At 37.5% G+C, this 202,201-nt stretch overlaps 12 protein-coding genes and 1 pseudogene across 20 annotated transcripts; 4 read left to right on the forward strand and 9 right to left on the reverse strand.

Annotated features, from left to right (window-relative positions):
- Window positions 1–2,499: 2,499 nt before the first annotated feature.
- Window positions 2,500–25,821, reverse strand: LOC132118079 (constitutive coactivator of PPAR-gamma-like protein 2). Of its 2 annotated transcripts, none has more exons than XM_059527605.1 (16): window positions 24,298–25,821; window positions 13,708–13,954; window positions 13,528–13,610; window positions 13,244–13,372; window positions 13,040–13,142; window positions 12,584–12,657; window positions 12,199–12,485; window positions 11,858–12,104; window positions 10,901–11,072; window positions 10,152–10,401; window positions 9,893–10,007; window positions 7,717–7,926; window positions 7,403–7,628; window positions 7,188–7,314; window positions 5,037–5,097; window positions 2,500–4,941 (listed from the first exon to the last, which is right to left on the reverse strand). In XM_059527605.1, exons 1-16 carry the CDS (start codon window positions 24,826–24,828, stop codon window positions 4,660–4,662), a joined length of 3,144 nt encoding a protein of 1,047 aa, XP_059383588.1. In that variant the 5' UTR covers window positions 24,829–25,821; the 3' UTR covers window positions 2,500–4,659. The 2 variants fall into 2 exon arrangements, with proteins under 2 accessions (XP_059383588.1, XP_059383587.1); XM_059527604.1 differs by having other exon boundaries at window positions 5,037–5,100; window positions 24,298–25,625.
- LOC132118078 (myosin-7-like) lies at window positions 6,481–158,282 on the forward strand. Of its 5 annotated transcripts, none has more exons than XM_059527599.1 (43): window positions 6,481–6,484; window positions 142,427–142,563; window positions 142,967–143,070; window positions 143,457–143,600; window positions 143,732–143,888; window positions 144,054–144,081; window positions 144,298–144,394; window positions 144,863–144,955; window positions 145,043–145,106; window positions 145,201–145,299; window positions 145,442–145,545; window positions 145,647–145,785; window positions 145,864–145,982; window positions 146,074–146,223; window positions 146,718–146,888; window positions 146,992–147,171; window positions 147,478–147,610; window positions 147,699–147,769; window positions 148,081–148,168; window positions 148,276–148,393; window positions 149,072–149,195; window positions 149,297–149,433; window positions 150,844–151,099; window positions 151,217–151,459; window positions 151,551–151,727; window positions 152,537–152,682; window positions 152,792–152,882; window positions 152,966–153,355; window positions 153,536–153,662; window positions 153,850–153,968; window positions 154,520–154,716; window positions 154,819–155,002; window positions 155,092–155,257; window positions 155,392–155,516; window positions 155,616–155,731; window positions 155,810–156,002; window positions 156,386–156,589; window positions 156,757–156,882; window positions 157,007–157,177; window positions 157,274–157,378; window positions 157,465–157,560; window positions 157,725–157,862; window positions 158,204–158,282. In XM_059527599.1, exons 2-43 carry the CDS (start codon window positions 142,464–142,466, stop codon window positions 158,213–158,215), a joined length of 5,802 nt encoding a protein of 1,933 aa, XP_059383582.1. In that variant the 5' UTR covers window positions 6,481–6,484; window positions 142,427–142,463; the 3' UTR covers window positions 158,216–158,282. The 5 variants fall into 5 exon arrangements, with proteins under 5 accessions (XP_059383582.1, XP_059383581.1, XP_059383584.1 ...); XM_059527598.1 differs by lacking the exon at window positions 6,481–6,484 and adding an exon at window positions 142,104–142,202; XM_059527601.1 differs by lacking the exons at window positions 6,481–6,484; window positions 142,427–142,563; window positions 142,967–143,070 and adding an exon at window positions 143,386–143,403.
- LOC132118669 (isocitrate dehydrogenase [NAD] subunit gamma, mitochondrial-like) lies at window positions 27,794–32,001 on the forward strand (annotated as a pseudogene).
- LOC132118072 (vasopressin V2 receptor-like) lies at window positions 49,708–63,556 on the forward strand. Its single transcript, XM_059527590.1, has 6 exons — window positions 49,708–50,031; window positions 58,131–58,517; window positions 59,423–59,668; window positions 59,759–59,905; window positions 61,004–61,640; window positions 63,114–63,556. Exons 2-6 carry the CDS (start codon window positions 58,134–58,136, stop codon window positions 63,314–63,316), a joined length of 1,617 nt encoding a protein of 538 aa, XP_059383573.1. The 5' UTR covers window positions 49,708–50,031; window positions 58,131–58,133; the 3' UTR covers window positions 63,317–63,556.
- On the reverse strand, window positions 71,655–76,753 carry LOC132118073 (selenide, water dikinase 3-like). Its single transcript, XM_059527591.1, has 8 exons — window positions 76,072–76,753; window positions 74,887–74,990; window positions 74,699–74,806; window positions 74,424–74,578; window positions 73,467–73,557; window positions 73,203–73,302; window positions 72,431–72,643; window positions 71,655–71,964 (listed from the first exon to the last, which is right to left on the reverse strand). Exons 1-8 carry the CDS (start codon window positions 76,370–76,372, stop codon window positions 71,690–71,692), a joined length of 1,347 nt encoding a protein of 448 aa, XP_059383574.1. The 5' UTR covers window positions 76,373–76,753; the 3' UTR covers window positions 71,655–71,689.
- LOC132117705 (translocon-associated protein subunit delta-like) lies at window positions 76,938–78,808 on the reverse strand. Its single transcript, XM_059527021.1, has 6 exons — window positions 78,648–78,808; window positions 78,336–78,454; window positions 78,168–78,242; window positions 77,881–77,970; window positions 77,549–77,614; window positions 76,938–77,360 (listed from the first exon to the last, which is right to left on the reverse strand). Exons 1-6 carry the CDS (start codon window positions 78,697–78,699, stop codon window positions 77,256–77,258), a joined length of 507 nt encoding a protein of 168 aa, XP_059383004.1. The 5' UTR covers window positions 78,700–78,808; the 3' UTR covers window positions 76,938–77,255.
- Window positions 82,596–90,096, reverse strand: LOC132118074 (NF-kappa-B essential modulator-like). Of its 2 annotated transcripts, XM_059527592.1 has the most exons (15): window positions 89,823–90,096; window positions 88,714–88,888; window positions 88,338–88,630; window positions 88,179–88,250; window positions 87,803–87,982; window positions 87,188–87,249; window positions 86,986–87,033; window positions 85,976–86,078; window positions 85,745–85,860; window positions 85,510–85,662; window positions 85,316–85,406; window positions 84,517–84,660; window positions 84,247–84,383; window positions 83,439–83,512; window positions 82,596–83,278 (listed from the first exon to the last, which is right to left on the reverse strand). In XM_059527592.1, the coding sequence occupies exons 2-15, from the start codon at window positions 88,883–88,885 to the stop codon at window positions 83,115–83,117; spliced, it is 1,809 nt and encodes a 602-aa protein (XP_059383575.1). In that variant the 5' UTR covers window positions 88,886–88,888; window positions 89,823–90,096; the 3' UTR covers window positions 82,596–83,114. The 2 variants fall into 2 exon arrangements, with proteins under 2 accessions (XP_059383575.1, XP_059383576.1); XM_059527593.1 differs by lacking the exon at window positions 86,986–87,033 and having other exon boundaries at window positions 89,823–90,095.
- LOC132118077 (caveolin-2-like) lies at window positions 90,964–93,088 on the reverse strand. The gene is made up of 4 exons (XM_059527597.1): window positions 92,833–93,088; window positions 91,508–91,686; window positions 91,236–91,423; window positions 90,964–91,149 (listed from the first exon to the last, which is right to left on the reverse strand). The coding sequence occupies exons 2-4, from the start codon at window positions 91,679–91,681 to the stop codon at window positions 90,999–91,001; spliced, it is 513 nt and encodes a 170-aa protein (XP_059383580.1). The 5' UTR covers window positions 91,682–91,686; window positions 92,833–93,088; the 3' UTR covers window positions 90,964–90,998.
- Window positions 93,290–119,610, reverse strand: LOC132118075 (SLIT-ROBO Rho GTPase-activating protein 3-like). Of its 3 annotated transcripts, none has more exons than XM_059527596.1 (23): window positions 119,527–119,610; window positions 119,082–119,253; window positions 115,416–115,578; window positions 115,201–115,263; window positions 112,701–112,874; window positions 112,437–112,565; window positions 111,601–111,822; window positions 110,653–110,754; window positions 110,347–110,532; window positions 109,698–109,782; window positions 109,441–109,468; window positions 105,058–105,085; window positions 104,811–104,871; window positions 104,470–104,547; window positions 104,069–104,197; window positions 103,279–103,384; window positions 102,946–103,176; window positions 102,040–102,095; window positions 101,648–101,819; window positions 100,445–100,540; window positions 100,169–100,348; window positions 97,634–97,715; window positions 93,290–94,720 (listed from the first exon to the last, which is right to left on the reverse strand). In XM_059527596.1, exons 1-23 carry the CDS (start codon window positions 119,591–119,593, stop codon window positions 94,514–94,516), a joined length of 2,817 nt encoding a protein of 938 aa, XP_059383579.1. In that variant the 5' UTR covers window positions 119,594–119,610; the 3' UTR covers window positions 93,290–94,513. The 3 variants fall into 3 exon arrangements, with proteins under 3 accessions (XP_059383579.1, XP_059383578.1, XP_059383577.1); XM_059527595.1 differs by lacking the exon at window positions 105,058–105,085 and adding an exon at window positions 109,030–109,126 and having other exon boundaries at window positions 101,648–101,774; XM_059527594.1 differs by lacking the exon at window positions 105,058–105,085 and adding an exon at window positions 109,030–109,126.
- Window positions 135,017–136,475, reverse strand: LOC132117706 (U8 snoRNA-decapping enzyme-like). Its single transcript, XM_059527023.1, has 4 exons — window positions 136,222–136,475; window positions 136,043–136,083; window positions 135,702–135,927; window positions 135,017–135,628 (listed from the first exon to the last, which is right to left on the reverse strand). The coding sequence occupies exons 1-4, from the start codon at window positions 136,348–136,350 to the stop codon at window positions 135,422–135,424; spliced, it is 603 nt and encodes a 200-aa protein (XP_059383006.1). The 5' UTR covers window positions 136,351–136,475; the 3' UTR covers window positions 135,017–135,421.
- Window positions 158,283–161,384: 3,102 nt separating the features above from the next.
- Window positions 161,385–168,088, reverse strand: trpc4apb (transient receptor potential cation channel, subfamily C, member 4 associated protein b). Its single transcript, XM_059527606.1, has 19 exons — window positions 167,899–168,088; window positions 167,482–167,610; window positions 167,262–167,378; window positions 166,169–166,226; window positions 165,995–166,050; window positions 165,762–165,890; window positions 165,278–165,479; window positions 164,983–165,168; window positions 164,755–164,897; window positions 164,177–164,305; window positions 164,021–164,079; window positions 163,831–163,932; window positions 163,662–163,745; window positions 163,461–163,551; window positions 162,691–162,831; window positions 162,477–162,588; window positions 162,276–162,388; window positions 161,852–162,058; window positions 161,385–161,761 (listed from the first exon to the last, which is right to left on the reverse strand). Exons 1-19 carry the CDS (start codon window positions 168,019–168,021, stop codon window positions 161,624–161,626), a joined length of 2,319 nt encoding a protein of 772 aa, XP_059383589.1. The 5' UTR covers window positions 168,022–168,088; the 3' UTR covers window positions 161,385–161,623.
- Window positions 168,089–169,036: 948 nt separating this feature from the next.
- LOC132117707 (epithelial membrane protein 3-like) lies at window positions 169,037–171,244 on the forward strand. The gene is made up of 5 exons (XM_059527024.1): window positions 169,037–169,426; window positions 170,382–170,474; window positions 170,582–170,684; window positions 170,790–170,930; window positions 171,055–171,244. The coding sequence occupies exons 2-5, from the start codon at window positions 170,397–170,399 to the stop codon at window positions 171,228–171,230; spliced, it is 498 nt and encodes a 165-aa protein (XP_059383007.1). The 5' UTR covers window positions 169,037–169,426; window positions 170,382–170,396; the 3' UTR covers window positions 171,231–171,244.
- Window positions 171,245–171,815: 571 nt separating this feature from the next.
- nsfl1c (NSFL1 (p97) cofactor (p47)) lies at window positions 171,816–178,918 on the reverse strand. Its single transcript, XM_059527607.1, has 9 exons — window positions 178,760–178,918; window positions 178,145–178,242; window positions 177,993–178,067; window positions 176,600–176,768; window positions 176,382–176,477; window positions 176,194–176,303; window positions 175,821–175,958; window positions 172,797–172,964; window positions 171,816–172,731 (listed from the first exon to the last, which is right to left on the reverse strand). The coding sequence occupies exons 1-9, from the start codon at window positions 178,859–178,861 to the stop codon at window positions 172,569–172,571; spliced, it is 1,119 nt and encodes a 372-aa protein (XP_059383590.1). The 5' UTR covers window positions 178,862–178,918; the 3' UTR covers window positions 171,816–172,568.
- Between the last annotated feature and the right edge of the window lie 23,283 nt (window positions 178,919–202,201).

Genomic DNA, 202,201 nt, shown 5'->3' on the forward strand with positions numbered 1-202,201 from the left:
ATAACGATCATAACCATAACAGCAATAATAATAATGAACCTGACCCTTCACTTCACAAGTTTTTTGGAGCTTTTGGAGATCTTGATGCATGCATCAATGCGTTTGTGTTGAATGGATTGGCAGAATGTGTTGCCTACAAATGGATGCATCGACTTGACAGTCTTGGAGGAACATGCGAAAAAGCAAAGAGGACGAGATACAGAGGCTACGTACTTCCAGAAAATGTAGGATGTCAGTGGGCCACTGTACACAACACACTGCTGTTATCAGACTAGGATCGAAACCTGACCACACCAGTGGTCCTGTGGAGTGAAGGGTGGCAGAGCCAGGATACAGGGGTAACAGTTATAAAGCAAGGGTCAGATCTGAGGTCCAGACACAAGTCTACAGGAATGCACAGGCAAAACTCTTTACCAGAAAAGCTGTTGGTTGTGTGTGCGCACGCTCATGGTTACAGTATGTGTTCACACTTAACCCATCCATGACTACACTGAAGCTAAATTTTTTCAGAGGGACGATATACATGTGCATGGGAGCTGAAGAAGTGTTCTAGGGTTAATCGCTATGAAGAGCTGTGTCCAAGACTCCACTTGAGAGGAAATAAAGAAATCTTCATTTTAGCATTGAAACTGGACGATACAAGATTTAGCCACTGTTCACCAAAAAGATGTAAACATCACATTTTCTTTATTAAGTATCTGATTACGGACCCCTTACGTATTCTAAAAGCTCAATTACTGAAAACATGTAGCTGTATAATCATATATACAGGATCCAGAAAGAGAATCAAGACTGTTAACTACATACTGGAAAAGCAGTTCCCAGAAATTAACTTTGGTTGAAAATTAATATGTTGCACAAATGTGTATTAGACTGCTTTGTGTGAAAGGAAGCAAAATTTGCTACGAGTGACAATTACATCATAATGGTGAAGTGGTCTGAAACGATGCCATACAAAATAGAGGTGAGGAAAATTGCAATCATTACAGTTGAAAATATCTAGTTATATTTGCTAAGCAAATTTTAATACTAAATGTAGCAACGGTCAAAGGAGTAGCTGTTGTAATAACATAAAAAAAGGAAGAAAAACAATTTCACAACTGAATGAAACCAAAGACGGTAAGGTTAAATTTCTCGATTCACTGTTGAAAATGTTATCAACTTTTGTCTAAGATTACTTACAGACAGATTATTAGACAAATTATAAAAGTTCAGATCTCTCACTGTTAGTATGACAATGTAAGGATAGTTGCTGCGGGGGAAACAACGGCAAGAATAAAAAATTGACCAGAGACAAGAGCTAAGAAGAGGGAGAACACTTGAACTTATTGTGACTGTGAATGTCCATGGGCCATAAAACTGAAAAAGGGGGTAAAAAAAAAAAAAAAAAAAAGGCCAAATGTTTAACCTGTTTTCTCAAGACCAGCATCTGGAGAAAAACAGAGCCATTATCAACACCTCACTGATCTTCAGAGCATCCTTCTTATTCAACCCAAATATTATCCACTAGATATTTCTCAAGTCTATATTTTACTCTCACATGAATCTCCATAATGTCTGAATGAGATTTAAAGCAGCAATCTAGAACAGAGCAAAGCAGAGAAGCTTTGGAAAGGATACATTTTGGGACAAAGCATCTGAAACTGTAAATTCAGGATCCAAATAATTGTAAGAGAAATTAATACACTGGAAAATACATTAATATCTGAATATGTCAAAGTTTTACTTTATTTTTTTTTTTCTCCCTCAAACTAACTGATGTCTCTCTACAGGTATAAAAAAAAAGGTACTGTGTGTATGTGCGAGAGAGAGATTATATCTTTATTTGGTGTGTCTGTATATTTCGGTTTATGCTGTTCCTTTTATAGATTACACTTATAACTAAATGTGAAGGAGTTACTGATACTCTATGACAAACATACTGAGAAAAAACCCAACTCTAACTGAAACGGCTGTTACTCACAGATGAGACAGGACTGAATGCTTTAAAATGATCTACTGTTATTCTGAGGAAACTGAAATTCCATTAATGGGTGCGTATGCATGTTCATAAGCACTAACATGCTGGAGATCCTCTCTTGAAAACTAGCACTACTGTACTTAATGCGTAATAAATGTGACAACCTAAGGTTGAGGTTTGAAACGCTCTAGCGTGCACGACGGTGCAGTGTGTTAGTTCACGAACACTACCTGTCATGCTACGGTCAAGATTCTTCTTGGTTTAAAGTCTGTCCGGTATGTCCAGTATTGTCATATTCTGACACCGATATATCACTGTCATTTTTTTACTTATTTTATAGCAAACTGCATTAATAATGCATGCTTCAGATCATCATGATATTTCTGACGGGCTGATCTGTCTGCGTTCCTCAATAGTGAGAATTTGCAGAATATACATAGACATGTAACTATAATGGGTGTCTTCCATAAAAAGAGCTTTCAATATAATTTTAGTGGCACTAAATATAATATTAACTTCTTAACAAAATAAGGTGCATCTTATAACTTCAATAGAAAGCTGTGATTTAATCCTGACATTGTCAATTGTACAGATCTTAAACTATGATTAAATGCAATAGCCTCTCACGTGTATTAGTTATTCTTAAAATTAAATTCTCATTCATTATGTCCAAAAAATCATTGGTACAAAACATGTATTTTGTTTTTAAAATGCATTTAAAACATTAACATGTAAGTAAAATTAATCTCCTAACCATCTGATTCAAAATGGTCAATATAACGGCAAGCGCAGCTTTAATCTTCCAATGTGTTTCATTCGTTATCATTTTAAAGCCTATTCGCCTCAATAGAAATAATGTTTTGAACATAGAAGTGCATGAGTTCATAGGACTGTCACAAAAACAAGACGAGACGAACTGATCACGAAACAGTCTGGTGAAGCACACTTTTTTTTTTTTTTTTTTAAATGACTGTCACAATAAAAGTTAATCCTAAGGTTCGTTCGATTCATTTCTTTCGACCGTAACAAAACTACAATGATTTTAGCGATGGTGGGAGAATGCACATGTACAAAAAAGCATCCACATGGTACACATGCACAAGGCACAGAGAAGACATGAACGAGGGGCCAAAAAAAAAAAAAAAAGAGCTGCTAAAATCCAAAAGCAAAATGTTGTGAAGCAGAGAGATATCAAATGGCAGGTTTGTCTGAGGGACTGTGTGCATTCTCAACCACTGATAAAATCACTCCCCTAAATTACGCCATTGCGTAACAGGATCATGTACATTTGGGTCTATATACAAACGGCTGGGATGTCAAACAGTATCACGGTTCTCTCCGAACACACTGCTTCCTCCCTAACTCTGCCAGAGGCCTCGATTTTTCTTTATCCTGGTTCGAGGACAACCCAGTGTATTTTAGGTTTTAAAACCAAGTGCAGCTTTCCACGCACTCCGTTCTCACATTCAAATGCGTTGGTGTCGATTTGTACGTCATACTGGTAAACAACACGCAAGGTAAAGTGTATCTGGACAGTTAAACTGTCAAAAGAAATGATGGCCTGCTGCTTAACATTAACCAATTAACTATTTAGCGCAGTACTATCATAAATAATATTTTAAGTGCTTTACATTACAATACAATCAATTTTGAAGGGTATTTCTTCCTCAGTCGAGGTGGAGGGGGGTTGCATATATTTAATATTAGGCTTAAGGTGCTTTAAATATTTTGATTTTAGAACTACTCGAGTACTGCTGTGAATCTTCAAGGGGATGTGGGCCTAAAAGAAGATTGTCTACATGTGAGAGAACACAACAGAGGAGAGCTAGCTAGGCGATGCAGATTGTAACCTGTACGAATCATTCCCTTCAATTTACACGTCGTTACTCGTACGCCTCTCTGAGCTTGGACTTCTCGGGCCGCCCGTGGCCCCTGTGCTGAAGACAATAGCAACTTCTCCACATGTAAATCACTCTTTGATAAGATAAAATGCAAAAAAAAAAAAAAAAAAAAAAAAAAAAGAAAAGGACTACCATGTGTGTGTGAATACACACTGTGACATACAAATACAACCAGTGTTCTCCGTCAGTTTCCACTCGTCTACTGTATTCAGGGCAGTGTTGATTTGAATCCTCCCCTATGTGGTACACTGCAGACACAGCCATGTGTAGTACAAAATAGTGTGATTCTTTGCTGTGTGGTGGAAACTTTAGAGCAGGTGCTTCTGTGCTACTTGACACGTGCAAGTATTTCGATTAGGTCAATTTTCAAATACACTTTGGGCAATTCGGGTTTCTCGTAGCTATTTTAGGCAATCATACATATAAGGTCAACGTCAATGTACTAAGGTCTGAAAAGAAAAGGTGTCGAAATAAAAAGACTTGAGAGCTTTTCACGATGCTACAACATTGATGGGCCAGTGGAAAGGATGAGGTCCAGAATCCGAAGATTCAGTTTGGGCGAAGGGTTGTGATTTAAACTCACTCAGTTTTAAACCAGACCCGGCTCTTAAGGTGACACATAGACCGCATTCCTGACACTGTCCAGCTGTCGTTTCCAGCATGCGCAGCATCATAAATTACACCATGACAACACAAAGTGGCTACTGTGCCCTAAATATTCAATTTTGCAAAGAAAAGGCAGTCGACCTTAGATCATTCCCTCTCACTCTCTCATTCTTATTACATTATGGGATGTAATTACTCCTCTTTCTGTAGTGCACCATCTGATGGGCAGTCATCAAGGCAACAAGAGGCCTCTACCTCCACCCCATCTCCTGACTGGTTGTCTCTGCTGGCTAAGGCACACTGGATTGGCTGGGCCAGTGGTGGCAGGTCAAGAGCTTGACCAGTGGCGCTTCCTGAAGAGCTGCCGTTCAGCTGCTGCGACACGGTCCCCATTCCCTCCGTGGGCCGCTCCACCACTTTAGCATCTTCAGTGAGTTTCGGGGGGCTGGAGGAGGGTGGTGAAGAGGACAGAGTCTACAAGAAACATTGGGATAAAGAGAAGGGGGGAAAAAAATGATTTTCCTCGCTCACATTTAGCATTTAGCGAGGAAGTTAAGCATCGGACTGACCTGTGTTCTGTTGGTGGTCACTTTCTTCCCTCCCCTTCCTTTCAGTGTCAATTCTTTACCCCTACTGGGAAACAATAAGAAAAAGATTTTATTATGCTTAAAAACAAAACAACAATAATGTTTTCTACATTAACAGATAAGCTCTGTAAAAAGGAACACAACAGTGGAGAAAATTATATATTTATGAAAAATGTCTTTGGCACGAAGCATGTTCAACTGCATATAAAATCATTGGATTTTTTTGAGGCTGCAACTAAACATTTGTATATTTTCAGCAGTGAATATTTCAAATTAAATGAATCTAAGAATAATCTCAATACACAAAAGCTTCTGTATCTAGCGTCAAATACTACTGCAACTTCTGGTGCAATGCAGTGTATGAAAACTGAGAAAATGAAGCACAAAATGAAATCTTGAGAAAGTATTAGATGACAGGAAAAAGCAATATGAATATAAAACACCTTAATACTAAGGTTATTTAAAGCTTCTTGAACTCATTACTAAAATATGTTATGATTTAACACCAAAAATGTTGTTTACTATAGTTACAATACTATAATATATCATATTTTTTTTAAATAAACAGTTATTAGAAATAAGAGTTTGCTACTGCCACGGATTGCTATCATCTGGAACAGCACTGAGATTTTAGCGGAAATACATATGCAGTCTAGTTCAATCCATTGAAGGGGTCATATGATGCGATTTAAAGCTTTCCTTTCTCTTTGGAGTGTTACAAGCTGTTCGTGCATAGATACGATCCCTAAAGTTGCAAAGAATAAAGTCTCAAACCCAAAGAGATATTCTTTATAAAAGTTAAGAGTCGTCCACGCTTTCTAAAATGTCTTGTTTAAACACGCTCCCACATCTCTACATCACTGTGTGGGAAGATTTGCACTGCACAAATGTTCACACAAAGAAAAGAGTAAATTTTATTCTCGCTGTATTATTACTGTCGTGGAGATGCTGTGCGTTTTGTTGTGAAAGCGAAGCTACTTTTTTTGGTCTTCCAAAAGAGGACAAAACTAGAATGTGTCTGTGGCACAAATGCTGTTTCTATGAAGTGGGGCAATTCCAAATTTGGAGAGACAGTCTGGCACTTCTGACTCACAGTTTGTAAGTAGATTTCATATTTAAATTAAGAATTTGCCACTGATGATTCAAACGAGAGTTTTGAGCAGTGTAGACTTGTTTGTTGTTTCTCGGATCGCAAATGCAGACATAGTTTTTATATTTACGCAGCGCGATATCCAACCCAATGAGTAAAAAGACAGTATAAGTAATTATTAATCAGTAATTATTATAATTATTATACAGCAGGTCGTGGCCTAATGGATAGAGAGTCAGACTTGTAACATGGTCACTGTTCGAGTCTCAGGTCCAGCAGGAATTGTCCGCGGGGGTGTGAATAACCAGTGCTCTCTTCCACCCTCAATACCATTACTGAGGTGAGACCCTTGAGCAAGGCACCAAACCTCCAACTGCTCCCCAGGCGCCGCAGCAATATGGCTGCCCACTGCTCCGGGTGTGTGTTCACAGTATGTGTGTTCTCACTACTGTGTGTGTGTGCACTTGGATAGGTTAAATGCAGAGCACAAAATCTGAGTATGGGTCAACATACTTGGCCATACGTTGACTTTCACTTAATTATGTCCAAGGCTGCAAAAAATGCCTCTTTTGTAATAGGTTTTATTGTTTTTGTTTCGTCCCACCACATCACAAAATGGTAAGGAGGAGTAACGTTTCCGACACACACTTGAAGCATTCGGCCAATCACAATGCACTGCTGGCCAATCAGAGCACACCTCACTTTTCAAAATGATGAGCTTTGTAAAAGTCTATGCATTTCAGAAAGGCGGGACATAGAGGAGCAACAGTAATGTACAGTATGTGGAAAATAATATTTTTTTTTAACCTTAAACCACATAAACACATAGCATTACACCAAATAAACAACACAATGTTCTTTTTATCAACGTCATATGACCCCATTAAAATCTCTTGTTGCTTCAAGCCACACCAGTAGATTCTGCAATTGAGAGTTTATAAAGAACAGCAGAGAAAGAGAAGCCATTTGTTGTGAGGCTTCTGTCATACATCCATAAATAATCCGCTATATGGCCACAATTTTATGACACAGAATGGACTCACCCTTTTCCTCCAACTGACACCACCTGCATATTGCCTCTGCCACGGACTGGTTTGTTCCCAGCCCATTGACCAACAACCATGCCAGCTATTTCCAGCTTGCCACCCTGGGGAGGTATAGACTGGAATCCTAAAAAAGTTTCAGAAAATTACTAAGTGGCAACCAAAGAGCAGTAAATAAAATGAACTAAATGTGCTAAATGGGAGGAAGGTCAGACCTGGGAAGGCCCTGGGCCGGTGCTGGTGGTGATGGTGAGGAGGAGGAGGCATAGAGCCCAGGGGGCGAGGAGGGTATAGAGGATGCATGGGGTAGAAAGGGGGCACCATGGTAGGGGGGAGGAATGCAGGGGGTGGCAGTGGTGGAGGTGGGGGAGGCGGCCGGGACAGGTTGATGCCTTCCAGAATGGACTGGCGCATCTTCTCCACTCTCGAAACCAGCTCCTCCTGCAGGACAAAGTGTAAAAAAACAATTAAAAAAACTTAAATATTCCCAAATACTAAACAGATGTGACTGCATCTACACATTTGTTACCTGGCCTTCACACATATCAAGTAAGGAGGCTCTGTCTCTGGTGGCTTTAGCTAGCTTGCTCTGGAACAACTTCCCATCGAAAAAGCCCCAAGGACAGCAGTGGTCCCATGGCAAGGGCTGTCCACATACATCATTCACAAACAAGGCAGTGTCCACTCCACTCATGAACAGAGAGGCCAGCTGCACCCCACGGTTATCCACCTTCTCCACCTGGTATCAGTGTCAAAGAAGAAAATTGATTCGGCGGCATGTTTTGCATCAACCTGGTAAATATCACAGTAGCATGTTATTTCAGATTTCACAGAGCTCTAACAAAAAAGATTATTGACAACCTGACAGTTGAAAGACAGCATTCTATTTTAAAGAAATGTTTTGCCTTGAACCTGTTGCTTTATGTTACATACAGCTATTGAAGTTGAGCTGAGCGGAGTCCTTACAAGTTAGTCTTGTCTGAAAACATGCTTTGCGTCAAGGCAATAAAAAACAGGGTTAAAATTGTTGTGAATGAACATTTAATAAAGAAAGTGTGGAAGATACAAGGAGTCAATGTTCAATTCAACCCCGCCTCTCACTGATTTTGCTGTAATCTGGGCCTGTACAGTTATATAAGAACATGCAAATGTAATTTAGTCTCAAACCACAGCTCTCCCTCCACCTGCTATCAACTCAATATAAAGTACATCTTTAAGAAATAAAAATCTTTAATTAGTTTTCAATCATTGTCTGAGATGCTGTCTATTTTATATATATATATATATATATATATATATATATATATATATATATATATATATATATATAAACACAATACAGACCAAAAGTTTGGAAATATTACTATTTAATGTTTTTGAAAAGTTTCTGCTCATCAAGCCTGCATTTATTTGATCAAAAATACATAACAAAATGTAATATTGTGATATATTAATACAATTTAAAATAATTGTTTTTAAATTTATTATACTTTAAATTATATATCTCTGTGATGCAAAGCTGAATTTTTAGGATCATTATCACATGATCCTTTAGAAATCATTCTAATATGATGATTCATCTATGTTTTTAAAATATAAATATTTTGTAATAACAATATACACTACTGGTCAGTAATTTGTGGTCAGTAATTTTTTTTCTTTCTTTTTTTTAATAAAATCAATACTTTTATTCAGCAAGGATGTGTTAAATTGATAAAAAGTGATAGTAAAGAAAATATATTATTAAAATATATATTATTAGACATTTGTATTTTTATTTTTAATAAATGCAGTTCTTTTTAACCTTTTATTCATCAAATATATGAGACAGTAGAACTGTTTCCAACACTCATAATAAATCAGAATATTAGAATGATTTCTAAATGATCATGTGATCGACTGGATGTTACATGTGACACTGAAGGCTGGAGTAATGATACTGAAAATTCAGCTTTGCATCACAGGAATAATTTTTTTTTTAAAGTATATTCAAATAGAAAACTATTATTTTAAGTTGTAATAATATTTCACAATATTACTGTTTTTTCTGTATTTTTGATCAAATAAATGCAGGCTTGATGAACAGAAGAAACTTCTTTCAAAAACATTAAAAATAGTAATTTTCCATACTTTTGGTCTGTACTGTATATATATATATATATATATATATATATATATATATATATATATAGAGAGAGAGAGAGAGAGAGAGAGAGAGAGAGAGAGAGAGAGAGAGAGAGAGACACTATATATAGAGACTCAGTTTACAGTAAATGCTGCTCCATACAAACTAAAAATCTCATTCATTTGGGAACACAAAACAAAATTGTAAAATTGTGGTTTCTGCCAAATAAAATCTTGATGGTTAAATGAAAATAAAAGAATTAAGACTGTATTGTATTAACTGTATTGTAAAATAAAATTATGATTATTGCATTACTTTTCTTAAATCTCTGAAATTTGACAATAGTGATATATTTTTATTTTGGTAAATATTTTACTTCAGAAATAAATAAGAATACTACTAATAATAATTTTTATATTTAGCGATAATAATAATAATAGATAATAAATCACACTGATATAAACCACAACATTTTTAAAATTGTGCAGCCCTAATACAAGTGAAAAATAAAATAATAAAGGCTAGCCCTAATTGCTGAAGGGGGTGGTCACTGTGTGACAGTTAATGAGAAATGAGTTACCTTGAGTTCCTGAAGTTGGTCAGGCTCATAGAGCTGGTTGGACACAGCTTGAGCCAAAAAGGCATCAAGCTCATGGCGCTGAAGAATGCGACCACCCGGCCACTGCATCATATACCTGTAAACACATAATACCACTCAAGACACCCAGAGCTCCTAAGGTTCAGCGCTGATCTACTTATCCAATAATTTAGTAAGAACCATTCTAATGTAAATGGCCAATGAGAAACAGTTTCCCAATGATGTCATCTCATAAAGGTACCTGAGCACACAGCACATGAGCAGCAGGTGAGATGGCACACAGGTCGGGTTGAGCAGGGCAGGGCAGTCAGAGCGCATGCAGGCTAGGAAGGCTCGTGTACGGCGGCTACGGTCCTCAGACGCTCTGCCCAGCCACAACCGCCTCAGGTTGGGACACGTCCACTCGCGGAAACAAAGGGCTGGAACGAGCTCTGGGGTCAGGGCAGATTTAGCTTTACTGGCACACCACTCCTTTACAATCACTGGAGGCACTGCGGAGTTATACAGAAATGAGACACATTTAGATTCATTTTCATCTTACTTTGATGCCTTCTTCCTCAACGCCAAAGGAGACACAGCTGGGCAATATCTCTATTATTAAAAGCAACAAAACAAGAGCTAATTATTTGGTTAGACATGTGACAATATTTCCATTATTTAGAAAGATGAAATACATTTTCTTACAACTTTCTATCTGCCAATTTGTGTTTATTAATATTTTATCAACCCTTATTATTAATATAACAATGAAAAACAAACAGCGTTTAATTTAACGAATAATAGCCCAATGTTTTAATGCAACTTGTATATATTTAACCTAAATATTAACATTGAACAGCACATTCATTTTTGCTGTGGTACTTAAAACAGTATTGAGAATCTCAAAAGTTGTCTGGTATTGGAATTAGCCATTTAATTTTTGCTACTGTGACAACACTCAAAATGTGTATGTGTGTTTTACGGACTCATTTAACCATTGTCTAAGCTTACCGTCAATTGGACTACGCTTGCGCATGGCCAGTCTCTCCAGCCTCCGCTGGGTCTCAGCCAAGCTGAAAAGCACCCCGTAGGCATACTGGCGGGCAGAACGGAAAAGTAGGGAAGCAGGAGGAAGGTCGGGGTTGCACTCGTCTTCTATACACACTGGCATCTTCATCTCCCCCTGGGAGAGAGAAAAGGAAGAGAAACAAGAAGGGACAGGGAGGAGTGTAAGAGCTCTGAGAGGTATTATTAGATGCTTTTTAATACATTAAATGGGGTTCAGGTCATTTGTCACCATAAATGTAAACAAATTGTGGTATAATATTATTAAACTCCCATTTAAAGGGATAGTTCACTCAGAAATTTACATTCTGCCATTAATTACTCAACCTCATGTCTCGTCCTGGACCTTGGAAAGTAATTAATGACAGAATTTTTCATTTCTGAGTGAACTATACCATTAAAACATTAAATGTTATATTATATACACTACATATTTTATATACCGTATTTTCCGGACTATAAGTCACACTTTTTTTCATAGTTTGGCTGGTCCTGCGACTTATAGTCAGGTGCGACTTATCAAAATTAATTTGACATGAACCAAGAGAAATGAACCAAGAGAAAACATTACCGTCTACAGCCGCCAGAGGGCGCTCTATGCTGCTCAGTGCTTCTGCAGTCTAGACTGAAAACATAGAGCGCCCTCTCGCGGCTGTAGACGGTAATGTTTTCTCTTGGTTCTTGGTTCTAAATAAATGTGACATAGTCCAGTGCGACTTATATATGTTTTTTTTATGTTTTTGTGCGACTTATAGTCCCAAAAATACGGTAATATTATAATTAACTTAACCCAAGTTAATAACCCAAGTAAAAATACTGATCTTAAATGCATTTTTTAAAAAAAACTTTACCATTGCAGATTCAGCAGCAAGAAGTATTAGGGATGCTTTGTGGCTGTTGTACCTTGGTCAGGATGTGGTAGATCTGTGGATACATGAGTCCTCTTCTGTGTCTGTGTTCTGCCACCCTCAGCACCTCGGCACTGACCTGTGGAAGGGGTGGCGTTGTGATGTCCATGTGACTCCGAGTTGGCATGGACAGCAATGATGGAATGGACGGCCCACTTCCATTACCATGGTGCCCGTCTCCAGAGCCACTGCTGCCCCTTCCACTGGGATCTTCCCATCTTGTAGACTTGTCAGCCAAATGACTACAACAGAAAATGAATATTCATTTTGCTCTGAATAGCAGATTGCTTGCAAGTACACAACACAATGAACAGATTCGGTACAATATAAACTCACTTAGTGCTGGTGTCATTTTGCTCCTCCCCATCTGAAGACGATGATGATGAGGGGGAGGGGCCTGTAGGAGCAGCAGTGTGATGATTGGGCTGTCGGCTGCCACCTTGAGAGGAATCATATGGAGCAGACCAATCAGCAAAGCCCATTTTCCCAACTAGTGTGTCATTACAGTCCTGCAGAGGCTGAGTTGGGTTCTGGCATAAAAGGGCTGGACCACTGGCAAGGCTGGGTCCGTAGAGCCCACCTGGATAAGGCACCTTAACACCTGACACCTGGGGTGGACCAAACTGTGGAGAACAGCAAAAAAGAGATTGGCTGAAATCAGTTTCGGGGAAATGAACATGATTTTTTAAGGGAACTACACTTCTTTAGTAAAAAAAATTACCTGAGCTTTTACAGGCTGCATTGCCCCCATGTGGCCTGGAGGTCCGCTAAACTGACTAGGCCCAAAGCCAGGAACTGAAAGAAGAGTCAGGGAACACAAATTAATATTGTGTGAGTACAATCTGATTGATGTCAAAGTTTATCGTATGGCTTCTGAAAGCTAAACAGTGGAAAATAATCATACACACTGTTCAAAGGTTTGAGTGTCTGTAAGGGGTCTGCATTTGATCAAAAATGGTTATATTATGAAATATTGTTCTCTATTTAACTATATTTCAAAACATAACTTATTCCTTTGATGCAAAGCAGAATATTCAGCATAATTACTCCAGTCTTCAGTGATACTTCAGACATCATTCTAATATACTGATTTGGTGATCAAGAAACTGAAAACATAAAAAGCCTGCTGATCCCAAACTTTGAAGGTTAGTGCATGTAAACACCACATTATACCTACAGAGGTAAGGAGAAGGTCCCATGGAGAGAGGTCTTGGTTTACTGGCCGCTGAAAAGTATTCCACTGCCTTCTTAAACCTCTCAATTTTATCTTCAGTTTGTGACTGGAAGTTAGAAAAATTAGAAGGTCCCCATGTTATGATGAACTTATGATGAAGGTAAAGTAGTACATGAAAATGCATATGGTAACACAGCCATGCTTCACCTGTGACTGCTTGAAAACATCCTTGGCCACCGACTCTAAATTCCCAAGATCTTTGATGGATGCCACATACTCAGATACAGCCTTAATAACAACCTCACATGGAGGGAGCACTAACTGATGAGCCCTTACCTGAACAGAGAGAAGAAAAACAAAGAATGAAGTTAAAAGAATGGGTTACATTGATTAAACTGATGCTCAAGGATGCTTAAGTCTGTATCATCAATTACAATTATGGAAGAATGAAAATATCTGAAAAAGTGTGAAATGACAAATTGTATAAGCACCTTTAGGGAGGCAAGAGGGTGTTCAGGGCCTAACAGACTCCAATGAAAGGCAGCCAAGTCTTCATCTGGCAGAATGTGGTTACCTGTTTTTTGTTTTTGAAGACCCACATTTAGAACCAAACAATGTATGGAAAAAATGCAAAGTCACATCCTGGACCAAAAACCTGTGGTGTCACTTACCAAGAAGAGCAGCAAAGATGGGCAGGTGCTGGGTCTTGAGGCCGAGCTGGCGAGCTGCCTCTGATAGCAGGTACTGGTGAGTGGTCAGATTCTTGCCATTCCAGGAGAGCTTGAGAGCGTGGGAGCTAAAATAAGTCGGAACGTTGCATAGCGCAAACTCTGAGTCCTGTGCAATCAGACCCTGAAAACCATAGTCTCTGTACAGGGATAGCACCTCCTGATGGTGGTCCTCCAGGGTCTGCACCACCTACAACACAAGCAGGGCGAAAGGAGACAATGCATTCTTGTGATCTGCTGATAAACAAGCTCCTATTGCTCTGAATTTCTGATCAAACAGCACTTAAACGATCCAGCTTAAAGGTGCACTCAGTTAAAGCCTACTTTTTTGGCTGATGTGGCAGTCATCTTGGGTTTATACTAACACATTAGTATTGTAAAATTATACTTTTTTTGATACATAATGATTCTGAATATTTGAAACAATTGCAATACTGATTTTCTGCAGCACAGATACACTGATACCAACTCTGACATCAAGGTGACAAACAGCAGTGTGTATTTTACTTAAATATATGATTTGTTGCATGTTTCAAAGTGGAGTGCATCACTGTGTTCTTACATGCAAGCACACTCGGTTCAAAGTAAACACAGCAAACTCCCATCTTTGTGCTATGAGTTTAACATTTACTTTGTAACACAACGGACACTCAGGTATGCAGTTTTTTTTTCACATCTGCATAACTTCCAACAATTTTGTTGTCAGATACTCACAGCACCTCACACAAATTTTTAATGAGAAGCATATGTAAACCTGTGACCACACAGATATTTTAATTCATATACTGTTTAAGAAATGTAAAAGAAAAATTCTTACTTTACAGTGCAGTTGTATTACTACTCGTAATGTAATTTTCTTAGAAATAATAAAACGAATAAATGTTATTGATATATAACCTTACTCCAGCTATCAGGCCTGATGCATCTCAGATGCACACTTTGTTGCGGGAAAGAGTTGTAGCAATTTTTCAAACTGCGGTCAAGCAAGCCGCACTTCAGAAAAACACCGTCAAGCCAGCCGCGAGTGAAATTTAAATGCGCGTGTATTCGTATAATTACGCTTTTCATCTATACATTCAGATTTGATATATGATGACCTTTTTTTGCCCATCTGCTCTAATATTCGCTTAACTTGTTTTCTTTGACTGTTCTGTATTACTATAATTTTCAACCTTTCAAAGCATTACAATATTAGTAGAAAACGAGATATGGGACAGAAAACGAGATATGGGACATTTTTACATTGTCAATTTGTATATTGTCAATCCTTACCCACCTATTTGTATTTTTTTGTATTTTTTATTCCTTATTGTGTTTTTTGTTCTGTCGCTGTTATGTTGCACTGCGGAGCTCTGTCACGAAAACAAATTCCTCGTATGTCTGAACATACCTGGCAATAAAGCTCATTCTGATTCTGATTCTGATTCATTGATTTAGAAGACACTTTTTATGATAAGAAAAAAAAAAGTTCAGTTCTTAAAGACATCCCATACTATATCTATACCTCACAAAAAACCATTTTACTGGAGCCTTTTCGAGACATAGGATAATATTACACTTTACAAGTCTATTAAGATCCCATTTCTAACAAGTAGAAAAAAACAATGGTCAGTTCTTATAAGGGACATCGCATACTATATGCAAACTTCATATCAAACCATTCTACTGCAGCATTTTGGAGATATTGGACATTATTACACTTTAAAGGGCTATAAAAGATCCAATGTCTAATAAGTAGAAAAAACAATAGTTGGTTCTTATAAGTGACGTCCCATACCATATGCACACCTCATATCAAACCATTGTATGACAGCATTTTTGAGATATGGGACATTATTACACTTTAAAGGGTTATAAAGACCACATTTCTGATAAGTATAATAAACAATGGTCAGTTTATTAATGGGACCTTCCATAATGTATGCTCACCTCATAACAAACCATTTCACTGCAGCATTTTCAAGATATGTCACATTATTACACTTTAAAGGGCTATAAAGATCCCATTTCTAATAAGTTGAAAAAACAATAGTCAGTTCTTATAAAGGACATACCATACTATATGCACACCTCATATCAAACCATTTTACTGCAGCATTTTTGAGATATGGGTCCATATGGCAATTTAGAGGGCTATAAAGACCCATTTCTAATAGGTAGAAAGAAATAATAGTCAGTTCCTATAAGGGACATCCCATACTATATGCACACCTCATATCAAACCATTTTATTTCAGCATTTTTTTAGATATGGGACTAGTGTTGTCAAAAGACCCGGTACTTCGGTACCAAGTCAATACTAAAAAAATGAAAATGTCACGGTACCAGGTTTCTGTAAGTACCGGTGGTACAGAGGACCCGTTCTAACCCGGTTCTGGATGCATACAGCGCTATGATTTCCGCGAAGCAGAAGACGTGGACGGAATCTCAAAATCCAGTCATGAAAATGGAACTTACATTTTAATATGGACAGTCACGGAATTTGTCAAGTTAGCATAAATTAATCAAATCAAATCTCCATATGGAGCAGTATCTGTAAATGTTAAGCCACAAAAGTTGGTTGAAATCTGCATCCTGCATGTTCTGCGTGCATGTCTCTGTGTGAATGAATGAATGGTTTGTTTAGACATAAATACACAAACAACATCACCAGAACTGTTCTGAGTCACTTCACAAGCATTTTACCGTTTCATTTGAGTAAAACCAGTGTCAATTTAAAGGTATTCACGGAAAACCGTCAAAACAGCCTCTACATTGCGAGTAAATCACTCGCATATGTGAATAAATTTTACTCAGGGCGACTAAATTATGTCTATTGTTAGCCATTGGCTAATAAATTCTTAGATTTTACTCGCCAGTGTGTGTGTGTTCGAGGCTATTATAAGATTGGCGCAGATATATTTTCACTCACTGAACACTGACTGAGCGCTTCAGAGTTCTCTCTCCATCAAGCGATCTGTACTTTTCAATTCATCTCAATGGACGCACAGTACACCTGTATTTGCCTCTTTTACTGTCTATGGTATTTGCCGAACTGTAAACTCTGTGTGAAGGAGCACGACTCGCCGTCGCTTTGCTGAGAGCTCTGATAGCTGATAGCTCACATTTCTTTTTTCACCGAGTGTTTTTCTGTTTTTTAAGGAAAACATTTCAGGATGTTTTCTTCATATAATGGACTTCAATGCCTACCAACTCAGTTGGTTGCTATTGTTTCCTCAAAAAAATGTAAAAATTATTCCAATACGGGACTCGAGACTCGACTCGGACTCGAACTCTGGTAATGGGGACTCGACTTGGACTCGACTCTGACTCTTCTTTGGTGACTCGGACTTGGACTCGGACACTGAGACTTGACAGTTGGTGACTCGACTACAACACTGCCTATAGAGATGTTTTTTAAAATAAGTAGAAAAAATAATGGCCTTTTCTTACAAAGTGCCTCATATTCTATCAGCACAGCTAATCTGAAGTCTGTGTACTATGGAAGTTTGTTGCATACATCCAAATTTGGATCTTTTATAGCCCTTTAAAGTAATATATATATATATATATATATATATATATATATATATATATATATATATATATATATATATATATATATATATATATATATATACATACATATTAAAGACTTTATATTGTTTCTCCAGTTTTGAGGCTTATATAAACATCAGGTTAAATACATATATAAAAATAATGGCCATTTCTACATGTCTCAAAGTTATGCAAAGTCTCAGAACTGACTCTGAATTAGGGATGTGCACGGATAGTCGAACATTCGAATGTTCGTTCTGCTCTTATTATTCGATAAATAAAAATGATATTCGAATTTCGCAAAAAAAAAAAAAAAAAAAAGTTCACAATAAAACCTAATTTGGTCACTTTCTGTGATTCTCCACGGCATATTTGAAGGTGTATGCAAGCAAAAAATAATTTATGAATGATTAAGGGGCCATTCACATATCGCGCCTTAAGGCGTGGAAAAGGCTATACGCGTGGCTTTCTCCTTTCCAAAGCGCTCGGGCAGAAGCGCTCCTGAGGCGACGGGTTCTCGCCATGAAGACGGAAATTTCAGCAAAGGATAAATGGATTTGCAGCACAAAAAAAATCGCTTTCAGTATCTCTGCTACTAAATTTATTTCAAAATGGCAATCCATATACAGCTATGATCAGCTGTTCCTTCATCTTGGCTGAGCTTTCAACGTTGTTACAGGAAAGGATGAAGCTGAATGTTTAGTTCTTGTCACATGACCTGCGGTGCGCTTGCGGCATTCTGAAAGTTGAGATGTTTTTAACTCGATGCTGTGCGGACGCGCCTGGGAAAAACGGGACCGCGTCACACCGCGTGCGCATCGCGACCGCGTCGTTTCCATTATGAGCGCGCATACCGCGCGCCTACATTGGAAATAACGAAATTGAGCATGCAAAAGACGCGATATGTGAACGCCCCCTAAAAGAACTGCGGTCTTCTACAGTACTTCAAATATGCCGTGGAGAATCACAGAAAGTGATCCAAGAACATTGTTGCAGCATCTCTCAAGCAACGAATAAACACCGCTAACTTGGAGAATGCAGTGAAAACTCCTCTTCTCGCGTCTGCCCTAGACCCTCGGCACAAACATCTCAGGTTTCTCGATGAAAACATGAGAGAAGTAAGAAAAAAAAACTTTTTTGAACATTATCAGAACATTTTCCTTGATGCGAGTGGTGCGGATGCAGTCGCCACGATGAAGAATATGCAATGCCCACTCGTCGGAAAAGGCTGAGCCAGTTCTCCAGCGATGATTACAGAGAGTCCAGCCGAGACGAGTGGGAACAGTTCTTGCTGGAGCCATGTGTTCCACCAGATGAGGATCCCATTCAGTGGTAAACGAAAACATGAAGCGCTTCACAAAACGTATTCGCTTAGCACACCGTTATTTGTGAGTCCCGCCAACGTCTCTGTCGTCAGAGCGCGTTTTCTCCGCGGTCAGCCTTATTGTTAACAGACTAAGGAGCCGACTTTCCCCCAATCATGTTTTACATCCCGTATTTCTTAACAAGAACATTTGAAACAATAGAAAAAAAGAAAAAAAGATTTGCTGACAGTTTAAAAGTTAAGTGTAAGCTACATTCTGTACAATAGCCTAATTGCTGCAGGCTGCTTTACGTTTTTTCTTTGTTCACTTTTTTTTTTTGCTTTTAATCTGTACTTTTGTTTGTTTGCACGCATTGTTAAAGGTTTTCAGCTACAAAACACGATGTGTAATGTTCAAGCTTATTGTAAGCTTGTTCAAAATGACGAAAACAAATGTTGCTGAAAAATAACGTCTGACTCATTAAACTTAATTTAAATAAACGAATATTCGTTTTTTGTGAGCTCAAATATTCGAATGTGATATTTGTGGAAAACGCCCATCCCTACTCTGAATGCATGCAATTCCAGATTGGTAAACTAAAATGTTTTTTTTTTTTTATAATGGCTGCACATATTAGGTGATGTCCCTTATGTCGATTATTGATGTCTATTATTATTATTATTATTATTATTATTGGAATAGATAAATGTAATGTTTTATAACTCTATATGTGAAATAATTGCTAGCTCTTAAAAAAATATACCCTTTATCTTTATAGCCCCCTAAAGCACAATATAGGTCCATATCTCATTAACGCTGCAGTAAACTGGGTTTTATATCATGTGTGAATATAGTATGGGATGTCCCTTATAAGAACTGACCATTGTTGTTTTCTACTTATTAGAAATGGGTTCTTTATAGCCCTCTAAATTACCATATGGACCCATATCTCAAAAACCCTGCAGTAAAATGGTTTGATATGAGGTGTGCACAATATATGGAATGTCCCTTACAGGAAATGACCATTCTTTTTTTCTACTTGTTAGAAATGTGGACTTCATAGGCATCTAAATCACCATATGGACTAGTGTTGTCACGGTACCAAAATTTCAGTATTCGGTACCGATACCAGTGAAAATCCACGGTTCTCGGTACCAATTTCGGTACCAAAGCAAAACACAATATGCTAAAAAAAAAAAAAAAAAGAAAAACACTTTTTATCACTAAAAATAAAACCAATGCCATTCTTTATACTTATTTAAAATTGTGATTAAAGTTTTTTTTTTTACAAGTAATACAATTATACAAAAAATAGTAAACAAGTTTCACCCAAATTTTATTTGTCTTTTAATTAATGAAATTTGAACACATTCTATGTTTTGGTAAATAAAGGATTTGCTATTAAAATTAAAACATGGAAGAAATATTGTGTGATTTATTTCTTTAAAAAGTTTTATACATTTTTTTAAAAGTAGTAGCAGTATCACATACATTCTACTAAATAATAGTAATATTTCTAGCACAATGCCTTCTTGTAAAAATGAACTTATTTTGGCGGGTTGCCGTGAATACCTTTAAACTGACACTGGTTTTACTCAAATGAAACGGTAAAATGCTTGTGAAGTGACTCAGAACAGTTCTGGTGATGTTGTTTGTGTATTTATGTCCTCATTGAGATGGCAGATGCTGAAATTACTGCAAATGTCACGCGCTTCAGTCTATGCAACCCTCTACGGACACCTCTGCAATTGAATCGACATTGGCAATTAAATATTTTAGTTTACTCGCCAGACTGATATATAATTAGAACTTTAGTAATTAGAAGTAAACTTGATAACCATGTTTAAATGCATATTAGTCAATTTAACTGAACATTTTAACTGGAATGGTGGTGGTGCTTTTTTTGTCATTCAGTGATTCTGTAAAAAAAAAAAAAGTAGGTGAGAAAAACTAACAAGAATACTGATAAGATAATATTGATACGAATTCTAATAAGAACTATAAAAACACACTAAAGATTACTAAGGATTAATTAGCTGCTGGATTCATGAATATTAATCAGGTTTTGTGCATTCGCTCGAACTGATTTGCTGAAATCAAAACGAACGATAATAGGTGAGCGCCAGCCAATGAGATTGCCATTTGCGCATTAACTCCACACACTAATATTAGAAATCATTTAGTCGCCAGAAGGAAGATTTAGTAGCATATACGAGTGGTGTACTTGCAATTTAGAGGGTCGCTATGTAGTAAACAAACCCGCACGTCTCTACCATTCATTCATTCACCACGCAGACCATGCAGGATTCAGATTTCAACCAACTTTTGCGGCTTAACATTTACAGATACTGGTCCATAAATTCTTTGACTGTCCATATTAAAATGTAAGTTTTATTTTTATGACTGGATTTTGAGATTCCGTCCACGTCTTCTGCTTCGCGGTAATCATAGCACTGTATGCGTCAAGAACCGGGTTTGAACGGGACCTCGGTACCACCGGTACTTAAAGAAACCTGGTACAGTCACATTTTCATTTTTTTAGTACCGACTTGGTACCGAAGTACTGGGTCTTTTGACAACACTAATATGGACCGATATCTAAAAAATGCTACAGTAAAACATTTTTATATAAGGTGTGCATATAGTATGGGACGTCCCTTATAGGAAAAGACCATTGTTTTTTTCTACTTATTAGAAATGGGATTGTTATATCCCTCTAAAGCACCATATGGACCCATATCTCAAAAATGCTACAGTAAAATGGTTTGATATGAGGTGTGCATATAATATGCAATATCCCTTACAGGAACTGACCATTGTTTTTTTCTACTTATTAGAAATGGGTTCTTTATAGCCCTCTAAATAATCGTATGGTCCCATATCTCCAAAATGCTACAGTAAAATGGTTTGATGTGAGGTGTGCATATAGTATGGGACATCCCTTTTAGGAACTGATAACTGTTTTTTTCTACTTATTAAAAATGGGGTCTTTATAGCCCTCCAAATCAACATATGGACCCATATCTCAAAAATGCTGCAGTAAAATTGTTTGATATGAGGCATGCATATAATAAGGAATGTCCCTTATAAGAACTGACCATTGCTTTTTTCTACCTATCAGAAATGGGGTCTTTATGCCCCTCTAAAGCAACATATAGTCCCATATCTCCAAAATGCTACAGTGAAATATTTTTATATGAGGTGTGCATATAGTATGGGACATCCCTTATAGGAACAGACCATTGTTTTTTTTCTACTTATTAGAAATGGGGTCTTTATAGCCCTCTAAATCAACATTTGGACCCATATCTAAAAAATTATGCAGTAAAATTATTTGATATGAGGTGTGCATATAGTATGGGACATCTCTTTTGTTAAGTCTGACGTCACGTAGCAGCACTTCCGTGTCCAAACGCTCTATCAGTTACCACGAGAAAACAACAAAAGATGCTAATATAAACTCACAATGTTATAGAATACTAGCGAAAAAGTTATAATCTTAACCTTTAACTCCATACCGAAGTCCCAGATAGCCAGACAATGAAAATATAAATATAAAAAATGTATATAAAAATTATTTGTGTTTGGGACACTGTGAGCACGGAGACTGTAGTGTATACCGTAAGTTTGAAAGAGTTTAGCTTAAACTATTAATATGAATAAACAGTGCTCATAAACGGCTGCTGAGGTCGTATTCTCAAGTGAAGTGAGTTGAGGCTTGGACCCGGAAACAGCGCTTCTTACGTCATCACTTAACAACCGAATAGGAACAGACCATAGTTTTTTTTTTCTACTTATTAGAAATGGGGTCTTTATAGCCCTCTAAAACGCCATATGGACCCATATCTCAAAAATGCTGCAGTAAAATGGTTTGAAATGAGGTTTGCATATTGTATGGGATGTCCCTTATAGGAACGGACCATTGTTTTAATCTACTTATTAGAAATGGTGTCTTTCTAGCCTTCTAAATCATTGTATGGTCCCATATCTCAAAAATGCTGCAGTAAAATGATTTCATATGAAACGTGCATATAGTATGGGACGTCCCTGCTAAGAACTGACCATTGTTTTTTCTACTTATTAGAAATGGGGTCTTTATAGCCCTCTAAATTGCTAAATGGACCCATATCTCAAAAATGCTGCAGTAAAATGGTTCGATATGAGGTGTGCATATAGTATGGTATGTCCTTTATAAGGACTGACCATTGTTTTTTTCTACTTATTAGAAATGGGATCTTTATAGCCCTTTAAAGTGTAATAATGTGCCATATCTTGAAAATGCTGCAGTAAAATGGTTTGATATGAGGTGAGCATACATTATGGAAGGTCCCATTAATAAACTGACCATTGTTTATTATACTTATCATAAATGTGGTCTTTATAACCCTTTAAAGTGTAATAATGTCCCATATCTCAAAAATGCTGTCATACAATGGTTTGATATGAGGTGTGCATATGGTATGGGACATCCCTTATAAGAACCAACTATTGTTTTTTCTACTTATTAGACATTGGATCTTTTATAGCCCTTTAAAGTGTAATAATGTCCAATATCTCCAAAATGCTGCAGTAGAATGGTTTGATATGAAGTTTGCATATAGTATGTGATGTCCCTTATAAGAACTGACCATTGTTTTTTTCTACTTGTTAGAAATGGGATCTTAATAGACTTGTAAAGTGTAATATTATCCTATGTCTCGAAAAGGCTCCAGTAAAATGGTTTTATGTGAGGTATAGATATAGTATGGGATGTCTTTAAGAACTGACCTTTAATTTTTGTTTTTCTTATCATAAAAAAAGTGTCTTCTAAATCAATGAATGTCCCATATATCGTTTTCTACTAATATTGTAATGCTTTGAAAATTGTATAAAAATTATAATTATAATAAATTAATTATTGTATGAAAATTATAGTAATACAGAACAGTCAAAGAAAACAATAAGTTACACGAATATTAGAGCAGATGGGCAAAAAAGGTCATCATATATCAAATCTGAACGTATAGATGAAAAGCGCTCTGAAAGCGCGTTCCCTCTCTGTTGTTCCTGCGATTACCGTAATTATAGTAATACACGCGCTTTGACGGTGTTTTTCTGAAGTGCGGCTGGCTTGACCGCTGTTTTTTAAAGGTAGTGTCCAAAATTGTTGAATATCAATATTTTTCTAGTTGCTGTATCAAAGTTATAAATTCCAGTATTGTGAAAAACGTATAACACAGCACACATTAGCTAGAAATCCAAAACTGACTGTCAACTGTGATAAACTTATTCCTCAAGCAAAAGTGTGGAGTTACCAAGATAAATCAATGAGCATTGCCCTAGTCACGTGATCATAACATGAATGCCTTCACGAGGAGACCCACTTCATGTAAAATAAAACAGCTTTTATTAGTATCCACTTTAGACTTGAGTCTCACATGTACATCATTGTAAACCTTTTCAAAATATTAATTATGCATTACGTGTAAAACTAATGTGGGAAGAGTGCACCTTTAAGATTACAGTTTAGTGAAAATGGATGATTTTAAAGATTATTTTACTTGCTTTGCCAACACTTTTATATTGAAACTGGCAATGCATTTGCAGTACAAACTGGCTTAAACTCTCTACACTGAAATGTAAAAAACTAAGAAAGCTGCTAAAAGGACATGGCAATCCATAATTCCTCTCGTGGACGGCATTAGGCCACTCACCCGCACGCGGAACCGGAACATGGCGAGGCGGACACAGTGGCTCAGGCAGGCCGGGGGCAGGAACCAGGCCCGCGGGGGGGGCGTCGCCTTGCTTCCGACATGGTTGACGATGAGTTGTGCGGTCTGTCGCTGCCCCTGCGCCCGCCGCGCCCACTCCGGCCAGCGGTCCTTCCCAAGCGTACCGTTAAACACCACCACCAGCTCCAGTCCGCCTTGGTACAGACAGGCCTGGGACAGCGCCGCCAGATAGCCGAGCATTGCATTCCACTCGCCTCCACAAACCCAGTCGGTCTGGTAGCCCCCGTAGAGCCGCTGAAGGCCGGAGTCCGCGTCCACCAGAATGCGCGCTGGCGGGGGAGGCGGAGGCAGCGAGCTGGGATGATGGGGATGGTGGTGGTGAGGGTGAGGGTGAGGGTGGTGGAGGTGTGGGGGCTGACGGCCTGCGGTTCGGGCGAGCTTGAGTAGATCTACTGGAACAGCCGCCCCAGGGCAGCGTTTCTCCAAATACTCCTGAAACCCTTGCACTCCCATATTGTGTCTGATCGCGTGAGATGGATGAATCTTGTTAAGAAGCTGATTTCTAGGTTGTGTGCTCAGAACTAGATCTGTCCGGTTATACTTGGATAACTAAAGAGTTGAAATGTCTGGTAACGTCAAATTATCCTACAAAAGCAAGTGCCGACCGACCCCCTGTAAGATTTCAGATACGCGTGGCTATTTTGTACGTTTGGTCGTTTAAGTGCAATCAGTGTCCATTCCTTACTGTGTCAATAGTGTAATCCCGCAACAGTCTCTCTGTTTTGATCAATTATAGTGTTGCACGGTCTACAACGTAACGATGAGGATAACGGCGCGGACGCTAAAGTTAGGATGTCGACAATGTTGGTAACATCAAAGTATAATCCTATTTGTAACCTTTCTAGCTTCAAACTAAACAACAACTACACCGTTGCTATCCAACATAACCGTTAGGTGATTCAAAACTAACTCTAGCTGCTAGTAAAACAGTATGACCTGTGATGGATGACAGTTATAAGAGCTACAGTTTGTGGCTAACAGACTAGCTCGCGCAGTTAGCCAGATAGCCGAGATCCCGGCGTGATTGACGCGTCAAACTAGTCGAGACAAATCGGGGGCTGCCGCGATTCGGAATGAGATGAATAATTAAGGGGAAAATAAAGTAAAACAACTAAAATAAAACAAAAACAAAAGCCCGACGTAAGCTCCCTCGCTCTCTGTCTCACTCACGACTTCATGTTGAGGAGAGGAACATACTTTCACGCGACGTCGGCCATCTTGCGACTTCCCCGCGGACCAACAGAAAGTGGGAGGGCAGGCGAGCTGAGATAAGTGGGAGGAGCGATGGGCCTGGTGTCTGGGGGATGGAGTTCTTTGCGTCTGAAAATGTATTTGGATTGTAGAGTAAAAGACTACAACTACCAGTACAGTAAAGTGACAGACCCGTGGCATACCATATCCTGAAGGAACAATTCATTCAAAAATTGATAGGGGAAATTGGTTCAGCTAGAAAAGCTAAAATCACTGCCTCTGAAATTCTCAATTAGTGTGGGAATAATCATTTTAGGTCTGCAATTAAGAGAAAGAAAAATAATACATAATCTTATTAATCTTATCAATTATTAGTTATCAGTACCACAACATTTTCAATACATTTACCAATTTTTTTTTTCTGTTTTATTTTTTGGTTCTGCTAGAGACTGTTCAGTAATTATTTCATGTTTTGCACAGCTGTCAGTAAGAAATCAAAGCCAAGTCTAAATACAGATTTGTGGGGGAAATCTTTATTAATTTACATATTGTGTTCACCTCTTCTCCCATTGTCTGTAAAACTGCTTTGAAATAAATAAGAATTTAAATGAGTGTTTCTCTTTAACTTAACAATATATATATATATATATATATATATATATATATATATATATATATATATATTCATAATAGAACACTTTTCCTAATAGTATGTAGAAAGAACATATAACACAATAAATCATAAATATTTTCCAGTTAATATTTAATGTTTTTTTGGCTTCAGTACAGTATCACAGTTCAATAAGAGTTATTTTTTTTAATAACATGTTTTAATTTTTTCACATGGTACAAATGGGTATTCATATATGAAAATGTTTAGCCATATAGCATCACATTTGAGAGAACTTGGCATCAAAACGTAAAAAAATTCAATAAAAAAATCCCTGATTTACAGATGTATGGCACAGGGTTTCAAATAGGCCTATATCTCCCTTCTGAACCAAATGCAACAAATGCATTGTTTTTTGTTTTGTTTTTCTGTGTAAAAATAAGGGACATTTTGTGCTTGAAAATAGTGTTCTGTCTTTTTAAACATCACAAAATTACATTAAGATGTTCAATGTCTTATTTTAAATTAAATTTACTTGGCCTACTTTACAAGTAATGTAGAAAATAATTTCTTACAACAAGGATTACTACCACGGTTGTCTGAATCGTCACGTAAATGAACATCCTTTTGGTAGTTGTAGTCCTTTTGTAGCAACATGTTACCAAATTCACTTAAAATGTTAGTGCTACGACTGTATGTAATTTATGTTGTAGTACAAAACGTAGAAGTATCTACAAATACTATTAATTACCAAAATTTACTCATGGATCGAAAAACGTTATTCTAAAAACAAACCCCCAAGGTGAAAGGGTTGGCCTACAAACTGACGTCATGTTTGCGCGCCTCAAAAAAAAGAAAAGAAAAATATACACATAAACAACACTAGAGCGCGCCAAAGTAAACGTGTTTGGTTATAAAAGTTAATTCAGTAAATTGTGTGTCAGCTGACTGTGAAACAGCGCCGCTGGTTGAAACAGAGCGCACTTATTTCGTTTTGTTTGCTGATGCTGGAGCCGCGATCTTAACTCAATTCAAAATGCGCACAGCAGCGGGATCAGCGCGCCTGCTCTTCTCAACGCGTCTGCTGCAGCCATGGAGTGGACTAAAGAGCTCCGCAAACAGCGTAAGCCTCCGCTTCAAATATCAGTCAACAAATGTCAAGTGCTACAGGTGTCATCAATGCGTTTATTTACATATTTTAGACTTTTTCCATGCTATGTTTAAAATTATAAAGCAGTGTGGAATTAGTTATTTTATGAAGGACCATCTTAAACACTGAACACTGCTTATTAAATTCTTATTTTCTCTGTTATCTAATAATGACAGCTGAATAGCCCTGCAATGTGTTGCCAGAGGGAGAAGTATTCATATACTGTAACTTTGGGTTGAAGTCTTGATTTATGATCATGTTTGACACTGTTGCCCTACACTTGATGATTTACTTAATGAAAACTATTTACAGCATCACTTATCTTTTCCTGCAGCCCTTTACTGTCACCTTACTCCCTCTTCCTATGTATCTGAAATGACTTTAATTTAGGGCCTGTGATCTCCTGTACACTGGGTAACATCTTAATTGTAGTTAATATATCATATCTTAATTAAATTAATCACTTAATGCATCTCCACTGTTCCTCCGATGTTCTGCTTCTCTCCTGTGCTTGTAAGCTGATTTGTGTAAACATAACCAAAGCAGAATGGATTTGACTCTCTCCTCTGACTAAGCACTTCTGTTTACTTCCTCTAATTCATCAACCCACCACGAACAGACTATTGTGAGTACTGCTTCTGCAAACTAAAGATTTGTCATTTCTGGGCTTGATGTTTCAAGTCATCAACATACAATCAATATAGAAACAATAAACATACTTACAAAGTTGCTTCAAGGTATTTGGTTCAGAGCTTCGCTAGAATATAAAACACTAGTGTTTTATTTTGATGCATTAATCTCAACATGGCAATTTAATAGCAGTGACCGCTGAATAAAAATATTATCTTATATTTTTTCTGAATAAAAATATATATGGTACCTGTGATTTGACTTCATATTGTGAGCTTGATCTTTGCCCTTCTTTTGTTTATGGTCTGTTCTGCATCTTTACCCATCAGCCTCCTCCTGCTAAATATGGAGGCAGACACACGGTGACTTTGATCCCTGGTGACGGTATTGGACCAGAACTGCTGAACCACGTCAGAGAGCTTTTCAGGTTTGAAGATGAAGCTCGCTATAATAAACAGACTTCACCAGAAAACACTACAGATGAGCTCTAATTCACTAATGTTCACAGGTTCTGCTGTGTGCCTGCGGATTTTGAGGTTGTCAGGGTGGATTCGTATGCTTCCTCTGAGGATGACTTCAATAATGCCGTTACTGCAATCAAACGTAATGGAGTAGCACTTAAGGGTAAGAGCATGAACAAATGGTTCATCAACCACAGAGATGTTTGCTGCATATTAGGTATTATAAATAAATTGGTGCCATATCAATTATCGATTGACATTGGATATTTAATTGTTCATTTCCTTGAATTTTATATTTAGATTACCTTTGTCATCATATAACAAAGTCACCTAAAGTTAACCTTTAAAAGCGCTTGTAATTTAATAATACTGTCAAATCTTTAGCAAATCTCAAAATCGATATTAATTTAAATCATCTTTTGAAGTGAAAAGCTCTGTGTCTGTAATAAATAAATCTATCATCAAGGTATTTTAACCAACCGTTACTTCTGGCCAAAATGTCACCTCGTCTGAATCGTGAGAGAAATATGCACAGATCAAGCACATGCGAAAACAATACAAAACAGTTCTAAACAAATATATATCGATTGATTTTGATCAACATTGCATAGACTTACTCACTTGAGGAAGCATTATTATGAACTTTTGGTGACGCCTTAATGATGGATTTGTTTCTAATACATCATCTACATCTTGAATAGCTTGAGGGTGAGTATAGTTTCAGCATTATTGAGTGAACTATTCCATTAAATTAAGATTCTTTCACAGGTAACATAGAGACTAATCACAACCTTCCTCCATCTCATAAATCCAGGAACAATTTGCTCCTGTAAGACATCTTGGATTTGTTTTTTCTTTACTTGATTGTCCGTGGTAAATCCAATGACTGGTTTTAACTCTCTGACAGCACATCTTTAGACCTGTATGCTAATGTCATGCACTGTCAATCTCTTCCTGGAGTCCCGACCCGACACAGAAACATTGATGTGATCATCATTAGGGAGAATACAGAAGGAGAGTACAGCAGCTTGGAGCACGAGGTCCGTGTGTTTGGGTCACTTATAGTTTAAAGACACCAATTACACTCATTCCTCAAGTTTAAATCTCCTCTCTTCCAGAATGTTCCCGGGGTGGTGGAGAGTCTGAAGATCATAACCCGTGTGAATTCATTGCGGATCGCTGAGTATGCCTTTAACTTGGCCAGAGAGAAAGGCCGCCGCAAGGTCACGGCAGTACATAAAGCTAATATCATGTATGAGTCCCTTCTTACTGAACTCTGCTTTACTTTCAGCCAAATCACCAGACAAAAACACAGCTGCTTATATCTTGCTGAAATATTGGTTTCCTGTGGTACAGGTTCAAATTAGTTTAGGATTGTTTTTCCTTTGCTTCATAGGAAACTTGGCGATGGTCTTTTCTTGCAGAGCTGTAAAGACGTGGCGGCTGGATATCCTGATATCATATTTGATAACATGATCGTGGACAATACCACCATGCAGGTAGATGAATGGTGAACCACATAAATACATGATGCACTACAGTCCAAAATTTGGGGTCAGTTAGATTTCTTTTTAAATAAACTAATACTTTTATACAGCAAAGATGCATTAAATTGTTCGAAACTAAAAGTTAAGACATGTATACTGTTACAAAAGGTTTCTATTTCAAAGAAACGCTGCTCTCTTGACCTATTTATTTGTTAAGAATCCTGAGAAAAGCTTTCAGTTTGCACAAAAACATTACGTAGCACTACTGTTTTAACATTAAATATAATAAGAAATGTTTCATGAGCAGCAAATCAGCATATTAGAATGATTTCTGTAGGATCATGTGACACTGGAGACAGGAGTAATGATGCTGAAAATTCAGCTTTGCATCAGAGGAATAAATTACATTTGAACATACTTTAAAATACAAAATGCATTAAAAAAGAGAGAATTTGAACAACTTTTCGACCTAAAAGATTTGAATGGTAGTGTACCTGATTACATTTTTTGGTATTACATTATATAATAAACAGTTTGTCTCTATTAATTTATTTTGGGTTTGTTTGTGTAGGGACAGTATAATTCTAATTAAAAAAGATCCACTTTATATAGAGTTTATGTCATAATTTGCATCTTATGTCCCTAAAATGTTTTAAAAAATAAAAAAGCTACACATAATTACACTATTAGACAATATATATAATGCATTCTAAATTACTTTTAATGCATTAATTATGCCTTGTTTAAAGCACCTTATAATGTATTACAAGATCTTAACGCATTTGTAACAAGTCATGTAACAAGTAATCAGCAAATTTTAAAATGTTTTTTTAACTTTGGTTAATATTATTTAAGAAAAATATCTAATTCATTTCTGTGTACATTATACCTTTACAATGCATAGTAACAAGGCTTCAAGTGAAATTTTACCAGTATTTTGGATATGATTTTGTTGGTGTAGCTGGTCTCTAAGCCCCAGCAGTTTGACGTGATGGTGATGCCTAATCTCTATGGAAATGTGGTGAGCAATGTGTGCGCTGGACTTGTTGGAGGTCCAGGTCTAGTACCAGGAGTCAACTACGGCAAGGACTACGCTGTTTTTGAGACCGTAAGAAAGAACAGAGCATGTTCTGGTCAGCCATGAGATTGACTACAGAACACATGAGATATTGTTTGTTTTTATACAGGCCACTAGGAACACTGGAAAAAGCATTGCTAACATGAATATTGCAAATCCTACGGCCACACTTCTGGCAAGCTGCCTGATGCTGGATCACTTAAAGTATGTTTATGAATATTAATTTGATCATTTTCATTGGAGGTTTTATCAATTTTAAATCCATGAAAAATTGGATTTAATTACTTACATGAAACATAATTATACATAAAAAGTAAAAAAAAAAAGAAAAAAAGTTAGCTGTAGAATTGAAATTGTGCAATCCGTTCATGTCTGGTCTGTCTTTTCTTCTTTCCTAGGCTTTGTGCATATGCCAAGATGATTCGAAAGGCTGTTCTTAAAACTTTGTCTGAAACGCAGGTATCATACAATACATGCTCATTATGTCAAACAGTTATAGCAATTCATCTCACCTAAGACAAGCCAAGTCCATACCCTTTCATCCACTCTAACACATCTGCAGTATTACATCTCTACTAAACACATACTGCTTGTATAGTCATTTGTTTTCACGTGTCCCTGCAGTTGCAGACTGCTGATTTGGGAGGTCAGTGTACTACATCTGAGGTGGTCCACTCTATTATGCAGTAGATCCGGAGAGAAGGACCACGCACATCAGAACAGATCTGAACTTCATTTCTGCAGCTTCAAGACCCTCACACACACCTCTAGCTCACAGAGAACACCGAAACAATTGAAACACAGGACGCATGGGGAATTCTTTAATGTAAAGATGTTAGTTAGTGTGTTGAAATGGTGTATATTTTTCTTTTGTTATCTAGCGGTATAAATGTTTCTTATGTTATATAACCATTATGACCAAGTTGAGTTGAGGCCTTTATCTGAACTGGACTAGACTGCTGTGGATTTTATTTCATACCCAACAGGTTCTGTATTGAATAAATCTTATTAATTTATTATTTATTGCCTGTTGTTAATTGATGATGCACCAAGAACTCTCATGAATGAATGTTCTAAAACTTCATGCCTCAAAATGAAATAGACAGTGCGATGCATGGACAAACATTTTCCAATAGGTGGCACTAAAACGCTGCACTTCAGCTTGATCAAGTTTGGATAACTTTTGACATTTATTTATGAGTATTATAAAAAGTTAGGACTGCTTTAGTGCTAAAAGTGAAATATTTTACATGTAATGTTTACTTTCAGTGCAAGTGACTGTTTTCAGTAATGAGTGAGCTAGAATGTTTTTCTTAGTGAAGAAAATCTTCATCAAAAAAGAATGAATTAATAATAGTGCTGTCAAACGATTAATCGCATCCAAAATAAAAGTTTTTATTGACATAATATATGTGTGTATTTATTATGTATATATAAATACAAACACAAAAATCTAAAACTTTTATCTTGGATGTGATTAATCGTTTGACAGCACTAGTTTTAATTCATTCTTTTTTCATGAATATTTTCTTCACTAAGAAAAAATTATTATTAATTCTTAATCATTAATTATTATTAGTCGTTTGACAGCACTAATTTTACACTTTAAAATATAAAGCTTTTATTTATACATTTCTTTTGAGATTACATCTGAGTGTTTCCATCTTTGGTAGTCATCAATTAGATATTATTGTACATCATGAATCCTGTAGGAATGTTGAGTTTAAGTACATCTGTCATCAGTGAATTAGGAAACCAAAAGTTAAGAGGTTTAGATACTTGTCCAAAACACATGCCTGTGGAAGTGCTGTGCAAAGATTTTTGGCAGTCGTGTTATGATTGGTATTAATAACAGCCATTCTTTTGAGGTTGATTTATTTATTCGATTCATCCACCGTACAAGTATTTTTTCATTTTGTTTTTATGAATGATGCCCAGAAAGGGAAATTACTCAAAAGTTTGGCTGAACTAGCGAGTTTTGACAGGCAGCAACACTTGTTTTTGACCTGCAGGAGTTCAAATAATTTTAAGCAGGAGAAACAAAAAGGTCAGTTGAGAAAAAAATCCATGAAAGGAGAGAAAGTCTTTAAAGGAACTAATGTCACCCTGTGGTTATTATATCAATGTAAGAGTGCTCTCTTGATGAGAGAGCAATTGAGTGGAAAAAAGACAGCTTGCCATTGCCAGCGAGAGGGCGGTGAAAAGGAAAGTGATGGAATGTCAAAAAAAGTGAAAAGGAAGGAAAAATGATGCCAAAATGAAGAACAAAGACCTTAGCTGGGTTATATCGATTACTTTTTTCTGTTGATCACACATAAATTCCCTCACATGATTTGAATCATTGGCAAATATATATATATTTTGCTCACAGCAAGAGGGAGAGAGGGGCACGGGGGGAATCTAGAATGTTTTGCGAAAATGACCAACTAGTCAGGTTACTCACCGTATTTAATTAATTTTTATTATTTATTTCTTTTTCTACATTTAGCTGAAGAACCATGGAAAATACACTTTTAAAACAATATTTCCGGTCGACAAAAAACTCTATTGTGAAAATTAGATGTGAAGTAAAACTGTAGTACAGTATGATCTATTAAACTGTTGATTATCCCTTAAAACACCACTTTCATCCATATTTAACCAAGCTAATTTAAAATACATAAGTAGCCTACTTATAGGATAAGTAAACATAAATAGTATTTGGGTAGGCTACCTTAAATTTGAGCAATAACCACGTTCCCCTGAGCCCAACAAAAACCATCTAAATAATAAATGTTAATAAAAGTTATAATAATAATAAAAGCATATTGTTCTCATTTACAATGTTCAATTCAAATGCAGATTTTAACATTTTTCGTCTTTCAGCAATTTCAATTTTAATAAAAACACTTCTATTTACTTCAAAATCTTTTTAACTATAAGTTGTTGTAGACATAAGAATATATGATTATAATGAAGGCTGGTCTTGTTCCCACTTACGGTCCAAAAGCGGCCAGCGTTTGTGATTTCATACCTTTCCTTACCCTCACATTTACATCGACGTAGCTACTTAATGTTATCAAAAACTGAAGACGTCTTGACCTAAATGTTGCCAAAATGCAGGGCAGTTGAAAGCCCAGTGGACCCAGCGATCACGCTGTCTAGCTGCTCACGTAACCGCTCTGATTATTGCTTTTTCTTAACTCTTCCAAGTATACATACTCTCCATCTCTTCCTCCTTTTTCCCTCCCTCCACATATACATCTCTGCCCCTCTCTGTCTGTCCATCACGCTGCTCAGTGCAGGTTCTCGTAGGCTGTAGTAATTAGTGTAGACACCCGCTGCCCTCCTTGAGACCTGCAGTCATCCTGGATCAGCATCAGCAGCCGTGCGCAAGAGATCCAGCCCTGATGGAAACAACAGCAGGAGGTGCTCAATTCCCCAGCAGGAACTTACAAGGGCCACTGCTTATTTCCATGGTAACATTAGGGGCGTGTGTGAGCGTTCCAGTCTCAGCGCCAGGCCTGTTTCACACCACACACGTAAGCAGCAGCATGCTTTCACATTACCTGCGGCTCTATAGAATAAAGTCATTTCTGGATTCTACTGCTTAACTTGAATCAGCCCCAGTGTGTGTATTTTTGTATTTGTTTTTTGTTTTTTAAACAATGGATGAGTAGTGCAGTCCATTTATTTTTATGTTGCTTCATAAAACCCTAGCATTTATTGTGTTTTTTTTTTCAATGTGCTATATGTGGCAAAAAAAAATAGGTTTGACATTGAAACACTATTTGTTACGCAGTCCCTTCAAACCAAGTCATTAAAGCAGCTATTTAATTTCAACTGTTTCCATTAATGGAAATACAGCTCCAGTATACCTGAAAGTGAAAATACTAAAACATTTAAATCAGGAATAAAATATGGTAAAATTGCCTCATAGTACTGACTACTTTAGCTACTTCACACATGCAAAAATATTTTTTAAGGCTGATAATGAGCGTTAGCATTCTCTCCATTAATTGAACAAGTGTTCCACTCCTACAGCAGCCATGATGAGTGTTGCAGTCTCATAAAAAAAATCATAAAAGCAATGGGATTAAATGGATAGTTCACACAAAAATGAAAGTGTTGTCATTAATTACTCACCCTCATGTTGTTCTAAACCTGAAAGACCTTCGTTCATCTTCAGAGCACAAATTAAGATATTTTTGATGAAATTTGAGAGCTTTCTGACCCTCCATAGACAGCAAGGGTCCTACCATGATCAAGGCACAGAAACACAGTAAGGACAATGTTAAAATAGTCCATGTGACATCAGTGGTTCAACCATTAATTTGATGAAGCTACGAGAATACTGAAGTGTGCAAAGAAAGCAAAAACAACCATTTTGGAGAGTCCCATCTTGAAAATTCTGCAAACTTGACATGAATTGTATATTTGTTTGAACTATCATTTTAACTGTAAACAGCATTAGTGTATTGAGCAGCTTTCATTCACCAGGATTCCTCTGTTACGTGGGCTGTGTGAATAAGTGTTAATATTAGCATGAACTTGTTCATTTTGCATGCGGTGTGAAACAGGCCTTACGGTCAGATCTGCTATGTAAGAACACTGTATCGGCTGTGTGCTTTCATTTTAGCATCTTATGTTGTCCTGTTCTTCAGTGCCAAACAGCTGCTGTTTTTCCAACCAACCCCCCACCCCCAACCCCTCCTTCCATGGCTTCCTCTCTTTCCCACTCTCTCTAAGAATGTCTGCCACCATCTGTCCGTTTTTCCACACCGTTCCTCTGTCAACTTCATCAACCTCACCAGGTGCACTGCTCTTATAATCCAACGGCTGGAAACAGATTTGGACTTCACTGAACCTGTGGAGGAGTGACCTGTGACTCAATCACTCATGCTCTCATTCACAGATGACCGCAACCTCCTTCTGTTTAGCATTCATTCATGGAAACGGTTCATGTTTTAATGCAGAGTTTAACCGTTTTCCAAGATCCAGCCTATTATTTTAAAGCAAGGAACTGTGAATGTGCGTGTGAGTGTTTTGTGTAATGAAAGATGTTTCATATCATTAGTTGGGTCAGATATCAGGGGCTGTAGTTTCACACTGGCAGCTGTGCGCTGACACCTGTCGAACCACATCTCTACAGGGAGAGTGAGAAACAATGAAAGGCATACAGAATATATCAGAAGTGGCCATTAAAACAGAGGGAGAAAGTAGAGAGCTGAGCGAAAAATAGGTGCATGACACCCCTGGAATGTGTGATCATCTCTAAACATATATTTGGCAGACATATCACGGTTACGTCACTATGAATGCTGTGCTCACCGTGTGCATGTACTGTATGTGGGCAATGCATGTGTTTAGAGTTACCAGGGTGTCTTAGGTAAACAGAGTTTTTGACCTCAGCAGGTCAATCAAAAAATTTTTTTAATAAGTGCATCATTATACAATAGTTTGTTCTGGTCCTCAGATTTAACAGGCTGAGCTGCATTCCGAGAGCACTGATATAACTGTCTAACAACAGCACTGGGATTGTTTACTGTTTGCGTAACTATGCTTGTCTGTGTTGGTGTGTTCCAGACAGACTGTCTGTTCATGGTGGGAATTTTTTTTGCAGGTTACATTGTCGCACCAATAGGTTGCAGCACATGACTGTCTTAATAAGTTATTCAATAATTTACTCAGTAGATTTGTTCAAAAACACTGATTCATTCAGGATCCAAATAAGTGACTGCCTAACAGAGCCATTCATTCAATCATTTAATAAGCTGATTCATTCCAAAACATTGATTTGTTCAAGAAAGAAATAAATGACTGCCTCTCTAATGCTCTGCCTTACAGAGCATTGATGCATTCAGGAATGAAACAAATTTATATAATAATTTACTCACCTGATTCGTTCAAAACACTGATCCAATCAGGAGCTAAACAAGTGACTGCCTTTCTGAGCCATTCACTCAATCATTTCCTCAAACGATTTGCTCAGAAACACTGATTAGTGTGTATTGTTCAGAGACGCAACAGTTAATTCTGCTGTGATTTCATTAGGAACTATTTTTGTTGAGGGAAATAGACAAAGTAACTGGCAATGTCTCTAAAATGTAAGTTACTAAATATTAGCTTCTTGTCTATTGTTGTATTAAAGAACACACACACACTTGTTCTCAAGTCTTACATTGTTTGCTTCCTTGTTCATTTCCCCACTGATAAACAGGAAAGTACTAATTTGCACCCTCTGAGTATTACAATATTCGCTCCGTTCATCTCCCCCCTCACCGTATGACATTTCCTCACATTGATTCCTGCTCTATCCATATTTGTCTACTCTCATCTGTAGTCTGTTCTCTCTTTTATTCTCCCATTCTGCGCATTCCCTGAGTGTCTTGCAAAGGCATCTTCTTCCTCTTTCAGACCAGCTCTTGACCTCAAAGGAACTGCTTTACCTCGTGCAGCCTCTCCATTCATGTGCATGCAGACAGGATATCGACTGCTCCAGTCGCCTGTCTGATTCTGTATTTGGCACCACAGCTTAAACAAAACCAGACGGAGAGTAATAAACAAGGTTTTCATTATTTGCTGAAAACTAATAGCTGATTTAATGTCTCCATGGTAAAAGAAGCAGCAATGATCAATATAGTTCACTCGGTTTTTTGAAGCTTCAGGGAATGGTTTGCTTCAAAGGAATTAAATGTTATTGAATTACACATAGAACAAACAAATCCATCCGTTCACACCTCTCCTCTCCACCTCCTGCTCTTTGTTGTCTTTTATCCCTTTTTGTTTTACCACATCAAGCTATGTGGAATGGAGATTGCATATAATTGGATGTGCCTTCTTTGGCTTGTATTGTGCTTAAGCATTCTTTGTTGGAAAATATTGAAATAACTGTGAGACATTAAAGTTCTGGCAAAAATAATATCAATTTCTAAATTAGATTTATACAGCAAGGATGTCCCATGCTTGAATTTGATTGGTTGACGAACATTCTAAGCTGTGCAATTACTCCTCTGGAAACACGCTGCTAAAATAGTTCCTGGCAGGTCTTGACTGCATTACAGTTCAATATCACTTCGCCAAACGATTTCAGTTATTTTTAGTCAAAGGTCCTTACAGCAAAAGAACTAACACTACCAAAAACTTGGGATGGTAAGATTCACCAATTTGCATTGGTGCATCGGCATAAATGATGGAATGCATCGATTGAAAAAGTGTGCATTGGGATAAACGTTGGCATTTGTATCATGGTGCATCGTTTCATACACTGAACCAAATTATAAATACAGCAAGATCTAAGACTTCTTCTATATACACAAAAGGCCTATTTGAACCCCCCGAACCCCCCAATACAGTAAAACTGCACATTTTAGAGTGGCCTTTTATTATTCCTCTCTTACACACTGCCAAGTTCCTCTGTCACCTTAAACAGCGTCACCAGGAGCACTGCTTTTATAATCCTAGGGCCGGTAACAGATTTGGACCTAAGTAAAACAGATAGTCATGATATGGCTATCTGTCTCTTAATAAAAATATTTTTTAATTTCCACTGAGTCTCTTTTGCATAGACACTTCACCCCAGGTGCCCTCTACTGACCTTCCTCCACATATATCCTTCGATGTCCCACTTCACAACAGAAGTTGCCCTGACAACATAATTACAGATTATCAAAATGAATGCAGAGTGCAGTCCTTCATAAAGCTTTTACTATCTGCTAGAGAAATACATCATGGCCTTGCTCCTCTACTCACAAAATGATGTCAGACCCAGAGAGAGGCTATCAAGAGCAAATACAAAAATCTGCAGTTCAGACGGACAGCAAATATGATGCAACAGACCGAGACAAAGCAAAGGAAATTGGAGACAGAAACACCGAACTGCCTTAATGAGGCACTTTTAATGCTCGTGATGACCCAGTAGCAAATAACTCGATAAAAACAAAACTCCTCATGGAGAGAGTCATTTGGTTAAGTCCAGCGAGATATGCAAGGAACTGAATGATTAGCATGGGCCCTCACCCACACGTATGCTAATGATGCTAACTGAATGCCAATTAATTAGCCCTATCAGCTGAAATTAACTCCACACTGCCAATCCAGAAAGCGAAAGGGTCTTTATCACACCCTCTCCAAAAACGTCTTATCTAAACCTGAAGGTGTGCACTATGCTTATAAATGTTGGTTCCGCTCCTCCTCAGCGTTTTTTAATTCAGTGGCGTTCGTGGAAAAGCAGTGTGGAAACCTGAGATGCATCAGAATGGATTCTCCATCTCCTCCTTTACTGCCTTCTCCATTCATCATGATCACCTCTGTCTCTCTCCTCTCCTTCTCTTTTTGCCATGCTACCCTTTATGTCTTCCACAGTTCATGCACCTGCGTTGTGAGCCATCTGCTACTTTTACCTTTCCACTCATTTTCGTTAAGTCCTTGTGGACTACTGTATTCCCCTCATCATTACATCTTCACTACATGAGACTGAATTGAACAGCTTAAACCAGTTAAGAGTATTTTCTAGGCTTTTAACCACACATTTAGCTGTAATGTGCTAATTGAAAATTGTGTCATTAATCACTCACCCTCATGTTGTTCTAAACCAGTAAGACCTTTGTTCATCTTCAGAACACAAATTAAGATATTTTTATAACATCTGAGAGCTTTCCTACCCTGCAACTGAACTGACACTTTCAAGGCCCAGAAAGGTAATGAGGACATTGTTACAATTTTCAGTAATTTTATGATCCAGCTAGAATACGTTTTTGTGCACAAAGAAACAAGCAGGTAGAAACTGTTGTAAAGTAGTTATTTTTGTTGTCTTTGGAGACAAAATGTATTCTTGTAGCTTCACAAAATTACAGTTGAACCACTGATCTCACAATGACTATTTTAATGTCCTTACTACCTTTCTGGGCCTTGAACAATGTAGTCGTGTTGCTGTCTATGGGAGAGTCAGAAAGCTCTCGGATTTCATCCAAAAAAATCTTAATTTGTGTTCTGAAGATGAATCGAAGGCCTTTGGTTTGGAACGACACGAGAATGAGTAATAAATGGCAGAATTAAACATTTTTTGGTGAACTGTCCTTTTAATAGCTAACGGCTTCTGCTAATGCAACATGACAACATATGCCCGAACCCATACTGTATTCTTCTGCTGTAATGAAACACCTGCCATATACATCCACTGTGATGCACATACTCTGTTTGATTAATTTCCTTGTTGGTTTAGGTTGGTTAGTGCTGGTCTAGCTGTTGTCAAGTTCAGAACTTAAAACCTGCATGCATTTTTTCTGCATGAAACACTAAGATGACATATTTTTCTTTTCCATATAATGAATGATGTAAAGTGTTGTTCAGAGCCCAGTGTTCTTCAAAATATGTCTTTTTGTGTTCCACAGAAGAAGAAAGTCATACAGGTTTGGAACAACATAAGGGTGAAAATGATGACAGAAAACTCTCTCCATAAAAAGCCTGATGAGAACAGCATCACAGCAGTATCCAAAAGACAACATATGCTAATGACCATCAGCGGGTCAAGATTTGGCTATTTATCAGAGGTCAAGGTTTGGCTATTTATCATAGCCCTGTTAAAAATAAACTAAACTAAAAATAAATAAAAATAAATATTTAGAAATAGCCATGTACTCTGACAAAATAGTATTTTTATATTTCTATTTTTATAGATTACTGTTCAAAGGTTCGAGATGGGTTTGATTTTTTGTATTTGAAAGAAGTCTCTTATGCTCACCAAGGCTGTATATTTAAAATAAAATACAGTAAAAACAGTAATATTGTGAAATATTATTACAATTTGAAATAATTGTTTTGCATTTTAATATATTAAAAAAATTTAAATTTATTCCAGTAATCCAAATCTGAATTCAGTGTTTTCAGTGTTCCAAGATCCTACAGAAATATTTCTAATATGCTGATTTTATAATCAGGAAGAAACTTATCATTATTAATGCTGATAATTCTTTTACGAACAAAGTTCAAAACAACGGCATTTATGTGAAATAAATTTTGTAACATTCTGAATTTAAAAATATATTTTGTAACATTCTGAAAGAAAAACGTTTGAATGATAGTGTAAATACATGTAGTTTGATGTAGTTTAGTTTTTCTCCATTTTATATTTATATTACTTCTTGTTTGCACAAAATACAATGCTATAAAGCAGGCCAGTTGCCAAGAATTAGGAGCCCCTCTCTCATTGCTATGTGGCTGGGTGAATGTCCTGGTCCTTCTTCATCTTTGACCCTACAGCGTGCTGTCAGATACTCACAGACTGGCCTGAGTAAAATCTGCTTCTGCAATTCCCACAGCACTGACTGAAGAAAACTGAATAAGTTATCTGGGGAGAGAAGGAAAATGGCCAAATGTGGAACCATTGTAATGAGCCTATTGTAAGGTGGTGAGAGAATAGTACAGATGACAGTCTGAGGAGGAACGGTCTGATGTAATTGCTCACTTACACTCTGCTCCTTTTAATTAAGCCGTATAATAGTGATTAATCAAAGCATGACTAATGCACCTCACTGAGAACTGCTCTGGGATACTTACATCCATCTTTCATCAAAGAACAGTAGAGCGGTGGGTGTGAAATATATGTGTAGAGTGGTATAGAGCAGCTTTGAGAGGATAGGAGGAAAGCTGCAGAGCACATAAAGGACATCAGTTCATGTGCTCAAGACTGGGCCGTTTCCTGGGGATTTTGTTACCACAGGACAAATCACCGATCTAACTGAGCAAAAGACAGAAGGGTTAATGACAAATAAGAGAGTACACCATGAAGGAAAGAAATATCTTTTAAAAATCTAGCTTAAAGCTCATTTTACATTCTAAATTCTCAGAAATGTACCATTTATATACATTTTGTTTTAAAAAGCTAGGGTAACACTGTGTGTAAGGTGTCCTTGACACAAGTCACATGTACTTACTATTAAAACAACAATAAATGATGCATAATTACATGTAATTACTGTATGGTTAGGGTTATGATTAGGGTAACTTGCATGTAGTTAATTAATATTCTCATTACTTAAATGTATAACAAGGACACCTTAAAATAAAATGAAACCAAAGCTATTTTTTATTACAGTATTTTCAAGAAATATATTAATTTATAAAGATTAGTTTATAAAGATTTTTGGGGAAAACATATTAAGAGATATTAAAAACATGCTTATGTACAATCAGCACACATATGAATAAATTAACAATTAATTAATAATGTGAAATCTCATGAAATGTATTCACCTCTATTTTAAATCAATTGGCTGATTCAAACAAAAGCATTAGTCACGTTATCAACACATCAAAAACTTAACTTGGAGTTTAAAAAAAAACTCAACTCAACTGAAGTTTTTGTTGTGATATTAGCATATGAAGAGTTTGGTTCCAAAACGCAATAAATGCCATTTAAAAAAATTAAAATTAGTTTCCGCCAAAATCAGTATTGTTTTTGGTGGGTATTGAATTTCCATTTTTAATTATACACAAAATGTGATATTCGCAGAGTTATTAAGTTTTCTCCCTTTTTTTCCAAACTGCGACAAGCGCCAGTCTCCATTTTCTGGAAAATGCGATATATCCACTCAACCAATCACAGCATACCATTCCACGTACTGTTAACAGTAACAACCAATCACAGCGTACCATTCCACGCACTGTAAACAGTAACAACCAATCACAGCATACCATTCCACGTACTGTTAACAGTAACAACCAATAACAGCATACCATTCCACGTACTGTTAACAGTAACAACCAATCACAGCATACCATTCCACGTATTGTTAACAGTAACAACCAATCACAGCATACCATTCCACGCACTGTAAACAGTAACAACCAATCACAGCGTACCATTCCACGTACTGTTAACAGTAACAACCAATCACAGCATACCATTCCACGTACTGTTAACAGTAACAACCAATCACAGCATACCATTCCACGTACTGTTAACAGTAAAAACCAATCACAGCATACCATTCCACGCACTGTAAGCAGTAACAACCAATCACAGCGTACCATTCCACGCACTGTAAGCAGTAACAACCAATCACAGCGTACCATTCCATGCACTCTAGACAGTAATGGCAGCGCTTTGAATAGACTACACTCTGCATCTTAGTTTTACTCCTCTACTTTGTACTTTGCGTACAAAATCACATGTGATTGTCATCCACATCTCGTCAGTAAAGCAGATACTGTGATTAATAGTACCGGTAGATCTCCATCTTGTGCTTTTAGATGGAGCAATATTTAAAACACAGTCATAGATCACTGACAAGCTGCGCTATATCGCGTTTATTAGATGAATCGCATTTGATTATGAACGTGATATTGCGTAGCTTGTCAGGGGTAGTGTTTTTATAAATGCCATTTATATTTTTGTTAATACAGCACATAGCACTAGTCAACTAAATAAATGTAACACGGCAAAGATGAATCTTGTTAATGTTCTTGTTCATGATGAAATTTTCTTTTATTGCTGTAACTAATTTATAGCATTTACAAGATGACCTATTGAATTCATTTTGGAAGCGATGACTAATTAATGTATTTTTAGTCCAGTGCCTGTAAATAAGTAGGGGTGCACGATATATATCCGCCGATGATTAATGCGCACCTCGTCAGTAAAGCCGGTTCTCTAATCAGCGGTAAATTCCATCAGGTGCGTGATTTCATATAGAGCAGCTATTACTACACGGAGCCATTGTTAAATGACAAGCTGTGCAAATCCACGCTCATTATCAGCTTGGATTTGCGCAGCTTGTCAGTTAACAACGGCTGATATAATATAATTAGTACTGACCAACTTCAGAGGCTGTCATATGTGGATCAACTTTACTATGTTGTGTATTTTCATCAGTTTCAATGTGAAAAATAACTTTCATATTGATTTAATGGATTTATTGCATTTTGAGAAAAAAAAAAGGATCATGGAGTTGCATTTTGGGAAAAAAATAATAAAATTTTATAATAAATCTTTGAAAATCAAACATGGATTGAAATATTTTATGTTATTATAACCTAAAGATGCTATATAAAAAGTTTAAAACAGAAAAATAGTGTTTTTTATCTAGCCACTTTCTTTGTAAAGAAAACCAATTTTTACTCAACTTGGAACCAAACTTATTCTAAAATGCTGATTTGCTTCTCAAGAAACATTTATTATTATAATCAATGTTGAAAACAGTTGAACAGCTTAATATTTTTGTGGAAGTCATGATACATGTTTTTCAGAACTCAAATAGAAGGTGAACAGCATTTATTTGAAAAATAAATCTTATGTAACTTTATAAATGTCTTTACTGTCACTTTTGATTATTTAAATGCATCCTAGCTGAATAAAAGTATTTATATTTTTATGTTTATGCTGTTCTCTACACAAAACTGAATTAATACAATGCCCTGATCTTAATCAATAATTGATATTGTATAATTTTATACCTTCTAACCTGAACTTCGAGTTCTATTTTAGAACAGCAGTTCAGAGCTTTTGCGGATGTGCATGAATGTGTGTAATACACAAAGTTTGTTTTAAATTGAAGGTCCAGTAAAAGGCTGGATAACTGTAGCCCGCAGCTGGATTTTTGAGTTGTCTAACTTGGCACCCAACTCCAGGATCCCGATCCAAGTGTTTTTCTCCCCCTCATGCCTTCCTCAAAGGATTCAGACCTTAATCAGATGCACTTGCTGTAATCCAGATCCAGATGCAGTCATCCCTTCTCTCTGTCAATCAGACCTTGTTTATGTAGTTACATGTGTGACCTTGACTTATAAAATAACCTTAAACCCTGAATTTGCATTAAACGATGTATGCAACCCCATGAACTGAACCTTTCACCCTAACCTATGTACTCTGTATATATTACAGGACCACTGCTGACAACCACCATTGTTCTCATGATTAGACAGATGCTCATGTGTGTTTAAGGGCCCCTCATGATTAAGATAGCAGTGGGATCCATGGTCGTAAACTATTAGACATAATGATAGCATATTGTGCTATCACACACAATATGATTTCTTTGGTCAGTTTCAGTAATTGATAATTATGAAATGGCACTCTGTCATGTTATGTATTATATGATGAAACACACACACACACACACTTAAACACACACAATCACTACAGCGCAGTAATGGGTTATACATATAAGTGAGGCTTTAGGATCTGTATTTACCCCAGAGGAATCTGTTATTGCTCAACAGTTTCTCTTCCATAGCTCAGAGGACTTGATGGACTTCTATTCCTGGCTTTGTATGAGCATGTCAAATATGTTTCTAATAAGAGAAAAAATAGACACAAAGGATGCGACTTTTGAGTTTTTATGTAGATAGTGCAGATAAATGAGCTTTGCTGCACCAATATTAAATCATGTCAGACAAACACTTTGTTTTCATGTCTTGGCTAATAGACAATAAGTGACAGATACCATCTAAAATACTGCAAAATTTTGTCTAAATTAAAAATTAAATACTATAAATAACATTTGGACATGCTTTAAGTGAATTCAGCCATCACAACAATGTACAGTATGAAAATGGAAATGGTTTAGGGTTTAGTTAATGATAATAACCCTGATTGCTGAAATTTAATGTAACAATTAAATACCTATAATATACTGATACATTTTAATACACACATAATGATATTGTTAGGATTTGCTTCTATTTTTGTCAGGAGTATCTGCGGAGACCCTATTTGCTTTCAATTTGATTTTGTTGTTGTCTGGAAGGAATAAGTGAGATAACTATAAATGTGATTTTCTTGGGACAATTTCAATTAGTAGAAAAGGCTAAAACAACTGTTAATCCTGCTTTTATTGGCGAGCCTAACATTCCTTATATTTTGGTGTTTCTCTATTTTTTTATTTTTTTATTGCCATTGGTGAAAAATGTAAGACCGGGGTGATGAAAAATGGATGTCAAAATATAACCGCTGAAAGGCATTGTTTTATGGAAAATATAAGGGGGCAAGGAGAGAATGTCAGGGAAATAGAAAGCAGAAGTATAAGATAACAAATCCAAAAAGAGATTTCTGGTTTTCCACATCTTTCTCTCACCTCAGCTCATTTGTGTTCGGTTGGCTGCCTGAGTCTTTCTTCTAGCTCCATGGGTTCTCAAGATCATAAAAACACAAATCTATTCGTCGATGAACCCCTTAGGTTTTCACACAACATCTAAGTCCCTTAACCACAATGCTCAGAAGATTAATTTATTGTAAAACACATTTTAGAGCAGTCCCCCAAGACAACTGTCTCTTCAATAAATTATTAGCACATCTTGGACACCAGAATGGGAATCTGAAACTTCAGGAGAGAGCCAAAATTGGTCTCCAGTATAACGTTTACAAGGACATAGGGGAGTTTGGGCTAAATCCTAGAACGAGAGGAAGTTTTGATACAAGTCCATTATAAAGACAGACAAGGTTCCCTCCTAAAGGATATGTCGCCTTCAGAAAATCAACTCTAATATTTTGTCCATATGTGCACCAAATGCTCCCTAATAGTGAACACACCACTCAAAGTGTCATAATATGTGCTGTCTTATTCTTTGCAGAGAACAGCATTTTATGAGCCAAGTTGTGAAGGGAGCCGTTATACCTCAGTCTCACCTCTGACCACTCGTTTATGATTCTGCTCACATGGTGAGACTGCAGCGAGAAGCTGGACATCAGTCCGCAAGACAATATGAAACCAAATTGACAGAGAGTGTAAATAAATATTTTCTCAGCAGCAAATATTGGACTAGGGGATAATCTGTATAAAGGTCTGTTCAGTGATAAATATAAAAATAACAATATATCTGACAGTTTTGTGCATATGAACCCTCGACTTACATGTGCGCATTCTGAACAAAAGTTAATGATAATGGTTTGATGACAGCAAACTTAGTCCAAATGTAAGACATGAACAGTTAAATATCTAATATACTGTTTAATTTAAATAAAAACATTGTTAAATAAAAAACACAGTTAGGATTTCTTCCGAAACCCTTGAAGAGACACATGAGGTATTTTTGTCAGGAGAATCTGCGGAGACTCCATTTGTTTTCCCTTTATCTCATTGGTGTCTAGAAGGAACAAGTGAGATATCTTGTGTGTGGTTTCAGATTCTGAAAGTTTTGTGCATATGAATCCTTGACTTTCTCTGATCCACATATTCGTTTACATGTGCATAGGTGTATTCTGAGCAAAATCGCCACGTTTGTAAATGCAGAAAGCCACTGAAAAAATGTTGTCACCAGAGCTACTGCAAAAGCTGTTTTTTCAGTATACTGTATATGTAGCAAATATTCAATCTCCTAAAAACATATGCAACAAATCACTGCATGAGCGCAGGTTATTGTTGTACCAAAATAAAGTATTCAAATTTAAGCATTTACATGGCTAAACATTTTTCTGTCAAACACAACTCCTCTGATTCATTAAGGCTTTTTCTAGTATAATTTAGCCATCAGTTTAAATAACAAACTGATTATTTCGTTGCATGTCAATGTAGTTAATATGAAGTTTCCAAAGACAAAGTTACTTAACATAGTAAACAGAATTTATTTCTTTTTCCAGCAACTTATAAATAATAAGTGTTCATTACATAAGAGATATTGGTACAACATAGATATTTTTGGACACTTAAAAGCATGAAATGAATTATTTTTATGTTTTGCTGTCTTCTACGTCACAGCAATCCAAATTTAAGCCAACCAGCATTTATATGAAGCCATTTTTACACAGCTCCAAAATCATATGTGCTCAAGTGATTGGTCAGAGCTGAACCCACATGAGCAAACAGGGTGGAAATCAAATCACATGCTGTTGGGTGTTCCTGTGCCAGCCAAGCCACTACCATTGCTATGAATGGGAACACTAACACAACATAGCTTTCTCCAGGTATTATAGACCTGCTTGGTTGGGACAAGCTGTACTAGGTTTGATAACTGATTTGGTCTATGGACAGAAAGTGTCACAGAAATCGAATTCTCTCGCTCAGATACACTCTTTAAGTAATGGGCATGTGGCATTCTCCCTCTTTCAGTGCCACTAGTGTGTGCGCAGACACTCGCGCTTGCCTCTGTAGTAAGAATGAACAGACTCTTTCACAACGCCTCTGTTTCTCTGTGGGAGCAAATCAATCGCACAGAGGGTCATTGCTAACCGAACCATGAATCAGTCCTGTAGATCTATTTCATTAACCCAATTAATTACTTTTAAACATTCAAATCAGTCCCACTCTTTCTTCTTCTCTATCCATCCATCTATTTAATCTATCTATCCATTGTTCTGTCATCAGGAAAAAATTATTAGGCAGGACTGAGGGAGAGCTTGAAAAAAAAGTGGGGAAGGGATTTATGTCATTTTTTATGTTTTGGCTGACTCAAGCACTGGGGCTGACTGCTGAGGATGGAGTTCTGCGCTCATTTGAATTGCAGAGAAAAGAGAGACCGTCATTTTCTCAAATTTCCATTTAATCCCTTTCAGAGGAGCAGGTGTTTGAAACGCTCGGAGGCTGAACACTGTCATGTTTATGTATTCAGTGTAAGTGTGTAATCACTTCCATGTTTTAATCTGTCCTTTAATGTGATTAATTTCAGAGTATAATGAGCCTGTCAGGTCTAATTTCGTCCTCCTTCAGGGAAAATAAAAACATGGGATTTCTTATTATGTGTTGATGGCACACACACACATATTATGAAGATGGATGAAGAGTGTTGAGTTTCAAAGCCATCATTCACTCCTGTGAATCTGGAATAGACTTCACAATTCCAAGAAACCGAATACACAAGACTACAATAAGGTCAATGTGCATACGTATGCATAAGTGTGATTACTTCAGTGACATAACTCCAAACTGGTTATAGACAGAATCTACCAGAATCTACACAAACAAGCCTTTCAGTTATGTGCCACAGATCTGTCCTGAGGAATAAATGTTTGCTCTTAGACTTAAGTCAGCTGCGATTTTACAAGTTTTGCATTTCATAAATATATATTTGTATATAATACTGTATAAACACTTAAGAAACACCTTCTTTAATTCTTCTTTGATACAGATCAGCATGTGACAATTCATAGCATTCTGGATTCCATAAGAAGCTGAAACACTGTAAAATAATTGTGCTTCTGTAGACTTCATGAAAGTGAACACTATATTTAACATAATTATGTTTAAATGCATTTACAGTTTAGGTTATTGTTAATGTTAATGGTTAATGTCTGGGGGAAAAAATCTATTAATTTTTTTTTAAATTGTATTTATTATTTTTTATTTTTTTTGTTAAGGACATAATTATTCCGTGTGACCAATATGGTCGCATGTTTGACCAATTAGGTTTTTGTACACTTTTGTTGTTGAATTTTGTCACACTTAGTAAATTATTGTATTGAGATGTCAGGGTGAGTTAAAATGATCAGTTTATTCATAATGCTGATAAACAAATATTAATGTACTTAACCTAATTAATGTAGGAATGTTCTACAGTTACATGCTGGTTAAATATGTTAATACCATTTGAAAGGGTATATTTTTGTTTCTCTCTCTATACATATATATGTATCAGTTATTCATTTTTGAAAGAGTCTGTTTAGAGAAACTGGATGCAGGAAGGTTTTGGAGTGTGGATGTAAGATCATGAGGGCTAGGGAGGAGTTCTTTGAGAGGGAGGGAGACAGTAGGAGGAACAGGAGTAGCCCAACCAAATTATGTTTAGTGCGCACCAGATCAGAGAATATACTGAGACATAGCAGACAGAGAGAGAAAGACATACAGACGCACTTTGCTGTTCTATCTGAAAGCTGAAAGGATTGGAGCGCATTTAACTCTGTAGGTAAAATGAGCTTTGAATGACAGAACAGAATATTTTGGCAAAAGTGCTTTATATTTTACGTAATTCCCAAACAAAGTTACAATGGTAGACGGCGGATATCTAAAACTGATTGATTGTCAACATAGAAGGCTTGGACGTGGCATGGACAGAGCATTATATGGCTTAGTTCGTGAAGAAAACTGTGGATTATATCGCAAAGTGCAATACTTACATTGAAGAAGCGGAGCTGCCTGACGGTAAGTGCTGCTAATCAATCAGCGCGCTCTGCTCGCGCGCGCCACTCACGTGCTCCCTTCCGGGCTACAATGTCAAACGACTTTAATGTTGTTGAATACATTCATATATTTAGTTACTATTATGTACTGAGAAATGTATCTATTGCGGTATTTTCTTACTTTAGAGATATAAGGTAAGACAGTAATAAAAGAACATTAACTAACGTGTCTGTCCAGCATTTGGAGATCGAGCACTTCTGATTTTAGGACTTTTAAAATGTTCGTAATTTGAAGAGAAAGATAATGTAAAATACTACATTTAAATAATAATAATAATAATAATAATAATAATAATAATAATAATAATTGCTCAGCTGTTACCTTAAATTGCTGAAAAAATTGGATAAAATATTAGTTATCCTACCTCATACTCTACGATGACAAATTTTTTTTGTTAAAGCAACATATTAAAATACTGTTAAAATGTGTTTTTGTAGCTACATAAAATCAGTGACCTGATAAACATTAAAATAACGTTCCCAGAATTCCCTGTGTGATGCATCACATTTAATCATAAGCTATTTTATTTAAAGAAGTGTAGGTAACATTTGATATTGCTAGTCATTTAATGTATCAAATGTCAAGTGTTACCTTAAAAGTGTTTTGTGTTCATGTGGATAATATTGTGCACATTGTGAATGCTCATGGAAAACTTGATAAGCTTTGTTTCATTGTGTAATTTTTTAATAGTTCAAGTAGGTTGCTATATTAACTGTATTATACAGCCACCAAAATGTCTGAAATGAAATGCCTGAAACACTGTCATCACTTTTTCTGAACTTCTGGCGACTAAATAGCTGCCAGGTTCTCATAATGCATCTAAACAGGATTTCTTAGAGTAAAGAATATGGGCAGAATATGCATGGAGCTCATTGGATTTAAGGTTAAATCACAGTTCATTTGTCAGTTCAGAGTCATCTTCAATGATGAAATAATTAACTTTAGAGCACAATGTAATATAAAATATTTAGTAAAATGATTGCGCTTCATCAAATTTTGAGGTAAATGCCCATTCGGTCCAGTGGATTTTGATGGCTGAGGTCAGCTGTAAAGGTCACAGTACATCCATCATTTACAGGAGCCTATGTGTTTCAGAGCAATGCTAATTGCCCTTGATGCTTTTCATTTTCCTCTTAATTATAAGACTCGAAAATGCTTTACAGTCTTTCATGAAAAGCTTTACCCATGGCTGCTGAGTCATTGGACACTTGGTCAATGTGATTATGTGGGGTGGTCACATTTATGATTGAATGGCTTTTGACAACAGGAATTTAGGCTTAAATTAATGTATGTAGGCTTACAAATAGATTATACAGTATGCATTAATCCAGAGAAGGAAAACTTAATGCAGTGACTCATTTAAATCTTCAGAGCATCGCATGCTAAATTGTTCAGGATTTAAACAACAAAAGTAGCTATGCAATTAAACCTGTTAACGCTGCAAAACTGGAATCACAGTCATCTTGAATAAACATGGGTGACCTGCTTTTGTTGAAAACTTACAAAGCTTCATTAATCTGTGGACTAAAAAGAATGACTAGGTAAAGTTAGTTGCCTACAGCTGTTCCAAATTTCAGTGTGTTTACCAGGGTTAGGTTCATGCTAGTCTCAGCCTCAGATGCCCACGGACCGTTGGCTAAATGTGATGAACATAGGACACAAAAGTGGAATCACTTCAGCAGTGTCGAAGTCATCATCAGATTGATTGAATTCTACAGGATTTCCGGGAGACGTGTGTGTCACGTTCTTTAACGTTCTGTCCAGAAACGAAGATACCGTGGCACCAAACCCCCTCATGAAAGAAGAAAGCTGTCGTGTTTACAACTGTGACAACAAGCTAAACGCTGGATTCTCAAAAGTATGTGAAATATTTAAAGGGGGGGGTACAATGGTGTTTCATGTATTCAGGGTTGTTCACAGTGTTAAAGAGATGGATTCTCATGCTTAACATGGCCAAAGTTTGAAAAAAATTATTTGGACGAATGACAGAGAATTTCTATGCTGAAAATCTTACTTCCAGGTTAGTACAAGTTTCGGCTGTTTTTTTTTTCGATCATGGATCTAATGACGTAGACGAGATAGGAACTCCTTATATGAGCATTTCTCTCGGAAAAGACATTTTGGAGTTATTTAGGATGCAGTACTCCTCTATAGGTACTCAAGATAAACATGAGATTAGGTGAAACTATGTACCCTATAAAGTTTACGGCATAGAATCTTTCAAATACGTCCGAGAGTTTTCAGACATGGGTTTGTTATTGTGGTGACATTTCCACACCCCGAAACGTGACACTGAATGAAACAAACTGTGATTGTTTTTTTACATGTCTGTCAAACGGCCTCATGGGTGGGTCTTAGCCAATGAAAGCTGCCATGAAGTCCAGACCTTCAGTCATCAGTCTGAAGGTCTGGCTACGCGAGACTGGTTTTATGCCTCAGAAGTTAATGTGCCTCCCAAAGAACTTTGAAATCATGGACAGAATCCTGTTATAGTAAACAAACACAGCATCTCTCTGTAAACCTGGGAGGTTTTAAAGCCAACTGATGCCTGATGATGAATTTGCTTATGCTTCCTTTGTTGCGTATGGCCAAGACTATGCAGACGAAAGCAATATATTTGTTCAAGGTTTCAGTGTGCATTTAAAGACTGTGATCTGTTTAAACAGGCATATATGTGATGATTTAATGAGTAAATGTAGAGTCATTTACTTAAGTCATCAGTGCATGAACCAATTTCCAAGATCTCCATGTCTTCATTCTCACACACACCTATTCATGCATCTTGTATACAATTTGTACCTACCTGAAAAGACTCTAAATATTTTACTTTATACCTCATTAAGCTATACTGTACTAAAATGTCTGTCAGGGTTTGAGGAATGCAGGTGTGTTTTTGGGAGGGACTCTGGGGTTCAGAATAGAGCTGGAACATGAAAGGACAAACAGACAGTAAGAATGGGTTAGATAAACAACAGTGTTAACAGATGAAAATAGGTGGATCACTCCGTCATCCTTCCTGTGGTGTGGCTGTTTTCCTGTGATTGACAAAGATGTAAAATAAAGGAGCAAGATGTGCTTGCAAGGGATTTATTTATTTTTTTTTAGATAAAGCAGGAATATTTAATAAAAGCCAAGTGAATAAATTTTTTTTTTAGATATGTGTACAGTTCAAACCAAACAACTAGTGGAAATGCTTCTATTTTGTATAATTTCCCATTTAATTATTGGCCCAAAAAAATAATTTCTGTAGCTACATCATAACTTTTTTTTTTTTTTTTTTTTTACCTCAAACTTTCAAATTACCTTCAGGTTTCAATGGGAAAATACAGATTTTAAAATGGACCCCACAGTATGTGACTGGCAGACAGCTACTTATATTAGAAAGGATACACAAAAGTCATCTGCTGCCGTCAACTGACACTTTCTTTTCAATCCCTCCATTCTTCTCTATCATCCCTTTAAAGATAGGGATGCTGCACTTCGCAGTAGCTTCTCCTGCTGTGAGGCATTCCAGGGAGACGTTCATAAATTAGGGATTTCTTTCCATACATGTCTTTTTCACCTAGTCCACCAGACACGCACGCACACAGATTCCAGTGTAGCCACATAATGCTCTCGTCTGATGTGCTGACGTACATTGATAAATTCCTCATCAGCACTTCATCACCGCTCAGTGTGAGATCTGACCACTCAGTCTCAGCGGCAGAAGGATTAAAGAAACCATCCTGGTCAAACATCTAAGCCTATTTCCTATTTTCAATATGATTATTATGAAATGTAATCTTTGCTGCACAATTAACTTGTATATTTATATAACAAATTTAAATTGTAAATTGAATTAATTAGGTCATAGTGATGTCTCCGGTGCTGGAGGTAAGACTTTGGTTTCCAGTATCCACTAGGTAATAAATAAATCATTGCTTTTTCACCGTTTAACTATTATTGTGAAACTAGTGTTCTGTCTAAAAGCTCACAGACCAACTGACCCTTCGCTAAGCCCAACATTAAATACATTAGTGTAAGTGTATTTCTACCTTAGCAACTGTTGTCATCTGCTACGTTCTCAGTCAAGCTTTTGCTCTGTTCTTATGTAAGTCTTGGAGTATTTGTGTTTTATCAGTTTTAAATGCAATTTACAGAAATTCTACTAAAATACGGAAAGCATACAAATGTTTTCATTGAAATAATGCACTTTATGTTAACATTAGAAACAGAGACACTACCCACTATAATGCTGACCACAAAACCTGAGCAAAAAACAAGCTTTGACAAACTTCAGTTCGCCATTACAATATCATAGTTTCCTGATTTGAAATATAATACATTTCTGAAACATATACAACACACACACACACACACACACACACACACACACACACACACACACACAGTCAAACACACACAGGTTATTGCCAAAGTGTATTTCACATGTATGCTGTAAATTGTCATTAATCCGCTAATTTAACCAGTGATATATTATAGAGTAAACGCCTGAGGTTTTATATCATCTTCCTCTCCGATTTTTAAATTCACTCGATTTCCATTGTGCACTTCTGTATGCCATCTCTTTTTCTTTTTCACCTCTCCTAGTATTTCCTTTGTCATTTTTCACCATATTTATTTATTTGATGGCAAAAGGCACATTTAGAAAGTGCTACTTAAGGGTCAAAGGCTCAAGTCCCAGTGCACCCCATTGCTGTGCCTTGACCGTCTTTCCTCCCATCATATGACCCCGGGCTGGCACCGAGCAAGGCACAGGTCTGGGAAGCATCATTTTTAGGACCCATGAGAGTCATTCAGCAGATGAGATCTGAAAGATCTGACTCTCAACATTAAGAGCTCAGCTGTGAAGTGAAGAACAGGTTGAGTTTTGCTGAAACTGTTATTGTTCTGTTGCTGGAATAGATGAGGAGATATCAAGGACAGGCTGATCTGGTAAAAGGATGATATTTGAGATTTGATGAACAGAGAGAGGATACAAACTGAGAAAGGAGCAAAGGAGCGAATGAGACGGATGAGTGCACTGCTGCTCTCCACAGTTGGCTTTCACATCCACCAATCTCATCTCCTCTTTTCCACTGCCCCCTTGACCTCGAAGCAGAGCACCACGGGAAACGTGAAATATTTTTAGTGTCCATCTGATAACCAGCAGACGGAGGTTTGAGAGAAAGAGAACACATCTCTGTTAGCTTTGGTGTGGTTTTGATCGGATACTTTGATTGTGCAGTGGTTGCTCTTTCATAGGAGACACACTTAAAAAATAAATAAAGGTTCCAAAACATAAGTTTACACACCAATGACTTTTTGGTCATTATTTTCTTAGTGTGAAGAACATAAAAAAAAATCTGAAGAACCTTTTTATAGTATTGAGAATCTTTTGTACAATGTAAAGGTTCCATGGATGTCTATAGAACCATATATAACAAAAAACAACCTTCATTTTCAATAGTTTTAAGATGTTTCTTCTAAAATATATAGGATAAATAAAAACAATGCGATTTTTGACATACAGTAAGAGTTTAGAGCTATAAAATTCAAAGGCCACATGAATTTAGTCTTCCAAGATTTTTCTAATGTTCAGTGCTAAGATGGAAAAATGACAATGCACAGTTGTGAAAACAAAGTAAAAAATGAGAATGTAGTATAAATACATTCAATATTAATATTAAAGGTAAAATGTACAAAAATATTTCAGGTAAAAAATATGGTATCGAAAAATGTGTAATTCACATATTACCTTTTTATTTTATTTCTAAATAAAATTTATGTCCAAAATGTCATGTTTGATTTAAAGTTACTTGCTGTTTTTTTGTAAGTGTTTGTAAAATACTAGAAATGACTTTCTTTCTTTATTTTTTTTAAGAAAAGTCTACACTATTTTTTAGTGTCAGTGTTTTATGAGTTAAAAAATAAAAAATCTCTGATCATTTGATTGCAGACTCTTCCTTGACAAATCTGACCACATTGTGTGAAATTATTGCAATTTCTTTTAAAACCACAGAGAAGACACGTGATATTTCTGGAGAGGAGATTCCATTTGCTTTCCATGTAATTTCAACATTAGAAATGAAAGAGATATGAAAGAGATCTTGTTTTCACGCTTTATCTTGCGATATAGAACCGGCTGAATGCTTCATGCACACATGCCCAGCAGGGGCACATCACAGAGCCACTTTGGGCCTGATGGATAGCCAGTGCCAGCACATGTGCATCAGACAAGACCCAGAGCGTGTGAGGAGGCTCTTTCTGTATTTTCCCAGGAGGTATCAAAGTAGGTAATGGAAAGTAGTTGGGACATGCAAAGAGTGCGAATAGATGACAAACTGGACAGCAAGAGCAACTGACGGGCTTTCCACGAGCAACGTCAAAGGAAGACTTTGCCAGGCTTTGTGTTACAATTGGAAGGATTTCATTAGGACTCTGTAACCAGCACAGCTCTGAAGTGGCTATCTCTGTTGTGAATTGATTATGCAAATGCAAGATGAAAACCGCCACTCCAGATGGATGAAGAGAGTGAGAGCAAGAGTGAGTGAGGATGAATGAAGTGAATGAAATATTGCAGGTCTCAGACACTTGGACTTAAATCAAGAGCTAATTTTAAAACAAACTGCATTCGAAAGCTTTCTGCTTCCATTCTTGCTAATCCTCTCATAAATCATAAACACGTTGACAGGAATACACTCAAGGAAGGCTAAGCAGCATGTATGAGCTAACAAACACCAGAAGAATCAAAGAAAATATCAGAGAAAACCACACAAGATCAGTGCCTTGTTTTCCAGTGACATATTTTTAGATATTCAAATGATTTACCCTAGCATTCAGAAGTTTCAGTTTGCTAAGATTTTTATTATTTTAATGCTCACCAAGGCATGCTGATTTGAAACGTTTCTTATTATCATCAATGTTGAAAACAGCTGTGCTGCTTATTTTTGGAAGAAACCTTTATTTATTTATTTTTCAGGATTTGATAGAACGTTAATAAGAACAGCATTTATTTGAAACATTATAAATGTCTGTACTCTGTTTTGTTTAATTGAATGTATTAAAATAATTAATACATTGAATTAAAAACATTTAAATATTTTAATGCTGAATAAATTATCCGATGTTGTTTTCTTAAATGCTTTCGCGCTTTCACTCATATTTGATTTCATATTTCCTTAATACAATGTATGCATGTGTGGTAAATTGCATGCACTTTAAAAGTGTGGAATTTATAAGCATATTCAATAAATTAGGCAAAAAAATTAAGTTTAATGCAAGTAAATTAAAAAAGTAAATAGCCTCCTGTTTTAGTTATATACCATATGTCAGCACATAATAATTACAGACACCTTTAAAATCTGCTTCCTTCTCCATTTAGCCCTTAAAAGCCCATCCTCCTGCCCACCTCCACATCCATGCCTCAGTCACAAACTGTGTATCCAAAACAGGGATTTAAAGCATAACTGTTCCCATACCTCTCTCATATTTTTTATTTCTTTTCTTAGTCTCACCGCAAATATGTTTCCTGTGTCTGGAGTCAAAGGATGAGCAAATCCCAAGAGAATCTCAGATTTGCTTTTCAGATATTCGCTAAATAAATTTGCTTCGGCAGCTGGTCATAATAAACCACACAGCATCTTAATGAGCTGGACGTAAAGAAATTGGAGGTGTTTCTAAACATCTTTAATAAATTCATAAACAATTTTATTATTTATGTTTTTCACTTGCTTTCCTTTTGTTCCAAACCTCAAAACACGAGTGCACGTGTAGTAAATTTCTTACTGTTTTGGCTAAAAACACAATGATTTAACGTGATGTTTCAAGCGCTTTCTCTAAAAACAGAAGCTGAGATGGACGATTTAATTTGAGATGATATGGGAGACACTGTAATGACTTCATTTGATTTAGACGCCACCATTCCTTTACTCCATACAGAAATAGACAACAAAATGAAAATCATTTGGCCTAATTTTATTAAAATGATTTACAACTGTTTGTTTAACAATTTAGGCCAGCGAGGGATCAGTATTAGGATGTTTTGGATTTGCCTCACATGTCTGTCCTTCTCATTGTAGGTCATGAGGATGGCCTCTTGGGAAGAGAATTTGGGTCAGCCCAATCGCTCTGTTCTGGAGATGGGGGGGCCACCGGACCTGTCCAGCTCCCTCTTCAATCTCAGCAGCAGTTATGGGGGCACAGGGGCTTTCCTCTGGCTGTTTCCATCAGAGAACATGACATGGACCACCACGAAACCCACTATCCAGCCAGTTGCCCCTCCGCGGGTACGGGACCAAGCCTTGGCCCAGGCAGAGATCGGGGTGCTGGGGTTGGTGCTTGCCCTCACTGCTCTGGGTAATGGATTTGTGCTGTGGGTGTTGCTGCGTAGGAAGAAACATCACGCTCCCATGCACCTCTTCATGGTCAATCTGTGTGTGGCTGACCTAGTAGTGGCCTTCTTTCAGGTAACAGCCTCTTGAGACTATTAAAAATGATGAGTGCAGTGAAATGAGCTTAACGGTTAAGTAATCATTGACCTGAATGGAAACATATAGTGACATTTATTAAAATGCAGTTGAAGTATCAGGCGTGGGAATAATGTTGTGTCAGCAGAGAAGTTCTAGATATTCTAAGGGCGGCATGAATAATTTACTTTTCTTTTTTTTGCCTCATTTAAAACAAAAGCAGCCATAAATATTAGTATTGTAATTGTATGGTGAAATAAAAGTATAAGTAGTAGTAGTAGTTGTAGAAGTAATATCTTTTATATAGTTTAATATTTTTATTTAATGATAATAATAACATCTATTTATATATATATATGATCACAAACATTTTGGCCAAATTGTGCAGCACTACAAATAAGCACAGCAAACCTGGAACTTAAAAAAAAATTTATCTCAATTGCAATTTTCCTAGACAAGTGGTACTGAGGGAGGTGGAGGCTTGCGATCTCATTGGCTGAATAATCAGTAAAGGCCATGACGTCACTGCATGTAAAACGACCTGTCAGGCTGCACCATCTAGAGTTTCATGACTGAAACAGATATATGTAGATCTGTCACCGATGGATTTTTGGTTCCTTACCAGTCACCTTTGGCTTGCTTAGTTAGGGACACTTAATTTCGCTAATATTGTCAACTTGATTGCACAGATACTATTTGAACTGAACTGAGCTGGACGATGACATCACTGAATCAATGATGAAGTGACTTTAACTAGAAAATTGTGTTTACTCTTATAATCTTGCATTATCGACAAACTATTATCCTGTTTGATAATGTTAAGCTTCTTTGACACAATCAGTATTGTGTAAAGTGATGTTTAAATAAAGGTGACTTGACTTGATATGTCTTTATTTTGTCCCCAGGTGCTGCCACAGCTGGTGTGGGACATCACAGAGCACTTCCAGGGCCCTGACGCTCTGTGTCGCTTTGTCAAGTACTTGCAGATCGTCGGGATGTTTGCATCCTCTTATATGATTGTTGCCATGACTGTGGATCGACACTATGCCATCTGCTGCCCCCTGCAAGCGTATCGCGGAGGTGCACCCTCCCGCTGGAACACCCCCATTATGGTTGCATGGGGCCTGGCCCTTGTGCTCAGTTTGCCACAGGTAAGGAGTAAACTTACCTTTCCTGACTGTTTTTTGATTGGCTCACAACTATTTTGTTGTACTCATGACTCTCTCCTCATTTGCACGCAGGTGTTCATCTTCTCACGGTCAGAGGTGTCCCCCGGGGTGTTCGAATGCTGGGGCCACTTTGCTGAGCCGTGGGGTCTTAAAGCATATGTCACCTGGATGACTGTGGCTGTATTTGTATTGCCAGCCTTTATCATCACTGTCTGTCAGGTATCTCCAGGTTTTATTCTTCTCAATCTCTCACTGTCTACACATTTTTTTTAATTGAATGTATTGCTTTGACAATAGACTTTTGTCAAAGACTTGGAAATTAGATACACTGCAGAGTACAACTTGATGGTTGTGCTAGTGCTGGGTGAAATGTAGAATTTAATAATTGGCTCCTTTTCAATTCATGAGTTGGATGTTGAATTTGAATGACAGGAAGAGGAATTTACTTTTATTGCAATTCAAAAACATTCACTTTAACACCACAGAGGAATTTCCATAGTCCAAAACAAGTTTGCAAATAATTTCGATGTGGCTTGGCTTCCATTTATTTTCCAATGCCAAGGTCATCGGTTTGAATCCCTCAGAATGAACTCATGGACTGATAAAGTGTATACCTTGAATGCAATGCAAGACAATTTGCATACATTGCCCACCAAATGCATAAATGTAAATGACGTACACAAAAAGCTTCGCCTTAAAAATATTATGACCAGCAACTGTTGCCATATATCTTTTTTCTCAGACTAGCTTTTGATCTTTTCTAGTGTAGGGGTATTGAGGATATATGCATTTGGAAAGTTCTAAAAATGGTTTTATCCAAAAGTATAGTAAATGCATTGTAATGTAAAAAAAAAAAAAGAAAAAATTGTAAAACGCTACAGAAAAAAAAGTTTATTGGTTAACTTAAATAGTTTAACACCACACTCTTATGTGTATTTACTTCACAATATTGTCAAATATATGTTTTCTGGAGGTTAAAAAAACTATGAATTAAAATATTAATTCCCAGAAGTCCTGTAACACATATGATTGTAATTCATGTACATTTTCTTCTTAATTAATTTAAATACTGCCAAAACAGACAAAAAATGTATTTCCCCATATAGCGCCATAAAATGTCCACCACAAATTACTACACTTTGAAAAACATATAACTGCTAAGTGTAATATTATTCCATTTAATTCTATTTCCTAACATTCAAATTTACAGTTTTGTGAGTTATTTAAAATGTATTCTTAGTTCAGTTCTAAATAACACACAACTCTGGACCCATTGGAGGAGTATGTTAACATTGATGTATCTCTTTTTCACCTCAGGTTCGCATCTTCAGAGAAATCCATGACAATATCTACCTGAAGTCTGAGCGGGTGGTAACGGCAGAATTTAAGAGGAACTCTGTCTTCTTCCACTTTGGTCAGCGGGAGGGGGGCAGGGGCTGGAGCAGAGAGAGGAACAGACAGAGCAGACACAGCAGTCTCAGTCAAGCTCACTGCAGCCCCTCACATCATGCAGGAGAGGAAGTGTGCTCCTCAAGCCTTTATCATAGCTACTCTCATTCTCTACCCTGTAGGAGCTCTATCTGCGAGCCTTGCTTTGGGCACCACCCCTCTTCAGACAGCTCCTCCCGTTCCGTCCAAACTCACCTGCAAAACACCCCCAACCATCTCTCAGACCCCTCCCATTCCCAGTCTTTATCAGCCAATAGTGTGTGTGCATTGGCTGGACACCCAAATAGCTCTGGAGCTTCTGAACTGTGGCCATGTGTGCTTCCAGATGCTTTTCCTCTTCCGACCAACTATTCGCACCCTCCGCCGCCTCTCCCAGGTGTGACCAAGGCCATGTCTAAGACAGTGAGGATGACTCTTGTCATTGTGCTGGTCTACACCATCTGCTGGTCTCCTTTCTTTATTGTTCAGTTATGGGCAGCCTGGGACCCCAACCCACCAAACCAAGGTCAGACCCAAGCAAACACATGAATATGCATGTCCTGTACAATCACAAAATAAGGCTGTACTCCACAATAAGGAATGGTAAAACAGTACAATGTAGTTTTAAAGAGGTTCACATCATAATAGAAAATAGACTATACATTTTTTGATACAGACAACAGACTTTTTTGTGCATGTGCATTAGCTTAACCAGATATTTATAAAAAAAATTCAGGGTGATTTTAGCTAAAGAATTCAAATTTAGTGATGATTTTAAAAATAAACTATCGTTTATAGGATGCATGTATTTAATCAAAAGTGACAGTAAAGACATTCATAAAGATTTGTATTTCAAATAAATGTTATAATCACCACAAATCCTTAAAAAATTAAGAAAAATATTAAGCAGCAACTGTTTTCAACACTGATAATAATAATAATAATAATAATAAATGTATCTTGAGCAGAAAGTCAGCATGTTAGAATGATTTCTAAAGAATCACGTGTCACTGAGGACTGAGTTTTGCCATCAGCAGGGAGGAGTTCGTAACCAAACAAGCAGCACATTCTCCAGGAATATCTCAAAAACAGAGATGCCCGTTTTTGGAAATCTTCCTTCCAGCTGAGTTTTGTTCCAAGTACAATCAAAAACATCATTCGTCAGAGATTTCAAGGTTGCTTGGAAATTGCAGGCAGGTGTGTTCGAGCTTGGCTGGAACTGAAGTCTGTGGGAAAGGAGTTCTCCAGGAGCAGAAATAATCAATCATGTTTTCAGCGTGTCCCCTTTTTTATTGTCCTCTTCTTTATTTAACTGTCCCCTGCTTTCTTTCCCTTTACACGTAGACAAACATACACCTGCTCACTCTCCTGAGTGTTTGGTAATCTCATTGGTATTTACACCTTTGTATTAGACTGGACTTTCTGCACAGTTTGACCACTGACAGGTTGCCACCTGGCAACCAAATCACTATGAAAACAACACAAGCTTACTCCTATAGATCTGTCTTTTAGTTAAAAACTAGGCTTTTTTTTATGTTTGCCTTAAATTGGGTTCCATATGGCTTATATTTTTAGATTTTGCATTTAACTGCCTTGTTTATTATTATACATTATAATAAATAAATAAAAAGTTATCAAATCCAAACATTTACACAGTAGTATATTATGTATAGGTATTATATAGAAATTAAGTGTTAATTTGCACTTTCCTTGCAAAGATTTACCTTAGTTAACTATGTTAACTGTAGTTACAGAAGTTCTTGTAATTTAAATCATAATATATGAATATAGAAACTTCTTTAGACTGTGCAAGAATTTTCTTTTTGCTCTGAATTTTTCTGTCACTCTTATTATTTGCACTGTGCTTTAATAGTAATACTTTTCTAAGCAATCTTAAGGCTTTCAACTGATAGATGATAAAATAGGGACAAATCTCATGAAGCTGTCAATGCAGTAATAAATGCAAAGTGTTATTTCCTTGCCTTTCTCTCTCATGCAGGGGCTGCTTTTACTATCCTGATGCTTCTAGCCAGTCTAAACTCCTGCACTAACCCATGGATCTACACAGCCTTCTCCAACAGTGTGTCCCGTGAGCTGTTTGCACTGCTGCGCTGCCACACCGGATCCCCACGCAGAGGTTCGCTGCCAGACGACTCAACCACAACTCGCACATCAACCAACACCAAGGACTCCACATACTGACCTCTGGCCTGACTCTACTGCACATACACACACACACCAGCACATGGCAAACATACCACAGACGTGACAGGCAAGACCCTGTCCCAAATGCCACTATTTGCCCATGTGTTGATGACATAACCTGACAGGTAGTGCTCCAAAGGGCACAGTAAACACCTTTTTAGTATTTAAAATGACTAATGAGATGCCCTACGGTCTTCACTGACAAGTGCCAATAGCACAAGTGTGCAAAAAGATTGCCGTTTGGTACAGGACTGGGGTAATGTCCTGGCTACTTTAGATTCAGGTACATGGCGGTTACACAATCTGAAAAGCAGATACTGATCTGTCATCGACAGTGTTACATCAATTACAAAGACAAAACTGCATTGCAATGCCTAGTGCATTTTACAGACAGCTGTCCATTCAGTTACATGAGAGTGTGATGAATCAGGAGGAAGGTTAGGAAGCAAAGGATCCGAGGTCCTCCATTCTTCTCTGTCTTTCTTTCATGGATGGTTTACATAGATTAGGGTTGCAGGATTATATCTGACTTTACAGTACAAGGTAAGTGTGGAAAAGAGAAGAAAGGCTGTTAACAATGCATACAGAATGGACAAAAGGTTATCTGGCTGTACTCCGGACAGCTTCAGAAGACCAGCGGCAAGACGCTGCAAATGAGAGCCTCAGAAGTTTAGGGGAACATATCCACCACCAGCAAGAACGTTACGAAAATATCAGGCTGATTGTGGGAAACAAACACAGTGGCAGTTTAGTGACACAGGAACTTTGCGAATCATATTTAATCTATATATCAAATGTTAAGCGTTCAGAAGACACTGTGAATTGAATTGGTCTACAGTATTATCCCTTAAATGATTAGAAGTGCTGGCAGTGGATGTTGTTACAGTGGACAGAAATCTACATTTGACTACCGCAGAAGGAAATCTCATTTTCTGTGTTGGTCATTTTTGTGGGTTAATGTACCAAAGCAAAGACATATCACATTGTTTGGAAGCTGGTGATTGTGTAATGCATTTCACTACAACCAATACTATGTACATATCCTCACAGTCCTGGGAAATCCTTGTAAAATCAGTGAAAAAAATATGTTTTTTTCTTTTTATATGCTTTGGGTGATAAATGTTTTTTTTACGGAAGAAACAGGGTAATGGTAAATGAACAGCAATACACAGGTCAATTTTCAATCTAAACACTGTAGCAGGTAGCAAAATTTCGCAGTTGAAATCTCTATTATGTATATATGTACACACTAATCACTCATTAATTTGTCACCCTTTTAGCTCTACCTCTGGAATCAGGGGGCCATTCACATGCTTCGGAGTAACTTATTTGTACAGAAAATATTATAAATATAATAAAGACGTGTTAAAGGTTTAAGAAAAAAATGTATATATTGCAACTTAAGCGCCTTATTATAAAAAAACTATTTTTTATATATATATATATACAGTACAGACCAAAAGTTTGGACACACCTTCTCATTCAAAGAGTTTTCTTTATTTTCATGACTATGAAAATTGTAGAGTCACACTGAAGGCATCACGGGCTATTTGACCAAGAAGGAGAGTGATGGGGTGCTGCGCCAGATGACCTGTCCTCCACAGTCACCGGACCTGAACCCAATCGAGATGGTTTAGGGGTGAGCTGGACCGCAGACTGAAGGCAAAAGGGCCAACAAGTGCTAAGCATCTCTCGGGGAACTCCTTCAAGACTGTTGGAAGACCATTTCAGGTGACTACCTCTTGAAGCTCATCAAGAGAATGCCAAGAGTGTGCAAAGCAGTAATCAAAGCAAAAGGTGGCTACTTTGAAGAACCTACAATATGACATATTTTCAGTTGTTTCACACTTTTTTGTTATGTATATAATTCCATATATTATTCCACATGTGTTAATTCATAGTTTTGATGCCTTCAGTGTGAATCTACAATTTTCATAGTCATGAAAATAAAGAAAACTCTTTGAATGAGAAGGTGTGTCCAAACTTTTGGTCTGTACTGTATATATATATATATATATATATATATATATATATATATATATATATATATATATATATATATATATATATATATATATATATACACACACACACACACACACACACACACACAGTATGTACATGTATGTTTCTAAAACAGAGATTCTTGAGGAACTAGTCAGTGCAATTAAGATTTCAGTAGTGTCTGTGGTAGTTTTAGGAGGCTACACTTCTGCTTGCTTTAATCCCACCACTGCAAGCAATTATTAGAAACATGTATTTCAATCATAAATTTAATCTGGAAGTCCAAAACTCACTTACTCTTAGTTGGATAAGAAATGAACTCCCATTTTAGGAACCTTTTTTGTAGTCTTAAAAAATACATTGACTTATCACATTTCCTGCTTTATGACAAAATGATTGAAATTCTTGCTGATTGGAAATGCATTATAATTTCCCCCATTTAACAGAAAAGCAACAAATCCCATAATTTCCATTCAGTCCTTATTGGGACAAATATACTGTTTTTCAATATATTATTGTCCAAAAGTATATCAATGACTGTGATTAACTGTAAACTACTAACCATTAGATTAAGAAACATTAACAAACATTAAGAAAACTAACTGCTAGTGAACTTTTTGTTATACTCAATGCATAATGATGGATAATCATACAATTATTTAGCACATTTAATTGACAAGATGTGCAGTACCTAAAATACGATCAATGTTGTAATAAATTATTTTTTTTATATCAATTTACTCTTTGTAGTTCTTTATTTTGGTCCTTCTTATTTTCTTGATAAAGTAAACATAGGAAATACATAAACTGCAGAAAATGGTTTTCACCTCAAGATCACCATTTTTTAATGAACAGCTACATTTGTAAGGTAGAATGTGCACAACTCACTTGAATAAGTCGAGTCTCAGCAAATGGGTTCACATCGCTCACATAAACTGAGTTCATATTATTTATCTCCCCAGATAATGAAGAGGAAATAAAGTTTTGAGTCCTGACCAATCCTTAAGGTACTTTTATGCTTAAAACCTTATATCTAGCCAGAAAATGTGGATGATTACATACAGTATATGCATTGCAAGCATTATGATATAGTTGCACAGTTCATTTAGGATGAATCATAATTTTATGAGAATCGACTATAGAGAATAAGACTCCCCCTGTCTCTTATGTCAGCTTCTACTGTTCCTCATCCTGGATATTTTGTGGCATGCCGATGGCTCTATGTTGTTGGAAGAGCTGGTGAAACAATAGAGCTCAAAAACTGAATGCATTAGATATGGATTTCCAGTGCAGGGAGGACAGAAGAAACTGACTGCTTGTGGATTTGCTTTCGGTTTACTCTGCTTCTGCTGGCTGGTGTGCTTTACCTCACGGGAGATGACAGGAAGATGGGTGCCATGTCTGGGGTCAAAAGAGGTGGTCACATGTACCTGTCTCTTTCCTTTATGCAAAGAAACCTCCCATCATCTTTAAATCAATCCAAAAACATGTCAGGCATCTCTGCCTCTCAAAAGAGAACCACACTGCAGCTTGACTGTATAAGGAGATGCTTCTGTGTTTTAAGGAAAAAATTACCAATTTAAATCCATCTGACATCTGATCATCACCATCAGAGGACATTTAGAAAGAAAAGACTACATTTTTACATGTGTGTTAAACCCTGTTAACCAGTTATTCAAACCTGTGGTGTCTGGAATGGAATACTAGCTTACTGTTTTCTGAATACAGTGTAGTGCTACATACAGTGTGATAGATATACATAACCACCACCAAAAAAAAAGAAAAAAATTATATATATAAAAAAAAAATCTTCAAAAAAAAAAATTTGTAAGAAGTCTCTTATGCGCATCATAGAAGCTGCATTTATTTCATCAAGATACAGTAAAACATGAATATTGTGGAATATCATTACAATTTAAAATAACAGTTTCTATAATACATTTCAAAATTACTAATGTAATACATTCCTGTGACGCAATCAGCCTGCCATCTCGCTTTTCCTTCAGGACAAGACAAAAAAAGGTTCATCTTTTAGACTACACCACCCTTCATGTCTAGAATCGGAGATCTGAGAACAGCTGCAAAAGGTATTTTTGGAGATTGGATGCAAAAGCACACTTACACCAGAGGCCGTCTTTGGGGCTCGTGCTCTCCATACCGAACTAACAAACCACTATCTGTTATCCCACTTTACTCAAGCTCATATGACATACTGTTATTACTTGTGCAACAGATTGCCAGCTCACACACTTAAATCAAATTTTCACTGCAAACGAAAATACTGATCTCTATATCCATGACTGGGTACACATTTTGATTCGAGTTTGATTAATTCGCATAGTAGATGTAAAGTACACTTTGCTGACATAAGACCCAATCTTTCTGCTAATGATTTAAATATACATATATTCAAAATATTAATACATTTAAATTTATACAGCTCAGCATTGAACTGGTAACCTGAAAATATGAACTATTCATAAGACCAGCTCATTAGAATGCTTTAGTATATAATAAATAGGAGATAAAGTCAGAAATAAGAGATTAAAAAGTCAAAATTAAGAGATATAAATTTAGTCATGATAAAAAAACACTCGTTGCTCCTGTCCTGAAGAAGGCTTTGAAGCCAGAACGCGTAGATCTACCTTTGTAACTAGTTTAATGATTTAGCCAAGTCAGCTAAAGGCTTTTTATTGTTACTACGAGTGTCTTGGAGTAATTCATCATTCTAGTTGATACTGACCTCGAACTATTCAAAGAGCACCGTTGATCATGTGAGAAAACCAGTGCAGCATTCTTAGCCCCTGCTGTTTTGTCAACAATTGTTGCGTTGTTTGTTTTCACGTCCAACTGTAAGATGTTTCTTGCCATTATTTTGTAGTAGGCTACACACTATGTTTTTATAAAACTGCTAATTCAACTCTGGTAAAATTATATTGGTTTTTATGTGTGGCTTTTAAGATTTAGCAGCAATGGCATGGATTCAACTAAATCAATATACCAGCCCTAATCAACACATAAAAACATAATCAGTGACGACCCTTATGTGGTATTAAACACAAACACGCAATGATCTGTACTGTGAGCATTAATGCACAGCACACTTGTCCACCAAGGGTTCTGCTGAACAGGTTTAGACTGGGCATGGTGTCAGGCAATGTCAGGCAAAGTTGTTAAACTATTTCCTCGCTGAGATCAGACTCCGCACCAGAAAGAACATTATGAAAGAGAAAGAGGGGGTTGCGGAGAGTGAGAAGGAAAAATTTATATGCACACAATGCACAATTATCAACCTCTTCCTCTACTAATCAAAAACATACCAGATGATGGAGGGAGAAGAGCTGGTAAACCAAAAGTTTTAGGTCAATAAAAAGTCAGATGATGATCTATATTGGTCTAAATGCAGCAGATTCAGGCAAGGAGAGTGGAAAAGGAGAACAAGAAGAAAGGACAAAACCTAAAGGTAAAAAACAAGGACAGTGTAGAGATGGAAGAATTCCACCTGCACAAATTCCTATATATTCTCATATTGCACTGATACACATACTTGAGCAATGGAATGGTCTTACATTTACATTTAGCTGACGCTTTTATCCAAAGCGACTTACAATTGCTATATAGGTCAGAGGTCGCACGCCTCTGGAGCAACTAGGGGTTAAGTGTCTTGCTCAGGGACACATTGGTGTCTCACAGTGGATTCGAACCCGGGTCTCTCACACCAAAGACGCATGTCTTATCCACTGCGCCAACACCACCCCACATTTATTATTATGAGGGAGAGATGCAAAAATGAAAATAATGTCCCCAAATCAAGCTACTACTAAATATATTGTAGAAACTTGGAATTTTATATAATTTAATAGAAACTTGGATTGCTTGATATTTGGAGACATCTAGATTTTCTGAGTGCATGAAGTGACTAAAACAAATGTATTCTCCAGTACTAAACATTTAACATGTAAGTTCAATTAACTTTGAACTAATGAAAAGTGATATGACAAATCTTCCTTCTTTTTATCTTGAATTTGATAAAAATTCATTAATTCTTCAGCCTACATCTGTCCTTTGGCAAAATATGAAGAAAAAAAAAATCAGTTTCTTATCATGCACATTTATGACCACTATGTTCAGTTTTCCCTTTGCTCAAACACCAATTGCCATATTCTCGAAAAATGCATTATCATACACTTAAATGAAATGTCAATTACTGTTCAAAAGAGGTAAGCTAAAGCAGCATGATGTTAATGCAGCCAGAACAACCATCTTCCATCTTACAATGTTGCACTCTTCTGACACACTGTGGTCGACCATCTGCAACACATGTAGACTCTCAACAACAGAGACGTTCAAACAATCTTCAACAAAGCTTCAATGAATTACAGAGCCAGTTTAGAGAAGTGACAGGTTTATTACAGATGAAAACTGCAATGACAAAACCATGGCAAGTGAATGAACATGGCAGATCAGCTTATCCCTTCCTATCTAAAATCAACCTCACCCGTCCCATGAGCTGGGGTTAGAGAGAGAGGTGTCATAAAGAGGACTGTGGACACTGCTGTTCTGTCCCAGCCATTCAATTGGCACAACAGGCATTCTGGGCTCACCCGCTGGACCAGAGAAAGCTGCTCAAACCTTTCTCAAATACAAGAGAGAACCAGACTACCTTATCTTCTGCTCAACAGATTGAATGAGAGAGAAGAAAGAGAGTTTACGATGCACATCATCCATACGTCTCAACACAATCATTCAGAATTAACTGCTGCCCCTAAAACCATGACACACATTACCCATATTCTACTGAATGAAGAACCAGTCTAACCAGCGTAAGGTCACTATATTTAGGAAAACGAACCACAAGAGAGAACATTAACCTAATTTTACCAGGCATGTGTCAATGTTACAAGGATGTCCTATTAAAACAGGTGGAAAATTCAGACCTATGTGGACTGTACAAGATCAGCATCACCTAAAAAAAAAAAAAAAACACTTGAAATTTGGATAACTGGATTTAAATCTTTGACACAAATTCAATATTGATTGTACCAATAAATATCACAATTAAATGATTTATGATTATGATTATTCAGGCCCCATGATACATTGGTGTGATAGTGTGTCCAGCTTTGACACCTCTGTCAGATGACTTAAATGAAAAACACTTTTGATTGTCACTTTAGGATAATTGCTATTCAAAGCGTTTGATTGATCAGGAACTCACTGGAATGTTTTCTTGGTAAGCCTGGCTTCATTTTAGTGAGGTCCCAAAGCCACCACCTCATAAAAGCAGAAAGAATTACACTCCGGATAAAGTAAAAAAAAAAAAAACAGTCAGATTGTTTTCAGTCAAACATTTTCTAGAGAAAGGAATAGTTCACCCAAAAATGTACATTTTATTATTTACTCAACTTCATGTTATTCTAAACCCATGTGTTGTTATTTTTTCAGAGGGACATGAAACAATCATTTTGAGCACTTTTCCTTATAACCAATTCACTCATTCAGTGATCTGCTACTAAAGTCGATAGATCACAAATTTGAACAAATTCTGTCTGCTGATAGTAAAACTTTTTTTTCCATTCCAGTACAAATATCATTTAACATTTAATTGAAGCATAAAAGATAAGATTTTCTGTTTCCTAAAAAATGTGTCTAAATTTAAAACAAGAAAAAAAAACTATTTGTGGTAAGAACATTCATAATAAGGAAAAGCCTTAAAAACAAGTTTATTCATACCCTACTTTTTCTTGTTTTAAGCAGAAACTGTATTATTTTGATCCATTTTTCAAGAAGCGGGATGTCGGCTTGCCCCTCAGGTTGATGTAAAAATGTTTAGCTATTTGTGCTAGAAAATAAAACAAATACGGAATAGAAAATCACTTTTTGCAGTGTCTGGCTTAAAGAAACTTAGCACAGAAAAACTACTTTGATGATGTTTTTTGATAGACATGGTCACTATGATCAGTTGTATAGAAAACTGTAGCCGGTGTCCCACAAATTTTTTTTAATTAACATATAGCAGCATACAGGTTTTCAGCAACATGAGGCTAAATAACTCCGCTTGGGTGCTGTTTGGGTGAAGTATTCCTTTAAAGAACAGCTGAAAAACAGCTCAATTTGCAAAAAATGGAAACAAAGTGGAGGTGTGTGTGTTTAAAAGAATGAGAGATGAATGAGTTTTCTTGTTGTCCATTCCATCTCCCACCAGGTAAATCTAAATATTTTTGGTCTGTCGCTCTCAACGCTTTGGTTGAACAGGGGGATGAAATGGACAGCAGGAGTAACCACACATACTCTGTGTCTGTTATGGCCACACACACTCAAATGTATCCAGCTCACTGAGAGCGCCTCCGTGGCACTGTGGAGTTGTTAGGTCAGCTGCACCTCAGGAGGACTGGCATTATTGTTGCTCGCCTCCTGTGTGCAGACCACAGAGCCACGGTACGGGACCTCAATGATCCGAGGTTTGTCAATGATGCGGGCGCAGCGATTGCCCTTCTCCACGATGCCAATGATCCAAGCCTGTTGCCCATCGCCCGCCCCTCCGTCCTGCCCCACAGCTCCCGACAAACCCACACGACTGGATTTCATCTCGGCACAAAAGCGGGCTGCCTGCTCCCGCGGCAAGCAGATCAACAGACCACCTGAGAGAGGCAGGAAAAAGATTTTCATCTACCTAAGAGTTTGGAGAAATCTCTACAGACCAGGACAGTCTGAAATATTTAGGAATTAAGGAGGACCTCGAGTATAATATGCATTTATCTGCTTTCAAATTTAACCTATCAAATACGAGAATTGATATTGTTTGTCCAATGACTGGAGTTGTATATATGTATGCTGTTCAGTGTACATATAACCTTTCATTTATTACTATTAATAATAAAAAATCAAAAAAAAGATACAAATCTTTTTCTATTAACATTTTCTGAATGTCAGTGATGTTGTCTGATTGGCAATGCTTTTCGTTAAAATATTTGAAATGACAAACTTTACTTATACAGAAAGGATCCAAAACGGATTATGTTAAGGTACTTCAGGTTTCAGTTTAAATTCAAAGTTATGACAGTCATTGGTTCACAATTGTGTTGTGCATTGAGCTGGGACTCTCACCTGATGTTTCAGAGGAAGTGCCCTGCAAAAGCCCAAACAGGTTGCCACCAGCCTTACTGATTGCGGCCATTTTGGAGATAATGGGAAGGTTGTGAATGACAAAGGCAACGTCATTTTTCTGCTGCTGGGCGAGATTCCGTGCGTGACCTATGATCCCGAAGCCTGTGATGTCTGTGGCAGCGTGTGCATTAAATTTGTGCATTAAGGCAGCAGCTGAAGACAGAAAGAAAACAAAAGTAACATTTGAAAACAATATAAAACTGGTTCTTAAAGTACCTTGTACTTAACCTTTGAAAACTTTGAACTCTGCATTTCTTTATGTTTTTGAAAACACTAATGCTCACCAAAGCTGCATTTATAGATCAAAAATACAGTAAAAACAGCAATATTATTAAATGAAATTACTACAACGACCCCAAACCTGGTAACAATTTAGAATAGGGAACACATATTCACTATTAAGAGTTTTTCCTGAACAAACTACTAATTTGCTGCTTATTAATAGTTAAAAAGGTAAGCTAGTTGCTAAATTTATGGGGTGGATTAAGGGAATCTAAAATATGGTCATGCAGGAAAAGGCATTAATATGTGCTTTATAAGTATTGATAAACAGCCAATAATATATACATTTTATTTTTTCCTTTTTTTCCCTCAAATAATCGTATAGGTCATTTGACCTACTACAAAGTTGCCAAACTAGGTTGTGTGTACTGAATATTGACCCTACTGGTAAAATGAATCCACATTTAAGAATGCTTATGCAGTGACATACCAGTGCGATTGAGGGTGGCCATATTAAGCATAGCCTCCTGATAAGCTTGCTCCACCTCCTCCCTGGATATCACCAACTTTATCTTGTTCCACTTCTCAGGCTTCATGAATTAAGCATAAAGGTAAACAGATACAGAAAGAAATGAGATGAGATTACAGTGATACATCTGGAGTTGTTATGTCTTCATAACGTCTACAAAAAAGGGGAGAAAAAAACAGACAAGAAAATACGTCATATTTGACGCTAATACACAGCAGTACTCACTATATCCAGCCACTGATGGGCATTCACTGCTACTTGAGTTCCCAGAGGTTTAGTCAGAACTAACACATCTCCAGGTACAGCACTGTCAGGCCTGCAGACATACATATACATGTGAGCATTTACACATCTAAGACCAAGAAGTGTCACACAATGGATATTCACTTTGATAATTGTGGAAATATTCATTAAGAAAAAGTCTGAATCCTTTAGAACCAAGTGTACAAACCAGTGTTGGGCAAGTTAATCTGAAAATGTAATCAAATTACTGATTACTCCTTTTAAAAGTAATCACGTTACTGTTCTGATTACTTTATTTCAAAGTAATTAGTTACCGTACATTACTTTTTTCCTCTATGAAATATGTGAAATCCCAGCATACGCGCTCCCGATAAATATTTGTTATTAAAGCATCAACATTCACAGAACACTGTTATTTTTCACTAAAGCAAGCGGCTGCTGCATGCATGGTTTGGGAGAATGCAAGCAAAGAGCGCTGCATTTATAATCTCTAAAAGAAATCTCTGTTATAACACAGTAAATATATGCATATTTAATATTTCATAATGTCTACAATTCGTGTGTTATAATGAGAGGAAACATGAGCATGCACATTTCAGCACATCATTCCTCAACACTGCAAACACACGTTATAGCCTAAATAGAAACTGCATACAACGCCTGCTAATCGTTCATATTTTATATTAGTTCATGTTGCTTTTGTGCAATAGATTAATAACAATTTATGTGTTTCAGATATTTTATTTTTAGATATTTCTATTATACTGGAGTCCCGTGAATAATTTTATTCTCCTGAATCCTGCACACACACACACACACGAGTCTCTGCACTCGCCTATCAAGTCTTGTCCCATGCGCTGCACTAAGTAATGCGTTAATGCCCAACACTGGTACAGACACAGTCCTTTGATTCACAAGAGAGCAGACAGAGACACTCACATGATGAAATCATTGGGCTGGCACACCACAGAAGCCACGCCCCCGATGATGATCCAGGGATTGATGACTGTTTGTCCCCCGGTTACTGAAGTCCCAGCCTCCTCTGCTGCATCACGGAAGCCCTTCATCATTAGAGGCAACACCTGATCTCTCTCCTGAGAGGACAACAGCATAGTACAAAGAGAATTAACCATTTCACACTCAGCTAAAACCTATACATACAAAACCTATTAACAAAACGTAAAAAAATGAAAAAAAAAAAAATTAGAGCTCACCTTCTCATTCATCTTCTGACTGACGCTGAGAAGCATGAGCATGTTGTCACACTCAGTGATGCCCATGGCGTACAGATCACTCAGAACATTTGCACAAGCAATTCGTCCCTATAAAAGAATGGATGCGAGTCCCACTTATTTGGAAGCTCCATGCTAACATTTTCAAAATATTAATAGAGATCACTCACCATCATGTAAGGATCCTCCACTAGAGGATAGAAGAAATCTGTGGTTTGGACCAGGGAAAGACCTCCATGCCTCAGAGGGATCACACACGAGTCCATTCCAATCCCTGCAGATAAGAACCAACAGAGATATTATTTTTCACCCTCTGTAATTTAATGCACAGTGTGCATGCATATTTAAAGAAGCTTTGACTAATATTATAATATAGATACTTAAATCCTTATAAAAACCATTCAGTTGGCAACAGTATGAAGCATTGTTGTAGGATTACTTATGATCCATTTTGCAGTGGAAAGCATTAATTTATAGCCTGGGTCCATAGTTCACATCTCTTTCAAATGATTGCGTTATACTTCCTAGTAGTTTTTAATTAACAGGATAAGCCAAAGGTTAAACAAAGAGTTTTGCAAACACAGATGGTCTGTTTTTTTCGAGATATATAGGAATAACATGAAAACAATTGTACTTTGTAGTTCTGTTTTATACATTAATAAATTATAACATATTGCATGCTGAATAACGTCTGTAATAAAAATTGAATAATATATTATTATAGTCAGGTTAGTCAGAGTATATTAAAAGGACTGATGCAGGAAACAAAACGGTTAGTTTCTATTTTCCAACCTGTAAATATGCACAGATAACATGAGCGCTTTAGTTAATTCACTTTGACATTTGGCAATGATGGGGATTCTGACTCATTTCCGCGAATCGGTTCTTTTGAACAGTTCGCTTCCATCAATCGGTTCACAAAACCGAGTCAGTGATTTTTTAAGATCACATAAAAACCACTAGTAATTAACATATTACTGCTTACTACTGTTTTTTCTTTTCTTTTTTTCCTATTAACCAAAGTGTTTGATGTCACTATTTTATTAAATTCACCACTTATTGGGAAATTTAACCAATTCAATTTTATCATTTAATCAAGTCCAAAATCTACTTCCAGTAGGTTTTATTCATACAAATGTTGCTTTTGGCTATTTAATTAATCTAACTTTCGTCCTATCAGTCAAATTCCTCCAAATTCACTTTCTATCAGAAAAAGCAAACTCACAGTTTACTGCTTTTTTAACTGTTCAACAGATTCATGAAAAAGATCCGACTCAGAAGAACGAGAGGTTGACGGATCAGCGCGCGGTGTTTGACAGCGCTGGTGTGACTGTGACAGGTCAGTCATACTTTACCTAGTCGAGGACCCTGAGCAACTGAAACAAGTCCGAATTCAGCGGTCTCGTCTCCAACACCCGCCCCCGAGCCGCTGTCCTCTCCGGGCAGGCGGTCCGGCTCTAGTCCCTGCAGGAGTTTGAGCAGAGTCTCCTGTGGGACTTTACACCCTCATCCCTTCAGATCGGAGAAGGCCGTGAGTCGGAAGCCACGGTCTAGGCCGTGCTCCTCCGGGTTCAGCGCCTGGTATCCAGCCGGGTAAAAGGCTCCATACCCTCCCGCTCCGCCAGAGTCCACTGACGCTGGCTCAGAAACTGACATGGCTAGAGTTAATTCATTTATCCTTATTTAGATAGTGAAACACGGGCGAGTCTTTTAACGGGATAAATGGCTGACAGAATCAAGAGAGCCCGTTTTATCTGCACGCTTGGTCATAAAAACGAGTGTGGACGCGGCGCGCTTGCGGACTGAACCATCTCACCCTGCGGAGGGGAGCGGAGACTCACCTTAAGACACTAGTAAGAGAATTAATCGCCGACAGAAAGACAAGATTACTGCCAGAATACACTCAGACCGCATCATCTGTCAGAACACCGGCAGAGAAAGTGTAGGAAAATTAATCTCGCACCAAATTTAACTACGTCTAGGATGATTTACATTTGACTGGTCACAATAAACCCCCTCTAAAACAAGCATCGCATAGTCTGCAATCGTGAGCACCGCCTATTGTGGGACTGCCATAAAGGTGCATCAGACGGTTGTATAGTCATGCAAATTTTATATACAGTATGTGTACGTGTGTGTGTAATTACATGATGTCACAATGTTAATGGGGTAGAGCGGTTAATTATACAACCACTTATATATATATAAAATGAGTCATGAAAACTGAGAAAATTCTTTATTCCCATAGTCAATGAATTTCATCGATATTTGGGACACTTCACACAAGATAACTGGACTATGATGATGGTTTAATTTTAATAGCACAAATGAAAAGTTGTATTTCTTTAATTTGAGTTTGCAAAAAAAAAAAAAGTACATAACACCAACTTTGGGTGTTATAATTAATGTCCATAATGATATTTTTCCCAACAAACCAGTCTTGTGTTTGTCCATGGCACTAAAATCTGCATATTAAATGTCAGAATAGGGAATGCCTCGAGACCAGTTTGAACAGTGTGGTGAAGAATTTCTTCTCATCTCAAGCCTGGATTGCACTTTTGGTGCTGTAAGCCAGGTAGTAGACCAAAATGCCAATCAGAGCAGCCAAGACCTCCGTGGACACCCAGGGACCACTCCATGCACCCTGCAATTCATAAATACACAGATTAATAAACATACAGAAACAAATCATACAAAAAGTACACAACTAGTAGCAACACAATCCAATGTGGAGGTATATTTTTGTAAATATATGTTAACAGGTTTTTCTTAGCCCTAATCATTACCCAGATAAGGCGCTTGTTGACAATGAAGATTAATATGCATATTTACCCTGTGATCCACATTGACGGAGAACAAAGGCTTGATGGCTTCAACATCTTCATTGTTTCTCTGAGCCTGTAAGCATTAACATTTTTATCAGCACTGTTGAATATACAGTACCATCAATTAGAAAAAATGTCTTTATTTACTCACCCAAACATGTACTCATTTAACCAAACTGTATTGGTTCTTATTAAGTTAAAGCATTTTTCATAACATCTTTTTATGCTTCACAGAAGTCAGTCAGTCATGTAAGTTTGGAATGACGTGTGGGTGAGCAAATGATGATAAAACTTTATATTTATGGGAAATTACCCAAAAAAATCCTCAAATTTACCAACCTTCCTAAGAGTACTGTAAGACTCCTCGTCAAAGAATTTGACATGATATGTGCCTGAGCTGGCCTGCTTATGAGGAACGCTCCATGAGACCTGGACAAAAACAAATCAGTACAACAGTTTGTCTTATATGCAGAAGAATCTTGGATGTATGGCTTTGTTAGAAAATCACATAAAAATGAAATAAATACTGTCATCATTTAACTCACAGCTGTACCAAACCTGTATGAATTTCAGAAGTTATTTTGCAGAATGTTGGTACCCATACATTAAATCCTCTGTAACCTTACCTGGTATTTGCCAACATCTTGGCCTCTGGTCACAGGAAACTGCTTGCCATTAACGTCTGCATAAAGAGCAACACTCTAAAAACAAAACACAAGTGTGGTCAGTGCACACTTCTGTACAAATAAAGCGTATATATATATATATATATATGTAACCGTTAGTCCACTGACCTGAGCTCCGTTAGCACACGCCAGACTCAGCTCGACGATGAACACGGTCTCGGAGGAGATGAGCGCGTCTGTCGTCGTGTATGAAGACGGAGAGATGACTGGGTCTGTGCAAGTCTCAGCTGAGGAGAGAAAACACCTCTCACATTACAGTATATAACAGTTAACTATAAAGCTTTGCAATAGATGACCATGAAAAAAGCAGAACCAATTCAATGCAGCTTGAGACATCTCGATGTTAGCCTGCATGACGATAAGCGAAAAGATTGAAAGCCGTGAATGAATGTTGTATATCGGACGGTAATTTAAAATTACCTGCACAAAGGCCCAGACAAAGAGCCAAAATCGCTGTTATAAATCGCATCATGTTGACCCCTGGGCAGCTAAATCCACCTCTACTCACTTAAACCTGAGGAAAAAGAGCAGCGCTAGTCTTCACCCAATGAAACGCAGACAGACACGTCACCTCAACGGAAGAGTGGCGCGTGTGATAGCGAGTGCGCCTCTGGTGAAAGCCGCCGGTTCTGCAGAGATCTTAAGTGATTAGCTAGTGTAATTGATGTTCATATTTTTATTATGAATACATCTAAATAATCGCAGATAAATAAAATGCAAAAAAATTACATACAAATAGTTTTTACTATTAAGTTTTTTCCATATTAAACCAAATAAAAAGTGATTGGGGGCCTTGATATATAAAAAAAAAAAAAAAACATGAGAACCACTGATGTAGATCTGGTGCACATCTGCATGATTTTCCACATCCCATTATTAATACTTTTAACCAAGTGGTAAAGGGGATTATTAAATGTATTATGTGTTGTTGAATTATTGACATCTATCTATCTATCTATATACTTTCAATATATATATATATATATATATATATATACACAGTACAGACCAAAAGTTTGGACACAAGCATAGTTTTCTTTATTTTCATGACTATGAAAATTGTAGAGTCACACTGAAGGCATCTATTTGACCAAGAAGGAGAGTGATGGGGTGCTGCGCCAGATGACCTGGCCTCCACAGTCACTGGACCTGAACCCAATCGAGATGGTTTAGGGGTGAGCTGGACCGCAGACAGAAGGCAAAAGGGCCAACAAGTGCTAAGCATCTCTCGGGGAACTCCTTCAAGACTGTTGGAAGACCATTTCAGGTGACTACCTCTTGAAGCTCATCAAGAGAATGCCAAGAGTGTGCAAAGCAGTAATCAAAGCAAAAGGTGGCTACTTTGAAGAACCTAGAATATGACATATTTTCAGTGGTTTCACACTTTTTTGTTATGTATATAATTCCATTTATAATTCCACATGTGTTAATTCATAGTTTTGATGCCTTCAGTGTGGATCTACAATTTTCATATTCATGAAAATAAAGAAAACTGTGAATGAGAAGGTGTGTCCAAACTTTTGGTCTGTACTGTATATATATATATATATATATATATATACAGGGCTTGACATTAACTTTTTTGCTCACTAGCCAATGTGGCTAGTGGTTTTCCAAAGTTACTAGCAACACAGCATTTTTATATATGATTAAATAGGATTTAATTCATAATTCTACTGAAAATTTTAATTGACAGTGCTAACATTAATATTATAATATAAAAATTATTACTCTTTGGTCAAAATAAAAAAATTATGGATAAAATGACTATTTTGAGATTTGCTAAAGATTACAGTTCATAGTTTTAAGTTATTTTTAAAGATTACCTTGTGGACAAATGACTTGCTTCTTGCGTCAGATCAAGGCTGCATCTCACTACTAGTTTTACTTGGTTTTAGTGCTGCGTTCGACACCATAGATCATGACATACTCATAGATCGATTACAAAACTAAAGAGGTATTCAAGGGCAGGCTAAGATGTTTTCCAAGGAGACAGAACTATTTGCACTGTTTTTTATCAGTGGGACAATATTTATACAATACTATAAACTAGAAATAATTTAAAGGGGTCTTGCAGGTCACAGCAGCACGTATTATGTGCCCAGTTACATCTGATTCAAATATTATGCTAATTAACAGTGAGCGGTTGTTTCAGACATCACAGTGCTTCACTCGCACTGACTCTTATTCTGCCTGAAAGAATGAAAAGACCGAGCTGAAGGTGGAGCGATTCGACCAATCAGATGAAAGCAGTGTTTCAGCTCCGCCCACAAGTGAGAATGAAATATTGAAACCTAATATAAACCGAATATAAACCGAAATGATCAAAATGTACACGGACCAACGGTCTTGTCCATGTTCTCTCACTTGAATCTTCTTGAGTCTTGTCCTTCTGCAAGCCCCGCCTTGTTCAAGCAGTGATTGACGTGGCGCGAGGGGGCGGAGACGTGATCGGCTCGGAATGCATTTTCAATGTGCACATTGAATTTTGAATGAAATTGAATGAAAATGCAATGTAAGTGTCTTGACTGTGAGTGTTAATGCAATTAAGAAAAAAAGCATTTGAATGATAATTTTGCCACAGTTTTTGCTTGAACATGTTATACATATCTAATCATTTCTGTAATACATTTTCATTTTAATTTTGCAACTTATAAAGCGTTAAAATTAGTATTAATTTTACATATTAAAACTAGTGTATGAAATGGCAAATGAAAATTATGTAATTTAATTTTAATTTTGCACCAAACGTTGCACAAATGTATTGGAAAATGTAAATGTAAATACAGAAATGCATTGACTTTTTACATATTGCATTGTCATTTTGCATATTACATTCCAAATTGAATATTGCTACCCATATGATCCTACCTGTCCGATCGCTACCATTTTGTTTATTTAAATGAGGAGTCATATCTTTTATCACCAGTAAAATATTGGTGCCACAAGGATCTGTCCTAGGTCCTCTTCTATTTTCATTGTACATGTTGCCCCTTGGTAATATTATTAGAAAATACGGGATTAGTTTCCCATTACGCTGATGATTCTCAACTATATATCTCAATGAGTCCAGATTAAACTTCTAAATTATCTAAGATAACAGAGTGTGTTAAAAATTTAAAAGACTGGATGACAAATAATCTCCTATTAAATTTGCATAAGACAGAGATATTAATTAATGGACCAAAAAACATTACACAGAATCTAGTAGATTACAATTTGCAACTAGACGGATGTACTGTTACTTCCTCTACAGTCAAAAATCTGGGTGTTATATTAGACAGCAACTTGTCTATTGAAAACTTCTGTCTTTAAAAAACAAGCTGCAGATAGTCCGAAATGCAGCGTTTTTACAAGGTCAAGAAAATATGTTACCACAATTTTACAGTCTCTGCACTGGCTACCTATTAAGTTCTGTATCAGTTACAAAATATTATTACTTACCTAAGGTCCTAAATGGTTTAGCTCCTGCGTACCTAACTAGCCTTATACCATGCTACAATCCATCACTCTCCCTAAAGTCACAAAACGCTGGGACTTTGGTAGTTCCTAGGATAGCAAAGTCCACTAAAAGAGATAGAGCTTTTTTGCAATTGGCTGCCCAACTCTGGAATAGCCTTCCTGATAAAGTTTGGGGTTCAGACATACTCTCTCTGTTTAAATCTAGATTAAAAACGCATCTCTTTGGCCAAGCATTCAAATAATGCATCTCATAATCTTGTACTGCAGGTATATCTGATCAAATGCACATTATTATTCTTTAGCTTGGGTTAAACAAATGAATTTTACTTGGTTGTAACAGCAAGCTATGCTAATTATGCCTCTATTTGTTTCTCTGTTTTGTAATCTAGGATTTACACAAGCTCCAGTCTGGATCCAGAACACCTGAGAAGAGATGCCAACCCCTCAGAGGACCTCAGATGATGCTAACCCTGAAACAACATACGGAACTAACAAATTTTGCTATAAGTTTGATTGCATCATGATAATTGCTGTTAATAGTGTTCGTTGTCTGTCTATGTCTTTGATTGATTTTTCCACACATTTATGCCATATGTACATAAACTGAGTCACCACTGATAAGCTACTTCTTAATATTATAGAAACATAAATTTTCTGTAAAGTTGCTTTGAAATAATTTGTACCGTAAAAAGCGTTATACAAATAAAATTGACCGTTAAATATCCAAAATTTAAGAAAAAAAAACCTATATTGGCTATAATAAAATAATTACTTTTGTAAAATCTTGACTAATGTCTTATTCAGCCACTCCTGCTTTAAAGTTTTTCATAAATGTAAGTGATTTGTAAGTACACAAAGTCTTCTGTTGCTCACACACAGTATGTGTTTGACAAAGGAAAAAGTATATAGATTCATACATTTATTTCTTTAAATCTCTCCATAACAATAGTCTGTACAAAGTTCTTGTGTTTTTTTCATATTCACTTTGGCTGATAATACACAATATTAACATAGGCGGGCATAAATCCTCAAGAGTGGCGTACATCCAGAGAAACAAATACCACAGGTATACAGGAATCGTTGTCATTGTCAGATGTGTGCAGACATAAAGCAGACGCAAACATTCACACGTGCAGTACATTACACTACGCTGTCACAGAAAGGCAGTACAGATAAGCTTTTTTTGTAAATAGATACACACACACTAAGTGTACAGAAACATGGCTGATATAGCCACATGATAAAAACATTTGCTATCTGTCTACTTCAAGTCAATCTGCAGCAGGATTAAATGTTCAAAGTCCTTAGATGTGTCTTGTGTTCTTGTTTCTAGCATGGTTTTGATTTTCACTTCTTGATTTTATTTATTTTGTTGTTATTATAGTTCACTCAGGTGTCAATAGATCACCTGAACATCTCTTCCTCTCACTGGATACAGTCCATGACGTGAATCTGCAGGGTGTCCATGTCTGGAGCCTTGTACATACATTTGGGACAGCAATAATCAGGCAGCCCATCGTGATCTTCATCTCTTCTGCGTGCAGATGGAGGTTGGGCAGGGTTAAACATGGCCGCTCCTGGGAAAGGTGCTTCAAAAGCAGAAATTTCGGTAAAGATTAATATAACATGCTATAAGACATAACAGTTGCATTTGCCATGTAGTCAATGAAACTAACAACAATTATCTTAAAAACGAAGGAATGTAAGTGCATGCTGTTGCTGATGCAGACTCTGAATGAAGGGTTTTACCAGCTGGAGGAACTGGGTGTGGACGAGGCCTGTAGTCCTCCAAATGTCTATGTTGCATCTCTTCAATGCGAGCTCTGCGAAGAAACAACATTCACTTGTAACTCTTAGACATTTGGAGGCTTTTATAAGCAAATATTCATATCTCTTCATTCAGTGCAATTCATTTCAATTTAATTTCAATTAAATCAATTCCCTGGCATCTGATTCATTTAAAATGTTAAAATGACATTACTAATATAAATATTTTAATAATAAAAAGCTACTTTTTGGTTTAAAAAAATAAATGAATTAAAAACCATTATTTTAAAATTTAATTTAGGCATCACATGTAGTGTAAAGCATAAAAACTGTATTTTCATTTTGAGATCTGCTGAAGATTAGTGTTCCTTAATGGAGTGACCATATCACGGTTTTTAATTGATGTATCGAATAAGTTTTTTCAAGATGTGAAAGAGAATTTGGTTTTTTAATACTCTCTTTTGCATCTTGTTGCACTTGAATGGTTTGACTTTGGAAAGACTTAAAAATACTTGCAAATTCTAAACTTTAATTATATGGTGGTTCAAGTCTGCGGTTAATCTGCAATCACATGCCAAACAACAGGACCTGGTCCATACAGATTACGGATCAACTCTAATTGAATAAATAACATTATATGATAGAATAGGACATCTAAATGTAAAAATAAAGGAAATTAGCAATTGAACATCCAATTTGACCGATATCACTAAAATGAAAAAAAAAAAACTCTCTGGTAACATTCAGTAACACATCATATAGTGGTCACTGTGTCCATCTCTTTTCCTACCTTGAGGTTCCTTCTTGCTTAAGTCTGTCTATCTCAGCTATTGCCTTGCTCAGCTCCTCCTGCAACTCTTCCTTCTTTTGATTGAGTTTCTCTCTGGCTTCCCTCTCAGCCAGGAAGTCCATCTTATAGATCTCTGCCTGCAAAAATAAAAAGTGTAATTGTGTTTATGTTATTACATGCAGCATGTATGCTGAACATTTATTTATAGCAGGCTAAGACAAAGTAAATGAGCAGAGCACTGTAACATAAGTGTGCAGGTGTTATATTCACCTGAGCGTTCAGCACTGGTATAGTCTCTAATGCAGCTCTCAGCTGCTCCGTTTCCTCCTTGAGTTTATCGATGAGATCCTGTTTCAGGGCCAGAGCTTTCTCAGCCTCAGCTAACCTGTTAGCTAGAGTATCTGCCTCTCCACTCTGAAATGGAAATTACCACATGTATGCTTTCCGTTAACACATTTATAGTGAGCCATGCACTGACCTATTTTCAAAAGTGCCAACCACAGACATCAAACAGTCAGTTTTCTAGTTTTGTAGCCTTTAAATTAAGACTTGGGTCAATCACTAATAAGCATGGCCACTATAAAGAAGAGAAAAAATATTTTAAAATGTAGTTTATAAATCCAGTTCAAAATATTTAAAAAAAAATTATTTATTAAGTATTTATTACAAATATCATGAAATATTTATAAATGTTTATTTAGGCTTAATGACTTTAACACACAATCAGGAGGAGGGTTCGCATGGGTTTTATTGATATAAATTTACTATTATGTTTTTCTGTATGTTGGTGGCACAATATCAGTGCTAGTGTTACATAAAACTAGGACTATTACAAATCACTTTCGATATCTGAACAATCTTTAATAAATAAATCTTACATGAAAAATTCTAAATGTTGCCTTGTCATCTAACTGAAATTAAATAAGCTAAAGTACTGTAATCAATAAAACTAAAACAGAAACAAAGCAAAATCTAAAATTAAATCAAAACTATGATGAAAATGTTTAAAATTTTAATAAACAAAACAAATAATAACAAATAATAATAATCACAAACAGCAGCTATCTACCCTGTGATTGGCTTGCTTTTCACTCTTCAGTTTTTTGTCATAATCCTGAAACAAACATGTGTAGGCATGTTGGAGCTGGGCCAGCTTCCTCCTAGATGAGGAAGAGCAACAGGAATTGTGGGTTACTGTTACAACCATAACAATGAGAAAGGAAGCTGTGTTTGTCACAGGGTTCTCCATCCAGCTAAACCCACCTCTCCTCCACTATGACAAGCCTCTCGTTCTTCAGAGCAGTTTCTAGGTTCTGTGTCTGCAGTAAAAGATTGTCCACTGTCACACTGTGCTGCTTCTTCTGCTGCTCCATGTCTTTCTCTAAAGTCTGCAGGCGTTCGGTCTTCTTGCCCAACCTGGCAGATCAAACAGGTTTGTACACACAGCTGCCGAATCTCATACACAAACACATGGACAAGGACCAAGAGATGCACTCACTTATCCTCTAAAATTCGTTTCTCTGCTTCACTTTTCTCCAGCCAATTTTGTCGTTCATTCAATTCACCGAGAAGGGATGTGACCTGAGCCCTCAGAGCTTCACTATCCTTTGTCAGCTACAAACACAAAGATGATCACTCATCCCTGACAACTGCAAATGCTGCCACAGCTCGGCATAGAAAGAAATGACTTTTTCATACGGAATCAGATGTTGTGTCTGGGTTTATGTACCTGAACAAAGTCCTTCTCCTTCTGTTTGAGTAGAGCCTCATTTCTGTCTCTCTGAACAGAGCTCTTCTGAAGACAGTCCAGCTTCTCCTGGAGCTCCCTGTACCTACATCACAGAAAAAGACACAGACAGAATTAACCGTCCATCTTACTGCAGTTCACCACCAAACACACCAATTAATTCCTTATTATCAGTGCATCTTCTACATCTGATCAAATCATCAAATAAAAAGAAATAAAGAGCCACAAAATATTAAATCTTGTATTTTAGCTTCTTTAATATACTTCCCTATAATTTGCCTAGATGCAAATTCTGGCCAACAATGAGATTTGTGTGTATGCTAGGAACTTGTTTGCTGCATTCATTATTATTCAGTCTAACTCCAATAAAACAAAATTGCCAATAAATACTTGTACATTACATTTTTATTTCTAAAATCTATTAATAAAACAATAAAAATACAAACTATTGTTCAAAAGTTTTGGTTCAGTAAAAAGTATTAATGTGTTTAAAGGTGTCTCTTATGCTCAACATAGCTGCATTTATTTGATCAAAAACATAAACCACAATATTGTGACATGTTTCCAAATTTTCTATTTTAAAATAGATTTCTGAGATGGAAAACCTGAATTTTCAGAAGCCATCATTTCCAATCTTAAGTGTTACATGATTCTTAATCTGATGCACAAGAAACAGCTTTGTGCATTTTTGTGGGGAAAGAAGTTGAAACCTTTTCTCTTACATTTTTATTCATTCATTTACAGTTAGTTCATTTATAGAAAGTCCATACAATTTTCTGTAATATTATAAATGTCTTTACAGCCACTTTTAAACAATTGAATGGGTCCTTGCTGAATAAAAGCATTCACTTCTTTGTTTAAACTTCTGAACAGTAGTCTAAATGAGAAATGCTAGTGCATCGGTCTCATTAAAACACAGTATTAAAACACAATGTTCTTTCAACAACAATGAGGGGAGGGACACACACACAGTGAGATATAGTTCCCCTCACCTGCCTTGTGTAGCCTGGAACTGCTCAGTTAGTTTAGCAAAGTGAGAGCTAAGCAAACACATGGATCAAAGCAGAAGACAGAAAAGAGAGATTCCAAACCATTCACATTAAAAGAAAGGAAGTGAAGCACTTTGAGATTTATTACAATACAATCCAAGCATGCAGGGAGAGAGAGCAGTGTAAACTGAACATCTGAGAGTACCTTTCTGCAGGAACGGTGAGAGCACATGCCTGCTGGACTGACTCTTCAGTAACACCACCATTCTGATAAACAGAGGATTGATCAGTTATCAGAAGTTAGATAGATATATTAATACCGTTTTGACATTTCTATTTAAAGAATCCCAAAACAAATCTCAAAATATTAAACAGCACAACTATGGATAATATCAAGTAATATTTCTTGAACACCAAATTTTCTGAATAGTCACGTGACACCGAATACTCAAGCAATGATTATTTTAAATTACAATCATATTATTGTTTTTACTGTATATTTGATTAAATAAATACAGCCTTGGTGAACATAAAACATTTAATAAATCTTACTGACCCCAAACAGTAGTGTACATAATTTAGAATTGATAATAATAATTTGTATAATTTTAGAAATGCAGTTATTATGATCTTGTATTAATTAAGCAACTACGTGTAAGTCTATTACACTGTAGAGTCATTTAAATAAAACCTAAAAAAAAACTTTTACAAATATTTTGAAAAAATGATCAAGTGAAAAGGTGTTGGACATTTTATTTGTGAACTACCCATATGATATGTCTAATTATATAAATAAACGAATGGATCATAACCGCTCTACCTGATTGAGTTTGGAGCGTAACTGCTCTACAGTGGCGAGGAGATTTTCTCTCTCTTTCTCATTCTCCGTCTTCTCCTTCTCCAGCTCCTCATTCCTCCTCCTCAGAGCCCTCATCCCTTCCTCCAGCTTCTCTTTGTGGCTTTTCAGCAGTTTCAGAAAATCATTAGAGCCCTCAGCAGGCTGAAGTGAAAAAGATTTGTAAAGATGACGACACAAATACTTGAACTTGATCTTTAGCCATGCTTGGATTGTACTTTAACACAGTGTACCAGGAGGATAAAACAAGACCCGAAAGAAGTCAAAGCAGATTAACACTCAATGCTGATAAAACTCTATTGTACAGATATTTCACATATTAATATTTAAGGTTAATTACCAAACTCTGAGGCATTGTGTGTCTGCCAGCTTTTCCTTCAGCTCGGTCTGTCAGTACAGCTTCATTTAATACCTGCGTAATGAAACAATAAAGGGAAGTTTTTATTCAATGAACTGACAACTTTAGGCAAGTTCCAGAAGCTTTAAAAAAAGAACCTACTTCTGGTGAATCCACAAGGGCATTCTTCTCTACATTAGTGCACTTCAGCTCTTGGTCCTGGCCTTGATTTCCAGTCTCTTTAGAGATGCCATCACTTGGACTCCCTGGTTGACTGATGCTGTGGTTGAGCTGTCCTAACAGGCTCTGGTTTTCCTGTGCCAGTCGCTGCACTAAAGCTCTGGCCTCACGAAATCTACAGCTCAAGAACTCGCGCTCCTCTCTCGACCTCCTCTGCCACCCCTCCATCTCTTCACATCTTTCTTTGAGGGCATCATTGCTTCGCTTCAGCGCCTCTGTGAAATGTTTAGAATTGTTTATGCAGTTCAATGTTATCAATGGGCAATGAATCTGGCATAGGCAATCTCTCAAGTCTCACCTCGTAGCTGATGATTATCTGTTATGAGTCTATGGACCACTTCATTTCCAGCTAATTCAGGAGGGACCCCCATAGACCCCATCAGTGACCCTTGACCCCTGGCACCCACAGTCTCCTCTCCTGTCAGCTCCCACTGGAGAGTACAACCACCTGACGGCTGCGGCTGGACCATGATCCTGAGAGAGAAGACCAGACAACAATTAGCATCTGGAGCTCGAAAACTCAATGAATTTTACAGTTGTTTGTGATTGCTGGATAAACATATTGAATATGTTTATAACGCTTGCTGCAGCATACTATGAGTCTTTATTAAGTGCGTTTAATTATGTAATCAATAAAGTCTATTTTAAATAATATTAACATACACAGCTTTTGAGCTTTTTTACTAAATGCTGAATTTAACATTAAGTAAGATTAAACAATTCTAAAGTAATAAATATTCTTTAGTTAGTTAACTGATGTAGCCTAATTAACTAATGTTAACAAACAGTACAGCCTTACCAATAACGATTATGAACTGATTTCTTGTTTTAACAACATTATTATTATTATTATTATTTTCGGTGCTGGATTATATTTTAATATAAATTTTGTCATTTTAAATCTCACATGACTAATGGCTGAGTTGAGGGTTTTAACTACAGTTTCACTTTACAACAAGAGCTACATGGGGCGATTCGCCGACATTTCTGCCCTTAACATCGCTAACGTTACAGCTGAAATGAAATAATCTCTCCGATCACAAAACATAGTTTTTCATTCCGTTTTACGATCCTTTTCCCTTCAGAAAATAGTTTACTGTTTCTCGGTGCGGTGTTGAATCCAAAGACAAACACACACTTCAATAACGCTGTAAAATATAATATTGTGCTGATATGTATTTCTTATAGACACGTTTATGTTAAACAGCTTCTCACATCTGAAAAACAAGATTCAGTGTTGTGTTTACAGGTTCCGATAGAGCTAACGACACGACTAGCATGATAGCATCAGAGCATTTAAAACCCTAAAACGTTCAAAACCACACTCTAACACGAGTCAAAGTCCTTAGACATATATCAATTACGTGATAAATAGATAGGAGGATGTAATAGGAAGGTAATTACTACCTTTTTAAGCCGTTCACGGTGTTTAAGTATCTGCGCTAACACAGATCCACTGTCTGTCGGTCTTCAGCCCAGGAAACACGGCCCGGTTTACAGTCAACCACAGACGCTAAGGTCGGCAAACATCTTCAGCTTCACCCAGCTGGAAATTCAGAATCGAGTTTGATAAAGTGAATTAAATAAAAATGTCCAGAAGAGCTCGAACAGGTACAGACTATGGAGGAATTCCCCCTCGACACTTCCGCGCTTCATCACACTCTGCGCTGTTTCCGGGTGGGGGAATTATGGGAAGACACATATTGGTTAAATGTCACGAGGAACCTCGGTGTTTTATTACTTTAATGTCTTCAAGTCATTTGTGACATTTTTTTAAGAATACATGACAGATCCAACCAATATTGTTTTTTTTCCCTTTTTACAACCAATTCTACTGCAGATTATTTCTGTTTTGACACAATGTAAACTAACGTTATCCCAGTATAGACAGGTAGACCATAACACTGAGGTGGTCTAAAAGCATTACGAATATTATCAATATTATAATTTTTAATACTATTATTATTATTATTATTAGACTTCTAGATATTAGGTTTACTTTGCTTAGACTATAAACACTGCTTTAGAGATCCATTAAATGGGGCCATTTATTTGTAGTCCTGATATTTTAACAAGGACATCTGATTACGTAGAAAGGTGTGTGTATATATATTAACAACAACACACACACACACACACACACACACACACACATGTATCTATATATATATATATATATAGCTATATATATATTGAACAAAGAGATAACCTCTTAACACTGAGTTTTCATCATAATGTGCCTCCTTTTGAAAGGAATGGACTTATTGTGATAGATACAAAAATCAACTGTTCCATAAAGGTTTATTTGTTCTTTATTTAATTATATATATATATATATATATATATATATATATATATATATATAGAGAGAGAGAGAGAGAGAGAGAAATAAGTATTAACAGGTTGTACACATGAATAAGCATGCAGAATTTGTTACAAATGAATAAATATCTATTTAATAACAGGTAAAAATCTATTTAATAACATGTAGGCTAATCCTCTTCTTTGAATGTCTCATGGTTATTTCAACACAGCTTTAAATAGCAAAAAAACGAGCTTCTTCAGATTCCTCCTTGTGTCTCGTCACTCTTTGGAGAACACCACATATACGCCACTGCAACAGCGAGCCACAGATGTGCAGAATGGAGTGATGAAGATATTAACCACACTCATCCACAGTGACCTCACACAGGGCAGGCAGCTATGAAACACCTGGATACAGGGCATCACACACCTATGGCAAGAGACAGTACTTTTGATTAAAACGTTTTATTCCATTTATGTAACAGATTTCATAAATTATCGCCAAAATGAGCATACCAGATGTGCATACAGGCCAGTAGGGCAAAGAGACAGCCGCAGAGACAGGAGAGGGGAACCGCACAGAGCGCTGTGACACAGCGGTAACCCCAGAGCCGCGCGGACTCGAACCCGATGCCGCTGTACACCCACACGCGGTCAGAGCTGTGCGTGGACGCGGGCTCCGCCAAAACATCGCTGAACTCTATCTGGTGTCACAATGAAGAGAAAGTTAGTGGCACTTTATGGATGGTGTTTTTTTTTCACTTATAAGAAGAGAGAGTTGTGCTCACCTTCAAGTGTTTGTTGAGGCCCCAGGGATCCCTGCTCTCACACTGAGTGAGGGACGAGGTGGAGGAGAACTGTGGAGGAGGTGGCGGAGACGGCTGGATCTTCTTCACATCATCTTCATCATCATCATCATCATCATCAATATTACACTCCACCAAATACTCGTCTGACATCATACTGACTGCAAAGCAGATCGCAATCGTTGTGTCTTTGTGCAGTCTTTGTCTTATATGCATCAGTGTAGAACCAAACAGTACAGTACTGAGTATTTTTTATTATTATTATTATTGAATAGGTTAGGTTTTTACAAGCATAACTGTGGGTGCTGACTATTTGCAAGATACCCACAAGATATTTCTGATACTTCTGTTACAATGACAGATGCTCATTTTCAAACGTTTTATTTACAGAAAGTAAGAGTGGCAATATAAATTAAATTAAATTAAACAATTTTAAATAATTCAATCTTATTTTCCCAATAACTAAATATTGTTCATGGTTTTCATTTTATTACCAATTTACATGACTTTTCTAGTTTGTAAAGACATTGTTATTAAATTAAATTAAATTCAATTAAATTAAATTAAATGTATGCATTTAGCAGACGCTTTTATCCAAAGCGACTTACAGTGCATTCAGGCTATCAATTTTTACCTATCATGTTATTAAATAGCAATATCTAACCATGCAATAAAATTTGATATGATTGGGTTTGATATAGATTCATTATAAAAAATGAATTACTTAAGAATGTATTAATTTCCAAGTCTATATATCATAACTCTCAACTCTCTGAGAACTTGGTTTTTAAGTAAAAACGGCAGTTAAGGGAACAAATTTAAATAAGATAAACGATTTCACTACATGTCTTGCTATTTTGGCTGTTCTTGCTGATTTTTAATCGTTTGTCTTATTTTTTATTATTTTGAGCCATATTGCATCCCCTTTGGAAGTGTGAGGCCCCCCATTTGCTCCCAGCCCCACTGAACTACAAGAACGAGACAAATATTAACTCAAATCAGACAAGACACACACTGGCAACTCCTGCTTACTAGTATTCACTCATTATAGTACATCATATTGTAATATGACATGTCTACTGAGAAGTGAACTCATCAGTACAGTATGGTTGTAAATGTAAACATCATTTCATATCAGTTTGTTAAAAAAAATAACCTAAAAGCATTTTGTGATAAAAAAGACCACATTTAATTTTTAATAGTAATTAAATATGATTATTATTATATAAGTTTATATAATTTAATCAAGAATTACCCATGAATGCTATGCAAAATCACTTAAGCAATTATGAATATTTATCACTTACCCTATTTAATATTCCTGGCCAAAAATAAACTGTAATCCTGTCCAGGTCAATAAAGCAAATTCAGCAAAAGCAACAGTTTTGATCAGTCGGACAGACACTGATAATCTCCATAAATGTTCTTGTTGTCCACATCTAACAGATGAATATGTGGCCTGTATCAAACAATTACAGGAGGGGACCGTCTTTCAGTGTGGAGGAGTGACCTCACTCTTTCTGCCTTGTGTTCTTTGCCATAGTCTAGTGTGTAGAAGTGACTGTACCCAGTAAAGAATTAGCAGATTGAGTGTAGAGTTATTTTGGGGAGAGGAATGGAGAAGGCACCACTGATCAGGTTACGGGACAGGCTAACCCTCCTCACATGCGGCCAGTTTCCTCACATATCATCTCATATTTAAAACAATTAATAACAACCCAACTGTATTTATTATGCATGAAGAAACACACGGCAAGCCGACAGTATTTTAGAATCTATATAACTTATTTTGATATTATTGTAATCCACACATCAATGATGACATCATCTACCAGAGACGCACACTGCTAAAGGGAATGCATGGGTGACAGGCTGGACATCGACGGAGACCAGTGACCAGGAGCACTAACGTGCAGCAAAAAGTAAGTGAGTGTCATTGTTTTTCCTGCGACTATATGTGCTGTTTCACAGTTTGAGCTTTTCTCCAGTCAGTTCTCTGTTGGACAGTTCCTGAGCTGCTCTGAGTGGCACTTGTCTTCACAGTTGTCTTTCCAGTCTTTGTATGTGACTGAGAGAAAATGGAGCCGTAGGGGTAAAAGCGGCTACAGAGCTGTACTTATTTTGGCCACTACACCTGTTGCCACACGAGACTATCCGCGTCAGTGTGTTTGCATGCATGTGTGCTGGTTCCTTTATGATAGAATGCTTTTTAAAGAATAATACAATGCAAATGCAAATACAGTAATGCAAAGAATTGTAAAAATAGCAATGCAATTAAATGTAAATAATAATAATAATAATAATAATTAAATAGCAAATGCAAATGAGTCTTCTAAAAAAGAAAAACTGGAGCATCATGTCGTACCTTGAACTATTTGAGCTATGCATATCAAAAAGCAACAAAAAAACGTTGAAAAAGAAAAACTAAACACAATGAAAAATCTTGGTTGGTAAACATCTGAGGGTAACGTCGGCCTTCAAAAATCTCTTGCTACATTCAGGGTGACAAATCTACATCTAAAATAACAATGTGGACTCTGTCTGTCATGGACTTCATTCCCACAATTCACTTGTCCTTCTGGATCTATGTGCTTTGAGGGACTCAACACTTGGTTTCTGGTACTCCATAAATACATCATCAATGAACACAGTCTACACTACAGTCAAAAACGTCAGACACATTGGACATCACTGCGATGAATGACTAGTTAGGAAGAGGGAGATTCTTGAATGAGGACCAGATTAACTGTTGTCAAAGCTAAAACACAAATACAACTAATAATAGGATCAATGACGTGGTCTCACGTAAAACAAAACCATATTCAGTCACTTTCAACTTAAACCTTTTGAATACACTTTAGTTAATAAGGCGTAAAGAGTACCATATAATGAATGTCTGGAAAAATATATTCATATCTGTGATGAGTTTGCTGTTCCCGCTACAACACTCATACTCAGATTCACGCATCTATCATCCCTTCCTCTCCCTCAGTCCTGTTGGTCTTGGGTTTTGAAGAGACCTCTGCTGCGCAGGCCGAAGCCTCCCTTCTTCACCGGAGGTCGAGCAGCAGCGGAGGGTACCGAAGGAACAGAAGCGGGAGGAGAGGAGGGAGGAGGGTTCAAACCCGAGGCTTCCAGAGGCGGCTGACGGGACAACAGCTCCTTAAACACTGAGTTCATCTGCCGACTGACCTCCTATGAGAAAGAGAGAAACATTCATTAATACATAAGGATATCCGTTTGGGTTTACAAGTGCTAGCACTTCAAATTCATGGATTGAAACTTACATTTATTGCCTAAGATATTATTCCTCCCATGTGAGGTAAGGTATTTTTGGTAATTCTACTGTAATGACAAAGCTGTTTGTTTTTGGTTTAGAAAGTGGAAATGTACTAAATATATTACTAATAATTATTAAATTTAGTAATTTCAGATGTTTTAAAAACAGAGTTTTACAGTAGTTCATGGGGTATTTTTACAGTTAAACACAAAGCTATTTCTCAGCAATTTCTACCTGATAAAATATTTTAGAGTCATAAAATACAAAATCAAATATTCTAGAGACAAAACTAGAACTATGTATATTCATCATAGAAATTCCCATGACTTCTTAATATTTTATTCATTCCACTACTTTCCAAGATCTAGAAACCACATTTATACCCATTTATTTTTTAAAATAAAATACAACCCGAATTCCGGAAAAGTTGGGACGTTTTTTAAATTTTAATAAAATGAAAACTAAAGGAATTTCAAATCACATGAGCCAATATTTTATTCACAATAGAACATAGATAACATAGCAAATGTTTAAACTGAGAAAGTTTACACTTTTATCCACTTAATTAGCTCATTTAAAATTTAATGCCTGCTACAGGTCTCAAAAAAGTTGGCACGGGGGCAACAAATGGCTAAAAAAGCAAGCAGTTTTGAAAAGATTCAGCTGGGAGAACATCTAGTGATTAATTAAGTTAATTGATATCAGGTCTGTAACATGATTAGCTATAAAAGCTTTGTCTTAGAGAAGCAGAGTCTCTCAGAAGTAAAGATGGGCAGAGGCTCTCCAATCTGTGAAAGACTGCGTAAAAAAATTGTGGAAAACTTTAAAAACAATGTTCCTCAACGTCAAATTGGAAAGGCTTTGCAAATCTCATCATCTACAGTGCATAACATCATCAAAGGATTCAGAGAAACTGGAGAAATCTCTGTGCGTAAGGGACAAGGCCGGAGACCTTTATTGGATGCCCGTGGTCTTCGGGCTCTCAGACGACACTGCATCTCTCATCGGCATGATTGTGTCAATGACATTACTAAATGGGCCCAGGAATACTTTCAGAAACCACTGTCGGTAAACACAATGCGCCGTGCCATCAGCAGATGCCAACTAAAGCTCTATCATGCAAAAAGGAAGCCATATGTGAACATGGTCCAGAAGCGCCGTCGTGTCCTGTGGGCCAAGGCTCATTTAAAATGGACTATTCCAAAGTGGAATAGTGTTTTATGGTCAGACGAGTCCAAATTTGACATTCTTGTTGGAAATCACGGACGCCGTGTCCTCCGGGCTAAAGAGGAGGGAGACCTTCCAGCATGTTATCAGCGTTCAGTTCAAAAGCCAGCATCTCTGATGGTATGGGGGTGCATAAGTGCATACGGTATGGGCAGCTTGCATGTTTTGGAAGGCTCTGTGAATGCTGAAAGGTATATAAAGGTTTTAGAGCAACATATGCTTCCCTCCAAACAACGTCTATTTCAGGGAAGGCCTTGTTTATTTCAGCAGGACAATGCAAAACCACATACTGCAGCTATAACAACAGCATGGCTTCGTCGTAGAAGAGTCCGGGTGCTAACCTGGCCTGCCTGCAGTCCAGATCTTTCACCTATAGAGAACATTTGACGCATCATTAAACGAAAAATACGTCAAAGACGACCACGAACTCTTCAGCAGCTGGAAATCTATATAAGGCAAGAATGGGACCAAATTCCAGCAGCAAAACTCCAGCAACTCATAGCCTCAATGCCCAGACGTCTTCAAACTGTTTTGAAAAGAAAAGGAGATGCTACACCATGGTAAACATGCCCCGTCCCAACTATTTTGAGACCTGTAGCAGAAATCAAAATTGAAATGAGCTCATTTTGTGCATAAAATTGTAAACTTTCTCAGTTTAAACATTTGCTATGTTATCTATGTTCTATTGTGAATAAAATATTGGCTCATGTGATTTGAAAGTCTTTTAGTTTTCATTTTATTCAAATTTAAAAAACGTCCCAACTTTTCCGGAATTCGGGTTGTAAAAGAATATGACATTAGTTTGCATTTTCAGCTTTTAATGCATATTTAGTCCAAATGTAAATCTTTTAAACCCATTTTGCGGCCCCCGAGGAATTACGTTGAGGCCCCCAGTGGGTCTTAGTCTCTCATTTAACGAGTCGTTGAGGAGTTGACTCATTTAAATTATTGTACTTATGAGTTTTGAAATATGGCTAAAGAGACAAAAAAAGAGATAGAATATGGTTCAGTAGATAATTCCGATTTTTAAGCCTACATGCAGAACAATTCAGATTCATTAGATAAATTGCCATAACTGTTAAGATTTTAATTACATTTCCATGACTCTCCAAAGCCTGGAAAAAATCATTTAACAATTCCCTAATATATCCAGATAGTCTGAAAACCTGGTATGTATTCAGATATGGCATGGCCAGTTCAGGTTTGGTGACTGATGTGCTAAATTTTACATATACAAATGAAATTTGAAAGCTACAATTAATTGAATTTGAATTGAATTTGAATTTATGCATTTAGCAGAATTAAGAGGGCAAGATTGTCTATGAATAATGATTTAAATTCTGTTCATCTCCCAAAGCTATCATATGGCATCTTGACACATCAATATAGACCATGAGTCATAGGGCCTATTTTTCTGGGGCTTTTAGGTTATTGTATGGATCCTTTTGTTATTTTTTCTAGCTTGACAGACCTTGCTTATGTGTATGTTTTCACTGCACATGAAGGAGACTCCTCATTCTTAGTAAATGAATACAGATGAATAGAAATGAATTTTTGAGCATAGTATTCCTTCAGTGGAAATATCGGTAGAAGAATCAGACCTTGTCAATATGCACTGTCTGTCTGTCTGCTGGTCCTCCAACTGGCCTCAGACTGTCTAAAGTGTGTCTGCGCTCCTGATGACTGAAGAGAAAGAAAGAGATAAAAATGTTCAATTGCTTATAACAATATACACTACAGTTCAAAGGTTAGTGGTCGGTAAGATGTTCTTTAAAGTTTATGCCCACTAAGTTTATAATTACCAAGGTTGCACTTATTTGTTTCATCTATCTGCCTTCTTCAGTTTAACAAGTTTCTCAGAAACAGAAATGAAGAGACTGTGAACTACTCTGAAGAAAGCAGATAGCTGAAAAATGTGTTATACAGTATTTATCCCATGCTTTAAAGGGATAGTTCCCCCAAAAATGTAAATTCTCTCATTAATTACTCACCTTCATGTTGTTCTAAACCCGTAAGACCGTCGTTCATCTTCGGAACACAAATGAAGATATTTTTGATAAAATCCAAGAGCTCTCTGAACCTACATAGACAGCCAAGGTACTACCATGATCAAGGTCCAGAAGCATAGCATGGACATCGTTAAAATAATCCACGTGACATCCGTGGTTCAACTGTAATTTTTACGAAGCTACAAGAATACTTTTTGTGTGCAAAAACAGTAATAACTTTATTCAACAATTTGTCTCCGCTGCCCCACCCTGGTGACATTTTGGAGAGTATTGCTTTAATCTGAACGAAAACAACGTATCGGCACAGTGCTGCAGAAGTTGTTTACGTTCAGTGGATACTCACCAAAATGGTGCTATAGGGGGTAACGCGGAGGAGACCAATTGTTGAATAAAGTCGTTATTATTGTTTTCTTTACTCACAAAAAGTATTCTCATAGCTTCATAAAATTACAGTTGAACCAATGATGTCACATTGACTATTTAACAATGTCCTTGCTATGTTTCTGGACCTTGATCATGTTGTATCCTTGCTGTATATGAAAGGGTCAGAGCGCTCTTAGAAATATCAAAAATATCTTAAACTGTGTTCTGAAGATGAACGAATGTCTTACAGGTTTGAAACGACATGAGGGTGAGTCATTAATGACAGAATTAAAAATTCTGGGGTAACTATCCCTTTAAGGGAACCTTTTTTGACCTCTTGATTAAAAAAAAAACAGTAAAAACAGAAAATAGTGTCAAATTTTGTCATTTAAAATAACCGTTTCTTTTTTAAGATCCTTAAAAATGTATTTATTTGATGGCAAATCTGAATTTTCAGAATAATTACTCCAGTCTTGAGTGTCACATGATCCTTTAGAAATTCTAGTATCTAGATTCGATGCTCAGTAACCATTTCTGATTATTATCAATGTTGAACAGGTACTTTTATTTTTACAGGTACTTTTTATCAGGATTAAAAAACAAGGATTATTCAGAATTTGAATGAAAACTTATTTTAAAACGGACATCTTTTATTTTCACTGACACTTTGATTAATATAATCAGGTGCGTGGGATTCCTAACCCTTTCTGGTCTATGTATCCCTGCCTCTGCTAAATTATTTTTAATCCCCGGTGGGGATAAATTTATCCCCCCCTCGAAGTGATCAGTGCTATTACACTAGTGGCGAGACGGATCACAAAACTTATCATGGATCTGTGGTTTGATTAAAGTCAATTTTATTTTAAAATACATTACTTTGGCTGGCTCTGATATAGCTGTCGCGCAGCCTCTCTGTATTCACCTCTGCAGACTTGCTCAATGTCCCACCTACGGCGCTATCTGATTGGTTACACCTAACGAGTAATAGACGGTTGAAACCGGTCCGCTGGGCAGTGGAGTTGCTAACTTAGCGACTTTTTTTTCCAAAAAAGCGACTAGCGACAAAATCTAGCGACTTTTTGGGCAATCATTATTTAGTCTCTGAGACTCTCTGGTGCTGCCGTACGAGCACGAGGTCTCTTTCCCAGCGCGAGCCTCTCTCTCGGTATCTGCTGTGTTCAGAGAGCACAGAGAGGAGCAGCACTTTCAGTACAGTTGCTTCTAACTCTATTTTACAAGCAAGTATAGCCGACATCAGCCACAGCACAACCACTGACTTTATCGTATGTGTATTTGATTTCATTAGTGCAGATTAATGTTTGAGAGCTGCTTATGTAGTCTTAATGGACCGCGTTTCAGTCATTATAATATTCATTCCGTTGTCTGACAACAGAAACATTAAAATATAGAAATAAAAACAGTTTTATTGAGAATTAAATTAAATGGCTTAATTAACGTCATCTCGTTCATGTTATGATTTATTTTTATGAATTACAATGTTTCAAAACATCACCCCCCTTTGTTTTTTTCACAAATCGCACCCTGAATATAATTAATCCTCCTTGCTAAATAAAAGTATTTATTTACTTTAAAAAAAAATTATCTTGTTGAAATTTTGATTTAGCATAAACACTTTTTTTGTAATCTCCAGAATAATTCTGTAAACTTACTGAAGTTTAATGGTGGTCATGCACTCAGGTAACTTCTCATACACAAGACTTTCAGCAGCTGGTACCATCAAAACAACACCTTCTGTTCTCCTACCCTGAGAATTGGCGTGCAACGGCAGTTGTCTGAGGAGGAAAGATGAGTCGTCCCTCAGGCACCTGCATGATCTTCCGGATGGGGCTTCCGCTCCCACTGTTGCCTCCACCCATACTGCTGCCTCCGCTGCCTGTCCTCTGCCGGCCGGGCAAAGACGCGCTGTCACTGTTCACTCTCATACTGGGGAATGACAGCGAACACAGTACAGTTAAGATCTCACTGGGCCTGTGACGAACATTAAAGGTCCATTATTATCAGCGGTCTGAGTGATTATACCGAGTGCTGAGCTCAGGCAGCTGCTGTTCATCTGATAGGTTTCCTGTGCTGCCCCCTCTGCTGTCCTCCTTCTTCCCTCGCTCTTTACGCTCAGCCCTGAGGATGAGAAGACAACAAGATGAGGTCACCAAAGCTAGTGGACAGGTTACTGCTACCAAGATATTGTTTAAAAAGTAAAGCAATATGTTTATCTATTATAATTTTCCTTAGTCACATGTCTCTACAATGGTTTGCTAGACTTAAGTTAGTGTAGACACCATATATAAATTGACGCAAACCAAAAAGAATTACAGTCCATTCAATGGGTCTCATAAATAAAGCACAAGCAGGATTTCTGTGTAAATCAGTCATAAATCCAATCTTACATAAATGGTTGCGTAAATGACAATTTACGCAAGAATGGATTTAAAAGCTGTGGTTCTTCTTGTGTTTTATGAATGAGGCCCATGGACTGTACGTCTGTCCCTAACAGTCTTGGTTGTGTCTGTGTCGGATTAAATATGACATCTATTCTGAATAAAACTATATTCATGACAGAACTAAATGATTCATTGTGCTTCTTATCAGTTTTGTTTTCACATGGTAATATAAAAGCAGAATCAGTGCACAAATAATTAATCATCACAGCTGCTTTGGTTAGCAAATTATACTCATTAGCTCTGTTGCGAAACCTAATGAGCTGCCAATAGAGGCAAAATTCATTACTGAGATGAAAATAATTCAGAGTAATAGATTATTTCACCCAGTGTTTGTTTGTGCTATGCATTTCTATACATACACTACTGTTGATAATTAAAAAAGATATATATTTTGGCACTCTTGTGAACCAGCAGAGAAGACTGACACAGAAGACAAAGAATTGTTGAATAAAGTTGTTGTTTTGGTTTTCTTTGCACACAAAAAGTATTCTTGTAGCTTCATAACATTAATGATAAACCACTGATGCCACATGGACTATTTTAACAATGTCCTAACTACCTTTCTGGCTCTTGGATGTGTTGGTTGCTTTGGTGTTTATGGAGGTTCAGAAAGCTCTCGGATTTGATAAAAAATATATTTATTTGTGTTCTGAAGATAAACAAAGGTCGCAAGACGAGATGTTTTTTGAAACCTTGACTAGGTTTTGAAACAGAGCCACTGTAGTAACATTAATGAAACATTTGAAGGAACCTCATCAAGTTTATAATGAAGTGTATGTCTCACCCCTCTACCACACTGATGTACTTATGGGGGATCAGGCCTTTTACCCCTCCTAGTTCCCCTCTCCACCAATCAGCAGAGGCCTTGCTGTGCAGTAGGAGGTGGTCACCCTGCCTGAATGACAGCTCGGCTGCAGAGCGAGCAACATAATCAAACATGGCCACAGCCTCCCACTCTGCCCATACAATGCACACACACAAACAAACACACAACACAAAGCATGACAACAAAAACGCCACACATGCCAAAATCCAACATGGAATGGCCACAATGCAACAACAGGACACGAAAACCCAGCATGGAACAAACACACACACATTTAGATAAGCAATTAATTACAACTTGAAAGGTTTAAAAAAATATATTGGCATGATGTATGTGTGGTGTTTTTTTACCATCTTCACTGGGAAGATGTTCAGCGTCTCCCTCGCCCTCCTCTGTGATGGGTTCACTGGAAAAAAAGGTTGGAGTTACATGAAAGGAAAAAATTCAGCTAAGAACTGCTCAAAGGAATATTTTGCTGAAAATAAAAAATTCTGAATCAACGATGGTCATCTAAGATGTAGAGGAGTTTGTTTCTTAATTGGAACAGATTTGGATAAATTTTGCATTACATCACTTGTTCACTAATGGATCCTCTGCAGTGAATGGGTGCCGTCAGAATGAGAGTAAAAACTTCACAATAATCCACAAGTAATCCACATTACTGCAGTTCATCAAATAACATCTTGTGAAGTGAAAAGATGTTTTTGTAACAATATCTTCGAACTGTTGCTTCCAGCTAAAATACCAGTCCTCTATCCATAACATTGCATAACAGTTCCAATCTAAACAAATATATAATGTGAGAGAACAAAAGGAGATGGACTTCTTCACTGGAGGAAGCGTTATTATGGATTATGAACTTGTGGTTTGGCCGGAAACTATGGTTTAAAGTTAAATGCACTATTGATGGATTTCTTACACAGCTTTTCACTTCAAAAGACATTAATTCATTCAGTTGTGTGGATTATTTTTAATGCTTTTATCAGCTATCTGGACTCCCATTCACTCCAGAGGATTGACCAGTGAGCAAGTGATGTAAATGCTACATTTCTGATGAAGTTGTTCTTTGAAGGCCTGAAAGGCGAGTTAAGTTTTTCATTTTTGGGTGAACTACTTCTTTAACCATTCTTTTCGAAAATTACAATTTCTTTTTAGGACATCCAAAAATAACAGCAAAGGAGTTTGAAACAACATAAGGGCAGAGAAAATGATGACAGATTTTTTATTTTTGGCTTAACTCTCCCTTTAAGACTCACCAGTACTCCTGCTCTAGAGTCATGCATTTCTCATAGACTGGCCCTGAGAGTTCAGAAGGCCCTGGGAAAATGCTCTCATGATGGATGATCATGGTCTTAACAAGGTCATTGATCTGAGGAGCCAGTGTCACTTCATCACCACCCATCTCCACCCCTCTGAGCAGACTGGGCCCGAAGCACACGGCCAGGTTATACGGCTGCATCATGTTCTCATCACTGTACTGAGAGACACTGAACAGACACAAACAAACAGGTTACGAACTGTATCACTGACCACCTTAATCAGGTTTAGAACGATTACAAAAGGCCTTTAAAAAAGAGAGCAGGACTCACTGATGAAGGAAGGCGAAGAGATACCGCATCACTATGAGGACAGGTCTGGGGAAGGACGAGACTATGGTCTTTACCTGCACTACTTTTTCTGTCATGTTTTCCATCTCTGAGAAGGATAAAAAGTTGACAGAATTTAGTCAACATACTGGAATCAAAACATAAAAAAAAAAAAAACATTAACTCTATTAAAGTGTTATATCCTGTCATTAAAGATTTTTTCAAGGTTTTGAAAGAGGTATCACATGCTCACTATAGCTGTATTTATTTAATCAAAAATACATGAAAAACAGAAATACTGTGAAATCTTATCATGATTTGAAATATCATGAATATACTTTTAAATGTAATGTATTTCTTGTGATGGTAAAGCTGCAATTTCCAGTCTTCAATGAACATTTCTTATTAGTATCCATGTTGAAAACAGCAGTGCTGCTTAATATATATTTTTTAGAAACCATACAATTATTTTCAGGATATAAAAAAAATACAATTTTTTTTAAATAAAATTCTTATATGCAATATGCAATAAAAAATTTGATAATTAAATTTATTATAAAAATTCTTGACATACTTTTAAACAGTATAACCTTGTCACTATTTGGTTAAACTTCACTGGAAATGCCACAGAAGAGAAACATTCTGAGAAATGGTCTAGACCTAGTTGTTCCAAGATGCCTCTATGGTTTGATATGTTGTTACCTAATGCAAACTAAATGTCCAAAGACAGTTGGGTGACTGAAAGCGCACATAATCACACAGAAGCAGAAAGAACACATGAATGGCATCTTACGGACACACTCCATGAGCTGGCTAAAGCTCTGCTCAGGGAACAGAGGTTTTTCTAGACCTCTGAAATAGAGCTTCAGAACCCCTGCCACTGAATCAATGTCACTCTCGCTGTCAGTGAGAGGGTCCTCTCCTGCAAAAAAAACGAACAAAGAGCAGTCAGAGAGACAGAAAAATTTGATTAATATTTCTATATTTTTAAATACTGTATGATAATATATTCTAATATTCAAAATGTTGAGGTTGGTGAGATATTTTAAGTCTCTTACGCTCACCGAGGCTGCATTTATTTGCATTTATAAAACCAGTAATATTTATTTGCAGAAAACTAGTTATCTTCTGTATATTTCTTGCTACAAATTTATGTTAATACACCTGTATTTATTCATTTAAACATAAGTGTACCTCTTTCAAAGGCATCCCTGATATGATTGACTTCAGTCTGTGATCCAGGAACTCTAAAAACTCCTTCATGATGCAAACCTGTTTAAAAAAGCATCACACATAAATACTCAGTCCTTTATACTAATTCTACTTTTGTTTAAAGGTGTCACTCAGTAAATGTTTTTTTTTTTTTGCACTGCATGTTCTATCTGATTCCTTTGTACTTTTATTAGAACTGTAGTCTTCATCATATATGAATGTATTTCATGTACATTTTGTTTTAAGTATCGTTTCATTGTGTGTAAAACATTTTTAATGAGGTAAAATGACAGAGCCCAAACTGTAAGAATGAACAGTTTTACCGTGCAGGTTGATGAAGCGAATGCAGCTCTCCACCACCAGGGGGATCTGTTGCCCAGAGCTCTGATAAAAAGAATTAAGGGAAAATGGAAAACAATTATGCACATCTGAATAGGATTAGAGTTGTATAGAGATCATGAAATAAATAAAACAAAATGTACATATGAAATACAGTGAACAAAGATAGAGACAAAGAGTGCAGAAGGCCCACACAAACAGATGCATGCATGACAGGGGAAACAGCTGTACCTGAGTCCTTGACATCCGTCTCCTCCTTCTACAGTCACAGGCAGCCAAGCAAGGAAAGAGAGAGACAGGAGGGACGTATAAAGGAGGAGCAGATTGTGTGGCATGACCAGAAGGAGAGCAACATGAAAAATGGGGAGAGAATAGCAAACAAGAGCAAAAGCAGTTAGAAAAAGTTGAGAAAATCAGGGTGAGGGAGAAAGACAAAAGCAGAGAACAAGGAGTTTAGATGAAAAGCAACATGTCAGGGATGCTCTGTTTTAATTTAGATCTGTCTAGATGGAAAGAATGTGCTTAAAGAGTGCATTACATTAGATTAGTCCATGTATTCTGATGTAAATGCTAGTGTACTCTTGGACACTGACAAAATACACTTTTAGCAGATAAATAAACTACTGTTCAAAAGTTTGGGATCAGAAGGTTTTATTAAAGCAAATACAAAATTTTTTTCTTAAGCATAGATGCATTAAATTGATCAAAAGTGAATGCTTTGTGAATTATTTTATTATTTCAAATGCTGTTCATCTCATTTACAAAACAAACAGCTGTTTTCAACAATGATAATGATGAATATTGTGTGAACAGGGTCATGTAACACTGAAGACTCAAGTAATAGTATCGTAATAATATTTTACACTATTACTGTTTTTACTGTATTATGGTCAAATAAAGGCATCTTTGGTGAGCATAAAAGACTTCCTTCAAAAAAAAAAAAAAAAAAACGTTAAAAAAAATCTTACCAAGCCCAAACTTTTTTATCTTTTTTTCTTACAGGAATCAGACTGCACTACACAGATTTTTGTCCAATCAAATTCTCTTTAGAATAAGAAAGTCCACTTTTTATTTGTTTGTTTTTTAAAGGAACAGTTTCTTGAACATATCTCACCCAAAACTATGCTCGTTACAAAATGTAGGATCTTTTAGTGTCAGAAACAACACGTTAGTGTTATCTCTTTGTTATCTCAATGCCACCCATGTTTCTAAATCAGATTTCAATTCACTTAGCCAGAAAATTGTCCATTTTACTGGGCTGCACCCATTGATCAACCAATCGAGACAAAAAAAAAAGAAAAAAAGTGTTGTTGGCAAAGCAGTTCTGTGGCCCTGACTGCATTATCCAATTATTAGGGGTGTAACGAGAGAGCACATCTCATAGATTTACTGTCCACTTAAGATGAAGAGATACACCAGCCACTGCTAATGCAGGATGTAGAAGACACTGTTAGACACTCCACCACAACAGAATAAAAGTGTGTGAGAATGGAAGTGAGCGGATGAGAGAGGGAAGTCGTTTCTCAAGGCTCAGAGAGCCAGATGGCAGAGCAGTGCTCAACAGGCCTGAGCTCCCAGGAACAGAGAGAGACACGGTGGGAATCTCAGAGAATAGAGAGGACCCTGCTGAAACCACTAGCATGCATATGCTGTCTGGTGGATGCTGGCATCCCCAGTAGGCTTCTTAAATAACCTGATCAGTGAGATTACCAACGCTGACCAGCTTCACCAGAAAGACCATGCTGCTTGACCTATTTGACCCCTGACTAGCATTTAAATGGAAAGTTGACATGAAAGTTCAAATATGAGTGTGACATGCTATATTGATTGGGAATGTTTTTAAATGCTTTTTTAATTCACTTGTCACACTGCAGGACTACTTAAGTGAACTACAAAAATAAAATAAAAAATAAAAAAAAACACGGAATGTTGATTTATAATGGTTAAAAACATACATAAAAATGTTTAAAATGTTAATTGGTAAAAAAGTTTGTTTGAAAAAAGGTATCTTATGCTCACCAAGGCTGCATTTATTTGATCAAAAACAGCAGTATTGAGAAATAATACAAATTACAATAACCATTTTCTCTTCGAATATATTTTAGAATGCAATTTATTCCTGTGATTAAGTTATTATTATTAAATTAAATTGATCAACAGTGACAGTAACAGACATTTATGTTACAGTCTATTTCAAATGAATGATGTTCTTTTGAACTTTTTATTAATCAAAGAATCCTAAAAAAAAAAATAATAATAATTTATTAAGCAGCAAAAACGGTTTTTAACATTCAAAAAATTATAATAATTAATAATAACTGAGCAGCAAATTACATTTTACAACAAATGAAAACAGCAAAACAGTTATTTGAACAGTTTTTTTTTAAACAATATAACTGTTTTTACAGTATTTTTGACCAAATAAATGCAGCCTTGGTGAGCATAAGACACACACATACACACACACAATTCCTTATTATTACAAACTTAACTGGTAATGTAATTCGTTCCTTACATATTTTTATTTAGCTAATTTTTATTTAAAAGTTTCTTGTTAAAAATGGTTTGTGCATATTTCTGGTCAACTACCCAAGTGCAAACTGGTCTAAGCTGGTCTTTTCAGCAGGGTGGATTGTTGGTGGTCTTTAAAAGACACTGCTAATGAGCCAAGGACATCAAGTGCAGATAAGCAAGACAGCAAGAGTGATGCCTCTTAGATGGTGCAGAATTTAGTGGGTATTATGCACAAGCTGTTATGACCTCTATGCTTTAACAGCTAGGATATACACTCCAAAAAAACAAAAGTGTGAAGTCTGGAGTTCCCCAGTGCTATCAGAGAGCCACATCTGATTTTTAGTTTGTAAAACACTTAGTCAGCAGAAGGCATCACATGTGGCTAATAAAATCCCATATACTTCTCTAGAAGCCACAAGTGTCATTTTAAAACCAAACACAGGGAGCTCCACCAATCACACACAAATAGAGAAAGTGACAAATGAGCACAAGAGCAACAACCCACTCTCATCATGATTATGTAAGATGTAATTAAGAAGTAAACTGATTAAGATGCAGTTACACTCTCAAACTACTCATGGTATAATATTCATATTAAAATATTTAATAGTCTAACTTAATTATATAAAATTATTATTATTATAATTCTATACAACTGACATATACATATACATGTATATGCATATAAACATATACAGATATATAATATATATAATTATATTTAGTCGCTAAATTATATTAACATTTACACATGCATATGTGAGTGTATGTATGTATGTATGTATGTATATATATATATATATATATATATATATATATATATAGTTTCATAATTTATTTTAATACCTTTGATTATTCTTATTTGATTAGGTCATTCACTATAACTAATGGGATTGTAGTTCCTTTTTTTTTTTTTTTATCCCAGTGGAGAAAACAAGGTTCAATGAAAATTCCAGATCTACTGAAAAACTGGACGGTCACTGTTGGGCTCTTTTGACTGTAGTTTTAATGAGAAGCAAGACAAATGCGAGCATCATAAAGCATTTCAATTAGGAAGAGTCTTGGATAAGCATTCAAACAATGACTGCAATGGATCTTATGAGCACAACCATGCACAAAAATATGCATGCCTCCACTCACACACACAGGTGGACACACATTTTTGTTGGCTAGCACACGGATTATTAGGCTGCACAGATGCCTGGAGAGGAAACTGTGAGGGCGTCTGTCTCACCCGATTTAATAAGCAGCCACGTCACTTTATGGAAATAACGTAGCATGTCATTTCAAATAAGATTCGCTAACACAATCATGCAAACCATGCCAAATGCTTTTAATCTTACTAGGGGGGCATGAAGTGATCACATTATCTCCAAATAGGTTATTAATATCCGACATTCACCTTGTAGATTTGCAACCGACCGTTCAAACCAAAAGGTCTTGATTCACAAATAATCATTAAGAGACCACATTAATAAACCAGATACGTTATTGTGTCACAAGCCATAATCAAGACGAAGGGGCAGCCATGCTTAAAGCCATACCAGAGGTGTATAAATGCAACACGAATGACCAGAAGCACAATGTGTTAAGAAAGCCATGGAGGGAATGACGTTAGAGGAACACAGCAAGAAAATTACAGAAATCTGTCTGTAACAGATCAGAGGGCTGTCAGCCGCAGGGCTATACCTGAATGAAGGAGAGCATATCTCCAGAGAAGAGTTTGTGGTTGTACTGGGAGCAGGGCCTGGCTTTCCGCACACGCACTGCCCTACCAGGTTGCATTCTGGGAAATATATACACCAGCACTCCACTGTGACACTATGGCATCAGTGTACTCATGCAAACATGCTAACATAACAGTAATTCACACAGAACAGACATGCAGAAACGTACTCTAGAGCATGCAGACAGTTTTGGGTCAATACACTATATTCATTATGAAATTGATTCATACATTTCTCAATGGAGCCTTCTTAATTTCTGCTGAACACACAAAGACCGTCGGCCAGCAAACAAGAGCAGATGTTTGCCGGATTCGGCCAATGGCTGTGTGAACAGCACATAGTCAAAGAGAGACAGATGGGATGGGAGACGTACCTGGAGGGATCACTATCAATGGCCTCAGCTGCAAATGAGACAGAGGGAAAACAAGGATAACAGTTAAGTTGACAGTTACTCCTTTACATAGTTTCCACCAAAGTAGTATAGTTACTAAATTCACTGTTGCACCACTAAAACTGATAAGGCATCTTACGCCATTATACCCTGTATTTTATTAGGGCACAGTGACAAACTTCTTTCACACAAGCTTTTTTCATTCTTAGTTGAAGCTTTGGTTAGTTGCGGTTAGTTACCTTTCTGTATGGCCTCTTTAACTAGGTCATGCTTGGCTTGGAGCTTCGAGATCAGAGAGCTGCCACTTACATGCTCCTTCACTTTCTGAAAAAAAAAAAAAAAGCGTAGCATGAATGACTATGTTATTGTTAGCCATCAAGGTAATTACTTTTCTGCTGTAAGATTTGCATGTACATTATATGGCCAAAAGTAGAAGTATTGTTCAAAAGTTTGTGGTTGGTAAGATCTTTTAAATGTTTTTGAAAGAAGTCTTCTGTGCTTGCCAAGGCTGTATGTATTTGCTTAAATACAGTAAAAATAGTGAAATACTATTACAATTTAAAATACCTGCTGCTTATTTGAATATAATTTAAATTATCATTAATTAAAGGCAAATTTTCAGCATCATTACTCCAGTCTTCAGTGTTACATAATCCTTCAGAAATCTTTATTATATACTGATTTGATGCTCTTGATTATTAATGTTGAAAAAAGTTACGCTGCTTAACCATGATAAATTTGATGAATAGAAAGCTCAAAAGAACATCATGTATTTGTAATAGAAATCTTTACTGTTCTTACGGTCACATCTTTAATGGATAGTAGGGGGTGTCCACATATTTTTGGTCATAAAGCACATCAATCCAGAAGAAGAGGAGGAGATCTTACTGTGAAGTAGAAAGTCTCGGTGTCCTGTTGATTGGCTCTGCGTTTGGCGAGGCTGGGTTTGGTTCCTGTGCCTTCAGCTGTGTTCTCCACTGATGGGGTGACGGAGGCATCAGGGGTGGGGTTGCAGTCATCATCACAGACGCTCTCCAGAAGGTTTGAGAGTGTTGTCTTAAGTGTCTTACTGATCTGAAGGAATTTCACAGGTTGGATATATACGAGCGTCAAAAAGGGCTTGTTCACAAATCCACTTGAGAAACCGAGTGTCAAAGAGATGCACAGTACTGCTATGAGCATCTCTGATTTTACCTCCTCAGTTTCCAAGGTAACTGATGCCAGTCTGGACTGAAGCTGCTGGAATCTGGTCTCGAGCTCATACCTCACCTGACCTTCAGCGCTCACCTCACACACCTGTCACATGCACCAGATGTTTTTATTATACATCATGATGGCCACTGTGTTAAGGTCACATGATCAGCTGAATACTACTCTTGTTAACTTGGCAACACCTTAATATCCAATCTTTTAAGTTGGCAAACCATTATCATAGGTGACAACATTGGTGGTCAGGATGAAGTCCTAGACCAGTGAAAAAAATAATTAAAATAAAAATAATTAAAAATGCCCAGTTGTGCCATAAAGTTGTGCTTATATACATTTTAAATGTTTTTGAAACAGACATCTTATTCTCACCAAGGCTGCCTTTGTTTGACCACAAATATAGTAAAAACTGGAACATTGTGAAATATTATTACAATTAAATAAAACAATTGTTCACTGTTTTAATATATTTTAAAGTGTAGTTTATTCCTGTGATGGCAAATCTGATCTACTGCAGTCTTCAGTGTAACCTGATCCTCCAGAAATCATTCTATGATTTGCTACTCAAGAAATAGTTCTTATTATTATCAACAGTGAAAACAGTTGTGCTGCTTAATACTTTTGAGGAAACTGTGCTCTATTTATTCTGAATACAATTTGTTTGTACTGTATAAAAAGTATTTTCAACTGTCATTAATTATTTCCCTGCCATATTAAAAAGTATTCATTTATAAAAAAGATAATAATAATACTGACCTAAAACTTCTCAATGGTAGTGCATATAAAACATAAATTGCATTGTATTAAAACATTAAAAAAGCTTTAGATGTTAATATATTATATTATGTTTATTACACCAAAATATTTCAAGGATTTCATTCATTCAAGAGCCACTGAAAGCCCACCTAAATGCAGATGGTCATTCTCATGTGTTACCTGGTCTCCTTCATGGGGCTGGTACTGAAAGCGGAAGGGCAGACAGAATGCTGTGTTGTGGGCCTGGAGCAGAGCATCTCTGTCCTGGCCCTGGTTGAGTCCAGTCACTGCTGTGTCTAGCTGCTGAAGGCCATTTTTCATATTCTGGACGGTTCGGTTTCTGTAGGAGAGGTAACCGCGTATAACCCGAGACACAGACAGGTGGTACCCCAGATCTGTGCACTGCATTCAACATCAGCAGGATGGCAAGACAAAGACGAGAAGAGAAAAATACAGTCATTGTTTGAGCAAACATGACTGTTCTGATTCACGCTCACTGACTAAACCTGCTGTGATGTTCTTGACTTGACATGTTCTACAATGTGCCTCAGGCAGAGAAAGTAACAAACCATCAGACACTTCTGAGAGCTGAAGATATCAATGCCACAAAAGATGTACAGTACCAGTCAAAAACTAGAACAATAGTGAAGTCATTGAAACTATGAATTGACACAAGTATGGAAATGATCTAGTGACTTCATGTGGTGCATCCTGGGATTCTTTTAAACAACACTACGGGTGTTTATATGTATGCTAGACATGTGTCAGCTCTTTTCCGGCATCAAAAGCTGTTTAACACCAGGAGAAACATAAATCAGTCAAGTGTGTTCACTGGTACTGTAGACAGTGGTACTCTAGACCTCTCTCAATGGACACATTCTATATACAGTAAATACATTAGATAAAATGCTCTGTGCTGTTTCAGTCAATTCAAAATGAAAAGGGAACTAAAACCTAACGACATCCTAAAGAGTGTCTAGACAGATGGTAATGGGACAGCAGTGTTTTAGACTCACATCAATCAGAGTGCAAATGTCCTGCAGATAGTACTTATTCATGGAGGCATTAGCTGCTGCCATGTTGAGCAAGTAGTCGTTGCGAGCTTTAGTGCACTTCATCTGAGTTTCCTGTACTTTGCCTTGTCTCTGTAAAGAAAGCAAACACACAGTGGAAACTGGGGGGGTTAGAGATAAAGTGAGATATTGCTCTTCCTGTGCTTTCTTCACAGAGCAAAGCTCCGGATGTCACCGTCTTTCATTCTTACAAACCACTGATTTTACCTTCTCCATCAGTCTCTCCATTTTCTTCACAGAACTGCGCCTCTGCCCTCCTGATTGGCTGATCCCTAGATCAGCTGACTTGCCCGTCTGTTTCTCCTCCAGTCGTGTGGCCTCTTTGAGCTTGCCCTCAGCAGCCAGACAGTCAATGTGGTACTGATGGTAAGTTTTCAAAGCCTGTAAGAAAGTTAAAAAAAAAAGTAAAAATTATATATAAAAATGCATATTCATTAATAATTTTACAATAGAATCTAAACTTTACTCCATTGGCAATTGTTTTTTTTTAGTGTATTGTAACATAATGAGAGATCATGTTTGGCTTATTGTTAGATTTGTCAATAAAACAGGATGTAAAAAAATACATAATAAAAATAATTATTATTATTACTGCATTATTATTTATATTTTAGTAATATAATTATCTGATATAATTATTATAATTATTTTTTAAATATAGTTATTTGATTTAGGTATTATATATTTATTTACTCCATGGTCATATTTTTATCATTTTAACATAATACACCAGATATTTTAAGCGTATTGTTAGATTTACAAATAAAACAAAATAAAAAAAACTGTACTACTACTACTACAAACTACAATAATGATTGTATATATTTTTAAAATAATAATTTTATATATATATATATATATATATATATATGTGTATGTGTATGTGTATGTGTGTGTGTGTGTGTGTGTGTGTGTATGTATATATATACACAGTACAGACCAAAAGTTTGGAAACATTACTATTTTTAATGTTTTTGAAAGAAGTTTCTTCTGCTCATCAAGCCTGCATTGATTTGATCAAAAATACAGAAAAACATGTAATATTGTGAAATATTATTACAATTTAAAATAATTGTTTTTAAATTTATTATACTTTAAATTATCATTTATTTCTGTGATGCAAAGCTGATTTTTTAGGATCATTATCACATGATCCTTTAGAAATCATTCTAATATGATGATTCACTATCAAAGTTGGAAACAGTTCTGCTGCTTAATATTATTTCAGAACATGTGATACTTTTTTAGGATACTTTGATGAATAAAAAGTAAAAAAAAAAAAAGAAGCTATGTTTTTAAAATATAAATATTTTGTAATAACAATATACACTACTGGTCAGTAATTTGGGGTCAGTAATTTTTTTTTTCTTTCTTTAAAATAAAATCAATACCTTTATTCAGCAAGGATGTGTTAAATTGATAGAAAGTGATAGTAAAGAAAATATATTATTAGAATATATATTATTAGAATTTTTTTTTTGAATAAATGCAGTTCTTTTTAACCTTTTATTCATCAAATATATTAGACAGCAGAACTGTTTCAACACTCATAATAAATCAGAATATTAGAATGATTTCTAAATGATCATGTGATCGACTGGATGTTACATGTGACACTGAAGGCTGGAGTAATGATGCTGAAAATTCAGCTTTGCATCACAGGAATACATTTTTTTTAAGTATATTCAAATAGAAAACTATTATTTTAAGTTGTACTAATATTTCACAATATTACTGTTTTTTCTGTATTTTTGATCAAATCAATGCAGGCTTGATGAGCAGAAGAAACTTCTTTCAAAAACATTAAAAATAGTAATGTTTCCAAACTTTTGGTCTGTACTGTATATATATATATTAACCCAGTTATTATTATTAATATTTGCACGTATTATTAGAAATACGTTTATTTTTATACATGGGCATAACTTTTTTTTTTTTTACAGATATTTTAAGCATATTTACAAATAAAACAATATTTAAAATATAACAACAACAACAATAATTATTATTATTATTTCTTTTGAATTATTATTGTTGTAGTTGTTGTAATAAACATAACTATTTTTATTTCATGGGCAATTCATTTTTTTTTTTTACAATTACTGTTTAAATAATAAGCCATATATTGTCGTCTTATTGTTTGAGTTATGAATAAAACAAGATTTATGTTATGTAACATACTCAAATAAAGTTCTATTTTCATTTTATGATCAAGCTTAGTGTATTTGTTTTTAGTAACATCAAATATCATGTAAGACTGCAAAATGGACATACACAAAAACATAAAATCACTGAGCCTTGAGCCAAGACACTTGTGGTAGGCAAGCTGTTTGTCTACTGGAGGGTATAGAGCACACAGCTGCTGTCAGCCGGGGTCAGTGGGCTTGATCTTGCAGCTCTGACCCGAGCACAGCTAGAAATGAGCTCAGGAAAGCAGGGGGGCATGTGGGCTTTTTGTGCTAGAGGACGGACCAAAATGCACTGTAACTTAAAGGTTTATAGAAAGACAAGCAGACACATTTAATCATGAATGCATGAGCACATATGTGCATCATGTGTTATTCAGTCAAGTTAAATCAGGCAGTCTCTGGCCACAGAGAGATAATGTAATTCAAAGCTGATGCCATTTGGACTCTATTTCAGTTCACTAGAGCATGTTCCTTCGTGTAAATGTAGCATGTTCACGGCAAAACAGCTTCCAACCTACCGTCTGCAGCTCTGTGGTGACTTTCAAGAGCTCATCCTGCATCTGGAGTCCCACCTCCTTGCTCTGAATCAGAGAATAAGAATCAGTGTGAAATAAGGAAGATGGTTTGGCTGTGTTTTGTGTGGGAGTGTTATTGCGGTAAATAAGAGGAGAAGGGAAGGAGAGGATTTAGATGTCAGATCTGGTAATTGAGTGGAATAGAGGGATTTCTGTACCCGTTTTGCCAGGCGGTGTGTGTCCTCAATGCAGTGTGAAAGCCGCTGCGTGAGTGTGTTGCAGCAAAGCTCACTCAGTGAACTGTGATCTCGGCTCTCCTGCCTGGTCTGGGTCAGCAGAACAGACCAGCACTGAGCCACCGACAGGTCCAACTGCTCCTTCCTAAAGAGAGACAACAGCGGAGAGAATGAAAGAGAAGGTTTAAGTTTCAATGTAACAGATATGGTGACAGTTTTCTCTTCAGTATTATTGAATTATCAAAGATGATATGTAGGCTTGGTTGAGTTGTTGACTGGATGGAGGTATATCTGAAAGTGAGCTTGCAATAAACTGAAAAAAAGAGTGTGGTTTAAGTGAACTAAGTGGTTAAAATCTAGGATACATCACCAGAGAGAAGTCTCTTGTTTCGCCAGAAGATCCAGTTATGATACTTCGATTAAAAATTGAGGTCAAAATTTCTAAAAATGAAAACTGAAATTGTTCACAATAAGATTACTAACATGCTTTTTGAAAATAAACTGCATTTTCATTTCATGACAACTTTAATGTCAATGTAAGTACACTCAATAATACTATATGATACATGATTGTAACGAGTGGGGCGGGGCCGAGGGATGTGGGAACACGAGCGAGGCCGGTGGAGTGATTGGGAAATCCGCTACACCTGCGACCCACCACCGGTCTTGAGTCCCACAGAGGAGATGGAAGGATATAAAACTGGAGCGACGACAGTGAAGGACGAGAGAGGACCAGGCCTGGGCTTTTAGTTGTGTTTTGGTTTCATTTTATGCGCACCAGTCGTCCGTGAGGGGCTGGTGCGCTGTTTTGTGTTTATTTTGCATTATTAAAATGTTATTGGATTGTCCGCCGGTTCCCGCCTCCTTCTTCCCGGTGATTACGAAGTGTTAATTCATTACAGTGGTGCCGAAACCCGGGAGAAGGAGGGACGCGCTGCTGAAGATCCCTCGCCGCTGTGGTGAATCCGCGGTGCCACGGAGCTGGCGAGGAAGATGCCGCCATGGAACCTCGAGGCGGTGGACTGGAGCGAGTTGCCGGGGACGGGCGAGCTCGCTGCCGACCGCCCACGATATGGAGGGACGGCTGCCGTCCGTGAGGGAGCGGAGGAGTCGGCGCCGTTCGCCAGGGGGCCGGAGCCTGCTGCCTCCGTGAAGGAATCCGGAAGAGCAGGGAACGGGGGACTCCTGCCGGCTGCCCAAAACCGGAGGAGCCGTCGCCGTCCACCGGGCGGCGGAGGAGTGTCGTGCCGTCCGCCGAGGGCCGTCCAGTGCCACTGCCAGGCACCGCGGAGGAGATCACCCAGCCGGTGGAGGGCCGAGCAGCAGTGCGTCTGGGAACCGGATTTTTTTATTTTTTTTTCTCCCCTCTCTCGTCTCTGTCGCTCCTCCTTCCATCTCCGTTTCTCTCGCCTCGTCTGTCCTACCCCCAGGTTCCCGCAGGTCCCCGTGAGCGGTCCCCCCCGGAGGGAGGGGGGGGGGAGTAGAGCGCAGGGCGCAGGGCGATGGGGGTATGTAACGAGTGGGGCGGGGCCGAGGGATGTGGGAACACGAGCGAAGCCGGTGGAGTGATTGGGAAATCCGCTACACCTGCGACCCACCACCGGTCTTGAGTCCCACAGAGGAGATGGAAGGATATAAAACTGGAGCGACGACAGTGAAGGACGAGAGAGGACCAGACCTGGGCTTTTAGTTGTGTTTTGGTTTCATTTTATGCGCACCAGTCGTCCGTGAGGGGCTGGTGCGCTGTTTTGTGTTTATTTTGCATTATTAAAATGTTATTGGATTGTCCGCCGGTTCCCGCCTCCTTCTTCCCGATGATTACGAAGTGTTAATTCATTACAATGATACTATATGATCAGTAAATATATTTATAAAGGTGTTGTTGACTTAAGATTTTCACCAGATGTCGGTAACAGTCCAAGTAATCCATACATACAAAGAAAACAAAACAAACAAGTTCAGAAATTAAGTTATGCGTAATAAAGTGGAACTACACAGGGAAAAGTATTGAACACATGAAGAAAGGGAGGAGCAAAAAGACACCAGCTGAAATCTATCAGTAATTAGAAAGCAGTCCTGCCCTTTGTCAGTGGAAATTAATATTAGCTGGTTCAGTCCCAACACCTACAGTACCAGGATGATGAAAATGAAACGAGGGTGGACATTTCAGCAAGACAAAGATCCCAAACACAGCAAAGAAAACTCTCAAATGGTTTCAGAAAAAGAAAACAAAGCTGCTATGGCACAACCAATCACCTGACTTGAATCCAATAGAAAATAAGAACTAAAGATCAGAGTTCATAGAAAAGACCGTCAGGACCTTTAAGACTGAAGACTCTGTGGAAGAATGAGCCAAAATCACACCTGAGCAGTGCATGCGACTAGTTTCTCCATAAAGGAGGCGTCTTGAAGCAGTCATTACCATCAAAGGCTTTCGTACACAGTAATAAATACATTTCATTAGTTCAATAATTTCTCTATGTCATTCCATTTTATTCCACATGAATTAATTTCTGAAATGTTTGTTTTGTTTTGTTCTCTTTGTGTGTATTGATTTCTTGTTGTTACGGACATCAGCACCTTTAGAAATATATTTACTGAGAAAAATGGTGACGTGTTCAATACTTTTTTTACTCACGCTATTATTTATATATATAAAAGAACATGTCCCTGAGGAATAGTAAAAATGCACAGCACATGGGTCTCGAGAAACAGCAAAACCCAGAACTAACATTAATAGTTTACAAATGATACACAGTTCCTTAAGACATTGCAATCAGATAGAAGCAATCAAAACCAACAAAAGAGCAACAATATGCAAGTGCTATATTAGTATATTATTATAGTTATATTTCAGTTTCACAAACAAATGTTCAGCATTTTGTCCAAGCAATAATAAAAGGACACATTTAATTTATAATTTGTCTTAAAAATTGTTTAAGATTTTCAGCATTTTGTAAAAAAAAAGAATAATAATAATAAAATTGTGTATCAAATCGAATTGTGAGTTGAGTGAATTGTTACATCCCTATTCAATGACTCTCACTAGAGCTGCATGAGTCTGGATAAATAGAGAATCACAAAATTATTGTTATTATTATTTTTAAAATAGATATCACAATTCTTCCACTATTCTGAACTTAACAAATTAATCCGTCATTTACTAGAGGCTGTGACAAAATATTAAGTGCTACAGTCTATTTAAAAGTGTTTAATTAATTTTCATGAAATATTACAAATGTAAATATATAATACATATTCAAAATATATTTAATAAACCAATTTTTCTTTAATTATAAAAAAATAGGTTTGAATGAATGATTCAATGACACACTCATAAATACTTCACTTGTTTCATTACTGGATGAATCAGCGCTTTGAAAATATTGCTTGAATGAATGATTCAATGATAAATACATTTTTCTCAAGTCACTTGCCTCCATCTAGTCGTAAAACAATATAATTCTCAACAAAATATTACATAATGATCATTTTATTTATATTTATTTGTCCAATTACATTTGAGCCCATGAAAATGGGGTGGCTGTGTATAAAAATGGTTGTAATTCCTTATCCATCTATCTATCGACATGTAGCTATACGATAATACTAGGCCACATCTCAGTTTGACTTCATCAGAATGAGTACCTCTTGGTCTTCACAGTGAACCTCTCGCTGAGTTTCTCCAGAGAGCGGGCATACTCTGCCTCGATCTCCCCCCGTCTGCGAAGGTACTCGCTCAGATCCTGCAGCTGCTGTGTCTTGACCTCCAGCTGCGTGTCTAGGATTTTGAGCTGCTCTGAGAGCTGACCCCGCACCTCTGAGCAAAGAGACAGAAGGGAAACAGTTCACATATGGATGGTTTTCAGCACAAAAAGTTGCGTGAACTAATGACTTTTTGTATCCCCCTGCACTAGTGTCCCTGGCCTGGGGCAGAGAGCTGACTGGATGAGGGAAGACAGCATCCCTAATACTGCCTATAAATACATCACAGTGCAGGCCTACATCTCACACATAGAACAAACATTACATGTAGATTCTGTACTACCTAGTCAAGTGAAAGAGATAGAGGATTAGCATTAGAAGTTTTTACCTTTGATTTGTGTCTCATACTCTGCCAGACTCCCCTTTTCCTTTCGAAGTTTTCCATGAGAAGTCATGTTCTCCTTCGCTGGTGTAGCACAGTCTGAGATGATCACGCAAAGGTTTTTCTCCTCTTCAAAAAGCAGCTATTCCAAATCCAGTATCAATGTATTGGTGTATTTATATATATATATATTTTTTTTGCAAAATGAGTTAGATTTGCATTATAGTGCAGAGAGGCATGCCACATTCAGTCTGGAGATCATACCGGGCTACAAAAAAAAACAAAAACTTTTCAGTCTTTCAATCTGTGCCCTCAGCAGAAACGGAACAGGGAAGTCTCTGTGTGCACGTGTATGTTTGTGTATGTGTGTGTGTGTGTGTGTGTGTGTATGTGAGTGAGTGTTTGTGAACACCAGGGGAGTTCCAATCCCAGCACTTAGTCTGTGCATTTAAAGGTTCGTTTTCAGAGCAGAAGACGTTGCAGGGGCCTGATAAATTTCGAATGGTCTATCCTGAGACTGGTTAAATGTGACTGTCATTGCCTGGAAAAGACAGAGAGAAACACAGGAAGAGAATTATGGTAAGAGGTGTGACGAAGACAAAGTACATAACCATAAATGGAATATGGAAGTAAACACAAGTTAAGAGAGACAGGAGAGGAAGAGAGATGTTACTTCAGTATGACGCGTTTCTGGCACTTCCAGATGACAAAAACGGTTAAGCGAACAGAGCACACCTACCCACATCCTGTTTGTCTTCTATGGTGTGTGTTATTCAGAAAGATTCTCACATCAAGAAATCCTGTCAATCCTAAATTAAGTATCCACACATTTAACTGCTTCTAAAAACAAACCTCTTTCAGTTCTCAACAGGGTTTACTTTAAATGATTGTCAAGGGGCAACCCAACAAAGTACCAAAATTCTATTTAATTTTGCACAGTGAAACCTGTCCATGTTGGCATAAGCCTAGTTTGGCTGCTTCCGCCAAGTGACAGATGAATTTGCATCAAAATTAGAGTCTAATTGAACACACAGTCTTCGATATCAGCAACAAACGATATAGGAACTGTTTGCTTCTTCCTTCTTATGAAGTTTATTTTGCTAACCTAACATTTTACTATTTGCATTTAGCATCTTCAATGCTGCCTACAATCCAATCAGAAAATCCTGTGACCCAATTTTTGGTCGCAACCCACTGCTGAGTGAGAACAACTGCTCTAAAGCATGATCTAATAACTCAAATTAAAGGGCTTAAGCACGTCAGAGAGGGAAAGGAGGAATTTTTAGAAGCTCTGACTCGGACTACATGACTGATTTGTTGTAGGACGGCAGGCTGAACTGTGCTAGAGTTCCTGTGAGTTGCGCCAGTGATGGTCGTTGGTCTTATGAGAGGGTGGAAGGACCTGAGTCATCATGGCTCTCGGCACAAACACACACACACTAATAGTCAGACCAGAGTGCTGCTCAAGCACTGTGCATTAAGAATTTAAGGTACCACAAATATATGGTCAATAACCTGAGGAACTCAAACAGAAATGTACTGCACATTGTGAATTAATGGACATACATATACATAAATAGGTGAAAAAGATTATAGTAATTTGTCTCATGTGTGCACTTAAACATGCTGGTGTGAATATATGTTTTAGGTCAGGGATTCCCAAACTTTTGTAAGCCAAACCGCTAAAGAGATTTGAGATGTGATATTTTAAGTTAATATTTCAACCATTTAAAAGCACATGCACGTTCACGTTTCTCTGGTGTTGGTTAATGCACACAACATAAACATTGCAAACAAATAAAAAACTAATGTAGGTAGGTAGGTAGGTAGGTCGGTCGGTCGGTCGGTCGATAGATAGATAGATAGATAGATAGATAGATAGATAGATAGATAGATAGATAGATAGATAGATAGATAGATAGATAGATAGATAGATAGATAGATAGATAGATAGATAGATAGATAGATAGATAGATTAGTTATTGTGTTTGTTTGTGCAAAGTCTAATCTGGCCTTGTTTGCACCTTGTGCTGAACTCTCTGTAGATTTTGACAGAGACATGTCTACCTCCTGGAGTTCATGTTCTTCTCCTGGCTGTATGTTGTGAAAGGGGTTTTCTTTACCATGGAGAGGATCCTCTGATCATCCATCACTGTTGTCCACTGTGGACATCCAGGCCTTTTATGTTGCTGAGCTCACCAGTTTTTATCAGAATGTGCCAAACTTTTGATTTGGCCCCTGCTAATGTTCCTGCTATCTCTCTGGTGGATTTGTTTTGTTTCACTTGCATGGAGAGCTTCTTTGACTGCATGATGTTTGCTCACAGCAACAGCTCCCAAATGCTAATGGCACAATTAGAATCGACTCCAGAACTTTTATCAGCTTAACTGATGTAAAAATAACAAAGGAATAGCCCACATCTGTCCATGAAATGGCTTTTGAGTCAATTGTCCAATTACTTGTGGTCCCCTTGAAAAAGAGGGGAGGTACATGTAAAAAAGCTGTAATTCCTTAACCTTTCCTTCAATTGTGATGAGAATACCCTCAGATTAAAGTTCAGAGTCTGCACTTCTAACCCCGTATTCATTATATAACTGTAACTTGAATATTTTTAATCAACAGCTGATACACATACACACACACACATATATATATATATATATATATATATATATACATACAAACACACACACACACAGTAACCCTAAACTATATAATTATTATTGGGATACATTAGACAATTAAACACAAATTCAGTCTTTCTACTTCAAAATGTTATTTTTAATTCAATTTGTTACTTGCCGTTTCTTTGTAATAATATTTTAAATATACTAGCAAATCTTTAACCACATTTATTTTTCAACCGTCACATAAGCACTAAGCTTTTCATTCAACAATGGCATCAAATAGATACATAATTATTGCACATTATCCATAACACTAATAGTATGGACTATTTTTAAGCAACACATTTCCTTGTCAACAGACTCCATGAAAAAGGCAGATCAGAGACTCTCAGTCATTGAGTGGTCATGACAGTTTGCTCTTCACTTCCTCCATCTCACTGTTTAGAGGTCAAAAGCCTCAGCCAGCCAATCAGAACTTAGCAGAGACTTCATTATGATAATGCTATTATTGATTCACAAGAGTTGAATCGGATTTGTGCACAATGGGGTTGAATTCTATTGCATTAGTGTATGCCGGCACTGCTGCATGTCAGTGTGTTTTTGATATACTGTATACTCTTGTCAGTAGTTTCTCTATTTTATAGAAAGGATTGAAGCATTTGAACTGTAATCTACTTCAGATTTAAAAAACATGCAAGCCTGCATTTCTATGAATAAAACCCCCACATGGTGTCCACTAATTTAATTGCATAATCTATTTAGCAATTCACAAATCAGCATAATAGTGGTGGATAATTCTATTTTTAAATACATATACTGTCGGCTACACATAAGAAAACAAAGGACATATATTGATCCAGCAGTGGAATGCCTGCATGAAACCACTCCGGTGTCCTGGCTGAGTGATTGTGCCCGTTTAAACTTGATCTGTCTGCTGTATTGAGTTAAAGAAACTGAGGGGAATTGGAGATCCATGGGATCAATCCTGTTTTACGCTCCCAGTGGAGGCTGGGAAGAAGCTGAGCTCTGGTCTTATCTCTCAGAGCAGAAGACCACAGGGACCCTCACACACACACACACACACACACACTTATAGCCACCACCGCTGAGACCTCTGCTGTGTTCTCTCATTGCCACGGACTGATGCTCCCGCCACACAGACAAAGGCACAAATATTAAAGACTAAGACTGCATCACAAAATGTTTATTTATGAGTATAGCTAACACCAATATTAAAGATCAAGTTAATTTACTCACCCTCATGCCATTTCAAACTAGTATGACCTTTCTTCAGTGGAACACAACAGATGATAATAAGCTGAATGTCGAAGCTGTGCTGTTTCATAAATGTAACAATGGTTGTCAAATATGATTTTCAAGGCAAGATTTTCCATTAATAATCACTTTAATTTCAGTCTGATCCTCACACATTGCTGCTGTATGGTATGGCATCAAACGACTTTCCTCATAAAATATGAGTTGGTCCTTTTTTGTCTTTTTTGGAGCTTGACATCTACTTTTGAATGCATCGAAAACTGCAGCTTGAACATTGTCTAATACCTCTTTTTTATATTCCAAGGAAAAAAGAAAGTCATGATTTTGAAACAACATGTTGGTGATGGTGAGACAGAATGACAACAAAATTACAGCTGCACAAAAAATCGTATAAATGTCTAAAGTAGCAAGAAAAATAGAGCAAATCACCTTTTGAAAGTAACTAGTGTTTCAAATAATGTTTATGTTGATTATATTGTTTTATCACTAGGTGGTGACAAGCGACAGGTAGTCTCGCACAGCCAGACCTTCAGACTGACGACTGAAAGTCTGGAATTCATGGAAGCTTTCATTGGCCAAGGCCCGCCCATGAGGCCGTTTGACCGACATGTCAAACAACCAATCACAGTTCGTTTCGTTCAGCAGCACGTTTAGAGGCGTGAAAATGTCTCCACAACAGACCGGTGAGTATAACTCTTGAATGTATTTTAAAGATTCTATGTTGCAAACTTTAAATATTTCACATACTTTTGAAACTCCAGCGTTTAGTTGATCCTGATAAGCGCTCGTCATCACAGTTGCAAACATGACGGCTTTGTTCTTTCATGAGGGGGTTTGGCACCATGGCATCTTTGTTTCCAGGCAAAACGTTAAAGAACGTGACACACGTCTCCTGGAAATCCTGTAGAATCCGGTAATGACTTTGACAATCCTGAAGTGTTTCCACTTTTATGTCCCATATGCATCAGACGTTTAGCCAACGGTCCGTGGGCATAACGACTGAGGCTGAGACTAAGTGACAGGTAAAAAAATGATGTCACTGAATCATTCATTCAAGAGATTAGTTCAAAAATATGGATTCATCCAATAATGAAACACATTAAGTATTTATAAGTGAGTCATTAATTCAAACCACTCTTTCAAAATTTTCATATAAAAAATTGGCTTATTAAATCATTTAGGGCTGCACGATTAATCATTTTAATCTCGATAACGATATCCATCTTTCTCGATTAATTAAAAATAATCGTCAAGATATTGGCCAGCTCATTATTTATCCTGAAACGTGTTTTCAATTTGGCATTTGCGTTATCTTGCATTGTTAACTAGTCTTCACTAGCGTTCATGCTTGTGATTGCCAGATGTGAAGAGCTTTAAGCCCCAAAACAGAGCTTATCTCCTTTAAAGGGTTAGTTCACCCAGATAGCAAAATTATGTAATTAATAACTTACCCTCATGTTGTTTCAAACCCTTAAGACCTCCGTTTATCTTTGGAACACAGTTTAAGATATTTTAGATTTAGTCCGAGAGCTCTGAACTGAGAACTGAAGATGAACACCGAGGCGAGCCAGATAAGAAGAACCGAGGAGCTGATTATACTGCGCATGTGTGATTCAGCGTGAAGCAGACTGACACACAGAGCGTCTGAACCGAACTGATTCTTTTGGTGATTGATTCTGAACTGGTTCTGTGCTAGTGTTATGAGGGCAAGTAAACCGAAGGCTTGAATCAAGGGCAATCATCGCAAATGACGCCATTACATCGAGCGCAAAAGAACCGGTGAAACGTTTTCTTCAATCGGTTTATTGAATCGAACTGTCCGAAAGAACTACTGGTGATCCGAAAACCGATGCAACCGGTTCTTGACTCGTGAACGAGTCAGTCTGTTGTTCGTTATCTGGCTCGGCTCGGTGTTCATCTTCAGTTCTCTCTTCACAGCAGTTCAGTCAGTGTACTGTTTGAGTGCATGCATTACTCCGGGATATTGGTTTGTTTGAACTCAAAAAATTCTAACCGACCCTCTGATGTCACATGGACTACTTTGATGATGTTTTTCTTACCTTTCTGGACATGGACAGTATACCGTACACACAGCTTCAATGGAGGGACTGAGAGCTCTCGGACTAAATCTAAAATATCTTAAACTGTGTTCCGAAGATAAACGGAGGTTTTACGGGTTTGAAACAACATGAGGGTAAGTTATTAATTACATAATTTTGCTATCTGGGTGAACTAACCCTTTAAGGTTACACTTTCTGCCCGGTGTTTTAATTAGTGCAATCTGGTAACCCTGTGCGCGCTCACTGATGGCGGAACAAGCGCAGATAATGATATGAAAACATACGAGTTTAGCGATCTCTCCACAGCGATATTCTGCTTACATGAAAGTGTAATGTGTGTTTTTTTCTCAAGCCATTTGCACTGTTTGTGTAACCAAATGTGCCATGATTCACTGAGTTTCAATAATGGCTCTATTGAATAAATGCGCTTTTCCTACCTGTGACAATACAACGGGGAAAAATGTACATAAATTGCAATTGTTGGAATCTATATTAATAGTTTCTAAAGTTTTTACCAATTTTCATGTTGAAAATGACATGGCGTTAGTTTTCAGTGTTTATTAACGATCTTTGAGCAAATTTACTGTGCGATCTGAGTGGCTTTTTCCCCAATTGCGAACAAATTGTCACAAAATGTAATCTGAATACAGATGACAAAACACTAACCAAAACCATGACCATAACCATACCATAACCAAAACCAACACAACTAAAACCAGCCTTAGCTGATTGACTGATTTTAGTTGGTCATCCAGCGCGGCCTTTGCTGGTCAAAGCTGGTCAGAAGACTGGTTTAAGAAGGGTTTTGACCACTTCCTTAGCTGGTCAGGCTGGGAGACCATCTGGAACAACCAGCTAAAACCAGCTCGACCAAGCTGGGAGACCAGCTTAAACCAGCTAATTTTAGGCTGGTTTTGCAGTTGTTGTTTTTTTCAGCAGGATAGAATAATCGTTATTAATAATAGTGATTATAATTTAATTCAAAATAATCATGATTATCAGTTTAACCATTATCGTGCAGCCCTAAAATCAAATCTATTTTAAATCTATATATGCTATTTTATATTAAAATGTCATAATTCATTAAAAATAACTAAACACTTTTAAATAGACTGCAGCAACTAATATTTTATAACATACATTATTTTGTTTAGTTCAGAATCATGGTAGAATTGTGAACTCTATTTGAAAATCATGATTCTCAATTTATCCAGAATTGTGCAGCTTTTTGGGGTGAACACTCTCTTTAAATAACAACTGTAAAAGTCTTTACTGTCATTTTTGATCAATTTAATGCATCCTTGCTGAATAAATGTATTAACATCTTTCAAAAATAAATGGTACTGGAGATGCAAATCACAGCTACAACGCACAATGTATGTTTCCAACCAACTCCCACACACTCTATCCTGCCAATATGCCAGTACAACACTAAAGTCACACTATGAAGTGCAACATAAAGTAAAATGCCATTCAAAATGGAAATACACCAACTCATCTAATTACACAACAGTAAACCACAACATCACTATCTACACAACAGTACAGAAACTCATGTGATGTGACCATTGATAGCATTGCACACCACATCCGTGACACAGTTACACCCTGGTCTCATTTATTTAAAGAAAGCTTCAGATTTGTGTCTGTCCACAAATCTTGTTGCTAAAGTTCATTATCAACAATAAATAATGAAATGGCATCAGAATTGCACCCAGAGCCATTAAAGTGAGCATAATTCTGAACATGCATGTTATGGACTATGGAGAGAAAAAAAATTCTGTAAAAGCAATTAGCAAATATTGCCTGAGACTAATAACTTAATTAAGATATGCTTTATTCTGATGGCTGCCAGTAGGAATGAAACATCACAAATGAGATCTTTGAAGCATCTCAATGGTTTTTCCAAGTCAGCAATGTGATGAAGTTTCCTGCATCTCAGATTTTTCTCCTGAGGAGTGGGTAAATCACACTCAGAAGAGATCTCAATAATGCCTCTGCTCATATCCTACCATTCAAAAATGGTTGGTTGGGGTCTGTAAGTCTCTTATGTTCACGAAGGCTGCATTTATTTGATTACAGATGGAATAAAAACAGTAATGTTGTGAAATATTATTACAATTTAAAATATCAAACTTGTATTTGTGATGACCCGAGCTGACCAGAATTGTAAAATGTTTGAGCTTTGTAGAGTATAGTACAGACAGCATTTTCATAATAATTAATTTGTAAAAAAAAATAAAAAATAAAATTAAATAAAAAAGACTTTGATTCTCGAACTCATTCTCGTTAAGTACAACCGCTGTTGTCACTGGAAAAACTTTTACCCTGCAAGCGCCAATCCGGAAGCAATCGCTTCTCTTGAAGACTCATACATCTGCCTTTCAATACCTCTTTCAAGGGAGCATCTATCACAGCTGCCACATATCTGCCTTTTCAAGAGTTAGTTCTTCCATCATTGTTTACTCATACACACATTGTTCTGAATCTCTATGATTTTTTTTTTATTCAATGGAACAAAAATGGAGGACATTAGCAGAATGATGATACTTCTTTTCCATAAAATGCAGTCAAGCTGCAAAAATGACCCCACAAGTGGTACATATTACTATAATTTCAAAAAGCACACATTCCCTTTTTTGTGAGAAGTAGACTGAAATCTAAGTAGCTATTTAGCTCTTAAAAAGATAAAAAAATTATAAACTTCTGTCATAATCTACTTACCCTCACGTCGTTCCAAACCTGTGTAACTGTCTTCAGTGCTTATTTTAGTCAATAGGGTCCAGTCTTGGTTTGAACCCATTGACCTTTATTGTTTTCACAATTGTCAATGATCAAAATATCTTATTTTGTGAAGAAAGCCATACAGGTCTGGAATGACATGATGGTGAGTAAATTATGACAGAATTTTCTTTTGTGTGTGTGTGTGTATTTCTCCTATTAAATCTCATTCATGGTCATGTGGGTTTAATGTCAGTGATGCAAAATGTATTTGGATCTAGCGTGTCCACGTAACCACTTGTCACAATAAATTTTAATATGTGAAACTCAATATGTATATGTATTACTTGAGCATTATAATATATATATAATATATATTTCATATTTGTGACCCTGGACCACAAAACCAGTCATAAGTAGCACAGCTATATTTATAGCAATAGCCAACAACACATTGTATGGGTAAAAAAATGTTTAATGCCAAAAAACATTATGATATTAAGGAAAGATTATGTTCCATGAAGATATTTTGTCAATTTCCTACCGTAAATATCAAAACTATTTTTTTATTAGTAATATGCATTGCTAAGAACATAATTTGGACAACTTTAAAGTGATTTCCTAATTTTTTTTTTTTGCACCCTCAGATTCCAGATTTTCAAATAGATGTATCAGCCAAATATTGTCATATCCTAAGAAACCATACATCAATTAATAAAAAATAAAAAAAAAACATATTACTAGTTTTGTGGTCCAGGTCCATTTGAATATTTAAATCCAAATACAGAAATTTTAGAGTCAGAAGGGAAGATTTTTTTTTTCAAAGATCAAAAAACAAACATAAAATAAAAAATTATAAAATAAACAAAATTAAAGTTACAGTATGACTCCAGAGGACTAGGAATATTGTGCAAATTGACTAATTTATGATAATTTTCCTTTTCATACTTAAAGCCAGACAACCACTCATGTTCTTTGCATGAAAAAAAGCAGCATGAACATTCTACCAAACATCTCCTTTTATGTTAGACAGAACCCATAACGGTTTGATACTACACTAGGAAGCGTAAATAATGACAAAAATACAATTTCAACGTGTACTATTCCTTAAACGGTGATTAGAAGTTAGAAAATGAAAGACAGGAGATTGTGCATGAGGAAGAGAGAAAGAGCGACACAGAGGGAAACCCTCCGCCAAATGACAACACCACTGAGGTAGAGGAGGCGAGAGGGGAGGTGATGAGGTGGAAGAATGAAGCAAAGAGGTAGCATGGACAGCCTGATAACAATCAATGCTGAGACACACTGACAGAGGAAGCAGCCCGTCAGTTAGAAGCTTTCTCTCGCTCTGTGGTATCCATGCGCACAATCAGTCATGTATGCAAAAACACGCAGCCTGTGCGTGGACGTGATGGACGCATCTGCCCAAAACACGCACACACTCATCCTGCTGAAAGAATAACAACGCATGCATCTAAGAAATGCCCGCTGTCATACACACACAAACATGTCAGTGAGTCTCCGGTGCGTGTGTGAGGAGGTGGAATGACTGAGAGCACTGCACATTGAATTTACAGTCATAATAAAGAAAACCTAACCTTACCTCATTCTCCTAGGATCTGTCTCTCTTTCCCTCTCGCTGGACACAGAGAACACTGTGTTTGATTTCACGCAGCCAGTTTGATTTCACCCCCTCTGACACATTCTACACACATGACTCTCTCTCTCTCTCAGGGAGTGCATTCAAAATAAGGTGGAAGCACACACATGCATGCATGCTAGAAAACAGCTCCCCTCCTCTGGTTCACACATGCACACACGCCACACGCGCATGCTGAAACACAGCCCCTCTCTCTGTCTCCTCCGCTCTCAGGCAATCAGAGAGAATGTCATGACCGAAGCCACGCCCCCTATCCCCCTCCCCGCAGGCTTACTATAAATACAGGGATGGATATGAATATGCTGTCTTGTTCTCTTAGTCTACCCCTTCCTCCCAGTTAGCTCCATCGCTCATTCCTAATATTCCCTCTCTCTCCCTCTCTGTGGCCGTAAAATTATTCTCTTATGACCTTGCATTGTGCTCGCGCCTCGCGGACGCCCCGCTTTCTCTGCACACACACACACACGTTCAGAATTAATGTAGCCTACACTCGTGAATTAAACGTTCTTGCAGATGAGCTATAAAACTGATTCTAATGCCAATACCAAATGAATTAAATTGGTAATAGCAATAGCTGGGTGATAAACAAACAATGGCCGACGCTTCTGTGTACACACACACACACACACACACACCTGCTGCCACTGTAATAGCCGGATCACACAGAACGCCTTGTTTTCTTTCCACTGCGTTGATTTTCTGTGGACCGTGGGACGTTATGCCACGTCGAAGTTCAACTTTTTATGAACGCTCTTTCAATTGCACTTCGTTGCGCCTTGCGTTCAAACGCAACACGTTCTGTGTTGAACGAACTGTTGTTACAACACGCGAGCGCGCGCTGTCATGTGCTAATGACTTATCTGTCACATCTCGTATGCAATGCATGTGCAAATTTTTGTGCAGCTCATTAGATCCATTTTTGTTATGCATACAATAAAAGCAGGGCAATACCAAGCAATACAAGCTTTCAGACGAGTTCGCACCTCACAGGAAATGGTGCCCACAAAACCGCCGATTTACTCGGTGACATCGTGACAGCAGCAGATTCAGATGCTCAAAGGATACCGAGAAGTGTTTTGAGTGTGGGTCGTGACTTGTGAATGTGCCAGAATTGTTAAATTAATTTGTTGTTGAAACATAAATATATGCTTGGCACCCTGGTGTTGTTGTAAACCAGTATGGCTTGCTTTCTTCTGAAAATACAAAATAAGGTGATGAAGAACTAAACAGTTCAGACTAACTTCCATTTTACAGAAAAAAAAACACAAGCATTTCTCAAAATATCTTTTGTGTGTGTGTGTGTTCAACAGATTAGAAAGAAAGAAAGAAAAAAAGGTGTTCAAGGTTTTGGAACAACATGAGGGTGAAAAATTTCAAATTTTCGGATGAACTATCCTTTTAAAATCTAGAACGATTATTTGTTATTCTTAAAATCAATTAAGAATATTTCCAAATCCACATTTGTAATAATGTACAATTAAGCTTTTTTGGGTTTTTTTCGAATAACACCAAGAACAGTCACATGCTTAATACACAGTCTATAACAGAGAAAAACTCAATGTCTAAATCTAATTCAGTGAAACATAAAGGTGCATCTCAATAAATTAGAATGTCATGGAAAAGTTCATTTCAGTAATTCAACTCAAATTGTGAAACTCGTGTATTAAATTCAATGCACACAGACTGAAGTAGTTTAAGTCTTGGTTCTTTTAGTTGTGATGATTTTGGCTTACATTTAACAAAAACCCACCAATTCATCTCAACAAATTAGAATACTTCATAAAACCAAAAAAAAAAAAAAAAAACCTTTTAGTTAATTATTGGCGTTCTGGAAAGTATGTTCATATACTGTAAATGTACTCAATACTTTTGCTTTAATTACTGCCTCAATTCAGTAAGGTATGGAAGTAATCAGTTTGTGGCAGTGCTGAGGTCGTCTGGAAGCCCAGGTTTCTTTGACAGTGGCCTTCAGCTCATCTGATAGATTCTCTATGGGGTTCAGGTCTGGTGAGTTTGCTGGCAGTTTAGCACACCAACACCATGGTCATTTAACCAACTTTTGGTGCTTTTGGCAGTGTGGGCAGGTGCCGAATCTTGCTGGAAAATCAAATCAGCATCTTCAAAAAGCTGGTCAACAGAAGGAAGCATAAAGTGCTCCAAAATACCTTGGTAAACGGGTGCAGTGACTTAAAAAACACAATGGACCAACACCAGCAGATGACATTGCACCCCAAATCATCACAGACTGTGGAAACTTAACATTGGACTTCAAGCAACTTGGGCTATCAGCTTCTCCACCATTCCTCCAAACTCTAGGACCTTGATTTCCAAATGAAATACAAAATTTGCTCTCATCTGAAAAGAGGACTTTGGACCACTGGGCAGCAGTCCAGTTCTTCTTCTCCTTAGCTCAGGTAAGATGCCTCTGACGTTGTCTGTGGTTCAGCAAATTCATTGACACATCTGTGTGTGGTGGCTCTTGATGTCTTGATCCCAGCCTCAGTCCATTTTTGTGAAGTTCACTCAAACTCTTGAATCAATTTTGCTTGACAATCCTCATGAGGCTACAGTTCTCTCGGTTGGTTGTGCATCTTTTTCTTCTATACTTTTTCCTTCCACTCAACTTTCTGTTAACATGCTTGGATACAGCACTCTGTGAACAGCCAGCTTCTTTGGCAATGAATGTTTGTGGGTTACCCTCCTTGTGAAGGGTGTCAATGATCGTCTTCTGGACAACTGTCAGATCAGTCTTCCTCATGATTGTGTAGCCTAGTGAACCAAACTGAGAGACCACTTTGAAGGCTCAGGAAACCTTTGCAGGTGTTTGAGTTGATTTGCTGATTGGCATGTCACCATATTCTAATTTGTTGAGATAGTGAATTGGTGGGTTTTGGTTATATGTGAGCCAAAATCATCACAATTAAAAGAACCAAAGACTTAAACTACTTCAGTCTGTGTGCATTGAATTTAATTACACAAGTTTCACAATTTGAGTTGAATTACTGAAATAAATGAACTGTACAGTAAAATACCTATCTTGAGTTTTGTGAGGTGCAAAGAGAATTTGAAACCCTTCACCTCCCCCATCTTTCCTGTGCTTGTTTCCTTCCTCTCTCATGTTAAGCCTGTGTTCACTCTCTTTCTCTTACTATAAAATCCTCAGAATGTGACAAATAAAGAGAAATTAAGCCTCTTAAATCCTGTAATATAAAACACACACACTATATATATTCACACATAAAACCAGACAGAAGCCCACACAGCTGAACAAAACATCTACAGCTGCAGTGCCGCCCAATCTCACCACATATAAAGAGTGATGATTATTGATCCCTAAAGAGAAATCCAGTGCAGCGGCAGCACTATTAAACAGAGTGCACATATAATAAAACCGTATATGCATCCAGTCAACATAAATTATATGTGTGTAGTAGTTGGTCAGTAAAGACTTACAAAATCATGGATATAAAAGCTGTAATAAGGATTGTTGCACATGCTCCAGTTCCCTTGTGGCAAACGAATGGTCTACGGGAAGCATCACCCCACCCATGAGTGCTTGGAAAGGCAACTCCACTGTGAGGGTGGCTGGGGGGAAGCCATGATGTGACTTGGAAACATTATAGCAGGTTGTCAGATTTGTGCAATACGAGAAGCGATTTATATGGCCCAGCATGTAGCAAACATGTAAGCAGTTTGTTAGTGCTGCCTCTGATACCATTGGTTCTACACTTGCTCATCTTCCCGCATCAAGCCTTACTACCCCGGCCCGTCCTCCCTAAGGACAGTTCAGTTTCCACTTGGTCAGTCAGTCCTCACAGCTTTGACCTACTTCAGGTCTCTGGCTTCATATGCGTACTCATAGGCTCACACACTCAAAACTGCACATGCAGTGATGCAAACGAATGCTGAGTGGTGATTACAAAGCTGATTTCACCTGCTGTGGTCTGATGAACACATCATCAAAGCTGCTGTTCAGAGATGCTGATGGACTGCAGAATGTAGCAATGACATAAACAGACCACATAGACACGTGTGCATTGATCACAAAGTGGGGTTCAAATCTCTGAAACCACAGTCGATGCTGAGATTCAGAATCAATCATAAAAAGGACGTTTATTTTAAAAATATTAAACCAGAAAAGTTAATAAATTGGAAATGTTTTAATTAATATTTAAGGAAATTGTTGACATTACAGCAAGTGACTTTTTGAACCGATTTTTTGCTTCCACTGAAGCTCAAAATGCTCTTTAGATTATTTTCAAATCATGCTAAAGAACACGATGTTCAGGTTTCACACATACCTGTAGAGTTCATGAAATTTGAGTGCTGCTGCCATTAAAGCAAAAGAGGAACAAAGCAAATACTAGGATTATTTTTAGTTCACTACAATACTTAATATAGTTTGTAATAAAAAGTACAGATTGAATGGGAACAAAGCAAACTAGAAACATTTTCAATAAGAGACTGATCTCACATATTTAGACCCCTTACTTTTACATAGAATATATATAACATAGTAAATACTTAGAATAAAAAAAAAAGTTTGACAATTTATTTTAATTAGCCTTGTAATGTTACAGTGTCTGTAGTATATGAAAAAAAAATTCTGTGTAACTTGCACCAAGAAAATCCCATTTTTTGCCAGCAAACGGATTATGTCGTTTGACGCCTTCAGGGCTTTTGTGAAAAAATTACTTTAATTGCATTTCTACTGTACAGACTGACAATTTTTATTAAAACCCATCTTGCCAGCGGTGAATTCCCACGTCTGCAACACTGGTGCAACCAATGCCGTGAGTTTATGACGGGACTGTCTGTTTGCTAACCAATGGCAGATTAGAAAAACAGTCATTAATTTTACAATTCCGTTTAATATTATTACAATTGAAACAAGTGGCTCTGAAATTACACACTGCAGCTTTAAATTATAAAGCTGATAATAAGGGTAAGTCTGGTAGCGCAACTCTGTGGCCATTTTTAAGTACTGCAAGTGTGATTAAAACCTTAGCTTTGATACAAGTTTGCGAAAACCTCCGAAAACCAAGTCTTATATGCTGTCTGCTGTTTATTAGTCAAACCAGCATGCCCAATTTCTCTTGCAAATATGTAACTCTCATAAACAGATCTAAAAATTCGACAAAAAGTATGGCATATGAGTTTCTTACTCTTCATAAATAATATAATATATTATGCATTTGCATATGCAAATTATATGGGTTCATATTAACAACAAATTAAATTGTTATGAGGTATAATTATTGCAACATCCCATGGTATGTCCAAATATGGACATAAAGATACTACCAAATAATAACAATTCCCTTTAAGTGAATCTAGTGTCACTTTGTTAGTACATTTTTGATTAACAGTTAAGGCATTTTAAACAGGTCTGATCCTCTGTGACACAGGATATCTACAGATAGTACATGCTGTATACGGTTGAATCAGGAACGGAGGGTAGGGTGAGGACAAGAGGGAGTTTCTACTGGCAATGGGGGGTTGGGCTACTGATGTAGCTGTGGCCCAGGGGTGAAAAGACACCGCTGTGTAAACTGATGTCAGTGTGGATCACCACTGTGTGTGCGTCTCATCTGCTCAGCCTGTCTCACAGCCTTCTCCAGCTCCCCCTGGGACAGCAGCCCGCAGCGCTGCAGGGCAGAGAGCAGCTGGGCCCGAGAGTTACTGATGAACGAGTGGGACAGGAAATAGGGGAGACCACCTCCATTCTTGAGAAAGTAGAGCGGCACTCTGACCATACCTAACACCTGGAGACAGATTGCATAATAAGATTTAGAAAGTACATTTGCACACACATGAAATAAAAGACAGATTTTTAACCTCTAAACCATGATCTGTGGCTGTAGCTACAGCTGCTCTCTCTAGCTCTTTCAGCTCTGACTCTGTCATCTTCTTGATGTAGAAATGCGTGATGAGCCGAGGGCAGGATGGAGAGAGGCAAGAGGACACGTGATTGTCCACACCCACAGGCACAGCCACGCCCACTTCCTCGTGGAGCTCTCTGCTAAGCCCCGCCTCCAGCGTCTCCTCAGACGGGTTCACCAATCTGATAAAATAAAACACAGTCTTCATGAATAATGAGGGTTCATTTGTAAACAACTTAAAAATTCATTCAAAATGTACGATTTTTGTTTTCTTCTGTTGCATAAAGTGGAACTCACCCCCCTGGGAAACCTAGCAAGCCATCAAAACGCATCTGCATCTAAATTACAGTAATCTGAATTCAGGTTCAGGGCGTTCATTTACATATTATTTTTAACTTCCTGCACCTGTCATAGTCACACTCTTCACATAAAGGTAAAATTCATGTTCATGTCGCAGTGAATGCACTCTTCCTTACCAGTACTATATGTCTGATTGGGATTTTCCCGAAGAGTTTGGCACTAGAGTCTCCGTACAACATAATGTGACACGCGTGTCTGAGGCCCTCCCGTGTCAACGCATCTTCTCTCGTGATCTGTTCCGCCATTCCTGCACGAGCGATAAACAAACGAATGAACCACAGTTGTATATTTAATAACGCGTAAGGAATAACACAAGACACTATTGTGCGTGTTTCTGTGTTGCTACTACAAGCAATAACATGCCACTATAATCACCTGACGTTCACTATTTCAAAATAATAGTCCATTGCGAATGCACCTTCAAACTTTTTTCCATAACTTTTTTTTTAAATATAACTACCACAATACACCATATAAACTCGATAGTTAACAAAAAAACTGCTAAATCTGTATTTACCACATCTGCCAAATAAAACTATTAAAATAAAAATAAATACAAATCCTGAAACCTATTCAAAATGTTCGTGGTCCCAAACTAATTCTAAGTATATAAGTATTTTGAAGAATTGGTAACAATAATTGTTTTAACCATAGTGTTTTAGCCATGGCATGGCAATTATATTGTGAGGTTGGAAGCAATAATGTTACTTTATGTAGCCATATATAACTAATGAGAATGACAGGCTTAAACACATGTTTATTGTTAATACTTATAGTCCTATAGTTTATAACAATACTGCATATATTTAAACGTTATGCACATTAATAATTCATTACGCAGTTTCTATAACTTTCAGACAGCGTACGTCTGTTTTCCTATAGATGGCAGTAGCAACTAAATTGTGCACCTTAACATGTTAACATTCACTCAAAAGAAAGAAAGAAAGAAACCGAAAAAGTGTTCCTGTTGAAAGAAGCCAGAGGAGAGAGACAAAGTGGATATAAATACAGTGCTTCCCCTTCTCTTTTATGTCACTCCAAATCTATGCCACCTGTGCATAGCACTAGAAATAACCTCTTCTATCTAAATGCAGTGTGGCTTCAAAAGCAAAGCCGATTCTTCGGTCATCACTGTTAATTCCTCACGCATGCACCGACTCTAGTTTCATGTTGCCCAATTAGTTTGCAAAGAACCAGTGAACTGCTATGGCCCTCACATAACATTGCAAGTATCAGACAGACATGTCATTTTAAAATTACCGTCACAACCACAACAAAAAAATTTACCTTAACTTTATTTTTATTTAATTTACATTGATATGCTTGTACATATCCTATATTGTAAATCCTTGTAGTTAATCATAAAATGATTATTGTAGGATAATGGTGTTTGGTTACTGTTCATAGACTGGTATTCGTGCATCCATCCAAGTTTAAAAGTTTTAACATCAAGAAAGCTTCAGTAATTTATTTCTTAAACAAACTACTAAATATCTGAGTGTTGTAGTAGCAGCCCTAAGGGAATGTGCGTCAGACATCTCAAGAGTGTAAGACTACACTGCTTCCATGCCATACAACACTTGACAGGATTCTTCAGCAGCCTTATAGGAGCTTTACAAGTTAAACCCTGATGTTCCTACCATTTCTCTGACCTTGTGCATTGCAAGGTGATGACTGGAGGAAATATTCTGTTTCACAACCACTCCCTTCTTCTTTTCCAACAAATATCATTTGTCTTTTCAACTCTTGTGTCAGTTGGGCACAGAACATGCTAGCATGATGCCCTAGCAAATAATATAGGAAAATATAATAAAGTTTAAACATGTAAACATTTTTAAACAACAAAAATATCAGAAAATAGCTGCATTTATTCAGTATTAGTGAGCACTCGTGTAGTACAATGGTAAATAGACTGCAGCAAACACAGCTACAGATTCAATACAAGGTAAAGCATGAACTGTGAAATGCAGTAAATATAGTGCTATTGTGTGTGTGTGTGTGTGTGTGTGCACTCTTCAACAGTTGTTGCAGTGTTTGATACGTCTAATGTGGTTTTTTTGAGTCAGCCATGTGGATGTTTCCATCAATCCCTGGGCCTTTGAATTGTTAAGAGATGTTTCACATAGCAATATCTATGGGAGACTGACTGAATTAACTCATATTCACTTCCCATTCCAATCTGTCAAGGTTCCCATTGTCCCATAGTATGAGACAGTAAATGAATATAGAGATGTGCAGGTGTACATAAGTGGGGCTGAGAATTTTAATTGCAGGTTATATGTACTATTAAAATAGTAATGATGTTAGTGTAAGACTATACTGGGAAGGTTAAGAGACAATGAGACAGATGGAGAGATAAAGTGAGCACATGGTCACATTCATCACAGCTCTTGTTTTGCTCATTTCAATCAGTTTAAATATATAGCAGTAATCATTACAGGGATTTACCATGATTTTTTGGGGGCATTAAATTAAATTAAATTAAATTAAATTGTGGAATTTTCATTATTATTAATAAATTATTATATTATGAATTGAAGAACTGTAGACTAATGAAATTTTTTTTATTAATCAATTAAATTATTTTAAATTAAATATTATAATTAATATTAATATTAATTATTGTTAGAAGATTGAATTGTTCCACCAGTTAATAGTTCATTAGCCTCCCAGTAGGCTGTTGGTCAAGCAACAAAGCAACTTTGTGCTGATTTGCAGCCACAGGTGTGTGTATATGCATGCTTCACAATGGCTTTAAACACGGTTCATCCAATCACATTTCAGAGCCGAATCTATCTATTTTATAAAATGTAACTGAAACTTTGAGCATCCGCAGTCTTGAATCAGGAATCTAGGATTGTTGAAGTCAATGTTGACTCAAGGCCTTGTTAACTCTGTCCGTCCTCTCTGGGCTTACCGTGCGGCAGGGGATTGCGCCAGAATGGCTGCGCTATTCTAGAGCCTCAGCGCTTTCTAAGTTTAAAAGGTTTATGTGAGCTGCTGGCCATTGTTCTGGTGAAGGCGTCAGGGATTGTTATGGGGGATCTTAGTGGGAGAGATATAGTGCTGTCAAAATCCAGACTAAAATAAGCAGACAGCTGTGGGTGCTCATATCTAGGTAATGTGTTTGAGTGTGTGTGAGACTGATGGTGTAGCAATGGAGAACTAACACAATGCAGACGGGCCGTGTGTCAGAGCCAGATGGGGGAGAATAGCACTGGTTGTCTTCATCCAATGAGCCACTTGCTAAAAGACTGATTAGCTTACATTATTGCTGATTTGTGGGGAAGTGCTGGCTGGTTATCCTAAGATTAGGAAATCTAGGCCTTCCCAAACTCTCCTTTTCTTCATACTCGCTCTCAATCACACACACAGGTGCAGGGGGGTTGCTGAGTGCCAGGGTCTTACGCCACTGTCAGAGGCAGATCAGTGGGAAAAATGAATGCAAAATCCTGAATTGTGGGGAGTAGAACGCTGCTCAGCTGGGATCTGGTTCACATGTCTGCGCCTGGTGGATAGATCCAGCATAGGATTTAGAAGACCAGGAGATACTGTATGTTCTGACTGGCATGAGGAAAACATTTATTAAGAGGCAGTTTATGTGTATTTTTCTTACCCCCATTGGGTGTGGGTATACAGAATGCGACCACCCTCCTCCACCTCTGACCTTTCAGCCTCTGTGTTAGAGTTTTGTGCCACTGGATGAGAGTTGATAATCTGTAACAACTGCTCACCGTGTGTTGAACTTCAAACCCTGGTTCCTGGAAGCTTTGTTTAGGTGTGCCAAGTCAGACACTCTTTTATGGCATATGACATTGTAATGAATTATATAATGTTGGGAGAGAAACTATCTATAAGGTAAATCACAGTTTTTAAACACTGAACTGAGGAAATAATCAAACATGTTCACCTAAACGTTCCTGTCTCTCTGATGTTTAGAAAGACGGATTCATTCTAATAAATCAGTTCATCTTAATCAGATCCCTGTCCTTTGTAGTGTTGGAAAGTCTGGTCTGAAAGTCTGAAAAACTGGTTCACCTTAAATTGATTTTCTCTGTACTACGTAACATTGGGAAGTCTAATTCGTTCAAATGAATCATTTAATCTTAAACTGTTCTCTCTGTCCTATGTACCATTGGAAATTTTGAGTGGTTCTAATGAATCGGTTTATCTTTAACAGTTCTGTCTGTCCTTTGTAGCACTGAAAAGTCAGATTCCTTCTATTAAATAGTTTTTTTCCAAACAAGTATAGATTACAAAATGATTTACAGATTCAAATCCTTGTACTATTTTCTATTTATGTAAGTACCAATGATTGTGGGATACATATAAATCGGTCTGAAGCCCACATTGTTTTGGTGCAAGCTTTGATTAAATTATAAATTACATCACTGAATAGTTTTATTTTTCTACAAAAACATATTGCACCCTTAAGTAACTTCTGTATAGTTATAGCTAATAATAGTTGAAATTGCTGTGTGAAGTAGCCAAATTAATTACATCATCCCTGCCATCAATACAAACAAACAAAAAAAGATAAATAAAATAATTAAAAATAGTAAAAAAAAAAAATATTACTGTGCACTTATGAAAAATCATAAAGTATGAAGTATACCAAACCTAAATGGTGACATCTGTGTACCCCTGACAGTATTTATATGGTTGAGATAGTGTGGACGCTCTTTCAGTGCTTGACCACTGGCAGATCACTCTCAGTAATTTCTAAGGGAAACAAAACAGAGCACCGCCTCTTTAACCACAAACCCATGCCAGACAGCACGGCTATCTCAGCACGGAATGCCGGCTATTGCGAACAGGAGTTGTATTCTCTTCTATTTTCGGGCTACATAGTGTGCTCTGGACTCTGCTAGAGGACACTTATCTCAGCTTTACCCCTCAAGGTCGACAGCTTCTGAGGCGCCTATTTGCTGAGGAGGATCTGATTGTATCAGTAACCGAGTATGAACATCATGCATATCTTGTGTGTTATATTGAACATACCACTAGTCTTTCAACAAGTCAAAGGCAAAGACAGATACCCTTCTAACACACACACAGAAATGGACTGCACCAAGTTTCCTAGATAAGAAGTTAAATCTTTATCTCAGAAATTAGTAATAGGAACCCTTCCATTATAAGCACAGATTTCATCCCTTCCAAATAACATATTCCATCCTGTCATAACAGTTTAAGCCAACTCTTAAAAATAAACAGTTTAAGCCAACTCCTTGATAGTTATTTGAATTGCCTGAGATAATTGGCCCATGTTATATGGTGTGCAGTTTATGTGTACCTTTAGCAAATAATAATTTTAATTATTAGTATAAATATTCAATACACACACACACACACACACACACATATATATATATATATATATATATATATATATATATATATATATATATATATATATATATATATATATATATATATATATAGATATATAGATAGATAGATCTAAAAAAATGATATGCATACAACTTATATGTATTATGCTACATTGCTATTAAGCTACAACATTGTTTTATAATGCTAATAAAACTACAAATATAAATACATTGCCTTCGTGTCAGGTTCATACTGTTACTTTCTTTACCAGAAGTAAAAGCGTCTTTTCTTGAGCGGCAATTTAGCGATAATTTAACAACAGAAATATCGTCTGAAAACGCCGTTGTATGCACAAAATAACCTTCTTCCCCTCGCCAATCTTTTACTGTCCTACAGGGGTCCAAGTCGTAATTAGGGCCTGACCCCTCGAAAGAGATTTGCATTAATTGTAATCACTTTTTTTTTGCCAATTATAACATCACTTATAGAGATAGAGGGGTCACGTATTTAACCTCTTGACAACAGTAAATCACAACCAACAACAATGTCGTTTTAAAAATAACCCCTTACAGTACGGTTCCTCAAACCTGTTTGCCTTTTGTGAACGCGCAGGGCTGGACCGCACGGCCGCGCAGCCAATGAGCAGCTGACCCCACACGGACACATGGGGATATTTGACATATCTCTCCAACTCTGACCTTGAGGCAAACAATAAAAGAGGACCGGGCCACTTCTTTCGAGGCCAACCCGTTTAGACATTACTGAGGTTAGTATCCAAATGCATGTGCTCCCACAGCGCTGTTTGGACAGGGCGTCGTGCTTTGCATGCGACGAAACGTGTAATCTGAAGAAGTCTATTTTTTTTTTTTTACACAACTAGGCCTACTTACCAAGATTTTGGATTAGAGTTTTTTTTTTCTGCACATGCCTATGAAAAACACAACAAAGTGGAGAAACCTTTCTTCTAACAAAGTTTCTACGACGTTACAGGTGTTTAAGCGCAGGTCCGGGACCAGAAGGGTTAATCATGTCCCGCTTTATGGAATTGAGGGATTTTGGAGACGCGGCCACATTTCTGCGTAAAACCAACCTGGAACAACTCGCTGCTCAGTCGCATGCATTTGATGGTACTGTCACACATTATTGGTGCAATATAGAGCCTATCAAAATATTTAAATAATTGATTTTGAAATAATATCCAATTCTGAATGAATGGGTTAGCTACACATGGAAATGAGCATGTATTATGCATGTAAACACCAGAATATTGACAATTCCTAGATATTTTGCAACATCAAAAATTATATAAATGTATAAAATTTATATAATTTTTTTTACATGCAAAGCAATGCAAAATACATCTATATAATATTCTACACAGCCTAATAACAACAACAACAACAATAATAGTAATAGTATTATTTTTAATTGATTTAGCAAGCATAAGAGGAAATTTACCATGGTATGTAATGTTTTTAGTTATCTGACAGTTAATTTCAGAAGTAACACTTACTGTACTTCTGTGTGCAGGGAAGAAACGTGTTTGGATTCCAGATGAGAAAGAAGCCTACATTGAGGTGGAGATCAAAGATACAGATGGAGATAAAGTCATGGTGGAGACCAAAGATGGAATGGTCAGTGAAGCTTCAGTTGCTCTTTTTCTTTTCTGTGATAATGCTTATATATATATATAGATAATATTCTTAATCACTGTTTGTCTAGATTTAAGAGAAGAATCGTGAATCTTTTTTTAACTCATGGCAACTATTTATTCTTATATCTTATTTAAGCAAAAATCGAATCATATATTTTTTCATGCAACAAACAAAGACAAATCTAGGTATTTTTAAAGGTATTTTTACAATAGAAAAAATATACAGAATTATTTTTTTATTGCAGTGTACATCAAAACAATGCTGTGTATTATATCGTATTTAGCAACTCAAAGAGAAGTTCAGCAGACTTAAGTGAGGAAAAAAATGTTTCATTGAAGTAACTATGCTTGATCTAATACTGACAGATGTTAACGGTGAAAGAGGAAGACATTCAGCAGATGAATCCCCCGAAGTTTGACATGATTGAAGACATGGCCATGCTTACGCACCTCAACGAGGCCTCTGTTCTTTTCAACCTCAGCCGTCGCTACAGTTTCTGGATGATCTACGTGAGACACCACATTATCATTTACTGCCAAACAGCTGTCTGTAACTAAAAGATGTTTAAGAATAACTTGAGACTTTTGGATCATTTCTGGCCTGTCTCAGTCTTAATGCGTGTGCTTTTGTCTGTCCGCAGACATATTCAGGGCTGTTTTGTGTGACAGTTAACCCGTATAAATGGCTTCCCGTCTATTCTCCTGAAGTGGTTGCAGCATATAAGGGAAAGCGTCGGACAGATGTTCCCCCTCACATCTATGCCATAGCAGACAATGCCTACAATGACATGTTAAAAAGTATGTTATGAAACACATTTCACTTTTGATCTCAATTTTCATGTCTTATATGTTGCATGTATTTTGATTCAGAATACTGTAGATCAAAAACTAATTGATCAATTTAATGGCCTTCGTTTTTAATGCACTTTTAAAGTGATCTGAGCTGTTTTTTTCCCCCTGCAGATCGTGAAAACCAGTCAATGCTTATCACGTAAGTGACCCTCCATTGCCCTAATACATCTCTATTCTACAACTGTTAGGTCAAAAAGTTCTGAAATCCTTTTTGTTCATTATTTAATCATGAAGCGGTATAAAAAAAATGGGTTTTTATCATTTTGAAAAGTTTTCTTTTTTTCTTCTTTAATCTTCACATCTTGAATTTAATATTGTTTCTTGTATATTTCACATAAATTTTGTCCATGCCTAGTGGAGAATCCGGTGCTGGCAAAACAGTCAACACGAAACGTGTAATTCAGTATTTTGCCATTATAGCTGCTCTTGGCGATGCAGGGGGCAAAAAAGGAGTAAGGGCAGAAACTTCACTTCTGTCTTTTTGTCATCACCCATCCTTTTCCTTTGTTTTTGTTTCCCTACGAGTTTTATTTTTGCTCCTCTCCATCTTGTTTTTGGCGATTTTTAATAATGTCTGAATGTTTATTTATTCCTTTTGGACTGACAGACATCCTTTTAACCGATAAAGAGTGACCCTCAAAGTTTTGATACCCTAGTTTTGTATTCCCGTTCCAGTATGTTTTTATAAACCCTTTTTATACCACTCTTTACATTGCCCTTTTCCCTTTTCGCAATGTCTCTCATTTTTGTCTCTTGCTTTTAACATTTTAAACTCCTTTTTCATTCTTTGCCTTTTTGAAAAAAACCCAGACTTCATCTATTTTCCCCTCAATCATGACGGATAATATTTCATTTTCATTTCCATTTGATTGTTCTGTCCTACTCAAAACTCACAATTTTTCGGTTTCCAACATAAATAGGGTACATTAGAGGATCAGATCATTGAGGCAAACCCAGCTATGGAAGCGTTCGGCAATGCAAAAACCCTGAGGAATGACAACTCATCCCGCTTTGTGAGTGAACATCATAAGAGGAGCACAGCATCTCATTTTCTTTCAGTATTGTTCTCCGTCTCACTTCCATTGCTCTCTTTAACACAGGGCAAATTCATACGAATCCATTTTGGTCCAACAGGGAAACTAGCATCTTCTGACATTGACATCTGTAAGCTGAGATAAAAAAATATTCCTGTTTTAATAGATGAAATATACCATGTTTCCTTCAAACCCTGTTCTGTTTCACATTCTCTTTCATTTAGACCTTCTGGAAAAATCCAGAGTGATTTTTCAGCAAGCCGGAGAGCGAAGCTACCACATCTACTACCAGATCCTCTCGCACAGGAAACCAGAACTCCAAGGTATTCAGAGGAATCCCCTAAAGCATGACTACTATTTAAGCTGAAGTTTATACCAAGTATAGAAATCTGCATGCCTGCAATATTACATTCCACAGTGCACTGTGTGACTTAAAAACCAAACTTCTTCCATCTTCCATCACAGACATGCTGCTGGTGTCATCAAATCCCTATGATTACCACTTCTGCTCGCAGGGAGTTACAACTGTGGACCACCTGGATGATGGAGACGAGCTGCTCGCGACTGATGTAAGTACTGCTTGTAAAGAGATTCTTAGATACTAATTATTCCACATTAAACACTGAATAACCACTCACCTACAAGGAAACCTGCTTACGTTCCTCTCTAGCATGCAATGGACACCCTTGGGTTCACCCCTGAGGAGAAGTATGGCTGTTACAAGATAGTTGGTGCTATCATGCACTTTGGTAACATGAAGTTCAAAGTGCGGCAGAGAGAGGAGCAAGCAGAGGCAGATGGCACTGAAAGTAAGAGCAATCGTAAGCAATGTCAGTGTTTTTGGTTTAGTGTCTTAATTTGGCTAAGCACTGTATTTTTTTAACCAGGTGCAGACAAAGCCTCCTATCTCATGGGGATCAGTTCAGCTGACCTCATAAAGGGACTGCTTCATCCCAGAGTGAAAGTGGGCAATGAGTACATTGTCAGAGGACAGACAGTTGAACAGGTCAGTTTGGTCCGAGTAATGAAGAATTGGCTTCGCTTGCTGTATAATTTCGTCTTGCAGTGAGAGTATTTGGGCTTTTGTGTCATAACAGGTGACCTATGCTGTTGGTGCTTTAGCCAAAGCCACATATGACCGCATGTTTAAATGGCTGGTGAGCAGAATCAATAAAACCCTGTACACGGCTCTTCCTCGTCAGTTCTTCATAGGAGTGCTGGACATAGCAGGCTTTGAAATCTTTGAAGTAAGTCAGCTGATTACTGTCAATCAAACTGCTGTCAATCACTCCTTACCACTCTCTGCACATCACATGTGGATCTTAAAGATAGAAAACTAGATTTTTACCAAATGACAATGTCTTCTGCAGCACCTTTCAGTGATTCACAAAAAAAAATGACTTTCATAAACTGGTTCTTGCTAGTGACGCAAAAATATGCATTGCAAACAACGTAGTCCAATTAACAGACAAATGACTTGAGTCAGACCTTCATATGAGTAATTTAAAACACTCATGAACTCACTATGAAAATCATTTACTAAATGAATCAACAAGAAGTTATTATTGCAACTGAAGTACATAGTTTGGGCCCTGTTATTAATTTATGCAATGTACCAAGTCATAATGTTTCCTGTATAAATTAGAGGAATAGCTAAAAGAAAGTGACTCTTATATAACCCTATATATTATTCAGCCCGCATTGTACCTTAAAGTCTTTCTCTTCTTTTTTTCCTGAACAGTTCAACAACTTTGAGCAAATGTGCATCAACTTCACCAATGAGAAACTGCAACAGTTTTTCAACCATCACATGTTCATCCTAGAGCAGGAGGAGTACAAGACAGAAGGCATAGAGTGGACTTTCATAGACTTCGGATTAGACCTGCAGGCCTGCATTGATCTCATTGAGAAGGTTGACAGATTAATATATAATTCCGTGAAAGAATGTGTATGTCTTTGTAAGATAATTACACCAAGCTACTCTATCTGTTACACCCCTCTTGCATTGTTTGCAGCCAATGGGTATACTGTCTATTCTGGAGGAGGAGTGCATGTTTCCTAAAGCCACAGAGAGCAGCTTCAAAGCTAAACTCTATGATAATCACCTTGGCAAGTCTCCCAACTTCCTGAAACCAAGGCCAGACAAAAAACGCAAATATGAGACTCACTTTGAACTGGTGCACTACGCCGGAGTGGTGAGTGGAAATAACTTCATATTTACACACATATTTCAAGGCTATTTTTACCACTGCATACAACAGCCTTTAGTCTCATAAGCTAAGAGTCTTTATAAGCTACATAACTGGAGCCAGTGGAATTTGTTAAGCAATTTACAGTATGCATTGCCGCCATAGAATGGCACCATTTAGGTAACAGGGATACTGTGGACCATGCTGAGGTTAAGTGCCTTGGTCACTGACAAAATGGTGGTAACTCAAACCTTGATCACTATAATTCACTTAAAATTTTATATTAATTCACATGCACATGTATGTTGTCAGGTGCCATATAACATCAGTGGATGGCTCGACAAGAACAGAGATCCTCTGAATGAAACAGTGGTGGGAATCTTCCAAAGGACCTCAAACAAGTTAATGGCAACCCTCTTCGAGAACTTCATCAGCTTAGATTCAGGTGCATATTATTACAACCGATATTCAAGACTTAATTCCAATGGACGTGATTGTACTGAGGTGTTTAACATGTATACTTACAAGTACAGAAGTAAAGCCAGGGAGCAAAGAGAAGAGGAGGAAAGGGGCATCATTTCAAACAGTGTCCCAGCTGCATAAGGTGGGTCAAATGATGTATAAATGCACCAGAAAAGCCACTTTTCACTTCTTTAAATTTCTGCAAATGTTAAAACTATATAGATACTGGAAATGTCTTGGGAGAGTGAGCCAGTTAAGACTTGCAGTGATGTTTAGGTAATCTGACCCATGAACATCACTTTAAGTCTGTGCTGGCTCAGCTTTCACCAGCTACAGATTGAAAGATGCAGGTAAGATCTGAGTAGTTAACATCACCGATGTAGAAACAGTAAACTGTTTCAGGTTGCATTATGGACTGCATGTTGAATGATCTTTCCTTCTCTATCACTCTAGGAGAATTTGAACAAGTTGATGACTAATTTGAGAAGCACTCAGCCTCATTTTGTACGATGCATTATCCCCAATGAGACAAAGAACCCAGGTACAAAAAAAGTCACAGTGCAGAGGATGAACGCATTTGTTGTACAACAAGATCTCCATAAACCGTTCGTATACACATCATCAGTCTTTTGTGTGTGTATCTGATAGGGATGATGGAGCCATTTCTGGTTCTGCACCAGCTTCGCTGCAATGGAGTCCTGGAAGGGATCCGCATTTGCAGGAAGGGATTTCCCAACCGCATTCTCTATGCAGATTTCAAACAGCGGTTCGTTTTTTCTTTATGGGTCAAAACTGTAATTACATCAGCACACATGGAACTGGATAATGCTGGTATGACATGAATAGAATTTTACCCATCTATCTTTGATGCTACCCAAGTCCCTTTCAAAGAAAATCTGTTCACTAGGCGGCCATATTTGCAACACCTCCAGGCAGCTATTTTTGGGCATCCAAGACCAAGTCCTATCTAAATGAATGGGGGAATCCTGAAATCTCAAAAGCTGCTTGCTGAACTCACAATTTGATTACTTATTTCAAATCAATTTAAATTTCAATGAACTACCCCATTAATGTTGTTCCTTACGCTCAAATAGCATTAAAAAGCATAATTTTCCCATCTAGACCATAAATGTGAGTCTCTGGTTTTTATGAGAATCAGAGCAATGACTTAACACTCAGCCATTGGCTGTTTTATTCAGAAGGTGGAACTATTCCACCATATTGCGCATTGCAGTTTCTCCCATTCAGAAGTAACAGGAGTGAACCTTCTTTATATACTGTATCTATAGTCTTTGATTCTACTACTATTCAAACTCAACTTGCAGCTCTGTATCTTGTTTACTAGCTTAATGAAAAAGTAGGAATTTAAATGTCAATTCTGATTGGCACATAACCCTATAATTAAGATGAATAAAGATGAGATTAAACCTTCATGATTTACCAGTTACCGTATCCTGAACCCTTTGGCCATCCCAGAGGACACATATGTGGACAGCAGGAAAGCTGTAGAAAAGTTGCTTGGGTCTCTGGATATCGACCACACGCAGTACAAGTTTGGCCACAGCAAGGTTGATTATTTTGTTCTCTCTCACTTTTTTCCAACTCAGTATTTTCAGTTCTCTGAAACTCATCCTAGGCTACACTGACCTGTGAATCTGTGCTCCTTCAGGTTTTCTTTAAGGCGGGACTTCTAGGCCAGCTGGAGGACATGAGGGACGAACGTCTGTCTGAGATCCTCACCTTGCTGCAGGCCTTCTGCAGGGGCAAACTCATGCGGATGGAGCGCAGGAGGATGATGAAAGAGAAGTATGTGCCGTTTGGATGTCCAAATCATGACAATAGTTATAAAGTGTCTAAATGCAAATAGTTTCTTTTACTCACTTACTAAAGAAAGTGTCAGTTTGCAGATCTCACCTACTTGAGCCCGTTATAAGCACTGTAATAAACTGCTGAGAGTGTGCACAGGCCTGTGAGCCTGCAAATCTTTGGCAGGAATGTCCAAAGTGCATGCAGCCTATGTTGTGCCGTGTGTCTGGCGTGTGTCTGTATGTTTTGTACGTGTGTAAGCAGTCGCTGCAGAAAAAGCCGCTTAAACCCCCTCCACCCCAAATGGCATTTACAAAAGCAGGTGTGGAGGTAGGTCATGTATCCCGCAAACAGTGCACATACCAGTTGTTCATGGTTCCTTACCAGAGTCACCCCTCCTGTCTTTATTATAAATAACTTTTAAATAACTTTAACTCTTTTGTCCAGAAAGGATATGTCTGGAAGCAGGCTGAAAATTGCTGAAATGCCATCCCAGGTGACAGGGTATTAATGGGTTCAGCTTTACTGTTTTGCCAGCTTTACCTGACCTTTGACTGTCCCTGATTGTGTCGCTGCTTCAGCAATGTGGAATTGATTTACTCTTTAGGCATGTTCAGTATCACGGTGGGATTACTGATATAGAACATGAAACAATGGCGTGTGGCAGCCTGGCCCTATTTGGTGCTAGACATACTGAGCTAATTTAGAACAACAAGGGCGGGGAGTGTGAGGTGCATGGGGCTTCTTTTATTCTTGGACAAAAGAACAAAGTTTGAAAGAGTTTTGAGAAAGTATAAAAGGCTTTATCTTGATACTCCTCAATTAGGCTTAGAATAATATCTTTTGTTGAAACTTTACAATGTATTTATCTGATGTTCTTTGTGATACTTCCTAGATCTCTGTTAATACCAGCACCAGGGTCAATGACATGATTCGCATTTTGTTCTAGATCTATTAATTTAAAACTGTTTTGTGACTTCAATACACTGCTTCTATGATGCAAATGTGAAGAAATGAAATTAATTTTGATATTTGATGATAAGTCGAAATATAAGAGCATTACAACTGTCCTGATATCAGATTGGAAAACAAAATGAATAATAAAAATTCATTTTAAAATGAGGAGATTCTTTCTGAAAAAAGGTTTGTGGAGCAATCAATATATACAGAGAAAACAAGGTTTAAAGTTAATTAATTAAGAATTATGATATTTTATTAAAAATATATTTTTTAAACTTTTTTGGAAAACAATGATTAATATATACTCCATGCACTTAGATGCAAGGAAAATGCAATTATATTATAAGGTGGTTCCACCACTAGATATTTTTAAGAGTTTCTTGGTTGGTTTTGAAACCAACAGTCATATACATTATGTAATTAATCCACCATTTCATTATCTTCACTCAGGGAAGCTCTAATGGTCATTCAGTGGAACATCCGTGCTTTTCATGCCGTCAAGAATTGGCCGTGGATGTGTCTGTTCTTCAAGATCAAACCCCTGCTGAGGAGCGCAGCTACAGAGAAGGAGCTGGCTACACTGAAGGAGGAGTTCCAGAAGCTAAAAGAGACTCTCGAGAGGTCTGAGGTGAAGAGGAAGGAGTTTGAGGAGAGACAGGTCTCTTTGGTGCAAGAGAAAAATGACCTCTCCCTACAGCTTCAAGCGGTAAGTGTCAGAGTTGATTCACACCACTGCAACAAGTTACAAATCAGAATCACATAGTTTCTAACATGATGATGGCTTCGTGATCATATCTTGATGCATCATGCATTCTGACCCCAGGAGCAGGATAACCTGGCCGATGCTGAGGACCGCTGTAACCTGCTAATCAAGTCTAAGATCCAGATGGAGGGGAAAATTAAGGAGCTGATGGAGAGGCTTGAAGACGAAGAGGAGGTTAATGCCACCATTTTGGCCAAGAAACGCAAACTTGAGGATGAGTGTATTGAACTGAAGAAAGACCTGGATGACCTAGAGATTACTTTGGCCAAGGTAGAGAAGGAAAAACATGCCACTGAGAACAAGGTAACTGACACGTTCATGGATAGTGAAATGTTGTCTGCATTTGATGCTTTGATGAACTGTTTAACAAGAACCTTCTTTTTACTTATCTAAGGTGAAAAACTTGTTGGAGGAAATGGCTGTACTGGATGAAACCATCCTCAGGCTGACAAAAGAGAAGAAAGCACTGCAGGATGCTCATCAGCAGGCTCTGGAAGACCTGCAGAATGAGGAGAACAAAGTGAACATGCTGTCCAAGGCCAAGATCAAACTTGAGCAGCAGGTGGATGATGTGAGTATGAAGTGGTCTCAGTTAAACCCTACGAGACAAACTTAAAATTAGCCTGTGTTTTACTCACCCTCGAGCCATCCTAGGTGTATATGACTTTCTGCTTTCAGACAAATCCAATCCTAGAGTTATATAAAAAATTGTCCTGGCTTTTCCAAGCGTTATTATTGCAGTGGGTGGGCTTTTCTCTTTAACAGTCCAATAATAAATATACGCATCCATAATGAAAGGCGCCTCACATGGCTCTGAGGGGTGAATAAAGACCTCCTGTAGTGAATCCATGCATTTTTGTAAGAAAAATATCCATGTTTCAAACGTAATAAACACTTTTCTCACACTTCTGTTGACTGTCGTACGCTGAACCTGTTCAGGTGGATATGGATAAAAATATGTATATTGTAAGTATAGATATTTTTCTTACAAAAATGCATGGATTCACTACAGGAGGTCTTTATTCACCCCCCAGAGCCATGTGAGGCGCCTTTCATTATGGATGTGCACGCTTTATTTAATGTGTTTTGGACTGTTGAACTGAAACACCCACCCACTGCAATGATAGAGCTTAGAAGTGCCAGGACAATTGTTAATATAACTTTGATCGTATTCGTCTGAAAGAAGAAAGTCATATACACCTAGGATGGCTTGAGGGTGAGTAAAATACAGGCTTATTTTCATTTTTGGGTGAACTAACCCTTTAAGAGTCCATAACAATCTGTAACTCCCTTATCACAGGGCAGATTTACAATTGGAAATGAAATGCTTATTAGAGAAGACACAACTCAATGTTTATTATTATTTCCTAACTGCAACAGTTAGAGGGATCTTTGGAGCAAGAGAAGAAAGTGCGGATGGATCTGGAGCGAGTGAAGCGGAAGCTAGAGGGAGATCTAAAGATTTCCATTGAGTCCTCCATGGATTTAGAGAACAACAAACAGCAGCTAGAGGAAAGACTGAAGAAGTGAGATTTTACAGACATTATGCAGTCTTAATGTTGCGAATGGAAGCACTGTGCTGTGCTGTATGATCAAATGAGCTCTAATGAAGTCTGTATATGGTCTTTTCTGAAGGAAAGACCTTGAAATGGTTCACATAGGTGCAAAGATTGAAGAGGAGCAAGCCTTGGTTATGCAACTGCAGAAAAAAATTAAAGAATTACAGGTAATTATCTGGCTAATGACCAAAAATCACACATTTGCGTAATGAGTTATTACAATAAAAGTATTATGGTAAACTCTTTACAGACACGAATAGAAGAGCTTGAGGAGGAACTTGAGGCTGAAAGAGCAGCTCGATTAAAGTCGGACAAGCAGCGTGCTGATGTATCAAGAGAACTGGAGGAGTTAAGTGAACGTCTGGAGGAAGCAGGAGGTGCTACCGCTGCCCAGATCGAGATGAACAAGAAACGGGAGGCTGACTTCTTAAAAATGCGGAGAGATCTGGAAGAAGCCTCACTGCATCATGAAACTACTATGGCCATGTTGAGGAGAAAGCATGCGGACACTGTGGCTGAGTTAGGGGAGCAACTGGACAACCTACAGAGGGTCAAGCAGAAGCTGGAGAAGGAAAAGGCAGAAATCAGAATGGAGTCTGAAGATCTGGCATCTAACCTTGAACATCTCTCCAGAGCCAAAGTGAGACATCTCAATGTGCTTTACATGGTTTCTGAGACAGACTCATAATGCCACTGTCTTATCATCCATGAACCTCATGTTTAAAACATATAGAGTAAACATGAACTGGGTTGAAAAATACTTTATTAACGGTTGTTATATGCCAAATGAGAGAGTTAACAGAAAGACTGTTGTTTGCAGGCCACCACAGAGAAAATGTGCAGGATGTATGAAGACCAGCTGAATGAGTCTAAAACCAAGGTGGAGGAACTCCAGAGACAGCTGATGGATGTCACCTCTCAAAAGGCACGGGCCCAGACAGAGAGTGGTCAGTGTCCTGCACTATCAAAGAGAATAAAGATCAGGAGCTAGAAATATATAAAGTCTCCAATAGAAATTAAGATGTACATTTGTCTTAGATACAAGTGGCAAAACAGAGTTCAAATAATGTAAGAAAAAAATCCAATGGCACTTGCTAAAGGCTTTGCGTTCTCTTTTTGGTCTTATGTTAACAGCTGAGGTCAGTCGCAGACTGGAAGAGAGAGAGGTTTTGGTTATGCAACTGCAGCGGACAAAGAGTGCTCTCAGCCAGAGCATGGAAGAGCTGAAGAAACAGCTAGAAGAGGAATGCAAAGTGAGCCAGAATTTTACTACATTGGATGCACTTGTGCACTTTTCTAACCAAAATTATTTAATGTTTGCTGAAGAAAGACAGGAAGCATAACAATATTATGGCACACAAAAAAGTATTGGGGAAAAAGCCTTTAGAAGTTGATGTATTTTTGTACACTACTGTTGAAATGTTTGGGATCTGCAAGATGGAGGGTAAGAAATGAATACTTTGATTCTGAAAGGACAGATTAAACTGATTAAAAGTGACACTAAAGACTGATTTCTCAAGCATCATTACTCAAATTATGGATGCAGACAATTCTGTTTTACCAATTAAGGAATAATTATAATAAATTCTTAAAATATATTTTAAATTGTAATATTATTTTAAAATATTACTGTATTACAATATCTTTGATCAAATAAATGCAGCTTTAGTGAGCATAAGAGATTTAAGGATTATTACAAATCTTGCTGACCCCAAACTTTTAAACAATAGTGTTTATATATTCAGTATATTCATCTCAAGTGCATCATATTTCAAATCATACTGGGTTTGTGTTTATGTACCAGGCAAAGAACAGTTTAGCTCATGCGGTACAGTCATCCAGGCATGATTGTGAGCTTTTGAGAGAGCAGTTTGAGGAGGAGCAGGAGGCCAAATCTGAGCTGCAGCGTGCTCTGTCTAAAGCCAACGCCGAGATCGCACAGTGGAGGACAAAGTATGAGACTGATGCCATTCAGAGGACTGATGAACTAGAGGATGCCAAGTAAGAGATCTCTGTGCTCTCAGTCGGTGTAGCATTGTGTCTTGTTCACTGAACAAACAGAATTGCTGCTTTATTTCATAAAACTGATTTATCTTGCTTAAGGAAGAAGCTGGTTGCAAGGCTCCAAAGTTCTGAGGAGGCAGTGGAAGCCTCCAATGCCAAATGTGCCTCGCTGGAGAAGACCAAGCACCGTCTGCAGACTGAGATCGAGGACTTGATGGTTGATTTGGAACGCTCTAATGCTGTGGCTGTTGCATTGGACAAAAAGCAGCGCAATTTTGATAAGGTCAGGATGAAAGTATTTAAATATCTGATTTAACCAGGCATTGTTCATATTTATTTTCTACTAACACATATTCTTATTACTATGTCCAGGTCCTGTGTGAATGGAGGCAGAAGTTTGAGGAGACACAGGCTGAGCTGGAAAGCACTCAGAAAGAGTCCCGTAGTCTGAGCACCGAGCTCTTCAAGCTCAAAAACTCCTATGAAGAAGCCCTAGACCAGCTGGAGACAATCAAAAGGGAGAACAAGAACTTGCAGGGTACAAAGACTGTTCATATACTCCAGTGAAGGGCGTATCTGTGAAATACAATACATTTATAATAAGGAAGGAAGATTCGATTTTAGACAAGAATGATTTTCAAAATGAGCCCAACCAGTATGTTTGTTTTGCAGAGGAAATTATTGACTTGACTGATCAGATTAGTCATGGCAACAAGACCATCCATGAGCTTGAACAGATGAAGAAGGTTCTGGACCATGAGAAGAGCGGCATCCAAGCAGCACTCGAGGAGGCGGAGGTGATGAATATGAGCTGTAATACCAGTCAATGCTCACCTGTGGACATTAATAATTATATACTTTGCTAAAAAGCTAATGTGCCTCTAATTCTGATTTAGGGCACACTGGAGCATGAAGAAAGCAAGACCATACGCATCCAGCTGGAGCTCAGCCAGACTAGAACTGAAGTTGAAAAGAAACTTGCAGAGAAAGATGAAGAGATTGACAATCTCCGGTAAGGGAAAAAGACATGAAACATACTATTAAAATTCCAGCATATAATTAAGTCACATGAAACTATTTATCAATGCAGTCGAAACCATCAGCGGACTCAGGACACCATGCAGACCACACTGGATGCAGAGATCAGGGCACGTAATGAAGCAGTCAGGGTCAAGAAAAAGATGGAGGGAGACATGAATGAGATGGAGATCCATCTGAACCATGCAAACAGACAAGCTGTGGAGTCTCAGAAAATGGTGCGCAACCTACAGCTTCAAATCAAGGTGAGACAGAAGGACTGGTTGCATCAATATGCAGGTTAAAAAGATAATCGGCTAAATGGAAGAACTCAATCTTAAACTGACACTGGAGATAATCTTTAGGGATGCATAATATAGTGATTTTTTTAAATGATCATTATCCATTGATATTGAATATTTAATTGTCCATGCTCATTTCATTGAATTTTACATTTTAAACATACACTTAATATGAAAACAATTACCAGCTTATGTGTATCTACCAGTATTTTAATATCAATTCATGCCAATTGATTTGTACCACTCACAATGAAATCGTTATAGAAATAATCATTTCAAAAATAATCAAAAATTAAATTTAGCATGTTAGTGCTCTTTTATCGAGTGCAATTGGTTTGTCTTCTCAGGACCTGCAGTTAGAGTTAGATGAGTCTATACATCAGTGTGAGGACCTGAAGGAGCAGATGACGCTCACAGAAAGAAGAAACACCCTGCTAACAGCAGAGTTGGAGGAGCTGCGTGGAGTGGTGGAGCAAACAGACCGCATGCGTAGAGTCGCTGAGCACGAGCTTCTGGAGTCCACTGAGAGAGTGAACCTGCTGCACGCTCAGGCAAGCCTCAATCAGTTTCATTCACGTTTATTTGTATAGCGCTTTCCACAATACAAAAACGTATTTAGTAGTAGCTAATCAGTGGTGACTATCATTAATCATTAATGAAACAACTTAGCAATAATTAAACATCACAATCTCACCTGTCAATCCACTGACCTCTACAGAACACGGTAGTGTTGAACCACAAGAAGAAGTTAGAGAGTGATCTGTCCTCACTGTCTGGCGAGGTGGATGATGCTCTGCAGGAGTGTCGTAATGCTGAAGAGAAGGCGAAGAAGGCCATAACTGATGTGAGATCCTACTGGAACAACAATAGTGTGCATTAGTGCCTGCACACTTTTTCATCTGCGTTGGTTCCAGAAGAATTTTTGCCGTTTGATAGTATAGCATTTAACTGAATTTATCCCTCATTAGGCAGCCATGATGGCAGAGGAACTGAAGAAGGAACAGGACACCAGCAGCCACCTGGAGAGGATGAAGAGGAACATGGAGCAGACCATCAAAGACCTGCAGATACGTCTGGATGAGGCCGAGCAGACTGCGCTGAAGGGGGGAAAGAAACAGATTCAGAAACTGGAAATTCGGGTAAGAAGAAAAACGTCTATTTCAGCTTTGGTCAAGACATGTATATAACACTCTTTACGGATTAACCTGCATCTGTGGGAACATTTCCATCCTCAGGTGCGAGAGCTAGAGGGAGAGCTGGAGTGCGAGCAGAAGAAGAGCGGAGAATTTCAAAAAGGACTACGAAAATATGAGAGGAGGATTAAAGAGCTCACTTACCAGGTATTTACCCGCAGGACACACGTGAAACAGCATGAAAAACTGTATGTGTCAGCTTCAGTGCGTTTAAAAGACTGTTCTGTCTGTAGACAGAGGAGGACAGGAAAACTCTCCTGAGGATGCAAGACCTGATTGACAAACTACAGGCAAAAGTAAAGAGCTTTAAGAGACAAGCCGAGGATGCAGTACGTACCTCTTGTTCATTTACGCTGTCAACTTTGTGAATTCATTCATTGGGCCAAAATGGTGTTTGAAAAAAATACATCATGTGACCTGTTAAACAATATGGCACTGTCCACTTTAAAGGCACAAAGATTTCAGAGATCTGTATTTAACTTTTGTATGGCAGGAGGAGCAGGCCAACTGCAATATGTGTCGGTTCAAGAAGATCCAGCATGAGCTGGATGAAGCCGAGGAGAGGGCAGATATAGCCGAAACTCAGGTCAACAAGCTGCGTGTGCGCACCCGAGAGACTCACGTCGTCAAGGTAACACACACTCATACTTAAACAGATCGATCACCCAAAAATGAGATTTCTGTCGTCATTTACTTTTTTTTCATCCATACAATGAATTTTTATAGGGGTCCAAAACAACACTGGACCCTATTGACCCATTTTCATTATTTTGAGGAAAAAGAGAGAGAGAGAGAACACGAAGACATTTCAAAATATGCTCTTTTTTTTATTCCACGGAAAATGTCATACAGGTTTGGAACAATGAAAATAAAAATGCCAGAGTGTTCATTCTTGGGTGAACTCACCCTTTAGGTGTGAATAAACTGAAATGATAAAAGCGAGTCATAACAAACATACTTTTTTGTTCACAGATCATGGAGTGAAGACTGACTTAAGCCAGATGACTTTTAAGTCACATATCGTGTGTACCTTTCCTTTCATTTTGGTCTTTGTGAAATGCTGCAAGGCACAAAGGTTTTGGAAATGTTTAATGCTTACTGCAACGTCAACGCAAACTGATTTTTCTTGTTGTTATTGAAGCCTTCAAAGATAAATTGCTGATTTCAAATGTCAAATGGTAATCTTGAACAGTTTTTTTACATGTTTGTTCATGTCTTTCCTGGAACGGTCTCAGACTTTGCAATGTTTTGTAAAATCACAGTGTCATTACAGCGTCATTACAGCTGAAGAGCGGCACGAGGAAACAGCTGCATGCCTCTCGTTCCTTTCTGTAACAGCTGATTTGAAACTGGACTGAGTTTAAGGACCCACAGGGTATTTAAAAAGCTATTTGGACATGATAAATTGATGCCTAAATGGAAATGTTTGCTTGATCATGTCAAGCTGCACAGAAATTAATTTGAATAAAAATGCTAATGGGTTTGTTTTTCTGGTCCAGCCTGTCACCAAATAATGTACCAAACCTGAGCTTCTAGTTTTAACAAAGTGGGTTAATTGATCACTTCACTTTTTTTTATTTCAAATTAAGTAAATGTAAATTATTTAAAATGTAATATTATCTGGCTGCTACAAAAAAAGTGAATCTTACTATAGTTCAGCTGGTCTTTCCTTTACCAGTTTACACACTGTTGTATCAGCAGGAAACTGACAAAAGACCAATTAGATACAAAGTTGTAATTATAATTTAACATAAAGAGATAAAACCCCCCAAATTTAAATTCTGTCATTACTTACTCACCCTCTTCTCGTGCCAAACCTGCAAAACCTTTATAACACAAATTAAGATATTTTTGATAAAATCCGAGAGCTTTCTGACCCTGCATAGAAAGCAGTGGAACAGACATGTTCCAGAAAAACTTGTTGAATAAAGTCAATTTTTTTGGTTTTCTTTGAGCACATAAAATATTCTTGTAGCTTCATAAAATTCAGGTTGAAGCACAAATGTTAAATTAACTACTTTAATTATCTCCTTACTACCTTTCTGGGCATTGAAGATAAGAACAACAACAAAAAAACGTGTCATTCTGGCCAGAGTCTGAGCGATGCCAACTTGACTCAAGTGCCCTGGTCAGACTAGAGAGAGACAGCAAAAAATTTAAAATAAAAAGACCAATGGAAGGGCCTATTGTTTTTACTTTATAGAGAAAGTACATTTACATAATTTTGTTTATCAGTACAGAAAACAAAAATGATAATTACATTAAAAATAAAGTAACCCTGGAAAACTTGCTGCAAAATAATATATTTTAATTTATCAGACTCTTTTACAAAAATAATCCCAAAGTTAAACTCTTAAACCTGGCTCTATATCCCTACGTTTCCATAACAAACTGATTTTAACAGATGAATTAGTACCCATACTCACAGAAACATGCTTGTGATAAAACGTGATCTTTATTTTCTTCTGTTGATTTTGTATTTAAGTTTGGGGCTGAAATTTAAAATTTTAGGTTGAGTGAGAACTACGTACATAATAACATAAATATACAGGCAGTATGTAAACTAAGCTAATCACCAATATTAGACATTAGAATGTCCCTGAATTAAATAGTCTTTTTTGCAGTAAGGGACAGAGTGCAGTGAGGCTCTTCCGGACTACTTCCAGGAGTTTGTCATGTCTGAATGCGTAACTTGACAAGCCAACCTACAGGAGGCGAGAGAATTCAGCACTAGAGAACAAGGCAGCTGTAACTCTACCAACTAAAAAAACATCCAGACCCTAGTGCCACTGCAAAAACAAACACACCTACAGTGGCATTACATATTCCCAAGCACAGTGGTTCCCAAACTTTTCCATTCTACGACCCACCTAGACAAGTGTAATCTATTTCACGACCCACCAAAATATATATATATAAAAAAAATAAGAAAACGATTGACATTACTTTAAGCCTAATCTTAAAAGTTTGATGACAGAAATTAAGTATTTAATAAAAATAACAAATTTTCACTACTAATATTTCAGTTTTAATTTTTGTTTACAGACGTTAAAATATGTAGTGTTCATAAAAACGTGAAGCAGGCTCACTCTAGTGAACTGTAATCTGCGCTGCTGTGTTTTGTTGCAGAAAATACATTCATGATCTTCCGTTTGTGTCGGCGAGAACGGAGCACAATCCAACACTTATTTAGAAAAGCATGAGAAGCAAAGCAGAGCTATCTAACACAGTTTTGAGATTAAAATAATTGTGAAATTGGTAAAAAATTATAATAAACAGATGTGTCTCATTTTAAATAATAATAAAAAAAATATATTTATTTTTGTGATGGTTAAATAAATGTTCAGCAATATCTTCAAAAGACTTCTGAACTTTGGCAAATTTTTCTCTAAACAGAGATGATACATCAAGGAAATATTGCAAACTTTTGTACATTTTGTTATGTGGAAATGTTTAAATCTTGTAGTGTTACAATTAATCCTGCATTTGTGCCCTGCTTATGGAATTACATTTGTTTCAATAATAATGAACGAAACTTTATAAAACTGAACGTAACTTTTTCAGAAACTATCAAAAATATGCCATTACAAAAGAAGAAAAACACTATGAAAATGAAAAAAAATTAACTCAGTCGCACAAATTTAACAGGCTCTTCAAATATGCTTCATTCTTTGTTAATGTTTTTCAAAGATTCGTTTTCGCTAATCGTGGATTCTGAATTCATTGCTACAGATTTCGCTTACGTTTCGCAGTTTTTCGTTTGGTGTTTTGACACAAACATCTCATGGGGGTGGTGTTAACAGTGATCTACTCTGATTGGATAGTGAGCTTTTGATGGACAGGTGCTCTCTGACCGGGAAGTACAGACGCCACCCAGTGGCCTCTCTCGTCCTTCACTGTCGTCGCTCCTCTTTTGTATACTTCCTATCTCCTCCGGGGTTCTCGAGACCGGTGAGTGTTGCAGGTGTCGCTCATTTCCCAATCACTCCACGGCTCTCGGCCCCGCCCCACTCGTCACATTCGTGCAGCCCTAGACTGAACTGTGTGAGTGTGTGTGTGTGTTTTTATTGAAACGCAAATTTAGCTGCAGCCAAGTGACTTTGTGTGACCCACCTTGTTCCATTCTGTGACCCACAAGTGGGTCGCGACCCACAGTTTGAAAACCCCTGCCCAAGCACATTCATTTCACATTTAATACTTTGAGCCAACATACATTCATGCTATCGAACAAGAGCAGATCAATATACCCTCAGCACCAAGAATACCCAGACACACACACACACACACACACACACACACATTCTGTAATGCATCTGAAGGGACTAGGTCTTATAAACTTGATGCCATGATGTAATTCTGATGAAGAAAAGAAAGTCCTCTCAGTCTCTATAGTCACAGCTCCAGGAAGTCTCTGTCCAGGTCCCTGTAGGCTTCATCAATGTAGGAGGCAATAGCACAGCGTGAGCTTCTTCCAGAGGCCAGAAGCACTGAGACCGTCTCCTTCCAGTAGGTGAAGGGAATACAAGAGCTCTGTTTTTGGAAAGAGATAGAAAAGTTTATGCCTTTAGAGCTCACAACCATGAGAGGATATCTGTGTTTGGTCAATGGAGCCGAGCTCACGTTCTCCAGGCAGGTGCTGTCCTTGTCCTTGTTGAGGTAGTGGTGCTGCCAGAAGCGCAGCAGGTTGTGGAAGTTGTTGAGCAGGCAGCCGGGGTATTTCTCGGCATATTCCTTCTCTCGCAGAGCGCTCAGATAGAGAGGCAACTTATCCCGCCTCCGCGCCAGCATCAGAACCACCAGACTGGTGTTCAGGCAGCTCACGTTCTCCTGTGATGGATCAAAATCATGCCAATCAGTTTTAAGGGTCAATAGTATATAATCAAAAAAAAAACAGTAACACTTTATTTTATGGAGTCATTGTTGTTGCACCACTCTTGCTACTGCTCATGTGTCAGCGATTACCCTTCCCTGTGTCAGTACTGGCACTCATGCTGTAGGATGCGAACCCTGACACACACGAAAAAAAAAAAATCGTATAACTTGCCTGAGTGAGGGTTTGGACATTGACGATGCTTGTCAGTCTGAAAAGGAAGGACAACCTGTTTTCCACTTGAGCCATGTAGGACAAGAGGCGACACTCTGAAAACACTTCAACCACTGAGAAAGAGACAAAGAAACACATCTTTAACACTCTGTAACACTCGCATCCATCTCTCAATGAACCGTTCAGTCATTTGAGTCAAACCTTTCACATCATTGGTCTGGCTCTCAAAGCGGTCCAGAGACAGGACGATACATCGCACCAGCATGTTGGAGTCTACCAGAGAGCTGTTGATCTGAGTCAGGAACATCTGAAACTGAGGCGTAAAAGGGAGAAAGACAGATTTGAGTTACTGGATCATTTCAGGGTGTCTTTTATTAAAAAAGATTAATCACAAAGGGTCTGACTGTAAACCCACCTTCTCGTCAGTGTTGACATATTTGTTAAATCTTTTGAAGGCATCAATGTTGAACTTCATAAGCTCACCAAGTAGGTCAAAGTAGCTCTGAAGGACGTCATGTGACTTGCAGCCACTGTCGATGATGCAATATAAAATATGCTGAAAAAAGAGAATTATGAGATGACTAAATAGTTTCATAACTGTACACTACCTGGTTAAGATTTTGAAAGTTATTAAAAGAATTATCTTATGCTCACAAAGGCGGCATTTATTTGATAACAAATACAGTAATATTTCAAATACTAGTACAGTCTGACATAAACTTTTAATATATTTAAAATGTCATTTATTCCTGCAATTAATTTTCCGCAGCTGTTCAGTAATCAGTGTCACATGATCCTTCAGTAATCAGTCTAATATGCTGATTTGCTGCTCAAGAAACATTTCTTATTATTAGCAAAACAGCTTTGCTGCTTCACATTTTTGTGGAAACTGAAACTTTTTTTTCTGGATTCTTAAAAAAAAATCACATTCATTAGAAATAAGTATTTTGTAACATATATATACATATATATATATATATATATATATATATATATATATATATATATATATATATATATATATATATATATATATGTATATATATATATATATCTTCAATTTCACTTTTAAACAATTATGTATCCTTGCTAAATGAATTTCTTTCAAGAAAACAACCCAAACTTTTGAATGGCCGTGTATGTTCACGCAGGCAATGTAATGCATTACACACATATTTGGCTCACCTCTAACAGGCCTCTTCTCAGAAGGAACACTTGATCAGCATATGATGGCGTTCCTCTCAGAAAACTCTCCACGGCTCTTGCCTGCCAGAACCTGAAGCGAGACATGGAGAAATGTCAATCTCAAGACACAAGATATCTGTTATGAACAGAAGAGGTCAGTAAGTGTAAGAAAACATTACAAAATCTAACTAAAGATTTCACCTGAATGAAGAATCAATTGGCTCTTTCTTCATGACTGAGATTAACCGTGTAAGAAGACCCTTTTTACCATCACAGACAAGGTTCCTATAAACAAACTCAACAATTAATATAAACCAATTAATGAGCAGTTTGAAACTTAAGTAATATGATATGAAAAGCGTCCCCATGCCTGTCTGTGTTATTCAGTGCTTCCATTTCAAAGACGTTTGCATTCAGGTAGATGTCACTCAGTTCATTCAGTTCCTGTCCACTCAGAAGAAGGTATTTATTCCTGTGAACAATTAAGAAAAAGTTTCCTATCAGACCAGTTTGACCTTTCTCAGTTGGAGCATTTCCTTGCATCTCTTTGTGACACTCACTCATGGTGGTCACTGAAGCTCTGCAGCAGCCGGAGGAACTGGATCTTGAAAGAGATCTCCTGATGTAGAGGGGAAAACAACTGTATTCACGCGCTGGAACCATCCATATGTAAGAGTCTTTTAAATAATTCAGAGTAATAAAGGGCTGCTTCTTACCGGACTGCAGTCACAGTTCTGGTTCTGCCGATGTAGGACGTGTCCAGAAGCCTGTCTTCTCCAGATCAGCTTATCAAACAGGTTATTGAGACCTGGAATTAACTTGAACTCTGCCAACATTCTGTGAACCTGAGTCACAAGACTAAACATCTAAATATTGTTCAGAAGTTAAGGTTCAGTAGGATTTGTTTTTATTTTAAAAGACATTAAAGATGCTGTTCATTCTTTCTTGAGCAATTCAGCACAGAAAGATGACAGTGAAGACTGTGCAAAGAAACGTACAATTCAATGTCATAATAATATTTTTTTTAAATTCAGCTTTGATCCCACTGGCATACATGACTTTAAAAATATATTTAAATAGAAAACAGTTACTTTAAATTGTAATGTTTCATATTACTACTGTTTTGCTATACATATATACATACATACACACACAAATTCAAACTCTAAATAAACAGACAGGTCAAGCTTAGTCAACATTATTAAGTGACTGGTCAGTTAACTAGTAGTTCATCCTGACTCATTCCACGTCATGTGTATTAAAATTCACAATCACTTCAATCCCATCACATTACCTGATTTCTCTGTCGGCCCATAAGCAGCACACACAGCACATAGAGAACCTCCACTTTGTACATGATCTCGTGTACGATCTTCATGGATTGGGGCAGTCTGTGTCTGAGCAGACGAGAGGACAGGGAGCTCTCATCAGATGACTCTGAAAGACAGCCAATCAAGACTTGGTGAGACCAAATAATGCAGCTAATGGAAATACCAGAGCGGGAAAGAGAGGAGGACCTCACCTGTACTGCTCTGCTCTGCTTCTTCAATTGCTAACTGCATGAGAGCATCCACAACCAATGCATTGTCAAGCCAGCTGTGCCAGTCCTCCAGCTCCAGTCGGGCGGAGGCATCCGCCGCCTCTGTAACTTTCCGTGTGGCAAGCTTACACAGGCGCTCAATGAAGCCTGGGATATTGACCAGAGTCACTGCAGAAAGATCACATGACACCGTAAAATGTATAGTGCTATTTTACATGAGGGCATTTATAACCCTATCAACATTTTTTGTGGATTAACTGCAGTTGTGTTTTCTAACCCTGGTTTGTCTCGGCGCGTGATGGGCATGTGCTGGTCTTTTGCTGGGTACTGCGGGCCAGGAGGGTGTGTTTGTCATCTACATCCACGTCTGGCTCTGATATGGTGACTGAGAGGATACGACAGAAGTTGGCCAGCTGCTGCTGGTTGAAGCTCTGGACCAGACTGGCCAAGTTTGGAATTACTTCAAGCTGGATGATTTCCTAAGATTAAAATGGCAAAAAAAAAGATTTATTGCAATGCTAAAGTTCAGATAGCACTTTTCGGAAGTTTAAAAACACTTTTAATACATTTTAAAATGCCAATTATTTCTGTAATGTCACACACTGAATTTTCAGCATCATTACCCCAGTCTTCAATGTCAGAAATCCTTCAGAAATCATTCTAATATGCAGATTTGCTCAATTTCTTATCAATTTTGAAAACCTTTGTGTTGTTTTATTTTTTTGTGGAAACTGATACAGTGTATGTGCTTTGGCTTTTACCTTTCGAACACTCAGAATGTCCTCAATAAGAGTGGCAGTTTGTAGGAAAACCTTTTTATTGGACATGAGACTGAACAGGAACGTGACGAAGTCCTCCCTTGCTGCAAGGCTTTTTGTAACGCCCTCGGTCTGTCAGACAAAAACAGAGGCTGTTATTCATAAGGAAACAAGCTAAATAATTCTGAATTATTATTTGCGTCCTTCCGGAGTCATACACATTGTTTTACACTTACACATATACAGCAGTTGTACAGAACACTTAGACAATCCTTGATGAGATCATCACTCACTGAAAAGAATGAAGCAAACCTTTAATGACTGGGACAGCATTACTAAAAACAAGTTTTATTTCTGCTCTTAAATTATGTAAATAAAGAAGCTTGGATTTATTATTTAAATAAGCTTACGTATGGGTAGGTCTCCCTGTACTGTGAGCGTTGGCCGCATCAGAATCTCTACAAATAACTGCAGATGAATGACAAAAGCATAATGAGTAACTAACAAATATACATTCTGCAATTATGATAATTATGGTACCAGCCAAGCTGCTTTCTTTCAGATTAAAATATTATGATTCCAAGTTGGTAAAATTCAGTTTGTGCTGTTTTTTTCCACACTGCGAGAGTGGAATAAGAAGACAAAGCTAAAAACATGTAACAGCACTTGATGAGAAGCTCGTCACTTAAAGTGAGTATCAATCTCATAATAAATCATGTGTTACAATAATTTAGTGACTGATAAAAATGGAGCATGATGGAAAATTTCACAATGGAATCATGGGGAAACTCAGTATATCAGAGTAACAATTATTTATAGCACAAACTCTACTTTGACTACATTTTTGAGAGTGTTAATTTCTAAATTTACAGCTACTGATCTGTTTAATATAAGACAACTGCATTAATATACATTTAAAAACTTTCTAATATGCCGATTTGGTGCTTAAGAAACTTATCTATGTAGAAAATGTTCAGATGTTTAACATTTTTGTGGAAACTGTGATACTTTTTTTCAGGATTCTTTGGTGAACAGAAAGTTCAAACAGTATTTATTTAAAATAGATTTTTTTTGTAATGTTTTCAGTGTGTTTACTGTACATTTTGAACAATTTAATGATTAATTTAATGCTGTGTTTGACACTATATCAACCACAACATTCTTTTGAGTAGACTATTATGTTGCCACAATTATGTTGACATTAATGGAATCGCATTGGCATGGTTCAAATCTTATTTATCTGACCATCATCAATTTGTAGCAGTGAATGACGAGGTATCATATTGATCACAAATACAGTATGGAGTACAAGGCTCAGTACCATGACCGCTGCTTTTCACGCTCCTTATGGAGTATTCTTTTAACTCAAAACAGTTTGTACAATAGTGTACATTTTTACAGGCTCTCAGAGCTCTTGATCAATCACAACTCAGAACTTCAAACTGAATACAATTAAACTTATTTTGATCAAGATGAGTAATATTTAACTACAAAAAAACTCACATCAACTCCTCCAAACAAGTCAAACGTATATGTATTTGGAGAAATCGACTCCTGTGGTGTTTTGCGCTCCTCTGTAACAAATGACATAGCCTCCATAGACAGCAATGATGACAGTTCCTGCACAGTCGCAAAACAAATCACTTAACATCTGATAGCAAGTTATACAAAAGTACTTAAGGCGAGGCATTTTGTGTGAACAGACAAGGGAAGTCTTGAATACCATGACCATGCTGTGAATCTTAGAGAGATCGCTGTTGGGATGGCTGCTCTCATGAAGTCTCCTCAATAACACTGGTATCCCCTGCCATTGAGCTCTTTTATCTCTCTCTTCCAGCAGAGCCACAGGAAACTGCATTTGACAACACAATCAAAACACTTGTCAAGCACTGCAAAAACACTTCAAATAAGACAAACGGGTCAGACACTATATTATTTCTCTTCTTAGTATCATTGATTGTTTTAGCACTACGTAGCTTAGGCAAGTGATATCGTCTAAACGCTGTAAATTTTAGTCTGAGACCTATTTTATATCCATGGCTCTTCAGGCCCTTCAGGCCCAGACTGTTTACTGTATGTAAACAGTGTCCAAAAATCGCTTTGACGACAGTTTAGACCTTCATATAATTTAAGATCTCACCTGAGACCCTCTAGTCAACCCAACACCCCTGATTTGGCCTTGTCTGATTTTATTAAAAATGTTTTTGCATGAATTTCCTCTTCTTGTTTGGGTCCGTGAAACCCCAGAGCTCCTTGTCGCCATTGCTGTTCCTCTGACGTCGTAACGTTGAAAAGTTTCCACGAACGCAGCGGGGATGACAGAGTTAATACTGCTCCCTACTGGACTGGCGTGGAAACTACAAGCAGCGGAATACGTGTTACTGACCCCCACCAATGTCTACTGAATATTTAATCACAAAAAAATACATTTAAAAAAACTTCGTGTTTATTTTAACTTAGAAACAACAATAAATAATAATGAATTAATAATAATAAAAACAAAAATAATAATAATAATAATAAAAATATTATTCGATTTTTAACTATGGAACATTTAGTATGAAAACACACACAAACATTAATAACAAATACTACTACTTCTAATAAAAATAAAAATTCAAGCAATAATTCATGCTTCAATTCTGAAGAATATATTTAATCAAAGCTTTTAAACTTTCATAATAAAAACTAATAATTGGCAATCATAATAATAATAAAAAAACACAATATTATTATTATTACATTATTATTTTTATTATTATTATAGATTTTAAATATTTTGAAACTAGTGAACAGCAAGCATTTAGGATTGTAATTTATTTAAATTTTACAAAAAAAATTTATTTAAATTTTACAAATTTGTTTTATTTTAATTTTACAAAAAAATTTATTTAAATTTTTATAAACATATTTTAAACCATTAACATATTGCAATTGTTATGAACTTGTTATATGAACCTAAAAATAACAGAAAATAACAAACTCTTTCTGTCATATTCTATTATTTAAATAAATTAAATAAATGAATTAATGTATATAATTATTTAAAACAGTTTTTAATTCATGGTATCCAATACAACGGACAGATGTATTTTCTGTAATGTAAAGATTGTATTGTTATGTGAATGTATCTGTAACATTTGTGGAAATAATACAGATATATAGATAATATAACATATAGTAATATTTTTTTCCCTGGTCCACCTACATTTACTGTATACAGTATGACAAATAAACACTGAGGTTCCTGTTGTTTTCCCAATTTAGGTGGCTTTCCCTTCCCTGTTAAATGACCATAACTCCATCTCTTGGGTGAGGATGAATGAAACCCACACACATATAATCAAGATCATCAAAGCATCAAAGGAGATTGAAGTTATGATAGAAGCCCATAGAAACTCAGCGCACACCCTCTGAGATGATAAACGACTAGCAAGGACAGAGAGACGTGTGCCCATGCTCATGTGTTTCCTGAACACACAAGGAGGATCTGATGGGACTGTGTGCAGGACAACAGCACTAACTCGGCGACAAGGAAATGGGCGTATGCTGAAGTTGACCCCAACAAACATCCTTCAATTTACTGGTGAACAGAAAAGGGCGGAAAGCAGCAACAGACCTGGATAAACACGTCCATATTTGCCTCTGCTGGATTTGGATCACATTTGGTGAGTTCACATTTTATTTAAATCGCTTTCACTCTTGTTTATGATTTGAATAGTTCTAAAAACAACATTTTAACCATAAAATACAACAGGATTTACACTTTATCACATGAAACTATCCTGTGAATATAACATGATTTCAACAAGGCAATGTAAATGTATCTTATAATTTTATCAGAATCTAAATAACCATTTTAGAAAAGTTTTTGTTACTATAAACATCTCACAGAACATTACAAGACTGGTTATGAGAGTATGACGTTTCCCAAGGCTGTTCTTCTCTAGTTTTGCCCTGAGGAAAAGCATGGTGTGTCTCAGAAAAGTCTGAATGAGAGCCTTCATTTCCCAGTTCTGGACTTCAGCCGTAGTCAGTTTACTTCTGGCCTTTTCCATCTTTAAGTTCTAGCAAAAACAGATTGTCGAACCTCTCGTGCTTACAAAAAACCTGAGGGGAAACATACAGTCATGCAGTTGTATCTTAAACCCTCCAATGAACATCAAACAATTATTTTTTTATATAACAATGATATAATAATAATAATGGGTTCTATCATATAATTAATAGTATAATAAAATAACAGACAGAACATTTTATATAATAAATATATTAACAACAACAATATATTATTTATATTTTAACATGTTAAGTAAAATGTTTATAAACATTAATAATAATAATAATAATAATAATGTTTTATAATATAATTGATACTATTATAAAAATAAACAACATATCTAACATTATTTCTATAATAAATATATAAACAATAATATAATATTATTTAGAATATTTAAAAATGTTAAAGAAATGTTTATAAACAATATAATAATAATAATAATAATAATATAATTTAATAATAAGAAGAACAAGAATGCATCATATATTTTGCATATTTTTTCAAAGTCAAATATGTGTGGTGATGTACAACACAGAAGTTGAGATTTGAGATGTTGACAGGTGCTGTTCATCACCATGGCGTCTCTTCTGCTGTTTGTCACACTGTTTCATCTCATCACACTGGCGGCTCTCTTCATCGCCACCATGGAGAAGGTAAGCATGTGGAACCCTTTACAGCGGATTACGTTCCAAAACTTTTTGATTTATCGTTAGTACAGTGTGCATAAGTCCGAAATCATTAATGCACATTTCATCTTCAGTCCTGGTGGGTTTGGGACGGCTCAGAGCACTCGGACATATGGTACGACTGCAGATTTTACAATAAAACAGAGCCAATGTCCTGTGAATCATCAAAAGAGACGGGTAAAACAATACATTTGAGCACTTTAATGGATTTAAATTTTAGAATGTTGGAATTTTTTCGAACGTAATGAAATAAGAACAGTCTCTCGGTTTTATTTCCGTCAGAGTGGCTGCATGCTGTCCAGGTTCTTATGATCCTGTCAGTGGTTTTCTCCGCCGTCTCTTTCCTGATCTTCCTGGGACAGCTCTTCACTATATCTAAAGGAGGACTCTTTTACCTCACCGGCGTCTGCCAGGCATTTGCCGGTAAGCGCTTCAACCTAATTCACTTTATTACTCGAGGTTACCGTCTTCAGTCCAAGAAAAACACTCATTTCAGTTGTTCTGAAGTCAAGGGAAAATCAAGTGAAATGTTCTGTCTCCTCCTCAGGCCTGAACGTCTTCACGGCTGTGCTCATTTACACTCTGCACAATAAAGAAATCCTTCCGGTCTCGCGAGAGCTGAGCTCGGGACACTTCGGCTACTGCTTTTACTTGGCCTGGGTTTGTGTGCCTCTGCTCCTGTGCAGCGGAGCCATGTACATCCGTCTGCGCAAAAAGGAATAGAAACAAGTTTCCTGAAGAATAAAAAAAGTGCGAAGAATGCTTGCTGTTGATATACATTTATTTTTTATTAGTTAGACTGTATTTAGCCTTATATAAATATACAAAGCTGAAATATACCCGAAGATCAGCCCATTAGTTAACTCTTAAAAGGCAACCATTTAGCTGATTAGCTGAATTAGATCTAATTTAATAATAAATGGGCCAACTTAATCTCGTTTCATACTGAATGGATACTTTATACATTATAGTGGTGTCAGTATGCTAAAGTTTTAATATGTCTTTTGTAAAAAAAAAAAATAATAATAATAATAATAAATCCATTAGGTCATTAATGTCTGATTTCAGTTTCATTACTGTGTGAAAATATTCCTACGGTGTCAGACGGTGGACTCCACAGACCCTAAAAGTGCACAACAAACTCATGACTCCAGTTTCTGAACTAACAGCTTCCATCACGCCGTCTAGCATGATCTTACACAAACAAAGCCTTCAAAAACAAACCACTTCCTGGGGGATTGGTGTGGACATCAGCACCTGGCCGTGACATGCGCTCAAACGCTCCAAAAAATAAAAAGTGCTCTCTAATGCCAGACAAAAGGGTTTAATATCAGGTTCACCACAGCTCACAATCACACAATATCTCCAGAATTATAGTAGGCTTCTGCATAGAATACAAGAAGGCCACTGATATGTTCACCAGCAGCAGAGTCCGAAATTGAAGTTGGCTCTTAATCAACCAATTCATAATTTCATTCTTTAATAACCAGGAAAAATATAATAATGACAACAATAAAAAAATCAGTATAGAGTGACAACCTAAATAACAAAATAAAGCCTCATGTGTCATAAAAAATAGATAGTTTTGTAAAAAAAAAAAAGTTTTATTGACAGTTGAGCTTGATCTTGGTCATGGGGCTAGAATATAAGGCTACTTTAGTTTTAATTACAGTTTTGAGAAAGGTTAAGAGATGAATCAGAGAACGAGGGATAAAACTGAGGAGGAGGTAAAGCAATGCAGCATATAGCTGCAAGATAGACACCGAGGTAAAAGGAGGTCAAAACTCTTCAGAAAGCTCTTTATTTTAATCTGAATATGTTCAGCAGTTATTATTAAACTATTAAACATGTTAGTTCTTCTCTTGGGTTCCTCTCTCTAACTGTATCACAGTGTGATTGATTCCCCTCCATCTCCATTTAGCTTTATCAGAAACACCCATCACCCCAAAACTGTCACAGAGGAATAACATATCAATAAAGAAAACAAAATTAAGTAATTAGAAGTCCTTTCCGTCCCGGTATCTCCAACTCCAGAGCGCTTTACTAAAGCCAGGTAACCGGTCACTTTAGCCGCTGCACTATGACGGCGTTCAGCAGGTTGGCCTCCTTCAGCGTCTGGCTCTCGTCCGTCAGCTCCTTGTTGGGGAAAGTCGTCATGAGAACGAACTCGGTGGCAGCTAAAGCCGGGCGAGCGCTTGCCACAAACTGACGCACATCAGACACCCTGTGATAGACAAAGATGGAATAAGAGGAAGATTTTCATGATATAGGGTTATTTTCATCTTTTACCTGTGGGTGTGGTTGAACTTCTGCACCAGCCGGCCTCCGTCGGCCAGCCTGATCTGGATGCTCGTGACAGGCTGAGAGTCGTCCACACTGATGGAGGCACTGGCCTCAGCTTCACTGGCGGCCTGGTCCTGTGGGCTTCTCTGGAGAGACACCAGCTCTGGAGTGGCACTGGGGAGGTTAGAGGGAAATAAGGACAGCAAAGTTTGAAAAGTTCAGTCTCCATGTGAAGATCACGGTGTACATTAATTGATGGATATTCAAAGCAGTCATGAATCTGAACAAGCCACTATTTACGAAGTACTATATGACTTAAAAAAAAAATTTTGTTATGGATTAGTGCGATTAACAAATCACAGAGGCTTTGATTGAATTTAATAAATATATGCATCTTCTCAAACTTGTTATGAGTAGCCCTTATAAACCTTGTGCTTTTCTATTAAAATAAAATTCAAGCCATACTGTAAAATAAAACTTTTTCTCATACTTTGTTTTACAACTAAATTAAAATAGTATTTTTTTATATATATATTCATATTATTATTATTATAGTCATACTGACACAATCACACAATTTTGGGCCAACTTGTGCAGCCCTACAAACAGGCAAAACAAACCTGCAGCTTAAAAAAATATATATATATTAAAAGCTTTAAAAATAGCAATTTTCTACAAATCGTGAAGCCCTAATATTTCCCTAATGCTATTAACAGCAAATGCACAGCTCCAAACACAGGAGAACACTAAAAGTGGCAATAAACTATAAAAGGCAATAAACGCCCCCTTGTGATAAAAAGGTAGAAAATGAGGCTTAAAAAGTTAATACTGCACATAGTTCACACTTGTGATGGGTAAGAATCGACTAATTAACTTGTCAATTTAAGTTAATTAAAAGTTGTTTCTATTATTTTCTTTTTAGGTTCAATATTTTAGCAGTTTTCCTTTTATATGTAGTTTTTAGATTATTGTAATTATTGTAAGAACAATAAGTGTCACAATTAACATCCAAAATCAAATGATCTGCTCCTATCATGTATAATAACGTTGTTGTAAGGACTAAAGTTCCATGTAAAAAATGTTATAGAACAGTTTTACTACTGAAAGTGTAAACAGACAATGTCTAATCACTGTTAATATAAAACAAGTTACCCTCATAACTTCAGAAAAAAAGACATTGATTGATTCAGTCAGTCAGTAAAGTCTTCCTGTCCAACAATGAGGCATTGGCCAAACACACGTTTTAGAGTAGTTCAGCAGTCCTTAGCTCAGGAGAGGAATGAAGTAACAGTTTTCCAACAAGTGTTCATTTTGACATCAAATTTGGAAGTAGTTTTAGTCAGTCTAGTTTGGACTAAAATACCATTTAGTTTTAGTCATATTTTAGTCATCTGAATTGTTTTTAGTCTTATTCTAGTTTTAGTCGACAAAATATCATATGTTTACGAAATCTACAGTAAATTTATCCCCGGTTTCACAGACAAGGTTTAAGCCTAGGCCAAGACTAAAATGTAAATCTGAGCTGTTTCAACTGAAAGAAACTTACACTGGTTGATCTTAAAATATAACAATGCCTTTGTTTTGTCTCAATATGCAGACCAGTAATGTTTTTTTTCTAAGGCACATTTATAAAATCTACTTAAATGTCCTAATTGAACTATGGCCTAAACCTGTTTTAGTCTAAGCCCTGTCTGTGAAACCAGGCCAACATCTCAAAATGAAATAAAACCACTTCTTATAAAGAAACAAGAACATGGTTCTCGTTTGAAAGATCACTGACATATGATTTTTCAAGCAGACTTTTATTTATATTAGCGATGTCAAACGATTAACTGCATCCCATAAAAGTTTTTATTTACATAATATATGTATATATACAGTGTATATTTATTATTTATATATATATATATATATATATATATATATATATATATATATATATACACACACATATACAATATATATATTTTAAAAAATATTTACATGTATATATTATATTATTTTATATTAAACATTTATTTTACTAAATATATACATCCATGTGTTTGTATTTATATATACATCAATACACAGTATACACACATATGTAAACAAAACCTTTCTTTTTGCGTGCGATTAATCATTTGACAGCATTAATTTATATACATTAAAATGAGATTAATTCTTATTTGGGCTAATTAAAGTGATTCATTCAAGAGCAGTGAGTGATTTTCTCTCTTTTTTTTGTTGATTTATTAACAATTAGCGATCCATCGATCCGATACTCGGGATCTGTATCGGCTCCGATTCTGGCATTTTCTGCGGATCTGGTATCGGTCAGACAAGACTGATCCAAATCTGATATTGTGCGTATACTATTCTGTGTTATTGTTGAGCTCCACGAAAGGCACAAAAACATTATAAAGCACCAAAACGTTCTGAAGCTGTTCCATAGTACAATGTGATGTACAGATTAATATTTTAGTCATTAAATTCAAGTTCACATAAACTCTTCTTTCCACTGCGGCTGTCTGTCATCCTCCATTCAGCAATCAAACTGAATTTAACCAGTTCTTCTTAGTGAGCCGGTTGAACCAGTTCAACAAATCGGATAGGTTTGAAACTGTTCGCGTCTCCGATAAGCATTAACCCACAAATGACTTAAGTTATCACTTTTTTAATGTGGCTGACACTCTCTCGGAGTCTAAATAAACCAATATCCCTGAGTAATTCATTTCCGCAGACTCTGAGGCATGTGTCCATTTTTGGTCATTCGTATTTCCAGGAGCTGGCATTATTTACGTTTTATGAGACGTGCAGCAAGTTTATGCAAACTTTTCACAGCGTTAGTTCAAATCCCACATCTCCCCTCCTTTCCAAGCAGGAGATTCGTTCAGTCATTCCTCCCTAACACCCTAACATTTTTGTCTCGTTTTTATTCGTTGACGAAAATGTCAAAATATTTTTTTCATTGCTTTTGTCATGCAAAAATGTTGTTTTTTCGTTATCATCCGTTTTAGTCTGTGAATTTTTTTTTAAACGTTTTCCAACCTGCCAAGTTTCTGTCCTTCTCCAGCAAAGGCTTTGAAAGCAGATTTAGGTTTGGAAAAATCTTCATCCCGATGGTCCTCCATGTCTAGGTTTACCTGTCCACCCCGGAAACGCTGTCTCAATTCCAGAGGAATCTCCCTGAAAATGCCAGAAAGCAAGAAAGATGTTCTATTAAATCTGATTTGACAATCAGTTAGAAGAGGACTGTCTAATAAAAGTCAACACAAAACTAAATATGTTTCCAAGAACCCAACAAAAAATGTCAGTGGATTCTGGAACTGACTTGAGGGGGAACTATGATTTCAGTTCATTAAAATCAACTTCTTTAATCTTCCAAAACAATTAAATACCAGTGAATGGATTCAGAGCTCACCCTCTGCGGATCGACTCCAGGAAGAGAGCGTTCCCAGGATCACTGTAGTTCCTAAGCTCTCCATCATCAAGACTAAAGCCAGTCTTCCAGAGCTTCAGCACCACTTGCACCTGTTGGCACAGCACAAACCACTGCAGCAGATCTCTCTACGTCTCAAAGACTTCAGCAGTCACAGGCCAGTGACTCACATCTTGTGCACTGCTGGACTGTCTCCTCTCTCCTGCCACATAAGTCGACGACTCCTCTGGTGCTGCACCCAGTCGATAACCACCTCCCAAAAATGGCTATAGAATAAGAAGACAGAAAGAAAAATGGAGTGAGATGAAAATCATTTGAGATAGGAGTACACAATAAGCAGGCATGTTATCTTTAATTTACAGTACAGCTTATTCAGTGGAGAATCTACCCTGCTGGATTTGCTGGATTCTCCAGGTCCCTTGCCTGGTTTGTCAACAGGAACTGCCCCGTGCTCCTTAGCACCTTTAAACAAGTCCTCAACCAGCTCATTTGGGCTCTTCTTTTTGGGAGGACCAACAATCTGCTGCCCACTGCGTTCTGAGCCCCCTGCAAAGAACCTATGAGAGCAAAAGTCAGACATTACTCAATAAAATGAAGAATTAAATACAATGTGTGAGTAAACATGGCATTACAAAAGTGAGAGTATTTATTTTATTACCTAGTCTTGGAGGGTGAAATGTTATATTCGATCTAAAACATATGAACATTATATGAATCATATATCATTATACTAGGGCTGCACAATTAATCAGATTTCTAATCGCGATTACAATTATGGATGCCACAGTTATGTAATCGTTCAAAGCCCACTTATGTTATTGTGCATGCTTTTTTCTTTCTATATGTTATGCTATAAAGGGTTTTGCCCATTATTTAAATTTTAGTATAAGATTATAATACCATTCACATTTATTTTTTATTTTTTTATAGTTTAAAGAAGAAACCAATCTGATGTATGGTTGACATTTGAGGATTAATACTGTAAAAAAGTACTAAAAGTTTTTCAAAAGAGTGTTTTCAGCATGTTTATTTTCATTAAAAGTACAGCATGCAGTTTCATCAAACAATGGTATAAACATGATTCAATGTAAATTATGATAATCATTATTAATAATCACAATTACAATTTCAAGGGAATAATCGACAATTATGATTTTTGTCAATCTTACTGCCCTAAATTATTTGAAGCCTAAATATCTAATTTATTTTTATATAATCATCACACTTTTCTCATGAAGTTTTAATAGTTGAAAGACTAAGCTGAATATTTATATTTTTCCAAATCATGTTAGTGCAAGACCCTTTGCACAGCAAAAAGATAAATTGACTAAAAATGGAGAAAAGCCTAAAAGACGTGGTGTGCAGTCACAGAACCTAAAATATACATTTAATCAACAAACCTTGGTGCTAAATACAAAGAAAGGTTAACGTACATGTCATCATTAAATGGAAATTGTGATCATCTTGTCTTCCTTATTGTTACATTTACAAGAAAAATTACTTCTCAATTCAGAAGTCTGATTGGTGTCTTTGATAAGTTGCAATCTCAAATTGTTTATGCAATCTAGAGGTTGCTTAAAATAAACTGCAATATTCTATTTAAAACAAATCATTACATGAACACTATACATCTAATAAACACTGCAATATTTATTTAAAAGAATAAATTATTCATATTATAATGAAATTCGAAAAAAAAAAGAAAAGAAAGGATTTTTTCATTTTGATTTGATGGTGAGTTGGTGACTTTAGCTCTTATTAACTGTAGAGGAATTCAGTACCTCTGGCCTTCCTCTTCACCACTGTCATCTTCATCCTCAGGCATAAAATCTCTAAAGGATGTCACTCTGTGTTCACTGAAATCAGAAGACATTACATTACTCACATAGCTGATATTGATTAACTGAAAGCCCAAATGTATGACTTGTGTTACCTTGGCCCCGTGGACCGACTGACAGAGCCCGACTCTGGCTGAGGGAGGGTGGCGATGTCATCATCTCCTCCATCCTCAAAGAAATTAGCTAAAGCAAGCTGAGCACACAGAGATTTTAGAGCTGTCACTTCATTTCACAGACAGACACGCACTACGTGAATTACAGAAACAAACCACCTACTATCCGCCTTCTGTAACCAGATAAATCTGATTAATTATATTAGCGACTCCAAAATAGCACAATTTCGGATGTGTAGGGAAGAACAGAAATCAAACCCCGAATGTAAACATGAGTATCACTTGAGCAGGCTAACGTTAAAGCTGCTAGCTTAAGACGTAATTTCTATGTAAAATTTACCGGCACAGTTTAAAAATCTCTACTTCAATGCCATTATGACTTTCAGTCCTGAAGTGTGAATTACATGATATGATTAACCAGATTAATCCGTTTAAGATACTCCTTGTGATTTTAATGAAGAGTGACTTGCACATTTCGTTAGCCGGTTCAGTTCACAGGCTGCCAGTGGAGGCTTACAGTCTGCCGAATCCTCGGCCGCAGTGCTTGTGCTTCACAGAATAATATGTCAGTGAGAAAGTGATCAGTGTGCTACTGACCTGTAGGTCCCAGCCGGCTGACTCGAGGAAGAAACGGGCTCTCTCTTCGTCAACATCAGTCACAGCGACGAACCCCCTCACCGCTTCTTCCCGCTCCGCCATTTTGACGTGTCACGTGCAGGAAAGATCCGACAGGAAACGGGAGGAACGACAGGGTAGTTCCGCTGTTCTGGAGCACAGAGTTCAGAGTGGATTTTTTGTCTCTTTTTTTTTTTTTTGCATCGATGTTTTTGCAAATGCAAATTAATTTTTAATAACCCGCAAAAACGCAAACATCATATATCGATTTGCATATATTTATTTAGTAGGATATACGTTGCATAATTATTATTTATTTATGTTCTTAAACCGTACAAAATATATAGAGCAGACATTAATACAGCCTTAGCACATGTGGAGAACTGAAAATTAAAAAAAAAAAAATCAGTATGTCGTGATAGCTCCCCTTTTATTTATTCATATATATTGGAGGCCAGCAGATGGCAATACAGAACCTTCTGTTACTCACTACATTGGTGGCTCCTACTATGCAGCACATAATTTCAGGTCCACCAGGCCTGGGCTTTTAGTTGTGTTTTTGTTTTTATTATTATTTTTTTTATTTTTTTTTGACAATCAAAACAACATTTTAATAATAACAAAAATAAACACAAAACCGCGCACCAGCCCCTCACGGACGACTGGTGCGCTCAAATAAAAACCAAAACACAACTAAAAGCCCAGGCCTGGTCCTCTCTCGTCCTTCATTGTCGTCGCTCCAGTTTTATATCCTTCCATCTCCTCCGTGGGCCTCGAGACCGGTGGGTCGAACAGGTGTAGCTCATCTCCAATCACTCCACCGGCCTCGCTCCACTCGTCACATAACTCAGCTTGGAAACATTTTTGCCACATAAAAATTAAACTATGGTATTTTTATGACAAAAAGTATTGAACAATAAGATAAGTCATCATTATGTGATAAAAAAATAAAAAAAAAATAGTCATAATTATGATATGAAAAATTAAATATGAGATACTAAGTCATAACTATGAGAATAAAAATAAAAAGTAAAAAAGTTATGAATTATGAATCAGTTATGAGTTACTAAGTCAATATTTTATGTCAAAATTATGACATATTTTGACAGAATTATGATGTGTAGACTAAATAAAAATAGGCCACGCAGTTAGCAACACATATACACAAAAATATAAGAATGTGAATTCTATTAACCAAAATTTATATTCTTAATTACAATATCACAAGGAGAGTAATTGACAGTTTTTATGTCACAATCACGCAGCCCAGTTGACTAGTGAAAATAAATCTACTTAAATGCTCACAGTATGTTCACATTTCAAAGAAACATCAGCCTTTTAATCTTTAATCTGGTTTACCATTTAATAGTTTTCCATGATGTCAAAACAGGAATGTGGATCTATTCAGTGAGATGATATATACTGTATATATTGGGATGTCTGTAATAAAATAATGAGAGAGTAAGGCTTACGTGCATCAGTTTCTGTGCTGATTAAACCACTTCTGGGTGAGGCCTTGATGGGTAACCTGGTCATGTGAATTAAGGCTCATTTACCACTTTCTAACCGTCCTTTGAGAACTAATTGAATCACTGTTGTGCAGATAGCGTCTCTTGGTCCATCCCTCCTGTTCAAACCACCACCCCTCCAACTGAAACCGAAATGCCTGACCTTTGACCCATGAGCTTATCAGAGCTTATGGCTTCACAACAGAACTCATGGTATACTTCCTCTTTAATGATAGTCACCTTTACTAATCTGATTCCCATTGGCACTACAGATGTATGGGCAAAATCATGAATGATATCCTATCCTATCCATAAGTGATATTTGAAGGATAGTTATAAGTAAAATGTGGACACCAAAGACAAGGGAAATGGTTCCATAATTACAAAGATAACAAATTATACTGTTATACAAATTAGTTTAATCTTAATTTACATCAACAGAACTACTGTTTACTTAGCAAGGCTACTTTCCCGAACTATCTGTTCCTCTCCCAGGATTAGCTGTGTTTGTATGGAGCGCTATAGCACTTCACAGGGTTAGATGTGTAGACAGAGTTTGGATCAACAGGAAGAGCTCTTCTCATAGACCGGGGAGCCATGGGATTACATTCCCATCTCTTGTCATCTTTTCCATTACAGGCGTCTTTTACAACACTTTTCCATCTTTTTGCCATTGTGATCGACAATCACATATATCTCTTTACACTCTTATCTCTTCATTCTTAAGAATAATTTATGCTTGGCATTAACATTAACATTAACATTAAAGGGTTAGTTCGCCCAATTTGCAAAATTATGTCATTAATAACTTACCCTCATGTTGTTCCAAACCCTTAAGACCTCCGTTTATCATTGGAACACAGTTTAAGATATTTTAGATTTAGTCCGAGAGCTCTCAGTCCCTCCATTGAAGCTGTGTGTACGGTATAATGTCCATGTCCAGAAAGGTAAGAAAAACATCATCAAAGTAGTCCATGTGACATCAGAGGGTCAGTTAGAATATTTTGAAGCATTGAAAATACATTTTGGATATGACAAACTGACAAACTGCTTTGTTTTGAACTGTCTTACAACAGACACAGAAGAGAAGACAATGCTGAATAAAGTCATAGTTTTTGCTTTTTTTGGACCAAAATGTATTTTCAATGCTTCAAAATATTCTAACTGACCCTCTGATGTCACATGGACTACTTTGAAGATGTTTTTCTTACCTTTCTGGACATGGACAGTATACCGTACACACAGTTTCAATGGAGGGACTGAGAGCTCTCGGACTAAATCTAAAATATCTTAAACTGTGTTCCAAAGATAAACGGAGGTCTTACTGGTTTGGGACGACATGAGAGTGAGTTATTAATGACATAATTTTCATTTTTGGGTGAACTATCCCTTTAACATTCATGGAGCCTTTCCATTGCACAAAAGGTTCTTTATTTTGGAAAAGTGTTCTTTAGATTATAAAAATGTATTTTTAAGAACTGACCATTGAAAGGGTCTTTGAGGGACCAATAATGGTTCTTATGGCATTTTTGCAAACAACCATGTTTTGGAACCTTTATTTTTAAGAGTGTGCTGTGAAGAACATTTAAAACATATATATATTTGTTTTTATTATTATTATTTATTTATTTTTATTCTAAAGAACATTTTATTAATTGAAAAGTTCAGTGGATTTTGAGTTCTATCTTGGAATCCTGGATGTCAATAAAGAGTCTTCATTTTAAAGAATGCTCTCATTTTAGTGTGTGTGTGTGTGTGTATGTGTGTGGTAAATATCTCAAACGCCCCTCTCTATGACCTTCCACTTTTCACTCTGACAGCTTAATCAGAGTTCAACTATACACTACTGCAAGCTTCACTCTTCCTGACCTCCTCCCCTCCCTCCTGTCCATCCTTTTCACTCTTGTACCTCCCATTTTCCATAAATCAGCTTCCATCTCTCTCTTTGTCTCTCTCTGCGATGGCTGTCAAATCCACCAATGTATGCACGGATGGACTCAAAGCGGACTATATGTACTGAATGTTGAGTCCTGTATCACAGCAGAGATCACAGGAGGAACATCAAACTGGAGAAACCTCCCACAGTGAAATCATATCTTCACAGAAAATGAGAAGATGATTCATGGTGTGTGACCCACCCTGCTATTACGAGAGCCCACAGTGTTCAAAAGCAACAGAGAACAGAAGCACACAGGTTATAAAGCAGAAAGGACAGAGTGAGAGCAGTAAATCTACTGTGAGCACAGCAGCAGTGTAACTATCTATTTTTAGTGCACTCTAACAAGAGCCTTTCTTCTGTCAACCTTTCCATACCACAGTGTAAACTCGAATTAAACGACACTCAATGAGATCTATCTATCTATCTGTCTGTCTGTCTATCTATACCTATCTATATATCTATCTATAAAAAAATATAAAAATTTCTAAGAAATTGAAATTCTCAATTTAAAATGATCTAATTTCTCTTAAAAGTAATAAATAAATCTAAGTAAAAAAAAAAAAAGACCAAAATTAGACAAATGTTCACTCTTCATAAAACAAATCTTGATAATAGATCATATGTTCTTGGAATTATTTTATAAATTTGAGTTCATACTGAAACTGCTTATTTATTATTGGTAATAAAGAAATTTGTATTTTTTTACATCTGAGCAGTTTACGTCACAGTTGATATATATTGTGATTATTGGCATTTTTTTTTTCACTTAAAAACCAGATGACTTATGCAAAATCTCCATTTGCTCTTCATACAATCTCACTGTCTAAGACGAACAACTGAGACATTAAAGTAATCTAATTACCAATTTTTCTATTCTGCTGGTCCAGACAGAAGGTGAAAGGGAAACAGACATCACTTCCTGTTAGAATAGGTGTGACTGTGACGAGTGGGGCGGGGCCGAGGGACATGGGAGCGAGGCCGGGGGAGTGATTGGAGATGAACTACACCTGTTCGACCCACCGGTCTCGAGGCCCATGGAGGAGATGGAAGGATATAAAACTGGAGCGACGACAGTGAAGGACGAGAGAGGACCAGGCCTGGGCTTTTAGTTGTGTTTTGGTTTTTATTTTATGCGCACCAGTCGTCCGTGAGGGGCTGGTGCGCTGTTTTGTGTTTATTTTGTTATTAAAATGTTTTTGATTGTCCGCCGGTTCCCGCCTCCTTCTTCCGGATGAATATGAAGGTTGATATCGTTACAGTGGTGCCGAAGCCCGGGAGAAGGAGGGACGCGCTGCTGAAGATCCCTCGCCGCTGTGGTGAATCCGCGGTGCCATCGAGCTGGCGAGGAGTGTGCCGCCATGGACGCTCGAGGCGGTGGGCTGGAGCGAGTTGCCGGGGACGGGCGAGCTCGCTACCGGCCGCCCACGATGTGGAGAGACGGCTGCCGTCCGTGAGGGAGCGGAGGAGTCGGCGCCGTTCGCCAGGTGGCCGGAGCCTGCTGCCTCCGCCGGAACGGGGAGGAGCAGGGAACGGGGGACTCCTGCCGGCTGCCCAAAACCGGAGGAGCCGTCGCCGTCCACCGGGCGGCGGAGGAGTGTCGTGCCGTCCGCCGAGGGCCGTCCAGTGCCACCGCCAGGCACCGCGGAGGAGATCACCCAGCTGGTGGAGGGCCGAGCAGCGGTGCGTCTGGGAACCGGAATTTTTTTTTTTTTTTTTCTCTCTCCCCTCTCTCGTCTCTGTCGCTCCTCCTTCCATCTCCTTTTCTCTCGCCTCGTCTGTCCTACCCCCAGGTTCCCGCAGGTCCCCGTGAGCGGCCCCCCCGGAGGGAGGGGGGGGGGGGAGTAGAGCGCAGTCTCGGGAGTACCCCCCGGCCTGCGAGGGGCGATGGGGGTATGTGACGAGTGGGGCGGGGCCGAGGGACATGGGAGCGAGGCCGGGGGAGTGATTGGAGATGAACTACACCTGTTCGACCCACCGGTCTCGAGGCCCATGGAGGAGATGGAAGGATATAAAACTGGAGCGACGACAGTGAAGGACGAGAGAGGACCAGGCCTGGGCTTTTAGTTGTGTTTTGGTTTTTATTTTATGCGCACCAGTCGTCCGTGAGGGGCTGGTGCGCTGTTTTGTGTTTATTTTGTTATTAAAATGTTTTTGATTGTCCGCCGGTTCCCGCCTCCTTCTTCCGGATGAATATGAAGGTTGATATCGTTACAGTGGTGCCGAAGCCCGGGAGAAGGAGGGACGCGCTGCTGAAGATCCCTCGCCGCTGTGGTGAATCCGCGGTGCCATCGAGCTGGCGAGGAGTGTGCCGCCATGGACGCTCGAGGCGGTGGGCTGGAGCGAGTTGCCGGGGACGGGCGAGCTCGCTACCGGCCGCCCACGATGTGGAGAGACGGCTGCCGTCCGTGAGGGAGCGGAGGAGTCGGCGCCGTTCGCCAGGTGGCCGGAGCCTGCTGCCTCCGCCGGAACGGGGAGGAGCAGGGAACGGGGGACTCCTGCCGGCTGCCCAAAACCGGAGGAGCCGTCGCCGTCCACCGGGCGGCGGAGGAGTGTCGTGCCGTCCGCCGAGGGCCGTCCAGTGCCACCGCCAGGCACCGCGGAGGAGATCACCCAGCTGGTGGAGGGCCGAGCAGCGGTGCGTCTGGGAACCGGAATTTTTTTTTTTTTTTTTCTCTCTCCCCTCTCTCGTCTCTGTCGCTCCTCCTTCCATCTCCTTTTCTCTCGCCTCGTCTGTCCTACCCCCAGGTTCCCGCAGGTCCCCGTGAGCGGCCCCCCCGGAGGGAGGGGGGGGGGGAGTAGAGCGCAGTCTCGGGAGTACCCCCCGGCCTGCGAGGGGCGATGGGGGTATGTGACGAGTGGGGCGGGGCCGAGGGACATGGGAGCGAGGCCGGGGGAGTGATTGGAGATGAACTACACCTGTTCGACCCACCGGTCTCGAGGCCCATGGAGGAGATGGAAGGATATAAAACTGGAGCGACGACAGTGAAGGACGAGAGAGGACCAGGCCTGGGCTTTTAGTTGTGTTTTGGTTTTTATTTTATGCGCACCAGTCGTCCGTGAGGGGCTGGTGCGCTGTTTTGTGTTTATTTTGTTATTAAAATGTTTTTGATTGTCCGCCGGTTCCCGCCTCCTTCTTCCGGATGAATATGAAGGTTGATATCGTTACAGTGGTGCCGAAGCCCGGGAGAAGGAGGGACGCGCTGCTGAAGATCCCTCGCCGCTGTGGTGAATCCGCGGTGCCATCGAGCTGGCGAGGAGTGTGCCGCCATGGACGCTCGAGGCGGTGGGCTGGAGCGAGTTGCCGGGGACGGGCGAGCTCGCTACCGGCCGCCCACGATGTGGAGAGACGGCTGCCGTCCGTGAGGGAGCGGAGGAGTCGGCGCCGTTCGCCAGGTGGCCGGAGCCTGCTGCCTCCGCCGGAACGGGGAGGAGCAGGGAACGGGGGACTCCTGCCGGCTGCCCAAAACCGGAGGAGCCGTCGCCGTCCACCGGGCGGCGGAGGAGTGTCGTGCCGTCCGCCGAGGGCCGTCCAGTGCCACCGCCAGGCACCGCGGAGGAGATCACCCAGCTGGTGGAGGGCCGAGCAGCGGTGCGTCTGGGAACCGGAATTTTTTTTTTTTTTTTTCTCTCTCCCCTCTCTCGTCTCTGTCGCTCCTCCTTCCATCTCCTTTTCTCTCGCCTCGTCTGTCCTACCCCCAGGTTCCCGCAGGTCCCCGTGAGCGGCCCCCCCGGAGGGAGGGGGGGGGGAGTAGAGCGCAGTCTCGGGAGTACCCCCCGGCCTGCGAGGGGCGATGGGGGTATGTGACGAGTGGGGCGGGGCCGAGGGACATGGGAGCGAGGCCGGGGGAGTGATTGGAGATGAACTACACCTGTTCGACCCACCGGTCTCGAGGCCCATGGAGGAGATGGAAGGATATAAAACTGGAGCGACGACAGTGAAGGACGAGAGAGGACCAGGCCTGGGCTTTTAGTTGTGTTTTGGTTTTTATTTTATGCGCACCAGTCGTCCGTGAGGGGCTGGTGCGCTGTTTTGTGTTTATTTTGTTATTAAAATGTTTTTGATTGTCCGCCGGTTCCCGCCTCCTTCTTCCGGATGAATATGAAGGTTGATATCGTTACAGTGACATTTCCACAGTTCATCCTGTATTATTTAAGCATTTAACAATTAGTAAGAGTCTGTGAATGTTTTTATGACACTATTAGCACAATTATCTTCTCAAGTCAGACAATGCAAGTGTGTATTCATCACACAAAATGACAGACATTGACAAGCCCATACCAAAATGTGTGTGTACTGTGTAAGTCTAGTGGCCTTAACACCGGTCTTTACATCCTGCTATCACAGCATCATCAGAGCTTCTCCCAGACACTAAGACTCCATGCATCAGGCTCTCCAGCTCAGCATTCCTCCTCCAGACGCCCAGGCAATAGCCTCCAAGACTCACTAATATAGTAGTCACCATGGCAACCAGTGAGGACCTCATCTGGCTGGATGGGCAGTAAGTAAATGCCCAGGATATCGGTGAACATTTGGCTGCTCTGTGACCCATGTGTGTGCCTATGTAGGTTAAATGATGTGTGTTGGGGGCGAGGGCGGGTTAATAGCACTGATGGGATTAATCTGAATTATGTTTCTGTTGCTGGATGATAAGCATTTATGAGATGCATTTGATATTTAATGCATTTTTTTTACCGATTTTACTACGGTGCACCTGGACTGCAAAAGATGCTTTAAAATGAAAGTAAAGGCATTTTAAACTTTCTATCCATCATAGAATCCTAAAAAAAAAAAATGTATCATGGTTTTCACCTAAATACATTGATCAGCACAACGGTTTTCAATAATTATAAATGTCACTTTAGCTGCAAATCAGTGTATTAGAATTATTTCTGAAGGATCGTGTGATACTGAAGGCTGGGGTAATAATGCTGATAAAACAGCTGTGCATCACATGAATAACTTACATTTTAAAATATATTCAAACACGAAACAACTACAGCATTACCGTTTTTACTGTATTTTTTATTAAATAAATGCAGCCATGGTGAGCATAAAAGACTTTCAAAGACATTTAAAAAAAAAACGTGTGTTAGACATGGGCCTCTTCCTTTAAACAAGGGGAGACCAAAAGAAAATGAACCACAATGTTCCCAAAAAGATTCAACAAATTTATTGGCAAATAAATCGATAACAATACATATCAAATCAAAAAAAGAAACTACATTGTAGAACAAAAACTCTTTAATAGCCAGCCAACCTCTTATGGACCCCTATACAATCCCAACTTTAGCACACACTACAATTCCAAGTAAAGTTACAAAGTAAATGACACAAACCAAAATCATATTAAATAAAAATAAAACATACTCAGACCAACACCAAGAAATCAACTCCACTGCAAACTTAAGTCTCATGCAAATAAATAGTTTGTGTGATTTAAAGCATCAATATAGTACAAAGAGTACAAGAGTTGGCTGGCAACACGAGGCTGGAAAGTGAGGTTCAAACAAGAAAAAAAAATAAGAGGAAACACCCCACTAGCCAGTACGATTCACAACATCTATACACTCATAGCGCTGGAGGCATACAGCGCACACCTATCGGTACTGGCTACATGGGGAAATCAAAACGAAGCAAACTCAAGAAGAACAGCGATCAACTAAACCTAATACAAAAACAAAAACAATTAGCAATACAAATTAACAATACACAAAAATAACCACAAAACGCATCTCTTTAATCTTGTTAGAAAATAAAACAAAGACACTTACAAACACTATAAAAAAACCTCATATTACCTGCAACACCACCACTAATCCTGGACTAACTTCCAAGATGGAAACGGGCGTGACCAGCGGCCTACAAATCCACTCTATTTGGCGTCTGCATTAAAACAATACCCTAATTAAATATAAGTCTTCATAAATATGAAATGAGTTTAGTACAAAAACAATCATTATTTGCTTGGCCTACCTTCTCAACCAGACCACGTCTGTACACCAACACACCAGGGAAGGCTACCAAACAGCACAATTCCACACAACAGATTGGACCTCCTCTCTAGGCCTCTTCTTCTTCTTCTTGTATGATTTAATGGCGGTTGACAAGCCAACTTATGGTGTATTCTCTCTAGGCCTGCCTAGAGGTGCCCGCTTAAAAACCCTCTACCTAGCTGGCCACGCCCTCTACTAATTGCCACCTCACCGGCTACACGTGACTGACCCTAAACTTTTGAACAGTAGTGTATGTGTTTAAGAAATCTCATGTCTTCATGTAAGACACGGGGACAGAAAGGAGGGGGACACAGCTGCACTTCAACAGCTGTAATCAACACTCATACTATTACCATGACTTGGGAACACTGCAGGACCAACAGGTGCACAGGATCTGGAAGAAATGTGAGAGCTACAATGCAGACTTGTGAATTTCTTAGAAAGGGAGAGAGATGGGAAAAAGGCCGTTGTATACATTTTAAGACTAAATTAATCTCTGTGACAAGCACACACATGCATCTGTTGTAATGGGAAACCCACATAAAGCCCAAGTGACCGTTGGAAAAGCAGGTCTCCAGCACACAATCAAATCAGCTTCACCTCATAAATCTGCACTCGGTCATGTTGTTAAGGAAGCTGGCAGGACTGATGGCCAGGACAGCTTACCACAGATCCACGTGTCAATTGCCACAATACATCCAGGCTGGAGATATATACACACTGAGAGAAACCACATGTTATTTTTCTCAAATACGAAAGGGGTGCATGGGGAGAAACATATCTGCAAATTATTCTCATAAAATATACGGCCATGGATTGATTAAGGAACCCACTTCATAACCCACACATTCTTTAAAGAAATGAAATTAATAATAAATTAATTGTACACATCAATGATGCACTAAAATAAGTAAAAGTAACAATACAGACATTAACAGTGTCAAAGAAAAAAAATCAGCTTTACCATCACAGGACTAACTTAGATTTTGAAAGATATTAAAATAAAAAGCTATTGTTTTAAATTGCAATAATATTTTAAAGATTTTACTATTCAACAGTTTAAATAAATGAAGCCCTTGTGAGCCAGAGACTTTCAAAAACATTAAATTGTCCTATCGACTTACCTTTTGAACGGTAGTATATCAAAAGACATTTATACTGTATGAGAAATAGATTAAATATAACATGATAAGCCCGACATTTTGTTTCCAAAATAAAATAAAATGTGGAAAATATCTAATTTGCATTATGTGTATCTTAAAAAAAAAAAATACATTGTATCTCACGTATTTACTTAATATGAATGGATAAAATGTTTTTGTTTTTATTTTTTATGCTGTTTGAAGGGTTTTGTTTAATACTTCTTTATATTCACTGTTCACTGTCTTCCCTATGTGTTCCAGCAAAGCTCATCACAGCTCTTTTCATGCCATTCAACATACCTTTAGTTACCAACTATTCAGCGTTCATATCCAAATATCATTCTCTCCTTACTTTTTTCAAATACAAAAACTGCCACTAAACAGCTCTCTCTCTCTCTCTCTCTCTCTCCCCCGACTGATCTTTGTTATCAAACAGGAAGTGGCACTGAGTGGCATCCTGTCCCAGTTCCATGCCAAAGGACAATGACGTTGGGTGCAACCACTTTTAATGAAATATTCAAAAGACTCTAGCTCACCCGAATGCACCTTCAATTTTTCATCAGGCGTAATGTGCCTGTATACTTTGTCTGTGAGGTTATGTGTACTTGTGTGCAGATAGTATTACTTCTTTCAGTTTCAAACATATACACGCACATAGTCACGCTTAACGAGGCTGTATTATATAGTACAGCCTCTAAGATCCACTACTTTATGTGAGGGAACTTTCAACATGTAATTTACATTTCCTGAACAGCCACAATCTCCCATCCAATACATGTCTGTCTGAATGGGACGGCAACCGGCATGACAGATATGCAGCTGTGACCAGCAGTAAACAACTGAACTGAAACCAGCAGGAGACAGAAACAAATCTCTATAGTCTGCTGCTAGTAGCTAATCCTTTATGTTTTGACACAAAATCAGTATGTGAAGTAAACTTTGGCCTATGCTTGTAAGTTTTCAAACACACGCACAAATTATAAGCCATAAACAAACCAATATAACATGGTTTCGTACTGAACCACAATGATTCACAACGAAACAGGAGCTGACTAAACAATAACACAGTGGCATTACTACAGTTGCACCGTTATTGCATGTGCTGCATGGGAGGCTCAGATAAACTCACAGCATGAAAGGTGTGAGAGAAGAGGTGAGGAGTCGGAGGGGGAAGCTTCATTATCAGGGCCCCAGAAATGCAGCACCCTCAGTAAGGCAGACGCAGCATGCCGCTCCAAACAGAGTCAGGTCTGATGTAAGGTGAGCTGAAGATTAGATCACCTTTACCGGAGCAATCTGCGTCACGGCTCTGAAGGGCTTCAGGTGAGTCAGAGGACATGTCAGGTCATCGTGGACAAGACTGGGAGGAATGTGCGCAGGGTGGGCCGCAGGTGCCTGGGGAGAGTAATAAAAATGACAGCGCATAAAATCAAGAGATGAAAAGAACCTGCTTGTTATTATCCTGCGCTACACGCACAAGATGAGTAATGCGACAAGCAAGGACGCATCAGACAACAACAAGTGGTTCGCTCTGGTGAAATTCCACACCTCTCCTCTCTTTCTGCCTCCGGTTACACAGCTCATTTCTGTTCCTCTCTCTCTTGCTCTTTCTTTTTCTGCAGGTTCAACAGCTATCATGAAATCACTTACACAAATTCGGGAGAAGCGCTGTTTTATCATACTAGATACGTTTGAAAGTTCCGTTATAATGCTACTCTGTGCAGTCGTCACCGGTCTATTAAACCACACAACATATTAAAGCGTCTTTGGTGTTTCCATGTTTTCTACAAAACAAAACCCGAAATCGAGGGGTTATGACGTCATTTGGCAGGTGACACCATGACACTATGGACACGGTCCGCGTCACTAGTTAAAATTGCTTATTTCTCTGGATTTAAACATTCTTCGAAACATTTGGGATAATGTAAGTACACAAGTCAGCAAAAAATCTAACACTGTTCTAGTGGTTTTTGGATATTTTAATAAAAAATCTTACATATTATGCCTTTAAGATACAAAAACTGCAGACTCAACATGCTGTGTGATCATACATAAGCGACCGAGGCAGTGGGAGTAAAGCTGACGACAGATAAATGAAGACCTCAAACTCCCCACACACAATTATAACAGCTGATAGACAGTGCTTGAACTACAACAAACACCTCATGTTATTTCAGACCCTTCCTGTCTCTGACCACATGACCTCTGACGCACATCTCCACCATTATGATGAAATACTACAAGAGTCAGAGGAGTGAGGGTGTGTGGTTCCAAAAGGATGTAGTCAGGATTACAAAATTATGCATTTATGCAAAATTTAAGTAAAAATTTTCATGGACAATACTGTTCAACTTTATTAAAAACAGTAACATAATACTTGAATAAAAATGATAGTCTGTAGCAGGCTGCAACAAACTTCATAAGTTAAGCTTCTCACAAACAAGTAAAAACAACAAGGTTCACATTTTAAAAGTAAAGAGACCCTGATTTCCTCAGCATCTGATGTTTTTAAACTCACCAAGACCTGGCATTTTAAGTATATGTTTACACAGAAAAACCTTTTAAAGTTTTAAAGATAGCACAGTGCTGCTGTAAAAATGTGCTCTGCGTGAACAATTTATGCAATTCAGATCAAACCATCTGTTATGACTCGCACATTTCAACATCAAAAATGGATGCTAAGAAATATTATGACTGGCCTAGTCTCACAATTCACCCATCATTGTTTTGGCAAAAAGATAAATCTTTATCCTGCATGGTAGGAAGTTATCTGATGTTTTGCAAAACATTTTAAGAGGCTGTTCTCATAGAATGCATTGTTGCATTTAAAGGGATAGTTCACCCAAAAATGAAAATTCTGTCATTAATTACTCACTATCATGTCGTTCCAAACCCGTAAATCCTTCGTTCAACTTCGGAACAGAAATTAAGATATTTTTTATAAAATCCAAGAGCTTTCTGACCCTGCATAGACAGCAATGCAACTGACACATTCAAGGCCCAGAAAGGTAGTAAGGACATCATTATAATTGTCCATGTGGCATCAGTGCTTCAACTGTAATGTTTATAAATGTTTAAAACAAACCAGTAGGCTAATTCCAAAAGCAGTCTAAAAGTTACACATAAGATTTACACATTGGCATTAATCACTGTGACCCCTTTAGCTGATATTATAGGCTTTTGTAAATCGTAAGTATGTATGATCCACACTTTTCTAGCACTATGTTTGTGAGCCTCCTTCACCCCTGACTGTGTTGAGCCGAGGAGGTTCCCCAGGGCTCTGTGGCAGGGGGTTGTAGGATTAGGTCTCGTTCAGGTAGTATAAGAGGCTTTGAACCACAGGACAAGTAAATATAGTCTGACTGACAGGACAAACAGGCAGCTGTAGGGAAGCTGGCTCACTCTAATTTCAGGTCTGAATTTAGATTTGATAAACATTCTGTAATATCTGATAGTTTCACAACCTTGTGAGCTGCCTAAGGATCCCACAATGCATTGCAATGAGCTCAGTGTGTAAATAGGGGATGAGGCGAGATAAATCAGCACATGTATCTTATTTAATATTAAAAAGAAGATAAAACTAGTTTATTATAATAAAAAAAATATTTATGTGTCCTACGTTTAGGATCATTAAAGTATTGCGCCATTAGCTTAGCAACATGCTAATAGCAAATTCAGTTAGGAGTTGATTGCTTATGTTAAATGTTAAAAATCAATCAGTTATGAAGTGAGGATGCTGCCTTAAGACTAGAATGAACTACTCAACTGTTTCATAGATTTTTACCCCATTTCAGAGTCTGAAGGAGTCAACTGAAAGTCAGATCCAGTCAGATATTGGGCAGTTGAAGCTGACAGATTTCCCAGAAAATTGTGGACTGATTTTTAGAAAGTTTTAATTTCTCTTGCATCTTCTAGGAACAAGCTGGATGTTTTCTGTGTTTAAACGACTTAAAAAGTCTGCTAGGGTTTTTTGTGAGTCAAGTTCTTATTGATGTGGTCTGGAACTTAATCAAAAATAAAGTTCATCAAATAAAGTTCATCATTTGGTTTCTGCGTAGACCTGCGTTTGCCGCGCTTGTCATACCTACTATGTGAGTAAATCGGTGGGCGGGGCTAAACAGGCAGTAATGTACAAGCAAGTGTTGATCTTCTTCTGCGGAGGCGGTGTTTAGCCACACAATTACATAGAGTGGCACATTCTACAACCTGTTGTTTTGGCAGATTGGCTTCAATATAAGCTTTAAGAAAATTTGAGTTCTCAAACTTACAGAATGTTTTTATAGCACAAAGACCTCTTATATATCAAAAGATCAAGGTAATTTTGATTTCTCAGTTCATGACTGCTTTAAAATATTTTGTGTAGTGTATTCCAACCTTTAGAAGGTGGTAAGTCTAACTCAGTCTAAATTCTTTCTTAAAAAGCAGATGCTCTGTTAAATCAAATTAATTAAAAAATAATTTCCTGTTTAATTTCCAATCAAATGTCTGTTAGAGCTTTCCGTATTTTTTTTATTTTTATACCTTTGCTTGCTCACATGTTTCCCTTAGGAAAAGTATATGTCGGTGTGCAACTCTACTTTTTTGTGTTCAGTACTTTACTTCACATTTTCTGCATGCACAAACTCATAGCACTTCATAGCATTAAATCTTGCCCATGACTAGTAAATTTTTCATGCATGTGAAGTACTCACTAAACAGAGAGACAACTAGACTTTTCTGAATACCTATTACACATAAAGTTTACATATCACATAGATACACTCACACACATATTAAAACTATGTCAAGTCAGAAATAGACTATTTGCATTCTGTCAAAAGACAAACACTCATCCAGCACATCCTTATATGACAAACTAGCGAATATTCCTCCTATTATTCTTCCTGGCTGCCCATGATGGCTTTAAATCAAAACAATACTCAGCAGAAAATTATATACAATTCACTCTGAACTGAAATAGAATCTCTTGTTTGACTGCATTGTAAGGAGAGCCCACCTGCAGTTCTCAAGACAAAAGAAAACCGTAACCGAAACAGTCCTTCTATGTGCACATTGTTCTCAGCCTCAACCACAGATTTACTCCGAACGCAAGATCTCATGCCTACTCAAATGACCCAGTTTGCAGACATTGCCTTTGAGACATTACTGTTTCTTTTTGAAGACAGCTTGAGCTGCACAGCATGACATCCCCATTAGAGAGGGAGCTTAGGAGAGAACTAAAAAAGAAAAGAAAACCTTTTCCAAAATAATAATAATTGCTACTATTATTAATTGTAAAGTGACATGACATTCAGCCAAGTATGGTGACCCATACTCAGAATTTGGCTCTGCATTTAACCCATCCGAAGTGCACACACACAGAGCAGTGAACACACACACACACACACTGTGAGCACACACCCAGAGCAGTGGGCAGCCATTTATGCTGCTGCGCCCGGGGAGCAGTTGGGGGTTCAATGCCTTGCTCAAGGGCACCTAAGTCATGGTATTGAGAGCACTGTACATGCACTCCCCCCACCTACAATTCCTGCCAGCCCAAGACTCGAACTCACAACCTTTCAATTGCGAGTCCGACTCTCTAACCATTATGCCACAACTTCCCCTAAGAGATTCAGTGTTCCCGCCCAGTTTAATTAATCAATCAATAAATAGTAAGGCTCCAGTCCTTCAGCAACACTACAAAATACAAGTTCCATTGCACAAGAATGCATTGGTTGAATGCTTATGTAAGTGTGATTTTGCTTAAAATGTACATCATCTACAAAATAGCACCGTTTTGTTCAGAGAGAACAATATAAGATCCGTGGAAGTCTTTTCTTCACCTGTCTCTTCTGGTTTTAGGAACCAAGCCATCTTGTGCACATGAAAAATATGTAAAAATAGTGAGATCAAAGAGAGACTGAAAGATTTAGACACTATAGCAAAAGGATATGATATCTGGGTTAAATAAGGTTTAATGAAATGCCAGGCTACAGGATTGCAACAGAGCAAATGGTGACAGTTCTCAGTATGTGCCAGTGTATGAATCTCTCCATAGGAATCACTGCCTGCAAACTCGAAAGTCATTTGTATTTTTTATGTCTGAACATTTTCACCCAAACCTCAGGCTCAGGAGTGTGAGAGAAAGATTTACATTACTGATCTAAACTGAGAAAGAGGGAGCGAGAGAAGCGGCATCTGAAAGTTGCAGGCGCATCATAGCTCTCTTTACGCGCATTAGTGGGAGCCAAAAGTGGGCTAGATTTTGCATTTTTAATTAGAGAAGGGATTTGCTATCTGTAAGAATCATCTGCTGAGTAAATGAGAGGACCAAAGAAAGAAGAGGTTTTGATGATGCTGTTGTTTGTGTGCCCTCAATACTGTATATCCATCTTCTCTTTCATTTCTGGTTGCTTCCAGCTGGCTTTCAAGATTTTATGAGGTTTGCAGACATATCTTACAGTCAGTACATAAGTCTGTGTTTTTGGTTCTGTCTGCAGGTTCCCACACAGCAGATAAACTAGAAGGACATATTGCATCACACAGCTGCTGATGTCACGGTCCAGAACATTGTTACAACAAGAACCATTTGAGGAATATTCCAGGATCAGTACAAGTTAAACTCAGATCGACAGCATTTGTGGCATAATGTTGATTAAAGGGATGGTTCACCCAAAAATGAAAATTACCCCATGATTCACTCACCCTTAAGCCATCATGACTTTCCTCTTTCAGACTAATACAGTCAGAGTTTAGCCAATCACGTGTGCCTCATATTCACATTCTTTCGACAGTCATAGAAACACTGCATACAGTACTAACAATAATTTCAGTTTGAGGGGAAAAATGTCAAATGGTGCCTGAAAACATGTCAATTGCAGTAAAGAAAAGATTGCTTAATTTTTTCCTTTATAAAGTCTGAACATACACAGTCTGCAGTATTTAATAGAGGAAGTACAATCCTACTAGAGCCGTTACATAAATATTGCATGCTGCATTTGTCCAATCAATGTATATTCAATATTCAGATAAGAACGATAAGCCGAGGTTTAGGAATATATAGTGTTAAATGTAAGTCTACAAATACACAGGATTAATTGTTAACCCTGGGTATATGAGAAGTGTGAAACATGAAGCAAGATAACCCAGGATTTCCTGATTCAGAATGGTCCATTTTATTTACCCACTATGTAAACTATATTAATGCTTTTTTTATTATTGTGTGGCAATCCACATTATGCTACAAACACTACCAATTGAGTTTAACTTGTATCATGCTTGGAATATTGTGTCCCAACTCTGTGCATCATATCAAGTAGACTAAAAATATAAATTGACTAAAATAAATAGACAACATTTAATTAGCACTTTGTTAAAGATTTCTAAAGTAGTTTTCCTTTCACAATCTATGCCCACAACATAAAACAACAAACATGTAGAGGCAAGCAAAACTACTTTCCTTTCCAGAGTGATAAAGGAAAGGATTTTGGGCACACACATAAACAGACTCAGAGATTCAAACAGGAACCAGACAAACAGCCTAGCTCTTATCTACCAAAACACCTGCTGTCAGTTGGGACCTAGTGCCATTTCACACAATGATGCAAAGACGACAAGGAGTTCGGCCGGATTGTATATATCTGTTCTTGAGCGAATGGGAAAGTAAATTTAATATGATAATGAATATCCAGAGACAAGAGGCAAGAATTATGGAGCCATGCATGAAATAAAGAGCTAGAGGCAAAGAAGCAGAAAAGTGAGAACAAGGCTGAAGACAGTAAAATACATATTTTGTAATACATGATATATTCTTTTTGTTACAAACTTTTGCTGTAAATTTTAGCATTAAAAACAGTTGTAATTTACAAAACAACTTCCATTTTCTACAGCATGACATTTAACAGTATTATACTGTAAAATTACATGAAATGCCCAATATACAGGGTTTTTTTCCATATAATTTCCACATTATTTAAAATTCCAATCATTATTTACAGTGTAACAATGAATGCACTGCATGGAGAAACTGAACTGAAGGGAAGTGACATCACATGACCTGGTTTATGAGTCAGAGTTCATGCCTAATCAAGTGCCGCTCATCCATCAAGGCCATGAGCAACTGATCTGTTGAGTCTGATTGTTGTAGAGAAGGATGAAGGACCGACTGACACATATCTGACTTTCTGTGAAAGATCAGTTTATACTGATTTGAAGTCATCTAACACATTTTTTATTGTAATAACTGTCATTGCAAAATCGGCTGTTGGTTTATCTCACGAGGACCACAGGAACACTATCTAATCTCAGCTGCTAGTCTGAAATAATAAATAACCACACAGTCAAGGTCTTTATATATTTAAGGCACGTTTTACAACTTACAGCAACAAGAGCAAAACAATTAGCCCAAAGTCCAGATAAACATAGCCTGCATCTCATTGGCTAGCCTCCTTTATCTCGTTTAAGCTCAAAGCAGACAGACACAAGAATGCACTACATTTCCTGAAAAACTTTCCAAGCCAGCAGCCGTGTCTCTCTTCCACCATATACCACTTCTCATAAACAATAAAGCCAAAGAAGCAACATTTACAGCCTATGGCATGACTGCTAGTTTTCCACTGGTCTTTAAAATCAGTTCTCACAGAATATTATATATGTCTGTTGACAGAGAAAGACAAATCAAATGCCCATAGGGTGCAGTTCATGCTAGTTCAATAGTAGCCCTCTCCTGCTTGGAGTTTCTCTCTCAGATCTTTGATAGTTATGAAATACTGAGCAGGCACCAGTGTGGGTGTCCTCTCCATTAACACGAGCAGTGGAGCTTTCAGAATTCAAAGTCATTCTTACATTGTCTTTGAAAAAAAAAGAAAAGAAAAAAATCAAAGAGGTCATAAATTACATGATGGCAAATCTCTCTCTCTCTCTCTCTCTCTCTCTCTGTGTGTGTGTATGTACATTTAGGATAGGATTAATTAAGTCTTAATCCACTTCAAATGCTGACTAGTGTATGTAACAATAATAATAATAATACAAATAATTTACTCACTTTCCTATTGTTCCAAACCTATATGATATTCATGCTTTTAAAAAACAAAAGTAGATATTTTGAAGAAAGTTTGGAAATAAACAATGCTGGAGTATTAGCTTCCATTGTAAGAAAAAAAAAACACTGAGATATTTTTCAAAATATCTTTTGTATTCCAAAGAAATGAATTCAAGTTTGCAAAGTTTTAAAGTTCATTGCAAAACTGTTAAATTAAAATTTTCTATTTGAAATATACACAATAGTATGGGAAACTATTAGAATGTCAAATATGACAAATATGGACTCAGCAGTTCAACGTTTAGTTCTCTTTTACATTTACATATATTTATTTCAATACAGTTTATTCATATGTTTATGAACAGAAACATGTGAAACGCAATATGGTGAAATAGGTCCCGCCTTTTGGTAAAGTCATCGCATCACACTCTTATTACCGCACATGCTCATTGGCTGGACCAGCCCATTTGAGAATAAAACATAGCACAGTTCATGTCAGAATTTGTTGTCAATTCAAAACATTATTTGAGATTTAGCTATTTCCTTATGGAGGTAGATAATAATTGATCATGCATGGCTGGAATAGCTGCGGGATGTGATGTAAATGCCTGTTAAATGAACTGACATTTCTTGATAGAGATTTTGCTAAAGAAGATGCCTAATAGGTTGAAGTTCATTCCCACCATCGATAGATTCTGATGCTAAAGACTGGCCAGAACTGACATAGATCTCTACAGCTTATCCCCCTGACTTCAGCTGCTGACAGTCTGCTCTCTAAGGAGATGAGTAGTGAGGGTTAAGTGGCTTTAGCTCAGTGAAGAATGAGGCTGATGAGAGCAGACTAACCAATACCCAAGGCACATCCAGTTAGATGCACAGGGCAGATGGAACTGCGTATGTGTATCTAATCAGCTTACGACCACATATCCACCCGACCGCATGTGAGGGAGCCCATGGGTCAGGCAGTGACATACATTGGCGGCTGCTGTGCTTTGTGGTTTACATCAACACACCACATGCCCTGCACTGTAAAAATAAAATAAAAGGGAAATACTGAGCATTAAGACTGTCTTATTTTACCTGCTTAGTTCAGCAGATTTTAATTAGTTTGTCCATGAAATGCAAAATGTCTCATTTACCCAATAAACTGCCGTGAAGACTTCTCATTTGGTCACCTTTTCATTCTTTCATATGGTTTTAAATGACTCTTATTGTGTAATAAACTCTAAAACAATAATAATAATAAAAACATCTTGTGAAGTATAAGCACAGTAAACAGCACAACATAAGCCTATAAAAGCCAACTGCATAATTTATGCATGCTACAGTGAATGCAAGGTACATCTACACTGCAAATTCAGCAACATTGTTCATAGTACATTTGGTAGACTATCATTTGTCTCATGTTTTATATAGATTCAAAGCAATTCACATTTCAAATTTGCAATTTATAAAGCCTCTGGATAAAATGTAATTCCTTTTTTCACAGCCTCATGGTGCAATTCCAAAAAAGTCACTACACACTAGTCTGATCTCTGTGATGTGTTTAATATGTGATCCCATTGTAATATCTAGAGAAAGCAGGGGAGCAATGAACACTTGAATCTGATTACTAGAGCATAATGCACTAAGTTATGAAACTGTAACTAAACAAATTCTTCTCATTATCCAAAAGTGAAAATTAAAATACTTCGCTGGAGGCTCACAGGTGCAGAAGTATTTACTGTACTTTGTGTGTTCCTGAGTAAAGCAGCCGGTGTGACTGTAAACAATGTATGAGTGCACGTATCCCTCAGCGTCACTCGCACTATCATCTGACAAAAACACACTTCACCTCAAACCACCTCATTAGGGAACAGCATTATCCTAAATCTTACTCATACCTACACCGGTTTCATTTTCTTGGATTAAAATGGGAGGTTTTTCAACAAAAACTAATTGGCCTGTAGAAGATGCTATTAATCTTTATCTTCTTCTAACATGGTTACATCCCATTCTCTCCCTGGCTGTAATTCTCTACTTGTCTGCTCAAGGTTGGTCATAATTCACAGGTGAATGGGGCAACAGGCTGCTGCTGTAACAGAGCCTCAGACTCGTCCTCTGGGAACAATATTTTACAAAGTATAATATGTTTGGAAGTAGAGGTCACATCCTTAAAGATATGAAAAATTAAGATCCTGTCATATGCAAAGTAGTTGACTTTATAAACATTATTCCATTTTTAAAGCAACTCTATTGTTTCAATTTAAAGTTTCTGCTATAAGTTAACGTAAAACATGAGCAAACCCACCTTCACAGCTTTGGATAACAACATCTGTTCAGTTCGAGTTTAGATATTGCCTCATGTTAGGCTGTATCTGGTGCCTTTATATCCAGTACTCTCTGTCTCAAGGGACAAAAATTTGTAATCATATTCAGAATTGACATCTGTTCTGGATGTTCATGTTAAGTGGCTTTCAAATATGTTACACCCTGGATTAAAATGTATTTTCCAGTAATCTAGGTCAAGTTTTAAACTACTCAAATCATACAGAGAATAAAGAACTCGCAACTTATTTTCAAAAACATATCTTTATTGACATCTTCAAAAGACCGATTTTGCACTCGACTCTTTTCAAGTCAATGGTAAACTTCAGAGAACAAGCAGAACCACCACGTTACCCTCATATGTCAAGAACTACTGCACTGAAGTGTTTGAGGATTAGTACCTTTTCGTGTATTCTTTCTGAATGTTCTGGCAAAGCAATATATTTCAGTCAATACATGTTTTGCGTTTACCTCTTCATGCATTTATGGCTATATTTAGATTGCACAATCTAGGGAAAAAAAATAATTTTGATTATTGTGCTTTTTTTAATAAAGCAAATCTTTCTCTCAACCAAAAGTGAACATTTGTGTGGCCTCATGACTTGTCTATGTGCACATATTCAACAAACTACCGTCAAAATTGCATTTTTCACTTCGTAAGGATTTGCTTTTTCACTACAAGTGTGAAAACACTGCAGTAAACTGATTTAAAAGCTTTGATTCCCCTGAGAGTATTGAGCCAAACACTCTTTTCTCTCAGTTCAGTCAGCTCTCAAACCTTACCTGTCTTACATAACTGTTTAAAACATAACCGATCAGAAACACAAAAACAGGCAGGAGGAACCGTCACAAACAAACAAAACCCACACAAATCATACATAAACATTAAGCTGAATGGAATGTACGTCCATAGGTTTTGGAATGCATGTTTGAGAAGTGCACATCGTGCAACTGTGCTTTGCCACATAATACAGCTGTACATCCACATGTTCATGCTGACAAGAGGCTCTCACATGCTTATATTTTGAACTTCTAAACTTATATTCAACATTAACAGTCTACCAGCCATGTTTGCAGAGGAGCAGTGCCTCTGTAGAAGCTCTGAATTCTTCACAGTATCATAGCCTTCCTTCAAATAAAAGTCCACACTGAAAATCTGACTCCCTTCTGAATTTGACACCTATAGAGCAAAAGTTTGTGTACAGTGAGCAGGGGTCCATATGGGTCTCAGTTTCTACATGTGTGCACTTTAGGACTTTGCAGGCTGTGTCTCTGTTCTAGGTGTGGCTTACTGAACACGTCTCTGACACCAAATGACGACCTCATAAACACAAGCATCTTAAATTCATTAATTCTTCAATTCTTAAAATATTTCTAAAACTAGAAAGTACCTGCTTGATTTCAAATACTATGAACACAATGGTTCCTACAGGAATTAGCTTAGGCCACGGGTCCGACAGCACTGCTGTTAATACAGACTTTGTACCTGAACGGCACCAACACAGCAGATCGACT

This window comes from Carassius carassius, chromosome 37 (assembly GCF_963082965.1).
Source record: "Carassius carassius chromosome 37, fCarCar2.1, whole genome shotgun sequence".
Classification (NCBI taxonomy): Eukaryota; Metazoa; Chordata; class Actinopteri; order Cypriniformes; family Cyprinidae; genus Carassius; species Carassius carassius.

What these genes read in the sequence shown, in the direction of transcription:
- LOC132118079 (XM_059527604.1), bottom strand. Translation starts at nt 24,828, where the DNA reads ATGGGAGTGCAAGGGTTTCAGGAGTATTTGGAGAAACGCTGCCCTGGG. An exon ending in GGGACCTTCTCCTTACCTCT is followed by an intron (nt 12,658 to 13,039) that starts GTAGGTATAATG and finishes CTCTTCTTTCAG; the next exon opens with TTCCTGGCTTTGGGCCTAGT. An exon ending in CAAAATGACACCAGCACTAA is followed by an intron (nt 12,105 to 12,198) that starts GTGAGTTTATAT and finishes TTTCTGTTGTAG; the next exon opens with TCATTTGGCTGACAAGTCTA.
- LOC132118072 (XM_059527590.1), top strand. Translation starts at nt 58,134, where the DNA reads ATGAGGATGGCCTCTTGGGAAGAGAATTTGGGTCAGCCCAATCGCTCT. An exon ending in TTGTGCTCAGTTTGCCACAG is followed by an intron (nt 59,669 to 59,758) that starts GTAAGGAGTAAA and finishes ATTTGCACGCAG; the next exon opens with GTGTTCATCTTCTCACGGTC. An exon ending in TTATCATCACTGTCTGTCAG is followed by an intron (nt 59,906 to 61,003) that starts GTATCTCCAGGT and finishes TTTTCACCTCAG; the next exon opens with GTTCGCATCTTCAGAGAAAT.
- LOC132117705 (XM_059527021.1), bottom strand. Translation starts at nt 78,699, where the DNA reads ATGATGCGATTTATAACAGCGATTTTGGCTCTTTGTCTGGGCCTTTGT. An exon ending in TTGTCTGGGCCTTTGTGCAG is followed by an intron (nt 78,455 to 78,647) that starts GTAATTTTAAAT and finishes TTCTCTCCTCAG; the next exon opens with CTGAGACTTGCACAGACCCA. An exon ending in AAGATGTTGGCAAATACCAG is followed by an intron (nt 77,971 to 78,167) that starts GTAAGGTTACAG and finishes GTTTTTGTCCAG; the next exon opens with GTCTCATGGAGCGTTCCTCA.
- LOC132118074 (XM_059527592.1), bottom strand. Translation starts at nt 88,885, where the DNA reads ATGGTCCAGCCGCAGCCGTCAGGTGGTTGTACTCTCCAGTGGGAGCTG. An exon ending in AGATAATCATCAGCTACGAG is followed by an intron (nt 88,631 to 88,713) that starts GTGAGACTTGAG and finishes AACATTTCACAG; the next exon opens with AGGCGCTGAAGCGAAGCAAT. An exon ending in TACCAGTGCTGAACGCTCAG is followed by an intron (nt 84,384 to 84,516) that starts GTGAATATAACA and finishes TTATTTTTGCAG; the next exon opens with GCAGAGATCTATAAGATGGA.
- LOC132118077 (XM_059527597.1), bottom strand. Translation starts at nt 91,681, where the DNA reads ATGATGTCAGACGAGTATTTGGTGGAGTGTAATATTGATGATGATGAT. An exon ending in GCCTCAACAAACACTTGAAG is followed by an intron (nt 91,424 to 91,507) that starts GTGAGCACAACT and finishes TTGTGACACCAG; the next exon opens with ATAGAGTTCAGCGATGTTTT. An exon ending in CTGGCCTGTATGCACATCTG is followed by an intron (nt 91,150 to 91,235) that starts GTATGCTCATTT and finishes CTCTTGCCATAG; the next exon opens with GTGTGTGATGCCCTGTATCC.
- LOC132118075 (XM_059527594.1), bottom strand. Translation starts at nt 119,593, where the DNA reads ATGACTTCTCATGGAAAACTTCGAAAGGAAAAGGGGAGTCTGGCAGAG. An exon ending in ATATGCTCTCCTTCATTCAG is followed by an intron (nt 104,872 to 109,029) that starts GTATAGCCCTGC and finishes TCTTTTTATCAG; the next exon opens with AGCTCTGGGCAACAGATCCC. An exon ending in CCAGCTCATGGAGTGTGTCC is followed by an intron (nt 103,385 to 104,068) that starts GTAAGATGCCAT and finishes TATCCTTCTCAG; the next exon opens with AGATGGAAAACATGACAGAA.
- LOC132117706 (XM_059527023.1), bottom strand. Translation starts at nt 136,350, where the DNA reads ATGGCGGAACAGATCACGAGAGAAGATGCGTTGACACGGGAGGGCCTC. An exon ending in TTGCTAGGTTTCCCAGGGGG is followed by an intron (nt 135,928 to 136,042) that starts GTGAGTTCCACT and finishes TTATTTTATCAG; the next exon opens with ATTGGTGAACCCGTCTGAGG. An exon ending in CCACAGATCATGGTTTAGAG is followed by an intron (nt 135,629 to 135,701) that starts GTTAAAAATCTG and finishes ATCTGTCTCCAG; the next exon opens with GTGTTAGGTATGGTCAGAGT.
- LOC132118078 (XM_059527599.1), top strand. Translation starts at nt 142,464, where the DNA reads ATGTCCCGCTTTATGGAATTGAGGGATTTTGGAGACGCGGCCACATTT. An exon ending in CTACAATGACATGTTAAAAA is followed by an intron (nt 143,889 to 144,053) that starts GTATGTTATGAA and finishes TTCCCCCTGCAG; the next exon opens with ATCGTGAAAACCAGTCAATG. An exon ending in CAGTGTCCCAGCTGCATAAG is followed by an intron (nt 147,770 to 148,080) that starts GTGGGTCAAATG and finishes CTATCACTCTAG; the next exon opens with GAGAATTTGAACAAGTTGAT.
- trpc4apb (XM_059527606.1), bottom strand. Translation starts at nt 168,021, where the DNA reads ATGGCGACAAGGAGCTCTGGGGTTTCACGGACCCAAACAAGAAGAGGA. An exon ending in ACTTGTTTGGAGGAGTTGAT is followed by an intron (nt 166,227 to 167,261) that starts GTGAGTTTTTTT and finishes ATTCATCTGCAG; the next exon opens with TTATTTGTAGAGATTCTGAT. An exon ending in ATGTCAACACTGACGAGAAG is followed by an intron (nt 162,589 to 162,690) that starts GTGGGTTTACAG and finishes TTTACGCCTCAG; the next exon opens with TTTCAGATGTTCCTGACTCA.
- LOC132117707 (XM_059527024.1), top strand. Translation starts at nt 170,397, where the DNA reads ATGGCGTCTCTTCTGCTGTTTGTCACACTGTTTCATCTCATCACACTG. An exon ending in TCATCGCCACCATGGAGAAG is followed by an intron (nt 170,475 to 170,581) that starts GTAAGCATGTGG and finishes TTTCATCTTCAG; the next exon opens with TCCTGGTGGGTTTGGGACGG. An exon ending in CGTCTGCCAGGCATTTGCCG is followed by an intron (nt 170,931 to 171,054) that starts GTAAGCGCTTCA and finishes TCTCCTCCTCAG; the next exon opens with GCCTGAACGTCTTCACGGCT.
- nsfl1c (XM_059527607.1), bottom strand. Translation starts at nt 178,861, where the DNA reads ATGGCGGAGCGGGAAGAAGCGGTGAGGGGGTTCGTCGCTGTGACTGAT. An exon ending in CAGCCGGCTGGGACCTACAG is followed by an intron (nt 178,243 to 178,759) that starts GTCAGTAGCACA and finishes CTGTGTGCTCAG; the next exon opens with CTTGCTTTAGCTAATTTCTT. An exon ending in AGTCGGTCCACGGGGCCAAG is followed by an intron (nt 178,068 to 178,144) that starts GTAACACAAGTC and finishes TTCTGATTTCAG; the next exon opens with TGAACACAGAGTGACATCCT.